General features: G+C 39.8%; 7 protein-coding genes and 1 long non-coding RNA gene across 14 annotated transcripts; 5 read left to right on the plus strand and 3 right to left on the minus strand.

The window, feature by feature from the left end:
- The first annotated feature begins 33,216 nt into the window (after positions 1-33,216).
- Positions 33,217-70,203, plus strand: INTU (inturned planar cell polarity protein). Of its 3 annotated transcripts, none has more exons than XM_066547916.1 (16): positions 33,217-33,365; positions 37,555-38,141; positions 47,312-47,397; positions 52,583-52,777; positions 56,371-56,489; positions 56,789-56,878; positions 57,260-57,337; positions 58,555-58,744; positions 60,923-60,976; positions 62,065-62,127; positions 63,170-63,391; positions 64,610-65,020; positions 65,532-65,629; positions 66,238-66,427; positions 68,307-68,461; positions 69,295-70,203. In XM_066547916.1, the coding sequence occupies exons 1-16, from the start codon at positions 33,217-33,219 to the stop codon at positions 69,404-69,406; spliced, it is 2,799 nt and encodes a 932-aa protein (XP_066404013.1). In that variant the 3' UTR covers positions 69,407-70,203. The 3 variants fall into 3 exon arrangements, 2 of the variants coding, with proteins under 2 accessions (XP_066404013.1, XP_066404014.1); XR_010783475.1 differs by having other exon boundaries at positions 33,253-33,365; positions 68,296-68,461; positions 69,295-69,408; XM_066547917.1 differs by lacking the exon at positions 56,789-56,878 and having other exon boundaries at positions 33,253-33,365.
- Positions 70,204-78,464: 8,261 nt separating this feature from the next.
- Positions 78,465-102,377, plus strand: HSPA4L (heat shock protein family A (Hsp70) member 4 like). The gene is made up of 19 exons (XM_066547918.1): positions 78,465-78,662; positions 81,879-81,936; positions 82,547-82,687; positions 83,680-83,802; positions 85,126-85,225; positions 86,095-86,228; positions 86,854-87,098; positions 87,182-87,258; positions 88,414-88,565; positions 89,023-89,129; positions 89,491-89,624; positions 90,790-90,992; positions 93,022-93,123; positions 93,624-93,761; positions 94,114-94,239; positions 94,846-94,953; positions 95,812-95,931; positions 96,291-96,452; positions 97,266-102,377. Exons 1-19 carry the CDS (start codon positions 78,556-78,558, stop codon positions 97,458-97,460), a joined length of 2,532 nt encoding a protein of 843 aa, XP_066404015.1. The 5' UTR covers positions 78,465-78,555; the 3' UTR covers positions 97,461-102,377.
- Positions 102,378-111,279: 8,902 nt separating this feature from the next.
- Positions 111,280-123,880, plus strand: PLK4 (polo like kinase 4). 2 transcript variants are annotated; one of them, XM_066547920.1, is made up of 16 exons: positions 111,280-111,380; positions 111,837-111,932; positions 112,366-112,461; positions 112,559-112,673; positions 113,638-114,670; positions 116,166-116,266; positions 117,534-117,925; positions 118,477-118,581; positions 118,989-119,091; positions 119,543-119,692; positions 120,015-120,145; positions 120,499-120,590; positions 120,819-120,957; positions 121,743-121,883; positions 122,770-122,876; positions 123,268-123,880. In XM_066547920.1, the coding sequence occupies exons 1-16, from the start codon at positions 111,351-111,353 to the stop codon at positions 123,365-123,367; spliced, it is 2,931 nt and encodes a 976-aa protein (XP_066404017.1). In that variant the 5' UTR covers positions 111,280-111,350; the 3' UTR covers positions 123,368-123,880. The 2 variants fall into 2 exon arrangements, with proteins under 2 accessions (XP_066404017.1, XP_066404016.1); XM_066547919.1 differs by lacking the exon at positions 111,280-111,380 and adding an exon at positions 111,607-111,700.
- A 556-nt stretch (positions 123,881-124,436) lies between these two features.
- Positions 124,437-135,094, minus strand: MFSD8 (major facilitator superfamily domain containing 8). The gene is made up of 12 exons (XM_066547921.1): positions 134,977-135,094; positions 133,848-133,933; positions 132,866-132,909; positions 131,312-131,552; positions 130,696-130,809; positions 129,945-130,089; positions 129,300-129,358; positions 128,603-128,711; positions 127,460-127,594; positions 126,983-127,086; positions 126,633-126,892; positions 124,437-125,854 (listed from the first exon to the last, which is right to left on the minus strand). The coding sequence occupies exons 1-12, from the start codon at positions 135,081-135,083 to the stop codon at positions 125,639-125,641; spliced, it is 1,620 nt and encodes a 539-aa protein (XP_066404018.1). The 5' UTR covers positions 135,084-135,094; the 3' UTR covers positions 124,437-125,638.
- A 108-nt stretch (positions 135,095-135,202) lies between these two features.
- ABHD18 (abhydrolase domain containing 18) lies at positions 135,203-154,929 on the plus strand. 2 transcript variants are annotated; one of them, XM_066547922.1, is made up of 14 exons: positions 135,203-135,310; positions 137,354-137,499; positions 138,296-138,404; positions 140,950-141,034; positions 141,536-141,636; positions 143,263-143,341; positions 143,432-143,516; positions 143,997-144,024; positions 145,793-145,931; positions 147,671-147,760; positions 148,044-148,145; positions 149,044-149,422; positions 151,374-151,536; positions 152,168-154,929. In XM_066547922.1, exons 3-14 carry the CDS (start codon positions 138,313-138,315, stop codon positions 152,217-152,219), a joined length of 1,395 nt encoding a protein of 464 aa, XP_066404019.1. In that variant the 5' UTR covers positions 135,203-135,310; positions 137,354-137,499; positions 138,296-138,312; the 3' UTR covers positions 152,220-154,929. The 2 variants fall into 2 exon arrangements, 1 of the variants encoding a protein (XP_066404019.1); XR_010783476.1 differs by lacking the exons at positions 135,203-135,310; positions 137,354-137,499; positions 138,296-138,404; ... (2 more) ...; positions 143,263-143,341; positions 143,432-143,516 and having other exon boundaries at positions 144,003-144,024; positions 152,168-152,939; positions 154,135-154,929.
- A 2,459-nt stretch (positions 154,930-157,388) lies between these two features.
- Positions 157,389-183,829, plus strand: LARP1B (La ribonucleoprotein 1B). Of its 3 annotated transcripts, none has more exons than XM_066547923.1 (19): positions 157,389-157,611; positions 164,757-164,818; positions 165,536-165,595; positions 167,400-167,568; positions 168,954-169,097; positions 171,219-171,362; positions 171,467-171,635; positions 175,412-175,556; positions 175,755-175,929; positions 176,736-176,908; positions 177,075-177,446; positions 178,296-178,416; positions 178,941-179,146; positions 179,537-179,643; positions 180,116-180,273; positions 180,582-180,726; positions 181,218-181,327; positions 181,546-181,673; positions 181,880-183,829. In XM_066547923.1, exons 1-19 carry the CDS (start codon positions 157,389-157,391, stop codon positions 182,072-182,074), a joined length of 3,006 nt encoding a protein of 1,001 aa, XP_066404020.1. In that variant the 3' UTR covers positions 182,075-183,829. The 3 variants fall into 3 exon arrangements, with proteins under 3 accessions (XP_066404020.1, XP_066404021.1, XP_066404023.1); XM_066547924.1 differs by having other exon boundaries at positions 180,119-180,273; XM_066547926.1 differs by lacking the exons at positions 157,389-157,611; positions 164,757-164,818; positions 165,536-165,595; ... (2 more) ...; positions 171,219-171,362; positions 171,467-171,635 and adding an exon at positions 172,383-172,626.
- Positions 179,189-182,648, minus strand: LOC136555345 (uncharacterized). The gene is made up of 2 exons (XR_010783477.1): positions 181,200-182,648; positions 179,189-180,209 (listed from the first exon to the last, which is right to left on the minus strand). It is a non-coding gene; the product is annotated as an uncharacterized lncRNA (long non-coding RNA).
- Positions 183,830-187,536: 3,707 nt separating the features above from the next.
- On the minus strand, positions 187,537-199,922 carry PGRMC2 (progesterone receptor membrane component 2). The gene is made up of 3 exons (XM_066547927.1): positions 199,592-199,922; positions 189,805-189,960; positions 187,537-188,767 (listed from the first exon to the last, which is right to left on the minus strand). The coding sequence occupies exons 1-3, from the start codon at positions 199,920-199,922 to the stop codon at positions 188,670-188,672; spliced, it is 585 nt and encodes a 194-aa protein (XP_066404024.1). The 3' UTR covers positions 187,537-188,669.
- Between the last annotated feature and the right edge of the window lie 88,436 nt (positions 199,923-288,358).

Raw genomic sequence — 288,358 nt, forward strand, 5'->3', positions numbered from 1 at the left:
TGATGTTATAGATACCAGCTGCCTCTGTAAGTCCTGCATTCCTTTCTTCATCCTGTCCTTTTTAAAATTGTCTTTGACCCTTCTGCATTTCTTTCTCACATGGACACATAATCAGTCAAGCACCTTAGTGTTTTACTTGGTTAATTAAACAGAGATAAATATATAGCATTTAATCTAAACAAAATGCAGGAAGTTGACACAGCATCTCCTTTCACCAGGTTTTGGACCACATGTGAAATTATGCACCTTCCCTTCTCCTCCCACAATACTGAAGAAGAAACTTAAATTGCATTATTGTTTTCATAAATGTGTCTGTAGATATTTAGACATGGATCAAACCTAGTGCTGCTCAACAGATGTTAGGAAGAACGAAAGCCAAAACACTGAAACTGTTGTGTTCCTAATGAGCAAACTGTTCCCTTTTTTCTTATCTCAGTAGTGGTGCATTGCTGGAATCAACCAGCCATGATCCATGGAATGATGCAGAGATAGTCAAACACTGTGCAGGTGTGCCTTGTTAATGTCAGATATGCAAAGATGGCTCCTCTGAGCCTGGAGATTCATAGAGCTGAATGCTTTGCATACTCTGTGCTGGAACAAGCTAGGTGCCACATGTCTAGGCCAAAGCAAAGCCAAAGTTCACAGCTAGACTCTACAACACAACTAGCAATCAACCATCTGAAAATGGAAAGCAGAACTTCTGCTTGCAAAGTACCATGGGACATAAACTCATGTTTACTTCCAAGTTCCACTGGAGCTTGAGTCAATTTTTTTCTTTTATTTTTTTTTCCAAGTTTCTCACAGGAAAGGGTAAAAATATTATTGCAAGAAGAAAAAAAATCCTGTTTTGTTTTTTCCTCAGAGGAGAGCATACCATGCAGTCCTGGGATTGAGTTGATCACCAGTTCTATGGAAGAGAGCAATGGAAGTCTTAGCCTGCTGTCAGTGCTAACTGGTGTAGCCTGCAATTCCTCACCATATGGCACAGTCATGGCCCTGTGGCTTCCTCAGGCACAGGGTCCTGGTGTGATCCTCTGATCCTTTCCATTAAAATTGTAAAAATAAGATCAGAACAGATTGGGCTTTTAAACTCAGGTGTTATGACTCTTCCTCCCACCATGGACTAGAATTTACTGCTCTTATTCCTGAATTTTCCCATGTGGCCCTAATAAGATGACTCATGTAAAAAGTGAATAGATCTGATAATGTTTTCATAAGATTAATTCAAAAGCCACAGATTAGCTCAATATCTATGTCACACAATAGAGTTTTAATTTAAAAATGCATTCACCTTTTCAAATTAAAAAATCTGGAGCCTATTCAAGTTTTAAAAACCCACAAAACTGTTTCATTTAGTGCAGGCAATTGAACTGGAGGTTTGGAATTTAAAATATTCCTGACTCATTTTTACTTCCAATTTTTCTGCTCCTTGTCAAACCTTTTCTTTTCTTTTTGAACTGATAGGGTAAGTACTACTGAAAGTGGCACAGCAAGAACTTTCATGGACTGTCAGTACACAAAAATATCAGCAGACACCTACCTATTCTCCACAGAAACAAGTGGGACACAGAAGAAAGGGAATGTGAGAATGTTTTTTGTACCCCCTGATGTGCCACTGAGTGCCACTGTGCAAAGGGGGTGGTGTTCATCTGGAGGTACTGCTTGTTTAGTAGGACAGGGAATCCAGGATCCTTTAGCACTTCTGTGCAATACTCCCCTTTCCCCATCATAGGATATGACTATTGACATCATCTGTTGGTATGAATTGGATTATTACAGCTTATGTTTAATGCAAACATCTGTAAGTACTCCTGTAAATATTAGAAATTTCACTGCACATGTGTTCTAAGGTCTGACCTCTTCAAGGAGGGAGAAAGGGAGGTTAGCTTCCAAATACAGAGGTGTTTATCTTATAAATTCTTATTAGGAAAGGCTGCAGTTGTCAAAAATATGCAGTTTTTCACTTGAATGCATATGCATGCATTAGGGGTATTTCCAGGTTCACAGCAATGTGAATCTCATCTCCAGCTTCAGGAGGGGACTGCAAGACTGAAATGTTATGGTAATACAGAAAGACTTTTTCACCTGAAAAGCAAAGTCCAGCAATTTTGCTGGATTTTCTCTACATATATTACACAAGCCAGGCTTGTCCAAAGTCAAACAATTCGAGAAAGAAGCCAGAGATTCATAGAAATCTTAATTCACTGCTTGAGAAAATAATTCCTGTGACAGTGTTCCCAGCCTGCTGGCTGCATGAGTTCAGAGAGGTGACAGCTTCAAGGGAATCTGGGACAGTGGCTATGATACTCTTTAAATGGCAGATGTTCAGTGAGGGTTACAGATTGGTACGTGGATCCTTGAAAGGTGCTGGAGTGGATGGATCTGTTTTGTCCATGGTTAGTGTATGCTGTGTTACTTTGAAAGGCTGAGCAGCTGGGAGAAAAGCTCCCTGTTCCCATTGTACTGTGATGTTCTCTGGGCTGAGACAGGAGTGTCACCCCCTCAGAGCACGTGAACTTGCTCAGCACAGAAAAAGTGCATTTTGTAGTTCAGTGCTCTTCTCATATTTAAGAGGAGAGCTTCACAACAGGGAAAATGGATCACAAAGGCACCTTTAAATTCTGAGTGCACTGGAGTCCTGTCCCAAATTTTCCTCCTCTGCTTTGCTGTGGTTTCATGAGATGCCAATACAGAAATAGAACCTTTGTACAAGACTGCTGGCTCTGAGGCAACCTGAGAAATTAAAATGTATCATTATTTTCTCTTCCCACCAAGACCAGCAACACTTGCAGAGTGTTGCCATCAGCAAATCTTTGGCCTGTCAGAAAGCATGCAGCTTTGAAGTGAGAAGAAAAAGATTTAGCTGGGTATGCCATTAAAGAAAGAACACAATAGAGGGGAATTAATTCATCTGTCAACACCCTTCAGAACAAAGAATAGCAACCAGCATCCCACAGAATAATGCAGGTCAGCCCTGCTGGCACTAACATCCAGTCATGGATGCAAAAACCACAGGGTATTGATACATTCAGTGATGTGGATCCATCAATGAAATTAATCTGATAAATATAATAGAATGAAACTTTCAAAAGGGTTTCTTTTATCTCAAGGCCAGACAACTCCAGCGGGAATTTTGCACCTTGTGTTCAGGGCAAATAAGACAGACAGTGAGATTTTCTGAAAGCTCCACAAATAGGGCTTAACTTGTAGCTCAATTACAGACTTGTAAACCACTCACTCACTCAAGGCAGCTGAGTGACATCAGTCAGATCCTCACAGCTCTGACTACTGGCAGCACACTGGGTTCTTTGGATAATAGACTCCATAGCAGACTGGGGATTTGGGAAGCTCTCTGATCCACACCATTGCCAGGAGGCAGCATTAAACAGATATAAAGCATCTCTCATACATGTTTTTCTAACCCGTTCTTAAATACGTACAAGTTCTGAGACCTGCTCTATGTTTATCTGTCTTAGCTACAGAACGCAATAATTGAAGATTTGATCTCATAAAAACACAGTCTCTGATTATTCCTACCTCAGTGCAGTGGGGTTTATACACCATGAGTGGATAGCACATTTAAATATTTCAAAACTGCTGCAATTGATCAAGACACCTTAAAATTCTAAGATTATCTGTTAATTCTAGTATGAAATTATTAAATCTAAAATTATTTTCTCCACAGGAATGTGAATAAAATATTCTATTCCACCACTCAAGTTATTAATGAGACAGTGAACAACAATCAACACAGGAGAGAATCCTGAAGAACTCCACTTGGTGTATTTTTCCATTTGCTTGGCATATTTTATGCAGAGAATATTACTTCGCAGCCAAATCTGGATTCACAAAGGAGTAATTTAATCTACACCAAATCGTACTCATTTGTTCAGCTGAATGCCATCTGAGACAACCTCAAAAGCTTTTTTAAGGGGCATGTGATATGCTGTTTCTAATCTACACAAGGAATCCTGCCAGAGATGAAAATGAGACTGCTTTAATATGATTTATCTTCAAAGTTCCATTTTTGCTCTTTATAGTCACTTAATTACCTGCTGGAAAACTGCAAATAGATCAGCTGATTATTTCTTTGCCTATTTTTCTGACAGTTTTAACTTGGGATGATTCATATCTAATTTTCTTTTAATAATTTCATTATGAAGCCAGGGAGGATTATCACCAACAAATCTCACCTCTTCTTTATGAGTCCTCAAATATCTTAATATTTGATTTATATTGCATTGCTAAACCAATTTTATCTTCAGAAAGAAAGCTTACAGAACTAAGGTAGATCTACATGAATAAGGAAAGACATGTCATTCCTTAGCATAAAAATGTTCTGACAGTGCATATTAGAACTTGAATGAACCCCTTTAAAATGCTCACTTTTATATTTCAGAAGATCTGTCAAGACAGGATAGTTATTTTTATGATGAGGGTTGATGAGGTTGCACGATTTTAATCCTTAGTATTATACAGTCAAAGTGTCATGTATATTATGATACTGCCTAGTAATGTTTTACTTCAGTATTACAGAATGACTGACAAGTCAAAAGAACTAAAAAGAGTTTTTCATCTCCCTTGCAAGCCAGACTGTAGCTATTAGCCAGGTAATGCAGCCTCTTAAGAAAATGTGGAAAACAATGTTGCAGGTGAACACTTTTCGACATCCCTGGAGTCTTACTCTAAACCAAATTCCAAATGAAAGTAGTTTAGCTCAAACTGGTGGGCTGTAGCCACTTGCAAGGTTTCAATGCAGAAGAAAATTCAGGCATCCTTACCTTACAGAACACTTGCTACAGCAATGGTGGGCACCAGATTGCCTCCTGGTTCTCCATGCCTTTCTGTATGTATTTTCTACTACATACACAATTTCTCTAAAATTTACTGAAATGGCTTTTCTTGTCCCTTGGCTTGTAGATCAAACTCTCAAACTGAATTTGTCTCAATTTCAACTAAAAAAACAACATGACCACCAAAGCACTGCCAGTATTCTACACAAGATTATCTGTTACAGCCTTTTGTGGGAGCACAACAAAAGAGTGTGGCTATCCTCTCAGTGCAATAACTTCAACCAAGAAAGTAAATAAATTCTATTTTAGTTGAAAAACCCTGAGTGTTTTATAACTTATTCTTGAATAAAGGGTGGGGACATGGAAAGTGAAGCTGAGTGCTACAAACAAACTTAGCCAGTCTCAAAATGGGAGTGTGGAAAGCCTGGCAAAACTGCACTTGCTTTTAGGTTTCACAACTAGGGAAAAGCCATTCCACCAAAAAGCACTATCAAAGAGTTGAAATATAAACCATTGGAGCAGCAATTTCAAACTAAACTGAAGAGCACATTTCAGCTATTATACCATCCAAGGCCATCACAAGAAGGCATCAGGAATATGTGACAGTCCTTTTCACATGGCAATATCACAGACGTGACAGAGTTGCAGCTGGCTCTCACACAAAGGAGAAGGCAGCAGAAAATGGAGACAAAAGGCAAGAGAAAATATGTGGACAGTACTGCCAAAGAGGTTCAAGTGGTTGCTGAAAGAAGGAATAATAAATCACTTCCTCAGTTTAATAAAGTTACAGTAACCCAGTTTACACTATCTAGAAATGCCAATAAAATAGAAAAATAGAAAAAAACTTGAAAACTGAGAAAACTCAAAACCTCTTACTTTTCAAAGATGAGCTCAGCATGCATCACAGGACACTTCACCAATGAGATGACATTCCCAGAGCTAAACATTAAACATGTCTCACCACAAAGTGGTAATTGGAAGACGTACCAACAGCTGAAGTTTGTGAAAGTGAAGAATTATATGGGACCAAGAAAAACTTTTGGTACAACAGCACTTGAAATTGAAATACCAAAAGTATTTCACATGAGTGTAACTTACTGTAAGAGTGATTGAGGTGAGCAAAAAAAAAACCCACTAAACTATCTGCATAGTATTTTAAGCACCTTTCTTCCTTTCTATTTCTTTTAGAGCTGAAGTCAACCAAGAACAAGCTACAAGGACAAGCTGCATCTCATGTGTTGGACAGATTTTTTACCCTCAGTATAAACATCAAAGAAAGCATCAAATACTGTTTTTACCACTCAGCAGAAACTTCATAGACTCCCCCAGCACATGGAAAGTTTCTATCACAAACCAGTAGAGAACATCTTGAATTGTTATTATGTTCCAACAAAAATTATTGCCATCAATAAAGTGGGGCTTGCATAGATCAACATAGGCTTGAAGGAATGGTTAATCACATAGATTGATATTAAATAATGATGTTGTCATGTTTGGTATTGCCACTGACTTTGATATTAGAAATACAGAGATATTATATAGATTTTGAAGATCTAGACTTGGTTGATGACATAGCTTTAATTACTAGCTCAATAAAAGGCAAAAGACAAAAGCAGTCTCCTATTACACCCAAAACATATTTTCCTGTTATGAGAAAAAAAACAACAAAATCTAATTAAAACCAAGGAAACTGCAACTCAATTACTTCATTAGAAAGACAAAGTAACTACAATAGGAATCAGTCAATTTCCATGCACTGGCAGTAATGAAAAATATACAGGATTTTTAGAAGGAAACAATTAATAAATGGGCAAGGTGGCAAGTGCATTTACCAACCTAAAGAGAATTTTATCACTAAAATCTCTAACTTCAAGACTGATCTGGAAATTCGTAACACACATTATTCCCATCATACCATGGATCTGAGAGTTAGACATTGACCAGAGGTACAGATATATATATTCTCTCTTAAAACTTATCCATAAAGAAAATGAAAACATTCAGGACATGTTAAAAGAGTCAATCAAACTGATCAAAATCACTTTTTTGTAAATATCCTGGGAAGAGATAGCGTATAGGAACTCTAGGACTCTTGTCTCATTTTCATAGTATGGTTTAGGTTGGAAGGGACCTCAAAAATGACCTAATTCCAGCCCCTTGCCATGGGCAGGGACAGTCTCCACTAGATCAGTTTGCTAAGAGCTTCATTCAGCCTGGCTTTGAACATCCCCAGTGACAGGGCATCCACAATTCCTCTGGGCAACCTGTTCCAGTGCCTCACCACCTTCACAGCAAAGAAGTTCCTACTAGTAGCTAATCTACACCTACTCTCTTTCTATTTAAAAATCTTGTCCTGTCACTCCAAGCCCTTGTAAAAAGTCTCTCTCCATCTTTCTTGTGGACTCCCTTCAGGTATTGGAAAGCACCAATGAGGTCATCCCAAAGCCTTCTCTTTTCCAGGCTGAACAATCCCAATTCTCTAAGCCTTTCCTCATAGGAGATGTGCTCCACCCCCCGATCACCTTGACACCCCTCTGCACTCGATCCAACACTTGCTCTTGTGCTGAGGAGCCCAGAGCTGGAGGCAGCACTGCAGGTGGGCTCTCACCAGAGCAGGGCAGAGGGGCAGAATCCCCTCCCTTGACCTGCTGCCCACAGGGCTTTGAATGCAGCCCAGGACATGGCCCAGAGCCACTTTGAGCCACAGTGGGGAAGCCCTGTTAAACCCAAACAAAACTCTGATACCACAGAAAGAATTCAGACTTCAAATAACCTATTAAAGGTATAAACCAGGCATATTTTAAAAAGATTTACCTGGATTACATCCTATTTATAGTTCTTGCAAGTGGAATCACTTGCTGAGCATTCAGTGTAACCAGAAAGAAGTACAACATACTCAATCATTAGCTACAAAAGAACAGGAGCCCATCTGGAAACCATGTAACAGATATTAAAACACTATTTATAAGTGGAACTTTAATTTAAAGCATTTCTGAGATTTGATCCTTAAAAATTTTTCCATTTATTTCAATTGGGCCAAGTCAGCTTTATAGTATGTATGAAAATACATAGAACTGCTTCAGGTTATTGATCAGACATGCTGCCAAAACCATACTCTGTATTTGGGACTAAACTTTCCATCATAGTGTTGTCATTATATTGCAAAGGGTCCATATTGTTGTCTCCTCATTGCAAGAGCTTCATACCTGTTTGGTGTTCCCCATAGGCAGCTCCTCAAAGCACTGAGTCTTCCTTCTTCTCACAGCAGCCAACAAACTCCAGTTCCCCTCTCACCCAGCCACCCCACTCTTTTATAACACTCTTCTTCCCATTGGTTACAGCTGTGGCCTGTTAAATTCAGGCCTGCTCCTAATCTTTAATAATTAGCCCAGCTGCAACTCCTTAGGGGTAAGATCACTTTCTATACTACCTTTATTTTCTTATATTCTATCCCCCTATATCATAGTAGGAAGCTCTGCTAACAGATAAATCCTTACCTCCAGCCTCATCCTCCTCACCGCCCTTTTTTACAGATCCTAATTAGCCAGCAGTGCCAACCAGAGCCACTGGAAGAATCCATGTGCTTGAAGAGTGGCAACCACTGTTATGTTGGATACCCTAGGGCATCCAGGAGTTTTGCCTGCCTGGGTCTGACAAATGGCAGAGCTGGGCTGGAAAAGCTGTCCTGCCTTATCAGCAGCTGGAATAACATAAAATAACACTAGATACCTACACCTCAGGTATCTGACTCATCCTCATTTTTATATTCTTGTCTGTCTTGTTAAGGTACCAGAAAAAGAATCACAGACTGATCAAAATGTGTACAGAGTGAGGTACAACTTATAGCCATACCTTAATAACTTATGGGCTAAGACCATGCACACACATCAAACAAACAGATGGAGGGAGATAGTTTCATTTTCATGCTGCTGCTGTTAATCAGAGTATCTGAATAATATTAGTTTATCTGTACTCATGGCACATATCACTGTTTAGATAAAAATATTTCATTTGGAGGAATAGGTTTTTGAATAATTTTATCCAGATGTTGGATATAATTCCAAAATAAAAGAGTTTACAAGTACCAGATCTTATGCCCCTTATTTATTATCACAGCTGGGCAGTAGGATGTTGTCACCCAAATATCCTGTGTAAGACCACTTTGTTTGACAGAGAGAGATGTGGAAGTAACTAGTCCTTTTATTGAAGAGGAACACTTAAATGGGTTTTAAGGCCCAGCTCATGTTGTAGCCAAGATATTATTAGACAAAGAATGAGTATGAGCAGAGAATGACAACAAAAGCAAAGCAAACAATCACATCGCTTCCTCTGACTGCTCTGTTAATAATTACAGACAACCCATTCATTCTTCAAGAACCTGTTACCCATCCAAAAAAGTCCAAGCTGTGTTTCAGCCAACAAGCAAAATGAAAGACTTCACAAAACTACCACACAATGCCTGGACTGCCAGCTTTGAAACAAACTAAACAAGATGCCAGGAGAAAACAGTGCTAATCTCTTCCCATTTCCAGTATTTTTAGCCAAGTACTGCAATGACTCTCTCTGAGAGTTTTGTATCAGTAGGGTAATCTATTTTTAGCCCATGGAATTTCCTGTATCACTTTACTCTGTCAAACAGAAAATGCTCTCGATGAATCCAAGCAATGACATCCAAGAAATGACAGAAGTTACAGAACATTGCTTTTTCCCATCCAAGCCTTTTCTCTCCTGCCAAACCTAATAATCTTTTATAGAAGCACTGCCTTTCCAGTTTTGTGTCATTTTATCCAATGACCTCACAAGGCTTAGCCTCATATTATAAAATCCCCAGTAAACATTTCATTAAGGACACAAATAATTGTAACCAATTATTAAGAAAATCATAATGAATATCCAATAGGAATCAGGTGCAGTTCTTATTGCTCTTAAAACATACAGTTGCTGGTTTGGGCACACATGCACAGGGTTTGAGCTGCTTTTCTATTTTCAGAAAAGATTCTCTAACCATACTATATAAGGGTACAAAAACTCTCATATATGAGCAAGAGCAAGCCAGAGAGCAAGTCAGTCCCCCAAGGCAGTACAGACTATCATGCCCCAATATATTTTTAATAGCAGGTATTCTTTTTATCCATACCACTGACACAGCTTTGAAGATATTGGATAGCAAAAGCATAACCTGCTAAACCATTCCCAAATAAATGGAGAAAATTCAATTATTCTGCACCTTTCTACTCTATGCCTCTGCAATTCTATGCAAAGACATTCCCTAAATTTTTGAAGCCACAAAGGCATACTGCCTTGCTGAAGTGAATTCATTCCTGTCCTGTCAGGTGATGGGTGATGTTTTCTCAGAGCTTTCAGTAATGTAAAATCTGGGACTATTTTCACTATTTTCATTTGACATAGCATGTATTTTACCTGATAAACCCAAGTCACTGATGACATCACAGGAATCTTAACTGAGATCTTAATTTCCACCTTCCAAATGAAAACTCTGCATCAAAATCACCTCCAGATAAGAAATAGTGAATCTTCCCCATTACCTTGATACTTTCACTGTAGGCATCACTAACAAAAACTAAAAATCCCCACATTTCCTCAAAGGCTGAAATTCAAGGAAAACAGCCTTTGTGAATGGAAAAAACATACATAGTCCTATAAAATGGCCAACTAAAACTACGATATTGTTTTTTCACCTATCAAAATCTTTGGAATTCATGTTTTAGTTTAGCACTTCCTTTAACTTATTCCTATGTGTGAAATAGAGCTATATTTAATTCTCTCTACAAGTGTAGCTAACTCAACTTCTGTTGCAATAAAACTAGATACAGGAGCAATTAAAACTTTTTACAGGAGACTAGTTCAAAAAAATTAAGATGCTGCATGATAGCAGACACATGAAGGAGACAGTCATACATATATGCATTAAATCCCCAGAAATATTTGTGCTCTGAGATTTTTTTGCCTTACTGTCTTAATGAGGAAACACCATCTCCCCCTCTTGATTACAAACAGCCTCAGAACAGTCACTGGTGTTAAAAAGGAAAGCATTTGACCCACCCCATTGACAGAAAAAATTAGCATGCTTGTTGTAAGAGCAAATAGATTAGGTTAAGGAAATGGGAAAGAGAAAAGATTTGGAGCCCTGGAATCAGTAGAGTGGGAGGCAGAGAGTGAGGTGAGCCAGCTGTGCTCTTACACTGGAAGAGCTGCATTTGGGTTTAAAAACAGCAGGTGCCCTTTGCCACCTTCAGAATCACTCCAGACACACAGCTGAGGGTGAGTTTTAAGATGAATTATTGATATATGACACAAATACATATGCTAAGAAGGCAAATTCTAATGGAAACTTGTTGAACATATTTTTCTAAATAATTATCTCTGTAACTTCATAATGCTTTTCCTTCAAAAAAAAGTGAAGGTAGCTTTTCTTACATTTAATGCATTTCAAACAAAAGTGGCATGGTTACTGATTTTTGTGTGTGTGTGCAAGGATGATGCAAATTGGCCTGTCTGTATAAAGAGATTCACTTCTACTTCACTGTTATTTTTGAAAGGAATTTCTTCAGCAATGCCAGTCAAAGAAAGAAGCCTGTTTTTCTCCTCTGTTGTTGCAATTCAAATAGTAATAAAACCGAGTAAAGAGAATACTTCAGAGTCTCTTATTTTGTTCTCTGAAGCAGGATTGCTGATTTTTAAATAGCTGCTTTTCAGCTGCTTGTTCAGAATCCCTTATACAATTGACTATGCCAGCTTGCCTGTTACTGATCTTCCTGAGGCAGATTGCTACATTTTCAGAACAAGCAGATATTAAAACACACATAGAATTCAGCTGAATGTTAAAAACAAGGCAATGGAGTCTGTTTACAGCTCTCAGCAATGTTTTCACAATAATTGAGACATTTTATTTTATTAAACCAATTTCAAGCTCTGTTTATCACAGAATTTCTATTGATGTTTTCTCCCTGGATTATCTATTTAAATCATCATTAAGTGATACAATGAGGCTGGTTTAAGTCCTACTTTAGCACTCTCTTTTCCAGATTTTATCAATCTGATGTTTCTGGACCATGAAGGGAGGTGTAACACCATTTGCAAGGAGAATTTTGAGAGAGCAAAGCTGTGACTCCAATGATTATATCCTGTGTATACAAATACAATCATACCAGTCAAGAATAGTGTCATTTTGAAAACGGGAACATGTCATGTTTGGTAATTTTTTTTTCCCTGCATTTGTTCTCTTGCATGCTAACCATTCTCAAGTTTTACTTTATTTTTCAAAAACAGTTAAAATCCTGGATTAATTAATAATCATTACTAAGACATATATAATACATATAATAATTTTTTTGCTGAGACTTGATGGGCTTTTTGGTGCAGCAATGATTGTAGGTCATGTTGAAATTAGTAATGAATGGCTTTCTCTTCATTATTAAATGTTCACAACTTGGTGACACTTCCTGTGAAATTGACTATTTATGAAAAGAAACTTTTTCTTGCTGAATTTGTCCAGTGCCTATTTTTGCCTCAACACCTCACCTGGAAGTGTTTTAGGGCTAAGCAAGCAAAATGAAGAAGGCTGTGGTGGCCCCTAAAACACAACGGATCCCAGCTGCTGTTTCTGAGATGTTCTAGATTTTGCTTGTCTCCTATGGAAACAGTTAACTGTCCCAAATATGTTTTAAACAGTCATTGGAACAGGAGCTGGTTTGCTGATAAACTAAGAGTTCTTGTCACCAAGTCAAATAATTGTTCCCTCTCAGTCCTTGTGAGTCAGGGCACATTTCAGTATCTTACAGAAAATTAGACAAAATTCTGCAGCATTCCCTTTACAGAGGTACAAGACAGCCCTGCTCCAGTACAGTCATGATCCTGGGAGACAGATTTTTCAGGGTCAAATATAGAAATGTCTCCCATTTTTATTTGTATATTCCATTTGCTTTATTTGTAAGCTCCCCAGCCACAGGACTACTACAAATCTGCAATACTTATGGGAATTTGAGTTGAAGGTTATGTGATTGTATCTTGAACACTTAGTGACAACTTGAGAGAGAGGCTCTTCAGAAAATTCTCTATTCCCATACCTTTCAATTCAACCCCTGCTCACTGAAATAGAACCAGCTCATAGTAAACAAATGAATGTGCTGGTGCCTTTATCATTCCTCTGAAATAGGCAGCTCTGCAAGGGTCAGCTGATTCTTGTGGAGCACAGTAAATGATCCCCACAATGTCAGATCAGGCCAAGCTAAATTGCAGGTGAACTGTCCTTTTGCTCTCAAACTCTGCAGGCATGTTTATGAAACACAGGAAGAAGTTAGAAGCTTGTGTTGGAAGGAACAAGCTTTAAAAGGACGAATGAAAGCGTAATTAGATCCCAAATTTTGTCCCTTCTCAGCTGGTCATCCTGACCTTTAATTTTTTTTTAATTAACTGCATAACTACTGTAAGCTTGCCTTATTTACATAAATGTAAACAGTGCCTTAGGGTACAGGATGTAGCAAATGCTACATTTGGTAACTGGTTACACCTATCTTGCTCTTTCCATGTAAGAACCACCTTGTACAATCAGGGACATGTTTTACTCCAGCCTTGCTGTATCTGAGCAGGGACTTCAGGATGCATTAGTCATAAACACAACAGCCTGATAGGGCTTAATTGAGAAAGCTGCTGGTTCTTTGCAACAATATCAAGTTTTAGTCTGGTAATTCAAAGTTCTCAAATATCTAAGACAAGTTGCTTTGCCTTAAACTTCCTTTTTGACCTTTTCACTGGCATATCCTTTCGCCTTACACTCTTTTCCAAATAATCTTAGCTTTTTCTTGACTCCAGTCCAAAATGTTCTGTTTGAACTCTCAGCAACAATTCCTCTTCTACACAATTTGGTGTTATCTGCTCAGTTTTTCTTGTTTTCTTTGACATTCAGCAATCAGCAGGCCTGGCCTGTGATCAAATAAGTGCTAGAGCTGAGTCCTCCTGAGCACATGCAGTGGCTGCTGACATCACAGGGTCAACTGCAGGATACACTTTCCTGGAGCTTTTGTTATAGGGTATCAAATGGGCTGTTAATGGCTCTTGTCCTGAGACCTTATACCTATTCTTGTCCTATTAATACAATCCAGGAAAATTCTATGGGCTGAAATTGCTGGAGCAAGAAAATATTTACCAGTGGAATATTTTCCAAATATTTATTTGGAAAAATATTTACCATTGCCAAAGATTTTCATTCAGTGGTTCTTCACAGTAAGGATTTTAGTTCTGGCCTGTTGATAGCAAACCAGACTCTAAGTAGTTTTTATGCAATGCAGGGTCTCAATGCCTTATCCTCCACACCTGTGCATAGGAATCACCATGGAAATCTCATGCTTACATTTCCTCTTAAGACTATCTTGTCCCAGTCTAATTTTAAACATTCAAGAATCAGTATGACCAGTTCCAGTTAGGAAAAACTTGAATCTTTAAGTTATTTAGGGTCTTGCTCCTCTATATATACAAATCTAATAGCACTCTGTGGTCAGTTTAGGAATGTCCAGAGACCCATCCAACCCAAACAGTCTGAGAGCCTAAAAACTTGTGAGCTAATGTTTTTCTCATTTGTTTATCAGGAAATTAGGCTTATTTATATAATTTAAATTCAGGCATGGTTGGCCTTTCTAGATACATAAAGAATTAGATCTGATATCCCAGTGGAGCCAAAAGAAATTACATGCATTTGGGAAAATGAATACATGGCCATTACATTTCCCAAATCATACCATTATAACTAGCTTTTTCCTTTACATACAAAATAACCATACCTCTTCGAGTTGCTTCCATGACTGTTCTATTATAAAAATTGAGCTCTTAGGAAAGATAAGACAACAAATTAGAGCAGGAAATACTGAGTGTTGGAACAACAAGGAAGATGTGTCAGTAGTACAGGACAAGAAGGGAATAGAATGGAGGGAGATGAGCTGTTAAAACTTCTGCAAGGGAAGCGAGGGAAAAAATAGAATCAATACCAAGCCTGAAAGAAAAGTCTAAAGAGAAGGAAAAAAAAAAAAGAAGAAGAAGGAAGGTGGCTTATTTTTGTTGTAGAAAGAAATATGTTCAAGGTTTGGGGAGGAAGGGATAATCAAGGATAGAAAGCTATAAAATTATGAGTTATTGCCTGGAATTTCATCTGAGGCTTTGTGACTTCAGTTTCACTGTTAATAATTTAAGTTAATAGACCCACCCGCTATTGTGATAGAAAAATGGCCCCCTGGTTTATAGTGGACTGTTTATTCTATATTTAATACTCCCTGTAGGTGATGGAACACTTGAGACTGCCGACTCTCAGCACAGCCATCTGACACTCAGTATTAACGAGTCAATAAATATGCCCCCTTTGTTATGTGCAAGTCCAAGATGTTCTTGTGTCTTTGATTTTTCCTATTCATTAAAAATACACAGCCTTTCAAAGCATTCCCTGTCAAACAGAGATAATGGAGATTTCATTGGCCATTGCTTTGTACATGCTGATATATCCTCTAAACAAAAGTGTTGGAATGTTGACACAGGAGGAATTCGGCCAGCTGGAGGGCTTTAGTGAATAATAAAATATAAAATTAAAGCATTTGTAACTATTGTGTTTAATATAAAAAATCTGCAAAAGTTAATGACTGGATGGGTAATTTAAAACAAAAGCCTCAGCAGGCAGAGAAATACAACTACAAGCCAGCAAGGGGGATTCTTGATCCAGCTCTCTGGAGAGCATAGTTGGAACATGGCATGTATTTTTGCAATACAAAGCAATTACAGGCATCTCCAAACAATGAAAATCCATAAAATGTTCTGGTGTTCTGATTATTTTTTTTTCATTAGATAAGGTTGAGAAGTTACAGGATCCCATTTCATGCTGACAGCTCTCCACATCTGATAGGAACACTAGGAGATAAAAATGCTTAAGTAATCAAATGCTGTGCATATTTTTAAATGCACTCATTATGTTTAGTAACAGCATCATGAAAACAAATATGTGAACTTGTAAAGATTGAGAGCTGTATTGGTTCCTTAAAAAAATCAAATTCAGTGCCTGTGCACATGCTGAAACAACCCAAAGTATAGCCAAAGAGGTGAAACATCACAAAAGCAAATCTAGCCTGTAATAAGTCATCTAAATTGACTTTTGCAGCCTCCTGTTGATGGTGACCATATCACCCACTGTGGGAAAATCATTCATCTTGTCTCTACAATGCAATGGAAACTTTCAATACTCAGAAATAAAAGGGATTTTCAGAAATTTGAAAACCAGGATGTCCTGCTTCCAGATTCACTCTATAGAGACAAATCAATAGCAAACATGGTTTTGTAAAGCTACTTACCATTCCAGTTAATCAAGATGTGTTCAGCTGTTCCTAATAAGAAATTTTAAACATAAATGAAAAAATATACAGATTCATTCATGTTGTAAAAAAGAGGAAAATAAAGAAGCTTTCCTAGATTTACATTTGGCTTTGGACCACATTATAAACTGAATGGCAAGATGTGTAGATTTTTTAATTATACCTGAAAAAATTATTTTTTAAAATAGCACATTAACTAGCTTGAAAAAAATCTGTTTATATATTTCAAAGTGTGTATCCATTAGAAAGCTTAATTCAATAAAACTGCCTCTGATAGGATTTTCCTGCTATTAGGCTTAAGTTTACTGGTATTTAATATTTTGATCAATGATCTGGAAGTAAATATAAAATTGCATTGGATAAAATGTGTGGAATCCATGAAGAGTGCCAGACTGGAAGTCTGGGGGATGAGCTGGAGAAGGTAATGCCACAGACATGAAGGCACATGCTACTCTCCTTGCATCACCTTAGATTGAGAAAATGTACATTGGTCAGCCTATTTATTTTTAAAAAAAGAACCAAAACCCAACAACTGAAGCGTTTTCATCTCCAGAAAAAGAAAAAAGACAAATACTGTTTAACAAGAACAACGTGGACAATGGCTGTAGCTGAAGGAAGACTAATTTAAACTGGAGATAAAGTCCAGATTTTTAACTGCATTCACCATTAAAGGATTAGATGCCTCAAATATAAAGCATACAACAAAATACTAATGAGTTTATTATTCTACATTATATAAGGACAGGAAGGCAACAATATTGTCCCATTTGACTTCTTAGGAGTTTTTAAACTTAGCAGTTTAAACTTAGCATTTTATAAGTAAGAATGCTGGCCAGCAACTAAAGAGATAGCAAAGTAGGGAAGGAAATCTTTCAAAATGCTTCTTGTTTTCCATTATACCTACAAGGTTGTTAACTACCTCTGCCCAAAGGAAATCTTCCATGACTCAGCAAACATGAGCACAACTGTGAGTTGAAAATGTCTAGGATTTTGAAAGTTCACTTTCATTAATTGTATCAGATAAGACAAAACAGATAATGACCTTTGATGCAGAAAAAATGTTATCAGGAGCTTCTTACTGACATATGAAGTGTAAAGTAATTCCAGGCAATTCTGGAATATATATCTCAAAGTGTGTATCCATTAGAAAGCTTAATTCAAAACTGCATCTGATAGGATTTTCCTGCTATCAGATTTTCCTGCCAACAGACAACATACAAAGTAATTTGCAGTCAACTGTTTCCTGGCCTCTCTCCTCAGCTCAGTACTCAAGAAAAGTTCCCATGATTTCTGAGGATGCAGCTAGCTGGGGCTGTTTTCAGTGGTATCTGCAGATTAAGCAGAATTCACTTCTTTGAAAGCTGTACTTGAGAAAACTCTCTATTATTGAGCACAAAGTATGAGCTGAATGTTTATGTTTACATCTGAAGAAACAAAAAATGTTTCAAATACAGAAATACTACTTAAACGTTATCTATAGTATAAGTTGTTAGGTATAATGACTTATTAACTTAAAAATAATTTCTTACAATTGATGAAATAGGTACTGGTTTTAAATCTTTGCCTTAATATATTTTAAAATTGCACAATATGAATTTTTTTCTTTAGTCTTCTGTGAAATTGTGTTGTCTGCATTTTCCAGCCTTTAATCAGTAACACCCTGCTGTTACTGTTGGCCTCTTTTGGGGAGGAGATCAAACTGGGATTCTCTCCAGAAATGTAACTCCTTAACCTTTACAGAATTCCTTAACTGGCTAGAGGGCAATTTGTCGTGTTCTCCCTTTACAGAGCTGAAAGAGCTGCCTCTGCTGCCCTGCAGAATGATGAGAGCAATCAGGCCACATCCAACCTCAAAAGAATTCTGGAAGGTAACTTGTTAGTAACTTTATGTTCTGGTTTGGGGGTGCAAAAGAATGCCCTGGACTCACTCTCTCAATGCATTCCTCAAAATTTAGCATGAAATCAGAGAGATTCTTCTTGAAAGCCCTATCTTCTAGTCAGATGCTGAACTACCCTTTAAAAATCTGCATACAGTCCAAAATTTTATTTATTATGGAACCAATGCAATATAAATGACAAAATTTTATTTCTGTTTTTATGAAAGTCCTTAAAGCTGAGAATCCAAATCTCCAAGTTAAAGAATGTGGTTTTGGTTACTTGATCAGCTGCTGTTTTTAGAGCTCTTTAACTCTTCCTCTCTGTTCTGAACATCCATTTTCAGTGACATAAATAAGAAAACTGGATGCTTTAACCAGTAAATATCCAAAGATTTGCACAGCAGTACTACAGGGTATTGTCAAAAAATGGCACCAGAGCTACTAAGATCCACGATCTTTGAAGTGTTTGTGTATTAAATTATTTTTTAAAAGCATTTTTGAAATAATGTCTACATGTAATACATGCAGAAATATTCTAAATGTTTCAAATAACAATTCAGGAAAAAAAGAGGAGTATTTTAGAGTTCACTATGAGCTGGAAACTAGTGCATAATCTAAACAATATGATTGCACCTTGCCCTTCCAGCGATCTCCAGTAAATCCACAGCCTGACCTCATCAGTTACCAATCAGAAAACATAAAGCTAAGCTACAATGTGATTTTATGGCATACCTTGTCACTGATTTATGACAATAATGAAGGTCTGTTATGCATCTTGACATAACTGGGCATTAATAAAAGCAGAGTTGCATTAGCTGTGCCTTTATAGATGTTTCTGGAATGTATCGGTATTATTTTGGCATGCTGGTTTAAATTGAAGAGATGTGCTCTGCTGTACTGCAGTTGAATTTTTTTTCCTACAAACCACTTGTGCTTAAGAGAGCTCCAACTAAACATAAGTTGCAGTGCTTTATGCAGCAGGTACCAGATATTACAAAGAGTTTTAAGTTAGTCTCAAAGGGTTTTAAGTTAGTCTATGTTCCAAATTAACAGACTATTTCCTTTTTCCCTGTATATATCATGACAGTCTCCTTCAACATGGCCTGGAGCTTTCACATTGCTTTCCTGATTGGCAATACCTGATTGGCAAAGGATGATCTGGTTTCTCTTCTTAATAATCTTCCTGATGAATCCCAGTCTTCTTTCTCAATAAACTACTGAATATTAACAGGCAGTCACACAGTTGTTCTATGCACATTAAAAATGTACAGATAATTTACAGATTAAAGCACCTGAGATTCTCCTGAGAAGGAAATGAGGCTTTATCTTGCTAATTTAAAAATGAAAACACATCTGCATAAAGTACACTGTGACTTCTTCAATGTTCAACTCAATGTACATGTTTGCCTGTTGAAGTCAAAGTTGTTGTAGTCAGGTTAGACAGCAGCAAGAGTCAATAAAAGTCCCTTAATGCCAATTTTAGCCAAGTTCTGGTTGTGCATCTGACTCTTCAACCTGGCTACAAACACTTGTCCCACGTTTTACCTGGTCTGTTCCAGGAATCTGCTGGAAACCCTGCCACAGTGCATGCCGGGGAGAGTAGACAGTAGATATTAAAGTTTATGTTGTTTGTAACCTGAAAGCTGCAAAGCTGCAGGTCAATGCATGGATTGCTGTGGCAAGTTCACCACTAAAGAAGCAAAAATAATTTTCTGAGTAGCCATAGTTAGAAAAAAATGATTCTATGATTTGCCACTACCTGGAATGGATAACAAGTAAGCACGATGAACTGCCCAAGCTCTTAGCTATAGCTGATTATGAACAGAAAAAATATTTAGAGGTAAAGAAAACTAGATTTAAAGATAAATACAATGACAAAACATAAGGTATTTCCAGTGCAAATGCTGTGTTTGAAGAAGATCTCTCATTTAGTAACTTGCATCTCATCAGAGATGGGCTTTAGCTGACCTGCCAGCACCTAAATTCCCTGTCATACCAAAGAGCAGAACACATGGCATCTGACACTGAACAGAAGCATTTTCCAATCCTACAGTGCAATTCTTCCAGTAAAATCTAGAGCTAGTGGCCACTCCAGCAGTTTTTCATAACAAGAAAGAGGAAGCAATTCACAAAAGCCTGAACTGTCAAACACAAATCTGATGCTGCTCCACTGAAAAACACTACAGGAATTCTGGTGCCCATTTTGTAAGCTTCCACTGCAGATTTTCTGTAATTTCCAAACATTTCTGTGTGACCTCAAGCCTCACAGATTTTTACTGACAACTTGTGAAGAATGCAATAAGATGTCTGTTATTTTTGTAAGCCCCAGGGCTTATGACAGGTAGAGAGAGCTCATTTGATGTTCTCCCTTGCTGAAAGTTGTTCCTTATTCCTATATACTATAACCTTGTCACAAGTGTTCTCAAAGCTGATCACATTTCTCTTCTTGTTTATCTTGAATTACCAGATTTCTCCAAAATGAACTTGAAACACTAATCCAGTGATTTAAAAAATTCATTTCCTTTTCTTTTTCCCTACAAAACATACTTTTTTGAAATTGAATACAATATTGTATATTGTAGGAGAAGTACAAAATTCAGGTCCTCAAATAATCTATTTTCTATTTATAAAAGCATGACTTTAGTCACCATTACTTTTATCTGCAAGTCATATGCTACATTCTACATTGGATTTTGCACAAAAGCTTTAATTAAAATAGAAGTGTTGTCTGCTTGTTTTCTGTATTGCAGAACTTCCTAGGATTCCTCCCTAGGAAGGAATTTCATTCTCATTCTCTAAAGGGAATATGCCTTTGCTGAGACTGGTCTAAAGTCATGGGAGGCAAATTTCATTTGAGTTGGCTTTCTGATTTTCTGATATTCCTGATAATGACATCTGTGTCTGTATGTATCCTAGTTCTCCATTTCCTGTGATTTTTCCAAAATAGAAAATGGAGTTAGAAAAATGAGTAATGTCTTTTTCTTGATATGAAATCTACAATATTCCTGAGAACAGTTCAGTTGTGACAGACACTGTTAAACAGCTCCATGGGCTGGGTAAATTACCAATATGCAAAATGACTAAGGAAAAGCATCCAGGCTTTATAATTTTTGGTTAAACACTAAAGCCTGTGACAGCTCTGTGCAGGTTTGCCAAGCTCTCAGGAATCAGGGAAGCAGGAGGAGGCTAGATTTCCTTGCATCACTTTGCATCACTCCCTCACCTCTGACACTGTGGTACCATTTGCACTTTCCAAAAAAACAAACAAGCAAGGCAAAAAACCAACCAAACAAAAAACCCACAAACAAACAAACCCACAAAAAAAAAAAAAGCAAAACAAAACAAGAAGGAAAGCAAAACAAAAATAAAACAAACAAAAAACCAAACACAAACCTCTTTGAAGTCTGACACATGCAGACACAATATAGATGAAGAGATAAGTAAGTAACTTGTCTCCTCAAAGGAAGACATTCCCCTGTGCATCCCATATGAGCAATTCTGTCTCAAGAATCCTCTCTGTCCTTGGAATTCTTACTGCACTGTTATTTCCGGGAAGAATAATCAGTGACATTTTACAGGGGACAGAAGCTTCTGAAAAGCCTGAATTTTTGGCAGCAGGATCAAAGAACAGTCTTGCAAATCCTACTCCCATCACTGACTTCCAAACTACTCCTAAAATCCCCTCTTTGTGTATATACATTCTGTCTGTACTTTTCTTCTCTCTTTATAAAAACATATGCACAGTTTTGAACTCACTTAAAACTGACCCTTATGAAATTATCAGCATTTTTTTTTAAATTTCAAACAGAACTTGTACAATGCATATGGGGAAAAAATATTCTACTTTTCAGCCCAGAGATGGCTTGGAATATATAACCCTGCCAGGTGCCAGTCACAAGTTACACAATTCTATTTGCAGAAATGGATGTCCTTAACATAGTTTTGCTTCCATTTTCAGAGTAATCCATGTGCAGCTTCACATTATATTGGTTTTGATGGTGTGTACAGCGTGTGCTTGCTGACCAAAGCAAACACTGTATTTGTCCTTTAAGAGTCAGAAGTTTTTTTGCAGTCTGCAAATGGTCTCCACAGCTTTTCCCATCATGTTAGCAAGCTTTTATTAGTTAATCTGAGCTATTTATTAGTTAACTGAGAAGACTGCTGTTACAGAAGAGCATTGTGGAGTTACAACATAGATGAGCACAGAACTTGCAATGCCCTCTAGTGTTTCTTGCCTGGAAATAAAAAATTAGAGTGAAATTTTGTTAGCAAGCTTGGTTAGTTGCACTCTTAAGTCCCTCGGTAGATATTGAAAACTAACCCATTGTAAATACAGCCACACCATGAAACACAGATCCTCCATTAGATGGCAAACGAACAGATAGCTGAGATTGCAGAGACCACAAGAAATTCAAGTTGCACTGTAGTTTGATGAGAATTGCATTATCTCAGAGACAGGGAGAGCACCCTACCCTAAACCACCACTCCATGACTGCCCTGAATTTTATGTGTGTACACACTGAGAAACAGTCCTGGTGCTGGAAGACCACAGTCAAGCCAAGACATGACACAATGTATTTACAAAGTTCTCTCCCGAAACGACAGAAATCATAAAAGCTACACAAACATCAGGATTTTGTCATCTAGCTAGCAACTATCTAAGAAATAACAATTATTTTTGGAGCAGGGGCTGCTTTGATTTGACATGCAGCACAGCAGCAGCAATGGATCATTACAGCACTGTGCCCAAGCTAAACAGCTTTGATCATGCTTTTATGTTCAAGCAACTCTCTCACAAAGTATCACCCTTGTTCTGCAAGGTTCTGGTAGCTGAGATCTCCCCACCCTCCTGCTGTGTGCACTCAGGAAGATATGTCCCTAGCATCTCTTAGATTCCTAGTCAGCAATTTCTTAGTTCTGCTTCATTAATCTGAAGAAAAGTCCATTTTTAGTTGGTTTTCATGCTTCAAACACATCAGAATAGAACAGAAAAAAGCTTCCAAAACCATGTTGTGGCAAACTCCCAAGCTATCCCCTACTCATTTGTGAGGGTTAAACTAGTTGTTGGTTGGTTTATTTAATGAATGAGATGATGTTTATTCCAGGAATGTGTTGGCTTTATAATTTTTTTACTTCACAAGAAATGATACACAATTCATTTTTAGAAAGTAACATAAGCAAAACAGTGTCACACAAAATTGTGGGACAAAGTGACCATAAGATTACATCAATCACTGAGAAGGAATGAATAGGGAACTTTTTTCAGAAATAAATATATATTGCCTAGAATTGAATTCTTAGGGATTCATCCGCAGGCACCTTCCTGCCCATTGATTTCAACAGGTTTTAGGCAGCTGAAGTCCTTTCAGGATATAGGGATTAACCTCAATTATGCTTTTATTTCTGAGCACCACAAGGAAGCCCAGAAATAATTAGAAACAAAGAAAAAGAGTGGTGAAGTTCACTTTTATCTGGAGTCTCTCATCATCTTCAAATCCAAACCAGCTGAAGAAAAGCCTAAAAATCATATTTTAATCAATAACTCCTTACACATATCCAGAATGTTTAAACTAGAACTTTTTCTAGAAGTCCTTAAAAACTGGTAAATAATGGATAAAGATTTAGAGGGAAGAAATGTCTACAAGAAAAAAGAGCCAAAGCATTAATGATAAAAATAGTGATAAGGTTATTTCTGACCTCCAATTGATATTGTGAAAGCCACTGGTTTATCCATACAACAATCTCAAACTGAGAGGCTGGAACTGATCGTAAAAACTTTGATAAGCACCAGGTGGTGCTATTTTGCTTTTTTAAAATTTTGTAGCTTGGTAAAATATTTACACTTTTAAATAATAATCTCTGATGAAAACTAAATGAGTGAGAAGAGTATCTATTATCTCATAACTGTACATTAGTTGTGGCTGCTTTTGGTGTTATGCATTTATATATTTAAGAAGTAGAGGATTCCCAACACACCTGATAGGAAAATTAAAACTGTCTTTAAGTCTTTAAAATAATCCTACTTCTCTCACAAATAAACTAGTTTTATAAACTGTTTAATCCATAGAAATTCCACATATGCTCCTCTCATATTCTCACACAAAAAAAGAAAATTCTTGTTAATCCAAATGTGCTGTTTTGTGAGGTGGCACATATAAAGTAGGTGTATTTGCTCAAGGATTTTTAAATTACAGACAGGCTGTTTCAAAGCAATGCACCAAAGTCTGTGCCTCCAGAAACTCAGACAAGACCAGAAGCTGGGGATAAGAGGGAGAGAGAGATTTAAAATCAATCCTAAAAAATAAATCTGGGGTCAAAATTCAAAGATTTTTTAATTTAGCATGTTTGCCACATATTCCTATACTTTGCCCAGATGTTCATATAAAAAATAAGTTGCCTCTTTTTATGGTTCTGATCTATTTCTCACAAGAGCACATGGCCACAAACTGTATTTATAGACAAGTTTACAAGAACTTTATCAGCTTCAGTTTAACAAAGTCTAATCATGTTTTATCAGTCTTTGCAATATATCAGTGATGTAATAATTTTTAGGGTGGCTTTTTCAACGAGGTTTAGGTTTCTTGTTGGTACAAGAATTGTCTTAGAGGAAGTAATAAGAACCCAGCAAGTTGTTTTAAAGGCCATGAAGTAGCCACATGTTGCCAACCTATCCCCACTGTTCTGCAAGCTGAAGATTCTTGGCAGAAGTGAAAGATTGATATGAAATGAGTGACATCATCCTATGCTGCTCTTCAGCTTATCACTTACTCCTTGGATTAATGGTTTCCCCACAGACTATAAATTTGTATTTCCAGGGGTTCCTGTACTGCTGACTTCACCAGTTTGCCAAAGCATTGCCTTTGTGGCTGCTTTTGAAGAGAGCCCAGAACTGCAGGAGATTTGTTTGACAAATAAATTGGGTTTTCTCTCTTGCTGCTGCAAGGCTGGGCTGAAGGCAGAGCCTGGAATGCACAGAAGGTTTAGTGCCCCTGCAGTGTGACAAGAAGAGATCATTAAACTCAGTGTAGCAGAGCTGTTCCTTCTGTTCTCTGCAGTGCAGTGCTGATGTAGCACAAGGCAGGTAACAGGAGAGCTTGGGCAACCCAGCTGTCTCCACACAGACACAAAACAAGGAGCTATTCTTTGGGTGATGCAGTAACACCAAAATCTCTCTGTGTTTGGGTTTTACTTTTTCAGATGCCACTAGGTTCAATGAGAATAAAAGCAAGTCCAGAGGTGGATGTCCAGATCTGATTGTGTCAGAAATGAAAATTAGAGTGTTGCCTCTGCCTTTTAGAACCTTTCCAGTTGTTTGTAGGCAAGAGGCACAGCCAGGAAACCTCCCCTTGGAAAAATACCCTACCAATCCCACTCCTCAGTCTTTCAAACATGGCAACAGACAGGCAGCAGCAGCCTGAGGATGCATCTTCTGGTGAGGGAGAACCTCCCTTGTCCAAGAACAACAACACCCATGCCACAGAACTGCCAACACTATCCACTGTTAATCAGCAGAAGATCAAGTCATACTGATTTTCCTAATTCCTGTAGATTTAAGGAATGTTTCTAGACAGAATGGCAGAACAGGAAAGTAACCTTGTACCCTAACAAACATTTGCCATGGTCCTTACTTTGGGAATTGAATACAGTAAAGTACAGTGTCCCTTACTCACAGGTATCATCAAACAGAAAAAAAAAAAAAAGAAAAATAAGGGACTTTTTTCCTTCAATTCAAAGAATGAAGTCTTTCCCAAAACATTTCAATTCTCCCCATCATGTGCTAACATCTCATGACTCATGACATAAATGACACATCATACATATGAAGTAATAAGCTGATTTCCACCTTGTGCTGCCCATGAATGCTGATTAATCTTTGATCCCTGGGCACACTAAAACTCACCAGCCAAGTCAAGGAGATTAAAAGTGTTTGAATACTGCAAAAGTAGCTTTACCACCTCTTTTAGTCTTTTCCAAAAAGGGATTATGACTCAAAAACTTCTGACCTTGTCAGCATAGGAAATAGTTGCATAATCTGTTAAAGCCTTACATCAGTTGGAGAAAAAACACAGTTTAAATTCAGAAAGAGGAGTATGTCATGAACACAACATCAGAGTATTTTGCTATTTCCTTTTTTCATTCACTTCAGCAACACCAGAATTGTTCTGTAACAAAGCAGGAGGGTTTTCACAAGGCAATTCAGCTGGCAGCAAAAGTACCACAATAGAAGGGGAGCCCAGGTATGCTATTGTTACTTTGTAGGCAGGGTGTCTTAAAATTCTCTACTTTTGTCATTTCTGTGTGTTTAAACTGGTTGAATTTCCTCCTTCCCCAATCCCTATTGGTTTGGTTTTGTCTGCATTGCAGGATTTTATAATCTTTCTCCAACTGCATTATTTTATGGATTCAGAAAAATGTGCTGTAGTGCCATGTTCTCATTTGTGTACAAATTCAAGAGCTGACAAACTTCAAATGGAATCGTGACCTTCCCTTTAAGTTGCCTAAAATCTTGCAGAAAATACAATGCAATTGCACTTTGTATTTTAGTGAAACTGCAATCTACAAAACTCAATAAAGTAATTCTTGTAAATGTCAAAGGCTGGGATATCTGCAGGATTAGCTGCTAGCTCAGACCCCTGTCTTTTAACTTTAAAAACTTATGTGCAGCTAAGGTAATGCAAATATATTCAGGAAAAAATATAGGACTCTGAAAGTATCCACTGTGTATCACTTTTGACCCTTCACTCCTCTTTCATTTCCCACTTCTGTCACCCATAAATATTGAGTCTAGGCATATTAAATGTGATAGAAGTTGTAATTCACACCTAGAAAAACATTCTATTTGATTTTAAAATTAGTAAGTTGGCCTGTTTATCAGCAGTGTGGTGCTATGTGATTTCCATTTCATAAGGTACACAAAACCTAAGTTACCTTCTCTCATTTTGGCACATTTTGGGAGTTTCTATACTTATATTTACACGTTCTAGTTTTGCTGAGTTGTGAGCAATTCTAATAAAGACCTTCACAACCAATTTTAAACCCATGTAAAAGTAAAATACTACTAGCAGATGATACTACCATTAAATTCAGCATTAGCTCAGTAGTTTAAGAAACACCAAAAAAAAAAGGAAGTGAGAAGGAGCCCAGGGAAAAAGAAAAGCTGACAAGGATCTTGGAAAGGCCTTTTGGACACACAGGGTGATTTTGACCGTAATATTTGGGTGTTTTGTTGTTTTCTACCATCAAATTCCTGACCCAGATGTGGAGTTGGTGCTGTCCTAAGTGAATATGGAAAACACACCCCTGTTGTGTACAAATGAAACATTTCTGCTCCCTCAGGGCACGAAAAAGATAAAAAGGCTGAAATATGGACGGTGCCTAAGTGTTTTTCTAAGGCAATGGTGACACAACCACCAGGAATTTTCCATCAGCTTTCTGAAATCAAATGTGGGTAATGCAAAAAGTTCTTTGCTCAGTGCCACTGTGGAAGCATTATGCTGATACTTAGACACAAAACCCTGGTGTACATTCAGCTTCCCTGGCACCCTGGTGCCAATGATTTTTATTTATTGTAGTCCTGCTGCTGTTGCTCACCTCAATGGAGGATGGTGGTTCTGCATCTTTGACAGGAGTGGGATTCAGAGGGGATTGTCCTTCTCTTAAAATTTCATGCTGGTATCAAAGAGAAAAACAAAACAAAATTTTAGGAAAAGGAAAAAATGTTAAGACACCTAAATATTTGAGTCACACTACTTGGTGAGAATTCCACCCACAGACTCACAGTAATTCTGCATTCACCCTCTCCAAACTGAGTTGTTGCCACTGCCTACTCAAGCCAAAGTCTCCAAAAAAGCTGAAGCTTTTTCTCCATGTGGTGGCCACCATCCCACGGAGTGTGGTGCTAAAATATTCAGTGGTTTCCAGTTTGCTATCCACTGCCTATCATGCCAGTGGTCCTCCTCTTAATGGTCTTTCTGGGAAACTACTGCCTTGCTGTGCTTCTGTTACAACCTCAGGCACAATGTCTGAGGGAAACTAAAATTCATGGGTTTTGTAACAGATTGCAAGACTTTATTAGCTATTGATCTTATGTCAGCTGTCAGAGAAAACCTGGAGGAGATGACCGCATCTTGAAAAATTAGAGAAAACTGAACCCATAAAAGGGAGCAGAGTAAATCAATTATAGCAATTCACAGGAATGAATAAAAACTCTGAAGATATGGGTTTTATACATTCATGTCCCTGTTCATTCAATATACTGGATCAGAATTTTACAGATGGGAATCCAGTAAGGAGTCCTGTGATCATCTGAAACCACTTGTAACTAATATTTTGTGAAAGAGGGAATCAAAAACCGGATTGGATTTTGTGCGATTGGTAATTATTCGCATTGTTACTTAAAGAAAAAGCATCAATCGGAATTCAAAATTCAGAATTCAAATTCACTACTTTGACCAGCAGGAAAACACATGGGGAAAAACTATTTTCTTACATAGCGGGAGCTGGGGATGAAGCTCTGGGTGGGGGGGAGGTGTAAATCTACTGCTGCAGCTAGGAATTGCTTTTCTTTATTCATCTCAAAGTCTGCTTTTCACGCTTGGCGAGTTCCTGACACAAACCACACCGTGTCCCAGCGCAGCGGAGCAGGCGCGCTCTCCCGGCCGCGCTTCCCCCGCGCCCCGCAGCGCGGCGCCGCTGGGCCCCGGGCGCGGACGGACGCACGGACGGACGGACGGACGGACGGACGGGCTGCGCGGCTCCAGGGCTCTCTCCACCTGCCCGCGGCCGCCCGCAGTGCCGATGTTCGGGGCGGGCAGGTACAGCATCCCGCGGCCCGTCACCAGGAACCTGGAGGACCTGGACTCGGTGCAGAGCGTCCTGCTGCACAGGTCAGTGCCCGCCACGGGGAGCGGGGGGCGGCTGCCCGGGATCGCCGCTGCCCGGGATCGCCGCTGCCCGGGATGGCTTCCCCAGCTCGGCAGGGCTCCGGCACCCCTGTCCCTCCGCAGGGCAGCTCCCCCCCGCCAGGCGCAGGGACAGCGGAGCCACCCGAGCCCCGGCCAGCTCCCCGTTTGTCGTGGCTGTAAGAAGGGCGAGGAGCCGGGGCTGCCCCTCTGTGCACGGCAAGGCAAGGGAAGGGGAGGGGAGGCTGCCGGCGGGGAGCCGAGGCGCCCTGGGGCTTCCCTCCCTCCTTCCTGGAGAGAGGAGGATGTGCAGGTGAGGGACTCTTACATGTGCAGAGAAACGTGCTGATACTCTTTAATATGGATTGATGCTGTTGCATGCGTGCCATAAGCGTTTTGAACCCTTCTCTAAGGGCAGGGGATAATGCATTCTAACTCGCGCACAAATCCAGAGGGATGGGAAAGAAGTCCTTAAGTGGATGTACAGGAGGCGGCACGCTCTATGAGAAGCAGCTGCTTTTCCTCCTGCTTTCACCATCCCTAACGTGCGATTTTCCGCGGTATCCCCCCACAAAGACATCTCGACAATAGGATCCCAGATCTGAAAGCCACCCTTAATGGCATTTTCCATGTGCTTAGCTGAGAGCCGCAGAAACTTGACAAAGAAAAACGCATCCCATTCAGCAGAATCCAAGAGAAGCTCATCTCCAGTTCTGCTGAAGTGTTTCCTGTTTCTCAGCCACGCTGGTTTATTTCCAGCTGCACAGAAAAAGCACACGGGCACTTGCAGTGCCAGCTCCAAGCAGCTCTTGCTATGGAATCTAACAAGTGGTTGTTAACTCCGGCTCAAGGCGTCAGCCGTGTGAAATGCATTCCTGCGAGCGCTGGGGATGCAAACACAGCGCAGCAAGGAGGGCTCGCTGCGATCAGCCTGCTCCGGCACGGCTCTCTGAGGCTGCTTTATGCACAATAAACGTGCTCGTGTGCAAACACAGCCCCCGTGGACTTCTCAGTGACTTAACTGAAAATGTTCTGTCTCAGAGCCGGATTAAAAACGTGCTGCCCCGTGGTATTGCTTACGTTCATATCCTCTGAGTGGAATAAGGCTACTCACGCTTGAAACATTTGCATGTTGAGTGACTGCAAATAATGGCTTTCTTTCAGGCCTGACATGCCTGCTATGCATAGCAGGTGATCCTTAAAAAAGGGCATTTAAAACATTTAAGGTGAAGTAAAAGCAGTAGGAAAAAATATGAAAATTACAGCTGCTTTTCCTTCTGGAGAAAACTCTTAACTCTATGAGACTGTTTTTCAAAAGAATGGGATGAGTTATACTGCTCTTCCCAGATTTTTCATGGCTGTATCCCTGTTGGTTTTGTGTTCTTCTGAAATACCTTCTGTGATCAGAGTTGATACAGAAAGCTTAAGAAGTCAGAATATTCTGTTTCATTTATTGAGCACTAGAGTGTTTGCTCACAAAATTTCTGTCCCTTTGGTGCCAGAGATAGCTTTCATTCTCCGTGGAGTCTGTTTATATGTAAATATCCCAATTAAAATGACAGCCCAGTGTCACTCTTCAATTCATGCCACTTTGCTGTGGATGGTCTCTGCACAGCCCTGTCAGAGGAGCTGTGAACAGAAGATTTTTTAATCGCAGTCTTACAGAGTTTTATGGAAACCTGGTGATCAAAAAAATCTTAATTATTAAGCCTTGTGAAATATGTATTTTGTCCTTTAAGAAACATTTGGGCAGGTGAGGGGAAAGTTGTGTTGTTGTCATTAATTTTTTAAAAAGAGGGAATTATTTCTGACATATTTTGCTCATGCTGTTCCCTGGAGAAATAAAAAAACCCAGGAATCAATAGCTGAAATATAATGTCACTCATATTTTTTGGCTAGTTTTTCTTTGGTAAACAGGTGTTAGCAAGAAACACAACTGAAAAACAAAGATGAAACTATTTCCCTCTTAGTTTTATCTGCTTGTAACGTATCATGTTTTATCTGTGTATCATTTGTGTCTGCCCAGTTGTTGGTAGAGTCTTCCTGGAAATATTAAGTGATGTGAAATCAAGAAAGGAAAAAAGGAAACATTAACAAGTCACTTAGGGCCTTCTTACCTCATTATCAGTAATGAAGAGCTGCAATTTGAAGCATGGACACCAGCGTGTCCCATACCCTGTCTTCTTTTAACTGCAGTCTCCTTCTCAACATAGGCATGGATCAAGGCAGGCTGTTGTTTTTTAAAGCACAACAGCTTCTGAAACAGGTTAAGCCAAAAAAAAAAGTACCAACAAGAAACTCTTGCTCAGGAAATAAATTTCCACACATGAAAGCTGTTCTTTGCAGGAACAGCAAATCAGAACAACCTTCAGGCTTTAATTACCCACTGCTAAGTGCTCATTACCCAGTTGTCCAGTGAGGGTGAGCAGTGCTGTTGATGCCAGTGATACCCCCTGGCAGATTTTTCCCATCTGCATGTTAAAAACAGCAACTTGGCATAGAAGGCTCATGGATTCCTTAGTGAGGAGGAGCATCAGCCCCAGCTCCTTGGATTAAGTGTAAAGTGTCTGCCAGAAGACAAATTATTTCAAGTTTCATCCTAATATTTATGCCCAAGAAATGACAGGCTTTCCTCTCAAGAGGGATTGTGTGGGAAAATCTGTGTCTTCACTAAAATAAGATCCTGCTGTGTGAGATATATCCTGCAATCTTTAATTGTTCCCACAGCAGCAGAAATTCCACATTCGTTTCAGCAAAGTCTTTAGGTGGCTCCCAGCTACTCCTCTCAGAGGACCCAAAGCCTTCCATCATCCTTCCATTCCCACCATGCTTATTCCTATAAAATAGCAAGTGGTGTAAAACCACTGGCTCCTTGAGAGAGAGCCTGTATTTCTCACTTAGTGAGCAAACAACTGGAACCAATTCATCAGCTCTTGAACTCAGAGAAATTTAACTAACACAGCACCATCTGGCATTGACTATCACTTCTCTACAGAAACACTTCAGTGTGCTGCTCTGTGTAGTAGAAGTGCTTGCAAATGTAAGCATAATTAGGGAGGGTGGGACAGTGTATCTCACCTTCTAAATGAAACCATAGTAAAACAAGCGTTTTTCTTTAGGAAATGTTTCTGTCCCCCCTTCTGCATAGGTTTGTAGTCTTAATAACCATGCAACAGTAATTTATCTGTGAAATCAGGTCTTGTTCAGGGACTTCAGAATGGCCCTTCAGTACTTAATATAGGTATTTTTACTCCAGTTGAAGCCTTAATCACATGGATGTGAGTCCAAAACATTTCTGTCTGTTAATTCACTTGAAATCACGCTAACTAATGTACACTTCCCTAAAGCAATTTCAAGCACAGCAATTTCATACCAGGATTCTGTCACTTCTCTGTAGTGTTCCAGGGCTATAAAACCTCACTGCTGAAGCTGTGCAAATATCCCACAGAGCAGAGATTAAATCCAGCCCATGAAACATGTTCCAACAATTACTCTCCATCCCTTTCCCAGCTCACCATGTGTGTCCTGATGGCTTTACTGACACAGCTACACTGCAAGTTGTCTGCAGGGCTGCCATAGGTCTTGTTTTTTCATGAATATGAATAATCTAAGTCCTGAAAACCGAGTAGGGGCTTTTTGTGTGTGTGTGTGTGTCTCGGCTGTGCATGATTTTACACGTGTAGACTGCAGGGGCTGTTTTAAGGCACTTGTTTGGGCCTGTCACATCCTTGCTTCCCCTGAACCGCCCTGCTCTCCTGACAAACCTAAGGAGAAAGCACCTTAATTCCTCACAGCTCGTTAAATTGATACAATAGCACATAAAATAAAGCAAGAAGCATCCCATTGCTTACCAGCTGCCCTCAGAACCTATTTTTACCTCATGTTTCCCCCTCCTGACCAGTGTTTGGTTACAACGCTCTGAGCCTCACCGCGGGACGCCGGAGTTTCACTACCGGTGTCTTTTACGGGACGGCTGCTGGGACCTTGCAATCGGGCAACTAAATAAAGTCTGATGCGGTCCTGTTGAGCCAGGGAAAGGCGTCCGAGGGCTGGGGGGGGCCGGGAGAAGCCGGGCACAGGGCAATTCCCGCGGCCATGGAGGGTCTGCCCTGAGCGCCGGGGGACGGCCCCTCACGGCCCCTCACGGCCCCTCACGGCCCCTCACGGCCCCTCACGGCCGGGCGTTCCCGCGTCCCTCCGTTCCCATGTCGACTGGGGCCGCCGGCCAATGGGAGGGCGCGCCGCGCGTCACGTGCCCCCCGCCCGGCGCGAAGCTGTCATGGCGTCCAGGGCGGCCGCCGGGAGCGGCGCTGCCGAGGGGATGGAGGCGGCTCGGGGAGAAAGCGCCGAGCCCGCGGGAACCGGCAGTGACACCGACACCGACACTGACAGCGGCTCCGGCGGCTCCTCGCTGGCCGCCAGCTCCGAGTAAGGGCGGGGACGGGAAGGGCGAGCCGCGGGCACTTGGCCGAGGTCGTGCCGCCCGTGCGCGGCGGGAGCGCCCGGGCGCTGCTGGGCTGCGCTGAGCTGGGTTTAGCTAAGCTGGGTTTAGCTAAACTGGGTTTAGCTGAGCTGAGCTGGCTGTAGGAGCAGAGGGCAATGCGAGGTGTCAGACAGGACCTCCCTGGCGAGCCCTGGCGGTATCGCGGTGTGCGCTCAGCCGCGGGCGGTCCCTGCGCTGGGTCCTGCATCACCCCGGGGAAGCGGAGGGCAAGGAGGGACTTGGCACGGGCTGCGGCAAGAAAGGTGCAGTCTGTCATTTCGGTGTCCTAAGTCAGAAGGGAGTTCTGTAATAATGCGTATTTTAAAGTACCTCCGGGGGTTTAGTTTATTTGTATATTTTTTAATTCATGTGAAGTTAAACTTAGAACATTAATTTGGTTCCCTGTGTTAATACAGCAGTGATTGACTCTTCGAATGTGTATTTCACAGATCTTCTAAGTCAGAAGGCAGTTCTGTGATAATACATATTTTAAAGTTATAAATGCAGCCTTCAGAATTTTAGTTATTTGTATATTTTTTGGAGGAAGTTAGACTTATAACATTGACTTGGTTCCCTGTGTTAAGACAGCCATGCTTTACATTTTGAATGTGTATTTCACACATCTTCTGTCTAAGCCAGAAAATAGTTCTGTAACAATGCATATTTTAAAGTTACAAATGCAATTTCCGGGGTTTAGTTTATTTGTATATTTTTTAATTCGGGTGAAGTTAAACTTAGAACATTAATTTGGTTCCCTGTGTTAATACAGCAGTGATTGACACTTCAAAGGTGTATTTCACAGATCTTCTAAGTCAGAAGGCAGTTCTGTGATAATACATATTTTAAAGTTATAAATGCAGCCTCCAGAGTTTTAGTTATTTGTATATTTTTTTAGTTTGAATGAAGTGAAACAACTTGGTTGATTGCAATTTACAGCATTGACTTGGTTCCCTGTGTTAAGGCAGCTGTGCTTGACATTTCCAATGTGTATTTCAGGGTCTAATCAATAGCATTTCATTCAGTACCTAATTTCATCAGGCTCTGCAGGGGAAGGGAAAGAAAAGGTTTAAGTGGAGAAGTTAGAATTGTGTTCAAGCCTAGTTTAATTTGTAGTTGCCCTGTGCCTCTGGCTCAGAGACAAAGCTGTTGTATGTACACCTACCTTACTTTATTCCTATGTTTATAAGCCAGAAGTCAACTGTAACATTTCAGCCTGAAGCCATATTTTTTTAATATTTTGTATGTTTGGGTTTTTTCTTTTCTTAAGTCTTTAATCCAAAATGCCATTTTACTGTCATTCTTTATATATGTTTAAGGGATAAAGCTGTACCACAGATTTCAGCACATAACACATGCCTACTACTTGTAATAATATGTGTAATATTTCTAATAATTTATCTATATAACAATTTATCCAGCAGAACTTGGATCCTTTCTTTCTAATTTATCTTTCTTCCATGAATGGACAATTTCAATCAGCACAGTTTTTCAGACATTTATGCCAAAGAGGAAATACCTGTGTGGGATCAGTGGAACTACTCTTAGAGAAATGCAGGCCTTCAAGTTTTTTAGCTCCTTTGATAGAAGCTTCCAGTCCTAGAGGCAACTTGAGTTTATTGTGTAAGCATTTGTTTTGACACAAGAGAAAACAGATGAAATTTAGATATTTTTTCCTTTCTTCTTGCCTTGCTTGGTTTCAATTTTTTGTGATACTACAGCATTAGGGGGAAAAACCTCTCATTCTAGGTGCTGACTTGTTTCAGATTTTCTTTTCCAGATGTCTGTGTGGATCTCTGTTAAGAAAGTGAGAGTTTTTGCTTGGTTTTTTTACAGTACAGTTCCTTCTTGACTTCTCTCTGGAGTGGTTCTGTTTGGGTGAACACAGAGTAAACACCAGGATATGCCCACAGCATTTTTTTTTGCCCATGGTCCATATTGTTCTAATCAAAATAGAGAACAAAGCTGGAGGACTTGAGTGTATGAACTCATGTCCAGACTGAAATTTTGAATCTACCCCAAAGAAGAAACAGCTTTTCCAAAGATCACAGTCTTTTTTAAAGAGGGAATAAAAATGCTATCATACGTGACAGGAATTTTTGCTAATCCAGATGTAATTTCTTTGTAAATTTCTAGTGTTTCCTTTTTTGTTTCCTTTTTTGTTTAGGTTGTTTTTTTTGGTTGGTTGGTTTGAGGATTTTTGGGGTTTTGTTTGTTTTGGTTGGGTTTTGTTTGAGGTTTTATGTTTGTTTGTTTTGCTTAATTTTGCTTACACATGCCAAAATGTGGGAGTACTCCTTAAAAAACAAACCAAGGAAAAACTCTACTCATGTTACTTCATGCCTACCACTTCTGAGAGAAGTTGGATCAGAAAGAGTGTGCCCTTGACAGCCTTTAGGTTTTGTCAGCATTCTGATACTTTCTTGAATAAGAACTCAGGATTTTGAAAATCACAAACTTGGTTTTATCCCTGAGGTATAACCAAATTATCACAAGTGGTGGCTCTTCTTTAAACTATCTATTTGGGCAAAAAAGCTAATAAATGCAGAGGAGATAGGTGATGCTGCTTCTTGTCTGCAAGACCCTTAGACTTTACTCAGTAACTGGAGCTCCAGAGAGAGAGTAATGCCAATGTTTGCTCTATTGTTAGTCCAGCCAGATCCTCTTGTTGAGCCCTTAAAGGTACTCTGGTGCAATGTCTGCATAATGTTCTCCATTCAGCTAAACTTTTGTCATTTATCTGTGTTTTCGAATTAAAGCTCTATTTGAATATTTATTGCTAGCTTTAAACCAGATTTGTACTCTTTACTCAGTAAAAGTAGTTCTAGTGTAAAATGCAGGAATGTGTGTTAACTTTATTATATTAATTATCATGTAAATCTCCAGTCTCATTTTTCTTTATATGCTTTTTATGAAAGAGAGAGACCTCTTTCTCATCTGGTTAGGAAGAATTAACTGGTCTTGTCTGTTCTTGAAAATCTTCCATGCAGAACATCCCAGATAATTAAACCCCTGAGTACTTTTCTTACTTTGACCATCATGGATTCTCATCTATCTGGAGCTTCATGGTTCATTTGGTCTGTTGCCCCTCTGCAGGCAGTTTTTGGTTGGTTTTTCTTTTTCCTCAGCCAAAAGAGTATGATTTCCTTCAGTCTCTTCCATTTAAATGTGTTTATAGGCTACATAGCATTTGTCTCTTTGTTCTGGGTCTGTTCCAGTTATTACATCTTTCTTAAAACCTACTATCCAAAACTGGACATGGCTGACACATCACTGTTGCCAAATTAGGACAAAAATTTTTTTGCACTGTGCTGATGATGTTTCTGTTATATCCTAGAGCTGCTTTGCAGAAGTGTCTTGCTCTTGCCTTTGGGTGATCCACACCAGCTGCCAGATCTGTTTCTGTAGCAGTGCTGCCTCTTTGCATATTTAGTGTATTTTTTGCAGATGCTATTTGGAACTTGAGTTTTAAAAACTGTTACCTAGATTTCATCTTAGATTGTTTTGGGGTTTATTTTAATGTTAAATCTAAGTGATTTTTAAAAGGTTTATCTTCTCTTTCCAAAGGGCTGGCAGTGCAATCTGTGTTCCCATAGCATTACAGAATATCCTGAGTTAAAAGGATAAACAAGTCCATCTTCAGGCTCTGCACAGGACCACCTCAAAAAATCGTGCCATGATTATATTACAAATGCTTAAAAAGGAAAAAATAATAGGAGAGAACAAACAGAATGGGATTTTTTCCCTTAAGAGAAAATCCCATCATGCGCATGAATGTAATTACTAATTAAAACTTGCATGTCAAAGAAATGTTTGTTTTCTGAAAAGAGAACACTGCTTTTTGCAATGGCTGTTTTCCTCTAAGGAAAACAGAAGAAATTTGAAGAAACTATTTTACTTGTGAGAGGGATGTCTTTCTTTGCCATATCCATCATTTACCTAAAACAAGCTCTAACCCTTGTGGCAGACTTAAAGCAGTTGAGCTGTCAATGTTCAGGAGGCAACTAGTTTTTTTCCTACTTTTTATTTAACCCTTGTACTCTGTCTGTCCCCTCTCCCTACTTAAAATAATCAGATCTCACGTGCACAGTGATCTTCCTTATCAGAACTCATTGATCATTCTTCTTTCTTTTCCAGTGACCTTGAGCCTGAGTGGTTGGACAGTGTGCAGAAAAATGGAGAATTATTTTATTTAGAATTAAGTGAAAGTGAAGAAGAAGTTCTGCTTCAGAGCAGCTGTCCAGAAATGCCAGCAGTGAATCATGTCAGATTTCGGGAAAACGAAGCTGAAATCATTCAAGAGGGATCACGAAAGGAAAGGAAGTATGAACTGAAGAAATGGACCAAAATGTTAAAAAAGAAGAGTCTTTTACCAAAGAGTTCTGGTAAGAAGGGCAGTGGAAGCTGCAATGAGCACCCCTCTGGTCCTACTTCCATATTGAAGCACCGCTCTGCTCAGAAAATGGATGTCACTGTTCAGCAAAAGTACAAAGATGTGTCTGTTTATGTAAATCCCAGAAAACTCTACAGTGCTGGGGAAGAAGAGCAGCAGAGGCTGCTGGAAGCCTTAGTAGGGATTGTCCATCAGTCTTCATGGAGCAGCAGAAGAGGGGAAAAACAAGGCAGGAAGGATAAAGGCACCAGAGGAGTCAGTGAAGAGAAGCTTGTGGTACATGGCTTGGTGCCAGGTAGTTCTGCAATGAAAACAGGTCAAATCCTGATTGGTGAGTAACTGAAGGAATAGCCAACTTCTGCACTCTTCCTTTAATATGAAGATTTGTGGGGTTTTTGCTGTTAGAGGCAGCTGACTTGAATATTCTTGAGACGTAAGCAATTACATCAGTTCTGGAGGGCTTGTTTTAAGTCAGTGTCATTGCATCTGATGGTTTGGTACCCAATCAGTTTTACTGTGTTGCTGATTCTTAGAACATGTGGCATAACCTAAAAGGTGTTAATGCAGTAAGGCATGAGCATCCCTCAGTGTTCAGAGACTGAGCAGCTTGGAGCAACAAATACCCAACCTTTGACTTAGGATTTTAGCTGAGGATTTACTCAGTAGATAAGTGGGACTGGAGCAAACCTATAGTCTGGCAGACACTGTATAGATTTTTTTCTTCTCCTCCACAGGATCCCCCTTAGATAAAAAGCTTTGCTTATATATGCTTTAAATGGATTTTGTATCATAAAAATGAGGGGAGAAATACTGAGTAAGATACATTCTTACATTACAAACTTTCTCCACAGCCTTGTTTGGTTATTTTTCTGTTTAGCAAGTCCAACAGCAGCTTCCTCAGCAGTTGTGACTTTGGGAGGCTCCAAATGCATGGCAGGGCTGCAGTTTGGGGAGGCAGTGAGCCAGTACAGCCTTTGTGGTGGTTTGGCAGCTCGGGCACTTCCATGAGCTGTTGAAATAAGCTGGCAGGAAACTAACCCAGAAGAGAAATTGGCTGTCTAGTATTTTGCTGGTGCAGTAAGTTAAACTTGGGTCACAGAAGGTCTGACAGGCACCCAAATGTGAATGATGGAGGGGACTAAACTGCTGTCAGGGGTAATGAGGGAGCAGAAATACTCCCACTCCCAGCACTGAGGCCACTCAAACCTTGGCACGCACGGGACATCAACCTCAGAGACAGTAAATGTGAGACAACCAGGCCACATCTGTCAAGGGTGAAAGGTTATTTAATTACCCTTGAAGATGGTTGCTCCCAGAGTGGGAGAGCAAAGATGTGAGGCTGGTTAGAAGATCATTAAAAATCTTAATGCCATAAGTGTAGGGGGATACAGTATGGGTAAATGAAGGTGGTATAAAATGTAATCTTATCCCCCAAAGAGTTGCAGCTGGACCAATTAATAAAGATCAGGAGCAGGCCTGATGTTAACAGGCCACACACCTGTAGCCAATAAGAGCAGTGCTATAAAAGAGTGGATTGGTGGGCTCTGGAGCCACACCTGTAGCCAATAAGAGCAGTGCTATAAAAGAGTGGATTGGTGGGCTCTGGAGTCAGTTGGCTGCTGCAAGGACCAGGAGCAGTCAGTGCTTAGAGGAGTTGCCTGTGAGAAACATGGAGGAGGTATGGAACTCTGGTGATATGGATTCCTTGCACTATAATGGTAAGAAAATCCTTGATATATAAGACAGCACCCTTGCACTATAACAATACTAGAACTCTTGATATATAAGACAATATATAAATAGCACAAATCCCTCAAAGTCAGCATGAGCTCTTTTGAAATTCCAGTGTTGTGTGGGTAAAAAGGCACATCAGTGTTTCAACTGGCTGATTGCTCCAGCACAAGTTTTTGGTAGAGATGCTGAAGAATGCTCCAGAGGGAAGATTGCATAACTTCCAAATTTTACCAGCAAGAACTGATTAGTCAAGAAGTAGGGGATGTAGGGGAGGAGAGAGCAAATTTCCACTTGATCTGCTTGAGGGTGTTTAATCTAATTAGTCTAAGAGTGGGTGTTTGTATCCTGTAAGTTGATTTGGGGACACAGATTTGTATATAACATTTTTGTGAGGGCAGGTGTGAAGTCTCAACAGTGTAGGCAAGTACCAGATCCAGGAGATGAAGGTGACCTAACCAGAGACAGTGTTTCATCTGCTGCACTTAATGCTTCCCAGAGCTAGTGGGGATAAAAACTGTGGGGTTTTTTTGTTTGTTTCAAATAGAAGAGCATTTAACTTCATCTAAGAGGAGTCTTGCACTTCATTATGTCCCAGGCTATCATCAACCCTTTTTTTGCACTTTAGAAATGAAATAGTTTTAAGCATACTGGGGTTATTCAGCTCTTAACTGGGAAAATGAGCTGTGTTCAGTGCCAACAGTGGAAAATATATAATTTTCATATAAAAATACTTTCAAATTATATATCTGTAGTGAAGCCGAGTACTCTGGAATTTTTATGTGGTGTCTAGAAATAAGAATGCTTTGCATAAATTAGATGCTCAGATTTCAGTCTTGTCTGCATAAAGAATATACAGTAAAAAAAAAATGCTGTTCTTGTCAAAAATCTGTTGGGTTTACTGCTTTTGTACTGCACATCACAGGATGGGATAGCTGTGGTGTACTCCTAAAGCCTGATTTAGAAGCAACTAGAGTTCAATAGCCAGCTCCTCTGATCATCACAGCAGCTGGAGTTGGGCAGAAAGTTCAAGAACAATAACAGCAGAACTTTGCCTTTCAGTTGTTCTTGATCAAGCAGGTTTTAGGAGTTGTGTGAAGAATTGTGGAAACAGCCAGTAAAGGATGTTTTTGTGGGCAGTATAAAGCTGAAGAATTAGCACAAAGTGAGCAGCTTCTTAGGTAATCAGCAAGGAGGAATACCTGATCAGCCCAGCATGGTGCCTGCTGGCTGCTCTGCTTATAACTTTGTTTATATCCATTGACCTGTATGTGTATAAACATTAACCTGTTCTTGTTTAGCTTTATAATATTTCAGTGGTCCAGACCAGCTTGGTAGTAGTCTTTTGTGAGGCAAATCCAAATTATATTTTCCTTTAAAAATGCATGCTTTAAAATGCCATCTGGTTGTCTTTCTGGTGAGAATTTGCAGCACTCATTTTGACTCACAAAGTGGTTTATGCTTCAGCATTTTTAGTAGAAGTAACTTCTTTTTCCATCCTTAATAATCACTTTCCTCAGGTGGCTTCCCCCTATTTGTTTTGAAATGTGTGTCTTTTATAGCTTTGAACACTTCAAACATCTGTTTATTATTTGCTCAATACACTTGAATTTTTGGTTTTAAGGTTGCATATGGAAGTCGTAAGTCTTGTTGCTGTGCTTTATTAACCAAGTGGAATGCAGGCACTGACCATATGAAAGTAAACACAACAGTTTTGCAAGCTAAAAAACCCTGCTGCTTTGTAACTCTAAGAAGATGGCACTCTATCCATGTGTTGTTTATCAGTTCCTTTATTTTTTATTTTTTTTTTACATTAGCAGGCCAGCATCCATCTTAAATTTTCAAAACAGAAAAGCCCTCATTGATTTTTAAACTTGCTGCCACTTTCATTTTGGTTAAGAAGAAATACAGTTGCTTCTATCTCGTGCTTTTTAAGTGTCTTTTGTATTTTTGGTAAAACATTTTCCTTGCTTCAGTTAATTTGCAACATTATGCAGAGTTTAGTCTGCTGTGGAAAACTTTGAGCATATCTTCCAAGAGGAAAAACTCAAAATACTCATATTTAGATCCTGACAAAAAAGAGTTGTGATAGGTAATACCATTATAATTTGGTTCCCACCCTCCTTCAAATTGAAACTTGTTGGATTCATGCTGGGGAAAAGTTCTTTTAAATGCTGATGAGCATCATCTTTACCATAGTAAAATTAATTCATTTCAATGACACTGCAAATACAGCAAAGCTCTTTTCACTAACAAAGCATACTGTTGTTATCCTCTTTGAAAGTATCTTACTGCTCTCATAGCCAAATAGCTCAGCATGAATCTCCTCAGTATGATACTTTATCAGCATGTACAATTGGCAAAAAATTGTGCAAACTCCCCACTGACAAGAAGTAATTGTGTTTGATAGTAAAGATGGGCTATAATAATCCAGTTTTGAACATGTATGCAAAAGCTACAGCTGCTATTGCAAATTTCACTTGAAAGGTCTCTATGCTTAGAGTCCTGTCAGGAAAAAAAAGCCCTTAAAAGGACCAAAATACTGGGGGAGTTTGTGATTTTTATGTGGCATTGCCATACATGGTGTATTTGTTGAAAAGACTCACCAGAGTAGAGATGTTGGGCTCACGGGATGGAAGCAGAGTTTGTGTAAGCTTTGCTGTGTTCTCACTGTGGCATTTGGGATGTGGCTTTTATTCTTTTACTCTCCTCTTGAGGCACAGCAGCACTGCTTTGGATGAAAGCAGCCTGCTAACATATAAAACAAGTAATTGATCTGCCTTTCTTTAGTAGGAATGCATTCCATAGTTTGCCTTTTTTGGAAAGGCATATGGGAACTTTGCTGAATGCTCCCATCAACTCATTACCAAGAATGGACAAAACTAAAGATCAGGATTCCATGACAAAAGTGTCCTCCATCCTCTCCCATGGGGACAATTTGGTTTTCATGATATCAGAAAAAAAATGTGCCCTTCCCATCACAGTATGGAAGTGGTGCTCACTTGCCAATTGGTGTCTCTGGGCTTAATCCAGTAAGGATCTACTTTTAGAAATGGTGCTTGCAGGTTTATCTCTAGGCAAGAAATGGTTAACAGAAGTCATAGTCTTGTGCCTCGAGTGGCAAAGAGATACGCAGCTCTGAAATAAACATTCTAGGGATGTCAGCAGTGCCAAAGACTTTCCTAAACTCTGTCCTTGAAGAGGCAGGAATAATTCCAGCAACTGTGTGCAGACTGGGTGGTTGAGATCAACACACTCTGGTCTTAGTTGCTGCTGACTGGATGGGAGAAGTTTTATTTGCTCTCTTCTGATGAGAGCAAATAAAATAGAGAGAGTTCTGTTTCATCACTCAAGTAAAATTCAGCCTTGCTTAACATTGTCTAGAGAACATGCATGGATGTCTTACAGTTTCTGTGTGAACTGAGAATCTTTCCACAGGAAGTGACAGCCCTGAAAAGCTTGATCATTCATTATTATGACATTTAAGTAAAGCTTACTTCATTCCTTAAAAAGTCTCATAGAATCATAGAACAGTTTGGGTTGGAAGGGTCCCTGAAGGTGATCGAGTCCTTTGCCCACAGCACACCCATCCAGCCTGGCCTTGGACACTGCCAGGGATGGGGCAGCCACAGCTCTGCTGGGCAACCTGTGCCAGGGCCTCAGCACCCTCCCAGGGAACAATCTCTTCCTAACGTGTAATCTGGACTATTTTCTTCCAGAAGGATGTGTCTTTTTTCTAAAGATACATTTGTTGACTTAAGCAATGATATCCTGGAGCTGCCTGAAGAAAATTCCTTTCCTCTGTTGCAGTAGAATTGAGTGATACTTTGTTCTGATCTTTCTCCCTATATCTTTAGTTCAGTGATGTTTTAGATTGGGATGGTTTCACTTAAATCTGCAGACCATTGAGTTAGACCAACTTAAACCATTGCAAAAGCTGTTTATTTTGTGTATTATATTATATATACACTTTCATTTCATTTAACCTGAAGTATTTAAGCATTAGGTAAGTGAACTTAGATTAAACTTAATACAATTGCATTAATTTTTTAACATAATTAATGTCTGAAGACCTGAATCAGTCTTGTCTTTCTGTAAGTTTTTCACACTGCTAAAGGGCAAGAAACAATTCTCAAATAAAATGTAGATGTCAAGCTCTTACAGAGTACAACTTGGATGTATTAACTCTTTCACTGCAGTAAATTATCACACTGAGTAGATCCTGTGGTCATGTCCTGCTTTAAGACTACTCTGGGTTCATAATTTTACAGAGCTCATACTTTGCCCAGTGATTTTATTTATTCTGATACTTCATAGTGTCTATTCTTTGACTGCTGTTGCATGTGGCAAAAAGAAAAGTAGCAAAAAATGCAACCACCCACCCTCACTGCCTCCACCCCCAATTCTGGAAAATCCACACTAATCAGTCAAGATTTTCTGTCGTATATCAAGTTGCTTTTCTTTGATACAGCGTTTTCTGGCAGAAGGAAGGCAGCCTTACAGGGCCGCTTGGGCTGTGTGCTCTGCAAAGCTGTGCCATGTATGGTCCATGATTACATTTTTACCAATTGGATGGAATAAATATTTACTGCTGCAATGAAAGTTTTACATGTGTACATTAGGCATTGAATAAATAAAACCCTTGGAGTGTGTAACATGTAAATACTGATGGCTCTTCTCCTTTCCAAGTGTCTTTGTCTATTCCACCCTGGTGGTTCCAAAACGTTCCCTCAAGTGCTGAGGTGTGGATGGTTTTACAAAGTGTGTGCAGTTCCTCTGAATGGCTCTACAAAAGAATTCCTAAAGATCCAGTCAAACAAACAGCACAAACAACTTTTATTTAAGCAGATGAGTTTAAGATGAGTACAAGAGCAATTTATGCTTTCTCTTGTAGTTGTGTGTAATGATCTGTAATACAGTGTTCTTAGCAAAGAACATAGTAATCCTGTTTATAATTCTTGTAATATTAGAGTAGCCTGAGTGCTCTGCTTTTCATTACTCATTTTCATGTCCTGGGGCTCTGGCATGGACTTACTGAGTTCCTTTTAAATGCTGTTTAACTTTCAGCTTTTCTGTCTTTGAATTACTGTTGTGTTGAAGATTTGACAGACTAAAACTTAACTGTGGTGTGCATCAGGAAGCACAGAGGTTAGGGAAAGAGCTATTTCTTGGAAAAGAAAAACTTGAAACATTTTTATATGCAGAATAAAATACAGCCTTTTCTTGGTTTTGCATTCAGGAGTAGGAATGCATTTCCCTTTAATGTAAAAGAGGAGCAAGCAACTGATTACCTGGTGTATTAAAGAGGAATATTGCTTGAGTTTTGGAGGTAATCAGTGTTTCCTTACTGATGGTTAAGAAGAATGTTCTGTCTCTTGTTGGCCTTGATTTTGAGCACTGCTGATTTTGAGCAATCAGATTTTGACCTTGTACCTGGGAAAAATCCCAGTTGCAATTTGCAAGTATTTAAAACCAAGGCAGAACATAGAAATAATGGTAACTGCCAGTCTTCTTCTGAACTTGAGCATTCTGTGGCCTTGAATAGATGCTCAGAGAGTGGAGTGACCTCAGAGACTCAGGCTGTGCTTTTCCGTAGTGTGCATGTCATTAGCACTGTGTCACTTTGAGCTGAGCAAGTCTTCTCCCTGGAGATTTGAAATGCTCACTGAACCTCACAGTGCTTCAGTGCTTTATTTCTGCACTTGATGACATCTTTCTTGCCAAGTCAAGGCTTAAAATATAACTATGCTAAGCATGCACTTTTGCTGCAAATCCATATCCTTTTTCTAATCCCTTTCCACTGCCTGAGTGATGAACACCATGTTAATAATCCTGCAGAGGATGTGGAGGTACTTTGTAGGGGAGTCTGTGCACCTTAAGCAAAATGAAGCTTGGTTTTCAATCTGCTTGTTCAGAGGAGCTCTTTAGTTCACATTTAAGAGCTGGGTCACTTTCAGTGTTAAGTAAGAAGCTAGTTTCTTTATTTCCCTCTCTACAGAAGAGACAAGCTAGAAACTAATTGAGTTTTTCACGTGAGAAAGCAGAGACAACTGAAAGTGCCACCAAAGAAAATCAAGCAGAAAATAAGGCTTATTTTGTTACTCTAAAGTTGAATATTTGCCCCTGTGAAGGAACTATTGAACCATCAAATCCTGGTGCCACTGGCAGTTGCTTCTTACAGTTCGTGTCATAAATTTATGTTGCCTCATCTTAGGTAGTTTGCTCTAAGTACCTTTATTGGAAAGTTTTGTAGAAATTCTCTGGTTAGGGTCTGCAGAACCTTCTGATTTCCACTCTAGCTGCTTTCTCACCTAGGCTCTGCTCACCTTTTCTTTAACCAAGAGATTCTTAATTTCCCATGGTTGCTACTGTATTACTTCTGTCTATCTGATCTCATTTGATTGCTTTTTTCTTCAGCACAAGTGAATAGGACTGTCAGGAGTGTTCTGGATGGGATCACTCACCTACATGCCAAGGAAAGGCCAAACAATGAATGGCCAAAAACCCTTTTATTTTTACTTTCCAATTTCTATTTTTTTGACAGGTCTATGTAGTTTTATCTCTTGATGTCATTTTACTTTTATGTTTTCTAGTTTCACAAGTTGGTTTTCTTTTCCACAGGTCTCATATCCCTCTTGCACACTCTATACTTTAACATTCATCTTTTTGAGGGGGATGAGACCTAGGTTATCAATTAATTACCACTGGGATATTTCTTGTGACTATTTTCCTTCACTTCAGAAATCCCGGTTTGATTTTTGTACTTTAAACTAGAATGTGGATTTTAAGTTTGTAAGTTATAATTTGGTTCTGTTTGCTTTTGTAGGTGGTGCCTTTAATTTTTCAAACCTTTTTCTCTTGCAGTTAATGACTTTGTCTTAGGGACCCTAAGGGGTTTCCCCCCCCCATTTCCAGTGATGGTAAGGGTGCAAGATGTAGAAAACCACAAGATGCCTTTAGGCAGGAAAAACTGACAGATAAAAACATGGAGAGGAGAACCCACAGCAGGGGAAGAGAAAGGACTAAATTGGGAAATTTGCTCTTTTCTGGTCAGGTAACAAGAGCGATGCAAGCCTGGATGGAGGGGAGAGGCTTGGAGAGTTGTTACACTGGAGGGCCACCAAGGTGATCAGAGGGATGGAACACTTCTCCTAAGGAAGGGCTGAGAGATTTGGGATGGTTCAACCTGGAGAAGCTTCACAGTTACCTAATTGTGGCCTTGAAGTACCTGAAGAGGGAGTACAGGAAGGAAGGGGAGACACTTTGTACAAGGACATGTAGTGACAGGACAAGGGGAAATGTCTTTGAACTGACAGTAGATTTAGATTGGGCATGAGAAAAGAAATTCTTGACTGTGAGGATGGTGGGACACTGGAAAGGGTTGCCCAGAGAAGCTGTGGGTGCCCCATCCTTGGAAGTGTTCTAGGCCAGGTTGGATGGCATTTGGAGCAACCTGGTGTAGTGGAAGGTGTCCCTGCCTGTGGCCAGGGGTTGGAACTAGATGTTCTTCAAGGTTCCAACCCAAAGTACTCTATATTTCCATGATTTTTGTCACATGATGTGAGTGGGGCCATAAGGCCCTAGGAGCACTGAGGTAATGGACTAAAAGTGGTAAATGTTGCATGTAGCAAACATCTACTTTAAATATAACAAATGGACATTTATGACAGCTTGAATGGCATGTTAATTTTTGAAATAATACATTGTTTTGCTCTGTGTTGTGAAGCAGTAGCAACTGAATTTCTCATTTCTTGTCTGTTCCACCCCCAGGAGATGTTCTTGTTGCTGTAAATGATGTCGATGTGAATTCTGAAAACATAGAGAGAGTTTTGTCTTGCATTCCGGGTCCTATGCAGGTACAGTATACAGTACAGTTGAACATTTATTCCAAAAATCCTCTCTAAAAGTTAGTACTGCTTCTAGCCTTTCTTTTCCCTGAGGAAACAAAGTTCAGGTGGTCTTTTTCTTAAAACTTTTTCCGTTATCTTTTGACTGCATTGCTTGACTTCAGTCAGAGTCAAAATTTCAGACTTTAATTCTGATAAAAATCAGAATCAGGAAAATCCTATGAAAATAGGTAGAGGCTGATGTCTAGCTGAAAAATGAACATGTCAGCAAAATAGTAGTGGATTTTTTTGCCAATTACTGTATTTAAAATGGTAATAATTGCTCTGAAAATACTTAAATAGAATAATTATATCTTCATCAATATAAACAAGACTCACAAACCACAAGAGTAAAAACAAGCCTGAATTAACAAAAGGAGTGCTATAAAAACATTTAAGAGCATTTAAATGGTGAAATTGATACTGGTTTAATATTTAAATACAAAAATTAATTCTTGGGGTTCTAAGAGATGTTAGATTGAATACTTTCAAGAGCTTTCAAAACTCATAGTGATGAAACTGATAGAAGTCATTAACAAAAATTGATACCAAAAAAACAGTTCCAACAAATCCAACCTGATGAATGATGTTTCTTTCCCCTAAACCTACTGCATATATCTTTTCTTCTAGCTGAATAATTTTGGAGCTCTAATGAAGAATTAAATAAGACATAAAGAATTAGATAGCTATTTCAGAGCTAAGCCAGGGGAATGTTACTAGCATAAAATGGAGTATTTTGAGTTATTCTGCTTAAAACCACTTCCTGATGGACAGGAAGACAAGATAAAAGTTGAAACTTTTATGTGTATGAGTTATGAGCAGGAGCAGGTTAAAAATTAAAGTGTCTCTTGGTAATTTTTCCTTTAGGTAGAATATAAGAGGTAATGATAATAATAGACATATTTTACAGTCCAGAGATTTTTCAAAGTGGAAATTTTATGTTTTCTTGAACATAAAGCTCTATATGCAAGTTCCTGTGGAAATATATCTGCAGTTGCAGTGAGATTGAGTAGTGGGGATGTCAGTTCAGGAAGCTTTCCAAGATATCTGACAGCCTGAAGTTTCCCTGAGCTGCTGGAGTCGTGGTCAGGTACTGGCAGAGCTCCATGGGAGAAAACCCTGTGACCAAATGGAGAGTTGCTGTAGCTGTTATTAAATAGAGAATGGTGAAAAAGGCAGGGATGATGCAGTGTGTGTAATTGCACCCTCTCTAGATGAGGGTGTGGCTATTGCTTGTTCCAAAGGCAGCACAGCCCTTGACAGAGCAGTTCTGGTGATGCAGTGTCAGTGTTTGCTCTGTCAGTAAATCTGTCAAGCAGGCAGAGATTACTTGAAATGTGGAACAGTTTGTCATGGTGCCTTTCCAAATCCTTTCATTAAAGTGCAATTATTCCTTTTCCACTGTGCAGCTTGAGTCAAGCCAGACAAGTGGTGGCTAGAATAGACCAGTGGAGATCTAAATACAGACTTCTGGGGTTTTTGCAATGCAGTACACTGCAATCATGCTGCTGAAGGAACAGAGAGTTGTTGTAGCTGACATGTTCTAATACAAGCAAAATCGTTACTGTGTTCTCATTCATTTTACCTTGTAGAATATAAAAAAATATCCAGTTTAAAGCCTTTTTACTTCAATATGTTATTTCTGTAAGTGAAGTCCCTGTTGTTCTGGATTCATGTTAAAAAATACTGGAATTAATTTCAGAAACTTCACTACCTAGATTCAGTTGCACTATGTGACATAACATACCTCATTCTTGTATTTCCAGAATTTTGTTTTTCTTACCTCGGTTTGGGCAACTACATCTAGGCTTGTAAGGCCTAGTTTAGTGCATTTACTGAGTAGCAGAAGTCCAAATGCTACATTAGTCCTTTGTTTTACATTTCTGTAATCAAAATAGTTGCTGTTTCCTAGCACCACAAGACAGAGAGTACAGAAGGTGTGCTGAAGGAATATACTCTTCTTTACTCTGATACTCAGAAGTTGCAGAACCATTTTACTCAAAGCTTTCTAAAAATATCCAGCCTGAGGCAGACATCTAGAATCAGAAATTTCAGCCTGAAATTTTGGGTTCCAGTTGTGCAGACCATAAGCACATGGCAAACAGATACTGGAAACAGGAAGCAGCAGGCAGCCTTTAAAAGGCAGGCAATGCCCCCGGCTCTGTCTGTAATGAAATCCATCTTCCAAGCCATGCAGCCTTCTTGCAGATGAAACCATGCCTTTCTGGGGCAGACCAGTGGCACATTTTCTGTTTCTACACTGAGCAATGTATCATGGTATTAAGAAGCAGATTAAATACAGAGTGACCTTCCAATCATTACTTTCCAGCTTCCAGCAAGACTTGTAAAATCAGTTCAAGGTTTCTATGTTCTCCTTTGTTTCTTAAAATTCCTTTGACCTCCACAGCCTTCTGGAGCAGTGATTTATGTGACTGATTTGTATTGTGTTAATTATCACTGGCTTTCAAATTGCCATCGGACCAAGTGCATGTCAGACCCCATGTCCCTGTGTTCTGAGAAGAAGTTAATTGTTCATGCCTTACCCTGCCATGCCTATGGAAAGCTCTGTCATGCTTCACTTTGTCACCTTTTCTAAGCAGAAAATGATGATCCATGTCCCTCACAGTTTGCTGTTCCTGTCACCTTCTTGCCATTTGATTAAATTCTTCTTGAGAAATGTTCTAAGTATTGAGAACGTGAGCATGATATATAGAGTGAAATATTAATGCTTTTCTCATTCTTGGTGTCATTTTCTTTTCTGTTTTCTGTTGTGCATTGAATTGATTTTCCTCAGGAGAAATGGAAGCCAAGCTGTGGAAGGTTTCCCAGTCAGTACTGACAAAAGGGGACTTGAGCAGTCATATTAATTCAGGTCCTGTGCACTGCTCAGGGTGAAGATTCATTTCTTCTCCACAAAAAAAAAAAAATTATATCTATATTTTTAGGATATGTTGAAATGCAGTCTCTTAGTCCATTTCTATTACAGTGATGTGGGAGGCAGCATGGATGACTCCAGATGGAGAGAGAGTAAAAGCTCTGTTCAGTCCAGTTTGTTTTGAGCTCTTCCCTGGAGGATCATATGGTTGTGTCTCTTAAGACAAGACAGACTAAGTTTGTTTTTATTTTAATTGAGAGACTAAAAGATAGACTGCAGCAAGAATGACATCTGTGTGTCATTAATGTAGAGACTGTAGCCTGAGTGTCATGACTAAATGTCCAGAGACAAGATGCAGCAGAAGTTGAGAGAAATCACTCTTGAGCCTTAAGGAAATCTGTAAGAAGTTAGACAGGGTATGAAGAAATATTCTGAAATATACGTAGATGGCGTGACAGAGAAACAGAACCAAGTCTCAGAAAGCTGGAGAAGAAAACACACTCTTCTGAAACTGTCAGCTATCAAGTTACTGGGTCTATGAAAGCAGCTGCTTCTCAGCAGAGTTAGATTCCTTGTCAGGAATCAAAACTGGACTGGTGAGGAGAGGGTGAGGGATGAGTTAGTGTCAGAAAAGGCAGAGGTGGTGCAGGACTGACTGCAGTACCAGGGAAAAGGAGAAAAAACACTGATAGCAGCCCAAATAGGAGAGGGGAAACTTAATGGAAAGTGTTGGGAGAGGGAGTGAAGTGGAAGATGGCAGCTGGTGACAACTGGAGCTGTAAGAGCTGATGATGGCACTTCTCTCTGAGCCAGTCTGACAGGCAGTAGGTGTTTTAAAGCATCATTGTTTCTTGCTGGCACTCCTCTCCTGAAGTTTGTGTACATACATACACAGTTACAAAATGATCTGTCTTTAAATGTATAAATTATCTGCTTGGGCTTCTCAAAATTTATTGCAATTGAGAAAAGAAAAATGGATTTTGTTGCATCAGTCCTCAGGCTAAATTGCCACTGATTTTAACAAGCAGGATTTGGTGTGATGTATTATGTTCAGAACTTCCCATGTTATAGTATTTCAAGGCAGATAAAGAGTCTTGAGTAAAAACATGTGAAAGAGGAAACTGAGAGCATGTCAACTTAGTGCAAATATGTCTTTAGTCACTTTGATGAAAAATAAGGTCTCATCCAAGACCATAAATTAATTTCTTCTCCTTGGAACTAGCTTTTTTATGCTCAGTCAAGGGGATAGGTGTTTCTCACATCTCCTCCTTTCATACGTAGGATAATGTGTTCATTCACAAAAAAAGAAAAAAATCACTTTCATCACTGCTGAGACAACTAACAAACATCATTTTTGTAAGTCAGGGCTTAAAAAAGTAGGTGTATACAGCAAATTTTGAAACGTTTCCACATCAAGTTTGGATTATATGTTGTTTGTGTGTCAGGGAATACTCATATATTCTAAAACTCCTGGATTTAAACTTATTTGGGAAATAAGGGACAGTAAACATCATATAATTTTTTGGCAAAATCAGCTTGATCATCTAAGCTTTAAAGATTTTGTGTAAGAGAGGATGTTGTGTTTGTGTTCTGATCTTATTTCTTCTGAAGACATAGCACAGTAAGGGATGGATGTAAGCAATTTTTAGGCTACTTGGTAGTTGTGTAAATTGTTAAATACAGCAACAAAACTCTTATTTTCTGATTTTACAGTTAAAAAAAAAAAGGAAAGTTAACATATTGAAAATGAAAGAATTGCTACCATTACAATTTAACAGGCTTTTGCAGTCCAGTGTAAATGTAAATGGATTTCCCTGTGCACATGTGTCAGTGCACTCAAAATGGCCAAGAAATGCTCAAGAAAGAGCCTTCAGGCTATGTACTTAGGAAACTGCTGACATTTTGCAAGAAGTCAAATACTGTGTGTGTTTCAAAGGCACAGTAAGTATATTTTTCCATTCTCAAAACCATAAGAATTAAGTATGAAAACACAGCAAACCACATGCTTACTCACATGGTTGATAGACCATGTAATAGCTGGCTTTGTCCTTTGTAATAGATGGTTATGTCATGCTGAATGTATAATTGGTTTTCTTGAAACAGCAGGAATTTTGTTTGCTTACATCTTCCTCAGTAAAGCTGAGGCTGACAAAACCTAACCTCTTCAAGTGCTCAAACTCCATCTGTTTCATCTGCTACTGCAAAGTAATTGGAAGTAGAGTGTAAAAAGTAAAATTGTAAGTACAGCCTCATTCTCACAGTAATTCATTACCTTAATAGGTTAAACTGACATTTGAGACCTCGGTATTTGAGCCTGAAGGGACTTGTGAGCAAAGGAACAAACAGACACAGTCAAGTATGAACAACCTGGTTCGATTGCTGTGGGGAGAGGACACTTTGGAGCCTCAGCAGGATGTGCCTCACATTGTCATGTTCCTCACACTGAAACTGGACTCTGAAACATCCAAGGATGAGGTATGTGCCTGACTCCATCACCCTGAGCTCACTGACCACAGCAGCTCCTAGGACATTTGATGTAAAAGGATAAATAAAAAATATTCCTAATGGTTTGGAGTTGGGAATAATCTGTTAAATGCCCGTTTTGGTAGGAATAAGGTGTGAAATTCCAGCATCACTGCTGACAAACTCCTGACTGGCCTTGAACTCCGGTGAGGAGCAGCCAGGTGGTGACTCTGCAGCCAAGGTGCATTCCCCAGTGCCAAGCTGTCTCTGTGATGCTCACCTGGAGGTTTTCAACACCAGGATCTGCCTGGTGGTCAAAAAAATATCCCCCTGCAGGAGCTATTGGCAGTCCACATCCATAATCTGTCTGGCCTCTCCTGTTTTGAAATGCTAATGTGCCTTTTCTTAGAGGGCTCTGGCATGTGTGCTGGTAGCAGTCAGCTGCTGATTCTTCCTTGGGCAGCTTTTAGAGCCACTGAAGTACTTTTGATTTATCCTGTAAAGCTTCCTTTCACTCTTTCCTTATTGTGTTCCTCGGGAAAATGTTGCCAGTGTGCATGTAAGTTTGTGTAGTTGTTCGGGGTGTAGCCATAGCTACAAATACTCCTCTCCAGGCAGGGACACAGAGCTGAGCTTGGCCTCTTGCCCAGTCTGGAAATGCCAAGGGGACAAAGTGGACTTCTTAGGAACAGACATTTGGGAAAGAACTCTTCAGCTTTTGTGTGAATTCTCAAATTCAGCATTGTCTCAGTGATCTTGTGTTATCTGTGCTGAGGAGACATCAAACAAAGCACAGGTTTTTCCAGTGCCCAGGGACTAAGATGGCAGGACAGTGATGGAGTGGGAAGCAGAAAGAAAACATTTTGCTTTCTCTCCCTTGGAATTTATCCTTAGATTCAGATACCTTTACTTTTTTTTAAATAGTATTTTTAACTGGTACAAATCTACATTCTCTTGGTGATGGGTAATAGAGAACAAGTGTTACAGTTATAAAAATAGGATTTAATTTCATTTTCTAGAGATAGGGCTGGGAAGGAGAACCCTAGAAAATTACATGATACCATAATATGTACACTTTAAAGTTTAAACTTTATTAAAAAAAAAATTCAGGGCCTCTGGCTCCTCTCTTACACATGTAAAAGCCTGATTGCAATTCTGCACTTCACAGTAAACTGAGTGCTGGTTTCTTGCCCCATTGTTCCTTTACATTCTCCCAAGAAATGGATTAATCCTGAACACTGAGCAGAGGTAAAAGAGGGATTGTAATGCCCTTGTTGTCCCTTCACAACATGGAATAATTGTTTCCTGAGAAGTCTTATGCAAGCCCCAAATATGCTGAGAGATGCTTTGCTGATATAATGAAGCTCTTTATAACGTTTCCTTGCAAAAGAATGCCACCTTCTTTAAGGCATTTGTCTTTAATTTCATTTTCTGTACTTCAGGCCACTTCTATCCTGTGGATGTACTGTCCCAGATTTAATTTAAACAGTACTTTAAATAAAGTTATGGTACACCAAAGCCATCCTGCCCAATAGAAATGTAATGATCCTTTAAGAAGCTGCCTTGCCCATAGCCAGGGGAGGCACAGTATGCAGATCACATCCGTGTAAAATGTGGCAACTGGGACTTGGAAATAAGTATTCCACTTGGGAGCTTTTGGCACCTAAAATAGAATTAATGAGCTTTAAGACTTGTAAGCTCTGTCTGCTCAGCTCTACAGGGAAGTAGTACTGGCAATCATTTGGGATGTGTGTATGCCTGTGGGGGGTGTCCCTATGGTAACAGTTTCTCAGTGAGTGAGGTCAATTCTGCCTTTTTTATATTTTAGTTTGAGGTGGCTATTACAATTATACATTATTTGTAGCAGCCTGCAACACTCACATCTTTGTCTATGACCTGATTTGGGCAATAGCATGTCTTAAAAGGAGTAATGTTCATGTTCCTTCTGCTGTTACTGGAAGACTCTGTCCAGGTTTGGGGGTTGGGTTGGGGGAGGATTTACACTTGAAGCAATGAGCTGCTTGTGTTTATTAATTCCACTGTCACTGGCCTTTGGGCTTGCTTTGGAGAGAGCTGATCTGGTGCCATGTGCTGGCCCTTGCTGAATCACTGTATCCATACATGATAACAGTTCTGCCTGTTTGTTACAGTTGGCTTTTCTTGCCCTGGAAATGCCTTCAGGTCATTCTCCAACAAATTTTGTGTCAAGGCCCCAGTTCATAATGGAGGAAGGGGAAGAAAAAAGTCTCTCTCTAGCCCTTTGCAGTGCTGCTATTAGAAAACAGCAGGGTTTCTCCAGCTGAGGGATTGATTGCAGAAAAAAGATGCTTGTCACTAATGAGTATTTATAAATAGAGTTAATTAAATTGGATATAAATGAAGAGTTTGTCAGGTCCTTCTATAATGAAGTTTTGCATTCTTTTAGTCAAGGAAAATTTTGTAATGAGTGTTGGCACTGGCTAAATGTGATTAGTGACATAAACAGGGAGATAAATCATGCCAGTGTTTCATTTGTTTGTGGAGAAAGATAATTTACTATAATCTTTGCAGTGGAGAAGATGCAAAAAAAATAATGGCCCATCATGATTTGGCAGAAAGCAATATTTTTGGCCCATCATGATTTGGCAGAAAGCAATAAATGAGGGGCAATCATGTTTGCTTATTCCTATATTTTTATAGCTGCTGAAATAATGTAAAATTCTTGAAAGTGCTTGAATGAAAGAATGATTTTTTTTTTAAGGGTTAGAAAAAGAAAAATATTTCACAAATATTTATCTCTATAGAGGTTTAGTTTCAAATGACTTGTGTAAGTGTATCTGGTCAGATGTTTCATGAGAAATCTTAGTGGTGTATTTTAAAATTTGAGCATATTCCCCAGTTATGTTTTATGCTATCCACATAAAGCAGCCAGGTAGGGTTATACAGAGAGACTTGAACTTTCATATTCTATGTTAGCTTTCAAGAGCTTTATGTCTGATGATGGTTTAAGTCAGAATTTCAACATTGAAAGAACTGTACCAATACTTGCAGCAGAGAATGACAGAATTGTTTGGCTGGAAAGGGGTGTTAAAGATCATCTAGTTCCAACCCTACAGCCACGGGCAGGGACACCTTCCACTGGACCAGACTGTTCCACCCCATCCAGCCTGGCATTGACACTTCCAGGGATGAGGCATCCACAGCTTCTCATCCACAGCAACTTCACAGTAAAGAATTTGAGGACCTCAGCACCCTCACAATATTTTTTTTCCCTCTCTTGGCATCAGGTGTGTTACAGTGTACTTAAAGCTGTAAGTTGCAGTGGACACGCTGTTTGTCATTTTACATTTCTCCATGTAATAATTAATCTAAATAAGTCAGGCTTTTCTATAAAATAGAGACTTTCAAACTGTAGAAACATTTCTGTGCCTTTTAGAACTTTCCAGTATGCCCATGCAGCACAATGCTGGTTCCAATGTCTTATAAAAGGATATGATAGATGATCTCATGTTTAAAAAACCCCAATTGTTACCACAATAAAAAAATCATTATTTTGTTTTCTGTGGGGATTTTTTGGAGGGGTTTTGGTTTTGGTTTATTTAACTAACAGCTAACTTTCTTCACAGCAAGAAATTATTTATCAGTACCCCATATCTGAAGCATCCCAAAAACTGAAAAGTGTGAGAGGGATATTTCTCACACTGTCTGACATACTGGAAAGTGTTACTGGTACCGAGATTATCAGGTAAAAGTGTTTGAAATGTAATTACTGATTTTTATTTTTTTATACATACATGTACAGCAAACATGGCTCATGCATCAAGTTCTAGACAAACCAGAGCAACTCAACCTGTTTAGGCAGTAACTCTTTAACTACAGCAGCATGCCTGAAGTTGGAGTGCTCAGCCTGGATGTAAATTGATTTGGGGGAGTTTTGTTGTAGTGGGTAGCAGTGACTAGGATTTTTAGTTCACTGAAATGATTTTTCAACTCCTTTATAACTTCATAGTGTGAACAGAAAGACTTCTGGTTTCATTTTTCTAGTTCCTCCCTGTTCTTATGTGAAAAACTGGTTCAAGTTGTTTACTGGAAAGAATCTGACAAGTTGCTCGTAATTGGCCTTCCTGAAGAAAAGTGAGTTTCAAAGGAAAGGTTTTGTTTTCCTTGAAATTTTGTGTCTTCAAATTTACTGTGTGTACTCCTCTAACAAAAAAGGCAAGAAAGGGCTTAAAATGTACTCTTTTTACTGTAATTAGGTTTTATTCTGTGATTTCACTATTTTGATTGACTTAACCCACATCTTTCATATATCCTATTGTTGTAATTTCTTTTTTGTTTCGTCTGAAGAGAATAAGATCCCAAAAATATCTGCAAGTCAGAAAACAGTAATACCCTAGGATTTGGTAAACTCAAGTTCTTTGCAGAGACTGCTGAATAACAATAGTAATATTACATATTTACACATTCTAGGAGGCTCATTCTCATCATAAAGATGTTTTAATTTTTATTTGTCAGTGTGCCACTTTATCAGCTGAGGAACATGATCCAGAATGTTGTCAGGACCTTGACATTCATGTACAGTTCTTTGGACAGGTGAGTTCTTTCAGGAGTATTTTCTTTTCAGTCACTCATTTTTCATTGGTGCTCACTGAAAAAGACAAATATAAGGATTAATTCTGTTTCCAGGGAATTTTTTGGCATGTTCCTTTACACTTGTATAAAAACAAGAATTCTGTTGGTCTTGCCTTTTGGTTTCAGCCTTAACATTAGTAAGATAGTGTTTAAGCAGGCTTTGTCACTTCAGAAAGTTTTGTCCTTGGTCAGGTTAAATCATTTCCCATAATCCAAGTCACTGTGGATGTCAGCAGCACTCTGCACATGTTACCCTCTGTGTCTGTGAAACATACATGTATCAGTGTTACATTTTTAACAGAGTAAACACTCTGGACTTCTCCAGAATGAGTGTCTGGAGTGCCAGACTCCATCTGGCAGAGTGAGTGTCTTTCTCTGCATTTGGAAATCACCCAGGACACTTTCAGTGTGACTGTTACCTAAATAAAATTGCCCAGGTGGATTACTCATATTCTTGCATTTAATTCAGGGTTAATGTGTGTATGCCATCGTGAAGGAAAAAGAACAAATCTCAGTTTGCAAAAGGATGAGGCTGATGTTTCACACACCTTAAGCTGCTCTGTGGTGGTGTTCACAGGGATCCCAGGACGAGGGAAGAGATGAGAATCTTGACTCCATGTTTCAGAAGGCTGGGTTATTATTTTATGATATCTATTATATTAAAAGAAAATGATATATTAAAACTATACTAAAAGAATAAAAGCAAGGATTTCATCAGAAGGCTCGCAAAGAAAAGAATGTAATAATAAAATCTTGTGACTGACCAGAGTGTCTGAGACAGCTGGACTGTGATTGGCCACTAATTAGAAACAACCACATGAGCCAATCACAGATGCACCTGTTGCATTCCACAGCAGCAGATAACCATTGTTTGCATGTTGTTTCTGAGGCCTCTCAGCTTCTCAGGAGAAAAAATCCTAGCAAAAGGATTTTTCATAAAATATGTCAGTGACACTGCTCTATGGTAACACCATACTGGTTTAATTTGTTTCTTTGTAGGTACTGCCTGCATATCAGCCTAGTGGTTTTTTCCATATTAAAAAACCTTTTTTTTTCATGTTTAAAAAAAATCCAAATGTAGCATGATGCTGTAAAGAGGTTTGTGTATCACTGAGGGTTATATAAATAAGCTGCACATTTCTCAGTGTTATTCTAACTTGAAGTTCATGTTTGTCCAGTGCTTTTTGCCAGGTGGAAAATGTTTCTCGCCTGGATCATTTTTTCAACCTGTTCTTCCAGCGTGCCCTCCATCCTGCAAGGCTCCAGGCTGGCAGCAGCCCCGGTGCCCAGCTCCAGGATCCCTGCAGTGCCCTGCTCCTGGGCAGCCTCCCCGGGCTGCGCTGGCTGACGCTGCCCCAGCAAGTCAAGGTCATGTCCTTTTCACATCTCTCCAGGAAAAGTGGCCATGACCGGCCAGAAAGTCAGTGCAGGTGTCTTCTGCTCTTCCTGACTGATTGACCTAAGTGCTCTGCCCATCCTAGAATGGTCCATTTTCCTAAAATATTCAAGATTCCCACAGGATTGCTGTTGTGAGCCTAGTTCGGTGACTTTAGAGTTACCTAGGAAGAGTAGAGAAAGCAGCCCCTGGTATGTAGCTCTGTGTTTGATTTTCACCATTGAAGTATTTTGGCAGGCAGGAAATATTATTCTAGAAGCCCATTTCTGTCACTATAGGACACAAAAGAACATGATGCAGACACACTGCTCTTTGTAAGGTAATAGGGACTTTTTATTTTCTGACTCCAACGTTTATGGATTTCCAAAAGTGACAGTGGATTGGAGGGTGACAGTGCCACCTCTCCAATGACACTGGACAAACCAACAGTCCATCAAATTTCTCCTCCTCCATAAAAGAATGCAAAACAATAAGTTATTTACATAAAGTGTGTGAGAAAGTTTGTTACAAGAATATAAACATCAGGAGGCTTAGAAAAGCTTAAAAAATGAAGGTGACACATGTACTTCTCATAATTTAGGAGAGTTATAAATGGCTGTTGCAAAATCAAAATAAATACCTACATGTCATTTGTTGGTGCTAGACAGGTACAGTTTTTCTGCACCATTTCACTGTGCGTTTCACGTTACTTCCATGTTAGAAACTGAGTTGTGCTTTAAGCAGTAGTAAGACAAAAGGTAGATCACAGTAAATTATTTTAATTATAACTTAATAATTATATAAATTATAATAATGTATTTTAATAATAATCAAATAAATTTATCATTTAATAATGCTATAAATTATAATAATTACTATAGCATTAATAACAGTTTAGCTGCCAGTTGTAAACCTCACTTTCATTACTTTAGCATCTGTGACTCCAGTTTCAAATATGCTAGTCCGTGCTATTGTTTCCAAACAGATTTCTCTTTGCTAGTGTGGCTTTCTCCCTTTTCTCCTTTAAAGGAGAATTTTCTCCTCCTTTATCTTTAGTCACAGACAGATCATTATTTAGTTTTTTCCACCTTGCACATTAGGTTTTTTACTGCTTTTTTACAATTTGTTCATCGGGGCCTTTCCATGCTTTTTTCTTATTTCTCAAGTTTCTGTAAAGAGGCTCTGTTTTGCATTGGTCTCCAGTTCAGCTTGCAGGCTGCTTTTTTCTTATAAAATAATAAGTTTTAAAAGGACTTATGAAAACAGCATCATTGATACTTACTTACAATACAGACATCACTTTCCAGAGTTCTTTGAGATCATTCCCATTTGCCAGAAAAGTTTTGTTGTTGCAGAAGATGACATTTCCAGTCAGAGTTTTGGTGAAGAGCTATTCTATTCTATAATGAATATAAAACTAAAAATGTCAGTTCTCCAGGCAGAAAGCCATTTAAGTTTTGACTGGGGAGAAGCTGAGAGGATGATTAGTTGTTGAGTGCCAACAGGCTTGCTGACATTCCTCTGTTTAAAAACTGGCTGTATTTCAATTGGAGGCAGCCTGTTAACACAGCTCAAGGAGTTTGCAGCCATGTGATTTAGGTTCTTTTCATTAAGTAGCACATTTATGTCATGAGTTTCAGTGCCTTGGACCAAGAAAAGTATACATAGTTAAATTTGATTTAACCAACAGCTCCTGCAGTTACAGAAATAAGCTTCAAGTAGTTCCAATAGAACAAAAATAATGTGTGAGAGAGTTTTGGCGACTTCATCGAGACAAAAAAAACTTAAATCCATTGGATAAAAGATTTTTCTGAAAACTCAGTTGGATGCAGTAGTGTTCCAGGTTTGTCTTTAGCCCTCATGTTTTAAAGCACACTGAAAGTAAGGGTGGCATCTCCTTTGTGCCAACACTGGGCTCAGCAGGCACACAAGCAGAGAAACGGTACAGTTCAAAGAGCAGGGAAATAGACAGCAATTAGAAAGGATTTTTCTTAATTCTGGTGTTCCCAGGTATTCTTGATATTTGATGTTACTAATAAAAAATAGAAGTAAATTTTTATCCAATCACTTTGTACCTGTGAATCCCAGTCTGAGACAAGCAAGATGTGCTATTACTGGAAATTAATGTGTTGGAAATCTCTATTAAAAAGGGTTTTTTTGGACTATTTCAGATGGAAATTGACACAGCACTGAGTGATCTGGAAGCAGCTGACTTTGCAGAGCTGGTAAACATCTTGGTTTTGTTTGCTTTGCACAGTATCTCCTTGCCTTGGTGTTGTATTTAGTGGTTTAAGCAAAGACTATTTTCAAAATCCATCAACTTCTTTTAATGAAATGGGAGTCAAAGCAGTTTATCCTGAATTTCTCTCCATGCTTAATATTATCACATATTAGAATCCTATAGAACTGGTCAATGAAAATCCGTCACTTAATGTAATTTAAATCCATGGGATGTCTACAAAAATCACAGAGGTGATTGTTGTTGCATTTCTTTTTTGTGTAAATAACTGTCTCCTTCCCAAGCAATTTAATTTTCCAGTTTACAGAAAATTCTGTAAATTTACAGTTTACAAATTCTGCTTAGTTTTAATACTGTTACAGAAGGTAATAATAATATAATTTACTTATGTAACTCTTAGCTGTGCAAAGTGTAAACACATGGACATTTCAGCTATACTTGGTAATGAAAGAGCTGTCTTGAGCTCCAGAACAGTTAGTGTAAAATTCTAAAGAATCCCTGCACTGAACAAGCTGGGTGATTATTTACAGAAATCAGTGTTTATAAGTCACAGTTTATTGCACAGAAATTGATTCCACCTACTTAATTTAAAATACAGTTTATCTATCTAAAAACAGGGTTGCTAATGGGAGAGCACTGGGTATTAAAAGATGAGTGAATGGGAGTATTCTGAGTAAAATGTCCAAGACTGGAAAAAATGCTTTGACTTGTTTTACTCTAGGAGGGCCCCTGGTGTCAGTAGTTATGCTGAAGTTACTTTGCTGTTAACTGTGAGAATGAACATATCCTAACAAAAATAGTTTATGAACATATAACAGTTAAATAGAAACTAGTTATTTTAAACTGAAATTTTTAGAGAAAATTGTAATGACACAGAATTCAATAATGGAGGCTAAAAATTTGGTATTTGTATGAAATGCTCAGTATTAACTGCTGTACTGGTAATAAGATGTGGTCAAATATGAAAGTATTAAAGTACTGATTACAGTCGACCAGAATTAGTTCACTTGCATTTGGTAAATAAAATAGAAATGCAGAATTAAAAATTACACAATGCTTTTTCACCCCCAACAGTCTGAAGATTATTATGACATGAGAAGATTATATGTGATCCTGGGCTCTTGTCTCTTTTACAAGGTAATATTAATGATTAAGACCTAAAGATTAGGAAAATGTATCTAGAAATCTGATTTAATGTTTCAGAATCTCATAAATCTAAAGTGAATATATGACTGATTTAAGCATGTATTTCTAGTGCCAGACCTAAAGCTCAAACACCATAACAGAAAAAATCAGTGTTGGGTAATGCTATGTACTGTATGAACAGCAAGAACAAAAATACTTCTTTCAAACTGGAATTTGTTGGTGTGCAATCCAAGGATTGGAAAGAGGGAGTAATAACAAAGTAGTAAGAGTTAGTTCAACTGAGATTGTAGGATATTTTAATTGGAACTCTTGTTCATTCCTGTTTTAATAGCAGGTGCTCTATCTTGAATCTGTCTTTAAATCCAAGACTTGAGAAAATGTATTGACAGCTTTTTTCACTTTGGCCTCATTGCTAACTTTATTTCTCTTTGGTAAATGTAGACAGTGTAATCAACACTACAAAGAGGAAGGTAACAGCCTTTGCTTTAAGAAAACTTGCATTTAAAGAATTTTATCAGGCAATTGTTATTTGTGCTGGGAGTGTCATGAGAGAAGTGGAACTGCACAGTATCTGCCATAACAGCACTTCAGCTGTAAAGCCCTTGGAGTGGGAACTACTGTACTATGGATTTTCTTTGGAAATTTTATTAATTCCAAATTTTTTTTTTAATTTATGAAGTTTAATAATTTTATTAGTGAGTGAAAGCTCACTATTTTTGGAGAGAGAATTCAATGAGAATTCAAGCACCTTAACACTGTAGGTGTTTTGCGAGCTGGGAAAGCCCAGCTCACCTTTGATAATTCACATATATGCTGATGGTTGATTTGCTTATGTTTAGTGTTTTGATTATTTAGAAGTGGCCCAAAAGCTCAATGTTGTTACAACTGTACACCAAAAAGAGTCTGTAGCCAGAAACCTTAAGAGCTCAGTGCATGTGGAGCAGGGATATCTCTGTATGAAAAGTACTCTGAAGTGCTGTGTGGTGGTGTTGTATCCTCACTGAACACACTTCCTTTTCTGTGTTTAATTAAGGGTTACTTGATTGGCAATCACTTGCCCAAGGAAGACCTTGTTGATGTGGGTTTCTATTGCCAGCACTACTGCCTGTTATCCCTGGCAGCAGAGCAGAGGATCGGGCAGTTGGTGATTTGGCGGGAAGTGTTCCCACAGCATCACCTGCAGCCCTGCGAGGAGTCGAGTTCCACAGGATACAGGGAACCTGAAGCAAGATACTTCTTACTCATAGTTGGCTTGGTGAGTTGATGCTGCAGCATGCCCATTCTCTGAGCCTCTCTTTTGATGTTGGGAGTTGTCTGTTCACTAGATCAACACTTCCATGCATTTTGTTGGGTGTCACCACATTTCTCCTCACAGAGAAAAGCAAGGCACGATTCCTCCCAAGAATATTTCTGGGTTTCACATTCTTTCAACCTCAGAGAAAGCAAAAACAATTCTTCTCCTATTTGCTGTGCCTGTTTTTGTTCACAAGTGGAATGCATTGTGGAAGATTGTTTACCTGAAGAGAATTGGTAATTGGATTGTGGTGTGAGTGTTTTGATTCACTGACCAATTAAATCCAGGTTTGTGTGTTTCAGGTGACAGTCACAAGATGTTGGGCAGTTGGAGTTGAGTGCTTGGCAGGTTCAGTTGAGATGTAATATAGAATAATCCAGTATAATAAAGTAATTAGTTAGCCTTCTGATAAGATGGAGTTCTCCTCATCATTTCTCCCTGCCACAGGGGTCATCTTGTTCTGATAGTTGGGTAATTTTTTCAAAATACTCAAATTGTAGCTGTCTCATGGGATAGAATTTCCCAGGGAGCAGCATTATTTATACATCTACAAAGCTTGCATAACTTAATATAAATTCTCATTATTTTTATGCCATTTCACTTCAGTTGAAAATGTTTCTATACCTTCATAATCTTGTCTTTTCAGACAGCTCACATCAGAAATGTCTGGATTTGGTTTTCTAATGTGGACTTTGTTTCAAGCAAACAGCTATTGTATTTGTGTTGCCCACAGACCAAGACAGGAACGATGAATCTGACTCCATGTTCCCAGAAGGCTAATTTATTATTTTACAATACTATATTATATTAAAGACTACTATACTATACTAAACTAAAGAATAGAGAAAGGATACTTAGAGAATGCTAAAAAGATGATAATGAAAATTCATGACTCTCTCCAGAGTCCTGACACAGCTTGGCACCGATTGACCAATGAGTGAAAACAACTCACAGCAGAATCCAATGAAACAATCACCTGTTGGTAAACAATCTCCAAACACACATTCCACATGAGCACTACACATGAGAAGCAAATGAGATAATTATTGTTTTCCTTTTTCTCTGAGGCTTCCCAGCTTCCCAGGAGTAAAATCCTGGGTGAAGGGATTTTTCCAGAAAATGTCAATGCCACAAACAGCTGATGAGTTTGTAAGCAGTCTGTTCTGTTTATATTTACAGAGACACTTTGTCCTGTGTGTCCTGCTGGAGGCAGGGGGCTGTGCATCCAGAGCTATTGGGAACCCAGGGCCAGACTGTATCTATGTAGACCAGGTCAAAGCAACCATTCTCCAGCTGGAAGGAATAGAGGCCAGCATCGAGGAAAGGCTGGATTCTCCCTCCATGCCACCTTTAGCCTGTGCTAACTGGTTCCTTCCTGCAGCGCGGGACAGACTGGAGAGCTTGAGCACCTCCCCAATGCTGAGCAAGCTGCAGAGCTCCTCCTGCAAAGCTGGGAGCACTGCAGGGAGCAAGAGGAGCCTCTTTGGGGACACTCTGCGCACCCCGAGGAGCAGCGGGGCGGCTGAGCAGGGCAGCGAGGGGCCCGCGGAGGAGGAGAGCACCAATCCACAGCCTCTGCTGCTGGAGCAGGTCAGAACTGAACAGCTTCTGGGGGCTTGGGGAGAGGGCAGCCCATTCCAACTCAAGGTGCCTTTTACAAAAGGCACACTATAAAAGAGTAAGTCCCCTGAATTCCCTGTAAAATAATTCTGTTGCCTTGGGAAGCACTGAGTCAGCCTCAGAGCCATCACACTTTTTTATCATTGCTTGTAAATATTTGGGGATTTCACATGACTGAAGTGGGCACAGCTGTGTTGAAAAAAAAGCAGATGTAATTGGAGACTATCCCCAAAATAACCTATCACAACTAATTTCTGTACAGTTGTATGACCCCAAAACAACCTATCATAACTAATTGCTGTACAATTGTATGACTGCTTCTAAGTTTAGTCTAAAATAGGCTATAAAATACATTTATATAAATTGATATAAGTGGGCCTTATTAAAAATGCTACGTTGTCCTTTCTGTTGATTTGGTTGGGTTCTGGTCTTTGTTTAGGTGTGTGTTCTCTGTTATTTCATCTATCTGCTTGTTCTTCAGGCCACTAGGAAAAAACACACCCTGCCAAACCCATTTCATTCAGGAAACCTGAAAAAGAACTCTTCAGAGAAAGATACAGAACTTCCTAATGCTATGAAGTAAGAAACTACTTTTTATTGAGCATTTCATTTTTTAGGCCATGCCTAGATTGTTTTTAAATATACACAGATCACAAAAGTCCCCTTGTGATTTTATCCCAACCAAAGCTTTGCCATGCAAAGATTATCAGAAGTGAATCTGTTAAACTGAGAGCTTAATTAAACATAAAAATTTGAAATAATACAATAAAAACCATCTGTTTCTGAATAATATGTCAGTATTGTGCACACCTGTCCCACATCTGTGTGACCTTGGAATTTGAAGCAGGAGTTTCTGGACCACACATGTAGTTACCTTGTGCCTCCATGTTATCTCTAGGTAGGTGTACAGTGAACAAAGCTTTTATTTCACTTTCCTTTTTTGGAGACAGTTTTTGAGAACACAAATTTATGTGGCAATGCCTAACTAGCAGCACAGTTTTTTAATTTGTTCTTTTTTTAAATTGAGTATTACAGTCAAAATCAGCAGGATTTCCTTGATGTGAAGATAGAAACCTTTGAATGCCTGTATCCATTTTGTACCCTACTGTAATTAGAAGACCAATTCTGCCTTAAGAAACAAAAGCTGCAAATTATTTGAATTAAATGACTTCTTCAATATTTTTAAGGTTGACATCTGGTCCTGAGAACACCCTCTTCCACTATCTGTTTTTGGAGACAATGCAGGGAATCTTTATTACTCCAACTCACAAAGAAGTAGCCCAGCTTGGTGGCTCCATCCACCCTCAGTTAATTGAGAATTTCTACCAGTGCTGCCTTTCAATCCGTTCCATTTTCCAGCAGTCCATGAAGAAAGAGGTATGGAAATTTGGATTTCTCTTTGTCCAATCACATTCTCAATTCAGTATTTCAAGGTTCTTTTCACTTCATTATTTCAGTGGTTCACGAGCAGCTGTATTTTCATGTCTGCAGACTCTGAACCAAAGTGGAACAGTGCCCGTTGTATTTTTAGATCCTACAGTGACAATTCAATGAGTTAAGTGAGAAAAGGGGAAATAACAGTACAGACTGAATTAAGGCAAGTTTATAAATAGCAGTATAGTTTTTCTTAATGCTTCTTTGATGTTTCTGAGTCCTGACACAGCTTGGCCCTGATTGGCCAATGTGTGAAAACAACTCACAGCAGAATCCAATGAAACAATCACCTGTGGGTAAACAATCTCCAAACACATTCCACATGTGAGCAAAACACAGGAGAAGCAAATGAGATAATTATTGTTTTCCTTTTTTGCTGAGGCTCTCTCTTTTCTTTTTCTGGCTAGACCCATGTGCCTTGTAATTCTAGGAATTTTTAAGTGTTAAAAATAGTGTTAATTTGGTGGATTGGTCACATGACACTGGGGTTTGGCTGAGTAGGACTTTGGCAATGAGCCATGTATTTTGGGCATTTCTGTTGGGAGATGTAAAAACCCAAAAGCAAGCAGAGAAAAAAGAAGAGTATTTCTTAGCATCAAATTGCCTTTGGCTATAGCCATTAAATAGACATTTTATAGCTCAAGCCATAAAAACTGGGAATCAGAAATAACTGATGAACATGTCTCGTTCAGCAAAATTTGCTGTAGTCTTTGTAGATTGGCTCTAGCAATTAATGCTGAAATTGGCAGGCTGTATTATGGCACAAGGAGAATGTTCAAGAATAAATAGAAATTTGCCTTGTTTATTGTACATGATAAAAACTGAAATATAGAAATGTACTATTATACTGTGTGTTCTTTGTCATCTGCTAAATATTGTTACAGTTTGGGATCTAGAGAGCTGCACCAGTAATGCAAAGTTACTGTAAACTGATCAATAATCAATTTTTCCTCTATTTTTGAGAACTGAAAATTCACAATTTAACTTTTAAAATGCGTACAGGAGTCTTGAATAAATCTTAAGTTTAGCAAAAACAAGCTCAGTGGTCTTAAACCCTAAAATATCATGTTTTGACCACATTTTCTAGATCTTCAGTCCCTACATCTTCAATATTGTAGGCAGGTTGAACAATGTGGTTTCTCTGTCTGAATATGGCAGACAGAAGTTCCTTGAGTTGTTTTCTAAAAACACCTTTTCTTTGACCTTTGAAGCAATTGTTTCACTGGCAGATCCAGAGATGAACTGGAACTTTTTCAAGGTTTATTCAGAGGCTTTTCTCAAAACACAGCTCTAACAGCTTGAGGAGACACAAAAATGTCTTTATTTTCTATGCTTTTATGCCCTCATACTGAGTAAGAGTCAGAAAATCTCTGAGCAAAGTGCTTCAGCTGTTTATTTGCAAAAAGAAATTCCTGCCTGGCCAAGTTTATTCAATAGACTTTTACTATCATGGTTCTTAATTAGGGAGGCACACAGAGAAGAAAAGATGAGAGCTTTAGCTGTTGTAACACACTTTTTCAAGTGCTGGAGTAACTCAGATGTCTTATTAGAAAAACAGTGTTTAGCTAGAAGGAAAAAAAGTCAGAAAAGGGAGCATGTGTCTAATTCTAAGGTGTGTAACAATGGAAAAGCCTTTTGATGCCCAAGTAACAAAACTGTGGAGAAAAGAATCAAGTAAGCAAGTCAGTTATATCTCCTAAGCCTGGCTTTTTGACAGCAGAGTCATCCATCAGAGAGTCCTGAACAAATCACATGCTTGTATTGGCTGGGTTTATGTCCAAATGTCTCATTCTCTACTAACATTTCACCAGCTGTTTTACAGAAAAAGAAGAAGGCAGGCAGTGGGATTGCAGATTTCAGTACGGCAGCTGAGGACCCAGGGCTGGTAAGAGAACATGGATTGCTGTTTGAGTGCTCTCCTGAAAACTGGACTGACCAGAAGAAACCACCACCAACAATGAACTACTGGGTTGTGGGGTAGGTTTCAAGACCAATTTCACCTCCAGATTTTCATTTGGACTTATGCCATTGTGTTCTTTAAAAATAAATTTAGCGCATCACAGAAATACTTGAGCTGACTGACTGAGGTAGCTTTAATTTAAGGGGACTGGGAAGTTGCATTCATGTGAATTTCCACCTTTAATAGCTGCTGAGTCAATGACATAAATAAGGTGACAGTTATAATTACTGCTCTATTATAAAAGAGGCTGTTTCAATGGGAAGAAAAATGTTTAAAGAGAAAGAAAAATAATTGTTTCCCAGCATGAATGTACATAACTGCTGTTTGTGTGGAAAAATTAAAATCTTTAATTAAAACATTGAAAAAATGTTCATGTTACTGTTGATACCTTTTAAAAATAATTATAATGCACAGGTATTAACAGCTTCTCTATTTTAGCTCTTTCCCTAGGAGAGCTCATTGGATTAATATGTGGGAATGTAACTACCCAGATGTTACTACAGTTAAAAATTAGTAAATATGTGAATCCTGGGGCTTGCTCCCAAGGACCTTGATTGCAGCTTCTACCCCACAGACTTGGATTGCTGCAGACCCAGAAGATCCTGAAAACCTGAAGAGTTCTTTTCCCTACACAGCCTTAAAAAAACTGAGTAGAGAATAACTTGATTTTAAAATCCAGTGTGTTGAAAGAGGCCAAGTAACACAGGACAGACACCAAAATTTGCCAACTGTCTTACACAGCAGCTTGTTTTAACTTCCTGCTGAAACCTTGCAGTACAACCAGAATCTACCATTTGGGGAGAAAAAACAAATAACACCTGTGATGATTTTCTTTTCTTTTTTCCCCCAGGAGACTCATTCTCCATCCCAAACCTCAGGAGTGTTACGTGTGTTTCCATGACTCGGTGACAGAAGCTGCTGTGGAGCTGGCCTTTAAACTGTCCTTTGGCTTAGCTGCATAGCTGAGCTTCCTGCACACTCAGGCATCCTGCAGGGTGGTATTCATTCTTTAAAATATCACACATAAAGGGAAACAAACTCAATTTGGGTGCCACCCATGGGGCATCTTTGAAATGCTTTAAAAAAATCAAATACCTTGTGGTATGACACAGTTAAAACTTCAGTGGTGCTTCTGATGAGCTCATCAATTGAATGCTTATTTTCAGAGAACCAAAGTTCTTATTTTTATATGCTGTCACTTTTTTTTTATGCTGGTCATAACTTTATTATATGAAAATGCCACATCCTTTGCATGTTCACTGCTGTTCAGTGTTCAATATGCAACATAAAATGGTAAGCTGATCTTCAAAGTACTCCATGAACATAGAAATTGGTGGTAGAGGAAAAAAATGTTTCCCCAGTTACTTAAAATTTTGCACCTCTGAAGGCCTGAGAAACACTAAATGTTTTCAGTAGCATTGTGTTAATCAAAACAGAGAGAAATCTTTTAGACAATTCCTGGCACTTAGCCTCACAAAACTGATGGTTTACTATTTTTGCTCTCCTGCACACTTCAAGGACTGTAGTGTGGTTGATGTTTTACTTGACTCTGTGAGTTTTAACTATAAATAATGCTTAAATTTGTTCAAATGCCATTTTGAAGACACAAAAAAAAACAGGGGCGGGCAGGGTGGTTTTAAGATGTGCGTGGACTTGGCTTATTTTATATTCATAATTTCATATTCATAATTTCATAATAAAAATGTATATTTGTTAAAGAATAGTAAAGCATTAATTTTTTATTCTTTTTTTTACTTAATGTATTTTCTCTTTTGCTTTATTATTTTATTCTAATTGTTTTTCATGAGTGCTTTTCATAAAATGCATAACTAGAATTGCATTTTAAACCACGGGATCAGAAAGTTTTAACTGTTTAGGAAAGCAAATTCAATTCCATGGGTTCTCATGGCCAAATGTTTAGATCCTGCTCTCACTAGTAAATGACACAGTTTGGGGTAGTCCTAAAACAGTCAATCAAATGCTTGCAGTGCTCACAGGGTGATTCACAGCTTGTCTTCATCACTCAACAGTTTGCTTCAGTTCCAAGCAGCAGAAGTCTTGGGCCTGAAGTGCAAGCTGTGATTGAGGACTTGGCTAATCAGCTTTCTCCAGGATTTATGGTTCCTAGCAGATGAGCAGCAGTATTTCAGTCTGAGGCCTGCAAATCACAGCAGCAGTCTGTTAGCTCTGTTCCCCGTGTATAAATCAAGTGATGCTACACCTCTCAAAAGTCTGAAATGTCTGAGGTTTGGGCATTACATTTCCTGGTGGATGGAAGAAGGAACGTGGAGAAAAGGAAGCTTGCTGCAGTGCTTTTAGCTGTTTATCCTAATGTCCTGGAGAACCTTTTCTTGAATTTAGAAGAATAATGTCATTCTAAAAGTGCCACCAAGTGTCTGATACCTGTATCAGCTGTCAGGCATTGCTTTAAGATGGAGTGTGAGCACCCTCTGTCAGCCAAAATGCACAGGGGGGCTGCTGCAGGAGAGCAATGTCTGCACAGCCCTGTAAATAGCACTTCCCATTGCTATCCCTAGCAATGGGTGAAGTAAGGAAGTTGAAAATCTCAACTGTTTCTCATATTACTGATGTTTCACTCATAGTTTGAGATCTTCTAGAGCTAACACCAAATTCATATGCTGTTGGTAAGTTTCAAAATAAATCCATTTCTCCAAAAAGAAGTGCTTGAAAAAGAAAGGACCTGAAAAGGAAGAGTGTTGGCCTTTGTTGCAGCTCATACCAAATAGAAGAGATAATTGTATAATATCCTTGGTGTAGTATAAACTTGGGAAATTTCAAAATCTCTAGTTGTTTTTAAGAATCCATTTCTTTCTCTGTAGCATCTCTGGCACTGTTTGGCAAATGTGACACACTATTTCCCAACACAGGCTCTAAAGGTTGCTTTTAAGGACAAATGCAAACATATTTTTATGTCCAAAGGCGATAAAGGAAAACAGGTAAAAATAATCTTTTGCATATTAATTTTAATAAATAAAATAGATCTGGTCAAGAGCTGTGCACTTCTTTCCCTCAGCATGGCTGGTAATGAGTGGTGGTAGAAAGAGGCAGGTTTCCTGTGTAGCCTATTGTTACAGCAATAAAATTTGGGTTTGATCTTACATGATTAATGACTTAGTGAGGTGCTTGCAAATGTCCCTCCATTCAGATGGATTCTTGAAAGGCACACAGGCCAACACCTGTGGAATTAATGACAAGGAATCTTGGTCTTGGAATATGAAGTGTTGATACTGGCATTTGGCAAATTGCATAAAATTCATTCATATCAGCAGAATGGAAAATAAATTATATCTGGTTTGTTTAATGTGAAAATAGATGGAAAATCTGCTTCATTTGTCTCTGTCTTAAGTTATCTCTTTCAGGATTTCTTTGATTAGCTTTTGATAATGTAAACAAAAATCCAGTGTTCTGTGTTTTCTCTTGTTGACAGTTCTTTACTACAGTGCCAGAAAATTTCCTTGCCCCAGGCTTTTCTGGTAGTGCTGACCAGGAGGAATTCTGTCAGTCACTGAAGTTTGATTAATCTCCTGATATATCACATGCTAACTCTTAAGCAGTTCTTTTTCAATTACAGTCATTTTGCATATAAAGAGTTTTAAGGTTGTTTTCGTTCTTTACTTCCAGTGGAAAAAAGTGAAACGGGCTTTGTGTAAATAATACTGTTTATAGTTCTTAAAATCTCCCTTCCATGTCCTGGAAGTGCTTCCAGATGGCTCACATGTGTATGTGAGCTTGAGACTCAAATTTTAGAAACATTCCATGAATAACACTCAAGATTAATTTCCTTAGGAGTACAATGCTCAGCCAAGTGCCATATCCACTGTTGAAGCTCAGGGTATTTGGAAGCTGTCTTAGATGTTCTGTTCAGGTCAGGAAATGGGATACTACAGCTGCAGAGTTGTTCCCAAACTGGTAAATAACAAGTGATTTTGGGTACATCCACATGGTCTGCATTTACTGTACAAGATGTGCCCCTGATGCAGTTATAGGCAGCATAGCTATGTCAGAGCTGTAAAAAGTTATGTAAAATGTTTCTCCTACTGGGATCAGCTTATATCAGTGAAAAGATAAAAAAAACCTCATTGTAGGAATTGCTCTGAAACTGCCATGTTTCCTGATGATTTTGTAAATACAGTGGTTTGGATAGATCCTGTTCTTGGTGCTCTGAAGTTTGATTTAGTACAAAGGTCAGTGTTCTAATATGGTAGTGCTGTGCTTTCATAGGTGTATGCAGCAATCTTTGTGTTTCAGTTTGGGAAGGGCATTCTGGCAAACCTGGCTGCTGGCAGAGCAGCAGGAGCCAGATCCACTGAGATCAGCTCAGGTGCCAGAGGGTGCTGCTCCTACTGGGGAAGGCAGTGAAACCTCTGCACTGGCGGTGCCAGCTTTACCTTACCAAAGAAATGGATTTTTAAAAATGTGCCCCAGGTGTTATATTTGCTTCATTCTAGAGGCAGACCAATGCACAGTACTATTAGAATCCTTCCTGTTCCCTATAAATTTACCAATGTGCAATTAGAAGCATAAAAGTAATAAGAAATGCACAATCTTTAAAGGGGAGGATGAAGCAGAGTGAAATAAATTTCTCTGGAAGTAGTGCTGAGCACAGTTTTGCATTTGTTTAGATTCTGTAGGGAAACATTTTAACTGAATTTGGCCAACTTTGGGTGCAGAAACCAGACGAGTTTGGTTTTTCCTGACTTAAGGTGTTATGGGGTGTCATTTAAAGAATGAATGACCATCCTTGTTCTGTATCAAGAATATCAACTGAAGATTTTCTCAACTGGAGATTTCTGGGTGGTTTACATCTCTAGATATATTTCATTCATTCAAATAGGTAAAATTAATTTCCTGAAAAGTGTGTCTGGAAGGGTTTGCAGTACAGAGAGAAATTTCTTCTGTCTCTGGGGCTGTTGCCTTTCCTGATTTGCCAGCAGTGGATAACTGAACTCTGGTTCTTGTCTGTGCAAGGTTATCCCAGGAATTGGCTGCTTTGCTTCACCTGTTGCTCCCTGTGCCTTTTACTTGGGCTGAATTAATAATGTTTGATGCCTTTATAAGAAGGTGCACAGTTTGGAGTTCTTCCTTCAAAGGTTGGTTCATTGCCTGCCATGTTTTCACCTGTAGAGAATCCCAAGAGCTGGAAAACAGATTAAAAATCCACACATTTAATTTTAACTTTTTTATCTTTGCCACACAGGTTTTTTAATTTTTGCTCCACTATAGGGAAAAGCTGAAACCAAGTAATGCTTCTTATAGATCTGAGCAAGAATATGTGGGGAGGAAGTAAAAGCTTGGTATTCCATAGAAAAAAAATCTTGGCAGAGAATTTGATCCATAAGGATTCTGCTGGAGGACAGCAGCATTGGAATGGCAGTTGTTTGAGCTGGGAAGTGTTTCAGCAAATGGAAGTCACTACCTGTTTGAATACTCTGTCTTCATCCCTCCAGGTCTCTATGCTTTGGTAGAAATGAGACAAAGCAGTGATCTCCTCTGTTGAAGTGTCTCAGCTCTGCAGGCAGTCTGTGCTGAAAAGCAGAGTGTCTGCATGCATAACAATGTGCATAAATTTATTTTCTATTAGGTGCTGCTGAGCAACAGTTCCAGGAACTGGGGACTGGCTTATTAAAATTACAAATACAGATGGGCTGCCTGGCCTGTGCAGGGAATGGGTAGTTCAGTACAGGGAATTGTTGGGCACCAGGCCTTCAGTTTTGGATGTTATGGACACCACTAAAGGTGGCTTTTACACACAGGAATGAACACCTTTTAAATCTTTATCATCACATTTATTAAGAATTCATGAGGGTGTTAGCAACAGCTTTTCCATTTGCAGTTATTTGTGCCTGACAGACTAGTGCTGAAGAGTAAGCCATTCTACAGAAGCAGAAATCTATCAAAATTACATGTTTTATCTACTGGATTTTATGTGCATTTTACAGAACTTGTACTGGCTTCTACCTTTGTTTTGTAGAATTATATTCAGTTCACAGCTTGGTGAAAGCTTTTAGTAGAAAACTAGGACTGGTTTTCCTTTTCCTACTCAGAGCTGGGTATTTGGGGTAGGGCAGGTTTGTGGATAGAATAATTTTACTAGGTTGTTCAGTAGCATTTGAAGTATATTTAATAATACTAATTCTTGCTGTGAAGATTATCTTCAAATAAATAATTCTTAAAAATACATGGAAATGCTCTTGAGAAAGCAGGAGTTTATTCCCTGCATCCCTGAGGAAGTTTTGCCACCTGATAACAGGATTTGTTAGTTCTAAAGTGTTTTGTTTCAAGGATCTCCTCTCTTGGTATTCCAGGAAGTCAAAATAAAATCTGAATAAATGTTGGCATGGAAATTGCTTAGGTCATTTCAGAAAATACCAGGGATTCTTAAATTCTTACATAATACCCTGCATACCTCTGGTAATCTGTCCTAAATATCACAAACCTTGAAGCTTACCCCATAAGTACTATTGATGTCTTCCTTTCAGACTAAAGGTAATTTCACTCTTTTATGCTTTATCTGAGCAGCAGGCCTGCAGTTCATGCTGGTTTTATTTCAAAGTGCTGTGCCTCTTGAGGCTTTGCCAAAGAACTGCCTCTGCTTCTGGTCATTAACTTACCACTAGGATAGAGAAAACAATCAAGATTACTAAAAACACAAATTATAATAATGTAGAGTAAGATAATGGATTTAGTGGCACAAAATATGAGAATGAGAGGATTTATATGTGTTGTGGGTGTACAAATGTATTTTGTGAGTGATCCAAAACAAAATATGCTAAATGCTTTTTAGCTAGGTTATGACAGTTATTTATATTGATGAACATAAACATTATTGTGAACATGCATTAAATATGTGTGTATCAGTAGCCTGAATTAGACAAGATTGTCTTTCTGTCATTATGGAGGACCTAGAACCTCACCTTGACATTGCAAGTGGATTTGATTTCAGATGTACTTGAATTTTAATCAATATTAATTTTTAAAAAGTGTCTTCTCTCCAATATAATTAGGGATTTGGATTTGTCTCTCCCAAAAAAATGTGTGCATGGCTTTTGCTAGTGAAGACAAAAAAAAACAGTGCTAGTTCCTAATACAGCCCTTAAAATATTTTAGAGGACTCTATTGATCACTAATGAACTGCAATCTACTTGGTAAAAAAACTATTTCACTCCTACTAAAGAAGGAAAAAAATGAGCTGTGCAAGTTTTAACAGCACTGAAAGAATTCAGAGCACCCTTAGGATGGGAGTGACCTCATTTAATTCCTAAGCCTTCTACTTGCCCAGTAGAGCTTAAAAAAAGCATCAGAAGAAGGATCACAGCTTTTCTAAATTTAGCCATTGGTACCAGCTAACACAGAGTGTGACACCAGATAAATATTTAATGGTCAAAAGATTCTCCTTTGGAGTGATCCATTAGGAGAAAAAAGTTCCTTAGTGTTCTTTACTACAGAAAGACCAAGGAATCCAAGAAAATCCTTACTTGCTTCTTGTTTGAAATTCTCAATGTTTCCATTTTGCTCATACTAAAACAACATTGAAAAGGTTTTTACCTGGCTGGCAGCATTAAAAGCCAAAACACATCCCAAAAATAGAAAAAGCCAAGCATATAGAGGCCTAGAACACTTAGTACAGTATTTCTTGAGAAAATTTAGAATGGCTGAGGATCCTTCTCAGTATTGGGGATAAATCTTAGCATGTAGATTAATGAGAAAACTCTTATTTCTGAGGTAGTAATTTTCAAGGAGGAAAGACCAAACCTTGTGGAGTATTGATAATTTAGGATAAAAGAAGCATTTAGGAGGCACTTAAATGTCTTGTTTCACAGAAATTAAGCCCAGCACTGTTCCTAAGATTTCACCCCAGCCATTAAGTTTGACATGAAACCCTTGGCTCATGGACATTGTACAGAGGGGGGTTTTTTTAGCTGCCAAAATACCAGAGGTGATCCACAGGCCAAGAACTGGAAAGACTGGGGCAATCTCAGTCCCAGCATTGCTCCAGTGGCAGTCCATGATGAGAAGGGGGGCTGTGCTCAGGTAAATCTGGAGTGAGTTTTGTTCACACTCACAGGCTGGACATCAGCGTGACACTGAAGCACACAGATGACTTTGAGGAAATGCCTCCAAGAGTTTGGCTTACCCTGCTTGTACTCTCATCCCCAACTCTGCACAAAGCAAATAAAAAAGTCCATTGGCACTTTCTGGTGGCTGTCAGGAGTGTTTGCACAAGTCTGCTGCTCCCCAGAGCAGCTTCAAACCAGCTGGCTGGGGTTGCACAAGCACACAGGAGCATTTGCATTTAATCTCTTTGCCCCCGAGGTTTCTATTCAGTCAGTCAGCCTCAAGTGCTGCTGCCATGCCTTGAACCACTTTTTTCCTAACAGGGATGGAAAGAGCAGAACTGGAATTGGAGTTGGGGATCTGCCTTCCTGGCTACTGTAGATGGGACTGGACCTGGTTTGCCTTTCTGATCCTCAACCTAGCAAGTAAAAATGAGATCATCAAGGCAGGTGGAGTAGTTGTGTTACAAATAATTCTCTGTACCAGTGGTTTCTCTTGCCTCTGGAGGTTCTAGAGGAAAAGAATATGTTTTCATTAGGAAAATTCTGACCATTGAGACTGTGATAAATGGCAGAGATAATCAAGCCTCTTGACAGGGATGTTAAACTAGTTTAGTCATTTTGTGCTTATTTTTAATCTCTCCAGTGGAACAGAACCGTGCAATGCAGTGTCACGTCCTGTGTCACAAAGACGTCACATTGCTGTGTGAAACAGTGTCATTTTTAGAAGCAAATAAATACTTGGGGAACTTTTCCAGCCTGCAGGTTTATTTTGTGGAGTTTCACAACATAAATATCCGATACCCATCAGATATTTATGTTTTGAAATTTTTGCTTACCCAAAACGCAGGGTAAGCAGAGAACTTGGGGTTCGAGTTGACTTTTTTCCCCAAGGAAAGAAAACAGACAGGGCTGTTTCTGGAAATGGAGCCCAAGCCCAGCTGGGGATGTCTCTTCCAAAGGTGTTGGCAATGGGTGGAATGAAGGAGCAGAGGGGCCAAACCCTGCCTGGCCCTGGCCCAGGAGGCACCCAGAGCCGTGCCCGCCTCTGTGGCAGACACAGCTTCCACCTGTGAAAAACGCCCATCACTTGGTTTTAAAATTGTACAAGTTTAATAGTAATAAAACGGTTATAAAAATAGTAATAGAGTAAAAAATTTTGAACAATTTTGATTAGGATAATATGAGACAATAAAAAAACAAAGTTACAGATGGTCCAGGTACCTCTTTCTGGGCAAAATAAGCCCGAAAAAGGACACACATTACCAGAGGACTAACCCTTAAAAACAATAGCCTGTTGCATATTCATACACCTCATACATGATACATAAATTCCATCAAACACAGGATTCTGTCTGGTCAGTGTCATTTTCTTTCTCTTAATTCTAATGGCGTCTTCAAAACTGAGCGAGGCAGGAAGAAGTTAGTTTCTTCCGGTAAGAGATTTTTTTAAAAATTAATACAGCATAACTTCCTAACATAACACATATGCTATTCCTTTTAATATTTGCGAAAAGCCAATCATAGAACACGCGTTCTTCACACAGCGCAGGGCTCGCCCTGCACCTCAGCCCTCTGGGGCTCTCCGTGAGGGGCTGTCCCCTCCTCAGGGCGGCTCCTCAGAGCGGGCGTGCCAATGGCCCCATGGCCGCTCTGCACTAATTGCTGGGGATTGTTATAATCTCATTAACTCGGCCCGTGTGGCACCGACAGCCCCGAGCCAGCCGCGCTGCCCGGAGCCTTTAAGGCGGCCGGGGCGGTCCCAGCGCAGCGCTGACGCTCTGCCGCTCTGGGCGGCGCCGCTCCCGCCCCGTTAGCCCGCATCCCTCCCGTTCCAGATCCTTCTGGAAGGGCAGCGCCGCCCGAGCCCTGCCGGAAAGAGCCGAGGCGGCGCCGGGGCCGGGCGGGCTCCCCGCCGGCGGCGCCTGCGCACGGCGGGCCCGCTGCCGGTTGGTGCCGGCGCTCCGCAGTGGGGGAGCGGCGGGCGCGGAGCCCCAGTGCCGGTCCCAGCGCCAGAGCCAGCGCCGGGCGCAGCCATGTCCGTGGTGGGCATCGACCTCGGCTTCCTCAACTGCTACATCGGCGTGGCGCGGAGCGGCGGCATCGAGACCATCGCCAACGAGTACAGCGACCGCTGCACGCCGTGAGTAGCGGCGCGCCCGGGCCCCGCCCGCCGGCGTCCCCCCGCGGGATCCCCGGCGCGGCGGTGCCGGCAGAGCCGGGAGGTGGCGGAGAGCGCCTTGCCGGGATCGCGTGTGCCGGGAACAGCGGGGTGTACGGGGTCTGTGCCGGTTTCCCGGCGGTGCCGGCGTGCCCTTGAAATCCCGCGCTGCGCCGCCGGAGGAGCCCGGGGCGGTGCGCTCCTCGCAGGGCTCTCGGGTAGCCAGGGATACCCCTGGAGTGAGCGTGTTTGCCCGGCTCCCGATCGGCTGCCAGGGCTGGGAGCATTCCCATTAGCAATTACACGAGTGGTGGCGAGACTGAGGAGGAGGAGGAGGAGGAGGAGGTTGATTCACGGCGCGATGAGTTCCCTTTCTTTGAACCTGTTCGTGCTCGCAGCGCATCTGCCGGCCCTGGAATAGCGAGGTCTGGCGGGGAACGGGGGGGGGCACCGGGCAGCGTCCGTGATGATGGGAGACGCAAGAGTAGGTGGAGATATTGCTCCTCTGTTTCTATGGGATACGTCTAGGATTTTTTAGAGCTCCATCTGTGCATAATTTTGAAGGAGGATCCAGGGATTCGTGTAACACTCAGGAAAATCGGGGGTTGGATGGTGCTTCTCTTTTTACAAAGGGGCTCGGAGCCAACAGAGAAAGCTGTTCCTGCTGTGCGAGACTGTAGTAAGTTCAGCGCTGCTGCCCTGGTCTCGGGGAAATGTAGGTTTGCTTTCTAAAAAGTTGGTTTTTAAAAGTACAAAGAAGTTGATGGCCGAAGAGCACGCCGTCTGTTTTAATGGGAATACTCTTGAAAATTCTTTTTGCTATTTAGAATAATATGCTTCTCATGTGAGCTCTCAGGAAGTAATTATCCTTGTGCACCAGATATGCAGTGAGAACTGAAATTCTCTGGCCTTTCAAATGCAAAGTATCCCATGAAATTGTTGCCCAGAGAATCCTCAGGCAGCTGCAGTTTCCTTCTCCCTTGTGATGAAGAGCACTTCTGATTTTTAGCTCTTTTTGGGGTGTGTTCTGTGCAGTTAGGCTTACCTGCATTCGATGTTTTTCACACTAATGTCTGATTAACTGTACTTTCAAGATACTTGGAAAGTGATTATGAAAGAGTTTCAATTTAGCAATTACAGCATCTGGGGTGCACATACACTTAAAGGCAGTACCTGTCATACTTTAAGTGACGATTTCATTGACCTTTTCTATCTCAAAATGGGGTAATACAGGAGACCTCGCAGAACATTTTTTCTAGTGTTACCGTCTCAAAAGCAATCAACCAAAGGTAAATAGAAATGTAACAGGTTATTACTGTTATGTAAGTTTCTCATAGTAGCTAAATCTTTACTTCAAGTGGCATTCGAGTGATACAGATCTAATTCTTCAATCATCAGAACTTCCCTTATTGCACACAGCAGCACAGTAAATGAACTCATTTGAATGTGGACTTATTTAAATGAACTTATTCCTATGGAGGTGCTCACATCATGCAGGTGCTTTAGTTAATTACATTCTGTAATCCAGCGTCACAACAGCCATGTATCATCCTTGAAGCTTTAGCACAAGCACTTTAGAAAGAAGGGGAAAAGATCCTGCCAAGAACCTGGATATTTCCTGGCTTTTGGCCCTGTATCTCTTGGAAAACTGACACTTGATTTCTCCTGACCTGGGAACTTCAGCAGGGCTGTTGAGCACATTTCCAGTGCTTCTGGCACGTTAAGCTCGTGGCAAATGGTCCTTTCAGGTGCTCTGCCTCACCCACTGTGGTTTTGTGGGAAAACAAGGCCGTTGCTGATAGCTCATAACTTACTTCACACCAGGTGTGATTAATGTGATCACATGCTGTAATTAAGGTGATGTAATAAGGAATCTTGGAAACTACTGAATTTTTTGAAGCTAAGGAGGGCACATTTATTTTTTTGGCATCTTTGCTTCCTGGCTGCAGGAGGGAAAAGCCATCCATCCCCCTGTGCTGGAATTAATTGAAATGACCCGTGGCAGGAGTTGTGCTGGCTGTGAGCAGAGGCAGATTCCTGCACTGGAAAGGTGTGATGCAATAGCATTCGTTTGTAAATCATTTGCTTGCCTTGGAAATTGCTCGTTTATCTGATTTCCCCTAATTATCACAAGGAGGAATTGGGGAACTGTAGAATTGTAAAAGTTGTTTGTGCAAGCTGAGCTGCCTCTTTGAAAATGTAGGGAAATGCCTCGTGTGTTTGCAGCAGTTAAATCTGGTGAAGGTTTTGGATGTCACAGAGAAGAAGTTGCTAGAAAATCCTGCCAAATTGCAGTGCCCTCAGTGATGGAGGGGAGGCAGGAAGCAGGGTGCTGGAGTGACCTTTATGCCTGCATTAAACAATTACATTTGAGCTGTGTGAAATCCGAGTTTCTCTGTTCCTCCTGAATGGTCCTGGCCAGATCTGCCTTTTGGGGCAGAGTTGTATTTCAGGTGATGTGAAGATAACAGTGTTGGTACCTTCCAGAATAGAACAGAACATTTCCAAAGGCAGTGCTGAGAGGCCAGCTGGTGGCTGGGGTTTGAGGCAGCCCTTGCTGATCCCGGGGGTGTTCCTGGTAGCCAGGAAGCTGCAGGGAGCTGTGGATTAGAGCAGTGCCTGCAAGGGAGCTGTCCCCAGGTCCCTCTCTCCCTCCCTCTGTGCTCGGCTCTGGAAGCGTTTCACAGCTCGTTCAGCTCCCTTGGTTTGTGGGGATTTAATTGTTGTCTTAGGGTTGTTGCTGAGGCTTTTAGAGTGTGAATGTGGCCCTGTGAGACTCAGGCGTTGTAGAGTTGAGAGATCCTGGCTGGTAAAGTTCAGGGGTTTGGATGAGATCTCTCAGGCTTCTGAGATTTTACCCTGTGACCCAGAAGGAACTATCAGTGCCTTTCCTTCGTGATAAGAACTGTGGAACATTTCAGCTTTCTCAGAATTCCTTAAATGCAGTTAAAATGGCAACAGTTGCAATTGCTTGCTGTTTCTAAGCTAATTTACAAAGGACAAAATAACTAGAATTCCACTTCAGCTTCTGGTGCTTCATGCAGTAATGCTGTTATTTAACACATCCATGTCCTGCTGCTTGAATTTTTGTGGGTGTTCTAAAATACCACAGAAATATTTTATGATGTTTTCTTTTAAAGCTGAATTTTATTTTATTTTATTCTTTTTTTTTTTTTTTTTTTTTTTTTTTTTGCTTAGAGCATGTATATCTTTAGGATCCAAGACCCGAGCCATCGGGAATGCAGCAAAGAGCCAGGTAAATGGATTAAAAACTTTTTTTGACCTGTAAACAAGTTCATCTTGGAGAAGAATGTTCTGTAATAGTTTATAGTATTGTGTTCACTGGGATTTGTTTGTTTTGGTTCTTTCTTTGGTTAAAAGGCTGTCCTGAAAATGACTAGGTTAAAACACTGATGAGAGAACAGGTGTGGGGAGGCTTTACATCCAGATGGGATCTGAATTAGAGGAGAACTTTAAAGGAAGGGAAATGTGTTAATTTGTTGAAGGTTCATTTAAGGTTAATGTAGGTAATAACTTCATTAGTTCCTGCAGGCAGCCACTGCAACAATATAGGATCTTAAATATTTTATGCTGTATCAGAAAGCTCCTCTAAAATAAAAAGTACAGTGAAAATTGATGGCAGCAAGTTAATGGATATTACAGAGAGAAGTACATATGAATTTTTCTAATAGGGGCCATAGATTAAAAAGTAGATGATTCTTTCACTCTCCTCACACTTTGCTTTTCAGTGAATGTGTGGGGCTTGACACAGGTCAGTGTGTGCATTAAGCCCAACATGAAAAATTCCTTTCTGCACAGTCCTCTTTATCAGGATGTTATGGGTAATGGAAGTATCTTTGCCACAGATCATCACAAATGTAAAAAATGCAGTCCATGGCTTCAAAAAACTGCATGGAAGAGCATTTGAAGATCCTTACATCCAAGCTGAGAGGGCCAAACTTCCCTATGAGCTTCAGAAGATGCCAAATGGCTCTGTAGGAGTAAAGGTGAGCGAGAGCTTTGGGTGGAATCTCTCTGATGGTAGAGATGAGCACTTTGGGCCCTTGTCACTTCACTTCCTCTGTGGTCACTTGCATTTTCCTTTAGAAAATCTGAAATTTAGAAATGTGAAAATTTAGAAATTCAGAAAATTGCTGTGTCTCTTAATAAGTCTGTACTTTCTCCAAGATGTCCATTGAGGCTTCTTATCAATCATAATAATTTTCCTTAGTCACATAAGCTTTGCACTTGGCCTTACTAGATTTATCTTCAAATCTGTGTAATTACAGTGTGAGATTATTAGTTCCCATCAGACATGCAGAGGCCAGGTGTCAGGAAAGCAACATAATGCTCTGAATATGAAATTTGGACAAGTTAGCTTTAATTGGCTTCCAGACTAAATGGCAGGAGTGCTTGGGATTGCTGGAGAGATGATAGCTGGTTAGGAATTCAGGACACAAAACCTCCCATGGAGGCTGAGGATTCAACCACGTTTCCTGAGCAGGGCAGGAGTGCTGGAATTGCCTGGTTTACACCTTCCCTGCCTCCTGTGCTTGGGTGACTGTTGCAGGAAGCAAATGTTCCTTGGGATTGCTCCAAAACTTTTATTTTTAGCCTGTGTTATAGCACAATGTGATCTTACTTATATTATGCTCCTTTTTTTTTTGCTGCTTTTTCAAAATACACAAGCAGCAGAAATACTGTATCATTGTGAATAGTCCCTTGAGATAACTGAGGTGTGAAGCTTCCCAAAAAAAAAAAAAAAAAGAAAAAGAAAAACCCCAAACTGAACTGTTGAAGATTTGTTGTAGAGAGCACAGATCAATAGAAAGGGAGTTACTTGTATCTAGAGCCTGGTGTTCAGTGGGTCTCAATGCTCAACATTATGAATAATAATCCATTATTATGAATTAATAATTCATAATAATTGTTATGAAGTTGCACATCTTGAGAGCAAGGTTGGGATGATTGATCACAGAATCCCAATTCTCTGTTCCAGGTGAGGTACCTGGATGAAGAGAGACTGTTTGCAGTGGAACAGATCACAGGAATGCTGCTGGCCAAGCTGAAGGAGACTTCAGAAAGTGCTTTGAAGAAACCAGTGGCTGACTGTGTGATTTCAGTAAGTTGTGTATATTTATTGCAGAATTATGCCAGCCAGGGCCATTTATACCATAGTAAGAGGTTCAAGTAGCAGATGGAAATCATATCCCCAAAAATGGGCCTTTGTGGCAGGTTTTCCAGATGAGAATCCTTCTTGAAGCCTGTTTGAGGAGATGAAAAGGTTGTTGAATCCAGAGTGTATTTTCAGAAAGGACACAGTGCTTCAGCTGATGCAGTCTGTCTGTCTCCAAGGGCTACAGACAGGATTTCTGATTACTGTAGTTCTTGTTACAGATGGGAGCTGTCCTAGGTGTAAGCACATCCTCCTTGCTTCCAAAGAACCTTCCTAAATTCTTGTCAAGTTTCTTTCTTGTTGCATGGGTGAACACTGTTGTAATGCACTTGAGAGTTGCCTGAATTTAGGGCTCTGAGGGTCATGCTGATAGTGTCACACACCCAAACCACTTGGCTTTGTTTGAAAAAGTCTTTTTATTTTGTTGGATCCACAGTCCTGTGCCTGCTTTTAGCATGGTGTTTGTTTACTGGCCCTGCTGGGAAGTTTGGGCACGAAGGTTTGCAGTTATCCCTTCTCTGTCAGGCACAGCCATGGGAACTGGAAAGCTGTGTACTTGAGCTCTTCAGAACCTGCTTTGATCTTTTTCCTTGCTTTCTTAAGCTGGGAGAATACCTCCCACACACCCAGGCATCCTTGGCAATGCCCCACAGTGGTGGCCAACAAAACACACAAACAAAATGGAGTTCTGCTCGAGAGGCTGCTGAAGAGGTGCCAGCTGCTTGCAGCCAGATCCTAAATGGGCTCTGATGGTGCTGTGGCTATTTTTGGTGGCACTGAACCTTGCAGCACGCTGTAAGCTGGCAGTGATAGCTGAAAAAGGGATGCAGGTTCAAGCTGGATTCCAGTGCTTCTGCCAGTGACTTACTGTGGGGCTCTGTGTGAATATTTGTTGGGTTTTGTGTTTTTTTCTTTGTCTTGCACAAGTGTTTCCAGAAACTGGTGATGATTTTGAGGTGAAAGACTCATTCAAACTCAATCTAAGAAAACATTTTCAGGATTTTTTTGTTTTGCGAGTTAAAATCTGCTTTATTTAAAACAACTCTGGATGCAACTTCATTTTTGGAATATTTTGAATTTTTAATTAAAATATGCACTGAAACGAATTAGCTCGCTGATTTATTCAGACAGCTTTAATAATTTGAGGTTAGCTTATAACAGTTTCTTGTGGTAATGACATTTATAGGATAGCTTGATGGGCAAGTCTGACTACTCTAAATTAAAAAATCCATATCCTATAATATCCAATGTCATTATTTTTGGAAACAGGTCCCCAGTTTCTTCACTGATGCTGAAAGAAGGTCTGTAATGGCAGCTGCACAGATTGCAGGATTAAATTGTCTGAAGCTGATGAATGAAACTACAGCAGGTAAAGGGCCAGGACTTTTTTTTTTTTTTTTTGTCCTTTGAGGCTGTTGAATGTGAGGGTGATGACACCCTGCTCTTACACAATTGGGAGCTTGGGAGAGAGCTGTCCAGGCTAGTACTGCCCATTCCAGTTTGGGAACTGGAAACACAGCAGTGGCATGGCGTGCAGCACTTGGGAGGTACCATGAGAGCTGGGGTTTGCTAACCTGAGCACACTCACACTTGGGAATAGCTTTGGAAATAAACCTGGCATCTGTGCTTAAAGTTGTGGCAGTCCTGTCAGCTGTAGCAATGGCACAACTGTTTCTATAAAGTAGTTTACTCCCCTCTTCTGGTTCTGGTGAATTCTGAGGTAGAGCATTGAAATGCCTAACACTTCATGGGGACTAAAGTTGGGAGGTGCTTAAATCTGTAATTTTTATTTTTCTTGATTCTCTTTGCTTTTAGAAAGTTGAAAAAGCTTTCCAAATGAGTGCTGGTTGTGAAAGCATGGATTTGTGTAAACGAATCTTCCAAAGCATTTCCTTTATCTCTTGGGCATGCTCGAATTTTTCAAAGCTAAGGCATTTCAAGGGAGAGCTGTAGGCATGAGTCTTAATCTGTGCAGTTTCACGGATTGCAGTGTTCATTTGGCTACAAGCAGAATTGAAATACAGGGGGATTCTTTGTTAGTGCTAAACTTTCACTTGACATCTTTTTCTCTTGTCAGTGAAAAATGTGTTTTCAACACAATTTTGACTTTTTAATGAGTTATGAAGGTCTTTAGAAAGGGTGAACATGGGCAGTGTCTGTCTCTTGGTAGTGCTTTTAATGCATGGTCTGCAGCTGTGTGTGCCTTCCCCTTACCTTCCATGGGTTGGTGTTTTCCAGTTGCATTAGCCTATGGAATATACAAGCAAGATCTGCCAGCCTTGGAAGAGAAGCCAAGAAATGTGGTCTTTGTAGATATGGGGCATTCTGCATATCAGGTTTCCATCTGTGCTTTTAACAAGGGAAAACTGAAGGTAATCTTTGAAGTTGTACATTAAAAGCCTGAAGTATTTAAAACTCAAAATACTGCTCTGTGGAAAGATTAGTTTTTTAAAAAAATAAATGTCTATAGAAAATATTTTTTAAATGTGGAATACAGAACCTTTCTGTTACATTTTGGCTATTTCATCAAGTCAGTTTTTGTAAAATGCAGAAGTGTAGCATCCTGAAGCGTGTTTTGCAAAGTGCTCGATCATTAAGGACACTGCACAGTTTTTGTGTCATATCCCTGAAATATTTGCATATTCAGGGAGCTTCTTAAGTGTTGCAGTTGTGCAACTGACTCACTTATGGGAGACTCTTGAACTGTCTTGAGTCACTGTGAGATGTTGGGGGTTTTTTTTGTGCCATCCATGACAGTTCAAAGTCTAAATCCAGTGGGATGTGAAGCAAAGCTGCACAATCTTTGCCTCCTGGTTTGGAGACTTTTTTGTCTGTGACCTAGTAAAGGCTGAATGCTCTTGTGGGCCTGTCTCTGGTAGCCAAATGCCCTCTGAAGCAGTGTGGAAGGCAATGATGGCACTTCTTGCTTTGCTGAGTAAATGACACAGCACAAACCTTGTCTGATAACTTCTGATCTCATTCTTTGACTTCTGCCAGGTCTTGGCCACTACCTTTGACCCTTTCGTAGGTGGCAGGAATTTTGATGAGGCTTTGGTAGATTACTTCTCTGAAGAATTTAGGACAAAATACAAGCTGAATGTAAAAGAGAACCCCCGAGCCCTGCTGCGATTGTATCAGGAATGCGAGAAGCTCAAGAAGCTGATGAGCGCCAACGCCTCCGACCTTCCCCTCAACATCGAGTGCTTCATGAACGACCTGGATGTCTCCAGTAAGATGAACAGGTACTGGGTGTTGTTCCCACTCTGGGCCAGGGCTTGTGGTCTCTGAGCAGCCTGGTAACACCAACACTCTCCCTGCCCTGCAGAGCTCAGTTCGAGCAGCTGTGTGCTGCCCTTCTGGCCAGAGTGGAGCCTCCCCTAAGAGCAGCCATGGATCAAGCCAGTAAGTAAAAGCTACTTGAGGTGCTGCTAGTAATCCAGTCGTTCCTGATCTCTTTAATGATTATCTTTTCAATGTATTTTTGTATTTATTAGAATTGCAAAGCTAAATACTGAAAAGTTAAATGTAAGTTCCATTCATATGCTTGCCATGAATGCATGATCCCATTCCCGCCTCATTTAGTGCACATGCTGCTCTGCAACCTTGGTTATTGACCCTCATTCACCCTTTGTCATGGAAAAGGTTGGCACTCTGAATTTATTTAAAAAAACCACCAAATAACCAAACCAAAATGATGATGGTAAAAGATACTATTCTTTACTGCAACCTTCTGGCCAGCCTGTTCCATGTGGTACTTACATGTCCTCACTGACCTGGTAATTTGGCAGTATACTCTTAAATTGAATTACCTAAAGCATGTGCCAATAACAAAGTAATTTTTTTTTCTTTTTTTTTTTTGGCTAATGTAGTGTAAAGGAGAGAAGTAGACTTTAACAGGGAAGGTTTTACCCCCAATTCCATCACCTTCAACTGAAAGGGAAGAATTCTGCTGATCTTGTGACTTGGCTCGATAGCAAATACAGGAATTAAAAACCTGAGTAACTGCTGAGCAGAGCTGTTCAAGGACTGACAATTGTTTGAGATTACTTCATACACATATCCTGATTCCAGAATCAAAAAATTAACCTTCAAGCACAATGTGCTATTTTTTACATATATTGGCTTTAAAGGTTTTCTTTTCTCTTTTGGCAAGCAAAATTCAGCCAAATATTAAAATGAGATCTATTTGGGTTTCATTTTGTTGGTTTTTTTTGGGAGAGGTGAGATACTGTCCAGTAGTGCAGAAGACCCAGTTTCACCTTTCTGAGTTCATGCAGAGCAGAAATGGGATGCACATGGACAACACACTTTAAAGAACAGCTGTTCTCATTGATGCTTGGCTTCTGCATTTCCCAGGTTTGTGCAACTACAAAACCTTGTAGCCTACAGGAGGGACAAAGAGTTTTAAAGATCTTTTCAGCCATGAAATACATTCAGCACTTGTCACAGTGTCTAGATAATAAGAGAGCTTTTATTTTTTTCTCTTCTTTTTTTTTGTCCAAAGATAGCTTTCTGATACCTTGATGATAACTTAAGGGCATGCACTCTCTTTTCTAGAACTTCAGCGTGAAGATATCTACAGTATAGAAATAGTAGGTGGGGCTACTAGAATTCCAGCAGTGAAGGAACAGATCTCTAACTTTTTCTGTAAAGAGATAAGCACCACCCTAAATGCTGATGAAGCTGTTGCAAGAGGCTGTGCCTTGCAGGTATAGTTCCTGAAATAAAACTTCAATATTGCTTCTTTAACAAAATGTACTAATGAAATCCAGCTAATCACAAGCAAAAGGTACTGCAGCTGAGACAAGATGTAGAGTCTTACTTGTTGTTGCACTAATTGGAATTCTGTTACATTCATTAATTTGCTGTGTCATGTTAGAAGGATGGGCTTGTTAAAAAGACCTGTTAAATTTGAGAACCCAAATTCTGCTGTTCCACTTCTGTTTTGTCACTTGGAACCTTCGCTGAAAATCACTGAAGAAATAATACCTATTAATTTAGTTAAGTCTTTCAGTTCAGTTAACTCTAGGAAGTTTCTGTTAAAAAAAAAAAAGTCTGTGATAAGCAGGACCTCCATATGACCTATATGATAAGTATTAATTCTTGTACTTGCTATTTATTTGACCACATGGATATAATAAATTTTTGGTCTCTTTTTTTCCCTAGTGTGCAATTCTTTCTCCAGCTTTTAAAGTGCGTGAGTTTTCCATCACAGATGTTGTTCCTTACTCCATAACATTGAGATGGAAATCATCTTATGAAGAAGGAACAGGGTAAGTTGTACAGTGCCAACAAAACAGTGTGTGTTTAGATATAAAGAAAAATGTTGAAATTCTAATTTTCTTTTTTAGCATTTTACCTTTTGGGTTCCAGTTACTGCTCAACAATTGGAAATACAGTTAATTAGAATGTTGGGTTGAAGTTGCCTAATTTTTAATAAGTGTGACATAAAATGCAGAGTCCAGCTTTGAGACCTAGAGGCCTTCAACCTCCAACTCTTGTTAAAAACTGACTTAAAACAAATTACTCAGTTGCTTGGTCAGCAGGGCCACTGATTGTTAACATTACCTTGACTTTGATTATCCATCAAGTTATGCTCAGAGGTTTAATGGTATCTAATGTTTATTGCTGTAGGGAGTGTGAAGTCTTCAGTAAGAACCATGCTGCTCCATTCTCAAAAGTAATTACCTTCCACAAGAAAGAGCCTTTTGACTTGGAAGCTTATTATACCCATCCACACGAAGTGCCTTATCCTGATTCCAGAATAGGTAAGGACATGGGAATAAAACCCCCATCCCTAGCTCCTCTTGATACAGGAAAAAGTGGTTCTTCTCTCCTGTGAGATATGTTACTTCCATATTTTCTAGCTTGCAGAAAAGCTTAGTTCCTTTAGGAAGGCTCAGCACAGGCTTCTTGATTTAAGTGTAGTGAGCAAACCATATTGACATCTCTGTTTGACATGCCTAAAAAAATTCTGCATTCATCCTTCTCTCTATCTTTACAGTTACTGAATGCTTCAAAAGAAGTAGGCACAAAGAGTTTAGTGCTCTATTGCCTGGTTCTTTTAGATTCTATAAAATTGATTAGGATCTTATGTGCCTGCCAGCCTGTATTTTTCAAAAAAATTGGATCAAAGGAGCTGTTGCCTGTCTGGACAGATAACTTGTCTCATGCTGTCATGTCTCTTTCTGTTAATCTGAGAATATAAAATATAAGCATCTGTAGTAAAGTCTAAAGAATTAGATGGCATTAATAAGTTTCTTGTTAGCTAATGCTACTTTTTGCAGTTATTAGTACACTTCTTTAATTCATTGTTTATTCACTGATTCATGAATCAGGTACAAATTTGCTGCTGTTTGGCTGTCTGTGCAAGAAGTCTGTGGTCCTGAGGAAGAAACATTCTCCTTTACCTATGCACATCATCTATACTTAAATTTTCTGCAAGTTGCAAAATAAAGTAGCAACCCCACTGCTTTCAGAAACCTTGCTAAGCACTATTCATTTTCCAAAAAAAGTGTAGTGCAGGCATGTTATGAAATTTAAGCAGAATATTTTATCTCTGTTAACGTTTTATTTTTCAGTGTGAAGTTTGAGTTACGTGGACAAAAGAAACCATTTGAGATGAAATCAGAGTAGTTTCTCTAGTGTGGTGGTTACAGAAGGCAACAGAGAAGTAGAACACCTAGTAAAGTACTGTCTTTTTTTTATGAATACAGATAAAGCAAATTTATCAGTGAGCTGATAATAATTGGGGAACCAGCTTTTAGTTTATCTACCTGCAGCTTACATTGTAGGATTGTCAGCTAAGTAGAAAGTTTCCAAACAGTGAACTTGCTGTTTAAATTAACACCCTTTAAGGAATGTGTTTGGGGTTTCCCCACCCTTCCTCTGCATTTTGGGACAACAATTAAAGCCATTTCTGTCGTTCCCAAGGGCGTTTCACCATTCAGAACGTGAGTCCCCAGCACGACGGCGACAACTCCAAGGTGAAGGTGAAAGTGCGAGTCAACATCCACGGGCTGTTCAGCGTGGCCAGCGCGTCCATCATCGAGAAGCTGAGCGTGGAGGGGGAGCACAACGACACCCCCATGGACACCGAGTCAGCAAGTAAGAGCCAAGGCAGAGATGAGGAGCTGGTATGTAAAGCTTGTAAACGTCTTCACTGTCATTGTGGCAACAATGAGAGCCGATAATTGCAGGGCGAATGGCCCTGCTTGGCTTCTGGTGGTTACTGCTTCTCCACCCTTAAATTGCTTCTTTGGTTATGTAACATGTTTCTTCATGTTTATTGCTTGAGTGTGGCAATAAGAACAAAGAATGGGATTCTAAAAAAGTCATAAAGTAGTTTTTTCATTGTTCTTTATCATCTCTCTACTAGTCTTAGCATTATCTAGTGTTGCTAGCAAAAGGCAGAGTATTTCATGAGATCTGCTGACAAATTAATTCTAAAGGTTTTTCCTCACAAAGTATATTTTCAATGAGTAAAAAATATATGGCATTTCTCTATACATGGAAAACTGCACTGCCTCCTGAAAGTAGCTGCCAGTGAGGTGCCCCTTTGCAGTGCAGAGTTGAGGCCTGGGTGCCACTTTGGAGCTGGAAACAGCAACACCAGCACTGGCCCTGACAGCCTTTCTCCTAGGATTTGGCCTTAGCTTCTCCCACCTTAGTTGGATATTCTACAGGAATTAGAGCAAATGGTTACACAACTAGCATTACATAATTGGTATAAGCAACTTCTTAAACACTACACTGCTTTCCAGGAATGTGGGCATATTTGAAATGCTGAGCGTGGTGCAGCTCCATATATGATGTTGGTGATCAAGTGAGCAAAGGTTGGAAGTGCTGGAGCTGGCCTTTAGTGTAAGAGGCACGTGGAGCTTACTGGGAGTGTGCTGAATTCAGTGTGAGAGTAGCTGCTTCCATGCTCAGGCTTTCCATTTGTAGCACTAACACATCTTCTGTTTCACCATGGTGCTTGTCAGCAATTACCTTTCAGTATTGAGGATCATCCCCTCGACTCTGAGGAGGAGGTTTGTCTTGTCTGTGTGTCCTGTTATCCCCTCTCTAGCTGTTTCCTGTAGGCAAAGCAGTTCCTTCCAGCTGTTGGCTTTTCTGTGTGAACAGTAAGAACAGCAAGTGAGGATTTAGATATTACTCTTTTCCTACTCTCAGGTGACAAAACTTGAAATTTGGTAGAAGTAGTCTTCCTGTTCTCCGCTTTGAACTGCAACATAAGCACCTGTGCTAGAGTTTGAAATCCTTAAACAATTGTTCTTATTGTTTTGCAGAACTAGTAGTAAATTATTCTACATTCATATGTAGTTTGTGAATCCAGAAATATTAATTCCTTGTAATGGAGGCAGTCTTGGACCTTTCAGACCTCAGCTACAGCTTGTTAGTTATTAATGCTCTGGATCACTGAGTATTAGAATCATCCTGAAAACACCAGGCTTACCCATTACTGTGTCATTAAAAGTGTTTTTGGGTGATGACATGGAGCTGTATTACTTAAACCAAGTGATCTGCACTGGTAATTTACCAGTCAGATTGTTAAAGTTAGACTAAGGCATAAGTGATAAACTTACTGAAAAATTGAAGTCAGGCTCTCTTTATTTTGGGTGGCATGGAGGTAAGAGAAGTTGCTCATGTACTCCCAAGAGGCTACCACTACAGAAGCTGATTTTTATTGATTTCACTGCCTTTTGAGACAGATGCAGGTAATTAACTGCAGTGATTAAATGACTTCTGCTTTGGGTTGCAAGCTTTAAGTCAGAAATGACAGGAGGTCAAAGTTCTGGCTGTTCCATAGAGAATCCATTGTTGTTTCCTGTGTTGGTGGTGTGTTGCTAGAGTGTTCTTTGATTTCATTTTATATGTATTTGTTTCTAATTTCAAGTGAGTATTCACAAGGCTTAGTGTAATTATGTAATGGGGACAGACAGCAACATCAAGCAGCAGAGTAGAATTTTCATTTAATTTGCAAGTTATAAATAAAAATACTACAAATACAAATACTACATCAAAATGCCTGTTTAAACATGGTGAACCATAAATTTTAAAGATTGATTGTGAAGTTTGTATGTTGTCTGGGATTTACTGCAATTGATATCAGTCCTCAATCTTAGAGCAAACCTTTGCATTCAGTTATGTAACTCTCTGCAGGATAAAATGCAGGTTGATCAAGAAGAAGGTGTGCAGAAAAGTCAAGCTGAACAACAGAACCAGGCAGATGAGGAAACTGAAAATGCTGGAACTGAAACAAAGGTTTGTGTTCAGTATTGATAGGACATTTTTAGCCCAGTATTCTCACACTCAACTGATTTTGCTAGTTGGAAAGCATGGGACTGTGTTTAGAGGACAGCTATATTGAAATGGATAAGTAAGGAATCTTTGCATGACACTTTAATTTTCAACATAGCATGATTAAGACTTTGAAGCAGGTTTCTGCTGTTTAACCTGGTTTTATAATGAAGATGGAATTTAGGGAGATTGGGAAACATTGTGAAGAATAATACACAGTGCTTTAAGCTTTTGAACAAGTTTACTTAACAGTTCTTTAAAGAAATTAATTTCACCTGTTTGGATCCAAACTAAGGTAATGGTGATTTTGAATACAGAGAAATAATTAGGTGCTTAATTTACATAGTATTAATTTGTAGCTGTCTTAACTAGTTTCATTTGTCTTTCTTTTTTGGTCGTAAATGTAGTAATGCTTAGAATTCCTGCAAATTTCAAGTTTCTTAGTGGTGTCACTCTTTTCATAGGCTGCTTCTGGAGAAAAGCAAGATCATCCCTCCCAGCCAAAGGCTAAAACAAAAGTTAAGAGCATTGACCTCCCTATACAGGCAAGCCTCTGTAGGCAGCTGGGACAAGATCTGATCAATTCCTATATAGAAAATGAGGTAAGCAGCATAAAGAGGTGACTGCTCAAATTAATGTCACTGTAAATAAGTATCTAAAAAATAGTTGCAATCATTGACTTAGCTAATTTAGAATTCTTTAGAAAGTTGCCCATAATTGTAACAGGTTTTGGTTGTGGTTGTGGTTTGGGTTTTTGTTGAAATGACTCAATTCTCTGGACTTAGCCCATTCTGGTTGTGCTTGTAGTGATGACTTACACAGAGATGAACATTTTTATCAGTAATTGTGAATTATCAGGCCTTTGCCAGCTTCTCTGGTACAGTTTGAAGTGTAGTCACTAAGCTTGACACTTAAAAATGCTTTCAGTTTTCAGTTTGCCTTTCTCCACCCTAGGGGAAGATGATGATGCAAGACAAGCTGGAGAAGGAACGAAATGATGCTAAGAATGCTGTTGAAGAATATGTGTATGAATTCAGAGACAAGCTGTGTGGAGCCTTTGAGAAATTCATCACTGAAGAAGTAAGACCTGTTTATACATTTCAGCTGTTGGGAGAAGTTCCTTTGTGTTGATAAATTTTGTGTGTGTGTGTTCTGTGGAGGCTGCAGGGGTCTCTTGGACTAGTTTTGGAATAGGAGATGGCTTCAGCGAAGTTCAGGTTAATGTTTACACCTGACATTTGACTTGCAGAGTTCTTTCCTGCCTGAGAAGCTCCTCAGTGGCAAGGAAGGGTCAGGGATGCAGGCAGAAAGTGAAAACCCCATGGTCAGCACAGGAAAGTAGGCTCTGAATGGCTTGAGTGGGTAGGAAGAAAAAGGAGATGAACAGATAATATGGAACACTTTTCAGAGGTGCATGGACTGCCTTAAATAGCCTCAGGACTGATTTTATAACTCTGGTAAACTTCACCTGCAAATCACATGAGTAGGGTTGTCCTGCCTCTCTCATCACTGTAAAATCTTGGCTTTGAAGTCTGTTAATTACTGTTTTCCTTCACTTTCACTTGGAATATTTATTTTAAGTTGATGAAGCAGTCCTTTTTTGAGTAGGGTGGGTTTGTGCCAGGGAGAGAAGTCTCATTTGATGTCTTCCTTTCTGACTTGGAGTGTCCATAATTTGCTTTGTAGGACTCAAACAAGCTGACCTTGATGTTAGAGGACACAGAAAACTGGCTTTATGAAGATGGAGAGGACCAGCCAAAACAAGTATACATGGATAAGCTTCAGGAATTAAAAGTAAGGTTTTAAGTTGTTCTCTAGAAAACTCATATTTAGAACTAGAAATACAGTTTAATGTGAGTTGTGTTCCTAATTTGAAGATGGTTGAAATGAAGCAGACTGTCACTACTGGTAATAGATTTAATTGCTCTGGGAATTTTCTGTCAGACTTCTGAGTAGTTTGACTGCACTCCTGGGTAATGAGAATTATGTTCCAGAATATACATTCTGTTTTCCCTGTTCTCACTGATCTTCTTTAGATGTACAGCAAGACCAACTTTTGGGTCTAATATCCAATAAAGGCTCTGGGGGGCTTTAACAGTAGCTTCCCTTGTATCATTTGTTTATTGATGACAAATGCTTCAGATTTTAAGGATCTAATGGGGAAAATATGAGTTCTGATGAATACCTACTTTATTGGAAGTTGAATTATGTGTCTAGCCCTTGGGTTCCAGCTGTTTACTCTCCAGTCACATTTCCTCAAGGGGAGGAATAATTAATGGAAACAGCAGTGTAGATCCAGGCAACTGCCTGGATTCAAGAGAAGGAAAAAGCAAAGAGTGGATAAAATTAGATGTTTTCAGATTAACGACTTAAAAATTAAAGCATCTCTTAAAGCCTCACTGGTTTCTGTTCCAAATGCTCTTTTTGCAAAAAAACAGCAAAATACCAACCCTAGAAAGAACAGTCACTATTCCTGTGTTTAACCTTCTACTTTTTTTTGTTGTTGGACTAAAGCAATATCCAAAGACTTGGCCCTTTGGAGGGATGAGAAAAGGAGTTTAAGGCAGCCTTCCCTCCCATGCTGCATTGTATTCTTAGAGCAGACTAAAGGAAATACGTGTTTTGTAAAGATCTTTGTGCTTATTATTCCAGAAATTTGGACAGCCTATCCAGGAAAGATGCATGGAACATGAAGAGAGACCAAAAGTTCTAAATGAACTGGGGAAGAAGATTCAGCTCCTTATGAAAGCAGTAGAAGCATACAAAAATAAGGTAAAGGCAAATGATTTAGTTGTTAAATGATTGTAGGTGTTCGGAGTTTGCCTGTAGAGTTTTTTGTGTTTAAATAAATCCTGTAAAGTTACCTCTTGCACTGCTTTAGAAGGGCTGTTCTACTTCTGCCCCTGAGAACTTTAAACTTGTTCATTATTGCCAGCAGAAAGAACTGCTTCTTGAGAACATAAATCAGAGATTCCTGTGGTTTTTGTGGTGACTGGTACCACCTGAAATGGATCTCTGAACTTAACAGCTGTTACCAGTGTTTCTGTAACTTCAAAGATTAACTTAATTGGGTGGGCAGCATATTTTAATTTGTGATACAAATACCTCTCTCTCTCTCTCTCTTTCCTTAGGATGAAAAATACGACCACCTAGATCCTGCTGAGATGGAGAAAGTTGAAAAATACATTAATGAGGCTATGAATTGGTTGAACAGCAAAATGAATGCCCAGAACAAACTCAGTCTAACTCAGGATCCAGTTGTCAAAGTGGCAGAAATACTAGCAAAATCTAAGGTAAAAAATAATAATTGTACTTGTTGCATTCTAATCAGTTTTTCCTGAACCAGATTTTAGCCTAGATCTGAGCTAGAATTACACATCTGCAGAGATTTTAAAGCTATTGAAAGGTCTTATACAGAGAGGGCAGCAGTTAGAGCACTCTTCAGTGCTGGCTCTTGATTTACAGTAGTACCTGTGCACAAGCCTTTTTAAAATATCCTGGATTACAGCACCAGGTTTCCACAGAATGGGTTGTCACATACAGGTTTGTAGCAAATCAGAAGCTCCTCAGGTAGTGAAAGGTTTTTTTTGAAGTTTCTAGACTTTGCACAATAGAGAAGTCTGGTCCTTGACAATGACATTCCAGGCCATTAGGTGTTGCAGTGTTGTGAGGATCCCCAGGACGAGGTGAGAGATGAGAATTGACTCCAAATTCTCAGAAGGCTGATTATTATATTATGATATTATATTATATTAAAAGAAAATTATATACTAAAACTATAGTAAAGAAAGAGAAAGGAGACATCAGAAGGCTAGACAAGAATGATCATAAAAACCCGTGATCGACTCAGAGTCCAACAGAGCTGGCTGTGATTGGCCAATAATTAAAAACAATTCACATGCTGGGTAAATAATTCTCCAAATCACATTCCAGAGGAGCAAAACATGGAGAAGCTGAAGCTTCCCAGGAGAAAAAATCCTGGCGAAGGGATTTTTTCCTAAAATACCACGGTGACAGTTAGGGACAGTACAAATGAGAGGCAGTCTAGTTGGGTGCAGTTGCTGTGCCACCAAATGACCTTGCTGTCTCACTTGTGTCACAACCAGGAATTGGATAGCTTCTGTAACCCCATTCTGTCCAAGCCCAAGCCGAAGATAGAAGCTCCCAGTGAGGGGCAGGCCAAAGCTAACGGGGAGCACAACGGGCCCGTGAACGGACAGAGCGCTGCTGAAACAAAGCCCGAACCAGCCAAGGACAACCCCCAGCAGACCAAACCCCCCGGAGAAATGGAAGTGGACTAAACCTTGCATTTCTTTTACTTCATTAAAATAGTGCAAGTAACCACAGGGTCCATTCTTTTTGTCTGGTACACACCTCAGATGTTCAGTTATTCTTAGCCAAACTTCTGTCATTTGTTGCTGAGTAGTTTTGAAAGTGTTTTCTATTAAGTACACCTCTGATGTTCATTTCCACTGATGCTGCTTATGTGGAGCTTTAGCCAAATGTAGATTGTATAAGTCAGTTGAAGCTTTCCCAATATATTTTATATCAAACATACAGAATTGATATATAAATGGCAACAATCTACCTTATTTAAAGCTTTTATTGTGGATAAACCTCAGCTCCTTTATTCAGGAAAGGATACTGTATTGCACTACTGATGCTCAAGTGTAGATCTAATCGCATCTTTATTTTGGAAAAATATTGGAATTGAAGTGGCAAAACCTGTCACTTAAAGCACTGACCTTTTCTAGTTATTGTATTGTTATAATTTAAATATTAAAATAGAGGTTAGTTGGCATACCAGTCCATCTTGTTGATGTACCATGAGAATTGTACGGTCTTTTTCATAGGAACTGAATAATCGGAGCTTTTAAGTGTTTTTTTGGGTTCCCATCCCACTACCAGTCTTCACTGCAGACTGCTCCAGCACCGTGGCTCTGCTGGGTGCTGGAATCCCTGGTCTCTGCACGTTGCTGTACATACCCTGCTGAGCCTAGGACAGGGTGATGCTGGTGAGAACAGCACGAGAGGGGAGAACATTCAAGGCCTGCTGCGTAGCTTTCCCTTGAAAATGTCTCATTGCACATGGAACTGTTAACGCTTCTTTTGTTTTGAATTCCATTTCCGTCTGATTGTATCTCATCCTGGGGAGGAGAAACAACAGCAGCAGAGCTGTGCAAACTGGGTATCAGCACCCTGATTTTGAGGTGGCTTAAATGCTGTTTGGTGCAAACTTGAAAGAAGTGCTGAGAGCTTCTTTAAGCCTTGCTGCTCAGCACATTAATTTTTTGGTCAAGGACCAAAACAAAAGAGCTTAAAAACTGGATATTATTACCCCAAAGGTGGAATCTACCTGATGAATTTGCATAGCTTATCACTTAGCTTTGGTCATTTAGCTCTCTAATGAAAGTGTATACAATGTATTACACAATAGAATCACTGTTTTCTTTGATACATCTTAAATGTTGTCAAGGTCCAGTCTATGTCCCAAATATATTCCAAATGCTTCTGTCAGTCACTGAGGTGCTGCTGCACTTGCTAAAGCCAGTCACTATTGACTTCAAAACTCTTCTGTTACCAGAATGGCAGTGGGCTAGTCTAAGTATGAAAAGTGGTTTCTTTACCTAGCATAAGAAGCTAAAATAAGTTGCAGTATAATGCTTCAGTGACTTGAAGTCTGTCCCAGAAACAAATTCAGATGTTAACCAGGCACTCCTACAGCGGTTCTCCCGTAGGAGGTGTTGCTGTTGTAAACAAGTGAAGAACCACAGTCTTGTTTCTGGCTTTGACAGCCATTTATCTTCAGCCATGCCATTCATCTTCTACCACTGCTCATGCCAGAAAGTAACTCATGACCCCTGGGGGAGGTGAATTCAACTCTCTCATACCTCCACAGAAAATGGAAGCGTCATTCATGGCTGTACAGAAATCTTCCAGCACTAGTTCAAGTGCTGGAATTGCATCTTCATGACTGACTTCAAGTGACTGAGATGCATCTACTTTTCTCTCTTCCATGCAGTCAGAGTGGGTGGTCTGACACTGTAAGTTTACATGTTTAATGTCCTTGAGCAAAAACTGAGTGACTTTGAGGAGAGCTGTTCTGCAGCTCAGCTCCTCTGTGACCTCAGTCCTGAGTTCTGCCACGGTAGTCACTCCTCTGGTGCTGAGGTGTGACAGTACTGCAGCATCAGTCAGCCTGGGCTGGCTTGGGTCTTGTAGGCTTTAACACCATCTATATCCTAATGGCTTTTACCACAGCAGTGTAATGAGCAGCATTCTCAAGTACTGGCTTCCTAAAATCCAGCTACACAATAATTTGTCTAGGTAGACTTCTTGGTACCTGTGGTAGAAGAGCACAAAACTGCAGAAATCTCCAGTGTCAGCCCTCTACTAGCTAAAGGCTCATGTGCAAGAACTGAGTGTCCTCTGCTCATGGCCATCAGATGCTTAATACCACATCACAGATATCTGAAGCAGTGCTTAGGATAAAGGCTAGAATAATTCTGCACGCTTAAAAGCAGATATGGTTCAGACAAACAGTTGTAGTCAAGTTTTCTTACTAGAATAGGAGGTTTTCCTGCTGTGCATCTGGTCTGTCTCTAGATCCCCCTGAAGAGGAATGCAGCCCACAGAAGCTGGCTCTGAGGTCCATGTTAGGAATCCCATTTAGGATGGCAGAGTTGATCTTTCACAGCAAGGTTCACATTAATGTATGACTTGCTCATATGTAATCTGGTTCCTGTCACAAAGAGGAGATTTCACCAGGACAGATTTAAGTACTTACACACTAGGCACAACCTGTGGTTTTGTGTGTCAGACTCAATGAGCAAGGTCCCTCTGCCTCCCCTGACAGCCCCAGAGTGAGTGTCTTGGCAACACCAAGTTTTGGGAGGGAACCAGCAGCAGTCTGCTGCTCTGCATCTTGTATATTATAACAGCAGCTATTTGTTGATAATGTCTTGAAACTTTCTGCTGAGGGCAGGATACATTTCTAATATTTGAAAATGTTCCCTCCATGTCTCACAAAAAGAAAAAAAGGAAGCAACACTATCTCTGTAAAGGCAGTAGAGTTTGTTTAAAAAAGCAAAAGTTTTGTAAATTGGGTTCTGAAGTGTCATGTAAAGATTTAGTTAGAAACCAGCATAGATACATTGGTTCATTTTACCAGTAAGAGCTTCCTTCTTTCCTTTGAAGAGGACTCGTTGTCTCCTGTGTGGAGCATTAATGGACTTGCTCAAGAAAGGACTTCACAATTTATTTGTTTTAATTTTCTTTACTAAACTGAGTTTAGTCTAGAACTGATTAATGAGTTCCTTTCCACTTTTATTATTATGGTACTTTAGACTCCAAGGAGTTCCTTTGAGCTTCAGATGTAACATAAACACTCAAGTTCGGGTTTCATGCTCTTTCTTGAAGCTGCTGCTTCATGACAAAATACCCCTTGATTGTGAATGAAGGATTTGATTTTGTATGTCTGAATTTGAACTAAGACTCCTCTCCCTTGCTGGCTTCTGGCAGTGTCCTTGCACTGCTCAAACACTGCCTTTGGGGCATGTTTGCAGAGCAGTGAGCAGCTGGTCCTGGCTGCTCAGGGGCAGCTGGGAAACACCCAACCTGTATTCCACAAGCTGTGTTCCCTGCCAAGGCCCCAGGGCAGAGCATGGAGGGAAGCAGTGCAGTGTCTGCAGTGCAGTGTCTGCAGTGCAGTGTCTGCAGTGCAGTGTCTGCAGTGCAGTGTCTGCAGTGCAGCTCCAGCGTTTGGGACCCCTTGGGGTGGTTTAAGGTAAAGCATCCAATCTGTGTGTTGATGGGATTTCTTTGTATCTTCAACATCTGAAATTCCTTAATGTTTTGCAACATCTCTGTGTGCTGAACTCCAGTCTCTCCTACAGATGGCTAATAACAGTTCTCAAATACTCCATATTTAAGTGGGGGTTTTCATGTCAGGATTGTGTAAATGTAGTTTCAGGAAACAAGCAAGGAGCTGGCAGAAGGGTTTTCTTCCCAATTATTTTTTGACACCGGTGTGAAAAATGAACAGCCTTAACAAAAGTTGGAATCTACACTTGTCAGAGCTCTTGGTTTTCCATGCCTGTCAGTTAACCAGTGCTAGCATCCAAAACACAAAGCCATGGTGCAAACATGCTGTGTTTGCTGGTTCAAAGCACCTGCCCAGCTGCTGTAGGAAAAGAAGCTAAATTCAATTCCCATAGATTCAGACATCACGAAGCTCATTCCTCAAAATAGGACTTCTCATTGCTGTGTAATCACACTGTAATACTTCCACACTTCTGGGAGCCCTTCTCAAGTGAAGCTCAGATGCCCAAACTTGAGTTGTGGGCTGGTGTAAGGTCTCCCTGCTCTAAGGATGCTTATATTAATTGCTACTAGCTGTTAGGTTATTAACTGGATGGAGGAATATTTTGTTGCCTCTTGCACTTCTGCTACTCTTAGGTTTTTTCATCTTCCAGGCACAAGGAGACAGAAACACTCAACAGAGGTGGTAAAAAACACGTTGCTTAACAAAAGTCATTAATGCCTCATAAATAATAATTTCAGCTCCCAAGATAGCAGTTGGAGTATAAACACAAGCTCTTAAAAGTGTGTGGTGGCTGACTCCTAGCTGAATTCTTCATTTTTTACAGTTGAAAGTTGAAGACTTCAACCACTTACTACATATGTCAATAACAGTGAAAACAACTAAAAGTGACTGTTGGCACTGCAGAATATTAAACCAGGAATGTGCTTGATGTGACTTACTTGATACAGCTGCTAAACTTTGGTTTCCTTCTTTCCTGGTCAGAAGGAAGCATGTCAAGCAATGAAAACCAGGAATCATTGCCATGAAATCCATCAAGAATAATTTTTAACAAAAATGCAATTAAGAGCTATACCCACCAGCCACCTCTACCAAGTGTTGAAATAGTTTAATTAAATTGATCAGAAAAGGTGGTAGTCCCTGAATGTTGCAGTGCTTGGAAAAGTTTCTTTCCATAGTCTAACTCCAGGGGATGGGGGGGGAGGAGATGGGAGCATCAGAATTTCAAGCAGTGTTTAAGTATGGAAAATGTTTACCATGTATGTAAATGGGATCCTTAGTAGTGACAGATCATGTGCAAATTGACAAGACTGGGATTTATTTTTGAATGGCAATACAGATTGTCAAGGTTGTGTATAATTATAATAAATATATAAACAGCTACTTGAACCAGAAATGGCCACCCAAGACCTCATTTTTGCATCAGTGTTCTTAAAGCAGCTTTTGTCTGATGTGGGTTGATACAATTGGAGTTTGTCCAAAAGGTAAGATAAAGGCATTTTTGGTGCCTGACCTGTCCTGGTGTTGTTTCTCTCACCTTCTCTGGCCCAGGCTGCTGCAGCTCAAACACAGCACTGCTTTGCCTCTGGGGAACTGCAGTTATTTTCACAGCTGCCATCACATCTCTGTGTTAGGATAAACACAAATTCCCAAGTTCCCAGTAATTCATGAATGACTTACTGCAGCATACAAGTTCCAGGTAGTTTTCCTGTGCCTTGAACTGAAATTGATAGCTTTGAGCACAGCTGATTCTCTGAGCAGATGCAGAGCAGCAACCTCTGGCATTCCTCCAGCAATTTTTCCATGTGCTAGCAGTGTAGCAGGAATCCCTGTGTCCTCCACCAGGATGCAATGACTGTAGAATTCTGCATAACCAACACAAAAGCACCAAAACAATTCAACATTTTTTATCCATCTTCCTTGCTACACTTTAAAAGCTTCTCAAAGTCTGCGTTTCATCCAGGCTTTGCATCCTTAGAGCTCAATAAATAATAAAATATTTCAGCTATATTAATTTCATAGGACAGGTTTGGAATTCTGGGGTGGGGAAAGGTCCTTCCTACTGAAAGAACCGTATATATGCACATATATAGTGTAAGTGTAAAAATCTACACTAGAAATCAACTTCCCCTTATCAGTACAGGGGAAAATACTGCCCTTAACCTACTCTGCTTTCTCAGCATCTCACACCACTCAATCAGCTCCTTCACACTCCAATATTTACCAGCTGTGCAAGGATGTTGTATCCCATTGTTACACAGCAAAACAAGGTGAATGTTGAAAGAATGACAGAATACCCTGAGTTGAAAGGGACCCACAAGGATCATCCAAGTCCAGCTCCTGGCTCTGAACAGGACATGCCAGCATTCCCACCTAGAGCACTGTCCCAGTGCTGCTTGAACTCTGTCAGGCTTGGTGCTGTGGCCACTTCCATGGGGAGCTTGTTCAGTGCCCAGACACCCTCTGGGTGAAGAACCTTGTCCTATTACCCAACCTAACCCTCCCCTGACACAGCCTCAAGCCATTCCCTCGGGTCCTGTCAGCTGAAGGTAGCCAGCTAAAACTCTCAAGGAATTAAAAACACAGCCATGATGTAAGGCTAAATGTATTTCCATCAAAATGCTTAAGTACATTGTGAGGCCCTAAATTTCAAATTTGCCTGAAAACCAGCTTCTCTGAACTGTAATATCCTAACACTACCTCAAGGGCTGGCTGGGTGCAGTTTCAGGGAGGAAAGAGCTGCTTGCAGAATAAAAATAATTTATTCACAGGGACGGTGTTTGTCACAGAGCTTCTGAAACAAGAGTGTCCCCATGAGCATTACCATGGTTGCAACTAAATATTATCCTTTACTTTCTCAGCTTCACTCTGTCCTACATTCTTCATTCTCCCTGCAAGTATCAATGTGCTCTTCCTTTTATAAGGTTAATTAGATTTTCAGTGGTGCTGAAGCATTTACAATTACAAAGAAGAAAATGACACCTTCTACAGCAAACACGTTTAAAAACTACTGGTCAAGAGCATTTTACTTGCAAATTTCTTCAGAAAATAGTCTTATCCTCACATGAGAGAACACTCCAGGAATAAAACTGAGCATTTTATAAGCATTGAACAGACAAAAGTAAATGTGGGTTACTAATTATGCCTCTGAAGGACAGTGAAATTAAATGATCCATTCAAGTCACAAAATACCTACTGCAGGGGAAAAACATGCTACATTTTCAGAAAAGGAGCCAACACCACCAGGAAGGCAACACACCAGCACAAAAATCCTAGCCAGAGCTTTGAATTCCTCCTGTGAAGCATGGCAGCAACCAGCAGAACAACTCCTGGAAAATAAAATGACAAAACAAAACAGGAAACATTTGTCTTGACAATACTACAGGAAGATGTGGCCCAAGAAGTTTCCTTTCTCAACCAAAAATAACCTTTCCCACTGTACTTACTCTTTTCACATCTTTCAAATGCTCCTGTTGCAATAAATATTCCCCACCTAGTCCATCATCTACCTGCACTGCCTTGTCTACAATATCAAGGCAGGACAAAATACTCTTACATGGTGATTTTAGCATACAGAGTGGAGATGGAAAGTGTGCAGACTGTGTGATGGATTTAATGATAATTCCAGACCAAGCTAGGTCTTAATAAACAGGTCAAATACTGAGACCACCCTTTTTCATGGAATTTATTTTGACTTGCAAAAGTTTTCTCCATTAGAAACTATCACTTAGTGCTCATAAGTGCAGTACAATCAAAAGAATCACAGAAAAGGCATCTGGAAAAACCTGCAGAGTGGTTCATGTCCTGCTGAGGAACAGGGCACAATCTGGGGCTGTGTTCCATACAGCAACAAACACAGACACCTACAAGAGAGGCATCAGCCAAATGAGCAAATCATTCCAACGACCTCATTGTTTCCATAACACAGGCATGATGTCAGCCTGGCTCTGCTGCTCAGGCACTGCCTAAGCTCACCCCTGGTATCCACAGAGAGAGGCTCCACTGTACCACACAGTCACAAATTCTCTAACTTCACTAAAATGGACAGAAGATCTGAGGGGGGAAAAGCTTATGCTGGCATAAATGGTAAAGTCCCACTGGGCTACCAAATGCTGCCAGTATAGTCCAACACAATCAGTAAAAACAAAATCACCACCTGCCTTTGACAGCACTAACACAAGCAACACAGTAATTCCTGTAGCATAGGCTTAAGGCCAGTAACTTCATAGGAGGGTTCAAAGTTGGAATGTCCATAAAAATGTGTTAGTCAGTACAACAAAGCCTTCTGCCACACCAAGCATTTTACTCAAAACAGATTATATTTAATAACCAGCTTCTCAGAATCATTCTTTCAACAAACTTTTTTTTTTTCTTCACTTATATTACAAATGATTTCCCTTCAGCCTAGGATGAAACATGTTGTCACTTTTACAGATGAGTAAACTAAATCACATGGCTAACAAGTTTGACTTGTTTCTTAAAGATACAGATTTAAATAAAAAATTCCTTCTCTGAAACAAACTGAATTTCACTACCAAAGAAGTAGGGGAGGTGAGGAAACAATTTTTTTCCACATCTTTTTTCTCGATCAGCACAGCAGTGGCACAGTCAGTTCCAGGAGGAAGAAGATTTCAGTTCTTTTTTTCTGTCTGGAACATGTTCCCTCTGGAGAACTCGCCATCATACAGACAGATGAGAGCTGCAGCCCTTTCCTGTGTGAGGCTAAGCATCAAAAGTGATCCAGGTCTCAAGATATTTGTTCAGCTCCCTGTCTCAACACAAAGATTCTGCCATCTGAATTCACGTTTCCTCTGAGCATGCTGAAGAGAGAAATGTCATTCTCTCGAGCAGCTATTGTAAATTAGGGCACCCCAACAAAGGGGAGGAATGACGAGGAGGACTCCATGGATATTAGAAGGTTAATTAACTACTTTATTATATTATATTATTCTATACTATATTACACTACATTTAAACTGAATTTGTACAAGCACTCAACCTCACTCCACTGCTCAGCATTTCGTGAGCTGTCTGCTGATAGTCCCAACAACACACATATGGATTCAATTGGTTAACGAATCAAAACACTCACAGTAGAATCTAATTACCAATTTCTTTTAGACAAACAATCTTCTACAACGTATTCCACTTGTGAACAACAAGAGGAGCAGCAATTGAGCTAAGAATTGTTTTTTCTTTCTCTGAAGTTCAGAGAATGTGAACCTCAGAAAATATCCTTGGGAAGTTGTGCTTTCCTTTTCTCTGTGAAGAGAGATGCAGCTACAAGCAGACACACGAGGAATTTGAAGTGGAGAAAGTTTTAAAAAAAACAAAAACCAAAACCTGAGCTACTGCAAGTGAAAATAGAGACTGTACTGCACTGTAGCTATGCTACTGTTAGTCAGACTTAAGCAATAAACATGTCATGGAAAGTTCTCAAGGAAACCAGTCCAGTCTCCCTGGCAGGAGAGAATATCAGGGAGGAGAACTAAGAGCTCAATAATTAAAGCTAAGCAAGGCTTTTGGCTAAGAAAGGAGTTTCAAAGCTAAGCTTTGAACACACTGCTTCATGTACCTCCAAACTTGAGGCACATTGCAAATATACCCCTGGCAGGTTGAAACCACCTTGTTTGAGTCCTGGTGCAGCCACAGCAGCACAAAGCTCAGCACAGGCTACTTAATCCTCAAACACAGCCCAGCCTCTGGCTCCAGTAAAACCAGGCACACATGGTTGTCATGGAAGTGACACAGATGTGAAGCAATTAACTCAACGTACTTCTGAGAATGGAGCATGCAGGGAAAAAACCCAAACAAACCAAATGTGAATTTCACTGGGGGAAAAACCCCCCTTATTCTGATTTTGCCTCCTATTCAATATGAGCAAGGCTGTTCACTATTGAGGTGCAAATGTCACAGAAGAAATATAACATCCCTGCTTTTGAAAAATTTAAATCCCATCTAGGAAACAAATTGCACCTTTGTACAAAGCTGTATAACTTCTCCAATTTCAACAGAACTACAGCTGCTTATGTTTACAGCTGAAAATAGTCCACTACAGTTTCTGTCCTTGGAAAATGCTGTCCTATGATTGCTTCAGAGGAGCTGCATGGTCTAAGCAGGCACTTGAAATTTATTTTCAGCCAAGATGATGGCAAATAACCACATTCATTTAGTTAGTGATTGGTTCTATTGCTAAAACTGACAGAAATCTTATTCTCTTTTCCTAAGCTCCTCTTATTTTAGAGGAAGAGGAAGCTGAGGTTGTTATGGCCCAGCAGCTACATAAATGTCACAGGTTGTCTGGGATCCCAGGAATACAGCAATGCTCACTTGAGCTTGCTCATTGCCACAACAGAGCTTCTGTGCTTCATGTGACCCAAGGTAATGCCTGATGGCTGAGTGAATAATCCTGCATACTCACAGCACAAATAAATACACCTCATACTGTGCTGCCTGAGACAGGTACAGATGATCCCTCCTTTGCTGCTTGTGTGAAGCACAAAGAGTAAATCCATTCATTCTCTTCTGACAGAAGAAGGAATAAACAGTTCTACCACGGCAGATTAACTCAATCTTTTTACACAGGATGTCTTAAAAGAAGATCTGTACTCAATAAGATGTGGGCTTTTTAACTCAAAAAGACTGTTGAGATATGAATGCTCAATTTATTTAATATAAAAACTGTTTCTTACTGTATCTTCCTGCATGGAGGCAATAAAGTGCCATTCAAAACCAGTTGTTTTTTATTCAGAGGTCTTTTTGCATTCTGTGAAATACAGACAAAATTCATGTGCTCACAGTAAGCTCAGTGTGCAGGGAAGTGGTAATCCCTGAGTTCTGGAAACATATATAAGAAGAAATGCTAATTAAAAAAAGGATTAAAATATAAGACAGTAATTGCTCTCATGACTGTTGCACAGTTTGATATGGCTTGGAAACACCATTAACAAAGGAATTGTGCCTAAGGGAGCAGTCCACCTTTGCAGGCAAGACTAGCTGTCAACACTGGCAGCTACACCCACTGCTGGCAATTGAATACTCATCAAGGGAGACCAAGGAAAACTCCAGCCAACACCTAAATAAACTCTTAGGAAGGTGGAAACAATGCTGGCATTGGGCAAGGATAAAAACAGCAGAGCAGCAAAACCTCAGACACCAAACCACACCGAGTGCACCCCTCACCCAGTGCCTATCTGCAGGGCTGCATTTCCAGTGACTGTGGCTCTCAGCTGCCAAGAGAAAAGGCAAAGAAACACAGGAGAAAAGGTTTACAGAGCAGGGGACAAACAGGTAACATTGCACCTGAGGATAAACTGGAAACCAGCACCACCTCTGGATATTGTGATGCTCAAATGGAAAGAGAGAGAAATAGTAGACTGAAGACTTAACATGAATGAAATGCATAGGCAATAAATTGATGCTGCAGTCTTCTCATTTTTCCAGGCTGAATTCAGCTCAGATTAAGTCTGAGGTGGAATGTGCCTTGCATAAGCATTTTTTGGTTTGGTTTGTTTTGTTCCCATGTTATCTTCTGAGTCATAGAAGAACATTAAATTATTTGGCTAGATTGTAACTTAGAGCACAAAATAAATTTTTTATCCATAAAGGTATGGATAATACCCATAAGGAATTGGTCATATACTCCTAATGGAGCATAGTCAGAGTCAAAACTTTTAATGAGTTTTACTTCAAGCTTCAGCATAATCAAGACAGAGAGGTTGTGTTCTCACAAATTTTGGCCCAGTGCATTTTAAGATCAAGTATGTGAGTGGAAATCCCTTTTTCTGCTCATCTGTAAAATGTACTTATTGCAATTATGACTAAGAAGCAGGGTATGAAGACTGCAGACCACTGTAAACGGTGAACACCCAGCAAATATGTTTCAAAATTACTGATCAAACTGCTGAAATACCAGACTGAAACAAGTGCCTGGAAATGAATTGTTACTGACAGAAATTTTGCTTTTCACCACTCAAGTTTTAATCAGACAGGTGATTCTAAATGACAAGAGCAGGGTTTCTCATCTCTGAAAGCAAAGCTGAAAGGTGAGCTCCAAGAGCATTTGTATGGGTGGGCACAAAATCAAAGCAAATTCTCATTTGATAAAATTTTCTATTCTTTGTAGAAACACAGAATTCAACTTAGTGAAAAAGAGACAGAAGCAGCCAAGTCTCCATGATCACATATTTTCCCTTTAATAAAGTAAATTAACAAAAAATACACAATAAACCCACCGCAAACATAACCTGGATTTGGTTCAATTTTGGTTTGGGTAAATCTCTCCTTCTCTAAGTTTTCTAGCATTACCCTCCAGAATGAATAACATGGAAGAAAGCAATCTATAACAGCACCTGGAATGGGCTCCTCTTTCACAGGGTGGTCATGATAAATAGGAAAACAAAACATGCATTTCAGGTGGTGTTGGGCATGAAAATACCCCACTGAAGTTTTGTGACTGTACAACCACAAAGTGCAATTTTTACAAATAAATTGTTCTTGACATGAGGAGTTGGCAACAATTGCACTGAGTGTCTCACGTTGCTGACACACCCTGGCAGGCTCGGAGGACTGCTGGGTGCTCGTCCTGCTGTGCTGCCCTAATGCCACTGAAACACACACCCTGTCACAGCCATCTCTTGGGGAAGGCAAGGCACCATTTACTTGAATATTTAGAATACAAGGTTAACACATCAAAGCAAATATAGTTGATGTATTAACTGTTTAAGTTCTAGTGGTCAAACAGAAGCCAGGACTGATGGATCATTACATGCTCACCACTCATCATCTAATAAGGACACACGAGCGATGTTTCCAAGATTCAGCTTCTGTTGTCTAGACTGGCACCATGAAATACATCTGAGAAAGCTGCCCTGTGTCTGTGAAAAGCAGCAATAAGAAAGAAATATACCTATGGGAAAAAAGTGCAATATATGAACCTTGTGGCCAAGACACAAGCAAAGCTGCAGAGCAACAAATGATGATGTATTAAGATTGGTAAAATGTAACTTCATGCTGCCTTTTGCTTTTTATCATCCTTCCTACTCAGCTCTTTTTTACTGTTGTTGTCCATCAGACTTCTCCACTTGATGCAGTATGTCCTAAATCTTTACATTTTGGTCATGCAATAAAGTTGAAGGAAGGCTTGCATGCCCTATTTTGAGGGAGTGCTATTACTCTCCTAAAACTCTTCTTTAAAGAAGACTTTATGATAGCATTTCTTTCAATGCTTAAGCCCTGAGAATAAGATTAGGTATCTGTGCTCTCTGATAAAAAGTGTCAGCAAAGGCTTTGTTACACGGTTGGTTTGTCTCACAAGCTCTGCTCACAGCAGATGCTGACCCCTGCAGTCATAAATGCAACCCAACAACAGAAGAGTGATTGAGTTCCTTTTTAATGAAACAGAGGAAAGCATCATTTTACTGCACGTTGCAGGCTGGACAATCAGTGGAGGTGCACCTTCATCACTATTCAGGGAAATAATTTGGTCTTGAAATTAAATTCAGTCTCTTTTTCACTGATCTTCCACCCTAGTTACTCAAGCCAGTGATGTTAATTCACACAGCTCCTGGTTTATCTGTAAGGACTCTCAGAGATTGACACAAACGCTTATCCACAATCCACTTTAAAACGATTAAGGAGTGCGTGAAGGAGAAAGTGCAGCTTGATCTTAGCTGTATTTTATTTCAACAATGAAATTTGACTGGTCGTGAAGGAAGTGCTTGAGTTTACGGCCACAAGCTGGCAAACACTGGGAGAAGCTGAAGTGCTAAATCACTCCTTTCATTCTGGATGCCTGCCGTGGCGAAAATAACATCAGGAGCATTCTCCTGCTACAGGAGACAAGATGTTTATGAGGGGGCAAATAGAAACCAACAAAATAAAAATCTTTTCCCCAGCCCAAACCAATTCCAATAACTCGATCTAGGGGGTGTGTCCCTGGCCCTAGCAGCGCGGATCGTGACCAGAGGATCTTCAGGACAACCCCAAAATCTTCCAGGACTCCCTCACTGCGGGACGCCCGGTGCTGAGGGTCCGCGCGCTCCCCTCACGGCGCACGCGCCCTAACGGCTGCCCGGGCACGCCCTCCCCGCGCACGCGCGGCGGCTCCTCCTCCTCCTCCTCCCAGCCCGGCCGCTGCGTGACGCGCTTGCGTCAGACGCAGCCTCGTCCCGGCTCGGGGCGGGGCCGGGGGGTAACGGCGCGACTTTTCAAAATGTCGGCGGGGGGGGGCGCGGAGCGGCCGCCCCCGGGCCCGGGAGCGAGCGGGGCTGCGCCGCGGCGGGCGGCCCGGGGCGCCCTGATGGGTTAACCGCGCTCCCAGGCTCTCGGCACGACCGGTAGCGGGACCCGAGGGAGAACGGCCGGCGCCATGGCGACCTGCATCGGCGAGAGGATAGAGGTGCGGCGCGCAGCCCCTCGGGGCGCGGAGGGGCCGGGCGCGGGCTCGTCCCGCTGCCGGCGGGGGTTGGTGGGAGCGCCATCCCTCCCGCGCCTTCGCCCCGGCCCCACGTGTCGGCGGGGAGCGGCGGCTCCGCGGTGCTGCCATGGCAGCCGGGGGCGGGTGTATCCCGCGTCCCGGGAGCCGCGGCGGGAGAGGCGGCGGGAAGGCCGCGCCGCCCCGGGCAGCGGCAGCGCGGTGCCGGCAGGAGGATGCGGCGGGGGTGGCTGTGCGGGCCGGCCGGGCCCCGCCGCCGCCGCGCCCCGGAGAGCTCCCTGCAGGTAGCCCCGGGCCGCCTCGGGTTTGTCCGGATCTCGGGGGTGCGGGGACTCCCTGGAGGGTCCGCATCGGGAGGGGCGCTGCGAGGCTTGAGTGACAAAGCCCCAGGTTAACGAGCGCGGTTTGTTGGTCTTGCAGGATTTCAAGGTGGGGAACCTCCTGGGGAAGGGCTCCTTCGCGGGGGTCTACAGAGCAGTGTCCCTGAAAACCGGCCTGGAAGTGGCCATCAAAATGGTAAGGCAGGCGGCCAGAAAGTATCCGTCTCCTTAGAGACCGAGTGGGTGATGCAGTTGGTCACTGATGTTTGGGTTGAATGTTTGTAAATAACGGACATAAGATCGCGACTCGATCCTGAAAGATGCACCATAGCTAAATAGACTTAGTAACTAATAGAAATGCTTTTTAGTGTTAACTATATTTAGCCTGTCTGCATAGCAAAATGAGATGTAGGTTTCTCTGCTTAAGTATTTCAGAAAATATGTTAATAACTGTTAGTGTTGATAATGTTAACACTTGACTGCTTTCAGTTGTGGTGTTCCTCCAATTATCTATAAGACTTGTTCATTAAAAGAGTACATTAAGTTAAACTATGTGAAAACTTTTTATTTAAAAATTGTCAGGCAAACATGCACTGAACCTCCTAAGTTATGCTGTGATCCACTTACAGATAGACAAAAAAGCCATGCACAAAGTTGGAATGGTAGAGAGGGTTCAGAATGAGGTGAAAATACATTGTCAGCTAAAGCATCCATCTATACTCGAGGTAAGAACCTTGGGGTTTGTAGAGAGGGCTATATATGTGACTTGCTGCAGGATCTACAAAACAGAATTTCATTTTTTCTTTGGTTTTTTTTTTCCAGCTTTATAACTATTTTGAAGATAGCAACTATGTGTACTTGATACTTGAGATATGTCACAATGGAGAAATGAGCAGATACATAAAGAACAGAAAGAAACCCTTTTCAGAAGATGAAGGTGAGATTTTTTTTTGGTCTGTGGAGCCGTCTGCATTACTAATTATTAATATTAAATTCTAGAGGAAGAGTGTTTAAACCTGCCATCAAAGTTTCTATACCTTAAAATCTTGTGGTAAGTGATAATCTAGAGATTGATTATTACTGTGCATATATTCACTTGCATTTCTATATATATTTGTTTCTGTTTGTGCTATTTGGAGTATAAAAACATGGTGATCTTAGAAGGCAGAGACAGAGAAAGTAGAGCTTACCTTTGTACTTAAAATTCCATTGAAATGTGGGTTAAGACAGGGAAGAGGAAAGAAGAACAGAACATTTGTTTCTTTTTGTGCTATTTAGAGTATAAAAACATGATAATTATAGAAGGCAGAAATAGAGAGAAAGTACAGCTTACCTTTGTACTTAAAATCCTGTTGAAATGTAGGTTAAGACTGGAAGAGGAAAGAAGAAGAACAGGAAAATTGGCAACTTCTGCCTTTACTGCTTCCAGACTCACCTCACTGCTCACCTCTTGCTCAGTTCTTCTTACTGAGAAGAGGAACTTCTTACCTGCTTAAGAAGTTTCCTGCTTACCTGCTTCTCTATCAGTTTCTAATTTAATTCCGTGATTCTGCTATAGATAGGGATTTTTTTGGGACCTAGGCCACAGGACTGGATTCATGGGGTATTGCTATAAAGACATCATTAGTTTAACTTGTATCTGGCTTTAATTCTTAAGAACCTAATTTGAGAAAGTTTGGGCCAATTGAAAGTATTTCCAGTCCTGTTTCCTGTGTTACATAAAGAACAACGTTGTGCCATTTTGCTTAAAGCAGAAAGGTAACTCCAGTTTCACTAGTCTGACACCTGAACAGCCTCGTAAGAAAAAGCTTAAGTAAGATGAATAGCAGGCTTAAAGCTGAGTTATCTTCAGAGCTAGGATTTCAAATCTAAGAGTGCAACATCTGGTTTTGTTTTGACAGCGCGACACTTCCTGCACCAGATTATCACGGGCATGCTGTACCTCCATTCCCACGGAATACTGCACCGGGACCTCACCCTCTCCAATATCTTACTCACCAGCAACATGAACGTCAAGATTGCTGATTTTGGCTTGGCCACTCAGCTGAAGATGCCTCATGAGAAGCATTACACCATGTGTGGAACTCCCAATTACATCTCCCCGGAGATCGCCACGAGGAGCCCGCACGGGCTGGAGTCGGACGTGTGGTCTCTGGGCTGCATGTTTTACACCCTGCTCATTGGCAAGCCGCCGTTTGACACGGACACGGTGAGGAACACGCTGAACAAAGTGGTGCTGGCAGATTATGAGATGCCGGCCTTCTTGTCCAGAGAGGCCCAGGACCTCATTCACAGGCTACTGCGCAAAAACCCCGCGGATCGCTTGAGCCTTTCCTCCGTCTTGGATCATCCTTTTATGGCCAGGGGTGGCTCTGCACGGAGCAGAGATCTGGGAAGCTCAGAAGATTCCATGGACAGTGGAAATGCCACCATCTCTACGACCTTCATGGGCTCTTCCAGCATCAGTACCAGCGGTAGCTTGAAGGAAAAGAAGAAGCTGTTAGTTGGACAGCCGCTCCCAAATAAAATTACTTTTTTTCCTACAAACAAGAATTCCAGTAATAATTCATCAGGAGATGGAAGTGGTTCTTTCCAACAGTGGGGAATTCAGGGAAAGGAAACTGGAGGAAGTGGCAGGGGAAGAAGCGCGCAGCCTGCCGAGGAGAGGCCGCATTCCCGCTACCTCCGTAGAGCCCACTCCTCAGACAGGTCTGGCACATCCCACAGCCACACTCAGGGCATATCCAACATCATGGATCGATGTCACTCCTTGGAAGTGCTTTCCAAGCCTAAAATAGGAACAAGGGAGAACACAGAATACTTTTCACCTGCCAACAGCTATACTGATATAGGAGAAATATTTAAGGAGAAGACTTCTAGTACTTCTGGTTCTTTTAAAGAGCAGATATCTCCACCTGTAAAAGACCAACCACAGTAAGAATCAGATTTTTTATTCCTGTTTTGTTTTCTTTCCACTTGCAGCAAGCTGATGATTTCTTTCCCCACAGTAATTGAGGTAGAGAGCCTTGCTGATTGTTCTTTGTAGAAGAGGCAGATGAAGGGAGAAGGCATTCAAAGTGCAATTATCAACATTTTTACTTGTTGGTCTCTTGGGGTGATTTTTTTCTTATGCTTAGAGAGGATAAAACAAAAATTTAGTAAAGATTAGGCAATAGATTATAAAGATGGTGTGCCAGAAGGAAAGGATCAACCATAGATAATTATCTGAAGTTGAGTCCTGTATTTATTTGTAACTTCTTTGGGAAAATCCTGGCTCCTTTTCTATAGACTTTCTATGAGAAGAATATCAAAAGAATAATTTTCTGTCTTCCATATCTTAGTTCCTGCATTTCTCTCCACATTAAGAACTGGCATGATTTCCTATGTTTTCTCTTTGCAAATCAGTTCAAGGAAAAGACAAACAAGCACTTTTCCCTGTAAGAAAAGTAAATGGAGTAAGAAGTTTTTTTGACTGTTCTCAGGTGTTTGACATAAGCAAAGTTCAGTGGGCATGTGCATTCTTTCTAGTTTGAGAAATTTTCGATAAATCAAAAGTTTATACAAATGTTACTGTAATGCTTACTTTTGTTCCCCATGACTTCACAAAGCCATGCTGAATGTAAACATGAGAGGATGTTAATGTGAGTGTGGGGATTAACTTAATGGTTACAACTTTTTAATAATAATCGATTATAGGAAAGCCTCTTACACCTGTAGTTAGCTCGCACAGCAAAATACTAAATGCAAGTCCTGAGACTTGAATTAGATGGTTTATATTCTGTGGTTTTGGGGTGGTTTTGCTGATAAATGAGCCCTTGCCAATGGTGAAGTAGTCATCATCACTCAAGAGAGTGCAGACAGTTCAGGCTATGGAGATAACAGAACCTCACAGGAGCTTAGTGTGAATTTACAACAGATCAGTGACTCTGCAGTAACTGGTTTTGTGTGTATTCTTTATCCTTCAACACATGGATTCTATCACTTGTGGCTACATATATGTGATCATCTAAAAGACTGGTAAAAAATCATTATAATTTCTGGGTTTGGATGTATTTTATACAAATTCAAATGATTTTGGGTGGTAAGATTGGCATCTTTGAGCTGCATGTTTGTTATGCTGAGTGAGACACAGGGGGCTCAAGGGTGTCGTGTCATCACTGGGTCTTCTCCAAGGCTGTGAATTAAGTGCTAGATGTGAGAACAGCTACTGCTGGCAGCATTATCATCACTTTTCATTCCATTTGGAAACTATTTTATTTGAAAATAAAATAATAAGAAGCACTTTCTATGTTGCCTAGAGCTACAAAATGCCACTTGCATTTCCTAAATGTTCCAAGTGTTGTGGTTTCTGCAGCTGTAGCATTCTATTTTTTGTTGTGCAAGTGTCTTTGATGCAAACTTGATTATGTGTGTAACTTTTATTTTGTAGCCCAAATTATCTGTGCCCAGTGAAGCCCCAGATTGGTTTGTTAGAGCAGAAGTCCCAGGCTGAGACAATGCAGCAGTGGCTTGGAAGCATGCAAACAAATGGTGTGTTACTCATCACTTCTGTATTTTTGCAGTCAAGTTAGAGACTTGTAATAGTTTCAGTGGGATTTTCTATTATTCTTTTCTTTCTTTGTACACTGAATTTGAATATATAGTTTCCTAAAACAAGCTTGTTATTTTCTACTAGTATTTTAGGAAAAAAAACCAAAAACAAACAAACAAACAACAAAAAAAAAAATAAAAAAACCCAAAACTCAAAGAGGAAATGAGAATTTTAGACCCTGACATAATTACTCAGTTGTGTCAATATGTCAGAGTAAGTATATGACAATATATATGACAAATACTAGCAGGTGACTTGAAAGCCCTGTTAATTTAGTTGTGCAATTACAATTAAATAAGAGAAGATGGGACCTCAATGAATGAGAAAGATAATAAAGCTGCAGAAGGATGGGTGGAGGAAAGGACAAAGACACAGAAGGGAAGGAGGTGTTCTTTGTTGTGCATCATATTATATTACATCATTTGCAAATAAAGTAATTTAATCATAAGAAGAAACCATAAATCCACTCTGGCCTTTTGTGGTTTGATATTACTGGACTCCTTCCCTTCCTGTCTACAGGGAATTGGAATCAGAGAACATATGGTCTGAATAATCCTATTTAATTTTTGGTCCCTTCTCAACTGTTCAGCCACACAACAGAAGGAGCACAATAATGATGTGGGTGAGGTGAAAGTTGATCAAGGACTTAAATATCAAAACTAGGGAAGGAATTATAGGAAGGTTAAATATCAAAACAGATGTTTAAAAGAAATAAATGCAAGAATTTTGAAAATAAAACAAGGGTTTTATAGTATGCATTTAACATTTTGAGTATTAAAACCTCTGGTAGATGGTAAAACACTAGTTAGATAAACTGCAGCTTATATGAAATTTGCTACTAGTGGTTATCTGAATGGTAAATAAGCTGTTTTTCAACAAATTAAACTAATTCTTGTATAAGAATCTATTTGAAGTCCTAGTATTTTGTTTATAAATTATTCTTTAAAATTATTTGATGTATAAAAACTGAAGACCATCTTAACTGCAATGTAGGAACAGCTTAAAGTAGCACTGGAATTTTGCTAGCATTGGTATTGATGGTACAAAAAGGCCTGATGATTTGGACTGAGAATTAAAGAAATCCCATTCTTCCCTTTAAATAAGCCTTCTAAGACAATCCCTTAAAAAGCTTTTAAGCTATACTAGAGTTTTTTCCTTCTGGCTCTGACTCTTTGAATCTGCAATGTCCCTTTGTGGTGCTTTCAGATGCTCTGGGACTTCCTGCAGACCTGAGTGGCAAGAGTAACGCCCAGGGAGGCTTTCGGTACCACCTGGATGTGCAGCAGGATGCACCAAGCCATGCATGGAACACCTTAAAAGACATAAGGAATCATGGAGCATCTGGGGACTGTCCACATTCTTTAAACCACAGAAACCCAAAGCAATGCATCCCTGGAGTTGTCTGCAAAAATGAGAAAATTCAGCCTGGTCTCTGGCTGAACTCCAGAATGACATGTGGCCTTTGGTCAGCTCCAGAGCAAAACCAAACTTGTGGCCAAGAACCATCAGCACACCAGAAACCTACACTGAGAAGTGTTGTGTCACCTCTCACGGCTCACAGGCTGAAACCCATCAGGCAGAAAACCAAAAATGCAGTGGTAAGTATCAGTTCTGAAAATGGGAACAATTGAAGTGCTTAATATGGTGTGACTGCCTCTTAAAAATCACTTGGTAAAATAGAAATATATGGTTTTAGGAAACTGAATCTAGGATAATTTAATTTAAAATCATAGGATAATTTAATGCTAAATTATCCTATATATATATTATATATTATATATTATATATATTATATCCTATATATGTTTTTAGGAAACTGAATCTAGGATAATTTAATTTAAAATCATAGTAGTAAGATGCATCTTAGCTTTTGTATAGAGAATACTTAAAGCATAATAGAGCAGACCTGTCTGTGTTTGCTTTTTAGAAGCCTCACCCTCAGTTACCAGGCTGATACCCTTCAGTCATCTTGAAGTGCTCTGCTTTTAAAAAAATAGCACTAATAACAAAAGTTACTATAAGAAGCATTTATCTGTTTGAAGTACAATTAAGGCAAAAGAAAAGCATTTATTAAAGCATTTGTGGGGGGAACAAAAAGTGGTATATCTTACCTTTTGCAGAAAGTAAATTCATGTTTAATCTATTTTAGGTGAGCATTCTAGATACTGGGGAAGTGTGTATGGAGTTTCTGAAAGAACACCGCTCGCAGGAACTTGTGAAAGAAGTTCTCAGAATATCTTGTGATGGAAATGTGGTGAGTACATTTTTGATTTCTTCATTGTTTTATGAAGCTTGGAGTTCATTCAGAGCTGTTTTTTTCTTTTTAAGTGATTATTTCTTTTGAAATCCACTGTTTATATATGCACAGCTGTAAACTCTGCCCCTCCATAATAAAGCCATATAAATATAGGGAGCAAGCAATTATTTGAGAGAAAAAATTGGACTTGGCTTTTGGAATAGGTGAAGTATTGGTGAAGAAGTGCTGCTGTTAAATAATTACTTAGAGTAATAGTGAATTTAAAGAATCAACTAAATCTACATCTTCACTTTCATGGTGAATTGTAGTAATTAATTAAAATGTGAGTTATTTCCATCCCTGTTAAAAGTGCACAGTGCTGTACTAAGTTGCAACTACACACAATTTTTGTTCCCTTTTTGTAGATTGCAGTTTATCATCCCAATGAAGGAAGAGGTTTCCTTCTTGATGACAGACCTCCTCCTCCTCCTGAAGGCATCTGCACGTATAATTTTGACAACTTGCCAGGTAACCTGAAATTTACTTTAAAATTATGATGCTTAATGTGATATTTTAAGTGAATCTTGTGACTTGATAGCTTTTATCTATTACTTTTCAGATAACTCTGAAGTAAAACTCCTTTCAGAATTATATTCAAATTTCCAGTTTAACTGGGAAATGTTTTGAAACTTCACAAGGAAGTGTAACCCACAGGTTTTGATTCCTTTTATATGGAAGCTTTAAGGAGTCTCCCCTTACAATGTAGTGTATTAAAATTAAAACTCTTTTAATATTTTCCTTATTCGTACCAGGAGCTGTTGGTGGAAATAAGTCAGTTTCTCTAAACATGCCTGTCAAGTACTTAAATACTACTCACAACTTTCAGCTATCAAATACATAATTTAAATTACTTCTCTTCAAGCTGATGCACAGTGTTTGATCTGCTAAATTCTAATTTTTTTTAAATTTTCTTTTTTAGAAAAGTACTGGAAAAAATACCAGTATGCAGCTAAGTTTGTGCAGTTGGTGAGAACAAAAACCCCCAAAGTGACGTTTTATACAAGATATGCCAAGTGCATGTTGATGGAAAATTCACCCCCTGCAGATGTTGAAATTTGTTTTTATGATGGTATGTATTCATTTTGGCAGTTATGCAAATAGCTAAATCATGATTTTAGGGCTGCACTAAAATATTACCCAACACTAAACAACCTCCACTCCAGTTTGAAGAAAATACTGCACTATAAGCAGTTTTTTGGACACCCTGCCTTTATTTTAGCACTTGTAGATTTAGTTGATTCTTTAATTCCTTAGTGATATCTTCCTCAGGAAGTACATGTTATTAAAGTGTTATTTGAATTATACTTTGGTTTTATTCATGAGCTCTTCTTTCCATGGTTGAACTGTTGTTTTATACAGCTCACACTGAAAGTGTTCACATTTTCTTGCAGGAGCAAAGATCCATAAGACAGCTGGTTTAACTCGTGTGATTGAAAAGTCAGGGAAATCCTTCACTTTGAAAGGAGAAAGCGAAGCAGGGTTGAAGAAGGAAATCCAGGCTTATATGGATCATGCAAATGAGGTAAGGTGTTTTACACAGGCCTTTTCCAAGCATCTTCCTGAAAATTCACCTCCCCTTTCACAAATGTGCTTCCTGTGGTGCTCTCCATGTTTTTCATTACACTATTGAGGAGGGAGGGTGAGGTAATGGTGACAATCCCTCACAAGCAAGACTGAGGGGAAATTCTTACTAGTGTGTAAAGCAGGTTTGCCTGTCTGGTAAAAGGATTAAACAAACAAATGAAGCTGCTTTATACAACTTGAAAAATTCAGAGCTGTTGAAGTTTCCTTAGGTGGCCTCACTTGCCACACTAAATGTGTATGAAATAGTTATACAAGTCTCAATTTAAAACTTGAATAAACTCCTCATTTCAGGGACATCGTATATGCCTTGCACTGGAATGTGCTGTTTTGGAAGAAGAGAAAAGGAGTGGAAGTGCTCCATTTTTTCCAATAATTGTTGGAAGGTAATATCTTTCAGTTCAAAATACTGATGTATTTGAATATTTATGTATTTATTGAATATTTATTGCATACTTACGTATTTGAACTGAAAAACATTTCTGCAGAAGGCTCCTGCCATCAGGTGCTTTGGACAGTCTGTGGTAAAATGAAGGAAGAACTATGTCTCCTCACTTGTTTCTTTAATCCCTTTTGGACAGACCTTTTCCCTGCTTTTCTCATTATTTTTCCAGAAAACCTGGTAATACTGAATCACCACTGGCTGTAGCACCTCCACTGTTGGACAAGACAAACTATTCAAAAGAAGCTGTGGCATTGGATAGAAATCAAGCTGCCAGTTCTACTCCAGTTCAGACTCCAAACTGTGCTCCTGTAAGTACAGAAGGATGTGCCATGGAGACCAGTCTCCCATGTTGCTGTTTTACTTCAGTTAATGGAATTACATTTGTATGGCCACAGGCTTTTGTTAGCCTGTTGTGAGCATACTGACTAGAATAAGCAGATTTTGATACCTGGGTTTAAGAGCATCTGAAAAATCAGAACACTCCAAAACTTTACCACAAATGCCTCCTGGGAACAGAGTTTGAAAATTGCTTACTTGTGTTAGACAGCACAGTCTTCAGTTTGAAAGCTCTGATGTGCCCTCAGTGCTGTATAACAAATGGTGTCACAAAGGGTATTGGCACTTGTTGTTCTGAAATAATAAAGTGTTAGTGTGTACATAAGAAAAAGGTAAGTGTGAATATATGTGTAGCCAATAAGGCTTTGTGAGCAATTTCATCTGGCTTGTTTAAAAGGCCCACCAAGCTTTGGTTCCTGATGAAACTTCCTCAGCTGACTGAATTATACTGGGGTCTTGGCACACTGAGTTTTATTGTGAGCTTTGTTGAATAAACATCAATCTACATTTGTAGGATCTGCATCTGTTTGATTGTGTAGTTCACCTTCCTAGTACAGAATCCTGTACATTTCCACCTGACTGAAGTGAATTGACAACAAAAAGCTGTGTCCCTGTGGGCTTTTTATACTGTAATGCTGTGAAATGAAGCATGGAGGCTCAATCTGTCTGCATACATGAACAGGTGGCAACTGACCACTGCAGCTCATCAGGAGGATTAATGCCAAGGCTGTTGATTCTGTGCATCTCTGGGTTTTAGGTGGTGCCCTGTGAAAAGCCTGCATTTCTGACTAACACTGTTGAAAAGACCTGCTCCTCTGGTCATCCCACGGAATGCAGCCCAAATTCAGCCCAACTTGTCAAGTCTGTTTTTGTGAAAAATGTTGGTTGGGCTTCTCAGGTGAGAAATTAATAAAGGAGGCATGTCTGTTCTTTTTCCTACTAGTTTGAGATATCTGTTTTTATTGAAACTTGATTTGTGAGGAACCATTCACTTGTGCACTACAGTTTAAGTCTAAAATTTGTATGCATAAAGATACTTTTAAATAAGTGTCTTAGATAAAAACCATGGTGAACTACATAACTAGAAGAAACCCAAATAATAGTTCAGTGTCTCAGTTATCACAGTTTTCCTTTGGCTATTACTGCCTGTTTCAGTGTCCTTTGTCTTTTAAATTTGACTCTAGTAAAAAACTGAAACTGTTTAACTTCTCTGTTCACTAATATAGATGCAAAGGTGTCATGACAGAGTTTTTAATAGCTACTGACCAGATCTATGCAAGAGAAATGTATTTTGCTCTACAGCCGGAAAAGCTGTTTCCTTGCAAAGCCATCTTCCCTCTGCTTTTCTGTTGGATAAGCTTTAGGTTTAAAACATTATTCTTGGCTACCCAGATAAAGTAAGCTTCCTCTCCTAACAGAAAAAGCTCTCTTGATTATATATAAAGGTTAAATTGTGTATAGTTGTGAACTCTCACAAATGGGCCTCTTTTTAGTGTTTGGCCCTTCATAAGATTTCTTTAGGAGTGGTTAAGCTAAAGGTAATTCTTCCTTTATCTGGTATTGACAAGGATATCTAAAGCCAAGCATCTGAAACCTGAGGAAGTCAGCATGAGACTACTTCCTCCAAAGTAATATCCATGCAATCTTTTTCTTTAAAAGACTGACAAAATACCTAAGTCCCTTCAGCAATTTTGAAAAGCTTTCAATTTCCACTATTAGAAGAGTTCTAGGTTTGTAATTTTGTATTTTGTATCCTCAAACCACAATGTAACTTCTCTCATCAGCTGACCAGTGGAGCAGTATGGGTTCAGTTCAATGATGGATCCCAGCTGGTAGCCCAAGCAGGTGTCTCCTCCATCACTTACACTTCTCCAGAGGGCCAGACAAGCAGGTGAGTCTGTTCCTGCCATGAAAACATCCAGCTAACTCAGTACAAGGCTGCTGTACATCAGCTAACTTCATAGCTGCTCCTGACTCTGGTTTGTAAATTTTAAACCTTAGCATTGCCATCACTTCACAGTTGGTTAGCTTATGTAAGCTTATTAAATAAAGAGAAGCACCCATAGCCTACTGATAACAAATAAATATTCATTTGTTATCTGGATAACAAATGACTAAAACAAGCTGGGAATGCATCTACTTGCTCTCCAGAGTACAGCCACTATTCATGTGTAGTATTAAAAACAGGGAAGCTGAGGAAAGTAGTGTTTTGAAATAATTATATTGTCATGAAATAAATTATTTAAGCATCTCAATTTTTCTATGCTGCTTTGCCACTCTAGGTATGGAGAAGATGATAAGTTGCCAGAATACATCAAAGAGAAGCTGCACTGTCTGTCTTCTATTCTTGTAATGTTTACCAATCCAGCTGGTCCTCACTGATTCAAGGAAACCAGGTGTCATGGCACAAGAGCTTAATAAACTCACTCACTGACTTCCCAGTAAAGTGACTGATCTCACTCAGCCTATGCAGAGATTCTTCCATAATCTGGTAAAAAGCTAGGAAGGGGAGGGTTGCTCTCTTTATGTGCAGCAAATTGTGTGTGAAGTCTCATAAAAACATATTTTTCATTAAAGTGATGGATAAACTCACTCAAGCCAAGCTTTGAGAAACTTAGTTCTCGACTGTGTTAAGTCTTGGGAAATAATCTGAATCTGTTGTATTCTTTTTTTCTTACTCCACTGCTTCCTCAGTGCCAACAATCAAGGAAAATGCATCTGTGCTATTCAAGTACTTGTATTTGTAAATAACTTATATTTTTATGTCTTACAAGTAATATATGTAAATATGTATATGTTTTATAAGTCTGTTTTTATTTTTTGTAGCAGCAGCTTAAAACTTCCCTGCACAAGCATGTTATACAAAAAAAATAAATGCAGTGGTAATTGCCTGGATCTATTTATTTGTTTCATGGTCAAGTAATGGTTAAAGGAGAAGAGTTAAGAACTTTAGGTGGTTTTACCTTGTTTTACACATTGAATAATACTTACAGCAACTGAAGTAGCATTAACAGTAGCTTTTCTCCCAAACATTTGGCTTCAAGTGTGCTAACACTCCTGATGGTGCTTGTATTTATACTTAACTACTCTATGACTTCCTTATCAGGCAGGAAAAGATCTTAAATCCAAAATGATGTTGGAGGGGGGAGGATGAAGAGTTTCAGAGGAGCTGGCGCTGGCTGTGTGCAAGCACAGCTCAGCTGAACTGCTTCAAGCCAGTTCTCCTTGTTCAGGTGCTGTTTAAAAGACAGAACTTTGGTTGCTTTGTCATGTCCAAATCAAGGACATTGCACTAGCTTGCAAAGAAAGAATTTAGTACTAGGAACATTTCAGAACAATATACAAGTAGCACTTACTATTGAATTAGCTTATAAAAAAGTCCTTCTTCACAACATTTTGCGATTCTGTAGCAGTAAAGCCCATAAGAATAAAACTCCTGTATCCCCTTCAGTTAGTATTGAAAAAATCATCTTTTAATTCAGTAGTTTCTTAGTGTTTGAACAATTGAGTACATAGGAATAATAATCACATTTATTAAATTCACATAGTAGAGACATTAGACAGCAGCCACAACTCTCATACTGGAGTTACTCCAGAGGTTTTTCCCCAGTAGCATTAAAACAGCTAAACAAACCCATACAGATGAGCTTAGACCCCATTATGAAGGAAAATTAGTCTCACTTTTTAAAGCCTGAATGACTAAAACAGTGTAAATTCCTGTTTCTTGTACCCTAATATCAGACGAAATGAAGTCTGCAGATAATAGTGAACACCTAGGAGCCAGTTTTCTCCTTTCACTTAATTAACCACCACTGCTCAGCACAGTGCATTCATTCTCACCAAGCACAAAAGTGTAAACTATTGTACTTAAGACTTTTTTTCTTGTAGTTAAGAAAAGCTGTGCATATTTCAATGCTGCAGGTTATCCTTCTTGCTATAAAAAGGCATTCAGCAAAATAGTAGAGGAAAAATTGCACATTTGGTTCACTGTAGTTCAAGTAACAGCTGCTGAAACTGATTTTCAATGGCTCTTGGTCAACTGAAAGACCCAAATCCCACATCAAGTACCTGTGTGGAGGGCACCTCCCTTCCTCTATGTTTCTGTCACCTGTCATTTGGAATCCTGGAGGAGATGTAACAGGTTCCAGAACCAGGTGGGCTGTATTAACCAGTGCTTACAAGCCAACAAATTCAACATCAGCGTGGTGGTGTCTCCATACAAAGTGCATGCAGCTCAACTAATCTTGTAGTTACTAAAGAGTTACTAATCCTGATTCACAGAATCAAGATAATATTTCATTTACTTCTTTCTGGAAAGGATGCACATAACCTGTGACCTTCACAGCTGCACTCAGTGCACATGTACATCCCATAAACTGTACACACTTCAGATGTGCCATGGTATTGCTCTAACCCATCACATTCCTTCCTCTGCTGCCAGAAAAGCAGGACACAGCAGCCAGCTGCAGCAGGGCTAACCAGGTATTGGGGTATGACCAAGTTAAATGTTCTGTCAGTGTGTAAGTACAGGTGTACAGTTGTTAACCCACATCCAACAAGATCAGTGGTTAGGTACTCCTCATTCAAAAGCAGAAATAAACTAAATATTACTTCTGCTTGGTTTTACTGTTTGGGTTTTTTTTAAATATGTATTTAACAATTCTCTTCCTGCATCCTCCCATATCTGACAGAAAATGCAATTAGTCTCTTGTATACTATCTCCAAGAGTAAGAGAGAGACTACAACTACTCCACAGATCAAGCTGAATGCCCAGCGCGGCCCCAGGTGAGTGTAGATTTGGCTCACAAAAACAGGCCCAAGGATCCTTGCTCCACTTCCAGAGGCAGTCAACCATCCCATGTAGACACCCTACAGCAGATCAAAAGCTTATGTAAGTGATACAGGCATTATTTAGCTTGCCATTAATTCCAACCCCTTAGCCTAACTAGAAAATGTAGAAGTATTTAAACAACCACTTTTCTTTCTTAACTCATTAAGACACTGATTACTTTGTTTCCAATAATCCATCAACTGCTCAGCCTCTCCAAGCTTTCATTCCAAGGCTCCACTCATAGGTACTCTGCTGCTTTCTAACAAAAAACAAGTTCTGGCTGTGTTCTGGCTCAAAGAATTAAGTCTCTTGCACCAAAATATAACAGGAAAAAATGGGCCAAGGGGGAATAAAATTTTTTGTTAAGCAATAATGTAAGTTTGCTAGAGTGTTTCACTAGTAAAAAATGCCCATACTGGGGGTCTAGTAGTAGTCCTTACAGTAGCCTATTTGTAGTCTTTATATAATAAACTTAGTAAGAGACATTATTCCATGTGGTATTCCAAATATGTAATTGGTATTTAGAAAAAGGACTCTGCCAGTCTGCCAGAAGAGTCATGAAATTTTCACGTTGTAAGATTTGCATAAGTAGCACAAGCCTTGCTTTCCAATTCCCCTAGAGACTTGCCTTGGATTTTGAAAAAGATTGGAGCTCCTGCAAAGTTCTGCCCTGCTTAAAACACTTATTATTCTGCCTTGCAAAGTTCTGCCCTGCTTATTATTTGGCTGATCACAAAAGGAATTTTAACCAGACCTCTCATTCTAATAAAGAGAGTGCACAGCAAATGAAATAAACCTTTTAGGGATGGTGCTTACCTGAGGCTTTGGTCCTAGGACTTTTGAGTATAGAGTGTAGGACATGACATTGCAAACAGGATAGCCCAAGCCTATGAGCACGTCAGAGCTGATGTACTGGGCCAGGTAGATCATGGGAGTGTTCAGGCACCAGGACTGTGTGACAGGGCAGCCCACGGGTTCTGCTGTGTGGTTGGATGGCAGCTGCAGCTCTGGCAAACTCCAGAAAGGTGCTAACATTTCACTGGGGGCTGTTCTGGGAATGGAGTTGTTCTTTATTTCTGTAAAAATAAGTTTTTCATATCATGAAGAACAAAAGTGCAATGAAAGGCTTTCAAAAGAAGGTGGTATAGTTAAGACTTGAATTTTACCTTGCCACTGGATATTTGGTAGTTTCTTCCCCCAAGGCAGTAAGATAAAGAATCCAATCAAGACAATCAGTAAGCCTGCATGGAGTATGGCACGCTCACCAGTCCTGCCAAACAATGAAACTGCAGTTAAATGTATCATTTAATTCATGTAAAATTTAGGTAGCTGCTAATGACACAGCCCGTTAGTTTGTGGAAATGATATCTGACCAAAACACTGGCAAGAAAAGTTACAAAATCACAGTAACTTAAAATCAGCATTTCTTGTGATTCAAGGGTAAAACACAGTCAAATGAGAGGGGGTTATGTTAACAGAACAAAGAACAACCACAACATCAAGACTGTGCCAAAATTGGAAGTATTTCTTTGTCATAGTAAACCCAGACTCATTACCAGTAAAAGACTTGAGTAAGAGATTTGGCCCTGCCATAAAGTTTTTCACATTCAGCCAACATAAGAAACAAAATCCCAAAAACTTACTTTTTTGACAGTGTTTTAACCACCATGAAAACAATAACTGATTCAATGCCAATCACACTAAGGATTATTCCATTATAAAAAACAGCTTCTTTCCTGGTCCAGGAATACATATCCATTGTCAGTGGAGTAGCTATACTGGAATGACAGAAGAAAAATACAGTAATCATAAAAAGCTTCTTCCATATATTAGTGTCCATGCATATATCTGGTATACACCAAATATACTCTGAAGCATCATTAATCTATTTCTGATAGTTCATGAAACAATGTTGGAGTGAAAACCAAGCAAGGGTAATAGAGACACAAAAAAAACATCAGACCCTGTGAGAACAAAAATACTAAATTTTTGATAATGTTTAAATTTTAGCAACCAACCAGTCTCTGAAACCTCATTTTTCTAAAAATAATGCAACTCATGACAGAGCCAAATTGTAAAATAAATTTTAACTACAATAGAGCTCAAAAAACTCACAGAATAAATCATATATACTCAAAGTATCTCCTAAGTTAAAAAAATGAAGTACACACTGGAGCCTGAGATAATGATGCTATGTTTTACTTTTTTTCTTACAGACAGAAAATTTGGGAGTAAATAGCATACCTCTTTAAGCTAAAAAAATCCCAGTCATATAGAACAGTGTATTTCAGAATACAATTGTATTAACTCTACTATACAACTGTTTTAATCATTACTGAAATAAAAGATGCACTGAAGCTTTTGGAGATAATCAGAATCATACTAAGAAATCACACAAAACTAAAACAAAATACAAAGAATAAGGTACTCAAATGAACACATGCTTTTTTTGAATACAAGCTTTTTTTTTTCAGTACTTAAAAAGTTGAGGATATGGGTTTGCCTCTATTGAAAAGCTTTTACATTAATGATTTCTCTACCACAAATATGGTAGATATGGTAAAGATATGTACTGTTCTGTACATATCTTTAGTTATTGCTGACCTTTAATTCATTACTTTAGTTATCACTGACCTTTGATACCTTATCAGTACACATCAGCTTGATTGCCTGTGGTTTTGGACTTCTACTTAGGAAGATGAGTGGAACAGAAAAGCCTTTACATGCATCCCCACTCTAATTACTCTACATGTCTGAATATTTAGAGAGAAAATAGACAAACTTACGTTTCAAAGACAGCAAACACAAACAGGATGACAAAGAAGAGAACGTTGAGTGCTACCACAGCAACATGGTCAATGCTTCCTTCTGTGTTCTGATCCAGAACGTCACTTCCTGCAGCAACACAAAAGAATTACCTGAACTGCACACTGAGCTTTTTATTATGCCATCACAAATTACAAACAGCAATGATTCCTTTGGTCTTCCAAGTATTTAGCATGTAAGTTGGTGGACAGCTAGGCAGTTATACTTTGAAACTCAAATGACAAAGTTTTCACATCAAAATGGAGTTGTTGAAATTTCAATTCCACTGTCAATTAGAGAAAATGATTTCCAAACTGGTTACATGGTCTGTTTTCCCAATGAAACTTGAGTGACAGCAAAATAAGAAAACTTCTTGAAATATCTGAACAAGAGAAACCAAAACATTCTCTTCAAAGGTCAAAATTACATAGCAGGATTCTCAGGGTGAAAATATGGAAGGATCCATACAATTTTTTTTTTTCCCTTCTTTGCTACCAGACAGCACTATGGGCACAACATGATAAATGAAGCAATTTCTGGACCAGCTAAGGAGAGATGTAGCCTATTTTGCACAACAACTTCCCAGTGCATCAAACTTTAGAATACTTCTAAATGCTTCTATAAGAGAGTACTTCAAAATTATAATCACGGAATGAGTTTTCAAGGAAACACTGGTACCTTCTCCATCAGAATTGATACTTTTGTACTGCCGTCCCATGTCATCCACTCGATGCTCCCTAGAAATGTGAAACTTTTTTCATTAATACACACATTTATTTGATCTACTATTGAGTCAAGTTTCTATCAAAATAAATGTAAATGCTATCATCTATAGGATAATTATTTGCAGCTCCATTAAACATCATCTACAAAGCTGGCACCTGACTGCAGTGAACACTATTCAAGAAAGGAAATAGTCTAGTGGGAGCATATTGGATATCCATATGCATTTGCACCAGTGGGATAATGAAAAGAATCTTAAAGGAAAGACACGGACACTGAGATCCCTACAGACAACCTAATTTCTCCTCAGAGAAAATACATGGGCAGCAACTACCAATATTAAGCTGTATCAAGCCTAATAGTCCAATATCTTTAACTTTTTAAAAATCAGTTTACATTCTAACCATAACATCACCAAGATCCCTTTATGAGCATCAGAAAAATACAGGTATTCAAGAAGGTAGAAACACTTTAAAAATGAATAACAACTTTATAGTTTTAGCAGGTCTATTACTCCTCCTGCTGAGCAGCATATTATTTGCTCCAAGTCACCCACAAAAACAAGGTGAGGTATTTATAAGGTTTTTTTTACTTGATTACCTGAATATGGCAAAGATGAGAATAATATTAATAACTCCTAAGAGAGCTCCAAATAACACAGGTGTTGTGTACATGTTCAGCTGAAGACAAAGGAATTTCCACGTTACTCCTTCTTCTCCAATAAGTGTAAAACATGTCTGAAAAACTTAAGAACATCAGTGTACTGTGAAAATCTTGAGAATCATTAAGAAAACATTAGAACACATAAGAAAAGTTGTTCTAACTGCCAAGTAAAATTTAAGTATTATACCTTTCAAGCCTTTTACATTTTGAGACTTCTACTCTAAATAAACAAAATGGATACCATTGGGATCTCAGCTAGCCAGGAAAGTACTTGATTACATAAAATAAACAGTATAAACAGCATCATGACACTTATAGAACTGAATTCTGACTGTACTAATAGTTAATTTTCCTGGCCAACAGATGATTTATTTTTTTTCCTCTTGCTCTTAGTGGAAAACATTGGTCCTGGGACTGGATTATCCCTTGTGCTATGGGCAAACTAGAGAGAAAAGATGCAGTGGGGGGGGTTTAAATTATATTTTGGATTGGTGCAGAGCAATTGGACAAGAATGCTTCATTTATATTGGCTTAGAGAAGTACAGATTAGTGGACCCCATTTATTCAATCGCGATATCACTGACAAACTATGTCTTAAAATCCCCTGCATACAACTGCTGAGGATTCCTACTTCCAATGCCCAATTTCAACCTAGTAAGAGAAGTGAGGAAAGAAGATTTTGCTTTACCTGGGCCTAATATGAAGCCAACTGCTTGGCAAGCACTGGTATTGGCCATGGCGCTCGTTCTTTCCGTCAGAGAAGTGGCACCCGCAATATACGATCGAACTACAGCCACATTGCCTTCAAAAAAAACCCCAAACCAAGCAAGTGTTCATGTAAATATCAAGTTCATATTGTTAAAGTGTTGAGTGACATTTATTTTAGGGGTTTGTTTGCTTGGCAGGCACTGGTATTGGCCATGGCAGTCATTCTTTCCGTCAGAGAAGTGGCACCCGCAATATACGATTGAACTACAGCCACATTGCCTTCAAAAAACCCCAAACCAAGCAAGTGTTCATGTAAGTATCAAGTTCATATTGCTAAACTGTTGAGTGACATTTATTTTAGGGGTTGGTTTCTGATTTTGCAAGGTAATAAAAGCCAGCACTCCCTCCAGTATTTTTACACAACAGCACAATTACACAATTTTGTTACAAACCGCTACAGGCCAACCCTTTGCTTTGTTAAATACTAAGTTCTCATTCACATAATGGTAAATCTGGTATTAAAACTTAATGTTAACCATCTTACACGAGACACAGAATGTAACAATTTCCAGAAATGTAAATCCTGCTGTGTTTACCTGCTCCAAACCCCACGAGAGCACGGGCAGTCAGCATGTAGTACTTGTTGTGGGCACGGGGCACGTGGACGTAGGCATAGAGACAATTAGCAGCTACTGAAATAGCAGTGGAAATGACCAGAGGCTCTCTCCTGGGCCTGTAGTTGGACCACAGGCCAAAGAGGGGAGAAGCAACCATTTGGCCAATGCTGTATGAAGCTATAATCCAGCCCAGGAAACTGGCATCTGCTGTTGGATCAATCTGCAGGAACACACGAGTCAGATCTGTGGGCAAAGCACTGCACTGTTTGATATTACCAGCAGCACCCTTTGAGAATGAGTACCTGGCACACCAAGGACCCTGCACTGTCATGCTTCCTCTGAGGTAATAAACCTTGCCTCACTCTCTCCAGCAATGCACCCAACCAATAAAGCCCTCTTTGCTTCCTGGGAATGGCTCACTTGCAGCAAATTCCAGGAGATTTTGATGTTCTGGGCTAGAACTTGAGCAGCATGGCAGGCACCTTCCATGCCAGCAGCAAGGAGTCACTTCCACTGTCTCTGCACATACCTGAATCTGTCCTGATTTACAGGGCTGGTTGTCACTCTGATTTTTTAAGATTTTCTAAACCTTCTGATGTTTACATTCTTGTAACGAACTTTCCCACATACTTTTTGTAAATAACTCATTATTTTGCATTCTTTTATAGAAGAAAAGAAATTTGATAAACTGTTAGCTTGTCCAGTGTCATTGGAGAGGTGGCACTTTAACCCACCAATCCACTGACGCTTTAAAAAATCTAGAAGTGTTAAAATCAAAAAATAAACTTCCCCTTTTTTCACCTTAAAAACAACAGTGTGTGCATGTCGTGTTGTTTCGTATCCTATAGGAATAGCTGGTAATGCATTTTCTTGTTTTCTGCAAGAATTCAGCATCAGCCTCACCTTCAATGACACCTCTAGGTCCCTGCCCAGGTTATACTCTCCCAAATTTGCATTTGAAAACTGCCTTCTGCAGTTCCAGGGGCACTAAAATCCTAGCACAGATTCAACTGAGGTTTTAGGGACTTTCGTGCTGCTTTTAAGATCTAAGAGGTTTAAGAACTAAGATCTTAGATTTAAGATCTAAGACCCCCAAATAAACTAAAATCACAGGAACAATGGCTATCTCCTGTTAGGAATACCAAGATCTCTGTGCAACAATGTGATATCTACAGAGCAACTTCTACCTTCAGTTTCCTCTGTAATTTATTTATTTTTTCCAAAACACAGACAAGTCTTGTCTACTAGGTTTTAATAACAAGACTTCTATTGATTTGCTCTCCAGGAAATCATGATATTGGAAAACCAAACATTTCTGGATTATGATGTACCTTTAGCAATTGTACCTTTAGCAATTTTGCAAGAAATAATAGAAGCTGTCTAAGTGGATGGCAGAATAAAAGTCTCTTAAAGCCAAACACCTCCCTCTACTTTTTCTTTTCCTATATAAAATGTCAGGTTTTCTAGTATCTACTTTCTGAGCAGGAGTTTTCTGTTCTTAATTATTTTTAAAAATACCCCATATTTACAAACCTTTTGGAGATACGGCCACACAGACATAATTACAATAGAGAAACCTGTAACATAGTAAAAAATGAAGTTATTTCATAGGCCATTTTTATCAGTATTTTTCTTTTCTGAAACAGTTATTACAAGTCTATTTTTATGCCTCTAAATGTATTATAGAATAAACCTGTGCATTTCCTGCTTCTTTTAAGGAGTGCTAATTCCTCCTATCAGGAGGAACTATCTTCAAAAGTTCATTTTATAGGTGAATACACACTAAACAAAAAACCTCCTATGTTGTCCTCCCAGTAGAAAGAAAACAAGGTTCCCAAAGTAAAAAGAATTTCTTGATATACTGACATATATGTATTCATTAGTCACAGAGATTTTTAATTAATAATAATAAAAAAATGAGTTACTGAAGTATCCTATCAAATTCAAGATAATTTCTAGGCCCACAGAAAATCATCAAAGGTCAAAAATCAATTCTTGTTTCTGGGGGAAGTTATTTAGGAATAAAATTTCAATTTGTCCTGCAATGGAGATGCAAAACCCAATAGGATAAAACAAGTTTTGATACATGTTTTGAAATAGACAGCATACATTGCCATAAAGATCTTACCTCTTAAGAATGCCATGTTATTTCTGTTTTCATTCCCTAGAAGTTTCACTCTGGATGATAGAAGTGCAACCTTTGTTTTGTTTGGTTCTGAGCAATACCCTTACCTTGCCACTACCAAACTAGTAGGGAGTCATAAGCCACAGACTTATGTAATCCATCACTTTGTGTAAAAGCAGTTTTATTACTTATCTCATCAGATGGAACTTTCTGTTTGATTTGCTAAGATTCAGACATTCTCTTTTGAAGAATCAAACAATGCACCATTTTTGAGGTTAGAACAGTAGCATTAAAGAAGCTCTCTAGTTGGAATTTAGAAAGCCCTGTCATTTTCAAACCAAAGTCTATTAATTAAACAAATAACATCCAATTCCACATGTATTTACTCACCTACACTACTGAGAAACATTGTCAGGTACATGATCCAGATGGATCGCCACCTGCTCTTGTAGTGCTCCTGTGATTCCACAACATCCCTGGTTTTCAAACAAAAAGCAAGAGGGAGAAAGAAATCATTATCAGATCCTCTTCTAGTTGCTCCCACATGACACTGCAAACATTTTTCACCAATCTCTCAATGCAATTGTGTAACTTGTTAAGCAGGAGTGGATTTCCGCTTCATAGCAAAGACTACAAAGAACTTATTTTTTGCTGGAAAAATACTAGATTGACAAATCAAACAATAGAACAGAAATGCTATCACACACCAAATGTCACACAGAGAGATCCTGATCTAGGGAGGTCTTCTTCGGTTCTGCAAACTCTTTGTATAGACACTTTGGAGCATCACGGATCATATAAAACCTTTAAAAAGTGGGTGTTAAACCCCTCACAGCTGTAACCTTAAAAGAACCACAAACCTGAACAACTCCTGATTTGACTAAAAGCTACAGCCTGTCTGTTTTTATGATGAGAAAACAACAACATACAACGTAAAAGTTGTGTGTAAAAGATACTGCTGTTGATAGGAACGGCTGAAAAAAAATTAAAACAGAAGTTACAAACTAAGTTACAAAGTAATGTTTATTCAGATGATGCATACTCAGGCTATGGCTATAGATGCCTAAACTTAGTTTACAAACGCTGTTTATGCAAGTCGTACCTAGACTTAGGCATATCTGCGATTTTAAATTCAAGACACTTGTTTTGCTGTCAGAAGGGGGGGAAAAACCCCAAGCTGCCCACACATGAAGGCTGCTATTAAACACCCAGACTTCAGCCGCACATTAATCCCGTTGGGCGTTTTTTAGGGATTTCCCAAGCCAGTGCGTTTGTGTTTTCCCGCAGAGGGAAGCAGTCCCCGGCCCGCTCCCACAGCCGGGCCCGGGGCGGTGCGAGACTCGAGCTCCGAGCTCCGGAGCGCTGGGGACGGCGGCTGGGGCGGGACGCGCGGCCGGGCAGCGCCCCCCGGCCCGGGCTGCCCGGGAGGGGCGGGGAAGGACCCGGCACCCACGGGCGGCTCCTCGGCTCACCCGCGGCAGCGGCGGCGGCGCCCCCTCACAGCAGAACCAGCCCCTACCTGCTCTCTTCCTCCTCCTCCTCCTCATCCGCCGCGGGTCCCGCGGACCCCAGCAGGGGCTCCCGCCCGTCGGGACGCGCCTCCGGAGCGGAGCCCGCGGCCGCCATGGCCCCGCAGCGCCGGGCCCCGCCCGCGCCCGCCTCACGCACGCCGCCAGGGGGCGCCCGAACGCGAGCGCGATGGGCGCGTGAGCCGCGTCCCGTCCGTCCCGTCCCCGTCCCGCCCTTCGCCCTCCCCTCCTCCTCCTCCTCCTCCTCTTCGTCTTCTTCTTCTTCTTCCTCCAGTTCCCACTCCCGCCCTCCCATGAGGTTCCTCAGCACCGGCAGCGTTTCGGGTGAGCAGCGGGTGACCTTCGCGGGCCGGGCTGGGCCGGGGGAGCGGTGCCAGAGCGGCTCCCGCGGAGGGCGGGCAGGCGGGAGCTGCCTGAGCCGCTCCCCCTCACGGCATTGCCCGGCCCGGGGGGAGCTGAGGCGGGCGGAGGGGTGGCGGTGGCCGTGTCCTGCCTCTCGCCGCCCCTTTCTGCGGGTGCTGGGGCAGCGGGTCGCGGGGATGGCGGAGGTTTGGGGTCGCGGGGATGGCGGAGGTTTGGGGTCACAGAGGTTTGGGATCGGGGGGATGGCGGAGGTTTGGGATCGGGGGAGGGCAGAGGTTTGGGATCGCACCTGCCCTTTTGGAGTGCTGGGGTCAGGCCGGCAGGGAGCTGCTCGCAGCCCTGCTTTAGGCCCCGTTGTTTATGCTCCGGCTCCTGTGTCCCCGTCCTGTTTTGTGGAGTTGTTGTGGGGCTTTTATCTGCCTTGGTGTGACTTCTGTGTGATTTCTTTCATTCCTAAGCAGTCGTTTCTTCTATCAGAAAAGGAACTGGCGTTAATTGTAAGGGAAGTTTTTTTTAAATAGAGAGGGAGGGAGGGTAGGGAAGTTGACAACTCCGCCTTCTAAAACAACCTCGGTGGTTTTTTCAGGTTGGCTGCTGAGGGGGAGCTTTTTCACATCCATGTATAGAATAGAAACCACACTGTGGGCCTTGTACTTTCCAGAGCTGATTTTCTTGTAACTGAAGCTCTTTGCACGGATAAAAAGCAATACCTTTTACGTGTTGGGTTTTGGATGAGTTTATGTGTCTGTTTCTATGTTTCTTCTTAGCGTGCTTTTGTATCTGCTGCAGTTTCCATTCACAGATCACAGTTATGTAAAGCTTTCTGTGTTAACAGTATATTCATTCAAGATTCATAACACAGATCCTGTCTCGATTGCTACACAGCTCCACAGCATCGTTATCAGGTCACTGCTTGACCTGCCTCACAGTGGGATCGGGATGTGGCACGTGTGCTGTCGAGTGGAGGAAATCAAGCTGAATTCTCAAACAGCCTTTCCTGATTCTCTCATTCATTTCAGATCCTCACTGCTGAAATACTCCTGTTAATGTGAAACTATAAAACTTCAGCCTCCTGTAGTTGAATTTGCCTTTCCTGGCACTAAAGGTGTTTGTAATTGTCTTGCCATGCAGGCATGGATGGGCAGTGACTGGAGCATGTCCTGCCCTTTTGTTACAATAGGGGCCATCCTCCTAAATTTTTTTATCTCACTGATATTTCTGAGAAGTTCTATGCAGCATACTACACATACTAGGAATATTTTTTTATTTGATTTAGTGTTTCCTGTACTCTTTCCAGTAGTGCTTTTATCTTGATTCTGATTAATTGAAATATCGTGAGTTACTTCAGAGTCTCCATTCCATCAATGAAGCAGGAGAGAGGATGAGACAAAGCTTTTGCCTCAATCAATATTACATTTAAATATAATGCACTTGCCTAGAAAGTTGTTTTGGCACTCCCTTGGTGCAGCAGAGAGCTTGTAAGACCAGACTTTGGACTCAAAGCAAAATCTACATCTTCATGTTTTTAAAACAAAGCAGCCCCACTGTGACTTTCTGCTCATTTCATGTATTTACTTTTATCCTGTAGAGATTGAACCTTCCTAGAGCCATTGTAGCTTTCTAGCATGCTTGTTCTAAAGTTCAAGTGCCTATAATTTCTCTTAATAGTAATTTATTCTAGGTTTTCTCTAGAGAGAGAGTTCTCCTCTTTATTCTGTATATTGATTCTTAAATGTTGGCTTTCTAGAAGTGCAGAGGAATGTTTTTGTTCATCTGACCACAATTTTGACTTGTTATAGTCATACAAGTTTATTTTTAAAAATGGCCATATTGGAGTGTGGCAGAATAAGTGCTTTTGGAAGAAAATAAAAGTTCAAAAACCCCATAAATGAAGTTGCACTATTATGGAGTACATTTAGTATGGAGGGATCTGGAAATACTAGAAAATGCCTGAAGTGAACTCACTAACCAAGTGTTTGGTTATTAAATCTGTTGTTTTCTTAGGTGCACACAGATCCTGGACTTTAATTGAGTAACCTGCATCCTGCTGACCAAGAAACCAGATTTAAATTATTTTTAGTCGTGTTTGTGTTGGTTTTTTTTTTCCTTCCTTGTCGGAAGAGCTCAGCAGTGGCTCCCTGTTCACTTCAGTAAGTATTGCTTTGAAAATAATACTCAGCTTGCCTAAAATCTCCTTAGATTTAGCTCTGTTTGACTTGGTGTATTTGTTGAAAGAGAAATGGTCCTGGCAAGGATTTTGAGGGTGTGATTTCTTCCCAGAAAGGCATGGGAGGAGCATCAGTTTGATAAGAAAGATCAAAATTGGAAAGGAACAGATAAAATAAGGATTATGATATATGTTTACCACACCAAGGAGGGCAAGATTACAAAACTGAGCTTTCTCTGCAGCAGTGACTGGAATTGCATTCTTTATCTCCTTCTCTTTCTCTCTCCTTCTCTCCATTGAGAAGATGAAGTCTTCTGGTGGTTTAAACCCAACCATTGTTTCAAGCTCCCATTCTGAGATGTGTTTATGACAGCCCACGTTGGCTGAAGGGTTTTGCCATCGTAGCTCTACTGAGAGGACAGAGATCAGTGCTACTCTTTGTTTCATCAGTTCAAGTACAGCACAGCTAGGACTGCTTGAAGATGTAGTTTTGATGGAGTTCAAATGGGCCTATGCAGCTGGCTTGTCATCAGTGGTGTAATGAATATCTGATTTTAATCAGCATTTTAAATTCTGACAGGTTTGATCAGCTGCCTTCATATTTTGTTCAAAATGCAAAGAGTTGACCTGAATAACGGGGTTAACTTTCTTGGAATGCATTGGATGGCTTTTCCTTAATGCAGAAACCAGAATAAGAAACCATTTGGTGTTACAATCAATGAATTTGCCTCTCATGTAGACTTTTAACTGCCTTGTTTTTACCTCTGCTTTTTCCCTAGATGACAGTGTGCTGCTAATGGGTGTAAGTAAATTAGATGTCTTGTACCGAAAGCTGCTCCTCACTAAACTGTTCATCAGAGGATGGGGAAAGCCAGAGGATCTGAAAAGGTGACTTGTTAAAAAGTAACAGCATAAATGACATGTTACATTACAGGAAAATAACCCAACCCTTCAAGTAGCAACAGTAATTGCTATCCTGTATTTAAAATACCACAAGTGTTTAAGTTGGTTCTGTTCCAGAAATCGTGTGTTTCTATACCAGGGGAGTAACTGGATTTAAAAGAAGCCTTTAAAGGAAGGATTTGCAATTTTTTTCCTGTTTAATGAGGTTCTTCTTGAGAGAATGTCTGTGTGTACAACTAAGTTTTTACTGCTGTTTATCTGATGACATACTTGAAACAGCATCTCTGCAAGTGTTTTCCAAAAACAAAACTTGACAAATTTCTGCAAAAGAATTGTTTCTGTTTAACGTTAAAGCGGTTCTTGCTATCTTTCTGTAACCTCCTAATTAGTTTTAAAAGTGTAAGATTTAATCAGAAGTTTCTCTCATAGCCCAAAGTAGTATTATAAAAGTTGCCCAAAAGTCTTTCTTTTTAGTTGTCTTGAAAATACCTCTTAATTTTTAAGCATTTTATTAATTACTATTGATATTTACACTTTGAAGTTGGGCATTTGTATTTCTCAAGTCTAAAAATGAAGTGACAGTACATCTATTCTGCATTGTGCAGAATTTAAATAGGAAATTATAAACTTGCATTTAATAAGCTCACTCTTACGTATATGAAAATCAATAAAGAAACATTTGAGAACTACTGAAATAAAATTTTGTGCACTGGATAGCATGGAGTTTTATGGGAGCTTGTTGGTTTGTTTTTTTAATGTCCATGTGCAAGAACTGATGTGGAGATGGCACTTGGATTGCTTTGTGTGTCTGTCTTCAGTTGATTTTTTTTCTCTCTTAAACAGCAGACTTTCCTGCCAAATGGGAATATTGGCTTTGGTTGGAATAACCAAAACCAGTGGGGTTTGTTTTGATTGCAGCATTTCTGTATCCTATTCCATGTGTATATATCCAAAATGCTTTAATGTTATCAAACCCCTCTCTTTTAAAGACCTTTGGGTTCTTGGTGAGACACAGAAGTTTCAGTGCCCCATCTCCCTCCAGTCCAAATGTGTCTCTATACAGGGAGCCTCTGACTGGTGCTGCTGCTCCCCAGTTTAAAGCTTGCCTGGGCTCTGGAGGGTGATCACAGCCACACCAAACAGCAACAGGGGAGTGTTGCTGGTGCTAGCAGTGATATCAGCTACAGTTCCTTCATTCAGGGGAAAAACCCTCTCCCAGCAGATCAAAAGTGAGGAGGAAGCAGGAGGCAAGCTTGCCGGTCTGCAAAGGGGAAGGAAGTTTTGTTCTAGTGTTGCCCCTGAGTGGGATGAAGATGATGAGCTGTTCCCCAGCAGCCTGGCTTCACCTGGATGGAGAAGGAAGAATGCTCCCTCCTCCTGACTCCTCACACTGCCTCGTGGGAGGAGGGGTTTTATTTTTGTTTGTTAACTCATCACTGTGATGGTGAGTGATCATTATTCAGTCTTAGATAAGATCGAATGACAGCCTACTCTGCCTAATCTGAATTTTTGTGTGCACACCCTTGATGTGATGAATGGTAATATCCTAACTCTTTGTCTTCAACTCATTAGCAAGGGTTGAAATTTCTCAGTAGTGGCAAGATTTAGCCTTCAGTATGCACCTAACTCTAGAAAAAAGACAAATGCAGTATTTTTAGAAGTTTTATTGTCAAACAAAGCATCTCTTCATTTAGCTTACCCTCCACACTCACATCTCACATCTTTACCTTTGCTTGCTCAGAAATACTTAATGCACTGGCTATTTTCCATAAGAAAAGCAAAGGTTAAAAAGTAGAGCTATTTTTTGTGTGCTGATAAACTGGATTTTCTTTCCATTCTTTGGTTTTCTGTGGTGTTGGGGAGGTGAAGAGGTCATTTCTCTGTACTTTTCACTCATTAGCTTGTCAGGTAAAGTGTGTATTCATGAGCATAGGAATGAGCAAGTTATGGAGTATTTAAGGTTGAAGGGGCCAATGTGAGGGCATCAAGTCAAAATCCCTGTTGAAAACAAAGCTGACTTCTTTGTTTCTTCAAGTCTCTTGGCACTTCATCCCTTGAGGATGAAGATCATTTATAGTTTCCCTGGGCTGTTTTTTCATGTGCTTAACTGTGAGAGCAATATTTCAATTTGCTCCAGGAGGGATTTCTTGCGCTGCAATACACGACCATTGCCTCTTCAGTGTTCATGTCCTTCAGTAATCTTGTCCTCTCACTGTATACCTCTGAGAACAGTTTTCTTATATTTATTCTGTGTGGCTCTGCAGCCCATTTAACTAGCAGAAGAAAGCAACCAGATTTGCCTCTTAGTTTTCTGTTTCCCAGCAAGGTACCTGAGACTTTTTTGTAACTTAAAAGCATCCTGTGGTAGCTACCTACCCTATGGTGGCCTGATTAATCTGTAAATGCAATGCTGGCTTCATAACTTTTATTTGTTTGTGGCTTACTTTAGCTCCTGAAATTTTATATAAATATGTCTCTTCTTTTTTTTAGATTAAAAGTTGAATCTTCTCTACTTGTTTCCTTTCAACAGAATATTTGAATTCAGAAAGATTATTGGAAACAGGGAGAAATGCCAGAAGCTGGTTTCCAAAGATTACCCAGTGTTCATTGACAAGGTACTTCAAAGCAAGACATGATGTGATTTAACTAGATTTATTTTCCTAAAGGGATATAAAGGTGAAATAACCTGGTGCCTAACACCAGGCTACTTTTATAGGCTGCTAGAAGAGAATGGAAGGAAATAGAGACTAAAGCAGTGCCTGTACAGATACTTTTTTTTTCCCAGTAGTGCAGTAGTTGGGCAGTGAGATGTCAAATGTTAAAACTCAAAATTAAGTGTTCAAAATTTAGTCTGTGTTATCAAATGTATTTAAAATGCGGCAGCATTACACCTTTGTTTGATTCCTGTAAAAGGTTATTTAATAAAAGCAAAGTTGAAAACAAGTGTTTTGACCCTGTTGATAACATGTATCCCTATTTTTAGGAGTAGGCCTCAGCTTTTGAGTTTCTTAAGCAAGATTTTTATGCTATAACAAATTCTAGAGAAAGAGATTTGCTTTCAGAGCAAGTTAAAGACTAACAGAATATTTATTGCTATTGTCCCATTCTTTCTGCAGGTTGAGGGGCAATCAGACTGTAAAATCCTTGAGGGGCACTTCATTTCCCCCTTGGCTCATTGTGTCCCAGGTATCCTGCCAGTCGAATCTCTTGTAGCAAGGTAAGAGAAACCAAGAGGTATTTCTGAAATTAGTGCTGCAGACAAATAATGGTCTGTAAGCAGTTTTCTTGTGCAGCTAATTGATTGCAATGCAAACAATCTGTAAAATCTTATTCATGTGATAGTTCCATCTGTGTATTAAAAAAATATATTCACTAGCAAAGAATTACTTTTTTGGTTTGGTGATCTGGGTTTTTTTTTTGTGTAGAAATCATATTGCACAAAGCTGTGGAATACCCTGAGTTTTTTGAATTATTGGTTTGGGTTTTGCAAATGAGGGAATGCTGGAAATGAGGAAGAGTAGTTACTGTTTTATATGTAGCAGGAGAAGCTGTTTATATCAAAGCATATTATGTTGTATTTGAAGGAGCCTTTCCAGCTTTCCATTTCCATTGAATACAAAATTTTTGTATGTGTGATAAAGTAACAAGCTTATTTTATTGTAGCCAGAGAATCTGGTTCCTTTCTTACTTGGCATACAAATAAAAATCAGTTTAAAAAAAAGCATTCTTACAGAAAACTGGAGGCTCCCTAACAGTGCTGGTTTCACACTAACACTTCTTTGCAGATGAGGAGTGGGTTTGCAAATCGAGCATAATTTCTGTTTGCTTTTAGTTTGGAGCTGAACTGTCATGATGGATTTTTTTCCCAGACTTTGTTTGTTTCATAACATAAACATAAAAGTTGAGTTTAAACATAAACATCGAGCTGATACTGATGTTGTAAATTTTGTCAGTAATTCTGGTTGGTTTTTATATGTGTGCTTAAGCATGCAGCATTAAGGAATGTGAGAAAAAGTTTGATTCAAGAAATCAGTTCTGTTCTACCTCCACTGGTTAGAGAAAGAAGCTATCTGTTAACATGATCCAACTAATTAGTGCCACACTGGACAATGCAAGATGCTCATTGTTTCCTTATCTCTGTTCTCTTGTGCTTTGTAGCCAAGTTATGAGAATTGTTACTTTGGCCAGTATTGTGACAGTTTGGAAAGCTGTGCAAATTTCCCTCAAGATGTTATGAATGTATTTCCTGAAGTGTAACACTCTTGTAGGTAACTGTGCTCCATCTTGTGGGGAAAATAGTGGTGGCTCAGAAGGGATTTTTTTTTTTCAGTAGTTTAAACTGTAAATTAGTAGCAGCAGAAGACATGAATTGATTGATGTTGAGTGTATAGAATGATTTCATGGTTTGTATGCTGGGGTTTTGGTATTTTTTTTTTATTTATTACTCATCTTAATCTTCAATTTCAGCTGTTGTGCCTTCAGGAGAAAAATAGCAATGATGCCTAGGAGAGCTGGACATGCTTGTTTAGGCTGCTCTTTATCTGAAGTTGCATTTCTCCACTCTGCAAAGTTTAAATTGTGATGATGAGGTAGTAGTCTTTTTTAGGAACATGATCTTTCATCTTGGCTCCTTTTCTTGTTTGGCCTTTCTTCTGTCCTACTTTCAGATTCCTTTGTTTGCTGAATGTGTTCATGAAAAATGATGTTGCTGAATAGCTGGCAGTTTGCCTGCATGGGTTACAAATACTTATGTTGTTTTGGTTTTGCTTTTTAATTAATTTCTCTTGATGCAGCTTGTTAATAGATATTCTTACTCTGCTAAAATAGATGTTTTTTCTCACAGATTTCAGTTCATCATACCCAGAAGATGGAATGGCAAGCACAGACCTGTGTGCATTCATTTAGCAGGCACTGGAGACCATGTGAGTGTGTAAAATGTAAAATGGATTGTTATTGAGAAATGAAATCATAAATTTTGCCTTATCTGTGTTGTTTGTACATCTTGTCTTCAGCACTTCTGGAGGAGACGCACATTAATGGCACGGCCAATGATTAAAGAAGCCTGTATGGCTTCCCTGCTGCTAGAAAATCCTTACTATATCCTTTTGTGGAAAACACAGCCCTAATGTCCCCTCTGGAAGCTAGAAGAGTTACCACACTCATAAAATATCAACTTTTTGATACCCAGTGGGTAGAAGCAAAGAAATTATGGCCATTATGCGAAGAACAATTCTATGGTGCCTCAGGTAACTTCTGAGAAACTTGCTGTTACCACTTGGTTGGGTTTTTTTCAAAACTCTAAAGTTTTGTTCTGTCATCTTGTATAGCAGTATTATTCTGTTTCATTAAATAGGATCTCAAGTTACACTTTTTTCCCACCCATATATCTGACAACAGTAAAATGCTGCAAACTGCGTCATTGAAATAGATTGAATTTATTGCAGTGACAATTAAACACTGGGAGTTTAAATTCCAAATTTCAATTAATTCATGCTATTTATGCATATTATTTAGCTATTTTTTAAATGACCAGTTCTGATAAAACATTTTTTACTTTCTTTAACTGGAGTCTTTTACATGGCTGTAGAAAGCCTAAGGATCAATTGTAAGTATTCCTGTTATATTTATGGATACCATGTGTTTAAAATACTGCTTTTCTTTTCTTCTCTTTTGAGCCAATAGTTGTTTAAACTTTGATAGCTTATTAAGAAAAAACATTTCAAAAACCACTTGTAACTTGCCAATATGAAATTATCTGCTCTTTGCTAAACTGCTTTGGGTGTTGTGTTAGGAGATCTCAGGCATCAGGAAAGTTTGCACAAGATGGACTTGCAGTATGGAGTGAGATGCAAACATCTTGTGTGAGTACAAGCCAGGGCCATTATTTTCCTGACTCACAACTGCAGTACAAGTGCTGCTGTTATATTTCAGTCAGCTCTGCATAATCTTTGCTCAGATAGCATATTTCCATTATCATTTATGTAATAAATTATAATTGCTAGGTTTTTGCTTTTCCAAGATCTTTTAGCGATTTACAGGCATATGAATAAATGTGGTGTTGATTGGTTGTTAGTCAGGACACTATGCAATATTCAGTATTTTACAGGATTTATTTCTTCAGTCAGTTTCTTAAATTAGAATTGGCAATTGGCAGTCTTGGTTTTTTAGTTTTTACATTTTCCAAACCACAGATGTATTATCAGAATTCAACAGGTTATGTGTCCGAGGCAAAACTTTGTCTCCCAATATTTCTGAAAGTCCAAATATGAGTTGGTGTTTTAATCCTTTTTAATCCTAACTCGGACATTTAACATGACTAGAAGACACAGAGAAGGTGTTTTTTGTAAGATTATAGGAAAATGACAGGAGAAAGCTTGTGCTGGAATACATCCACTGGTAGGTTAATTTCCAGTAATGGGGACTCTAATGCCCCGATAGGTGATTGTCACTCTCCAATCCAGGGTCACACAGCCCCAGTGTAACAGGTGACACTGTTCAATAAATACAGCAGCTGCAGAGGGCTGAAGAACCTCACTGAGCTGCAGGAGAGAATTGCATTAGGCTGTAAATGCTGCTCTGCAGCAGCTCTGTTCATTTCTGTGTGACTTCACCGTGAGCTTTGTCCTTGTGCTTCACAGTGTCGCAAATGTGACGCTGGCATGCTGGCACGAGAGGCCAGGAGCCCTTTGTAACCTGGCTGTGCTACTGAAAATACTCAGCCCCACTCCCCAAGTTAGAGGTCTATTATTTTTAGAGTCCCTCTGATGGCTCAGCCAAATAGATTTCTACTTGTTTTGTGTCTTCTGTGTTTTAGTGCTTTGCAGTGCACTGCCTGAATTCTCAATACCGTGACAAACTTCCCACTTTACAGTTTCAGTCTTACAGTGACACTGATGAGTGCTTCCAAAGCTGACATTCTGATTGCTCTTCAAATGTTGTGTGCAATTTTTCAATGATGTAAAACAGGTAAATAAGAAAAAAATCCTTGTTTCTGCAAACAAGCTAGTGTATGCCTAGGACTGTATCACTTTGATTTTCTATTTCTAAAATATCTGTTACAACTTTACAGGACAGAATATTGCTACTAGTGAGATGCTAATGTTGGTAATTGTTTCCAAAAGACCAAGCTGTCAGTGATATTACATTAAAAGCATAGGCAGGTGTCTATCTCTAGTCCTCATTTAGACAAAAAATTACAAGAGTCAGAAAATCTGGGCTTGCTTTTTCCTCCTGTTGAATCAACAGGAGTTCAGCTCCAAAATTCTCTGGGATTGTGCTGAAGCTGTGTATAAAAGTATGTATAGAATGATAAGAACTGTCAGAGTCTAATCTTAGAAAATAAACCCTCTATTTTCCTTTTCTGGGGAGAAAAGACGGTCATGTTTAAAAAATGTCTCGGACCTGTTTGTGATGGGAGGAGCTCTAATTCTAGAATCGGCAGCTCTTTTGCACTGGCTAGAGAGAGAAGGCTATGGACCCCTAGGGATGACTGGAATATCCATGGGAGGACATGTAAGCTTTTATATCTCCTGTTCAGTAATTTTTTCTTTTAACTTCTCATTTGATCACGTAGCATACGGAAATAATTTGTTTTACAGTGTTGATCTCAGAAGCGCTTTAAAATAAACACTTGGAGTCATGAGAAACAAATCGTTGGCAATTCTCCTGTTCTGTGGTGCTGAATTAGTATAATCCTTAATATGTACTGACAAATCATAGAGCCCTTTGTCAGCCATCTCCCAGCAGGCTTAATAAGAATATAAACTTCTCACATAATTGCTTTTTTCCCACAAGGGTGGGGGGCAGAGATGTTTGCTGAAAGAAAGTCTGCACTGATCGATTGCTAATTCTCCCTCTTTTCCTCCTTTCTTCTTGCTTAAACCTTTGTGTTTTAATGCATTGTGTGAAACACCCCCTCTTTGTAGGCATGTTGTAATTGAGGTGATTTTTGGTGTCAGTGATCATTGGTACTGATCAGAGATTTCTGTGGTGAGGTGGATAACATTTTCTGTGTGACACTGTGCATGCTCAGACTAAACCAGCAGTGTATCACTAAGGAAAGAATAATACACAGTAAAATGTAACTGCCTGTGTCTGTGCAGATTATCACAGCTCTGTGAGACACAGGTGCAAAGCTGATTAAAACAGCAGACTTTTCTTTGTTTGGTAGGAGCTCAGTAAATAATGTTGGTAATGGTAGTGTTTCCCAAAAGGAAAATATTCCCCTAAAGCACAGTTTTATAACTGTAAATGTCATAAATGTACAGAGCACCTTTGGTTTACATCAACATCACCCTGCTGAATCAGCAACTTCTGTGAAATAAGTGATATTTGATGTTGATCCTCTACAGAGTGTGTTTTACAATGGAAGGTTGTAAGCATTGATTCAGTTCTACTAAAGGGGAGAAACTTCTACTGGAAAGAATCAGAACATAGATCCGTGGGGTTCTTGTAACTTTTTATTAATAAAAATAATTAGAATAGAATTATAGTTCAGTTGCAGAAATCCACTTATTGGAACATCTAGAACAGACACGAGGTGTTTCGTATTAATAAAACAAAATTTGTCAAGAACTTATCATATAGGTACATAGTTCTGTCCATTGAACTTACTTGCTCTGGCTTTTTCTGGGATAAACAGAAATAGTCACAAAAATATGTTCTGAGAATTAATGCAAAAGTAATAATTCAAACTTAAAGGACAGGAAAAGAGTGCTCTTAACATGTTGAATTACTCGTCCCTCAAATTTTGTTTCCTGTATACAGATTTTGAAAGTAAAGAATTTTAAATAGTCTTTCTCATAGATTGCCTGTGTTTTGCCTTGAAATAAACTTGCAAGAGCTTGGTGGACAGCTTTATAGAAGTTTTTTATGGTTTTAAACAAGTAATAGCTTGTATTAGTTTTTATATTTATAATGATAATGAATGGATTACAAATATAATTAATTGAATTTTAATTGTAATTAATGGAATATTTAGTAAATATTCCATGGGGAATTCTTATAACCAAATCATATTCAGCCTTGAAATGAGTCCTTTCTAGAGCAATGTTTATTTTTTAAAATATCATTGGAGACTAGATAGTAACTTCTAAATAGGTGAGAGTTTACCCAGCTGCCACAGTCCTTAACTCTTTGGCACCACGTGTTTCATAAATCCCATGTAAACAAAGAAATTGAAGGTGAGAGAGTTCTTCTTACTGTATTGGGAATTCAATATTAAAATGTGTAATAAGTGCCTTTGATTCTAGATGGCTTCACTGGCAGTGACAAACTGGCCTAAACCATTGCCATTGATTCCATGTCTTTCCTGGTCAACAGCCTCTGCAGTCTTCACTACGGTAATTAACAAATGACAAAATACATTTTTTGTTAATATGCTAGATTGTGATCAGAAATGTAAATTAAAATATTTGGGCTGGCCACATGGGAGGTGGGATTCCATGTCCTGTGTTATAATTATGTGCTTGTGCTTTGATTGCAATAATTCTGAGGGCTGTCTGGGAACAGAATTCCACTGAAAAAATCAGGAGAGGAGCAGGTGAATTTCCTGCATGTATCATTATTTTAGAGTGACCTCTGGGTTTTACTTGTGTACTGAGTGCTTTTGATTTGTCATCTCAGGGTGTGCTGAGTAAGGCAGTGAACTGGAGAGAGCTGGAGAAACAGTATTTCACACAGACGGTGTATGAAGAAGAAATCATTCAAATGCTTGAATATTGTGGAGTAAGTCTGCTTTATTTTACCCAGCTGCTAATATTTACACATGCAAATCTAGCAAATAATGCAACTTCTTTCTACTTCCACTAAAACCAGACCATTCTTAGCTAGAACATACTGGCATGTTGTTTCTTTATGCTTTGATGAATTTAGTCTTTGAAGGAAAATCTTGAGAAACAAAACTAATATTTTGGTTGTATAACGAGTTTAAAGTGTAGCCCTTGCTACAAGTGTTTCCTTTGATCACACTTAGTGTAATCTCCAACATAAAATCTATTCTATCAAAATTCTGATAAATGCCTTTTTTTTTTTGCTTTTTCCCCTAAGATTTTTTTCCTTTGTCATAGTTCTTTTTCTAATACCTCACAGCAGGAGAAGAGGAGCTGGGGTGCAGATAGTTGTTACTTGGGCACTTGCCATTTTTAAGTCAAACACACTTCACCAACACTGATGGAGAAGACAAAATGAAAAGAAGAAACATTTTTCAGCTTGTGTCACCCTAGTATTTAGAGACTGTCAATGTTTCAGTCTTAAACATAAGATTAGACCTGATTGCATATGTTAATTTTACTATAATTATTATTATTAGGTCATTTAAGCTGAAATGACTGTAATTACAAATTCAGAGTTTAATATAGAAAGAAAAACAATTGTTTATATCATGAGCTTCTGTATATGTGAGTACCTCCTGCATTCTTTTAAACTGACAGAAATGTAGAATTAAATTATCAAGAGGTTATGATAATCAAGATTTAATTGAATGACCTGCAAGCTGAAAATAAAAGTGAGGAATGCTGGTAGTGTCTTTTTAAAGTTTTAAAATTTTTTTTTAATTTTTAAATCTTAAAAATTAAATTAACCAACTGGTTTAAGGGAGAAACCCTTAACTGTTGTCTTTGTTTAGACGGATTCTTTCAAGATGGGACAAGACTTTGTGAAGAACTTCCCTGACAGTGTGGACAGTCTGGCAGACATGGACATGACTTCCAGAATATTCAGCTTTGAGTCCTTGAATGACACAGTATCTAAGGAATCTGTTCCCAGCTTTGCCACAAATAGAAATGCTCTAAGTGCCTCTTCAGAAGGACTCTTAATGCAGGATGCTCCTAAAATGCAGTGCATAAATCAAACCTTTTCCACCAGTAGCAGTAGCAATAAAAACTTAACCAGCCCACAAGGACACAGGATAAATACAAGGAGAAGGAGTGACACTTTACAGAGAGAATCCTTAATGTTCATGAAGGGAGTAATGGATGAATGTACCCACGTAGCTAACTTCCCAGGTATGTATCTCTTTGTTTCAGTGTGGAAAGCTGAATAAAATACAGTGGGGAGAAAGGTATTTTCTTCATTCTCCAAGTGTAAACTTGATGGCACCTTTGCTGACATATGGAAATATTGTGAGCATCATTCTGTAGTGTCTATTTACTACTCCATTTCCTAATTGTTTGTCTTTTCCTTCTTGATGGCCAGCTATTGAGAAAGTTAATTTAAAAATTGCCTCTCAGTATCTTTGCACATTTTTCTCCTCTTCCTTGCAGTGGCTTTTTTCAGATATGAATTAGTGCAAATTTGTATTATCTAAAGGAAGAAAACACCTGTGTGATGTGAGTAATACCTAGGCGTAATTAATCTTAATTAATAAGGTTTTTCAAGCAGAAATCTCATCCTGACTTCGGGTAGAAAGCAGCCTGCATAACTGAGCTCCAAGTGTGAATAATTAAAACATGTTGGGGGTCCTTCTGCAGGCTGGTGAATGTTTCCCAGCCCAGGCACAGCATATAGGGGGAGCTGTAGGCCAGCATTCCTTGGCCAAACCCTTTGCAGCAATGCAAACAAGTGATGGCTTCCCAGAGCTGCCTTAAAAGGCTCTGCTGGAGTGGGGGCTCGGGATGCCTTTTGTGGTCTGGCTGTGCATGAACCTGATGCTGAAGGCATCTCCTACAACGTGCTTTGACTCCAGACACAGTTGTCTTTTAGTGTCAAATCTTTCTTGGGACTGAGCCCCCGTGCCACCTCATTACTTAGTCCTGGCATTCTGTACTCCATTGTACAAGTGTAAAGATTTAAATGAATGTTAAAAGTAAATAAATCTACACCAGTGTAGATTCTTTCACTGCTAGCCAGAGATGTTTTGTGATGAATACCAGTGAAGTGCTTTCCTTAAAGCTTTTAAAGTTATTTCACTAGACAGAAAAAGCCCTGAAAGTTTGATTCCATGTGCAGACTTTGTTTTTATCTAGACTTGTCCAGGTATCACTTAGCTAGGCACTGACCTTTCTGGGAACTAAAAAGGATCTGTGACCCTGATGCACTTGTCAAAGAGATGGAGTCCATTGTGTCCACAGTCTCCCAGGTTTTGTGATTCTCTGGGAGACTTTGCATTCCCTGCCAGGGTATCCTTGGAGTGAAGGCAGAGAGGAGCTTCAGAAAATCTGCCTAATTCTCAGATTTCATGGAAAATTGAATGGAAGACTTGAATTTATCTTAGCTTTGCATATTCTCTATATATGATTTAGTATGAAAGAAGGAAAGGATTAAATTATTTGTGACACCCCACTGCCAGACATCTTGGGTGGTCACCCTTTAACTTACCACATATTTTCTTTTTGAAGGGAGAAATGTTCTATGTTCAACATAATTCTGGTGTTATTTTTCTCAACATCATATTGGTGTTATTCCTCCTAGTAATCTGATTGGTGCAGTTCTGCTTATGAGTAATAAATACGTATAACAATATGTTAGAATTTTTATATTGCCAGTAAACCATGTAGGAAACAGAAAAGAAAGTGAACATAGGCTGTACTTTCTGATCTCTTGTATGAAAAGTTGTCTTTTTTCCTCCTTGAGGGGAAAAGAATATATGAAACTTCTACTCTGTTGAATTTAATAGTTCTTTTTGCCAATAAAAAGGGATCTCAAAGAATGGACATGAATGCTCTAGAGTTTTGTTAATAAGAGGAAAGAGAATTCTCCTGTCAACTTCATAAGTCTTGGAGGAATTTGTGCTCTAGGGATGGGAAGGGTAAGGGCTGGTTTGCTTTTCCACTGATGGCCTCACCACTGTAACATCAAAAACCAGATAAATTCTGCTGGAGACTTTAGAACATGTGATTGTATTAAACCTCTGAATAATTTAATTTTATGTGAAAATAGCATTTAGCCAACAGAAATCTCAGCTGTGTTTCTGTTTCTTAGCACAGATGAACTCATTTGTGCTTTGTTGTCCTTTAGTTCCAGTTGACCCAAGTTTAATCATAGTGGTACAAGCCAAGGAGGATGCGTACATTCCTCGCACCGGCGTGCGCAGCCTCCAGGAGATCTGGCCGGGCTGTGAAATCAGGTATCTGGATGGAGGTCATGTCAGTGCCTACCTCTTTAAACAAGGACTCTTCAGGTAAGGTGAACAGAAAGGTTTAAAATTAAATTATAGGTTTAATCAAAATTTAAAAAGTAGTATTTGCATGAATTCGTGCCTTAGCAATATCAGGCATTGATAGTCTAAAGACAGTTATGTAAATTAGTTTTATGAGAGCAGTTCTGGAGCTTTCAGAAAGTTAAATACTTGTGCTGGTCATTTTAAAATACAAGGGATTAGGAAGACTATACACATAATTTAGGAAGTCTAAGCAAGAACAAAATGAATAGCACTATATCAGGTTGATGTATGCTAACCAGTAGTTTATTGCTATTTAAAAGCCTTACTGTTATGATAGTTGCCCAAAAATTTCAATGCATGTCTCTCATGTGTTTGAGTAGAAAACTCCTAATTCATCTACATTTCCACTTGCATTGAAGTTGGAAAATAGTCACACTCATTCCTGAAACACAAATGTATTACTAGATTGAAGTGAGATCCCAGAAAGAAAGGAAGGAGAAAATACCACCTGATACCACATTTTTACTGAACGCTGTTTGGAAATTGTGATGATAGCTTAGTAGACATATTTGTAAATATATGGAAAAATGCCACTTCTATCTGCCTTTTCCCAGATTATACAAATTCTGTTCTCTTTTCTTCGTTTCAGACAAGCGATTTACGACGCGTTTGACCGCTTTCTCCAGAAGTACGCCATGTGATCTTTCTAATGCATTCAGACCGATCTCATTTGTAATTCAGCTTACTGGAACTCATGTTTGGAAAACAAGCCTCTTGTAGTGTTGAGCAGATGGTCACTGACTGTTGTAGGTAACAATTACCAGAAGTGGTAAAGTACCAGCATTGCTTTCATTTCAACCCAGTGCCATTCTGACACAGCTGCTTCAGTGTCACCTGTGAAAAAACAACAGCAGCTTTTGTCAGTGCATGAACGGTTCACGTTCTCCATGTCTAATCAGGTGGTGTGTTCCTTCAATCCTGAATAAATTCTGAATCGCGTGCTAGTAGAAAACAAACCAATCAAGTATTGGAAGAATGTAAAATGTGCTGTGGGGCTAAGCTGCTCTCTTGTGTTTTGGTGTAGTTTTGGTTTGTTCCAGATACCTCGGTTACCTCTCGCTTCCTCGTGGCCTTGCTGTTCCTATTGTGTTGTACCGTGGCTTTGCCAGCACTCAGCCTCTTGTGTTTGTCACTGCTTTTCTCTTCAATTATGAATTGAACATGAGCCTCAGCAGAAGGCTCAGCACCACATCTTGCAAAGAGAGACTTTGACAATCCAAGGAAAAGTGAGAGAGATGTTTTCATTCAATATGTCTGTGAAGTTTTCCTGCCACTGAATTAAACCGTGCCATTACAGAAGGATCATGTAGCAATTCATCAACCAGCTTCACAACCTGGAATAAGTGAAAATCAAGTGTCTGGTAATTAATTGTTTACATTAATTCAGTTGAATAACATAAGCTTTCAGGTTTATTTTCTTTTTTTTGGATTGATAGATGAAATAGAAATATCATTTTACTTTCTAAGCACTGGCTGATTGAAAGCAGTTAAATTGACAGCAGATTATATGGTGCTATAAAGACCTGTTGGAAATACTTCAACAGATGTCCTTTCTAAAGTGCACTCAGTGCTGATATGCAAAATACACTTGCACTCTATAATTTAAAACAAATGTGACACTAAAGGTTATTGAAACAGTTAGGTTTGCTCCTTATTTTTCAACACTTGTCTAATTTAATTGGATGGAAAATAAAGAAATTTGGGTTTTGAACACATTTGAGAAAATCCAAAGTCTGTTGTTTCCTCTTTTGGGATCAAAAATGCCAACAAATTACACCAGAATAAAAGGTTGTCATGTACCAACTGTGTGGGTATCTCTCCACATCTTTTTTTTTTTTTTTTTGTGGTAATCTCCTATAACATTCTTTTAAAAGCAATCTGCAGAGAAATTGAAAACTGAAACACTTCAGTATTTAGTACAGTTACAACCAGGATTATTCTGAAACAAACAGAAAAATCCAGCCATTTCTCAGGATATGTGACTTCTGCACCTTTCCAATCAAGCACTTTTCATCTCCATGGTTACTGTAAAGGTTTTTAGTAGGCAGAGTATGGAGCAAACAAAGCTCAGTTTATATATTCTCTTGGATTTTAGTCAGGTAGACAGGACTAGTAAATGTGAAGAAATCATTGTTCATTTGAAAATCAGGTGTGTTCAGATAAAACTGAAGAGAAACAATTCTGAATAACCCAAATGATGTAACATACAAATTTACTGAAAATATAGAAGAGATTCTAGTCTGTTGGAAGTTAAATTGCTTCTTTCAAGTGGTTTTTCATTATTTCTTTGGACAGTCTTGGTTTTGTATATGGGGAGCAAGTGTGAAGTGACTAGCACATTTAAACACCAAATATTTGCAGGGTTTGAAATTAAATACTAGTAAGCTTACAAATTTAAAATTGAGTCTTGACTAGTGTACTAAAAGATTCACTGGGTTTACAAGCATATTCATGCACTGAGAGTGCTTTACCAGAGCACTGTCTGCTGTTCAGCAGCTTTTGGAGCTCTGACATTTTAAATGTAATTGTGTGCTTTGTGTCCTGCTTCTGTTGCAGCTATGAGAAAGGGAGATAACTGGTGGCAAGGGAAAAGGCTTGAATAAATGCAAGAGAGAAAAGACAGATTTTGTAAAGGCCAGGAGTAAGCACAAAAAAAATCAACTCTGCTACATATAACATGCCAAAGTAAATATTTTCAAAGCGCACAATACTGGGAATTACACAACTGATGGGAACTCTGCATCCTGAGGTTAGTGTCCCAATGGTATTACTAACAAGGTTTAACCTACCAAGAGGGCACAGGAGGAGCTTCAGGCTAATGCCACTCCTGCTGTGAGAGTGGCTTTTGGGACAAATGCTACTCCTGGTTCTGAGAGTGTCTTTTGGGACAAGCACTGAAAGACAGGTTCCTGACAAGAATAAGGAATTGCACAATGCCCTGTAACTGAAGTCGTGTTGCCAAATATGAAAGCCCAGTAAGCATTATTTAAGAAATTTCTCAGGTTAGAATAACAAAAAAAGGAAAATTGAGCTCAGCGGTCTATTTGTGCCAGTTATCAGGCATAGGGAGATGGTCTGGGAAAGGGGGAATCTTGCTGTGTACGTGTTTTTAACCCTTGGAAAATCGACTTTTTAAATCATATTTTAAGGTTAAATCCTAAGAAAGTATAAATAATCCATTTTGATGTTAAATGAGAACATGGTTTTAATCCAGGAGTTGCATGAGAGAAATATTGTAATAAGGTTTCTTTTGTGTAGCAGGTAAATCATTCTGTATGTCTTCAATTTATTGTAAAACTGGCCTTGGTAATTTTTTGGTTTTAATTTTTTTCAATAAAAGTCCTAAAAACAGTTAGGTGTGGGGGGGGTTTTGTTCTCTCATGTTAACAGATATTCAGAATGCATCCCACTGTCATGCTGCAATCCTTTCCATCCCTGCTAGGGCTGTAGCACGAGGAGAGCAGGTAATCTACAGGGCATGATAAAAGCTTCTCACAACAAACACTGGTGCTGCTTTGATGTTTTTCTACATGCCTAGAAACCCAGTAAAGAAAATAAGCTTGTATCAGCTAATTAAGATACCATTGTGATTCCAGTTTTACATGTGCCAGTGCAGAACTCATCTAATAATTGATGGAGCATTATCTATTTTTTCCCCCCAAGGCAAATTAATCCCCCAAACAACTTAAAAGGAACCACTCAGGATTTTTTTTCCTTTTTTTTTTTTTTTTTTTTTAGCAAGGATAGATCAGTGTTTTATTAATCCAGAAAGGAAACACTATATGAAAGAATCGAGTCTTGCTGCTTTTTCTTCTTACTGGAATGTCAAATCTCATCGAGATACTTTCTAAACAGTAGAAAAGTGAAAATCCTTGGATCCTCTGAATACTATTTCTGCTTGGTAGCTGCTGACACTTTGAGGCAGGTATTTTTTTTTTTAAATTTAATTGTTTCTGTCTCGTGTTGGTTTTTTTTTGAAATGTTGTTCTGAGCTGCTGTTGGTTGGGCAGGGAAGTTTCTTTATCTCAGACTGTCAGGTTCTCTGCCAGCTTGGCAGTAATGATAAGTTACACAGCATTGAAAGGAGCTTTGGGGTGGTCTGTAACCCTGTAATTCCTCCTGAATATTTATCCTACAAGTAAAATGCTGCTATTCCATGCAATCCTGAAATTTGCAGTGTTCCTTGCTAGGCTTGGATGCTTCCACACAAGATAAAGCATGAGCATTAAAACATCAATAAGAATTCTCCTGGTTTCATTTGGTGTAAATCAGCCCCTTTTCCAAACAGGAGCATTTTAAGTACCGTGTTCCCTAAGGAAGGAGAGTTTTGCCAAGGAAATCTGACTCGCACTGCTAGAAAGTAACAAGGAGGATGATACAAGTGGAGAAAATGTGAAGGATGAGTCCTAGCAACTGTAACAGCATTTATATCCTCTGCAGTCCCAGTCCATCCAACAAAGTCTGCAGGAGACGCAATCCTACAGAGCTAGCAAAGCAAGTATGCTCAAAAACTTCTCAGGTACCATATAACTGATCAAATTTAGTGCTTTTTTGCCCCCCAAGTAATTTGCCCCTAATTAGTTTCCTGCTTTTTTCCTGCTCTAAGTTCCTGAGCTGTAGAATTCCTGAAGTCCCAGCTAGCCTGGGACTGGTCTGCTACTACTGGACACACAGTTCCAGAATAATCCTAAAAATGTTTCAGTGCCTGAAGTGTCAGCTGTGGTGGGAATTGGTTGAGGTTTTGGTTGATTTGTAGGGGATTTTCTTTTTTTTTTTTTTTCTGATGAAGGGGCAAAACTCCAAATGATCTCATTAGAGCAGAAAACGGCATTACCCTGAACAGAACATATTTTAGTGCTGCAAAACCCAGCAAATTTGTGTTTTGTGACACTACCTCAAAAATATTTGACTAGATTTATAGAAACCTATTTGAGAATTTGCTTAGTTCACTAAGAAGCGTTGGAAGTGAAAAGTGTTATTTTTTGGAAGGCGTTTTGTAAGAAACACAGCTGAGAGATGAATGAAAAAAATGGGAGAGGAGCAGGTGTCTTGAGGTGTAATCAAGGAGAATTGTGGGAGCACTAGGGACTGGCAAGGAGGGAAAGGAGTGATTAATGTGCTATGGTGGCTTTCCTCATCCTGTGACCGGAGTATGGGTGAGTGTGGAACGAGTGTATGTGCTACCGTGAGATGATTTTCTGGGGGATTGTTGGCAGAGGAGCGATGGTGTGATGGCAGAGCTACCTCTCTGTTGGAATGCTTAAATGATACGGGATTCCCTCGCTGCTGGGACCTCAAGTGCGTTCTCCTGCGCCTTTTGAGCGTGTTCTCGAGGCTGCGCCCCGCGGAGCCCCCTTCTCACCAACGAGACGCTCCCATCCTCCTGCCCGCATTACCCAGACCCTCCTCTCGCCGTGCAGGTGCGGCCGAGGCCTGCGGAGCCGAAATGTCCGAGCGGGCCTGCAAAAGCCTCCCGGCCGCGTGAGGTCACGGCGCATGGGAGAGCCCCGGGTCCCTCCCCCGCGCAGGCGGGGCCGGGGCGGCCGAGGCAGCGCGCCCGGAGCGCCGCCCGTCCCTCCGCAGGCGGCGGCGGCGGCCCCGGCGGGTCGCGGTCGCTGTCGCTGTCCCTCGCTCGGCGCGTCGCCCCCCGCGGCAGCAGGGAGCCGGCGGCGCTCGGCCGGGCCGGGGGCCGCTGGCAGCGGCTCCGGGGCGGGGCGGCGAGGAGAGGAGGCGGGTTCCCCTTCCCCCGCCGCGGGCTCCTCGCCTCGGCCGCCCCGGCTGCGGCCCCTCCGGCGGGCGCACGGCCGGGCATGTCCGCGGCGCAGGTGTCGGAGCGGCGGGGCTGGGGGGCGGCCCAGGAGCCCCGGCAGCCCGAGCCCGGCTCGCCCCGCGGGGAGGAGGCGGCGGAGGAGGGCGGCCGGAGCAGGGAAGCCCCGGCGCCCAAGGAGAACGCGTGGACGCGGCGCAGAGCCCGGCGGGACAGCCCTTCCCCGCCCGCGGGGCCGGACGGGCGCCTCGCAGCGCAGGAACCAGGTGCGGGGCCGGGAGCGTGTGCGCGGAGCCTCGATGGCACCGGGGCGGGTTTGGTTTTGGGGTTTTTTTTGGCGTTTTTAGGAAGGAAAAGCGCGTGTTCGCCGGCGGCCGCCGAGCCGGGCCCGTGCGCGGCGCGGCGCGGCCGGGTTTGACATACATGGGCACGGCAGGCAGAGCTCGGGGCGGGGGACGCGGCCGGGGACGGCAGCGCCGGGCTGGCCGCAGGTCCCGGGGCTTGCGAGCGGCCAGCCCGGGCCGGCGGTGACCTCCGGCCGGCCCCTGGCGCTCGCAGGGAGCGCTGCTCGCCCACTCGCCTCGTTCAGGCTCCTTCAGAAACGCCGCTTTGCCGCAGCTCCTTTTTGGCTGCTTGTGCAGCAAGGCCCTGGGAAGGATCCGTTAGCTGGGTTTGGTTTGCAGGATGGGCTGCGGAGGCTCTAAGCACTGGCCAAGGCAGACAGTGCGCTCGCTGGTGGGATTTGGTGTGTTTACATAGGGAGACGAGCCGCGGGATAATTTCCTGGCCGTAAATTACTACATGAAGATAAAGCTGCTTTATGGGCACCACGCTGACATGGCTTTACAAAGCTGGTCGTCAGGACCTAAATTGAAATTGCCAGGCTTTGTGCTTAGGCTAGCAAAGACTTCCTAGAAGTTTGGAGCTTCTTGGAGTATTGTTCTTGGCTGCAAGTAAACTGCTGACCTCAAAATAAATACTTCAACCAGCGCTTCCCGAGAACTTCAATCTCAGCGCTTGCTCCCGAGGGCACCTGACAAACCTTTTTTGTGATCTCACAGTCACTTTTATCCTTGAATTAAACAGGTAGTTCCTTGACAAAGAGAAATATGTAATTTACAGTTTCAAGTATACAGGTCATACAAACGGAGACCACAAAATCTCTTACTTGGCTGAAGAGCAGAACTTTTGGCAACATCTATATACCCATCTTTATTATCTGCTGTTTTGTTTAGGTGTACTGACGCTCTCCTAAGTACCTGTTTGTGCCCAGCTTCCAAAATCCAGCTGTCTGGGCAGAGGCTTGTGGTCTGCTTCATGCATGAAAGGGGACTTGTCACTCGTTTGCCTTGCTGTGGCAGCAAGAGCAACAGTGCTGCATCAGAAGCAGTGGGAAAGCTGCTTTTGTTGTGTTAGCACCTTGAGTGCTTCACCTCGGTAAAGTTTGCTTTCCCAGCAAAGATAAAACACACAAATAGCTGTTGAAGGAAGGAGGAGGCAGCAAGCAGTGCACTGTGTGCACTGTCTGCTTCATTTTGTGATTTTAGAGAGCTTTGTATTGTTTTTCTCCTGCAAGAAGTTGTGCCTGCCATTTATGGAATTAATAATTAAGCTGAGGAGTTGTACTAGAACATAATTTTCAGCGGCCAGGTGTGTAACTGAGCAAATAAGGGAGTCAGCCTTGCTGGCAGTGGCACTGGTGAAGAACACACACCAGGAGGGTGTGTTTTGGTTTGGCCACCTCCAAAAGCACAGTGAGGAAGCCACCACCATTCCTACCCTTGTAAAAGGCAAAGCAGCTGATCCTTCCTGGCTGTTTGAAGGAAGAAATTGCCATGTGCCTCCACCCGCAGCAAGGGATGTATTTTGAAGAAACTAATTGCACGTTGGCAAAGCAAAATCTGTCACACTAGGCCCTGATGAATGTTGTAGTATGGAAATTAGTCATGTGAAATAATAAGTGGATGAGCAGAAATACTCCTGGGATGGAATGTAGAAGTATCCGTAAAGAGGATAATAAAATGTACCAGGATCTCACATCAAAGCAGGGACTGGATCCTGCTAGACTTGTTGATCCTGGTGTAATTTGTTAAAAGTTTCCTGAGACGTGCACCTACGGTATGTTCAGTGATAGTTACAGACTTGAGAAAATTGGCTCCAGCCTGTCATCTTTGGACTTTCAATTTAGCATGGGATTGGTTTATGATGGAGGCAAACCTGCCTCTTGTTATGAAACAAGCTGTTAATGTCACCTGATCCTACCAAGAAAATGTAAAATTTTGGCTGAGGAATTTGGTCCAAGTGTTGTAACTAGATTATATTTTTTTCTCAGATACCTTAGTGGGTTTTAGTCATTGCAGTAAACCAAACACCCAATGCAAACATACCTGAGCTTTTCATGGTGTGTTTGTTACCACAATTCAGTGTTTCTGACCAAGAGTTGCATTAAACTTTGCTTTTAAGCAGAATAACTTCAGAAGGTACTTTTACATCCCCATCTGCTTTTAACTTGTGAGGAAAGACTCATATCAGGTATAAAATTGCTCATGAAATTAATAGGCTTCTCTCTAGTCCAGGAAGAATTGTTTCCCTGAGAGAGTGGTTAAGCTTTGAAACACACAGCCCAGGGAGGTGTGGAGTGCCAGTCCCTGGAGGGGTTCAAGAAATCACCCAACGCCAGGGTTTAGTTGACAAGGTGGTGTTTGGTCAAAGGCTGGACTTGACGATCTTGGAGGTCTTTTCCATCCTTGGTGATTCCATGATTCCAGTCCTGGTGATGGTGGTTGGATGGAGTGAGCTTCAACAGAGGCTGCCAAGTGATGAAAGGTGTTTCTGAGATGTCCTCCCTCCCCTTGTAGTGCCAAGCCAATGTATTGCAGTAAGTCCTCACTTCTTTAGTTGAAACTGTTAGTTTGCCATCCTCCACATAAAAAAAATCACCCAGGATCGAGTGGCTGAAATAATTTTATTTCAAAATTTTCCCACCTCTTCATCTGATGAAACCTTCTGTTTCATCAGCACTGTCCTTTTTGTGAGGTTGCAAAAAGGGAATCTGAATGACAAGTTCTCAAGTCTTCATGTGATTTGTATAGATGATGTGGGTCTCTAATGACTTTTTAGATGATTATTCAAAAGTCGTTAATGAAATTCATGAAAATATTCAGTGAAGCAAAATACTTGTGCTGCTAAAGTGGTTGAAGTGGGTTTGCCTATTAGTGTGTGCTTGAATGATATAGTTAATTGAAATAAGTGCACAGTTCATTCTTTTATTTTGTTCTTATTGTGTTTCTTTTGGGGTATCAAAGAGTACATTTTATCTGTTTGATATTTTGGTAGCAGAACCATTTCTCTGTAGTGCTGTTGTGTAAATCAATTTGCTTTAGCCTGATAGTAAAACTGGCTATGAAGGTACAGTTTAATGAAGATACACTGTTGCTATCAACAGCAAACCTTAGATGAGTAAATTCATAAATTATCTGATTATCAAATCTTTTGGGTGTATTTAAGTCAGGTGTTCTCATTAGTTCTTATGAATTCATGGAGTGTTTTAATAGCAGTTTTAATAGCTGTCTAAAATTATTCAAACCATTATTAGAAGTTTCAGCATTGACAATTTTTCAAACCCTAAAGGGATTAAAAATGTTATCAATGCAAAGCTGCTGCCTGTATTTTAGTTGTACATAACAGTGTGTGTAATTTTGTATGGCTGATTTTTGTCTGTTTTTTGTCTGGGGTTTTTGTTTCTAAACTGGAGACCTGTTATGAAACTGAAACCCACCTCCCTGTGCTATGGCATGTGCTACATTTAACTATGAAAACTTTGGTAGAAATCGAGTCACAGTAGTTTTCTATGAAGAAGCTAAGAAAAAAAAGGAACTGAGAAATTAAATTTAAAGAAAATAAATAGCATCATAGTGAATCAATCATGGATTGGGGATTTCCCCCCCTATTACTTGTTGTATTGAAAAATTGATGGGTTTTGAGCATAAATAGGTGGAAGGATGCAAGTGTCATAACTCACTGCCTTGGTTAATTGTTCAAATATTGTGGAGATTGACAATCTAATGTAGTTTTTGCTGTAAAATGCTAGAACTCCTGTAGGGCAGAATGTTAGAATGGTAATTAGGATTTTTATTATTATTATTATTCTTTTGCTGAATCTCTGCTCTAATCCATGCTGTGGATTTTAATTAATGATATTCTCCAAGGGATAATTTTTGTTACATTGCAATAATTCATCTGTTAAAACAATAGATATAAGCATAGCCTACCTTGTTTAAAAATGGAATATACTGTCTAGTTTCAAACTGAGCATTGAAAGAAAAATATTGTTCAAGTTCAACACACAGGCTCCAATTAAGTTTTGAAGAGCTGGGTGATTTTATCTGCTCCCTGAAGCACTTCTGGTATTTATGGGGTGCTGTCCCTTCACAAAAGGGAACACACGTGCAGTCCAAGTAAAAATAAAACCTGAGCATTGTCTAGAAAGCCTCACAGCATAAACAGTGTTTCTATCAAAAATTAGAGTGCATTCCACCTATATTAATAGACTTTGCTTTTAGAAGAAATTGGCAGTATCATCTTCCCTTTCCATCAGAAAAAAATTACTTGTCCATCAGAAAAAATTACTTGCTGGCTATTTATTTGCAGAGCTTCAAACCATCCTTTCTGAAGTCCTGTCACTTGTGATCCTGTTGTCTTGTGACCCTATTGTGGTTGTGATCAGGGGTAGTTTGGTGAGAGATCTTATGGACAAACTTTGCTCCTCAGCCACCCAGTCTGCTTTTCCTTCTCTGTTGCTGTTGTCCCTGAGGATTGCTGCAGTTTTGGTGGTTCCAAAATTCATCTTTTTCATTTTCCAGACCTGTTGTTCCATTTATCTTGACGTGCTGTTCATGGCATGCTTGTACAGCCTTGTCTTTCTGCAGGAACTGCCTCCTGGTAGGATGTGGTCTGTTGGGAAACTTGGAAGAACCATAATAAAAGTGGCTCTGGAGGCTGATTTCTGTTTTCATCTGAATGCCATCTCTACTGGATGGAGTTCAGTGATTGAAAGATGGTCATTGGCAATTAAAATTCATAATTTATTTCTTTCTCTCACACCCTCAAAACTCTGAAACCCAGTGAGTAAAATCATTGAAGGAGCAGTGAATTCTTTCATCAGCACAGCACACCACTTATTAACAGATTCCTTGTATCATACCACAGAATAAACCATTTTAATGCAGTTGTGTTGGAATTAACAAGTGAAATAGTGAATTATTTGGACTAAAGATGCCATTTTGGGGTACCCAATGCTGCTATGGGATATTAAAACCAAGCCCCAGGGTGATGTTAAGCAGGGGGCTTTTATCTGAACACGTGTTTTGCCTGTGTCCAGATGCTTTTTCAGGTGTTTTGTGGCTGTTTATGACAGCAGAACAGGTGTGAGCTGGGTGAAACCTTTCAGTGATCTCATGGTATGTTCTTTTACTCTCCCACCCTCCTTCTTGTTTTTCCTTCCCCTTTATCTTCCCTTTCACGCTTCACACTGAAGCCCAGCTCCCACGTGATAAGCCCCAGAAAGCTGGCCAGGAAGGACCTGTTGGTAAATTTGGTTTTCAGCATGGCTTTTTTGGGAGGACAAGGAACTTTGTGGAGGTGGGGAAGCACAGAGTGAGATGAGATCTCAAGTTCCAAAAGGGCATTATCCACCAGGCACTGCATTGCCCAATATTTTCTTTTTGTTTAGCTTGCAAATGCATCTTCCAAATCTTGGATTACTCCATTCAGATAAGAGAGATTCCTTCAAACGAGTTGGGTCTCATTCTGCTCCATTCAGATAGCTTTTCCTGCCACCTGGAATAAATTATATCCCATGACTAAGAGAGTGCAGCAACAATGAGCCTTGCACTTCTGGGTGCCTCGCTACGCCCTGCTGACACACAGAGCAGCAGTTCTGGCAGAGCAGTCCTTCAGCAGCAATTGAAGTAAAAGTGCTGTCAGGTGGAAAAAGGGCTTCAGTCAGGTAATTGGACTGGGATGTGTGTTTACAGCCACGCTGTGGCCACTCAGTTTACCTGCATGGCTAATTGGCAGCTCTCCTGGAGAGAATTACAAATTTGTTTGCTGCTCCACCCCTGCAGTTGTTTGTCTTGTTTTGTAAAAGGGTAATTAGTTTACTACTGAGTGGCAAGTGAAAATTAGGATTACACGGTCACTGTGTGTTTCTTAAAGCTCTCAGTCTGAAGTTAATTGAGATGTGTGTTTTGTCTTTGTTTTAAAAAGCAGATCTGTAAGAGAGGCAAAAACCTGCTGGCAAATGGTGGTCAGGATTCACTGGATTCGTGTCTGGTGAGATGTCCAAGTTGTAGGAAGCACATCCATGAAATTCTTCATTGATATGGCAATAAATGATATTAAAATTGAGGCTGGAATGTGGAGTAAGCATTAGTTTGTGCTTGTAACGTTCACAGTGTATTCCAGGAAGCAGACAGAGAGGCTTTCCAGAGTCACTGGGGCACAAGGGTGGGGTTCCCAGTGTGGAGCCCTGATAAGGGAGATTAGTCACTGGATGTGAAAGAGATAAGGGCTGAGGAGGTGATGTTATCCCCGTATAAAATAATCCACTTGTGATTTCACACACGTTCAGCGTTTCAAGCTTGTCTTGCAATAAAACACCGAATGGGAGGTTTCAAGGAATGCCTGTGACTCCCATCTCTGTGGGAAGACATGCACTGGGAGAGCATTGAAGAAATTAAGAGATGGTTTCCTCTTGCTCAGGAGACCAGATGGGATCATTATTATAATGTTTAGGCTTTAACAAAGTAGTATTTTTCTCTTTGCATATTTTCCTTTGGTGTTTGTTTGTTTTGTTTTGTTTTTACTTTGGCTTGATTTTGAGCTATATGGCTAAACTTTATTTGGCATCTGAGTAATTACTTAGAAAATTACTAGGAATTTGGGAATATATCATTGTTTTCATGGTTTTTCCCCCTTGCTTGCATAATTATATATTTCATTCATTCTGCCCTATAAATATAGCTTTTAATAGGAGGGCTTATAAAATGTGTATCAGGGATTTTCCTAGCCAATTGTTAGGTTAAAATACCAGCATTTTGACATAGCCTTGAACTTCTTAGTTGAAAAAAATAGTAGAAAATTTGTAGAAAAAATGCATAAATACAGAGTAAGGCAGCATCTTGTACACCTGGTTTGCAAGAGGATTTGCCCTTATTATGAATGTGAGTTTTCAGTGTCATGTACTATTAGTGACTTTATTCACTAAAAAAAGGTTCATTGACTTTGATAGCCCTCAGAAACACTTTGGTGTAGTATGATAGAGCATGGCAGAGTTGTTAACACACACCTGCCTTACTCATTTGAAGTGCAGATTAATTCTTCACCTGAAAATGTTTTTCTTCCTTTTCAGAGCTACAAAATTCCACTAAAGTGATAAAAGCAGGAAAACCCAGGACAAGAAAAAGCAGCAAGGTTTGTATTTTTGCCTGTATGATAAATAGCTGATACTGCTCTAATAAAAAGATAGAAGGTATTTTGGAGCTCCAACCAGAAGTGTTATGTTATGCCTTGGTAATAGACAATTTTGAAAACAGAGAGGAATAAAAAAAAAAGGAAATTAAAATTAGGAGAGTTGCTAAATTGGTGTATGGATGAAGGATAAAGAAAGGCATTATTGTGTAAACAATCAGTGGGATTGCATAAAAATGTGAAGGGGCTGCAAAGAAACAGCATCCCTTGAGCACAAAGGATGCTAGGTTGGTTTTGGAAATCCCCTTTGCATCTTATGTGATGAGTGTCCTTTATGTGCATAAACTTACCATTACAACAGGAGACACCCAATCCTTTTATTGAAACATTAAGTTCCTAAAACTTTGTACAGCCACCCCTTTTAGGCTGGTAAATAGCTGTCAAGTTTTTCCAAAAACTGAAAGCCTTGAGCAGTAGACACCTTTTAATCACACATGTGTAGGACAACATTTAATCTGACAATTGGCTGATGTGAGCTCAAAACTCTTTCAAAAGTTGTGTGTTTGTTTTCTGTTGTATTACTTGTTTTTTTAAAAATTGCTACTTTTGACAGCTCTGCTCCAGGGGTTAATCTGGCTCTCTGAGCCATGACTGACATCTTTCCTGTGTTAAAAAGGGCTGTGCCAAGGAAGGAATATAAACTGTTTGTCACTTTTTCAGGCTGATGATTTGGGCGATATCACAAGCTGGCCGACCCCGAGCGAAATAGCAAGCAATGAAGTAAGTGTCCTTTGTAATCCTCAGGATTATTATTATTATTTTTTCTAACCACATTGGCTTATCTGTTTCATACTGTCCCCCCCCAGGATGTGCTTTGGGTGTTGCAGGGTTTCAGTAGAAGTTTTGTCAGTAATTCAGGATACTGGTGTGTGCTACCTGTCTGCACTGTACTGGAATTTGTTAGTGGTGTGCCACGGACATGTGCATTAAGTAGTGCCTTATTTTTTAACTCCACTGTTAAAAAAGTTTCATTTACCTTTTCTGCTGTTTTCATCTGTTTATGCACAGATGAAAAGGCCTTTGGAGTTGTGAACATGCTGCCCTCTCTTGTGGCTCAGAGTGCTTAGTGCCCATTGTCTGAACACAATTTAGTTATTCTTAGTTATCTTATTCCTCTGATATATTTTTCCTCTTCTGGCTTTTAAGCTAACATCTGTTCTGTCAAATTATCCTCCTTTCTCTTTATCTCAAGTGATAAGTGCATAATGTATTTTAGACCTCTCTGATGCTATTTAAAACAAGAAGAGAGCACAGATTATTGCAAATGGTGAGGTGCCATTTCACGGTGCTGTAACTCTGCAGCAGCATCCCTGTGGTGCTTTTACTGTGTTCTTGGACAGGAAAACCACAACATCTGGGTTCAACTACATGCATTTTATAGCTGAAAGGGTCCAAATTCATGTAGTGTCTGTAAAACAAAATAACATTCAGTTTGTAGTTAAACTTAGTTTATTTGTCTAGGGAAAGGCTTTGTGTTCAAATTAATTAGAGCACAGTACTGCAGTATCTACTGTATGTATTCCAGCAGGTTCAAAGCTGTCTCCACAACGTAGTAAAATTCTTTCTCTTTAGCAGAAATGTCTGCAAAGCTTCTCATGTTGCAGGTAAAAATTTATATCTGATCATAGAATGGTTTGGGTTGGAAGGGACCTTTAAAGGTCTTTAGTCCAGCCCCCCCAGCCCAAGTGGAAGGGACATCTTCCACTTGATCAAGTGAGCTTCATCCAGCATGGCTTTGAATGTTTCCCAGGATGTCCCAGGGACATCCAACCACCTCTCTGGGCAACCTGTGCCAATGTTTCACCACTCTCACTGTGACAAATTTCTTCCTATACCTTGTCTGAAACTCTTTTATTTTAAAGCCATTCCCCCTTGTCCTATTGCTACAGGCCCTGCTAAAAAGTCTGTCCCCATTTTGTGATCCCCCTTTAAGCATTAAAGGCCATGGAAAGGTCTCCCTGGAGCCTTCTTTTCTCCAGGCTGAGCAATCCCAGCTCTCAGCTTGTCTTCATGGGAGGGGAGTTTCAGCTCTCTCATCATCCTTGGCCTCTCCTGGACTCTCTCCAGCAGGTCCATATTTTCCTGTTGGGGACCCCAGAGCTGGAGGCAGCACTGCAGGTGGGGTCTCACCAGAGTGGGGCAAAATCCCCTTCCTCCCTCCCAGGATTCTCTGAGCCCAGCTTTTTAAAGATAATAACTCTGAGCAGTAGATCCTAGTGAGAATATTTCTTTCTTTCTTCCCTATAAAATAAACTTTCACGTCTGAAGTCATGATTGTTGTGCTCGCTTCTGTAAAAACCAAAAACTTTCTTAATCTAAAAATTCATTTTATGCTCTTGCAATGTTAGCAGAAAATAAAACTGTTTATAAAGGGACATTACAAAACAAGACAATTCTTAAAGCTCACCCTGCTGAAGAGGCTGAGAACAGGTAATAAAAAAAGAATTTTAATAGCTGAAGGAAATGTGCAGCTCCTGCTATCAGCAGCTGTACTGCCAGAAATAATTACCTGTGTCTCTTACAGTGTAAGACTGGAAGTCATAGTAAGAAGCCAACAAATAGAAGAGAAAAGGAGGAGAAATCTGATCAAAAAAGCAATAATGGAATCAAGGACAATCCTGAGGCAAAGCCAGATGGTCCAGCAGATAACACTAGTGAAGATGAAGCTCAAACTAATAACCAAAGGAAAAAAGGTGAGTTTAGGCACTGTGTATAATGCAGTAAGGCACTGTTGATACAGCTGCATTGATTCCAGTTGAGTGACTCAATAAAACTTCTCATGATGTGCATTTGCTGGGTGAATACAGAATATATTGGGGTCTGCATGGAAGCCTCAGCCAGGCTGCCTCCCTCAGGGTTTGGAGCCTTCTGTTCAGTCAGATTTCTTGGGGAAAAGCAGCTCACGCTCTGCTGATGGTCCTTGGAGCTCTGAGGATTTCTGGAAGATTTTATCATGGCTGTACAAGCCATTTCTGTCTCTGATATCTTTTTTTCCCTTGATAGGTAGCACTGTGTTAATTTAACTTAAAATGTGTGTGTGTGTTACTGCATATACACCAGCACTTCCATTTTCATGCTCTATTAGCTGGATCATTTGAAAACAAAACCAGATTATTTGCTTCCTTTTGATCCAATCTCTTACACTCAGATTGGGAAGCAAACCTCCTTTGGTCAGGAGATTAGAATAGGCTGGAGGAACAGCAGAAAGAGTTTCAGGATCAGCTGCTTTTTTGTCTTGCTTCCCTGCTCATGTTTTTCCAGATCCTAAGGACCTTTGCTGTTCAGATTTATTAATCTTTCTATATACATAGATATATTAAAAAAACCTATACTGCTCTAAATTTTTTCAGTCTAAGTGGAAATCTAAAGCAAAGCATTCCACAGATAAAACATGTTTTTCTCTTCCCCCGACCCAGTGCAGAGAAGACATTTTATGTACTTGCTTATATTTCTTACCCACAAAAGAATGGACCCCACAATACCAATCAATATTGTAGTTAAATACATTGTTAATGGATACTTTAGGCCAGCCTGCAAATAAAACAAAATACAGCTTTGCTAGTGGAACAAAATAAAGCTTTGATGCATGTGAATGAACTTTGAATATCTTGAAGTGAAAGTACGGTACCACAGCGAAATTCTCAGGAAAATTTGTGTGATTTGTAATTGAAATCTTTATTGTGGTGGTTAATTTTATACTTTTTATTTTAATCTCAAAGTTTCATATACAGGTTGTGAAATTATATAGCAAGGAATTGACTGTCTGTATTTAACACTGACATAGCTGTAAATTCTTGATCATGGAGCATCTGAAAAGCCATTAAATAAAATGTTTGCCTTTATTTCTTATATTTGAAGCTTAGGTGAGGTTTCATTTCAGTTTTTTGAAATTCTTGTTTACTGCATTTATTATTTAGTCATTTGTAATATCTTAAAATTTCCATGTTAAGCTTCTCCTGCTTTTTAAAATTCGAAATTTAACTGTTGCTAGCTTTACAAGGAAAATTCTATGGAGTCTTTTCAGGAGCTGAAACTTCAAGTATTAGTACAATAAAGAGTAATATATTAACTTTTCAAGGTAACAAGCAGAAATGGGTGCCGCTGCACTTGGACGATGTGAGGTCAGACAGTCAAGACAGAGCAGGCTCTCGAACGAGCTCCAGATTTGTGCTGGAAACAAACAAGTTAATACCTCATAACAACAGAAGGAATGAGGCAAGAAGTAAGTGCTTCTCACTCTCTGGGTCTTGCTGTTGGTGGCAAATAAAGTGTAATATCACATGAGCTGGCAGTTGGTGTCGAAACTTAGGTAAAACCTGGTGTTTATATTTGCCAGTGACCAGCAGGAATAGAATTATTGTATTATATTCCTCTTCATGGCGCCCTACACCATCTCATCCCACAATTTTACAATGCAGAAAGTTTGGAAAAAAGCCTCGGAAGGTGTCTGCTCAGTCCTGCTCTGCTGCTATTCCCACAGCTTGTTGCTACCAGAGCAGCTGCTTGTGGAGCTACACTTTGAACTCTGCTTTTGCAGTTCTGCTGATGTTGTTTTTTTCTTTGAGCTGGACCGAGTCCCTCAGCTCCCTGACCTATTTCTCAGCACAGCTATGCAAAAAGCTGTACCAACACCACAACTGGTGCTGCTTCTGGTCCTCAGGTGCTGGGAACACAGCTGGTGAGGTGGCAGAAATCGTAGGCTGAGTGGAAGTTTGTTGGTTTAAGTTTAAAAATTGCATACATTCCCAGTATACAATTGTATACATTCCCAGTTTGAATGTTTGCTCATTATAATGAGTTCTGGATGTTACTGATATGGAATTTATGAAGTAATTTTAGGAACGTGGATGTAAGAGTTAGATCTGGGTGTCTGAAGGATGGATGGGGTGGGGGGAGGATTTTTACCAGTGTTCAGTACTTCCTTCAGCAGTTTTTTATTAGGATAGTCATATGACTGAAAGCCACACACATGCAGATTATATTCTCTGTAATATTATTACAGATTATATTCTCTGTAAATTCAGAGCCTTATTTGACAGGGTTGAGTGTATGAGCATACATGTGTAGGGTTCACTAAGAGTCGTTGCTAAAACAAGATTTTTATTACAATTTTTAGTGCATATCTCTAGTCAGTCCTTTGTTAAATTTAGCAGCTCTCACTTTGATCCAGTAGGGTTACCCAGAGAAGCTGTGGATGCCCCATCCCTGGAAGTGTTCAAGGGCAGGCTGAATGAAGCTCTGAGCAGCCTGGTCTAGTGGAAGGTGTCCCTGCCCATGGCAGGGGTGGCTGGAACCAGTTGTTCTTTAAGAGTCCTTCCAACCCAAGCCATTCTGCAATTCTGAGATTCCCATCTCATTCCAGTAGTGGTGGGAGTTGTCCACAGGAGGAGACTGGGCTGTTGTGATCATTCCTTCCATCCCTGAGCTGCTCATGGGTACTGTGACCTCTGAGCTGGCACCAGGGTGTCCACCTGTGGAGACCCAGGGCACTGGGAATATTTCTCTGTCTGCTCTGGGATGCCCTGACCCCCAGGGGAGCACTGGCTTTGACACCCATCCATGGAGAAAGTTTCCCAGACTTCAAGATAGACTAAAATCCACAAAAGTGTGAAGTAGATTATAGAGAGCAGTGTAAGTGCATCACTTGGTGAGAAATTTAGGTTTGGGGATTTTTAGTGGGTTGTGGATAGAGGGCACAGGGTGTCATCCTGGGTTTCTTCTTCATGCTTCTTCTTCCTTCTTCTTCATGAGTTTGGGTAGCATTTTGTAATTGGGCAGAAAAGTTGGCATTGGGGACTCTGTGGGGATCAGTTATTGGGTTTAATGGGAAAATAATCTGGGTGTCAGTTCTTAATTGGATAGTTAGGTCTTAAAAGCCCTTGTAACAAGAGATTGTTGGCCATTTTGTGCCTTCTAATGAAAAGCTGCTGAACTCGTGGTTGTGAGACTGTTTTACTGATAAGAAATAATAAGTCTGAACATGAAATATTGTCTCAAGTGCCTTCAATCCAAACCCCAAAAATCCAATAACTGCTACCCTGGCATCCAGCTGCTTCAGAAGCATTTGGCATTGACTGCCTGTCCATCCATTACCTCCTTGCTGCTGAGCCCTCCTGCCTGCCTCACCCTCTGGAAGGGCTGGCACACCTTTCCTGCTCCTCTCCTGCAGCTTCTGAGGTTTCAGAATTTCTGAAACCTCAGCGTGGCAGAGGCTGTGTGTTGCCTGGGCTCAGACTGAGAACTCTGGTGCCATGAAGGACCATGGCTGGCGTGGACTTGGAGCAACCAGGATGTTTCATTGGGACTGCAGGTATTTATTTTGTGTTTTCTTGTTCTCCTGAAGGTTGGCGCCGTGACAGAGACAAGAGGGAGGACCATGACGAGGTGTGCAGCGTGAGGAGCGAGGGCGGCAGCGTCCGAGGCTTCTCCAGAGGCAGAGGAAGGGGCAGGAGCAGAGGAAGAGGACGAGGCAGAGGAAACCACAGCAGTATGCTAATCCAACAGATAGCTGGCAAAAACTTTCAAAACTATGGTTCTAATGTTGTTTTCGTTTTCTGATGTTGTTGTTTTATGTTCTCTTTTGTGTTGAAGTGAACTTTGACTATTCAGTTGGTTACCAAGAGCTGTATGGTGAAGGAATTGACCAAGTGTTTCAGCCTGAGCTTAACCCTGGTGTGATTTATTACTATGGTGACGGAACAGGAGTGCAGATGTATTCTGTGGATGAAGCACTTCTCAAGGAATATATCAAACACCAGATGTAAGTAGATTGCTTAATGTATAAATATTCTTGATAAAAGTACTCATTTCAAACAGTGTTGAATTCTTACTATCCATGTCAAATTGAAGATTAAGGCACTTTGGGTTAACGTTGACCATTACTAGTGTCAGCTCGAATTTATTCACTGGTGGGTGGAAAATCTTGAGTAATGGGGAGGAGTTTTAAGGAAGCTGTTTCTACATCTTGTGCTGTAGTCTGGCTCTAACTCGTATAACTGCTTGATTTATGGTACACAGCCCTCTTTATGTTGTCATGTAATTGAGATATGGATGTCTCTGAGCTTGTGCTTTTGAGTACTGTTGGTCTGTTTGCCTGTAAAGCTCTTCTTGGGTGATGTTTCCCCCTATTTGCTCTCAATTTCACTTTGAGAAGTCTCGTTAGTTTGATGTTTTCAGTGTGTTTCACCTGAAACGTGTAACTGAGAGAGAGAGAGAAGTTTTGCAATGATACTTGATTTTTCAATAATCTGAAATGTTTACTTTCTCGTGTATACCATTAGGCAATGAGAAACCATCTGGAAGACTGATTATCACCAGGAGACAAGTCTAAAAGGGCCTGGAAAGCACTAGTTCATTTTAAAGAGACAGTTTCCACCACTGGCAGATATTTCATCCTCTGTACTTGCATTTCTCTGCAATGCCTCTGTGGTGGTTTTTGATTGCCCTCGTGTTCCGTACAGCAACTTGCTTATTTTATTCTCGCTTCTTTTGTTACAGTTGACGCAAAAAGGAAGAGAAAAAGCCTCTTTAAAGGGCAGAAAGTATCTGACATGTGGCTATCAACTTCAAAACTTCTATTGCAGTCTTTTTTTGCTCTTGCTGCCAGGCCCCTATGAGACCTGACAGTGGACATGTACCCCCATGTCAGGATATTCGGCCTTCACTGTCCTCAGACAAGTGGGGGAGGATCACAGCCACTCCACTGTTGGCCAGATTTCTGGGCATGCAGTGTAGAATCCAGACCTGCTAAGGTAGGACATGATGATGTCCCCTCTGCTGAGAAAAATGTCAGTTACAGCACTGGTCACATATGACTTTGGTTATATTGGTATTCCCTTTTGGCACCGAGAGGTTGGGCAGGTGTTGGCAGAAGATTTGGCATGGCTGGGTAACCACGGCCATTGGTTGCTTGCCTGGTGTGAACGCCTAAGGCTTTTGGTTATGGAGTTTGCTTTCCATGAGAGGGAGATTCCTGAGCAGATTTAGACCAGAACTTCACTAGTTTTATTCTCCCTAGACAAAAAACAAAAAAGTGTTTTTTATTTATTTCCTTCTTTTATCACATTAATAATGATGGGAAACAGACTTTATTCTTCAGTTACCTGTTATTAGCCTCTAAATTGGGGAGGCTTTGCCTGCTTTTCATGATTTAGTTATAAAATATGAAAGTGACTATGCCAAAGAAGGAAATATATACAGAATAAAGGTACACAAAATCATTATGTCTCAGAGTTCCTACTGGAGTCCAAGATAAATCAGGATATATTAAAGAAGTGAGAGTGAATCCTAGTGGATGAATAAATTTTAAAAGTTTACCTGCATAATAGAGGAAAAATATTAGACACTGTCCAACTGAGTTGATGTGTAATTACAGGAAGAAACACATTGCTATCAAGCAATTTGTGCTTGTCCCAAGAACCAACTCCATGTACAAGAGAGTAATGTTTGGATTGCATACAAAAATATCTTCTATGTTTTTAACCACAGGCTGAAGTTGTCAGCCTGAAAAGTTTCAATGCTTAGCAGCTCCTCATTCTGCAACATGCAGCAGAATTCCATTTGAAAAGTCTTCTTGCTTTAGAAAATAAACAAATCAAAGTTCAAACATCAATTCACGAATAAGGAAAGGGACTCTGAGGAAAGGGAAGAAGAGAAAAGCTGGAGGGGGTGTGTGTGTTTAGGTTTGTCCCTCTACTTGGAGCAAACTTGTACATTGTCTTCATTTATCATTAATGGTCTTTCACATTCCTTTTTCTAGAGTGATGGACATCAAGTGAGGCAGTTTGAGTCAAGTTCAGTCATTGTCCATTTCTGCTTGTGGAATTTTTAACTAGGTGAATCGTTACAGGATTTTACCTTTACTGTATGATTGTAAAGGTAACACTAGTGAAATGTTGGTTTATGGCATTTGTGCTTGCTTATCTTCTAGACTGGGAGGGGAAAAATAACGTAGCAGCTCAGAACAGTAGACAGGATATTTTTGAAAGAAACTATCTCTTTGTGCCCAGTTGCTTCACTGATCATACTTGGCTCTGATTAAGAGCTTAATTCTCCAAAAGCCTTGTTCTCTTCTCTGTTTGCTTTGATTTAATAGCAGTGTTTCCATTTGTCCCGTCTTGTCCAGCATTGAGACTTTAAATTCATTCTGTCTTGGAGCTGAGTGTTGGTCAGAGCACAGTGCTGCTACTGCCAAGGTCTCAGGGTCCATCCCTGCATGGGCCATTCACTTGGGAGTTGGACTCGAGGATCCTTGTGGGTCCTTCCAGCTCAGAGTATTCTGTGTGTGATCTGTGTGTTTCATAGAGCCAGCTTTTCCTTCAAATTTCTTCAGCTACAAAAAAATTAGAGAAGGAAATGATATCAAGGTGCTGCTTGGGTCAGTGATGGCATCAGAGTGCCCTGCTCTTGGAGACTTTTTGGCCTTGATCCCAGCTTCAGTGGGGAGACTTGTTGTTTTATTCTTTTTTGAAAGTAGAATGATCTTTATTTACATTTGCATGTGCAACTTTTTTCCTCAGCATTTTAATACCCTCTCATTTTCTTTTGTGTGCTGCCTCTATTTTTGTCATACAATTTGAATTGCTTTCCATTAAGTCTTTCCCTACCTGTGTTTTTCTGAATGTGATGAGGAGTTAGTCTTCCTTGGATGTGCTGTGCAAAATCATGCTATGTTGTGTAAGCTCTATGAAAGGCCTAGATCTCAGCTGTCATGTCAATTGAGGGGGTTTTCCATTCTTTTCCATAGGACCTTTTCTCATTCCCTTGCTCTGTGTGACAGATCATGATTTGAATTCTTTACTTTTTGTCTTCACTAAGTATAAAACATCTTGACACCCGGATTATTTCCTAGAGCGGCTTCATTGTTGAAAATTTGTCTTTCTGGTGTTTGTCCCTTGTCTCTGTGGTATTATCAGATTCCTGGAATGTCCTTGTCCTTCAACATCATTCATTCTTTAAGGCTTTTTTCCTCCATGAACTTGTGCCTTTTTTTGGTACAGTTTCATGCCAAATACTACATGACTGGTTTTGTTTTCTCATCTTCCCACAAGCATGCTTGATGGTTCAGGGTATCCATCTGTGCCTCAGCACTCAGGATACTTAAGCCTTCCAATGCACTGGAAACTGGGACAATAAAAGATTGTTCAGTTCAGGATGAACTGGTACTGCTGTGTGGGACATGAGTTATGCTCTGACTGTGAGCAGTGCTTGTCCTTCATCTCAATGGGGGCCAAGACAGTGTTGTTCCCTTCTGTCCATGTAAGTAATGAGAGAGGGGGTGGGTGAAGGAAAACTGGAGAGTAGTTTTTGGTTGTACAAGTGTCACAAGGCTTGGATTTTTATCCCTCTGTGCTGTACTGAGTCATAAATCTGTCTTAACCTTGCTGCTCTCTGGGTCTTCTGCTGAAAAATGATTTTGTTGATGTCAAAATACTCTGCTTTTTTTTAATGGAAGCCTTTAACAAGGACTCTAGGTTGCTGCTTTAGGGTTTTCTTTGACCATAGAGTAAGCTCAGGTTTGTGTGTTTCATTCTGCAGTGAGTATTATTTCAGCACAGAAAATTTGGAGAGGGATTTCTTCCTGAGGAGGAAGATGGACCAACAAGGATTTTTGCCTGTGTCACTGATCGCCAGTTTCCGTCGGATGCAAGCTCTGACCACGAATGCTGCACTCATTCTGGAGGTAAAATCATTCAGAAGGATGTGTTTGAAAAGTTCCTTGGTTAATTCTGTGCTGCCATAGCTTCAGAGCTATGAAGTTAAGAAAAATTTCTGTTTGTAATGGTAAGGATTCTATAAAGAGGCTCTAAGTCGCCAAGTTGGTGTTTGGTTTTTTTCCTTTTTTGATAGTTTTTAATGTTATAACATGCTTGTCACACAGGCCCTGAAGGACAGTACAGAAGTTGAAACTGTGGATCAGAAGCTAAGAAAAAGGGTTGATCCAGAAAAGTGGCCAATTCCAGGTCCTCCTCCATGCAACCTGCCTCCAACTGACTTTTCTCAGCTCATCAATTGTCCAGAATTCATACCAGGCCAAACTTTTGGCTCTCATACTGGTAAAGGATTTATTTTACAGAAACATAAGTTTAGGGCTGTCTGTCTAGCTTAGGAAATTTGCCTCATGATACTGATTTCATAATAGAAGTTGTACTTTTGGTAATGGTTTATTCAGCTGCTCTGCCTGCCAGCCTTGCACTTGCCAAGTCACATGGCTGATGTGAAGTAGATAAAAATGTCTCTTGTGTGTTATGGCTGTGACCATTCTCCAGGATATAGGATGGTGGGCTACAGTCCTACAGTGGAATTAGTAATAGTAATCTTAAACTAGTCCTAAACTCTGCTTCATTTTTGTGGAAGTTCACTCTTTATTTGGGGCATCCTTGTTTTGGATGGGAAACCCATTCACATTTTGAATAGGGAGATGCATTTGTTTGCTGACAACCCTTGGCAAGGGAATCTTTTCCTAAAATGTTGGCTGAAATTAAATGGGAAGAATGAAGATGGAGTTAGGCACCCATCCACAGAGTTAGAGAATGACACAGAGAAAACAAGATCCTAATGATCCTAATGATGCTGCTCTTTTTTTTTCTCCTCAACAACACGTAATGTCTCACAGGCTATGAAGAAACTTTCCATGGAAATAAATTCTTAGAATTGATTTGGTTCTGAAATGCTGAGTGAACTGGGAAAAGCTGTCTCTTAAAAATGAAAAATTCTTTGATCAGTGTTATGTTTATTATCCAGAGAGGTAGAAAAATGGTGGCTGTGGGTAAAAGAAAGACCAGTGAAACAATTGAAAAACAAACAAAATAGAACCAAAGCAATCCACAACAGGAACTGAACTACTGTTTTCTACTGCTAGAGTCTGCACCAAGTTCTCCAAGAGTGGGGAGCCCTCTGAGTCCAAAGGAAAACACTGAATCAAGTAATTTTCAGACAATGTCTAAAGGACTGTCTACAAGTTTGCCTGATTTGGACTCTGAGCCTTGGATAGAAGTGAAGAAGAGGCATCGTGCATCCACTGTCAAGCTAAAGGTAAAATCCAAAATCTTTGTTATGTTTAAATAAACAAATACAAAACCAACTTTGAGGTTACACTATAAACCAAGGTTTAAACATCTTAACATATGTGATGCTTGAGGATGCAATAAAGTTTGGAAAATCATTATCCAATTCAAATATAAAACCTTTTCCAACTTAGGAAACTGTTCCTGTACCTGATCAAACACCAGATCATCACCAGCCACCCCAACCTCAGGAGGAACAAGAACAGGAAGAACTTGAATTTTTGTTTGATGAAGAGATGGAACAAAATCAGTGTCGGAAAAATAAATTTACTGATTGGTCAGATAGTGATTCTGATTATGAAATTGATGATCAGGATGTAAACAAGATTTTAATTGTAACACAGACACCACCATTTGTGAAAAAACATCCTTGTGGAGACCGTGCTGGCAACCGTGTGTGCCGTGCAAAAATTACATCAGAACTGGCTAAAGTCATTAATGATGGCTTGTACTACTATGAACAGGATTTGTGGATGGATCAGAGTGAAAATGATGCCATGATGAAGGTAATTCTCTTCAATTTTTGACTAGAAAACCATGCCTGTCCAAACAGTTTCCAAATTAACTTCAGCCTTCTGCTGTGTAGTGGTAAAATGCTACAGCAAAGTGCCAGTAATTTGCAGGTCTGCTGAATTGTCTTTACAGTTGAAAGCAAACCCAAGTTTTGCCAGACTTACAAAAAACCAGACTTGACCAAAACCACTGAATGAATATTTTTTTGTAACATTTTGGAGATGGTTCAAGTTTTCCAATGTTTTCTTGTTCTGTGAGTTTATTTCATAACAACTGCAAACCCTTACCCAGAGGAGAAGGGCGTATCTGTCAGAGATGAGATGATGAGAAGGAGTCATTTTAAAATAGTTTTATATTAAGGTTCTGTTGGCCTTGTAGTTTGTTAGAACAATAGTTAGAATGAAATTACCTAAACACTGAGTGGTGAGGGAAAGGGGCTTCATCTGTGCATAAAGAGGGGCAAGCAGCTGCATGGACAAATGGAGCATGTCTGCACCAAAGCAAGACGGGAAAGGTGGAAAAGGTTGTTGAGAATAAGAGCAAGAAATAAAGGTAGAATTTAGAGTACAGATTAGAATGGACCAAGAAAACCAGCAAACATGAAGAGGGCAGTGAGAAATAGCAAACTGCAAGGAGAATATTTCCTTTTTTGTTGTTGGTACGGACTTGACAATGGTTTGATGAGATTTTTCACGCCCAGCATGCACGTGCCCCACCTGAGATAGGTGTGTGGGTACTTGTGTATCAGTTCTGGCTTATTTTCTCCTCATGAAATGCATCTGTCTCTCAGGATGGTATCTGTTGCCCTGCTTTGCATTTACAATTTGCTTTCTCTAATTCAGCAAGAGATTGAGAACTTTAAGAAGCTGAACCTCATTAATAAGGATGAATTTGTTAGTCTTGCACCAGAAACTGCTGATCCAACCCAAGAAGTTCCTCCAAGACCTCCAGGGTTACAGAAAGGTAAGTATGAAAGTATTTGTTTTTCAGAATCTCTGTAATAAAGAGCAACTCTGTAGGAGTTTTGTCTCTTTCTGCCTGTGCAGTATTTTAATTTTGGTTCAGTCAGCAGTCTGAGGGGGCTTTTTCTTTGCTAATTTTTCAAATTGCCAACTGTTCATGGGTAGTGTGGCTTCAGTTGAATGACAAGAAGCTGGTGCTTGTTCTGCTTTGTTGTCACTCTCCACCAGCACCAGGTGCTCTTTGTTTGACTTGGAATTTACAACGTGTAAAGTTAAACCGAAGCTGTGAAACATTTTATAGAAACCAGCATTTTTTATGGGATGCAGGGATGGAAGGAAATGAGATTAGAAGAATTTACTACTTGTGTCATACCATTACTGAGCAGTCACAACATCCAAATCTTCTCTCTGGTGGTATTTCTGATCCAGTGATACTATTAACATTTACTGGGTTACATGCTAATAGCATCTGTAAAGTAGCTCAGTAAAACCACCTCACTTTCTCCTTCCTGCCTCCATATTTAGCAGAGGAGCTGGCCTGTAATTTCCCAAGTGCTGAAGCACTTCCCACAGCAGGAATGGCTCGATCACTGCCAACAGCAGTCCCAGATTCCCCCCGTTTCCACCCTGGCTTCATCCCACGAACACCTCGCACCCCAAGGCTCCAGGATCCCACCAAAACACCCAGGTTCTACCCTGTGGTTAAAGAAGCAAGATCCTTTGATGTAAAGGTAAATGGAAAAACATATTTTAAAATAAAACCAAAACAGCAAAAGCCTATAAAACTCATGTTTGTGTGTACAGTTTAACAAGAATTAAAAGGCAAAAAGCTAAATGCTTCTACTCCTGTTGCTTAACTCCAAAATATTTATCATATTCACTTATTTATTTCTATTAAATGCTTTTTGAGTCTTCTTCCTTGGAAGTCCTTACTGAAAGAAGTGCAGTGCTTAAGACTTTTGATTAGTTACATCAGACTAATCTTCAGGTTATGAAACTGTGGTCTTGTGACTTTGTAACTTGTTAGATAACAGAATAGAAAACGATTAGATCTCTGTTTTAAAAGGGAGACAATGAGTGGAGTCCAAGTAGGGAAATAAATCCTTCATTTACTTTCTTAGGCTCCAAGAAAAAGAAAAACTCGCCACAGTACAAATCCTCCCTTGGAATGCCATGTTGGTTGGGTGATGGATTCCAGAGACCACAGGCCAAGAGCTTCCTCTGTGAGGTAAATGCTGTTGCTGTTACTCAAAATTTATTTGCAGGTAGTTCTCACTACTAATGGAGAAGCAGGCTATAAAAGGCAATTTATCAATACAATAGAAGCAAGAAAAGAATGATCAAGAAAGACAAAAATATGGAATACAGAGCTGTCTGGAAACAAGCTAGGCAGATTGGTGTTCACAGTGTTGTCTGATCCACGACACAGCAGCAGTAATGTTACTTGAGGCACTGATGTTCACTTCAGCGGTCATTTAAAATCAAGCAGGACAGTAATGTTTAATTATTGTCCAAAGCTGTTTTGTTTTTGACATATTGGCCCAAAATCTGATCTTCCTGAGGTGCACCCAAACCCAGGTGCACTGCAGCAGTCCCCAGGTGACCGTACTTCAGCTCCTGCGTGGGTCAGGGTGGGTGAGAACTGACTCTGCAGAAAAGCTCTGTTTACAGGGCACAAACATGTTGGGTTTTTTCTCCAGCAGTTCCAATGCCTCACCTTCAGAAGGAGCTCCACTGGCAGGTTATGGCTGTACTCCAAATTCTCTTCCCAAATTCCAGCACCCATCTCACGAACTGTTAAAGGAAAATGGCTTTACTCAGCAGGTGTACCACAAATACCGGCGGAGGTGTTTAACAGGTAAGCTGCTCCATGCACTTCCTAAAACTTCTAGAAGCTTCCAGGTGTTGTCTAAAACCAGTCTTCTTCCCATTGTTCCTCATCCTTAATTTTTCTTGAGAAAGGCAAGGAAAATTTATTTGGTGCCTCTGTTTTAGGAAACCTGCTTTCCATTTAACTTTACATTCCCTGACAAAAAAATCACCCTCAAATCTGAAGTTACCAGAAAATCTGGTGTGTTTTTTTTTACTAAAGACAAGACACTTTAAAATATTCTGGTGAAAAATTAAAATAGTGGTTTTCTTCTTCCCTTCCTTTTTTTCTTCCAGAGAGGAAACGGTTGGGAATTGGCCAGTCCCAAGAAATGAACACACTTTTTCGTTTCTGGTCCTTTTTTTTGAGAGATCACTTCAACAAGAAAATGTATGAAGAATTCAAACAGCTTGCTCTAGAGGATGCAAAAGAACACTACAGGTATTCTTTCCTGAGGCCTTACCATTCCTTTCAATGACTGTGAAGTTTACATACATCTGCAGTGAACATTTTTAGTACTGCATCTGACTTTTTGTAAATCTTTAAAATAGCAGGGTGTATAAGTTATTTTAATAGCAAAAATCAGTATATAATTGTGCTGGGCAGATGAATAGCTGACTGTGCAGCATTTCCTGACCTGTAATCAGTTCTGAATTCTACAAAATCCTGTGACTTGTTGACCATGACGAGTCAGTTCTGTACTAACGCTCCTCAGATTCTTCCTTCTGTAGGTGAAGACATTCTTAAACCTCATTTTACTTGTTCAAACTGGTTCTTGCCTTACAAAAATACCAGAAAAACAACCACAAAGGAAATTGTCACTCCCCTTTAGTTCTTGGACAGAATTCCCTTCCTTCCACCCAGTCTCCCACCTCTGTTTCTCTGAGCCAAAGAGACAAGGTGGATTTTTGTACCTCTCTGCTCTGTTCCAGGTACGGCTTGGAATGCTTGTTCAGATTTTACAGCTATGGCCTGGAAAAGAAATTCAGGAAAGAAATATTCGAGGATTTCCAACAAGAAACAAAGAGGGACTATGAAGCTGGTAATTATCACAGGCCTGTCATTGCTCACACTCTGGCAACATTAGTTGAAGATAATCCCAGTTCCTTGGGCACTGACCTATTAACTAACCAAGAACAGCTTTTATTCATACTCTTTTCATCTTCAGTTCTCTTAAAAATATAGTTACCAGTGAATAATGAAGTTTATAATTAAATTTGACCTTTGTAAAGCAGTAAAATTATCTTTTTCTGTTACTAGGTCAGCTGTATGGACTGGAAAAATTTTGGGCTTACCTAAAATACTCTCAGCACAAGACTCCAGCTGTTGACCCCAAACTGCAAGAATACCTGAGTAAATTTAAGAGACTGGAGGACTTCAGGGTGGATGTAAGTTTCAATGCCTATTTTACATAATATTTGGTATACTAATATTTTCACTGCAAGGTAATCTGAGAGCAGTGCTTGATTTCATGAAATGGCAGCCTGATAAATTTGAAGAGGCTGATCCTTTCAGCTCTCCAAGTCTGTGGGGAGGCAAAAAATACCTGGCTTTATGGCAAAACACCTAACAGGCTGCCCATGTTTCTTTTCAGCCTCCTCTTGGTGAAGAATCTGGCAGGAGGAGAACAGGTGAGGATTCAGGACACCACAGACATCAGCCCAACTCTTCTAAAACCCTTCCCACCACCAAACCCGCTGCCTGTCAGTCCAGGGCACTGGGAAGTGTTTCCTCTGGGAATACTGTGCAAGCCACAAAATCTATAGAAAGTGATGTACCAGAAAAATAAGACTTTGGATGAGCTTGTGCCCTCGAGAATCAACTTTAGCATCACTCCCCTAATCTGGAGATCTTCAAGGCGATGCAGTCTCTACTGCGTGATTAAAAATGTATGGGAAGACAAAGGATGGGATGCTCTTTTTTACAGGATCTAGTTCCAAAACACTTGCCCTAGGAGAGTTGCTCTTGGTTATGGGATCATTGGAAGGATGCTAGGGAAGATTCTTTGGCTTCAGTATTGCTTTCCTCAAGCTTTTGTTTACAAAGAACTGCATTCCTTGCATATGCAAAAAATACTTCGAGGGATGCCTTACATTTCAGCTCAGATTTCTTAAAAAAAAGGTATGATGTATACCCATGTTATTTACTGTGCTTTCCTTACCCATATTTCCCTGTTATTTGTATTTTACCAAAGCAAAAAAAAAAGATTACGTTATATGTAGAATATTAAATGGAAAGGAAGGGATCTATGTGACAGGTTTGCTTTCAAGGCTAACTATAAAAAGTATGTTTTTCTGCAGAAGCACATTGGAGAACATGCAGCTGTATATGAAACTGCATTTCTGGATTCTATTTAAAGATAGAGTTTCTATTTTTTTCAGGGTCTCCATAGTTAGTATTTTATTAAGTATGGAGTTTGAGTGGACATAACTGGGATAGTTTGGCAGGTATTTCCTTCAGGGCTGGTTCTTTAATAACTCAAGCAACAGAAAAGTACAGGGGAAAATTGAGCTTTTGATTTCGTAGTGTCTTAAATTAACATTCAGTATCTACAGTTTGTGCAGATTGTTAAAATAGCCAACTATTCATACTCTGGGCTTGAGAGGTGTCTTCATTTGAATTCTCTTATGATTATAAAGTCTAGCAGGAGAGGCATAATTTTGAATTTTATTTTTTCTCCATACTTCGAGTAATAATTAGTTTGGAGGGAAAAGAAGTATTCCTTGTAAATTTTAATTTTAATTTGCTTTGTTTTGCAATATCTGAATGAAGTTCTGCTTAAATTGTGCTCGCTAAGCCTAAGTGATTTCAAACAGGTCTAAAGACAATTTCACTGAATGTAAGTTACTCAAATACAAATCCATTTTTGTAGCTGAAAGAGGGGGATGTTTATAACCTATCATGTCTTATTGACTTCACTACTTTGTTTTTAAAGACTCAAGAAGAACCAAGTGACTAACTTCTCTTCTGGAGTAGGTGAGAGGAATTCCAGCTTTTGGTTAGTTAACCGCAGAATTACTTCAGTTAATTAAAAAAAAAAAAAGTTACAAAGTGATGTCTAGCACAGATGCCTTAACTGACTGCACAGCCATAGATGGAGCTTTAAACTAACAGCTCTCAGAGGTTATAATGAATCTGTTAATTTTTCAATCATTGTGCTGTGAATCTCACTGAAACAAATGATGGATGTTTGCATTGAAAGGAGTGGATGGTAGCAGTGACTTTCCCCACAGTTTCTACCATTTCAGCACAAAATCCAGCCTTTTGTCAGTGGCCTGTTCTAAATGAATTTAAATGAACACGTACCAAGATTTGAAGTAAATATCCTATAAATATGCTGAAGTGACACATCTCAATCCTGTGTTTGATCCATGCCTTTTGCTACCCATGAAAATGCGAATGTAAATTTGGATTGAAATTGTATATACGAGTAATAAATTTAAGATATTTCAATTTTTCATTGGAAAATGTGCAGATTAAGCTTTTAGTGTGTGTAATTTTGTGATATCTTGAAAAATTTTATAAAAACAACAAAAAACCCTAACAGTGTTGTATATCAAGTTTTTCCCCCCCCCCTCCAAAAGTGTGAAGAAAAACAATTTGAAAGAGTGGAAGGCTGTAGATTTGCATGGGAATTGCTGCTGCACTGAGGTGCTTCTTGGAATGCAAGCCAGCTGTCTTCAAAAGAATCCAGAGAAGAATATTGATTTATTTTTGTCATAGGATTGGGTATTTGTCAAAAAAACAACAGGTGAATGATAAACATGGGGCAAGGCAAGGAGAGTGAATATTTCACCTGCTGGCCTCTAGAGCTGCTCAGTGTCCCTTTAGTGAGCTAGACAAAAACACCCCCCCAGTGCATCCACAGCTCTGGCTGCCTCTCAGGAGTGCCCCTTTCACTTCCTACAGGCTTGAATCTTCCTTCAAAACAGTCCTTGCATTGCTGGTGGTTTCACTGTCTGGTTCAGGAACTGATGGAGTTTGTGTATCCAGCATCCCTTCCAATGCCTTTTAGGTCCATTTATTCCAACCTTAATTATGTCTTAAGACAGTTATCTGTAACTGACCCCTTTGCAAGCCTTGGACCTTGTCTAAAAATTCTCCCACGTGCTTGCTGAAGAATTTTTAGGTTTGTCTTTATTTCTTCTGTTAACAAATAACCATACAAACACTTCAAAATGTTTACATTTCAAAAACGTTTCAAAACTGTTACCTTGCCTAAACCCAGATTTTTGTCATGCTCAAAACACTGGATTCTAAACAGCTTTTTAAAATGGAAGATTCAAGCTGGCTCTTGTTCCTGTTGGAGAGCAGATCATGTTTTCCTACACTGAGCAGCAGTAGCCTGTCTGTGTTTTAACAGGGATTTGGATTTCTGTGGCAGATAAAGCATTAGAATGGATGGAAAGGAGTTTTTATTCATGGCAGCCTCCACGCTGCAGCCTTTGCTTCAGGCACTGCTGAAGTGACAAATGACATTCCCTGGGAGAGGACACTTCAGAGTAGCCGAGGATCTGACAAATCCCACAGCTACACCAGGCTTGATCTGTCACCTCGAGAGCTTTCTTCTCTGCTGCCTTCAGCCTCTGTGCTTTTGGGATTTCAGGTAAGCCACCCCTCACCTGGCACACAGGTTGTGTCAAAGCAAGCTTAAACCCAAGCTGTGAGCACCTGTTAAGAAACATTCACCTTTAACCAGCCATTAAAAGCCAGGAGAAGGATTTGCTTTCCATCTGTAAGCCAGCCTGCAAGGCCAGAGTTACATTATTGCTGCTGTTTAGGGTGAAAGGAATAAATAGCCAAATCTTTTGTACTATTCCATACACAGGAGTAGTACCTCCTCCTAGAGGAAATAAAACCCCACAAACTCTTACTGTGTTGTCAAACAGAATTTTGTCAAAGAGACTCAAACAACGCCTATGAAAGGTTTAACCGCTCCCTGCCCTTTACAGCAAAAACAGTAAAATCAAACTGATTCTGTAGGAAGAAAAAAAAAGTTAGAAAATAGCTCAGCATTGAGAAATTTAAAGTGCAACAACATCCATAGCAGAGTGCCAAACTGATTTTATATGCTGTGTCCAACTCAGAATAATAGAAAATTTAAGCCTTAATCAAGGAAAAGTAGATCTAGCTCAATAAAAAGATACAAACAAATACAAGCATGTGAGATAATTCTGTGGTCCTTACTGGAAATTCAAAATGTTCAGATCAAATATATCTACTGAAAATACATCTACTGCCAAAATGAAGCATTTTTGGGAAGTGGTGTACAAAATGAGGCAGAAGTGTCAAAACAAATGATGACTAAAACTAATTTAACACCAAGTCTAGCCTTGGAAAACAAGTAATATATTAAATTGGAAATGTATTTTGTTTCTGAAGATGAGACATTCTTCCATCAAGACCCTCATGTTGCTTAAACAAAATTTACCACAGTATCAACGTGCCTGTCATATTACCCAACAGTGAATTCTGACCAAGAGATTGACACAAATGTTCCAAGGTTGAACGCCTCCATCAAATTTTTATAATTGCACTGAAGTTTGGATGGATCTGATGTTATGCTAAATTATGCTCTGTGACAATTTTTTATAAATATGAAAGCTACAGTGTGCTTGAAAGCACTTTTTTTAGGTTGTCAGCTTTAGATCACAAGTAACTTTGTACGTAGGATGGATGAGGTTAACTTAAATCCACTGGACATTAAGTCTATGCAATGTTCTGCTGTCATGGGACAAGTTTCGTATTCTTTAGAGTTACCATTAAGGTGCTTCAAAGCAAAACTCACCCTGTACCCATCTTGTTGTTCAGCTAATCCTGAAAGTTTAAAATTTAAACATTGTCCTCCTAAAGCAATTTTAAAACCCCAGCAGCAGAACTACATGTAATTTCACTGTGATTAAGTTTCACTGCCTTTCTGGTAGCAAGGGAAAGGAAAAGACTGCACTTGGGCTAGTAAGCCAGAGCAGATACAAAACTACTCTGCCTTCAAAAGTTACCTTTCTTGCACCAGTAGGAAATTAGATACAAGCATGAGAAGCAGCTAATGCTATAGCTGCACTGAGTGAAGAGCAGAGAAACTCAGAGCAAGGGTCAGGAACTTCCAGCTATGGCTCTGTGCAGCAGAAGCTGTAACACATACATGTATTTTCATGTGGAAGCCTGGGGACAAACACTTATCTGATTGTCCTAAGGGATGGTTGGGCAAGCTGCCTTTTCTTGTTCCACAGCTAGACAAGCTGGGTGCTGTGATGAGCTGTAACAGCTGTGCAATAGCTAAAAGTGAAAGGCATACTGTAAATGTACTGTAAAACCTTTTATAGTGAGACTTACCTAAAAGAAAAAAATTCCCTAGCGAAGCATCCAGATATAGAACTGGTGTTTAATTACTCCCAGCCCCTGTCCTATGCAAGGAAGCTTTTATTTATCCTGTTGGTTCCCACTGCTCCATCTAAACCACATATTTCTGGGGTTAGTTACAACAGCATGCCCAGCATTTCAGCAGAGTTAGATGATTAGCAGACACTCAATCCAAGCCTGGACACTGCTCAGCTTATAAGGACGTGACTCAAACAGAAGCCAGTGCTTACTGAATTCACACCTCCCAGGAGTGTCCAGCCTGCAAACACTTCTATGGAGAAACAGCTCCATTTCTGTTACTTCTTCCATGGCAAAACAATTCTATTTCAAGGCTGGAGATGAAAGAAACAGAGTTCACCCTGCCTTCTAGGACATGTGAGTTACACACGATTCCACGGAGGAGTTTTTGTTTATTTGTTTCATTTACATCAATATGAATCTCTTTCAGTCAAATAGGAGTAAAAAAGTAGCCATCCCTGGAATTTCACAGTTTACAGAATGTATATATATATAAACTGTTACTGTAGACTTAGCACAGGTGAAATCTGCAACCAGAGGTACAAACATAAGCCACGAGGCTGCTGTTCTTGTCCTGTTAATGCCATGGGACATATTCTTTACACTCTATGTTGCACTCAGTTACTACAATGCTTTATTTTTATCACTTTTTCCCCCACCACCATAAATTCACTGGCACAGGTTTAGTCTCTTAAATACAGCTTACCTGGGTAAGTCTTTGAGATTCCTCAACAGCTGGGACTTGAAAGGGAAAATAACTCCACCAGGACAAAGAGCAGTGGCTGCTTCATCTATCCAAGACTTCTCCCCCTTTTTATTGCATCACATTCCAGCTCTCCTTAGCAGCTTCTACACAGAGTCTGACAGCACATGTGGTATTGTACATGCTTTATTAAAATGGTACTCGTATTTACAATATCTGCAGAACCAATCCCTCCCAAGTCTTGCATTCAGACAGACAGACACACACACAGACACACGCGCGCAACGCCCCTTCACTCTACGGGGGTGTGAAGGCTATGCTCCCAAAAGTTAGGCAGCTTCTGGAAGAGGAGGAAGGGAGACTTTTTTTTTTTTTTGTGTGTTTGTAATTCCTTAAAAAGAAGCATGGGAGTTTGCATTTGGCCATCACAATGCTAATTTAAGTATATGTAGTATTAACATATGGCAGTAACACTGAGTGCTCCTCTTTTACATTCTATACACAGAATGACATCAAGGTTTTCCAGTCAACAGAACATTCCAATTCAGTCTCACTGCTGCTTGTAGTGACTATGAAACCGCAATTTGGGGGCTGTCCCTTAAAACAATTCAAGTCTATGGAAGCGAAATAAGGCACAATTAATATTTGATTTGATTTAGAGGATGGGAAAAAGGGGGAGAGGCAGGTTTCAGATAATAGTTGTTGTAGAAGAAACTTTTTTTACCCAATCCTTTTGAGAAAAGGATGAATTTTATCCCCATCCTAATCTACGTGGACTTCTCTTAGAGAACTGAAGGATTCTGCCGGGCTTCTGACGCCCACACACAAAACAAAACTGGAAATTCACATTTTTAACACCGGCTTCAGTAGTCTCACCTACTGCTGCTGATGTGGATGAGTACAACTTTCTTTTAATGCTGAAGGAGAAGACACACACGAAACAGGATTCAAACCTTCCTCTGAGCTTGAAGTCTCATGTCTTTTAGAGAGCTTGTAAGGTACACTAGTTGAAGGCTTCAGCTTACTGATAAAAAGGAATAGCATTTTTGCCTTTAAATCCCTGGCCCCTCTTCACTAACGAAGCCTAACCAGACATTACAAATAAACTGCAACAAAAAATTTGGCAGCACAAAGAATGTCTAGTATTCAAATCTTCATTTGTGAGTATATTATTTTCCTTGTACAAAACCTGTTGAATGTTTTTTCGCAGCAGATGAACTGTACCCAAAGATGCAGGACATTCTGTGATGGGGAATAAGAGGTTGCAGTTCCGAAGGCCCCTGACTTTGGTTGTTTACAAAGTTCATTCCTGTTTAGTGTGATCCTTGGTATCTTCCTCATCTGTGTATTCTGATGGTTCTTCCCCTGGTTTTAGGAGTCTACCTACGTAGTCATATTTTTCTGAAAGAGATTTATGATTCCATTACAATTAAATACAGCTGCATTTGCTTGCTAGCCCCTACTACTTCAAAATCAATTTTCTCCTACACACTACAGTTCTAAATCTCAATCACTGAAACTGATGGTAATTTAGCAGCAAGCTCAGCCTCCTAAAGCAATTTTTCTACTATTATTTTCTCTAACTGTGAGTACTTTGTTTCCATTCTCCTCCAGCTGATCGGGCAAGATTTATCACCCAAGGGCTAAAAACCAATGCTATTCAATCCTTCAGCCTGTTTTGATTTCAATTAGTGTGAAAAATGATTCCCCCTCCCTCCAGAGGCATAATTCCTTATTTGTCAGAAATTATTTCAAGACAAACTCATTCAACCCTTTATGTTAAAACAACTCTTAGTCCTAATGATAATTCCATGGCATCCAAAGCCAACAACCTCGAGCAGGAGTCCCACCAGCTAAGCAGATGAGATTTGGGAGTGAAATTCTGTGCCAAAGAGCTAACAGAACAGTTTTATTGTATAAAAATCAAAGTTTATAGAAGCTATAGTGACATACAGTGAAAGCCTCTGTGGAAGAAAGGTCTGAAATCCCTGGTCTGGTCTTAACAGTTAAGTGACACTGCACACACATGAGAGGGGACCTTGCTGCAGTCCACACCTCCCTTATGAGGGGACAAGGAGGGACAGACGCTTTGCTGTGGTGACCCCCAGGCTGTGTCAGGGGAGGGTTAGGTTGGGTATTAGAGGAAGGCTCTTCACCCAGAGGGTGGCTGGGCACTGGCACAGGCTCTCCAGGGTGACAGCCCCAGCCTGATAAGAGTTCAAGCAGTGTTTGGGCAATGCTCTCGGGCACAGGGTGGGATTTTTGGGGATGGTCCTGTGCAGAACTAAGAGTTGAAATCGATGATCCTTGGGAGTCCCTTCCAACTCAGCATATTCTGTGATAATATTACTGTCAACACCTCTTTAAAAGCTTCCCCAAGCCCAAATCAATCATTTTGATTAAAAGCATTTCCTTGAGCTGATAATTTCAGAATTTACCTTTAAATTGCATTTCCCACTCTCTTACACTTTCCATCTGTACAGCATTTAAGTCCGATAGGTCATCATATTCATCTCTGAGTGCATCTTTATCTAGACAGAAAGTTGCTAGTCCCCTGGAGGCATCTCTGCCAGCAAATATTCCATATGGACCCTCTGAAAACAAAAAGACAAAATTGATACCTTCATGTCTTTGCTTATGGTGACCAAAGCTCAGTTCTTTACGTAGTCTGCCAAAGCCATACATTAAATTTCTGCAGTGATGGGAACAGCAGCAGTTTCAATGCCATGGCTGTTTAACATTCAACAGCACTGCAATTCAATCTTTAATATCACTAGGAGATAAAGTCTGCTGAGAGAAGCAGAACCAGGAAAATAGCTTTGAAGGGATATCTGGAAAAATCCCTGTCAGTTGATGCAAGCCAGTTGATGCAAATTCCAAAGGGACCAGAGGCTGGAATTCAAAAGAAATACACTTCTATTAAGCAACACATTGAATATTTACAAGTCAGATATGAACAGAAGCAAACTGCATAGACATCTTAATTAGAAATCCATTATTATAAATAAATAGAACTTAAGAGGGCTAATTAATGATTTCACTTCACTTACAGAATCACAAGAACTTTCTACATCTTTTGTGACATTTCTCACTTCTGAGGAAGTACTCACTTATTTTGGGCAGCAGATCCCCTATACCCTTAGCCTGTAATGCTCTTGAAGCCAGCACAAATTGTCACATTAGGAATATAAAGCAACTGCTTCTTCCTCTGTGCTTTCTGACCAATGCAAAGCAACACAAATGTCCCAATAAAATTTTGAGCAATGAATGTGAAATAAATATTATTACTGAGAGAAATGGATGGTTTGTAAACCAACAATTTGCAGGGTAGGATCGGTAACTTGCTTTCCCCAAATTTTAATTAACTGAAAGAACTTTAAGCATATTGTTATCTTAGATCTTCTTGACCTAAAACCAAATACCTTAAATTCAGATCAATTAAAAGACCCAAACCAATACAAAAAAACCAAAACCCAAAACAATACACTTTAAAATTTTCTACGTTAACTGCAGCAGCAGCCTTGCTACAGAGTGCTCCCTACGTGGTGGTAAAAGGCCAGAACCCTTCTCTGGCTTACTTCTCAACAGTGGCCATCAGCCTGAAGAAAAGGGGCAAGAATGAACACAAGCCAAGTGCCAACACACTGTCCTTCACCACTCTACTGCCTGCTGGAGAACCTCAGACCTCTTCTGCAGCAGGATGAGCCATGGGGAATCATTCTGAAAGGCTGGTTCTGCCCAGGCTGCTCCCTGCAGCCACCACACCAATCTGCTCTTGCTGGGCACTGACTCCAGGGCTGAATGCAGCAGGGACAGCTCCTGAAGCAGGGAACCTGAGCACCACCTGCATCAGGAGAAATGATGTCCTCACCAGAACTGGTGCTGTCTCTCCACCCCAGAGTGCCTGGCACTGTAAGCTGCTTACAATCAAACCTGAGAACAGAAGGTTGTCCTGTGTGCCAAAGACAATTCCCTCCTCTCTCTGGAAAGAAACCAACTGATTTCAAAGCACCATGTCACAAGAAGCAGGTATTAGAGAATGAACTAGCAGCTGGAAGTTTGCACTGTACCGGTCTGACCATAGTGATGATCAGCATCTCTGTGCTCATCCTTTCAGGTATTTAGCTCCAAAAACAGCATCCATGAGAACTGCATCAGGGATCAGGGACTACAGGTACAGTACACCTCAGGGAAACAAAACCAAGAGGGCTACCTTTCCTATTTGCATCCTGAATTAGGTATTTATTTGAAAAGCAGGATTCAGAGACTGAAAACAATCCTATACCAATGCACTCTGCATGCTTGGTGACTTTTCCACAGGACAGGCTAAGAGGCAGCAATGACCATCATCTGCAACACAACAGAGAGTTTCTTCAAACAAAAAGTTCTGCTTCAAGCAAAACTGTGAGCAATGACTGCTCATTCAAGTGATCTGATTTTTGATGTTCTGAATGAAGAACATGGGAGCTATAAACAGCTCTTACAAACACCACAATTAGTAAATCCTTAAAAGCAATTAGAAATTGTTACATAGTGACCCCACTAACAGTATTCTGACCCCATTTTTTCCTTTCTCTGAAGTGTTTCAAGCAAGTATGTCCATAAATCCTACTATTTGCACAAGGTGTTTTCCAAACTCTGGCTAACCAGAGAGTAGCACCCTGCTGCCCTTCCATTCTACCCTGCATTTAGTGGTTTATGGAGTTTCACAGAACCTGCTGAGATACCACCTCTTGGTGTACCAGCTTGATTCCAATTATTTATATTAAAAAGAGAATGATATTATATTTATCTGTATCAAGCACTGAACATTCTTAAATCTCAATAACACACTTAATTGAAAGCATGAAAACTTTTAGAATACATCAGCCTGCATTAAAATTAATGGATGCAAAATTTCTGCAAGCGTCTTGTAACCTCAGATGCCATACCAATGTTTTGTTCTTTCCTAAAACTGAATTTCAACTTTTAAGATACCAGAATGATTTTTACAGAAGTATTCAGAAGTCACAGAGGACTCATCAAGGCACGTCCAAGCACTCAGTGGAATGCTAACTTGTAAAAACCAACCTTTGGACTCAGCAGACGGCATTTTAAATTCCAGCTCTGCAAATGGAACTCAGAAATGTGTTCCATTCTTTAATCCTACACTAAAAGGTAAATATTGAATTGTGCTTATTAGTAAATGGTGCAAGCTTGGCTCCACCTTGGTTCCTAAAGCAGAAGTTCAGCAATCCCAGTATGAGCAAGATCTACTTCAAGATTTAAAGTTTCCATTCAGGTGCTTCTACACAGAGTTTAACTACAAATATTAATATATTAATACAAAACATACAGGTCTGGGGTTCTGCTCTAAGCCCTAGTCTATTTATTACTCACTTTTATATAAAAAACTGATGCAACAGTCTGAAAAAGCTATTTTGCACATCAGATTTCACTGCACTTGGGGAAGTGTCCGGGAAGGAAGGTGCCAACACATGAAATCCCAGGGAGAAAATATCTTTCAGGAACATGATTGAGGTGGAGACATCAGTGCAATCCTAGACACACTCCCACGGAGTTCTTTCATGGCCTGATGCAATTTACTCTGCAGGCCCTACCCACAGTCCTTCTTTCCTTTCCTTTTGTCTGCCCACCTATTTAGCCTGGCTCCTGCTGTAAATAATTGATTGCAGCATGACATGACAGACAGGCTGAAGAGAGGGCAGGAACAGCGGCTTGGAGCACAGGTATGGAAACCAAAGCAAGTTTCTGAGACCGTATCACAACATTTCAGTGGGGTTTTTTTTTTTTTTTGCTGTATCCCCAAATTAGCCATTTCACAATCAAATATGTCTTTTAAAAATTCTCCTCCCACTCCTATTTGGGATAGTACAACAACAAGAGTCAGGGAAGTGTCAAAACCAATTAAAACATGTCTGCCACAGGTTACTTGGGTATATGGAGGAACAAGTCTTCCATAAAGGAAAGCTGCTCCTTGAAGAATGCTTTTATTCCCATCATGGCTTTCACATTTCAAGACCTCTGCTCCAGAGCCTTTGTTTATTTTAGCCCTGAGACCAATTATCAAGCCCACAGATTTGCCTGCCTATCTGCACATCTATACCTCCACGTTCATACTCTGCATTTCCCCTGTATAAAGTCCTCATCTCCCTTACAACTCCACCTTGTATAAAGTACACCCTTCTCTAAGCTACAACACATGCAAAACCTTGCTACCCACCACCTGCACAGCTTCACTTCCTTCCAGAATCCAGTTAAGAATTTAGCAGCCTTGAGGAATTTGACATCCTGTTCAGCCTGACATTTGTCTCTATTCACAATAAACCTTGAGAAATGGTGAAGTCAAAGTCTCTCCAGACCATAAAAATACATTCAAGATTTCTGCATCTCCTAGCACTGGTTTGGTTCTCTAATGAAAATTTAACTTCTCTTTGCAGACAAGGAAAAAATCTATTCAACTTAAAGCAACATATTAAAAATTTGAACCACAAAGTTTTTATTTGGAAGTACTGCTTCTAGTCACTTCCTCCAAAACAGGATATATGGATCTTGGATCAGCACCTATTTCAATTTTCAGCCAGCTTGGCCAATAGTTCCCCCTGCAAAACCTATGCTGGATCCAACTTCAGAGCATATTCCTGGCTGCCAAAAGGCTCCCTGAGCATTTCAGTTTGGTAGCAGCTTTGTGGAACATCCCAGACTATTGCTCCAACAGCAGCAACGTTGTACACTGAACTTTGGATGGCTCCAAGGGGCAGCACAGGGAATACACCACAGATAGCCACATGTGGACTTTATAGCTAATGAAGGGAGAGGTGAGCTAAGAATTGTGTTCCTTTTCACAAGGCCCATGTGATCTCTCCAAAGAAGTCACACAGGTTAACAACAAAGTTCAGTTTTAAACCAGCAGCTTTGGTTTCTTCATCTACTCAAAAAGCACTTCAAAGCAATCACCAAATGTGCATCTGTGGGTCCATACAGCTACTGGAAATAAACCCCAGCTTTGTCTGAAGTTTAGATACTCATGGACAACACTTGTTAATCTGTAGACAAGAATAAGGATTAATCTCCCTTTAATGTGAGTAAGGGCAAAGGGAGACAGGCTACAAAATTATAAACAACTACATTATTCTATCACTTTGCTTACTTTCTCCACTCCAAACTGAAGTGAAACATTCACTGGCTGTTTCAAATTTTGTATCTGAATCCTGACACCTGTTTGCTCAGTGTTGCATCTTTCATGAGAGAATGAAAAAGCTGAAAGTTAGACTAAGCCATTTGGAGATGTAGCTTGAAAGCAGAAGGTTTCTAATAACATTTATCACTGGGAATTCAAGGTGACATAATTTTAACTTTACTGCTCCAGATTTACATGAAAGGGAAGACGTGGGTCAATTTTAAGTTACAACCTGCATGGAAAGTCTGAGTCCTTAGGAGACCAATCCACATGCTCAATGGGAACTCTACAGATGTGAAGTCCACATGCCAAGATGGAACTGCCCAGGAACAGGGGTCTAAACCTGACTCCTCAGGCACAAGGCCAGAGAGCCTCACTCTCTCTTTTGCTTACTTGCTTTTTAACTCTGTGAAAAAAAAAAGTGCAAGAATCAATGACCCAATTTCTACTGAAGGGGCAGACAACAAGCACTGGTAAGAGAGCCCACAGGCCAGCAGTCAGGAGCTTTTTAGAAGATAGCTGCATTGTTAAGAAGGACCTAGATTCCACATCTTGGTTTAGTGAGAAATGCTCTGACCACCAGGTTATTTCCTAATAAGCAAAACTGGCCAGGTTTTTTCATTCAATGAGGGTGATGCTGCTGTGTATTGGACTTAACATCTACATGTGACAATTCATATTAACTAACAATTCATGTGATGTCACAATCACATTTCATATTCTCTTGCTTTGAGCACACCTGCTTTATCAGGCCCCTCAAATAGCAGGTGACTCAATGATCTCAGAGGTTTTTTTCCAGCCTAATCAATTCTGTGACTGGAACATGATTGGTTTAAATAGGAACTAGGAATTTGTACACACCTCTTATGAAACACACAGTTGTTCAAGTTTTAAGGGAAAAAAAATTAAAAAAGAGAGAGCTGACAGACACACAGGGCAGAAACAGAGGAGACAGAGTGCTGATCTTCCTGCACAAAACCACTTTACTGCTCTCCATGAGCATGGCCTGGAGGCTCAGAACAACCTCCACCCTGGCAGCAAAGGCACTACTCCCTTTAACCAGAAGTATGGAAACAATCTCTCACCAATATGTGTGCATACACCTTTTAGTTTTACTGCTACTGGCTGGAACTCCACTTCTCTGCCCAGAAATGCTGTTTCTCTGAAAAGCTCAATCCCAGGGCAAGAGACACTTCCACCACATAGACAACCAAAGAGGTGACAAACATCAGAACCACTGAGAAGACCTCTCACACTTTACAGAAAACACTTCTTTCCCCCAGTCTTATCCTCTGTACTTATCTGTAACCCCTCAGCCTGTTGTGCCCTCAAGATAAGGCCACCCTTAACAGTATTCTCCAAATACAACATATGCAGAGTCCCTCCTGCAACATTTCACTCTAACCATACCCTTGGAAAGGATGTATGGAAAAGCACCATCGCCATGTGGTCACAGAGACACAGGGAAATTTATGGCACTCAATTCCAAAGAAAGTCTAACAGCATCAGATTATTTTTATACAAATTATCAGAAAAAATGATGGCTGTTTATTACAATGAAATAAAGGCAGATTTCCCTTCCTGGAAAATGAAATACGATGGAATATTTTATGTGGAAGAAACTACTACTATCTAATCTGTTCTTCTTGGAAAATCAGAGATCTTCATGACATGGTGAAAGACAAGTGGGATGAGAGATGAGTTGACAGTAACAACACACTGCAGCGAAGGAAAGTCAGGAAATTGATTTTTTTAAGATCACGAATCATTAAGAAATAGAAGTGACGTGAACAGTTGCATACTCAGGGTTGCACATAATCTTGCTTTGTCATGCTCAAAGATGTGTATTTTTCATAAATGCACAAAGTATTTACTAAGCTAATCAAAACCTGTTTATGGCATTACCTTGGCATGCAAATTTAACTGCTAAATATTAAGATTTGCTGACATAAAGTACACTAACTCTTACAATGCTCTTCTACTGACAGATACACAACCAGAAACCTTGATGCAAGCACACAAAGTTCAATGTTACTATAAATGAAAAGTAAAAAACTCTAAGATAAAAAACCAACAGAGCACACACAGAAGGTATTAATGACTAGACCCTAAGTCATGAGATGTGATTACAGATGGGAAATCTTCCCAACAGAGGTTCTCTAACAGTGTGGTTATGTGATATTTTTAATAGTGTACCACTAATTGTTTACTTTATCTCTTTTGGAGTTTGTGGGTGATAAAGGGAAAGGCAATTAATTAGATTTAATAATCAGTCAAAGCATTCTAGGTCACTTACTCATCTGGACACAAGCAGAGGTGGAATTTAAGACATCTAAGTGAAATCTTGAAACAAATGGTGTCTTTGCAGGACAGAGCAGCATTTTGGAAAAGAACTTGGTGAGAAAAGTTTTAAATTCAGAATCCAATGTAAGCAAAGTGGGTTTCGGAGGCACAGACTGTTATATATACAGTGCAGCCTTTCTTTACTCTTAGCTAAAATACATTAAGAGGTACCAGAGACTAACAGGATACCAATGAGATAAACTGCACAAGGCTTTAAAGAAGGCAGCAAAACAAACAAACAAAAATTGGGAAACATTTGGATTAAATCTTCAAGAAAATGAAGTTTTCAGTCATGGCTTTTTGAAAGGATGGCTTCAACACTCTATCATTATCACACTTTACTGTGTGTATGTAAAGGGCTCTTCAGTGAAATGGACCAAAGTATAACAGGATTTGCTGGATGGAAACTTAAAATCAGGAGAACTCTGAATAAAATCAGAAGTTTGGTGGAAACTTTAATGGAATCTCAATTGCTGGACAAAAAAATCTGGACTAGGTGACAATTTTGTGCATTTTAAACTTTCTGCTACAAGTAGAAAAAAAAGGAACACCTTGGCATCCGAACTACACTGAAGGAGGAAACCAGACCTTGCTATGAAGACATGAGCAGCCACCTGAGGCAGCCACATTATTTGACATGAACCCAGGCCTGCAGACTTGCTGAAGACTGACAGTGAGCCCTGAGCCTCTGCTCTCCACTGCCCTCAAAGCTGAGGCACTCTCTCTGCACATCATACCTCAGCAATCTACTAAAGGCTCACAGTCACAGCCTGAAACATGGGCAGAGCCAAAGTCCTCAGCTCTTCCTTCTGTTAAAATCTGGCCATGCTTTGCTGGTATGCTCTGCACTTCCCTTGCCACACTCCAGCTAGGAGACATAAAATTTCCATGAGAACTGCTGTGGACATCTGGATACTCTGGCTGAAGCCTTTCTGAAAAGATCTCAACCAGCTGTAGGAGACTTTTCCATTTCAACTCTTCTCAGGTTTTTAAGGCCTGCAAACTATCTGCTAGTGTTCTTTTCAGCCACAAAACAGTTGCAAGAAAAAATTCCCTGATATGTATCCAAAGAGGGAAACCACATCAGCACAATTCAGAAATCATCATGTTTGGCAGAGCTGATGATGCACTGCTTGAGCTTCACATGCAACATCCCAAGTTACAGATCTGAAAACGATGTCACTCCTGTTAGAAAAAGGCAATCGTTCACTACAGGGACAAAAAATTAAAAAAAGCCTTTGTCCCTCTTGATGAAAAGCTAGAAGCACTGCTTTTAAGGAAAACCAGCTGCTACCAGTTATCAAAAAGCAGACTGATGTCCTAGAACATTAAGTTTTAGCTTCCTCACAATAAGAGGCCTCCAAAGGTTGCCAGTGTGAACCACTGATGGTATCTGGAGAGGAGAGGCCAACATTAACTCTGAAGTTTGATACACAAAAGAGAGGAACTCGATGTTTAGATCAGGGTTCAGTATTATTTCACAGAGCACTCTGGCAGCTTACTGGTGTTTAAAGTTTCATGCAGCATGTGTATTACCTGCGTTTTATGTCAGCACACAGGTCTCAGTTTAAAAACCCCTAAATAAGAGAGACAAAAGAACTAGCCTGATTAAGTGGCACGAAAGCTGCATCTCACCAAGCTGCATTTTCTTAGCTTTACTGGTTAATAAACAACACAAAGCACGGCAAGGTACTTCGGATTCCACTGTGAACTTTTACAGTACCCAGCCAAAAAAGCAATTCAATTCAATTACAGCAGGTTCACTTTCTGCAACTGGTATCACCAACTTTGAGCATAAAGTAGTTACAAAATTCTAGCCCAGTTCAACCACAGAACTGCTTGTCCTTTCCCCGCCAAGAACTAAAGGCTTGTAAGATGCCAGCTTTGTATTTTTCTGTTTGGAACCTCTATTATTAAATAATAATAAATGATTACTTAACTTGAACTATTTCCTGGGGGAGTGGGAAATATCCTCTCTCCCCTCCACCCCTCTCACAAGGAAGACTGCCACGGTTATTATGAAAACTCCTGCATAGTTTGATTAGAGCAAGTTTTCCAAACCACCATTGTTTAAAGAAGAAAATTATCAGCAGTCATAAGGCTCATTTCCTTTGGCATCAGTCGTGAACACAGTGCTCACCAGTAAGTTTACCCACCTCATCATTAAGAATGCTGCTTATCACGAGAAAGTGTGCTGCAGTTTCACAGTGTACAAGGTGAATACAAAACCAGAACATTTCTCTGAAGCCTGCTTTTGTGAACCTTCGAAATACACATTTCCTCTCCGAAGAGGAGTGCTGGCTGGCTGGCTGTTTACGACATTGGCTTGATTTCTGCACTCTTCCCAACAGCAGCACCATACTAGTCCCAGAGCTCTCCTTGCCTATCTTTATCCCGACTAAAAGCCACACTCAATATGGCATTTACACCTAAATAAATAACCAGCTGGTTGGCTTCCTCTCCTGAGCCGTAAGCGCTAGAACGAAGAAAGCACTGCTCAGCTGCACTTGGGAAACCTACTAGAAGAGACAGAAGGGGAAGAAAAAAAGAAAAAAAAATCGAATTAACCACGGCACATCCAAATCGAGGCATCTGGGCAAACGACGGCTGCCTGAGGAGAACCCATTCCCGCTGAGCATCACCAGTGGAACAGCGCCGGTGGGTCCCCGGCCGGGACTCCCCCCATCCCCCCGCCGTCTCACCGGGCCCGTAGAACTTGCTGCCTTTGGTCACGTCGAAGACTTTGCCGTTAACAGCCAGGAGGATGCGAGGATTGCGAGCGCCGTCGAACTCGCGCAGCTGCTCCAGGGAGAAATCCCGGCGCTTCATGCGCGGCAGCGCGGCGGCCTCGCCCTGCCGGGCCGCGCCCCCCGGCCCGTTCCGCGCTCCCCAGCGCAGGTACAGCCGGTAGGCCGCCAGCAGCGCCAGGGCCAGCAGCCCCACGCTGAGCAGCAGCATCTCGCCGCCCGCCAAGGCCACGCCGCCCGCCGGGCCCTCCTCAGTCCTGAGCCGCCCCTGCCCATCGTCCGCCATCGCTGCCCGGACAGCGCGCGCCCGCCCGCCCGGGACACGCCCGGCCGCGGCCACGCCCCCTGCCCGCCGCCCCTCCCGCTTCCCATTGGCCGCCGTCCCGAGCCGGCCCCGCCCCCGCCCGGCTCGCGCCCCCCGCCGGCGAATCGGGACGCGGGCACGCCCCGCGCCCGGCCCAACGGCGCGCGCGCGCCGCTCGCGCGAGAGGCGCCGCGGCCACCCCCAGCGCGCATGCGCGCGCCCCCCACTTCCCCCCCCCCCCCCCCCGCCATTCGCTTCTTTTCCCCCCCCCACCCCAACCTCGCCCCCGCGCGCCCAGGTGGCGTTGGCGGGAGCGGCGCGCGCGGGGTGGGGGGGGTCGCTCGCGCCGCCGCCTCACGGCTGAGGGCAGGAAAAGCGCCGGGAGCCCCGGCAGGCTCTGAGGGCGCCGCGATCGCAGGAGGCGCCTGTCCCCGCCACCGGCGGGAGGGTCGAAGGCCGGCGCGGCGTTGGGCCACCGCCGTGCGGCCACGTCGTGCGGGGCCCGCTTGGCAGCTGCCGAGTGAGCGACACGTCTGCCTGCGCAGGGCTCTGGGGCGGCGGCGCTGCCCGCTCCGGTGGCACAGGGCCGGTCTGTGGGGCGGAGGCGGCTCAGGGGGGATGCTCGGTGCTTAGGGTGAATGTGCTCTTCCTTTTCTGGCTGTCAGAAAACGGGGTGTTTGTTGGCGTAGGGCTGGTGCAGTAGGATCGCCTCCCGTGCTGTGAAATGTGTCACTGGCAGCACATAGACGGCTCTCGTATACCTCGTTACGTACCACCCGTGCTGCTCGGGAGTGAGTTTGCTCAGTTACGTGAGGAGAAAGACTTCTTAAAGGTTTTGTTATTTCCAGGGCTTAGAGACGGTGCGTGTAGCTTGTCTCAGGAGAACACCTGCAGAGGAGGCAAAGACCTGGGAGCAGAACGGAGCCCTTGTGCACCTCTCGCTTGGTGAAGGTGTTCCCAAGCAGCACGGACCGGGTAATACAGCAGAGCCACTCTATGGATGTGCACCGGGGCTCAGGCAATGTAAGCCTGGCTCGGCCACTCTCCCTGCGGCTGGAATGTGGTGCAGGGAGTAGCTCGGGCTTGAGAAACGCTGGTACTCCACGCAACTGCGGGGTGCTGAAGCATCCCTGCCCAATACCAGCTCTGGGAGTAATTCACAATCGTGTAACTGAAATCTTTTCACAAAGCTGGGAAGACAGCGCGGGGGACTAAAGCCAGTGGGAAATAACATTAAGGATATTTGGCATTTTCATGAAGCCCCGAGTTTTCAACACCCTATATAATGATTAGGTGTTTAATCTTCTGCCCTCTGAGCCGGTTCAGTAATGACTGCCTCTGTGAGGAAACAGGATAAAGTTCTTGCTAGTTAAAGACCTGCAATTAAAATACTTATCACTATTCTCCTTAACCTGGCTGGCTCTATTTATTACATGTCTAAGTAAACACTATTAAGAAAGTCCTTTTATCTGAACAAGTCACAGCTTGATTGTGGTTAACAGCAGTTTTTATTACAGAATTATAACATGTGTAAATTGTCTGGGCACAGCTATGGTGCAGATCAAAAAAAGACAGTCGCAGTCTTATCTCTGGATTTCCTTCCCTCTTAAGTTTAATACAGATTTTCCCACATCATCTTAAAGTGTTCTCTTAACTTCCTTTGTATTTTTTATTTTAGCAAGTGGTAAGAGATGTGAAGTACTTTCACCCATCTTCCTAGAAAGATCTTGCCTCTAAATTCACCCAGAGTGGCTAAATCATTCTACATGTTTCTTTGAAAACCAGTGGTTTCCCACTGCATGAATGTGGTGGTGTGGTAAATCCTGGCAGGAATATTTTTAAAAAATCAGTGTGGCAACTCCAGTAGTTCCTTTTAAGCTTCGTTTTTTCCTGTTCTGGATGCCTTCTTAAGAGATTATATTGCTGCCTGGGCTTGGCTGGGGCACCTTGGCTTAGTTCTGTGAGCCATGGTGGCTCTTTTTGATCCCCAGATAAGAGCTGGAAACCAAGAGGAATTTCAGGAACCCTCCCTAAGGACATGAAATAATTTAAAAAGACCACGTTTAGAAGAGTGGTACTTGAAAGAATTGAAGCAGTAGAAAATAGACAAACGCTAAATAAATCTGGATTAGACAATTTCCAAACCTCTCAAATGTTGTTACAGTGCTGTTAGCTTGACCTGCCAAGGAAATGCCAGAAAAGTTTCTCCACTGTGACTTTTCCCAGCGTTTCTTCCTTGCCTGACTGGTTTGCCGAGACAAGAAGTCTGTCCCTGCACAGTGTAAGAGTTACACAACTGATAAATGCTCTCCAGAAGCCTCTCAGCATTGCTGTGCTGCTCCTGCTGTTCTTTACCTGTGCTTCTCAGTGGTAATTTAGGGTGATAAATATTTTATTTTGATCTAATTGACAGGCAGCTGTTGTAGATCCTGATCTGTGATTGGGAAGCTCAGGTATAGCTAATGTGTGTGATGGCAGGTGTCAGGGGAGTTATTGCAGCAGTATGATTAAAGGGGTGAAAGTTGGGCTTTATGGGTTACCTGTGGGGTAAAAAAAAAAACCCAGAATGTTTCAGATTCTGAGATCCACGCACAGCTAGTTCATTCACATGGATTTGATCTGAACAGCAAACACAATAGTCATAATATTTACATATGACAGTTTCCCATGAAGTGCTTAGTAAGCCCTGAAAAAAAAGTATGAAAGAAGTTTCTAATTACAGATGCTATAGCTTTTGTTGTTCTTGAGTAATTGCTTAATTTTATAGGGTTCTTTTCCCTGAGAAAATTCAGAGTACACCTAGAAAGTGAATAACTCATCACTGCATTCACATGCAGTCTCACCTTGTTCTGCTTCCTCATCTTCTGGATAACTTGTCCATTAGGAGGTGAATGCCTTGACTCAGAGTGATGCTGTTCACTTTTACTTTTCAAACACTGCTTATTGCAGCCTCTGGAAAGAAGACAACTCAGGGAAGAGCACAAGGAGAGCCCAGCTTTAAGGACAGAAATTGAACTCTGATGCCAACCACTCTCATGGCTGAGGCCTATTTTCCATTGATTTTGAAGCTGAAGAGACATCTCTTATTGTGCAAGGACAAGGCCACAGGATGGATTAGGAGGTGGACTGTGTGTGAAAGGAATGCAGGGGTTTCTGAGTCAGTTTGGAGTCACAGAACAATCAATCAGCTCCATTGATCTGGGGTATTTTTAAACCCAGCTTAATGTGTGGGATGCACCGACCATTTTGTTTTAAGCTGATACAGCTTGGAAACACTGATGAGGTCAATGCAATGCTTGAGGTCTTATTTCAAGATAATACCTGCCTGGATTCCTTTGTACATATTTATTTCATATTTATTTCAAGTTCTACTATGTAGACCTATGAAAATGGTAGTTCTATGTAGACCTATGAAAAATCATTTAATATCATGTCTTATAATGCAGGAGTGCTGAATTGTTCAGGAATTTAATTAAAAAACTTGAAAATACAGTATGAACAGTCACATAACAAAATTCACGTTGGCCCACTGTGTAGGTTTGGGCTAGGAGAGAGTTAATATTCTTCAGACTTATTGGTGTGGAGCTCAATTTTTCACTGGTAACAAATCAAGTGTTATTTCTTAGTCTTTACAAACAGTGTTTTCCATTTTAACTCTCTCGAGGGGTTCTCCTTGTAAAATGCTGCTGTGTTGACATGTTTCATAGGATCAAAGTGGAGGAACCCATGTCTCAAGCCAACATCCATTTTTTTCAGCCGTATCTGTTACAGTGTTGGTTTTTCCTGGAGAGATCAGCTTCTGTAAAGGGCAAAAGCCATTTGAGCTTACACAGAAGTTTATGGCCTCTCTTCCATCTCAAAGTCCTCCTCATTATGGAGGAGGGAGAATGGTAAATACACAGCCAAGTGTAAATGTGCCACAGTAGTGACCTATATATTTTAAATAGGCACCATTCATACTCTTAGGTGCCTTTGCTTTTGTGTGCTGTCAGAATCTAGAACTGCATCATTCACACATAGTGGCAAATAGATTGAGATAGAGTTGTCATGATAATTAGACCTCTTCATTGGACAAAGCCTGTCAGGGTTCAAAGTCACCAAAAGTCAGTCTGTCCTTGTCTTTTTTTTTTTTTTTTCCTTCTCCTTTTTGGGAGGGGTGCGTGTGAAAACTGCACACATGCAGCTCCTGTTCTTTGGCGAGCAGTTCTAGCAAGGAGTGAATTGCTGAAGTCCTCTGTGGCAAAGTCCATGTTTGTTTCAGGGTTTGCCCTTTGTATTTGTCTATTTTTGATGAAGAAAGGGGAGGAAGCTGAGGAATACAGTCAGGTTTTGTGTATCAGGTAGGATCATTCACATCAGCAACTCATCAGTAGCCTTCTCACTTTCTAATAAATACTAGCTATGAACTTCTTGCACGGCCAGAATTTTGATTGGTTTGATGAATAAAGTTAATTTTTCTGGGTAGTTTCTGTTACTAGGATTCACATTCACTGGCACATGGTCCTGTCACCACAGAGTCTACAAAGCCTTTTCACTGGCTGAGGACATTCCTGTACTGGAACACAACACCTTTTCATTTCTTAGACAGCACAGCCTTTGTGGTACAGTTTGCAAACTGGGGCCTTTATCAGGGAGAAGCCTGACAACATTTTTCTTTGAAATCTCAGATCAACAAATCCTCTTTCTCCAGTTTTGCAGGTACTCAGAGAATGGAGGGACCAGTTAGGAGGCTGAGCAAAGCCTCTGCTACGGGTAGCAAGGAACTGTATCTCATTGCCAGTGACATTGCTGTGGAGATGCACAAGAGGAACACCAAATTGCAAACTTGCAGCAGGTACTACAGGAGCAAAGGATAAGAAACTGACAATGCCATGAGGAAAAATGAGAGAATAAGGCACTTGCTAGAAGGGCAACAAAGAGTTTCCAGCATCTAAAGTTTATGTGCAGATACAAATTCTGTAAAGACTAATTACAAGGTCCCTGAGCAATAACTTGTATAGTGTAGCACATAAAAGTTATGACAGTGCATTTATAGAGTTTATTTTCACAGATTTCACTTTAGCTTTGGTCTGCCAAATTCCACTAGGTAGTTAAAACTAGGGTTTTGTCAGCTGACAGAAGGTTTGATAGCCTTGCTCTTAAACATTTCCTTTTAAATGTTTTTAATGTTAATGAAGTTGTTTGTTTAGACATTTTTGTTCACTTCATCATAAAGAAATGGCCATCATGCCATTTTCAGAATTTTTGAAGACAAAGCAACTAACCTGCAAGATCCCCTGTAAGAGCATCCTGTGCTCACAGAAAAGCACATGCCCAGATTTATGTTTAATTTGACATGCTATCTATAAAAGCAATCAACCCTATGGAAACCTTGCAATAATTCTGACACTATAAAGCTGAAATTTATGGCCATCTAACCTAAAGCTTGTTAAAGAATAAGCACCACAGGCATATAAAAGCTTCATAACATACAGGCATGGTGGTTCCAAACCATTTTTCTAGCACCAAACCACCCTATCTGGCAGCCATAAACTGTTCCCTAAAATGGCCTCATCTGAATACACGTAGTCATTCTAATTTTAGTCTTCCTGATTTCTTTTCAAAAGCATGGATGCTTCCCAAAAGTGTGAGTCAGCTCAAATCAACTCCTGACAAAAAGTTTACAAGATCCAAACCTTGTCAGAGTCCTCAGTTTCAGTTTCTCAAGTTGAGGTGCAAAATGAAGCAGGCTACAAATGAGTGTAAACTGTTGATAGCATAAAAGGATGTGTTGTCCTGCCTGCCAAACCCAAGTTCTGTTTCAGCAGTGGCTGAGAACAATAGCTGATTTTTCTCTGCAGGTCTGACATTGTCTGGGACTTGCTCCTAAAATAATGTCAGGAGAAGGTAGATGAGGTTGACCCAAGTATGTTAACAACTGCTAATTCACTGCAAGGAATGCTACTGGTTCTGAACAAGGCTCCAGTTTGTCCTTTCAGTGCTTGACACTGGAAAATAGTGGTGTTGGCATTGGTGTCACCAAATTCCTCAAGACATTCAGAACTGGACTTATATTTCTTCTGGGGGTGGAGTACTTCCTATGGTAGTTGATGTACACAAACCTTATTTGAGAAGACACAACCATATCCTTTTGGGAGTAATCTAGATCCTGTGATGAGAGGAGTGTAATTATGTGCATATAATGAATACATTAAGTATTTAAAGATTTGAAGGACAACTGGAAAGAAGAACAACAACATAATTTTTGTGTTTTGTTATGTTTTCTTGACTGTACTCTTTAGTCTGAGAATATCCAAGGCTAGATTCAGAATTTCCAATTCACAAGTGAGGTACACTAGATACCTTGCAGATCAGTGGTTATTAAAGCCTTTCTGCAAGTAAGTAAATAATACTAAGAAATTAAAATAGGAGCCCTTGTCCTATGTTCTGCACTCATCTAGCAGGCCTGTGTGTGACTAATGAAAACACAAGACCCTGGAAAAGCAGGCTTGGTGTGTGTATATCCATCTGTTATCTCTGTACCCCTGTGTCTTCCTTTTGATTTTGAGTAATGACCAGGACTAGGCTGAAACTGAGTGAGAAATCCATGTTCCAAAGAGGCAATGCAATATTATAATTTAACAATCAGATTGTTAGACTTGGAAGCTGGACAGACATTAGACAGAAACAGCCTGGAGAGAGTCAGAGAGGTTGTCTGTAACACTGGTCAGGATTTGAGAACTTTGCTGTTAAAATCTGTGTGTGATGCAGACTTGAGGAAGTAATCTCAGAGCCTAAACTTTTCCTCCAATGGTAACAGCAACCATGCACTTGTATTAATTTGTGCTGAAAAGGGATTTAAGTATGCAGAGGTGCACAGGAGAGCTCAGCCACAGCTTAGAGCCTGTGCAGGACTTTGAGCTGTTGGAAGTCAGAGTAACCTGTTTCCTCTATTCCAGTGCTGTTCATGGCTGCAAAGAGGTGAAAAGTAGCCCAAAAGAACACATGAGTTTGTCTCCAGTGGTGCAGATAGACTGCCAGTCCAACATCTTTATTGCAGAGGGATGTTACAGCCTGCTTTGCTGTGAGTTAATTTCTGTACACACCACAAAGGTACACAATCATGTACACCAGTGTTATGAAAGGGACATTGGGACTCTCTGGAGATCATGTTTTTCCCTACTTGAGGAACCATTATGCCATAGTAGACTCGTTCCACAAGGTAGCTGGCAGGGAGATTTTCAAATATTTTTTCAAATATCTGTATTCTTTATTTGTGACCATCACAAAGTAATTAAAACTCAGTTAATATGTAAAGAAAATAAAGCAATGTAAGTCTGTGGTTCTGCAGTAAGTCATATCAAATTTGTGAATGTGGGATTTCCTGGCAGTTGAAATTTGATCTCTATTGGTGTGAGCACACGACTGCATTTTTACCAAATGAGCCAGAGCATATGTTACATTGTTTATTCAGGGTTTATGCCAGCTTTCTGTCAGTTGAGCTGGATAAATTATGCTTGATCCAGCACAAAGTTAGAGTGGTCCAAACAGACAGTATCTCATCTGATAGGATCTCTCCTGGGACAAAGTTATTTCTTCAAGCTATTTACAATCACACAGAGTGATGGCCTACCACCCTAATATGCTATAAACCCTGCCCAGACCTTAGAAAAATCTGTTTAAAGTCAAAGCATGTCTATAGCTGATTAGCTGTAAATAGACTGACAATTTTTTCCTCAGAGGGAAAGGAGGGGAAAGTCACAAATTCACATTATATTTTACACCTTAGGCAAGTACAGAAATGTTCCAGAATATGATTTGTATAGAAATTTTGAGTGTACTCATGTGTAAATGTAAATAATGAGGTGGGAAAAAAAATGAGTCATAGTGATAGTTAGAAACATAATTCTTGAAATTATTTGGTTAGGTTTGGGCCCATGTTGTGAAAGAAAAAGGATTTGATTTTGTGTGTCCCACCATGTTTCATCTTTTAAACATGTAGCTTCCATACCATATTATGAATACTTGGCCTTTCATTCTGAAGCTGAATTGTCATGACAATAGTTGTGGGAAGTAAAAATAGCAAACCATAACATTATAGAATGAACCCAATGATTTTTGAGATCTCCTAAGCTGGAGGGCTGAATCCATCAGAAAGCATATGCAGGTTTTACCGGTTTGGATATAAAATTGGCTGAGGTCTGTAAGACTTTGGTTGGGATTTTGTTAATTTTCATTTAAATTTCATTAGAACTTATTAGCTTATTTTTGTCACTGCACCATTGTCAGTCTTTGGCCAGGAGTTGTGACTGACTGCAGTGCAACATTCAATGCCAGCACTGCTTAGCATTGTTCAAACCACCCTGGCTACCTTTTTCTGTACTGCAGCCTTTACTGGGCTGGAACAGCAGTTTTTTGGGTGCTTGCTAGACCAGCCTATGGAACTGATTTAACTGAAGAATAGCAGGAATTATGACAGCTGGCACTATCACTGGTTGGTTTTTTTGTTGTTTGTTTTTTTTTTTTCTTCAAACTACCCAGTCTATGAAAACAGCAAAAGGGTATGATGGCAGTGTGGAATAAACTGAAAGGAGTATTATTCCTGACAAACTTTTCCAGTAGGAAAAGATATCCTGAAGTAGATGCACTCCTATGGATAGAAGAACCCTTGAAAAGTACAGCATGCACTGGGGGCTGTATGTCAGATTTGTTCTTGTATGACTACATTTATACCAGTGGTGCTGGTATAATTGTTAATAAAAATTCCCTCCTAACTGAGAGAGTGATGCTAATAAAACTTTTACAGGTACAACACCCCTAAAAATTGGAATCAGTAATCAATAAATAAAATACCCATCTACTGTAAACATTGCACACCCCAATTAAACAGGAATTCCCATTATGCAGGTCTGAGTATGTAGAGCTGTTATTGTACTAAGCCAGCACTGTGGGAGAATGCAGAAGTTGCCTTTTAGAAGCCGAAGAGCCATTTTACCTCCCTGCATACATTTTGGTGAACTTTCCAAAATCAGTCTTGGCACAACTGAAGCATCTTTAGCATTCTTCCATTACTACTACTTCTACCACTATTATCTCTTTAGAGCTTGTGTTTGTTCTCCAAATGGGACGAGACTGTACTGAGAGATTGGTATTTCTAACCCAGTTTCCTGTGCAGGAATAACCTGGCAGCACACCACAATTCAACTCCTACAAAGCACTCCCATCTCTCACTCCTGACAGACCCAGGCTTGGACCCCAGACCATTCTGATGTAATCTGCACCAGCAGTGCCATTTTAGCTGCAATCACTTTACATTATATGCAAGTACTAAAGATATACAAGAACTTTAAACATCCTTTGGGGTTGAATTTTGCAAAAAGCTCATCAACAGAAAACACTTGCAAGCGATAGTTGCTGAAATATACCAAGTTAAGGGCTCATGATACATAGCAGTTTGCTGCATATGAGGATACTTAACCCAAAAAGTGATTTATATATTTGACTTCTACCTGCAAGAGAAACACCTGCTGTGCTGTTTGTGATTCCAGTGCACTTGGGATGGAAGGATCCAGCTGCTGAGCAGCAGGCCTTAAAGAGGCACTCTCTTAGGCAGGCTGCTGTGGATGCTCTCAGGACTGACCACAAATCCTCAAGTAAAGGAACTGCTGAAGATTATTGAGTATGGCTGGACCAGATACTCCAAGAGGATCAAATCTCTTTGAATGATAGGGCCTGTTAATTTGGGGTAAACCAGGTGGGAATCAGAGTTGTGAAAAAAAAAAAAACCAAAAAACCCTCCATGCATGGGATTTCTCCTGGTGCATTTTCCTGTAAAATAATGGCAGATTTCTGTAACATCACACTCTAGGAGTCAGAATTTTCCTCTGCCTCTTCAGTGCCCTTCCCATAAATGCTGTGCTGAACTTCTAAGTGTTCTGGCTCTTTGCATAGAAAAGGCAAAAGTACAGGGAGGACTAGAATTCAAATTTTTTGAGCCCACTTGTGAACTGAGCTTGGTCACAGGCCTTGGTGCAACATCACATTAGAGCAGAAGATGTGAAGATTCCCAAAAAGAAAACTCACACATGCTGGGCCTTTATCAGAATTCAAAATATACAGGATGTTTTAAAAATACATTGACAGTTTACTCTTCCATTTTGGACATGGACAATATGGGAGAGAATAGTGGGATGTGACTGAGGAATATACCAAGGGATTTTTGGTATGCTTTTAACATGTCATGTGTACAGGTTTTGTGTAGGTCTAATTAGCCTTTTTTAGATAGAAATCTCTAAAAACCCCATAGCTCTCACATTGCACTAGTGAAACAAAATGCACAGAAACATTTTACACAATTTATAATTATATACAATTATTATAATTGCTATGCTGTTAACTCCCAGTGTGCTTAGATCTCATTGCACAGCAATGATAATCACACACCTAATTTAGGCTTTGTCCACAGATGATAGGAAAGGAATTCCCCCAAACAAAAAGTGCTTGGAAAGGCTCTAATGCAAGGCAAAACCACATTCTGATTTCCTGAGTAAGTCTCTTAAGGTCTTCCAGCCTTGCAGAAAATAATAATATTGTTCTTATAAAGAAGTATTTATTTTACTTATTTATTTTTTTGTAGACAGTTTGTGGTGATTGGGAGTGGGACTGCAGCAGAGCCTCATCCCCAATGGGCTGCAGCTGTGCAGAACAGGTGAGCAGCATTGAGTGCCCAGGGGCACTGAGCAAGCACCAAAGGGAGCAGAGGGCACACAGGTGCAGGGCATCAACAGGAGGGGATAAAAGGCTGGGCTGAAGGGCAAGAAGGGCAGATCCTTGCAGCCTTCTGAAGTGGTGGGATGTTGCTCGGTGTGGGCAGACATCAGAAGCCCTCTGATGAGGTAAGGTGTTACTGTGTTTGGGAGAATGCTTAAAGCTGTCTGAAATTGTATGGTGGTACTCTGTGTATGGTGGCCATCTCAACTGCAACATTTTTTTGGTTTGGAAAGATAAGGCTTTTTACTTATCCTTCTCAATTTTTCCTGAATTGCACTTAAGCTTCCTTAATGTCAAGGCTTCCCATAAGCTCTCTTCTAAGAAGTGCTAAGAAAGAGTGAGAGCATTTCCTGTGCTATAAACAAGCTCCTGTTTCCCTCACTGCTCTGATGCAGCTAGTAGCAGTGTCAGAGCTATGGGTGTTTCCTTAATTGCCAAAGCATTTGGAATGAGAGGTGGGAAAATGTGAGCTCCATTGTCAGGAAAGAGGCTCAAAACCTTTGCTACAATCTGAAATTGAACAGAACTCTTCACCTTTCTTGTGTTGCTTCTAAACATTGAGCTTATCCAAACCACCTGTTACTATCAAGTGCTTACCTGTTGTAGTTTAGTGGGGAATTCAAGTTAAAAATAAGGGGATTTTTTTTTTTTGGCAAGCTTAAGAGCTTGAGGAAATGGATAAGTGATAAAAAGGATAGACTGAGGCTTTGCTTTTTTGACCACTTTTTGGAGTTGTTCCTGAGCTATTACCTCATTGAACTCCTTAGAGCCTCATCAGTCATGACCATGGTACTCCTTGGTGACAGAATTGCAGACTAATTTAACTTGAAGGGATCCTGGAGGTCACTTGGTCAATCTCAGACCAAACCAGGGCCATTTGAGATGACATTAACTGGGGCTTTATCCTGTGGAGTTTTGAAGGATGGACAGTCAAGAGACACCTTTGGACTATCTTTCTCTATATTTTTTTCTCTTTTTTTTTTTTTTTAAGTTTTCCCACAGTAGGTGTTCTGTCTGGCCTACAATCCATCTCTCCTACTATCTAATCTATGACCAAGACCATTTTAGGAAGTAATTTGATCTCTTCAGAATCTGCTGCACTTGTCTGTTCTTCAGGTCTTGGGCTCTGATGTTCACAGAGCACAACTGGCAGGAAATCTTGAGTCAGACACCACAGAGTTATCATTGGAATCCTTCTGGATTTTAAAACCAGAGAGGATTTTGTGTAGTGCTTTGGACAAGGTTTTAGTATAATTCCCACTGAACAGCTGAGCTGAGCAATACCTTTTGCTAAGGGTAGTCAGGAGGGCCAAGGTTTGCCCTTTGGTGGAAGCAAATTTGATATGTCTTACTTTTGTTTTCCTTTAGGCTGGTGATTTGCAGTCAAGTGCTAGGAGCATCTCTCCAATCCCTGCTCTACTCCCAGAAATGCAGGCAAATTCCCTCCCAAACACTGCTAAAGGATTACTGCTGCCTCAACTTACTGCAGTACTTAGAGCTGTGGACCATAGCCCTGGAAGAGGCCAGTGCACATGCAGGTAAGCAATGCCAGGATGACAGCAGTGAATGTATTGTTCCATGCACACTTTTGCCAGCAGCAGCCTGTTTCCAGGCATTGCCAGAACCCACCTCAACTGCCAGCTGCTTGTTCCTGAAACCCTTTCAGCTGTGCCAACATAGCTGTATGTGTTTATGTTTGGAAACTTATTCAGGTTAAACTGACTAATAATGCTTTTTAAAAAAAAATATTTCTCTTATACCTGATTAGAGATTCCCAGGGTGCCCTTACAGATAGTTGTGTTGATAAAAGCCATATGGCCTTTGAGAGGACAGGCAGCAAGGAAGGAAAAAATTGTTGGAAGTACCTTAAGTCAGTCCTGCTGCCGAAGGCCATGTCTGTCCAAATTTACAGCCCTGTGGTGCTGCTGCTGACAGCCGAGCTGTTGCCATTGTGTCCATCTTACAGTCAGCCTCTGCAATGCTGCCAGGTACTCCTAACAAATTGCTCATCAACAGTGGCAAGCTAAACGTTAAATTTCAAGAATGCAGTGCAAAGGGGTGCCTCATAAATGTGTGAAGTTTTTTTAAAAGGAATTCCTGGCTCTTTACAAGCACTGTGCTGCTGAATTTGCAGAGTGATGCTCTTCACAGTTGTGGAATAGAATCTGAATTAGGAGTGTATTTAAAACTGAGCTCCTCATTTAAATTTTTATGTTAATTTTAGTCTTCCACTGATGTCACACAAGTGTACAGCAGGGGTAATTTTACTGAAATCACAGACATTGCTGTGTCCCTTGTGAAGTAATTTCTACCTGTGTAAAATGCATGTGAAGTGTTACTAAATCAAGTCAGCATTTTTTATTGTCTTGACACCCATATTGCAGTGATGTAAATTGTTGCAATATGAGGCATCGGTGAATAAAATTGCACTAGAATAAAAGTCTCGTGTCAGAATTTGATCCCATATAAGTGTTTAGTACTGTTGTTTTAATGGAACATTGCAAAATTGAAAAATCATTAGTAGTCCTGCCAATGCTTTAGCATTTAAAAGGTCCTATTTTCTATTTCCCCGTAGTCCCTTTATGCCACTCCATTAGTTTAAAAAGGCTATAAAGAGAGCACGTTTAGCCACTCGGGAATATTTTCATTTCTGTGTTACTCTTGCCTTTGGCATAGCAGATACGTTAGGTTGTGGCTGAGGAGGAAGGGTCACGGCTGGCCCGCCCCCTCGTTCCAGCTATTCCTGGCTGCTGGAACAGCTCCTGGGGGCCCCAGGCTGCCAATTGTACTAAAATCGCTGGTAGCCTTAAGACTATTCAAGGAGTAATTAGCTACCAAATGTGGGTAATTGTGACAGAGTCTAGCTAATACTGCTTTTGTCTAACGGACTAATTAAAGGCTGCACATAGAAGAAGAAGAGGAAAAAACACTCTTCTTTTAAGGAAAGGAATTATTAAGAAAGAAAACTTGATCTAGTATAAAAAAACCCAAAAAGTTCTGTTTCTTCTTGCCGGATCCTATAAGTTTTTGACACTTAATCTTGGAAAATGAAGCATAACTAGATTTCTTAGATTAAATGCTTCATTATGGCACCCTTTCATATTCTTCTTTGATTTCATTAAAAAAAATTTGTAAAAGTATTATAGTTCAGTGAAAGAACATTTAAGAATTATTCTTGCCTATGAAAAATCAGAAGTTCTAATTGTGCTATCAGACATCGCTTAAAGAAGCCCAGCTGGAGCTATGTTCTTGTGGGTACCTATGATCTGTTTCTCCCTCTGTACAAAATGGGAAGGGGAATAGTCACCTGCTGGCCCGGCAAGAGCACAGCCCCTCCATGCATCAGCAGAGCCGTGTTTGCTGTAATTGGTACCTGCGCTCCTCCCCTCTGCTGCTCCTGCAATCAGCTGTGAATGGTTCCATTCCAGCCCACTTAGGTAGTGTGTGTCTTCAGTGGCACTTTGATTAACGCAATCATAAAATCTCACATCTCAGCTGAATTTTCTATGCCTTTAGCTGTGCTGCAGGCAATAGCAGGTTTCTGAGCTGCAGGAGTCCCATCTCTACCTGATTATATTTACTCTTTCTCTACTCTGAAGTAGATCACAGTTAAAAGTGAACAAGCAGAATGAGATCTTGCAAGAACAGCAGACTGAAAATCAAACAGTTCCCTTTCCTTCCTCCTTCCCAGCTGAAACAGGTTATTTTAGAAAACAGTTCCTTGTGTTCTGAGATGCTGCATTGTCACTAATACCCTCTCAGCCAGCACTTCCCAGCAGCCACCTGGCCACCCTGAACATTTTCTTTCTTTCTCTTTGACCTGCAATACATTTCTCAGATACAGCAAACAACTTGCAGTGTCCTGCCTTGTGAACTGACCCACACATGCAGACATTCTGCAGAGTTCAAACCAGACTGAATTCCAGACATTTTACAGGTAGGAATACAAGTGTTACTTTATTTTATAGCCAGCTTCAAGGAGCAGTTGATACAGCCTTGTCTCCCAGTTTAAATATCTTCCTACTCCATGTCCTGAAAGCGGCTTAGAAATACCCATATTGCAACTGCTGTTCATGATCCAGAAAAAAGACCAAGCTCTGTGACCTACTGCAGGTTTCAACTAGAATGGGCAGTTAATGGTTGTCTTGCTGGGGATCAGCAGGGTTTGTGGCCAATACTTGCTCTTTCCTTCTGTAGCCTCTCTATTGATTGGCACTTGGGAGTTCATCTGAGTGAGACGTTCTGCCTTGGTGTGAGAGTTGCTGTGGATATGGGAGGACCTGGCAGCTCTCTGAGCTGAAAATTCAGGTGACTGAATGTCAACTCTTGAGAGAGCCCTTTGGAAAAGAGCAGCAGAGATACTGGTTTTACAGGACAGCCCAATCTGAAAGTCTTCAGGTGGCTTTTGAGGCTGAGGATGAAAGTTCTGTGTGTGATGTCTGTGGAAAGATGACACAGGGTTTCAAGCTGTCTCCTTGTTTACAGTCTTTGTAACAGCAATTCTCCTTCCCTTGGTATTAACAATTGGAAGCATCTTGAGGATGAAGGGCAATCATTGCAGCCTATAGGAAGGGAAAAAAGTAGAAATGAGGCTCTGTAGCCTCATCACTCTTTTGTACAATTCAGGGAAGAGGAACCCAAAAATAGGACTGGTGATGTCTGTACCTTTTCAAAAAATCTGACAGCTGATTGTTGCCAAATGTGGAATGTATAATTTTTTTTTAAGAAAGGGTGTTCTTATATGTTTGATCTTTGTATACTGTCAGGCCTAAATAGCAAGAAAGGAGATTTAATCTGTGAAGCAGGTAGCACCTAAGAAGATCTAAGTGTGATGCCCAGGTGTTAGAAAGACAAATTACCTGTTGCAGAATTGCCTTGTTAAGGTTTAGGGCTAGACATGCTTCAATGATCTCAGACTTAGGAGAGGTTAACCAAGCTTGGGAAGAAGGAGGTACTACTCATAGAGGACACAGAGAATGCAGAATTCAGGGGCTGTGAGGATGCTTGGCAGAACCCCCAAGATAAGAAATAAACTTATAAAGCCAAGTGAGCAATTGTGCTGTAATCAGCTCCAAGTGGCTGAAAGGTAGTTCTGGCAGGGGTAGATCTGTGGCCACCAACTCATAGATCACCAGTCCAAGAAACACACTGACCCAAACGAAGAGAAAGTCTGAGCATGCAGACTAATTAACATTAGAAGTGAGAGAATCATTAACCAATAGAAGATAGACTACTAATGAATAAGAGAGCTATGTAACTTGCAGCCAATGAACACTAACCCCCTTCCTTGCTAAAATGTGTAAAGAGTAAAGTTTTGGTAGCTGGTGTGCTTTGTTGGTGGAATACCACTGAGCATCCAGGCTTGTGCAACTCTGAATTAAATAATCAAAGTCTCTTTTGAGTGTGTAAATATTGACTTGTTACGCAGTGGGTAATGAATCCAATTTGTGTGGACAACAATGTAAGCTACATTTTAGAAACACCTGTCATTGTCATTATTCACATAGCTTTGGAAATTGGGAAGGAATTTGAGATGGAAATTTGGGCTTCTCTATGAGTGCTACCTTGCAGGAACTGCAGAGTTGATCAAGTAAATGAATGTGAAGTAAATTAATAATATAATAATTGATAAAGCAAATTAAATTTAATAATGAACATGCAGGTTCCTTCTGGATGTATGAAAAAATCCCAGACTTTTAAAATTTTAGAGGACAAATCTGTGGTTTGAGTTGGGGTTTTTGTTTTGATTTTAACTGACAGTAATTAGCGGCTCACATGTGAGAAAGCTAAATTTTTTTCCCCTTGTTCATCTGTAGAGGTGTGTTTCCCTTACCTATAGTTTGTTATCATGTCATGAGGATGAGTTCCTTCTTTCTTTTTACATAAAAGGATGAGTGTAGTGCTTTCTGTCTTGCCCAGTGAGCTTGGAATTCTGGTTTCCCCTCAAGTAGCACAACTTCAAGTACTACCAGAGCCTGACCATTCCCTTTGCTCCAGCCCTCATCCAAGAGCCAAATGTTAGCCTGATGATCAGAGCACGCCTCAGAGAGGTTTGTGTTTAACTGCATTTGGCCAAAGGAAGAAATTAGGCCCAATGTCCTGCCTCTGACCAAGGCTTAACACCATTTTGTAAAGTGGAGTGTTATCCCCATGAGCAGATCCTTAGAAACAGAGATGGAGGACAGGGCATCCAGCTGCTTTCCATGACTGTGCAAGCAGATTGCCTTGTGAGACCACAGGTACAGGCTCTAGGTATTTTGAGAGAGAAGTGTTTCTCTATTTTTAGATGAAATAGCATTGCCACTCCAGTTTATCTAAGTAGTCTGGCTACAGATTGCTGCTATATTTAGAAGCCACTTAATGCAAGAACAGCATCTTACAAAAAAAGGTCACAGTACTCTTCTCTGTTCTCTTAGTACTGAGTTTTACAATTTATGCTAAACCACTCTATTCCTCTTTAATTACCATACACTTGAATGTACATTTCCCCTATGTAATTGTGGCCTCCATTTCCATCAATATTTGTCTCAAAGGTACTTATAAAGACCATTCCACTGATTTTTCAGAGTCATCATTAGCTCTGAGCTCATCCAGAGGCTCTGAATGGCAGAAAAGGAAATGCATCCATGAAATTAGAATACATATTGGTACATACCAATGCATATTGGTACATGAAATTAATACCTTGCATTGTCCTTCCCGCTTCTTTTCAAGGAATCCATTCCCTTAGTAGGGTTAGATTGGCTGCCTAATGAGGGTGGATTTATGGCATGCAATCTACACATCAGACTTGCATTTCTAAGGAGGAATACACTGTGTAACACACTTCCACATCTGATTTTCATGAGTTGAGCTCCAGAACAAATTCATAAAAAGACATAACTCATTGTGAAGCAGTGAGGATCAAAGTCAGGCATGGATAGCAGGGACATAGGACAAGGAGTCACTGAAGAACAGCAAAATAAGGGTAGGGCTACCCTGGATCAAGACCTGCTTCGTTGTGCCTATGAATTAAATTGGGCAGCTCTGGATGCACATTAGCCAGTGGGGAGACAAATCTGTTCTAACCAGCTTCTGGCTTTGGAATTTGATTATGCATAAATAAGAGGAGCTGTTCCCCAGGATAGAATGTTTATCAAGTTTTTCATCTGTTTTTCTGGAGTTGCAAATTTTTATTTTTCTTTCAGATTTCTTCTTTTTCCTTTACATTTGCAGAGGAATTTGCTTTCAATGAGAAAAGCCTCTGTGTGTGTGGTATCAGAAATTAAAAGTCTGAACTGTGTAGAAATGTGTTACAGAATGCATGGAAACATGTCCTGGTAGTCTTTATACCTTTAAAAAGCTAATCTGAACTGTCAGGAGATAAGAAACACCTATCACATGAGTGTATGTAAGCACTTTGGATTTTCAGAAAATGATTTGGCATGAGGTTTAGACATTTCAGCTGTTGGGGTTGAGCACTGTGAGCACTATTATCTTGTTACTTCCTCAGAATGGCATGTACAAATGGCCAAAGAGAAATCAAATCTCTAAATTTTAAGAATATGCTACTAATTTTTTTGTGTGTGTGTCAAAGAAAGTACACAATGTTAATTAATTGAGGGGAATTCATATTGAATATCATATGTCCTCCACACTTGCAGTGTTCCAAGCTGTGCTTAGCCTGTGCTGTGACTTAATATAAGCAGTGGCATTGCACAGAACAGGTGGGAATCCACAGGCCTCAACACAGAAAAACCAGGCAGCCTTGGCACCAGTTCTCCTGATATTTGTCATTTGGCTGTAGCAGGGCAGATTTGCTACTACACTTTCAGGTGTACAGTAACAGGAACTGATTGGTTACTGATTTGAATGATTTTAGTGGTGCATCCAAAGCAAATGAACCAATTTACCAGGCAATCTGTCAGTAGAAAGATTCTGAGTTTTGCATCAGTTTTGTCATTGGTGAATCTAACAGCTAGTTGCCTGACAGAACTCTACATAAAAGCAGCATTATGGGGGTAGATACTTCATATTTCCTAACTAGAGTAGATGGAAATAATTAATTGTCATAGCAGTAGAATAATGAAATTCTTCTTCAATTCCTTGGTTTTGGAATTTTAGACAAATATTCTCTTCATAGGAATCAACAGTTTGGTGTTCAGTGGTTCAGGCAGAATAAGAAATTGCTGAGATTTTCTGCCTGAAGGAGGACCACTCCCAAACTGAGCTCGTGTCTCTAAGCAACTTGAATTGTAACATGTAATTTAGAGGCACTTTAAAAATGTAATTCATGTGAGCCAGTCCCCCATTATATACCCAGTATTATGTGTGTGCCAGAGGCTTGATAGACCAGTAAGGCAGATGATTCACTTGATTTGCTTATGTAGGTGGTAAGATTAGTGATAGCACTAATTCCACAGGCTCTGTCTACATCTCCCTGTGTCATATTCCAATGCTGCCCCACCCATTTTACTGTCCTAGCTCAGAGCTGGCAGCTCCTGGTGCCACCTACCCTGGAAGGAAGTCTGTGACCTAATCTCTGTAGGGTGGAAGATTCCCAGTGCAGCAGCTTAGTCAAGGCTTTTCAAATCAGCCCTGGTATGGGAGGATTCCTGCTTGCTTGGTCTGGGGAGGTTAAAAGTGGACCAGCACCTAGTTCCAGAACAAGGTCAAGAAATTAAAGGAGGTCAGGACAAGCCAAGAATAGCAAGCTATGCTCAGGGGCTTTGCAGGGGAAAGCATTCCTGGCCAAGGGATGATGTTTCCTGGGAAGATTTTAGCAGGGAAGCACACACCTGTGACATGACACTCTGTGCAGTAGGGAGAACAGGGAAGGGATCTCATTGCCTAGTGCATGGTACAGGAGAACCTGATTTGTCACAGTTTTGCTTGTAGGCAATGATATATGTCAGGCAGCTCTGGAGTTTCCAGCCCCATTCCTAGTCTCTGACTCAGGCATCCAATATTCCTGTAGCCTGACTTCATTCCTGCAAGATTACTGTTTCTCTAATTGTCAGGAGGGGTAGGGTGAGAAATGGGGTGGGAGAGAGAGGAGCCTGCAGTCTGCAGTGCCAACTGTGGGGCTTTTATGCCAGATGGTGTTCCCCCATCTGAGGTCAGGACAGCATATGGCATTCAGGAGTCCTGGCATGCCAGGGACACACTGCATGCATTTTGTGTCCACTGATGGGCACCATGACTATTGTAAGAGGTGTCATTCCATCCTGTTCCATGATTTGTGTGATCCTTGTAGGCAATTAATTCATGGATGTCAGCTCCTGACTTAGAATGGTGTTAAAGTGCATGCATAACTTTTAAATGTGGCTGCTCAGTTAGTTTCTTTGGGACCTGTGAACAACTTTGTTTGCTTTTCTAAAGAATAACAGGAATTGGAAGAATATGGTAAAAGGCAGCAAAACCAGTGAGATCCAGAAAGATTTTTTTCTTGCAGGTGTTTTATTATCCAGAGTTGCTGTTACACACAGGGAAGAAGTGAATTAGGCTGGGAAGGGGTTGTTAGTTGACAAATGTCTGCAGTCTCCTTTGATGCCTAGCTCCAGCAGAGGACTGACAGCAATAGACAGCAGCACTGAACCTGACCCAGCCTTCCTTGGCTGTGCTTTTTTCTCCCTGTCTCTTATTCATCCTGGCTATAATAGGTACCCAGTAAGACTATCCCATGCAATTAAAGAAAGAGTCAGAGGACATTCACTCACTGCACAGACTCTGCATATGGCCTTCACAACACAAAGACTGAAGAAATCCAGGCATGAGGAGTTAGCTTTGGTGCCATTCTGAATTGTCTGGGACCAAATAGGGTGAGGGCGGACAGACAAAATGACAAAACCACATGATCCCCTTTTAGATCCTGTAACTGAGTGTGTCTGCAGAGGGGGGGTGAAGGGGCCATGCTTGTCATTGTCACTGCCCACAGATTGACAGCTGCAGGTACGGGGAGATTTATGCACCAGCTCTTCATCTCCTGAGCTCATACATCTCTACTTTCATTCCCCAGCTTCACTTGGTTCTCCCCACAGCAGCCCTCTTGGCTTCCTTGGAGGTGAATTTACTGAGTTTTCCTGCTACCACTGATACCTAATACAATTTCCTAAAATACCTGATACTGCTCTTAACAGCACAACAGAAAAACACAGTTAATACAATTATATTTGTATTTTATCACTGTTGTATATGCTGGAATGCTAACTGGTCTAGAAAAGTGATTAAATTAATTGTAATATAAATATAATATATTAATAATAATGTTAGTTAAGTATAATACACACAAAATACTCACGAGTAATTTTAACACCAGCAATAAAAAAGGAAATAAAGTTTTGATATTCATGGATGACCACACTCTTGATGCAGAGCTTGTTTTACACTTACTATGCAGAATAGTAGATTGCTATTCCAGGAAATGGTAAGGGAGCTTAAGCAAACACTGTTCTATCTTATTCTGAAAGAACATGAGCATTTTAAAATAACATAAATTTTAAAAAAATTAAGCAGTATTTTAAATAACTATGATCTGCTTCTCTTTGCAAACTGAGCTATCCAAAAACCTCTAACTTCTTGTCAGTACAAATTGTAGTGCTTTTACCCTAAAACTTTAATGCCAAATCACATTTGGAACTGACCTGTATGTTCTACAAACCAATTTTCTTATCACTCTGGTTCATTTCAACAACTTAGTTGTTCTTAAACTGTGTTGAAAACCAAGTACTTGACTGAAAAGGAGAAGCTAAAATTTCTGCTTGTACCTCACTTTTTTTAGGCTCAAAACCTCTTTTGCAGAAAGCTTCTCCTGGCCAGAAGGGAAATTTGCCAGTTGCTCACTTTATTGTGCATCTTGTCTACAGTCAAAAGGTTTCACTGGTTCCATAAGTCCATCCAGTGGCTGCATGTGGGAATTGCATATTTTCAAGGGTAAATGCCAATTTTGTAGAGTTTAGTTTATTAAGAAGCATAGTTAATGCTATTACTGAAAATAAGCATGAACTGGAATGCTCCCAGCCTTTGCTGATAAGTAGATACATACCTGTAAAGTACTCTTTGAATGATACTGGGAGTTGATTTGTTATCCCAACAACAGGAAAAAGATAAAAGTTTATGATTATTTATTAGTATTTAAATTAATTGCCTACTAGAACAAGGAACAGAAACATGCTGAGTGAAAAGTCTTAGCTTATTGTCATTGTGAACCTGAGAGAGCTGAGGACACTGTGAATACCAACTCTTGTGAGTTGTCCTCTTAGATCTCATGCTTGGGTTTATACTCAAGCAAATTTCCATGAAATTACAGCTTTTGATTATTGAATATGTTTTTTTGTCAAATGGCATAAGGTACTACAAAAATTAATTCAAAATCTGAATGTGAAGAGGACAAGATGTGAGCCATGTGTTCCAGAAGTCATATTGGGAATTTATACACAATTTCCAGAAAATCCTGCTTAAGTTCAGTATCCAGTCTTGATGGGTCATCAGACTAAATCAGGCCAGCTGATTGTTTGAGAATCTGTGATTAGTTGCAGCATTTCCCCTTGATGATGACAGCAATTTGAGCCTCAGTGCCTTGAGCCCTAATTCTAACATCCCTTCCATTATTGCTACCACTGCTGGGGTTTTAACTGTGGAGAATATCAATGGAATACTTTTACCAGTTAGAAAAAGTCCATTTGCTAAAAGCCTTTTAATTCTCTGTTCTTAGCAAACACAGGCTTCTAAAATGTTCACCATCATTACTGGCTTTTTTCTTCCCATGAAAGTAAATGTATCTTTAATTTTGCCTTCTTGAGTGAATGCATTATGATACAGTGTACAATTACATGATAGCCTATAATTTGCCTAGGGGTGCCCTGCTTCAGTTAGTGCATAGGCTGGGGAGGCATAAATAGAGGATGACTTTTGTAACACCAGCCTAAATCTAGCTTAAAAAAAAAAAAAATTGGATGTTTTATTTTTCTATCTACATAAATAAATTTTACCTTAGAAAGTTTAAGAAGTGTGTCTAAAAGATACTTTGTGCATGGTGGAATAACTGTATAATAACTGCTGCATACTGTGGTACAACAGTTGCCTTTATAATCCTTTCCAGGGTTTTGCACATTTCAGATCTTCATTATTTTCAGTCTAAAATTGCCACTGCTGAGCTTGCTGTGGTTGCAAACTCTAGCAGCTTCTCTTCAACAAGGGGTAATAGAATTTCAAGTTAGAATATCACAGTTCTTTCCTGCTGCAGTGATTATTACAGAAATAGAGAATGTCAATGTTGTGAGGATATAGTGCAACTCAATCTTTTCTGCTACAGAAACTCTGCTTTCAGGTTTGGATTTATTTTTTGTTTGTTTTTATCTAGGACCACCATAAATGTATAATTTATTTGATAACCTAAGTACTTCCCAAACCTGAAAACAGAGTCCTGTGTTTAGGCTCCATGGGACTTTGAGTTAAAATAAGGTGTTTGCAGAAGATGAATGCAGAAAGAATTCAGCTCATCTCTGGACTCCACTCTAGCAGATTTTGCATGGTTCCTGCTTTACATAGTTGGCTGATATCTCAGGGATTCACCTTCTTCTGCATGGGGAAAGAGCTGAGTGACACAGAACCACTGAATGAGCTCCTCCTTTTCCTTTCTCTATAAGCTGTGACTCTCAGCATATTTCTAGTTGGAACATAACATAGGTTTCCTTAGAGCTGGGTGTTTATTTTAATACTGTGTGCTTGATCAGGCCTCAATAAACTTGCTATATACTGCCTTTGTCCTATCCTTTCTTACAACCAGAGTATCACTTGGTTATTTTATTTCATTTACTACTGTTGGGTTTTTTACTGGTCAGGTGTAAATTTTGATTATCTCATATACCAGAACCAAAAAGACTCTACACATCACATTACAACAGCTACAAATCTTTCCAGAGGCATCCAGTTTATTGTTTTGGTTGTATTTGTTCCATTAAATATATAGGGAACTATTTTCCTCTAGAAGACAAGGAATAAACACAATTTATTTCTGATTTGTTCTCAACTCTTCACTGGAGATGGGAAGAGAACTCAAAAGGTATTACAGCTTTTCTTGAGGCCATAGCAGAGCCCACTTTTGTACTCTCACAACTTCCATTCTTTCTGTCTGAGGAATATTAATAGTGCAGTGTTCCTCTGTAAATGCAGGTCTGAATTTTACTGTGTTCTGTGATATTCTGATCAATAAACCCCTTCAGTGGGGAGGCTGCAACTAAAACTGTGGAATTTACAGATTTAGAAAATTATTTTCACATTAGCCATAGTTTTTTAGCTAAACAAAAGAAGCTTAATAAGCACCTGCATACCAAACTCTTCTTGTGAGAGTTCACAAACTTTACTAAGCCCATGGGTATTTCTTACAGATTAGTGGGTTTTGTAGTACACTCTTAATGCTGACCTCAGATAATAGGTTGTTACAGGGACATCAGTGTGGAAAAAATCTGTGTTGTCCTAGTTTGTTTTTCAAAGGTCCCTAGCAGTTCTAGAAGTCATGAGATCCATTGCCTACCTCAATTTTGCCCTTGCACAATTACAAATAAGGAGAAGCAGTTTTCTGGGGTTTGTAGGAAACCTCCTTTTCTAGAGTGAGCACAAATTAATTATTAACATTTCCACTTTTGGCATACTTCTCATTTATATGTTCTTGCTGAATGGAAAGACTTTGCTATTGTATGTATATTTTCTTCAAAGTGGAAAAATGCAGAAGGAAAGAATAAAAAAATTAGAAGCTTTTCAGAGAAAATAACGCTCATGGAATTGAGTTCACGGGTCAGCACAAAGTTACAGGCTTATGTTAGTGTGTCATAATTATGGTTGTCCATTTGTTCTTGCCTTATGGATAAAAAATAAAATATGACATTTATTATCCTGAGGCCAGATTTTCTTTCATCTTTTTCTAAACCAAGCAGTCCTAATCTTTTAAATCTTCTTCTGTGCACAGTAGGGGCCAGTTTAGTATGGATTGTTAAATGTCATTGCAAAACTGGGTTTTTCAAATTCTAAAATAATTTTTAAAAAGTCTATTCAGGGTCTATGATATATTCCATATTCCTTACACTTGAATCCAGAGATCTGGTTCAATTATATTTTCACAGAGGTTTGTCCAGTTACTATTTGGTTATGAGGTTAGAAGTTAGTTTTAAAACATTTGTTTCATGAATATTTACAGCCCATCTGGTTATGAATGAAGCACAGACTGATAAACTGGTTCCTAATTATTTCACTTTGGAGACTTGCTCCTGTATGGTCCTGCAGCTGCTGACTCCTGGCCTTCTCTTCAATTAATCTCTTAACAAAGCTGGAGGACTTTTGGGTACCCTTTAAGAGGTTTTTTTGTGGGCAAGCTTGTGTCAAAGAGGGTACAAGCAGAAACCAAAGGAACTAAACCAACTTTGAAGCAGAAGGGCTGACTGCAATGAAGTGGGAGTGGGATTATCTTGACTAAAGAGTGCTTTAATATAGCAAAAAATCTAGAAAAATGTTATGCCCAACAGAGTACAAAAAAGGTTCAGTGGCATTTGAATTGTTTCTGCTCTAAGGCCCAGCTTACTTCTGAACAAGTATTAAGAGAAACTGTTGTGCCGAACCCATTTGAAAACAAGATTTTATTCAACATGAATAATAATGGATTATTCTGTGGATAAGGTTAGAAAATGATTTTGTTTTTACCTAAGTGAGGGAAATAAATTGATTAAGAAAACCAGTAGTGTTTATGCAAACCCCAAATATTCTTCTCATCTCGGAACTCTTGCTTGTGTCTTGTCAGGCTGGCTTTCCAATAGTTTTATTTCTATGGGCAGTATTTAGAAGGCAGCTCCTCTCATTTTTGCTCCATGGTAAATATTTTTGTCCAGGATATTTTCAAGGCTGATTGGAGTGGGGTGACATCAGGCAGCTCACAGTCAGCATGTAAGGGATGCATATTGGCTGCTGTGCATACATTTGCTAGGTCACCCATGCAAAGAGTAAATGGAAAGGAACTGTAAATGACAGGGTTATAAATACATGAAGAGTCTCTTGAGCAAAGATGGAGTGGTTTCTGATGTCAGCAGAGCCCTGAGATGAATTTAGTGTCCTGCTTGGGTTTGCTCTTTTTCCATACCCTGTGGAGAAAGGCTTTCTCTTGCTCTTTATAAAGGAGCCTAAGGTATTTAACAGAGAACTTAGACACTAAAATGATCACTAAAAGTTTACAGGACATCTTGTTCTGTCATGGCCACAAATACATGCATACAATTGTGTTTCATGGATGGCTCAAACAGGAATTCTGAACCTATTAAATAGAAAGTACTTCAGTTCCTGTCTCTAAGGCTGTTGTGCTTGAGTATTATAAAAAACCATCTTTAAAATAGTGTTGGTATAGAAACTGAAGTATAAGATCAGAACAAATGTTAGTACATCAGAGCTTTAAGCATGCAAATTAGGAAGATAAGGAATATATATATTATATATTAAAGAATAAGATGATAATCTATTTTCATGTCATGGAACAGAAAATAATTTTAAAGACAAAGACTTTAACATTTCTATAAAATCAGAGGTAACCAAGGAGGAATAATCTCAGTCAGTGACAATCAGAAAAAAAAGAACAAACCAAACAAAATTGTTCTTGAAGAATTATCCATAGGCTTCAGTAATAAGAATTTGTATATTTTGCAAATGTTACTGCAGATTACTCAGGAACCTTAGGGAGAATCAGTGTGGCAATGCCCAACTGTATTTGCTTCTGAGTCAGAGCAGGAAGAATTGTGGTCTGAATGAAGAGGACAAATTAACAGCATGTCCTATGTATGAGCTAAAGCCATCAGGCTTAAATTCACTCACAGCAAATAATAACTTTATTTCTATAGAAATATCTATTTTTCACATTGTGCCTCATAGTAATCTCAAGAAATCAGTTGTGATTGCATTGAAGGATGTTGCACGTTTCCTGTAATTGGTCTGAAGGAGCTTTAAGCATGTGAACAGCATCATTTGTTTCAGAGGTTGAAGGTCTAGACCAAAACCAAATGTCTGCTGGGATCAAAAGTCAAAAGCTCTGACATTTCAGTGTGGGGGGCATCTATGAAAGAGTGAAGACCCCCACCCCAGGCAGAATTACCTTTGTGATAAGCTAAATTGCGTCTTATCTGCCAATACTTATTTGAAATGCCCCAATAATCTATCAAAATCCCATGAGGTGTTCTTACCTCAAATCTGAAAAATTAGCTAAGGACAACTGTCACAGGGAGGATGTGATTATCCTGTGCCCCTATCTTTTCCTATCCTTTGTAAAGTTCTATAAAACTAGAAAATACTTTCTAATATTGATAATAAAATATGTTGCCCTGGCAAAATTGGTACCATGACTCAGCTGTGATTTTCAGGTGTGCATGGAACTAAGAGGTTATGGGATTACAGTTTGAGATGATTTCTTCATATCAGATTCTCTGTGGTGGTAATGAAAATGCTCACTAGATTTCAGGTAAAAATGTGGAATAAGACTAAGAGTAATGACTTCCGTGTGACTACACAGCTCCTTCTTCTGACAGTAAATTTATCTCAGGCTTTAAGGTACTCTACAGGCGTTGAGAATTATATTTCACATATTCCATATGTGCAAAAGTGAAACAGAAATTTAAAATACATTAATTTCAGCCACGGATGGGATGTAACTCTTAATATTTCCTCTTGCACCCTGGACAATATCTCATAGCTCTGTAAAATTTCTTACTCTAAATGCAGGTGTTTTATTGGAGCAACCCTGTAGAGAAAAATACCACTCCTTTCCCCTTGGAAATCTAGAATAATAACTTACAGAATAGAACAAAAAATTAGTTATATCTGGGCAATGTTACAGGTTGAAAAAGGAAAAAAAAGGCTGAAAAATACAGGTTTGATATTGCTTTCCAGATAATGCAAAACCTTGATTGAGCACATGACTGCATTGTCCTACCATGCTTGAAATTGGCAGTCCCACATGGCATTGAATACAGTCCTCTCATTGAGTCTGTCCTGATGAGAAGGGAGCCCTCAACAACCTTCCCTCCTCTGTTGTAAAATCCTTCAATTGGGCTTTTTCCTCCTCCACCAGATTATTTTTAAAACCCACTAGAATAATTATGTTAATATTTCTGGAATTAGGTGCTGTACTGAGCAGTAATGCCCAGAAATGTATCTGTGTAAAGTATTTCATCATATACATTGGGATGATATTTTAAAATATAGGTCTTAATGAAATTTGGCTGCAGTACTACAGGAATAAACACACAACAGGAAACTACTGAAAACTTCAAAGTAAATCAACTTCTTACATGTGTATTGTCTAATGATAAAGGATATTCATTATAACAACAGAGGATGCAGGGGTAGACAAAGAAGATGAATCTAATTTTTAATCTAATTTTTTTCCTCTTTCACTTCAACACATTTGGGAAGATCTGTGATGGAACATGCCTTCCACTTTCCCTCTTAGTTGAAGCTGAAGATGTTTTTGGCAGGATCAGTTACTTTAAGGTGTGATTTCCTGCTGAAATAAGATCTGGAGGCCAAAGGGGAGGTGAGGACTTTATTAATCTTAGCTGGAAGTAGGCGTGAGAGATCACATCATAAAACATTCTGTCAGTGTCAGCTATATGTTCCAAGAGTGGATTAGCATTTTAAAATCTTACTGAGTCTGACAAGCACGTCTTTCCATTCTTAAAAAAAGAGAAAACAACCTTCTCAACTCTGTACTTTTGTCAGAAATTAAATAATCTATTTATAATGAATGTTCACTAAACCAGCTTGAAATGATATCATACTCATAGATTAAGGAATCTTGGAAATGCTACATGAAGATCTATGGGCTTATGAGTGGGGTTTTTTGTATTCTGTTTTGTGTGGTTTTGGGTTTCTTTTCATGGCAACTGGGTCTAGATCCATCATTGCAAAAGAGTAGTAGGAGCAATAAGTGTCAAGTTTTTCTATGTGTCTCCCCAGAACACACTAGTCAGGGCTTTTACCTGGAGCTGAGGGTCTGAATCTCTTGTTTTCTGTATTTGGAGCCAAAGGAAGAGGAGAAAATATTGATGGTGTATCCAGAGAATCAGGTAACTCACATCAACTGTGGAAGAGCATAAATCAAGGCTTCAATTTACCCAGAGCAGGAATTCAAACAAACCCTTACCCCTACAAAAGCCAAGTTACAAGTATTACAAATTGGGAAACTGAATTTTCCGTCTTGTTGGGTTTCTTTTTGGTTGGTTTTTAATTTGTTGGCTTGTTTATTTGTTTGTTTGGGGTTTTTCTTTCATGAGGAAGGGCTGATGGAACATAGCTGTTCTAGAGGAGAGCCAGAGCCAGTAGCTAAGAATCTTGAATAAGGGTAGGACCCTAACTGGTGGGGCATATATTAGATCCTCTCCTTTATATTTTTGTTCTTTTTTGGGGGAGCATCTTTTACTGGTAGCCTAGGTGTCAGTGTGTTAAGCTTGCTGGCTGGAATGCCTGAATTTCCTGCATTTCATGGAGACTGTAGGCACCTCTCAAGAAAGTGAATTTTGTTGTAGCACATACATCAGTAATGGAAGTGAGCCAGGGTAATTTTTTTCTACTCTAAAAACAGCTGAATTTGTTCCACAAAATAAAATGCCAGTTTTGTGCTCATTGGGCAGGAAGCAAACCCAAGGGTTCTTAAAAATGCAGGTGTGAGACGTTGTGCAGAGCCCTGCTACAATGTGTAACTAAAGGAATGTGAAAAGTTTTAAGCCCTGGTGTCATCTGATATGACAGACCACAGTATTGCAGAGTTTGCTGCCAGATCCTCATCTGATCAAGGCAGATACATTTCCTTTAGCAAAAGAGTTTCAAGTCATGTCAGAAACAAAAAAATTAGCCAAGCAGTGAAGGAAATTGTGATGTCCCTAAGAAAACAAGGTAGTTCTTAATCTGGATAATATTTTATTACTTTATTATAAAAAGTTGGATTCAGAGTGGATATTGTTTTAGCTGTTTAGTTGCTGAGTGATGCATTTATTTTGGGAAGTATAGTAATTAAAAGCTTACTGTACTGACAAAAGAATGTCTGTGCACAGCCAGAGTGGGAATTCAGAAACATGTCAGATTACATTTCCAATTAAAGTCTGTGAATTTAAATCATTATAAATCAAAATTGTTTCACTTCCCATTGGAGTGGAATAGGGTCATTTGGACATCACTTCATCAGAAACAAACCAAGGATATATTGTCTTTCTCAGGCCACCAAATTTGTGAAATAAAAAAAAATCTCTAAGTTTTTCTAGTACCTAGTTTACATAGATGTTTTGTGGGTAAGCTAATTATTTTAACTGCATTAAATATGAACAATTGTGCACAAATAGTAAGAGGGGATAGTAATTACATGGAAGGACTGTAGGAACCTCTTAGATATTTTTTATTTTAGAAAGGCTTCTTTTTACTGCCTTTGTTTAGAGCTACCCATGATTAACCTTCAGGTTTTGGACCTACTCTTCACATGTTTGATGTCTGAGCTTTCTGGAGTGGTCACACCCCAATTTCACATCCACGTTGCTTGAAAATGCCACCAAAGCAGTCCAGGATAAATGGATGTGATGATAATGACATAATCAGATTGCCTGTAGGTTGCTTTGACTGCTGTGCTACATCAGGAGCAGAACAGATGGAAATGGGGTTTGTTTTCTTTTTTCCTGAAACACCTTCTCTGTCTCCATCTTCTTTTCCATCTTCCATGTCTCCTCTGCTTCCTGCCAGGAGCTGCTGTAGCCCACGAGATGGCACCACCCCATAGCAGGGTGTCAGGTCACCAGCCCTACAGCTCCAAGCTTAAACATGGATAGATTCCTTTTTAAACTTCAGAGAGAATTGTTCCAACTTTAGTGTCCTTTTGCCACAAATATCCTGCCTTCCAGACTGTCATCAGCTGGGAATTGCAGGTGATTCCTGCTAGGGGACACAGGGGAATTCCAGTGTCGAAAGGGATCAAGTTATTAAGGAGTTTGGGAAACGTGCTTACCCTTCATGTTAGGTGAAGGTTCCTCTTAAGAACCAACAGGACTGTCTCTGAGACATGCAGTCAGTTAAGCAAGACTTTAAAACATTCAATTAATATGTTATTGGCCTATTTTCAGACTCTTATCTATAAGGCAGAAGTTGTTTTTTGAATACATAAATGAATGTTATATCATTTAGAAGGTGTGTCCTTCAAATAACTTTTATCCAGAGCAGCACAGGGAGAGGAAATGCCTTATCAAGCTCCAGCCACCTGAGACCCACTGGGCTATTCAAGCCAAGTTATTTGGTTCTGGGCAGGGTGATACCAGCAAGGCCAGCACTCCTCCCTCCCCAAAATGAGACACAGCAAAATCCTTCCTGTCCTGGAGCTGCTGTGCAGCTTTGCAGGGAGGAAAGCTCTTGCCCTCTGGAAGAGGAAGCAACCTTTGCAGCTGTGAAACCTGAGAGAACAATGGAGGTTGTGTAGAGCAGCAGTTCCAGGGGGCTGCTCTCAGGGCTTGATGCCAGAGATGTCCCACAGCAGCAATCTTTTCTTTGTAATAAATTCTAAACTTCCCTTGACCTTATTGCTGCATTCTGGGTTGAAATGCATCTGAACAATTGATAGGAGGTACCCCATACCTTAAAATTTGGGGGTGCATACTGAATGTCAGCAGAACTGTCCTGGACAAAACAAAAATGTAACTGAAAGCATTTTCCTCGTGTTCCCAGGCTGAGTTTGAATTCAGCTTTTTATTCCTGCCTTAGCCATGCACTGGAAGAACATCTCATACCACTCCCTCTGTCTTGCTGTTGAGAATTAAGTTGCTTTTAGAAGTGGTTCACCTGTGTAGTCATCACAGACCATTCTCCTTGACTTGGTTGTAAAACTGCTTCAATCCAGGTACATACTAAGGCCATAGTTCTTCCAATTCATGAATATGCCTAAAATCTCTTTATGTGAACATTCCCATTGGGTTTTTTTTTAATACAGTATGCAAGAGGCATGTGCAAAAATTGGAAGAGAATTAATACTTTGTCCTCAGGGGATTAAAACCTTTAGACATGTTTGTTTCTTGCCAAATGAGACATAAGATCCTGATTTGCACCATCAGTTTTCTATAAATTGCAAGACAAATGTATTTAAACAATAATATTGTAAAATAATAAACAATATAATATTGTAAATAATATTACTTCCTCTAGCATATAATGGTGGACTCTCATAGTAAGTGGCCCACAGCTGTTGGATTAATATATGTAAGGATTTTTAATTTATGTTTTAAATTATATAGCTCAGGATGGCCTGTGCACTTTTTAATACCTATATATATATATATCTGTGTATGAAGTCTTGGATTGTAGTCAAGACTACCAAAGAAATATTGCTTGTGTGGAAACTCTGAATAGCCTCCTTCTACAGTCATCATCATGCAGGCATTTTCCCTGTTTAATATCTACTACCCCTCAGTGCTGTTTCCTTTAGGTAACTATTTCTGGCTCATGTCACACTCAAAATGATTCCCTCCACAGCCTGTCATCTACTTGAATTCATTTTAAATAAGGTAGACACTATCCTTATCTAATGAATGATATAGTTCTTTGGCCAGTACAGTTTAAAAATTAGGGGGATTTATAGTTCAGCTGTCTGAACATAATACAAGGTTTTTGACAGCAAAATAAGCATTTGAAATTCAAATTTTATAAATGGGTTCTTTAAAACTATTTGATGTCAAATCACACTGGAAAAGAACTTTATTACACAAGTGGCTGTAAGACTTTTGAATGCTGTCTGTATTTATAACACACCAACGCAAGAGAAATTATCTTTACTTACCAAAGAAATAAGCTCTGTTCTTTCTAGCTGGATTATATTTAAATCCTAAAATTTTTTTTACAAAATACGAAGATGAAAGAAAAGGTCAGTGAAAGATTTAGTCCTGAAGTAGTTGAAATGTGGTTCATGGGATAAATGTTTTTTTTTATATTGACTGCGTGTCAGCTCTGTATTAGATATGAGCATGACAATAACTGATAAAACAACTACCACAATTTCCCTTCCTTTATAAAAACCAGATATTGCTATTTGACCCATGCAAGGGTGGTGTTATTTAGCAATAAATAATGGGTGCTTCTCATTCAAGGCACTTCAAGGCAAGTGCCTGTGTTGGTTGATTAGCCTTCCTAGAACACTCCAAAATTGTTGGGAGGAAGAGATTTCTACCACCTAGAGAGCAATTCAGAAGAAGGAGTCACCACAGGGAGCAGAATTACTCTCCTAATGAGTCCCTCTCACCCTGCTGATGCACAGAATACCAACAGCATCCAACTTCCTACTTTATTGTATAAACAGAAAAAAAGAATGGCAAAGTCAGGAATAAAAACCACATCAGGATAAGTGTGTAGGTCTGTAGTATGACACATGCAAAATAAGGGGACTTGAGGCCAAAATTAGAAACCTGAAAATGTCTGCTTATGTGGTACCAATTGCTAGGCTTCCTCAAAGTGTGCCAGGAGCCTGATGATGCATCACCAGGCATGTCTGGAACTGCTTGGGGAGAGGCAGTGCACATCCTGCCTCAATGTAATCCACCTACAGGAACTAGATGTTCTCTCCATTATAAGGCAAATTTTCTTTTCCTCTGTTTTCATGTCAAGACCATAATTAATGATTTTAGTGGTTAAAACCATGGTTGAAGTGCCCATTCTCATTTAAAAGTTGATAACAGAAGCATAGAAAATTTTTAAGCATTTATAGTTTGTAATTTACCACTATGATTCCAGTTGATGCTGCCCAGTAACAGAAGGAGAAAACCAGTTCTCACTTGAAGCAATTGTATAATGTAATAAGATACAAAACCTGTTTTAGTTCAGAACAGCAGAAAAAGTTTAATCAGACTCAAGGAACTGGGGAATTGGCAGTGTCACTGCCATATTTATTCCATCACTGCAGCACAGGCTTGAAGTTTCTAGTGGAACTAAATAATAAAAAAGATTGTGATCCTAATTATTTTCAGTCTTTATTCCTAAGAGACGTGGAAAAAAAAGGGAAAAGCCAAGGAATAGTGTTAGCAGAGTCAAGACAAATTGTATTTATCATTGGCAAAGGAAGAGGTAGGTTCTAACTGATGTCTTATAATTTCTTTTATTAATAATATCCAACTAATAAAGAAATCCAGACAAGCCTGAATGAGTGTTTAGAGACAGGACATCAGAAGATGCATATACAACAGTGCTGTTGAATGACTGGCCAATAATCAGAACCTACATTAATTCCAAAAAGTACACACAAATTATATTCCTTGGCTCCATTCTCAAAGGTGCTTTTGAAAAGTTATGCACACTAATCCTGTAACAAAAACAGGATTTGTGTTGCCAACACAAGCACAGCTTTGAAAATGTAACCATGAGGGTCCAATGCAGCAGTCCAAGTAATCCCTGGCCTTTTACCCTCTGAGGAAAAAGAACAATTTGCAAAAATTTTTGTCACTAAACTAAAAATATATCCTGTACCCTAGGGAATCCTCACATGAACATTCTCTTTCTGGCTGGAGGGATCTCAGATCATTAGGGAAATGGAGGAGAAAGAGAAGGAATTATTGAAGGAACCCAAGTCTGCTTCTTAAACTGTCTGAAAATCCCCAGTTTCCCACCTTTCCACAAAGCCATTAGTTTAGAATGGTTTGGTTTGTAAGGAACCTTCAAAGTTCATCTAGTCCAACAGCAGGGACATCTTCCACTGGAGCCCAGAGCTCCAGTCTGACCTTAAATGTCTCCAGGGATGGGGCATCCACCACCTCTTGGGAAACATGAGCTGTTGTTTCTTCATGATCATTGGGAAAAATTTCTTCCTTAGGTCTAGTCTGAATCTGCTCTCTTTTAGTGTTAAATCATGAATTAACCCTTGAGCTGGTGCGACTAGTCCTACTGAGAAGGTTGTGACCCCAGAGAAGTGAGTGGTGACTTTGAGTGCTGTAAGATTTAAACTGATACAGATTTAAAGATATAAAAGTAAATATGCTAGTTTACTCTCCTGCTGCCTGACAGGGCAGGGTGTTGTCTGTTCTCCTTCAATTCCTATTGGCAGAGAATAGGACCTTTGGAAATGTTTAGAACTGGCATTTTTCCTTTTCTCACTAGAACATGAGCTGTGTGTAAATGTTACATGTGAATAGGAAGTCAAGTGAAATTCATACAGAGAAAGTAGCCAATGTGTTCTGAAAAGTTTCAACCTAGGACTTTCCATTCAGAATTCCTGTTGACTTCAGAAAATTGCAATATGTGGGTCTTTTCCTCAGGAGAAAAATCAATCCCCTCTATTAAATATCTGTTGGGCTGGATGGATGCTGGTGGCTTTTTGTCTCATACTGAAAGCTGTTGATTCCTGAGGATATTGGTTTCCAGTCTTATGGTTCAGAGCAGGGTTATTGGTTGTTATTATTATTTGTGACACCTATTTTAAAGAAGGGCATATTTAATATCTCTCCAGGATAGCAATATCTAAAGATTGCAGATACAAATATCAGTGTTGTTGCAAGTGTGAATAAAACTGCAATAATGTTTTTATTTCAAATTAATCATGCACAAAGTTGTCTTAGCATTGTTAAAAAAGAAAATGGCCTAATAATCAAATACAACAAAAGATATTAAATATCCAATATCTAAATTTAAAGAAGGGAGAGAGAATTTCCAAAACAGAAGGATTTTATTGAAAAAGAAACAACGTTTAAAACCACTAATGAGGTTTTAAAAAATGAGGATAAGGATTTTTTGGAGGAAATGGCCAAGAGGTGGCAGCACACCCTGCACTGCTGAGCCCCTGGAACCCTCGGAGCTATTCAGTGTTCATTCCCAAGGGCTCAACAGCCACTTTGCTTCAAACACACCCAATAAGATGATGTCCTTAGAAAATAAATCCTTTTGTGGCTACATTTGGATTTTCTAGAATTACACAAGACCACATGAAGTTAAATATTTTAATAGGTCTGAAAAATACTCGTTTGACACTTTGGCGTTCTGGGCTGCTGGTTCTTGCTGTAGTCTCGCATGGCATGTTGCTGTACCACAAAAGTCAGACATATATATATGCTTATGGCTTACTTGGCATCAGCCTGGATCCATTACAAAATTTAACGAGATTAAGACTTGCTTGATCCTTCTGCTTAAGAAAACCCCAGGATACAGCTCATGTAAAATCATCTTGTATTTAGAAAAGTACCTGCAGGGCACCATTTAAGCAGGTTGGTTCTTTATGCCCAGAGGAGTCACACAATAATGGAAATACACCTGCAGATGTGAAAATGGGAACAGCTGTGGTTCTTTCCTGTGGCCATTATCCCCCCCTCCTATCTTTAGATAGAGCCCAGCCAATTCTGGACCCCTTTCTCCTGCTTGAAAACAACATCTGAAGAATCCTTGCTATTATAGCAGTGGGTGGTTCCAGCATATGGTGAGACATGGTAATGGTTCAGTTCCAAATGTACACGATACAGTTGCTGGTTCCTGTGTGCCAGGATTGTGTCTGTGGCACTTGATTTTGTTGTGCTCTGTCACAGCCAGGCTCTGAGCATAACTCTGCCCCTGTTGTCCTTTTCCTGTTCCCTTTGGCCTCCTCACAGGGTCCTCCTTCCCCTTGTGGTTGTCTTTTTCTAATGGAAATGTTCACCCTCCCTGACCCGTGGCCAGGAGTGGTGCTGCTTTTCCCAAGGAGAAGAGCACTGAGCCACCACACCTTTGGTGGGGGTGGAGGTTTGTGTGTCCCAGCAGGCAGTTCAGGTGATAAGGAGTTCAGTGAGGGGGCAGTGGGGCAGGGAGAGGAACTCCTCCTTCTGAGGAAATCCTCTGTAGTGATCTTAGCCCAAAAAGCACATCCTTAGCTGTATCTCCTCTTCGATGGCTATCAGGGTGACAAAGGACACCAGTGATATTCTCTGCTGCTGCTGCTGCCTATCATGGTGCAGATTATTGCTTTCATTGCCAAGAAGATGGGCTTATCTTACTTAGAACTGTAGTTCTTTCCCCCTATGTCCTTTATACCCAGAAAATGAAAAAAGTGACAAGAGTTTCTCTGAAAAACTGTTAAATTTATCTGTTTGGGTAAATATTACAGCCAACAGTAACTGAGCCATTGGTGTTCTCTTGAGTCAGAGGAAGGCTTTGTTCTTGTTCTGATGTTGAACTGGTTTAGTGGCTTGCAGTGCTGAAAGGGTCAACTCAATTTCCCCTTTCTCCTGTCCACATATTCCAGTTTGCTTCTTTGTTGCTGATTGTGTATGTTTGATCCTACTATAATCTAGTTCCACTCACTAGACCAGAGAGAGCTAATCCAGCAGAAAAAGTGACTTGTTCTCTGTGATTTGGAGGGGGCTGAAGCACCTCTCACAGGGCTCACACAAATGCTGTAAGTGGTGTAAGGAAGAAGAGAGTGAGTGAAGGAAGCAAGACAGCTCCTCCAGATAGCAGAATGATGGTACATTGGCTCAGAAAAGAAAAAGATTCGTTAGTAAAGCTTATTTGGCAAAAATAGGTAATTAATGAGCACCAAGCTATGCTGCCAGTGAAGTAACTAAACTCTGTGCTCTTTGAAAATACATGTGAGCTAAATGTGCAGGCCTGCCAGACATTGGTTACCCCCAAGAAAGCCAATTTAGGAAACTTTCTTCTTCCCTCAGTGGCTTGTTTCCATGTGTCCTGTGTTTAAACTGCTTGCCTCCTCAGACCTGCCAATATAGCATTATTTAGGAAGCACAGTAAACTGCATCACTGAAATGACCAGGCTTGAAGATCCTTCTGTGGCTCAGAATAAAAGGTAGGGAAGAAGAGCAGGATCTTAACCTTTGGGTGCTATTATGTTCTCATGTTGACTCAGGCCCAACCAAACATTTTCACCTTTGTGTGCATCTCACAATGTGTCACTGATGAAATAGAACCAGGTACATTAATGGCTGTACTAAACCTGGAGGATTATAATGCCATTTTCCCATCCTTTTTCCTGTTTTAAACATCTTGTGCACTAACATGTTTAAAAGTTTTATCACACAACTGTGTGGTAATTAATTAATTTGCAGCATTATGAAGTGTTCTGAACTCTGTTACTGGTGTTCTCAGGCAGCAGCCATCCTCTTTTTACAAAAAGTTCCTACTCCAGGGTCAGTTTGCAGGGATGTGTCTGCAGCCTAAATACAGTGTAAATAATGGCAGTTGCCACCAGCCATTATTTTTGACCTGACAGTATGACAGTATCTCTTTCATTTCTGGCTCTCTACTATGGAAAATCCCAGAAATTTTTCATCTCTAAACCATGTTTATTGAGGTGTCAAGGAAAATATTTTTGTGATCAGCAGCAGACCCAAGGTAGTTAATCATCTGAGTGACTCTCTGAAGTAGATTGTGGTGATGTAAAAGAAGAAATTGTTTGCTGATCAGCCCCAGCTGATTCCCTTGTTCTTGGCTGAGACCAGCTAGTTCCTGCTCCGAATGCTTGAGGTAATTATTAACTCAAAGGAACTTTCCTTTTTGTATGAGGGAACATTTTGATATCTCCTATTGTCTGCATGTATTCCTGTACTTACCCTTAATACAACTTTACTCCTATTTCTTTCCTCCTTTCCTCTCACTCTGACATATTTTTAGTTTTTCTTATGTTATTTAAATATAAAATTCCTCCCCGAATTCCCACTATGAGAAAGGGAAATCGGTTACTTTTCCTAAGTCTTAAAGAGCCTAAAAGTGGGATTCTTAAACTTATTGCTGAACCTCAAAAGGCATGAATCCTTCTGATAGTTAAACAAAAAATTAAACTAAAAAATAGGAAGAAATATGGCTTCTACTCAGTTGTCCTAACTGTAGGGCTTGATAACTGCATGTTAGATTCTGTAAGAATTTGCTGCTGATATACCTTTAAAATTAGGTATTTCTAAAGGCATTTTGAAATTATTACAACTTAAATAAGATTAGCTTCATCAATGACACATTAAGAACACATTTGAATATATTATTTCTGTCTTAATACTCTGTTTTGAAGTGTTACAGCTATGTCATTTTCTTAAAAGTCTGCCATCCTCTGACTATCAACAGTGAGCAGTCAGGACTGTTATCAAATATTTAAAAAAACATGGAGAATGCAAAGTAAAATCTATATTGAGAGCAGTGATTAATACTGATGGTGGCCCCAATTTGATCTTCTTATACATGACAGTGTAGAATTTACAATATTCTCCTGAACAAACAGACAGAACTGATTTCCTGAATTAGTTTAGGGAAGCATTTTAAAAGGTGTGCTGTGATATTAAAGGCCATTTTTTAATGCATGGTAGAGTTTTCCCTTGCCTGTGCTTGGAGACACGTAGGTAGTTGGGAAATCACTCTGTGATGATTCTTCTGAATTATGTGTAGCCCAAATCAGATGCAGAGCTGATGAAAGAGTACAGGATGTGTTAGCAGTCCTGCTTCAAGCCATGCTTATAAGTAAATAATATTAATCCCTTCAGAGCAATGTACTACCAAATTATTAAAGTGAGTTCCTGAGGAAACTTAGGCTATGGTGCTTAATAAAAATGTCATATTCCTTGAGTTATTAGTTCCTCCCACACTTCTGGGAATAGTTTTGAGCTCTTCTACTCTATCCAAGAATTTGTATCTTGTTAGGGAAATGAAGCCACAGTACTATCCAGAGCTTGGCTGTTACTTCAGACGTGCTGTGACAGCAGAGCTTGGGGAAACCCTTGGGAATATGAAGGGGATTTCTGAATGCCTCAGGTGAAAGGGGATTCTATGTTAAAGAATCAGTCCAATGTAAGCTAACTTCAGAATCTGAGTTTTCATGCCTGTTTTTACAGTTCAGCTTAAAACCACAACTATGTTATAATGCAATAGTAATAATTCCTCTACAAAAAAATCTCATATCTACATTTTCAAATTACCTCCACGTGTTTATTGAAACAAAACAAAAAGAACACAGCTAGCTGCTCAGTTGGCAAAAAACTGCTTTAATTGAGATTAGTGAACTGTCCCAGTTTGTATCCGTGGAGAAATTAGCCTACAGGTGTTAACAACAAGTACAATGAAATTAATGCAATCCCATAAATTTTCCATGGTGATTTTCTGGTTTTCTGTGTAGCTAATATGGGGAGTGCAAAAATAATAATTAAATTATATTTGTAGATAAACATATACCATTTCTAGGTAAAAATTACACCTGTTATTCAAAGGTAATTAAGAGACAGTAAATATGCAAATTCAGTGAAATGCTTCAGACAGATTATTTGTACAGATTTCCATTTTAATGGTGCTTCCTGCAATAATTACCAAATTGTTTATGCAGGTCATTTTTATGTGTGATTGCTCAGCGATTCCTGTTAGGTAATTTTGCTTTCATTAATGCATCCTCTTTGAGTCACTAAATCTTGACATTCTCCCTACAGATTAATAGTTCATTATTTTTAATTGAAGGGTGACAACTTTTGTGACATTTTCTATCTATAATTTTAACACATATGCTTTTCTCATGAAACATCTTGTACATCATTAATATTTTATGGTAGTCAGAAGAAATTAGTGTAGAATAGAGCTTGAAAGGACAGTGTTTCATGTATCTGACATAGTGAGGTGAAAATACCTATATATGTGTGTGTCTGTCTGCTTATCTTAGCATAATCCACTTATAGAAAAGTATAAAAAAATCTGCTCAGATCAAGTTCTTATCAGTGATATGCTGAAATAAAAAGCATCCTCAGTAAGCAAAAACATCTAGGCCTGCATTCAACCATGCACTGAGGCCCTCACCTAAATGTAAGTGCATCTATAAATTTATTCCACTCTGCAAAACTCATATTTGATTTTGAGCATGTATTTCAGGGCTTTGGGGGATTAGAGCTCTGGCATTGTGTGTTCCCATGGGGATCTCACCATTGAAGTTCATCCTAACTTTGAGAAACACTACAGATACACTGTCAGATAAAATGTCAGAATCTGTCTGCTCACCTGTGTGTAAGACTTGTAAGTCATGAGAATAAAACAGGACTTATTCCAAACATTAAGGGCATCATTTTGCCACTAGTATAAGTAGTTTCAATTTGCAGGTGTCAAGGCTTATTTCAATAGAAATGCCAGATATCGATTCCTAAGGGATAAAATTTCATATACTCCTTCATCACAGCTAATTTTACCCCACTTTTACAACAACTCTTGGTGTTGTCTCCAAGTTATCACCAAATATAAAACAGCTTAAAATCGAGTTAGTTTTCTCACCATTCCTGCAAAAAACCACATCTCAATGACTGATTGGAGGTGCAGAGTCCAAGGCTTCCACCTTCTACATAAATCTCAGAGCACCCAGAAAAAGAGCACTGAATTTAGAACTTGCTTCTTGTGTGGAAATCTTGCTGTCTCTGCCATATGGTTTGTGAGACAAACATGGTTGGGTTTTGTGAGTGCTTCCCCTGTTTCCTCCCCTCACTCTTGCAGTGTTACAGTGTTTGTGGTTATTTGCCTCTAAGTGTCAACATTTTTGGGTCAGATACTTGGAACTCTGCATTGCTAGAGGTAATTTGCTCATAAAGTAGTCAAAGTAGGTTTGAGGACACTGAATCATGTCCTCAAACCCCTTATTTGAACCCAGAAAGAGCTTGAGTACCTCCAGACCATGCTCTGCATGAGGAGTTGAAAGTTTATTCAAAGTTTACAATGGCTATTTTGATTTGCTGAATTTCAGGGTCTCAAAAGCTCTGCTCCCGGAGCAAACTTCTAACCCAGCTCAAAGCTTCCACCAGGGAGAACAGCTGCCCATCCCACCCCATCTGCTGAGCCTCTATCCCATCCTTTGGAGAAATTGTCCCCTTCCAATCTAATTACTGTGGTGGCTGGCTTTGTTCAACGTTTTCTAGACAATAGGATTGGTCTTCTATTGTTTTTTCAGAATCCATTATCTACTCAATGGGATCTCCAAGGGATGGGTTACAGACATGAGTCTTCCCTAAATGAGTTAAAAGTCAGTTTAGGACATTTTAATGCAAAATGGTGTCATGTGAGATCTTTTTTTTTTTTTTCCTTTAGATAATGGTAAATTATTTTATGTGTCAAAGTAAACTTGTTCTCAGTGAGAAAGCAACATGTTACATGATTGGCTTCTTTAGAAAGGAGAGCTAAACTAGTATTTATACCTGGCTGTTCCTGTGCTTCTTGGTAGATCTCAGTATGCTTACACTGAGGGTGAAGTGTAGGCAAAATGAACAAAATTATTTTCCAAAAGATTTAGTTTGTGGGTGTATTACAAAAAAGTTGTTCTTTAATGCCTTGAATCCATAGAAAATGCAAAGTGGATTTTGATGCTATTAACACATGCTTTGTAAAGCTCTTCATAAGTCCCTACTGAAGGAAGTTTCAATTTTGCATCTAAAGGTTCAAATATTTTATTGAAACATTTATCTTATACATGGAACATATTCTTCCTAAATTTACAGTACTTTTATATCACATTTTTCTTAATTTTGAACTAAGTTAGCAAGTTTTATTATAAAAAATACTTAATAGTTACTTTAGTTGTCATTTCAATTGACTTTGTTATTGAGGAATCTTCAAAATTTCTTTGAAGTTAAAGTTCAAAGTATAAAACTTAAATAGTTGCCTTTAAATGTTTTTAGAGGTTACTGGCTATTCTATCCCACTATTTTTGATATGTAAAACCAGGTTCTTCAATGATACTGAGTATTGATTGAGCTGTGTGAGCCCTGGGAGAAAACTGACCTCCCTGGACATCTCTGCTGTTTTTTTTTCCCTCTGGGCTTATGGCTTTCTACAAATTTTCCTCTAAATAGTAGAGAAAATATCACTATATAGTCTACTCAAAAAGTGGCACAGTTGATATTTTAACAGCAAGCTACTTGTTGGGGAGCACTAAGAGAGGCTGAAATGCAAAGCAGGGTTTAAGTTACAGAGTTTAAAATCATTTCATAAGAATATATTCATTGGAACTTGGCTTGTGTGTCAGTTGTAACAGGAGTATTGTATGCAATCTGGCAGAGTATAAATCTTCTGGACTCCAATTTTGCCATATTTTAATTCTGAGTTGTGTTTTCTAACATAACAGCCACTAAAACTGCATGTGCTGTTCAGTTGACTGACAAGAGATGCAAGGATTGCTACCTACAAATAAATTGTGGAGATGTTTACTATATTCACTGGATTGAGTTTAAGTATACACTGATTTATAAAAATAAATTGGTTAGGTTTTTTCTGATATGTAGTAGAAGTTCTGGTCTGTTTATAGGGTAATTTCAGAATCTTCATCTTTCAATTTCTGTATGTGAATGAATTCGGGAAAATGAAGGTACTTGGAGAGGTTAAAGAAGGCCAATGCTCTTGTACTTGAATGCCTCATACAGGGAAGAATGGAGAGAATTGTATTAAACAAACTGTGATAGGTGGGACAAGTACAGAGACAGACTGTGATGTTCTATAAAAGCTCAGTGACAAAGCCTAAAGATTTGTCATGAGATTGCCATTTATGTATTTAGCCAAGCAAACCTGCAATTAATACTGTTGAGGTGCTCATGAAATTGATGAGAAGGAACCCTTTAAAAATAAATTCAGATGGAACAAAAAACCCTTTCTTTTGCAACAACTGAATTGCTTAGGGCTTGAAAATATATATTTCTCTTTATTTAGAATCAGAAAATATTTTTAAAAATATTTCAATTGTAACCTTCTGTGACAACTGCCTGTAATGTAATTAGAGAAGGATTAACTGAGGATTGCATCTGTACTCACAATGTCATTCTCCCTTATTGATTTGTAATCTAAAATATCTAATCCAGAATCTGCTGCTGGTACTGTACTTTGAGGACTCTCCTCAACTTCCAGGGCTGGATTCAGATGTAGAAGAGATTTTGTTTCCTGTCTTTTATAAGGATGTGAAGTCCAGATGTGGACCAAACTGCCACTAAGGTCCTGAAGGGATGACATTTTTTTTCCTTAAAATTAAACTGAGAATTGGAAGTGTTGTTGGAAATCATTTGGCAACTCACATATGGAGTTGTCTAAGTGATGATTGCCTTTTACACTGGTGTCTGGTAAGGAAGATGGCTCTTGGGCTTTAGGTAAAAGGCAGTTTGGAGATACTTAACTGGAAGAAAAAGACAATGAAGCATAGCTGAGAGTACTGGGTAGCATAATCATGGTGAAGTATAAGCCTGCAATAACTTATTTAAAGTGTTTCTATTAATGAAACCCTGGGAAAATCACCTTAATCTTGTCATCCAGTATTGCTTTCACTCTGCATAATATTTTCTGTTCTTTTAAAGACTCTATATATTTCACGTGCTAGCGATAACATCATAAGGCCACATGGAAGTCCTATAAAGACTGGAGAGGGAAAAAAGCCTCTCATGAGAAGCAAAACAGATGCAAAGCTATAACCTTGCACCTGGAAGTCTTTCACATGGCAGTTGTGTGCATTCCCAAGCACTCCATAAGGACAGGAACAACACAAGCAGCTGATAATGTGATTGTGAGGAATGTGTTGACCATAGTGATGACAGGGTGATCCATTTACCCTCGAGAGCACGAGTGCACCTGTGAAATATTAGACTGTGCTTTTTTGCTAGATCAGTTCAGAAATATTTAGGAGTAAGCTACAAGATGGAAGGGAAGGACACTTAAAAGAGGCTGGGAAGAGACATTTGGGAAAAGCAGAGTGTGCTTTCAGAGCAGCTTATCACAGAGCTTTGGAAGCTTTTTCCAGTCTCATTAAGAATAGATCCTATGGAAGCAAATGTCTATCACTGCAGCTAATTAAATACGCTAGAATTAGTAAACAAGGAGAGAAAATTCCTAGTTTATATTAAAAGTAGAAAAATTAACATGCAATTAGTGATGTGTATTTGAGAAAGTGAAAGGGAATGTTTCAGAAAGCTGATTTGATTGCGCTGACTGTATTTCTAATTTATGTTTGATGTTAACACACCAAATGGAACTGAAAACATTACATGCAAGGAGAGCATCAAACCTGAAATTACTGTTGGTTTGGTATCCTCTGGGTTTCCTGAATTCTTGGAATTTTTTCTTCCATACTCATAAATAAATAATGCTTGTGATTATATTTAAAGACAATTCTGCATGCTATTATTGCTGTTTCTGAATGATGCTTTTCCATTTTGGAGCTCTCCTATGGGATGAAAGAAAGAAGGTGTACTTGTGGATTGGTTTGGTTTTTAGGGTTTTGGGTTTGGTTTTTTCTTCTTTTTGGTACTGTTTAATGCTGTCTTATGGAAAACTTAGCAAACCTTAAGCCGGCTTGTAAGGGATACCTGTGGATCAAGATGTTTTGAAGGGAAGATTGTTCCCAGCTAGCTGCTGTTGTGTCTGGGAGATGTTGAAATACATGGGTCAGTTTACCTACTTGAGTGTTTTGTTGAAGCTGGATGAAAATGTGCTGTCTTATACCAAGGCTGATAAAAAGATTGTAATGCCATCTGTAGAAAATAGGGAGTGTGCCTTATGCAGGCTTGTGAACAGATGCTAGCTGACATGTTTTTAGCCAAAAATGATGAAATTAATGGTAAGGTTTCCTGGGAAAAATATACTTCTGTGAGTATTTGAGGAAAGCAGTTCTGAGCTTAAAATGTCCTCGCAGTCAGTTGGATGAGGACTGATTTGGCCTGCCACTGAGGAGAAGTAGATTCTTCACTGGCAGCACCTGAAAGGAAAGGCAAATGCTGAATGCAGAGTTTAATTCTGGAGAAAATAGCTGTCAGGAGCTCAGAGCTTTCTAGTGTGAGGAAAAGGATACCAGGAGGCAGAAACAGTAGGACACCTGGATGTAAAGTGCATTCTTAGAGATGATAGATTAAATTTTCTAAATCTAACTGTTGGAATCACCCTTAGGAAGGGAAAAATGCCTGGAAAATGAATTAATATTTTGGCACTTCATCCAACATTACTTTGCTAGAGAAGAGGAGGAAATCAATACTAAATATTTTTAGGAGTACATTATGCTGAGTTATGCTGACCTCATTAAATATATCACTAACAAATGGCTACAGTACAGTCAGTAGCAGGACAAAATTGGAATCCTAGTCTGCTGAAGCTTCCTCTAATGTCAAAGACATAAAGTAGCTCCTTCAGGACAGGGCTCAGGAAAGTTGAGCGGAGATTCTGAAAGTTGAGAAGAGATTCTGGTTAGCCAGATTAGCTGCTGTCAGCTGAAAAAAGGGAAATAAACTAATTGAAATCTCAGCACAGCAGGAGCTTAGTAAATGGCAGACTTCCCAAGCAGTCCTCATAAATGTGCTAAAACAGGTCTGGTCACACACTTCAAAATAATGGAGGAGAAGCTTGGTGCAAATGCTCTCTGAGACTCGCTGGTCTTTGTGCTTCAGGGTCTGGGATGGGATGATCTGGAATAAAATCTCCCCTGGAATGACAAGCAAGTAGTAATCTGTGAGGTTTCTGAGAGCTGATGGGGAAACTGCAAGGGTTTGCAGGACAGTCTTTCTGCAGTGTCTTGAGGGAATCAAACCCCTCAGACTGAGGAATTCAACAGTTCCCTGTTTTTTTCTGAGTATGGCCTGGTAAGGCTCCTCAAGCCACTAGGTCATACTCATTTGACAAGGTTCTCAGTTTCTCCTGACAAAAATAAAATGTGAAAAATGCTGCAGTATGACTTGATAATGATCTAACCTTTTTGACAGGTGTGTATATGGTAATAAACGAAACATTCTAAGCCTAGTTTCTTTAGGAAATGAGACAGAATGTACTTTCTTGGTGCTTGTCCTTCCCCTAATAATCTTTTGAAGCCATTCTTTCCTTGCTTTATTTCATTTCTTTCACTCCATTTCAACCAAAGCTGATGATGGAGATCAGTCTTTAAGCTACTTGATTTCTGTGAGCTTCATGAAAATACAATCCATCTCTCCTTCCCAGCTATCTATCAGGGCTCTCATTAGGAAAATGTGAGTGTCAGCTCAGCCCTTATCTGTTACCAGATAATCTGTAGGTGGCAGCAATGGTATGAATTGCCCTGATTGCTTCTGTCAGTTGTTCTGTCAGCTTTTGTGGGCATGGGAAAATCCAGTGTGAGAGCTGAAGCTGTAGGAAGTCAGTCTTTTCTAATTCTGCTGTTCATATTTCAAATCCATTTCACTTCAGGCCACCAGTAAGAAGAAGCCATAAAGGTGATTAATATTTGGTAATGAAGCTATTGGCACCTAATAAGATATTCACTTCTATAGATTCCTTACTAAAAATATTGAAGAACTTGAAGGTAAATGTGACATTCAATTTTGAATACATGCATTTGGATGCCAGGTCCTTTGTCTAAATGAATTAATTAGTATTGATTGATCAATTGCCTTCCAAAGAGATAATCAAGAAGTAATAGTGTTAAAGACAAATGGACTACTTAGTATGACTCAAAATGTCACAGGGCCAAATCTTGGTGTCAGAGTGCAGAATAACCTTGTGGTTACATTGGGACTGCTAAAATGAGAAAGGCAAGAGAGGCTCATTCCAAAAAGGAAGTGAGTTTTTCCCTAGATCTCTAAATCAGAGGAGCCTGCAGCTGGCTAATCCAGCAGCTTGGCTTTAACAGATAGTGCAGATAGGGGAGAGAATTAGGCCCATTTTGGTATTGTGCAACAAGAAGAGATAAGGTCACTTGAGCTAAAGCTTGTAATTGATTCCTGATGTTGGTTTTTAAAACTAAAATGGTGTAAAAGGTTTTTGGCAAATATTGGAATTAACTGTATGGATATTTCCTAATAATGATTGGGAATCAGCTTTGAGAAGGGTATTGCAAACTTAAATGTGTTGGAATATTTTATAATGGTCAGCTAAAAGTTTGTGATATTAAGATGCAAACAGCATTTGGAAAATGTGCTGCTTCACATTATACTAGCACTATTAAAAATCTCCTAGATCTGACTACCAGCTGTGTGTTTATTCCATCTCTTTTCTGTCTTATCTTCATTTCCATTTAAAGTACCAGATACAAAAGATGGTATCTGTAAGCATTGGACTCCAGATCTTCAAAAATGGTTTGTTTTTTTTTAATGTCACAATTTCTTCTGCTATAAATAGTAATGAACATTCTTAATGTCTCATTTATTGACTTACTTAAACTTCAGACAGTAATTATGGTTGTGTTCAATCATTCAGAAGACAGTGGAAAGAATGCTTGGTGAAACAACAGTTCTCTTGGCTCTCTTTAAAATACTTTTCCAGTCCCTGGAGTTCCATGGTACTGGAAACCTACTGGAAAAGCCTACTGGATTTGGTCTATGACCAGCTGCTAAGGAGTCTAAACTCTAGAATAGGAAATTCCTGGATCCTGGGAGTCTTTGGCTCTGGCAAAAAGAGTGACCTGGAACCTCTCTGTGAATAAAAAGGACTGCAAGATATCTTTTCAGTCCTCCTGATAGCTGAGATGGTGCCTTCTGCAGACACATCGCTGCTTAGAGCTTGCTTGGTGTTTTCTCTTGCTCACTTTGTCGAGGAAAAAGTCCTTTGACAAGGACTCATTTATTAAACATCAATTGTTGAGTGCCCAGGACTTAATTCTCTACAAACTTTAAAATGCTATTTCACTACTGGAACAGTAGAATAAATAGTTTTTCAGTGTGCATACAGGGGCAGCTGAAGCTGGCTAAGTTTCTTTCTTACTCCTAACTTCTGTTTGTCCTTTGCTTAGTAATATTTTCTGGTGCCAGACCGATCCATTTTATAGGGACAGGCTGCAAACAGTTCTGCTAAAACAAAAATCTCTACCAAAGATTAAAAAAAAAATCTTTTAAGTTGTTTTTTGAGTTATAGAAACCTAGGGTGTGCTTTATGGCAATTTCATTTCAAACTGACTTGTATTTTTTTGGTGTCAATGATGAAAAATGTAAAAATTATAACTTGTGTATTTATTAAGGTTTCATGTTTGTTGAACTCTGGTCTGTGGCTTAAAGGTGGATAATTTTGTATTTTTGAAGAAACATCTGTGGCAAACCAGCTGGAGCTTATAGATTCTTTCTTCAATAACTCCTCCTGCATATGTTCTGGTGCTAGAATTAATCTCCTCTTCACCCTGATATTCCAAGCTTTGTTTTTAAGCCCAGGCAACTCATTGTACGCTGATCTGCAAGGATTTCCAAGCAATAAGGCAGACTAAAACACCTTACATTGAAAATTATTTTGTAATACACATGCACATGTGCCATGGTTTAGGAATGGTGTTCTCCAATTTAGTCCTCCCACAAAAACCACACAGCTGCTCCCCCCACCCTCCAGTTGGAGGCATAAAAGGCAAAGATTATGGGCTGGGATAAGAAGAATTTACTGGAAACAGCAATGAGGTAGGAAATGAACAGGAACAAGAACAATAATAATAACAACAAAAGGTGTAAGAAAATAAATGTTTCACACAGGGACACCTCCCTGATAACGGGGCAGAGGGAGCATTCTGGTATTTCTGTTTTCTCAACTGCATGGAGTCCCTTCTTCCTGAAGAGACTTTTTCCACTCCTCCCAGCAATGATGTGAGGTCCTACAGAATGTCCTCTGTTTCCTGCCTACTGCAAAAATTAACCCTGCCCTGGCTGAAATTATGACACCATGAAAAAAGTGTGGCATGACATAAAAATATTGCAAGGCTTAAAAAAACCACAAATGTCTTTTGGAATATACAGATGAAGGTTTGCTCTTTTTTTTGTTTGTTTGGTGGTTTTTTTTGTGTCATTTGGGTTTTTTTTTTGTGAACTGCTCTTCATGAAGCTTTCATTTCCATGATCCAATGTCTACATTTGAGGTTGTCACCTTTCAGAAACTTGTATCCAAAGTTTAGCCAGGAATGCAGAATGAAGTATTCCACCTGCTTCATTTCCAAACCTGTGTTGAATGCAGAGGAAGCTCAGGATTGCGTGTCTGTCATATGCTGGTACTTGAAGCATCAAAATTTATGTGGCTGAGGAATTGGTCTGAGCATGCACATTTCAAACACACGACAGCTTTTGTTACTGCTGTGCAAGGGGTTGGCATAATAAGGTTAAGCTTTCCCCTTTGACATGATCTGCAGTGAGCACCAAGTCTGTACTCAAGCAAGGGATTGTGTATAAATACTGTAGGAAGTTCTGGCTCAAGTCTGTAAAGTTAATGCATTTCTTGTGGCATCGATGCTGAGGGCTCCTAAAGATCAAAATTTCTTCTTTGTGTCTTGATAAATATTTAGGACATACACAGCCACAGCAGCAACAGACAGCCAGTGGCTTAGAGTTCAGATCTTGGGCCAAGAAAGGTTTTGGACTTATATGAAGTTTAAGTTCATATAAGTTGAACATAAGTTACTGAGTTATTGGGCATGTTTCTTCCCAGGAATTCCAAGCTGTAAGGATAGCTGCATTTTTCACCCTTGAAGGCTTATTTGCAGAATCTTTGTGAACAGTCTTTTGTTTGTGATGTGTGTGTTTGTTTTGGTTTTTTTTTTTGTCTTTCTGAATGTGTAAGTGAATGTTACATTGCTCAGCCCATGACTCTGTTGTGATCTGCTTACCCTTACTTGTTCCAGGTGTTCAGGCTTTGGGATATCTGGCTGTCAGCTGGAGGTACAAGGCTGATCCTGAACTGATAAGGTTGGCTCTAAGTGGTGGCTTTGAGGGGAAGATCTAGGCTGTGTTAGCTGTGTCCTCCAGGGTAGCATTCCTCTGATCTAAAATACATCTCCTGAATGTGTTTCTGTGAGCTGAATGAGGATTTGCACAGAATGAACAGAGAATGTTTTCAGGTTTCTCATGTGGCCAGTTTCTACCCATGTATTTTTGTTCCTTCTTCCTGTTAAGACAATTTATACTTTCTGGATTTTAGGCAAGGGGCTCTAACATGGGATGTGGCAAACCATACTGAAAAATTGGCCAGTGAGTCTTGTCATTGATTTGGTGGGGATGAGCTTGAAAAGTTTGGTGGCTCTGTAGGATCAGATTTATCTGCAAAGAAATGTTAATTATGTCTGGTGATGAATCTTTGTTTTTCTTCTATTAGTGGTTGTAAGTGATTGTATTTGCCCCCCCCCCCCCACCTTAGTGATCAAGGGCATGGTATTGAGCAAAATAGAATGAGGTGGCTTTGATTTGTCTCCAAATGCAAATAAAGTGTTTGCTTGTTTATGGGCACAGCCTGATTAATCAGTGGATTGACTGAGATTTAAAGAATGTGAGTTTTATTAGTGACTTTTACAGCATCAAGTACAATGGCCTTGGCAGGTGAATTGACTTTCTTTTGTAGATTGAAAAATTGAGACTTGGAGAAGCAAGTGACAATTACATCCTTTATGTTATCAAAGTAAATCTGAGCTAGATAAATACTTATAAAATAATTGAACATGACTGTTGATATTACCATAACATTTCTATCTCAAATTGTTCCAGAGAGTTTGTAATGCAAGGATTTAAAACAGTTTTATTCCAGAGCTGCTTCTTGTGCACTGTCTTAAATACTACCCCTCAAACTCCTCCTAAAAAATTAGGGTTGGGGTGGGTTTTAGTTCTGATCCTTCCAGTGGCTATATCAGCTGCTTTTTTCACCTGTTGCCAGGGTGCTTTTGTTTGTGTGTGTGTTTTTTGGATCAGCAGTCTTTTCTTCTGAAGTGAGCTCTGCTGTGAGAGAGATTTATGGCAACTTTATATATCAGTGTTACTCTGTGAGCTCCCAGCTTCTCTGTCAGAAGAGGAGCAGCTTCTCAGAGCAAGCCCACAGCATTATCTTTGAACATATGTTCTCTATTAAGTCAGATGAGGAAGTCACTTAGTTTTCCTTCCATGTGGAGGTTAAAATGGAGGGCTTGTCTAGAAACAAATTGTGCTGAATTGGGGGTTTATTTGAACAATATGTCAACATTATTAACTTGAAAATATACACTAAATTGATAGGTTTCCTTCTATTACCTCATCTTGAAAGCTGTTTTCAAAAAAAAACAAGCAAGCAGTTCAAAAGTGATTTAATCTGCCTGAAAATGAGAGAGTTTATCTAGCTCTCATCATAACAAAAGCATTGTGTGCTTTCCCCTGACTATGTCATGTCTTTGGCCCATTTTACTTCTCCCTGTTCAGAAGTGATAATAAAATTTAGAAATGGCAGGAATCCAGGTTCTGGGGTAAACCTGCAGATGTGCTAACATTGCCCTAAACTTTGGGCACAGACAACACATGGGCTTGCAGAGGGAGCAGCTTTTAGCCCTGACCATTTTGCAGCAGGTTATGTGACTGGGATCCTGGCTCTCACACTGTCACCTGGCTGCACTGACAGATGTGTAAGGTGGCAGTGTGAGAAGCATTCCCAAATATCTATAAGACTTCCTTGCTTCTAGACATGATTTGGAAGATTTTAATGATGTTGTACATGCCAAGAAAGCCCACTTTCTTTAGCATTCCACACAATCATAGACATTTCAGCAGCATTCACTCAGCACTACTTATGTATGTGCCACCCTTTCAGACTCAAGAGCTAAAATTAGGGGCTTTCTAGATTACCCTATTGCAAAAGAGAATCTGGGAATTTCTAGGGAAACTGAGCTGCTTTAGCACAGTTAATGAGAAACATGTGCCAAGCCTGACTTTCTTCAACACAGCACATAAACCAAGACAGTTTCACCATTTGGAGCTTTCAAACTCTTTCAGTAAATAACCCATTTTAAGAATCCACTTTGTTCATAAAACTAAGGGAGAGCTCTGCTGTTGAGTTCTGGTGTGGATATGAGTCTCTACCCAGAATTCCACCTGGAAGGAAACAGCTCCTTTGCTGACCCATCCTGGACAAGAACAAATGCTGCCATAGTAGGAATTGGTGATCCTGACCTAGTTCACCATTTCAGCTCTTGATAGAGTGAGAAAGAAATATGACTTTTTTGCATCTTCCAAACTACTCATTTTCACCCTCTCCAGTGACTATACCCAGAAACATCAGCATCCAGAAGTGGTGCTTCCTGACAAAATGAATGTAGGATGTCCCAGTTCTAGGCAAGTGCTAGCTGGCTGCTGAAGGGACAATGCAAATGTGCCAGTCTTTGTCCTTTTGCTTCAACAAACAAAAATAGCAGTCTTGACCTCCATGGATATCATGGTCTGGGTAGCTTCTGCAGAGGTTGATTAATCAGGTTTCTGTTATTTTAAATACTGCATCCTGTTTGTTGTTGAATCTGCACCCCATTGTTAAAAAGACAGCTTTATTCTTGTACAAATTAATTAGAGTGTAGCAGTGAATTTAGCTGAGATTCCTAAACATTTAGGCAAAGAAATCTAGTGATGGTGCATCATGTAATCCTGATTTGTCATGTAAGGTACAGACAGACACCTTCTCAAGTGGAAGAGACTGCAGAATGTGTCCTTCATAATTTGTTACTGTGCAGAGCACACAGTGTGAGTAACCTTCTTGACTGCAGCTAAAGGATGGGGTAGTTCTGAGGTGTAAAACTGTGATTGGCACTGGGGATAGTGGTTTGGATAGATAGGAATTTGGGACACTATTATAAAAATGGAAATTTGTTCTTTAATTTTATTTTTTGAGCAAAAATAGCTTGGTCAGTAAAAGGCTTGCACTGGGCTCATGTAATATTGAGAGTGGATCTGGCCTGATAATGTACAGAGCACATCTAGGATACTTAAACTGCTGAACAGGGACCTGTTTAGAGGTTACAGTTGGATGAACAAAAGGAAATTCTTCAAAATGCCTCTGGATTTTTGTGGTACTGTATTTAACAAAAAGGAATATGCTTAGAAATCCTGAGAACCTGTGGTCTGAATGTCAATGGGAAGGAGTTCACTGCAGTCAGAGCATCTTCATTCCTTGAAACTGCTTTGGGATCTGGAAGGTGCAGAATTTGGACTTGAAAGAGCAGTTAAACAAGATGTCACAGAGAGTTTCCCAGCCCTGCTTAGCAGGGTGTTGTTTCCACTAGGAAGCTGTAAAGCCAGGCAGTTGTACTCACATCTCCTTCCCATATGCATGGTACATAGGAATATCCTTTCATCTTGCCAATTATTTCTCATGCTTGGGGTTGGGCTGCTCATCTTGAGCACCTCCTCGTTAGTCTGTGTGATTCATCAGTTTGCATGGTCCTGTTTTATGTGGCAGCTTGTCATTAAAGATCCCAGTGACTGTCACTTGGTTCCAGCCCACCAACCTCTACTCTGTGTCCAAATTGCAGCTGAGCAGTCACAGCCTCCTTCACTCTGAAATGTGAAGGAGCTGGGTGGCATCAAGCTTTTCTTCTTGTTCTATCACTGCTTGTTAGTAGTAATGTCTCCCTCAAGTGTTTCCACTCTGTATCCAGTGATTCTTTTCTTTCAGGAAAACTGAGATGGAATCAACTGCTATGTTTCCTTCTTTTCCTCTCTTAGGATTTATTGTTGGTAGCTTTGTGCTATATAGCACATGAAAATAAAGACAGATTTCTATCTCAAAGAGCTTATTATGCTCCTTCTGCAGAAATTACTCCCTGGGAAATCTTTTTGGTGTCTGCCTTTCTCTGTGTTCTGGAAATTGGTGCTTAAATTGAAACACAGAAATATAAGAAAGAAAGTACCATTGCAAGCAGGACTGAAACCATGAAAATCTTTTAACTTTACATAGATATAGCTGTGATGAATGTCAACTTATTTTGTTGCAAAATGAAGGCTCATCTTCTGGCACATGCTCTATTATGCCTTTATAAAAACCATTCCTGCATGTGTTTGCTTCCCAAGCAGCAGGGCTGTAGCTCAAGACCACCTGATTAAAAGCCTTCATCCTGCAATTCCCAGTATTAGGATAAATCACAGAGCATTGTTTGTATGACTCCTTGTGTTTCCTGCCATGCATCCTCACATGCAGATGTTTTTAATCATTTATTGCTAATAGTGAGTATGTCTTAGAGTTTTCTATACTTTTTTTTTTTTAGTGTTTGGTATGTTTAAACTTTGCCAGTGTAGAATGGGGATCATTATGTACCTTGAGAGAAATGAAGCCTCCTCAGGATAATTTTTGGTTTGTTTTCTCTGCTTATGCAACAACCTTTTGCTGTTCTAGAAAAAGGCAGAAACCTTTCACTGGATAAAATTTCTACCTTGCATTTCTGTATTAATAGCAAGCAGAAGATACATGCCAAGTGTATTGGGTTTGTGTGACAAAGCCCTAAAACGACCTATGGAAAGCTCCTGGAGGCTTTCCCCATGTCCAACAGCCAATGCCAGCCAGGGTTTCACCAAGGCTGAGCCCATTGGTGACAGTGGTGGTGCCTCTGGGATAACAGATTTAAGGAAGGGAAAAAAGAAACCCTGGGAAACAGCAGCTGCAGCTGGGCAGAGGAGGAGGAACGTGGGAGAGGAACCACTCTGCAGACAGCAAGGTCAGTGCAGAAGGGGGGGCAGGAGGTGCTGCAGGCAGAGCTGAGATCCCCCCTTCAAGTCACATGGAGAGTAGCAACAAGAGAAAAAACTGACACAGTGTGGGACCCAGCTGGTTTGGTTAAGAACCAAGGCAAAAGGGAAGTGATTTAGCTAAAACTCCATGCCTCAAGTCCTTTGTGTATTGAAAAGGGTTCCTTATCCAGAGCTTCAGAGGCAAAAGGCACAGGGAGTCAGATTTTTCAGCTGTTTTGGGTGACTGTAGGTACAGTAGTGGTGAATGGATACATAACTAACTGCATGTTGTTACCTGGTCTGACTCATTTGAAGAGCTGGTTGAGAAGATCTTTTTGAATGAGTATTAGGGGAAGGGTAAGGAAGATAGTTTTGAAAGAGTATACAAAACTCTGAATTTTCTCCCTCCTCCTCTTATTTGGAGAATAGCTGTAAGGAACTGGTAAGAAGTCCTAGCTGAAAAGCTTGATTTAAGAGAGGATTTTCAGAGTTCATTCCCTTCAGAATAGAAAGCTTACCAAAAACTTGTAACTGCTCTTAAAGGAGGGGGAAATGCTGATACCCAATTAATGTTCTTCTTCAGCAGTTGCTCATTATTAGCAAGACCAAAAATCTTGTTCAGGGTAATGAAAAGTCAAAATGAATGCTCACAACTCCTGTAGGTGTCCTGTACCCTTTTTGCTTTCTTTCTTCTCTCCTAGGTCATTTTCTGGGAAAAAAAGATTCAATTTTGTCTAATAGTTTTTTTTTTCCTTTATATTTTGGCAGCAAATGGCTTTGTGTGTGTATATGTGGGGTGGTGGTGTTCCATGTTTTTTTCCCTACACCATCCAGGTCTAGTAGGAACTGTTTCTGACATTGGCCAAGAACTTCACAGCTGCTGCTCTTCTTCCTAGTGTGTTCAAAAGAAGTTGTGAAGACTTTTAATGTCATACAATTACAAAAAGGCCCCTGAATGCCAGAGAATGTATCCAAACCTTCTCTCTTACCTCTCAGTCTGGATGGGTGAATGAACAAAGCTTGTAGTCCTTGTTGAAATTGATCTTAAAGCCCTAAAAAAGGCACAATTAAAAATCTATTTGTTTAAATTCCTGATGTCCAAAGAGATATTTGAGCATTTTATAAATAAGGTTTTGTTATGAAACAGCTGAACTATTCTTGTGAGCTGTTTCTGGCATCCTTGAGAATTTAATTCCAAATTGTGAGCTTTCTTTCCTCTAGAGCTTGAAAAAGAAACAAAAAGTTATATGGGTAAACCAACAGCACATCTAGAATGGATCCATAGAGATTAGTAGGCTCAGAGTTAATGGTCTCCGGTTCTTCCAAATAAATAATACTCCCAAATGTGGGCTACATTTAAAAAGCACAATCTGATTTTAGTAAATGCTGGAGCACTGTGTGTAGCAGGGAAGGTTGTATTGTGCTGAGGGATTAGAATTTAGGATTCTTCTGGATTTTGATGTTTTCAAAGCTACTCAATTGCCTTCATTAGTGCCTTCCTTTTCCAATTGCTTCCGCAGCAGCAGGAAGGTGCCAGAGCCTCTCTTGTTTTTGCTGGTGCAAGTAGTAACCTGATTCTGTCCTTACTCACCACGGTGCTTTATTGTTGCACTTCATGTGTTTTAATAAAAATCCCTTATAGTAAGCAATAAACTAGCTAAGCTTCTGACTTATTTTCTTGTCAGTCCCTTCCTGGGCACAGGGAGGAGGTTGAGGAAGAAGGGTTTAAGTATACCTGCAGTCATGCAGCAGCAGCATATAAAATGCTGCCAGCTGCAACAGATGTGCTTTCCACCTGCTAAGCCCTTGCTAGCAAGCTGGCCTGGCACCCTCTGGTTGTGTAACAGGCAGGAGTACAGTTTGATCACACTCTAATTTCAGTTTTAGACAATCTCAGTTTTTATGGATGATGTTTATTAAGTGAATGTCCTGAGCAAACTGAGCATCCCGTCGTCTTTGCAGAGCCAAAGTCTCTGGTATCCAGACTTGTGACATGAGAGACAAAAAACCATTATCAGTGGAAAAGCTTCACATACTCTAAATTTGGAAACTAAGTGCATTCTCTGTGTAGTCCTTCATGCATCTGTACATATATGTCCAATTCTCTTTTCCCAGAAGAGTAAGGGCAGAATTGTTCTGCCTTATAACACTTTTTTCTTGTTAGGCTTCAGAGTGTTTGAAAATTAGTGGTAAAAATCAAATAGGAAACACCATGTAAAACTGAAGAAGTGTCATCAGTAAATCACTAACTTGCTGCTAGGACAGAGGAAAATGGATGAGATAAAATGTGGATAAATCTGAGAGAATAACATGGAAAGGTGGAGGGAAGCACTTGCATGTGAAACGATCAGACTGAATATCTTTGGATCATCTCATTTTTGAGGAAAACATCTGTCATACAGTTTCACACTTATGACATTTTCCTCTATCTTTCAAACTGTTCTTAATTCCTCACTGCAAAAGGGGAGTTTCTTATTAGATGGAGTGAATTTAATTAATGCTTGTCTTTGATGAGAACAGCCTGAGGTGTAGTGCAAAACCAGAGCAGACTCACCGGATTCAGCAGACCTACCGTGTGACCAGCTGCCAGAAGTTGGACTAGGGAGTCAAAGGGAAAGGCTTGTAATCAATTTAGAAAATCACATAGCTGGGCAGGGAGAGAGGTGTTTCATTTTTAATTTCTACATGGTGATTTGAAGGGCACAGAGATGATTCACGTGAAGGGAATTGATTTTTGTCCCCCCCCCCTTCTAAACCTAAGTGAGCTGAGTTTAAAACTGTTGAAGGATTTTCTGTGAGATGTTCACGCAGCTCTGGTGGTGACAGTATCTTGGCTTCAGTTCTGAATTTTGTTCTAAATTTAGGATTCCTCTTTGCCTCTCTCTTGGAAATGTAGTTGTTCCCTTCCCTGCTTGGTATCAATAACAGTCTGCCTCCCTTTTAGCATTATTTCTGAACTCAATAGTTGCACAGTGTGTGAATCTCTTTATATCTTCTGTGACTATCACCATGTTGTGGACATAGATTCTTTTTGCTTTCACAGAAGCAGTTTACAATACATGAATCCTTGTTGACACTTCTGGGCAGGCAGAGAAAAGAGTATCACAACAGTCTCAGCTCTGAATCAAAGAAATGTTGTCCTTACCACCTCCTACCACATTTTGGAAACTGTTTTGTTTGAGTTATCCATGTTTCCTATATTTTCTTGGTCAAAAGTAAACAAAAATCAAGTGGAAACCTGTCAGGAGCTCCCATCTGAAGGACAGATTTTTATTATTTTTTAATTTCTCTATTCATTGGGTCTCTTATTAACATGTTGCTACAGATTTATATGTAGCTGCATCAGCACCACCAGCATTCCCGTTGTGTGAAATGGCTTGTCTGCCTTCAGAAATTATGAAGAGACAGCAGGCAGAAAGACAATAGATCAGCCAGAGTGACTACAGATGTTTTTAATCCAATCCTGTTATTTATACAGTGTCATAGGTATGCATGTTGTTTTATAGATACATAAAACCATGAGAGTTTCCTGTCCTGAGGGGCTTACAACATGCAAGATTGTAAATTAAATCCTGCAAGATTTCTGGTCATCCTGTTCGGTGCCCAGTGTGTATAGCTTATAGCTAATGCAATATGGAACATCCCCACTTCTCACTGGCTGCCTGTGGAAGGGCAAGAAACACATGAGAGGGCTGGTAATGCATCTTCAGGGCCTCTAACAGAGAATTCCAGTGTATGAACAGAGTCAGGGTTTGCTTTTGTCCAGTTACTTGCTGTGGAGGAGCTCAAAAACATGCCCAGTGTTTATTTCTGCTGGGTGTGTATCTTCATGTGGAGCACTGCAGGGTGAATTTAAGAACTGTGGAGAGGAAAGACAGCTGAATAATTTCCTTACTAATGAAATGAGATGACCATTTCAGAAACCTATTCAGAAGTGGGTTTTAAGGTCACAAAGTTATAAACCAATTACATGCTTTTTACTAGCATTTTACAGCTACTGGTCTGGTAGAATCCATGCCTTCAGAATATGTCTGATGGAGATTTGTGCACTTTGCACTTCAGTCTTCCTTCTTTGTGCCATGAAATGTTGACTGGAAAATTTGACTGTGAAATTTATTCTTCCTTTAATGTCAGTTTTATATTAGGAGTGCAATCTGAGAAGCTATTTTATGGCCTCCACTACATGGTTAGGAAAATCTTGACTCCTGATAGATAAGGATAATTTTTCTAGTCCTGAATTCTGACCCTAGGAAGGGGCAGTATTGACCTCATTACCTTGTTTCAGGCATAATTCCCATTTTTCCACACTACCCTGGGAGTGATTTATGTTCTTCAGAATGTCTCCATAGGATACAGACCTTGAATTTTTTCAGTTATTTTTTGATTTGTGGAGGTCATAGAAATAATTGCCTGATATCTTTGACTATATAAATACCTCTCCTTCCTACCTTCAATTTTATTTTCCTTCTCCCATGATATTCCTCATTTTCAAGATCTGAAAACAACCGTAGGACAGAGGAAAATGAGAAAAAATCTGGAAGTTGGAAGCTCAGAAAAGAGTTAAATGGGGGTTTTCCTTGCTATAAAATTATTGGGCAGAAGCCAGGTGCATGAGAGCTAGAGAAGAGGAATTGCAGAAGTTGTTTCTCTGTGTGTTGTAGTCTGGAGGAGGAAAAATGGGTGAAGCTAAAACAGGGCACGACTCCAGGGAGGGAGCCTTTTATGACAGCTCTCTGGGAGAGTGGAAACTAGGAGAAAAGATGGCCAGAAGAATGTGCATGAAACATGTTTGTTTTACTTAGCTCAGACTGCTTCTTAAAAAATTTAAGCTAAGTTAATTAGCACTTGCAAAGTGCTGCTTCAAGTTGCTGAATTGCTTCCTGTCTTTGGGCTGGTTCATTTAGAATTAGCCAGTTCTCGACTGAGATTGCCAAGTTTCTAACCATGACTGAAAAAAACCCAAAACCTGAGTTCATGGGCTCATACCCATCTAAAACACCTGTGTGCCTCCCCTTTGAAACTCAGAGCACTTGTGATATTCCCTTCCTCATTTCCCACTGCAGCAGGAACAGGGATACTCAGAGATGGGGAATGGCTCCTACAGAAATCCCAGCTGCTTAACCTGACTTCCTTAGGGCTGAGGAAAACCAGGCTGTGAAGAGGATGGGACAGAAGACTGTAAAATCCTGGGTGGCATGGAAAAGGTGACTAAGGAGCAAATAAGCACATTTTCTCATAGCCCAAGGATGGGAGGCACCTCAAGTGATACTGAGGTATTGCATTTGCAGGGACCCTTGTGGCAGGGAGGAATGATAAACCTGACTCCATGTTCTCAGAAGGCTAATTTGTTACTTTATGATATTATATTATATTAAAGAATACTGTACTAAACTCTACTAAAGTATACAGAAAGGATATTTACTGAATGCTAAAAAGATAATAATGAAAACTCATGACTCTCTCCAGAGTCCTGACACAGCTTGGCCCTGATTGGCCAAAGAGTTAAAATAACTCACAGCAGAATCCAATGAAACAATCACCTGTGGTAAACAATCTCCAAACACATTCCACATGAGCACAACACAGGAGAAGCAAATGAGATAAGAATTGTTTTCCTTTTTCTCTGAGGCTTCTCAGCTTGCCAGGAGAAAAATCCTGGGCAAAGGGATTTTTTCACAGAATGTGCATGCTGTACTGAGGCAGTGGCAGGCTGGAAATGTTCCAGAATGGTGATCCTGGGGCACTTGTTGCCATGTGGTTGTACAAATGCTTTTAGGTAGGCTTGGGCTCAGAATGATAAGGCAAATGAAATCTCATGAGGGTGTTTTGAAGGCAAAAATGTCCTCTCTGTTGCAGAAGGTGCCTGAAGAACTGAGGGATGTGTTGGTGAATATCTCTCTTCTTGTGCTCCTTATCCAGATATTTGCTGCTGGCTGCTGCCACAGAGAGTCTGGCTCAGGGTGGCCATTCACAGGGAACAGCAGGTCATGGGCAGGAAATATAATATGAAATAATCACTTTGGGACAGTACAGATTTGCTTTTGGGTTCTCTTAACAGGGTGTAAATACTTTGGATGCTATTTGAATACAGTTGAATAGCAAAGTGGTTTTGCCTTTTAGAGCTTTCCTTCTTTGAAGCTGAAAGAGTAATTTCTAAAATCTAAGGCTATTCAGGCAAAATTTCATAGCTGAAAAGAAGGTTATGCATGCAAATCTGCATGGTACACATGTTTGATTTGATGTCTAAGTAAGTTTCAAATATGTATCCAAATGTTAAGATGCTGGCAGAGATTCAACCAGGCTAATATCAAACTTCAGCTGTTGCTTCAACACACTGGATATATATTTTGCCTAATTTATGTTTAGTTCTAACAGTAGCAAGCTGTGTTGCCCTAACTGAAGTTTCAGAAAAAGCTGAAGTGTTTTTTGTTTTTTTTTCCTCCTTCTGTTGCTTTGTTGTTCCAGAAAACAGTGAAGTTACTGTGAAGGTTCTGGTCTCCTTAGAAAGTTAAATTATTTTAAAATGATCTTTTTCTTTGGCTTTAGATGTATAAGCTTTGAGCATAAAATAGGGCCATTGAGTATGTTCACCTCTGGGTCTGATTTTTGTGTTGACATAGCCAGTTTACTATACACTGAAGTACTTGACTATTTCCATGTTGACATTTTAAGATAGGGCTCAGACAAACATGACTTCTGCAAATGTAAATCATGATGGTCACACCACATAACTTTAATCTCTTCATTTCAGGGGTTCCCTTCTGCTTTAGGCTAGTGGAGAGAAAGGTTCCTGTAGGAATCCTGTGAACCATCTCTGAGAGGAGATGGAAATGGGACTATCCTCTCACAAGTGTCTCCTCTTACTATGTGTATATAAGCACTTCTGCAGGAATATCACAAAATCCTTCTTTCCTTTTAAAAATAAAATTCAAAATCCTATTGAGTAGGAAACTAGGTAGTAATTGGAGGCTTTTAGTGAAAATCTTAGTACTGTAGAACTAAATTGTGCACCATTGTAGCAGACTGCAGTTCTGCACCATAGTTCAGCAAACATTTGCATGAAGTGCACAGAATTGGAAATGTTGTAAGGTAAGAGTTCTTCTTTTTCTTAATGGGAAGAGAGGAGCTAAACATCCTAAAATATTTCTTATCAAGTGCAGTGATATTAAATAATCTGAATCTAAAATTAAAATCTGTCCTCCTACTAAATTGGAGAATACCATTCCTAAACCATGACAAAATCCCACAAGCCAGTGGGAAGGAAGAGAGATTATGAAATACACAGGACAAAATCTGAAGCACTAGGAAATCAGAGTAGTGAAAATTGGATGTCTCTGTGGTGTATAAATCTTTGCAATTTGTTTCCATTCCTGGAACTGCATAGAATGCCTTGACTAAAGAAAACAATTAAGAGAAATGTAGCTTCAGAAGGATTGTGGTTCACCACCTCCCACAGGAAAGCTTGGTATCAGTAGAGAAAAAAAGATATTTCAATTGTATTTTGGAATAGGACATTCTGTTCTGGATACAGTGCTGTGAAATCATGGCATCATGATAATCTGGGCTGGTGTTTAGTCTGCACTCTGCTGAAAACTCCTTTCTGTGTGAGAGAGACTTCAAAACAAGTGGCTCCTATAATTTTGTGTGTTTAAACAAAACAAGCAACACTTGCTTGGTGGTTCATTGCTGTAAAGTAAGGAAAAAGATACAGAATGAATCCCTAGAAACCCAGGGTTATCAAAACATCTGCTGTGTTAAATATTCACATCTATGATCTAAATGCCCAAGTCATTAGCAGCAATGGGAATTTCAGGTAGATACTCCAGAGTAACAAAAGTTGTTTAGTTGTTTGTCTGCCTTTAAATGGCATAATTGAAAAGCATGGAGGATTCCAAAATCAGGAATACATAAATCTGTTACATAGGACAAGTCATGGGTCAGATCCTTGTGTGTTCTGAGGGTGACAACCAGTGATCTGAGGAGTGGAGTGTAAAATCCAGTGCATCTGTGAGAGTTGGGTTTTTTGGGGGGCAGGAGAGTGGGAAAAAGTGAAGAAGCAATGAGAGAGAACCTCTGCGAAATGTGTGCCATTATATACACATATCACAGTATCAAGGTGTGCTGTGGGCACAGCTTCATTTTAATAGGATTTGATACAGCAATGGCACCAGAATTGTGGCAGATACACTTGGGCTTCTTCCTTCCAGATGTTTTCCAGATGCTTTATAGAGTCAGTAGAGATTGTAGGTGTCTCCTGCAATTCAATTAAAATTTTTTACATTTTCTTCCTTATTGCATATAGTCAGAGTAATGCTGAGGTGCCTTCTACCTGCAATTGCTTAGCCTGGCACAAAGGAAATGCAATAGTAGTGTGCAGAAAGAGAAGAAAAGATTTAATCAATTTACTGGGTAAATGCTGTCTTCCATTAGTTGAAGCAATTACCAGAGCAATTAAATGCCCACATGTCCATGGCCAGTGTAGAGTCTTGTCTGTCTTTCCAGTGCTTCCCTTTGGGATTCCAAAATTTATGCTGGGCTTTGTCAATTAATATCTTTCTATTGAGCATGACAATTACAATTGTTATTTCAGGAGAGAATGTCTCATAGCTATACACTGTTAATTCTCTTGTCCCAAATATCTCCCAAAGGGAACTTTAAGTTACAGGTGCAGATCCATGACTGGAGAACAAACACTTTAGTATGTTCATGTTAATAAAATGAGAGAAAGGCATGAGAAATCCAAATGACAGGGCATTCACGTGGCTTACTGAGGTAACTTTTTTTCCCCAAGTCTTCACAAAACCTTTGATATTATTCCATGTGTCTGCTAGCACAGAAAGGCTTGCAAAATTAAGTGCTTGAAAGTTAAAAAGTGACCAGATGACCTTAACCTGTCATCAGCATTTGTGTTCTTTTCACAGATTTTGATGAATTGTACTTCTGAACTTTGCCTACTAGTGTACACTTCAGGTTTACTACAGAGGAATGCTTCCTCCTTGTCAAATCTGCTAGGGTGGCTTTCATCCATGGCCTATTTCTAGCATAAACTTTCTCAAAAACCCACAGAAATAAATAAAAGGAAAAAACCAGAAAGAGTGGGCTTCTTCTACAGCTGTAATTAAGTAGTAAATCACAGGAAAATCTTTCTGGTGTTTGCTAAAAGAAGTTATGTTTAACAGACTGATTTTTACTGCTGTTTGCTAATAATACTATGTTCAATTTTTAGTTCAACAAAGCTGGATAAGAGACTGTGGTGCTAATTTGAGTTGAGTATTACTTGAATCATCAAAGCTGTTCTAAAACCAAATGAAGCTCAACAAATGGCTTAGTCTTGCTTGTATGTGAAGCAGGGAGGAGTGAGAGAAAACCTATCCACCTAATTATGAATTCATTGTTGTCCTCTTGCACAAGTGCACATCAGGATGGAAAGCTTTAATTCATTTGCTAAACTGTCCTCTCAGTTATGGGGGAAAACAAACTGCATGCTGTTCCCTGAAGCAGTAGGTAGCCTGAATTATTTACCCAAAGAATAATTCTGGTTCTGCACTCTGACAAAACCAGTGCAGGCTATTGCTGCTTGTGGAATCACACTGCCTTTCGTGGCATTTTTCTCCAGCTCTACTGTTAAACTTAGCAATCAAACAAAACAATTCCACAGCCACGTGAACAGACCAAGCAACTCTGGGACCAGCAGGTCCATAGCTAATACAACAAATATTTAGACCAAATTTGCTTCCAACCTGTTCTGGTTAGACCTGTTGCTATCTCAGCCCTTTGAGCCCTGCATTGGGCACTAAAAAAGGCTGTTGTGGTTTAGGAATGGTATTCTCCTATTTAGTGCTCCCACTGAAATACTCCTAACCACATGCCCCTCATTCACTCCCTGTTTTTCTCCCTCTGAGGTGGAATGGTCTTGTATTTACAGAGACCCCCGACAAAGGGAGGAATGATGAATCTGACTCCATGTTCTCAGAAGGCTAATTTCTTACTTGATGATATTCTATTATATTAAAGAATACTATCCTAAACTATACTAAAGAATACACAAAGGATACTTACAGAAGGCTAAAAGATAATAATGAAAACTCCTGACTCTTTCCAGAGCCTCAACACAGCTTGGCACTGATTGGCCAATGAGTGAAAACAACTCACAGCAGAATCCAATAAAACCATCTCCAAACACATTCCAAAGGAGCAAAACCCAGAAGAAGCAAATGAGATAATATTGTCTTCCTTTTTCTCTGAGGCTTCTCAGCTTCCCAGGAGAAAAATCCTGAGCAAAGGGATTTTTCCAGAAAATATGACCGTGACAGAATGGAGAGGAAAATTGGAGGCAGGAAAAGCAAAGATGGCTGGTTGAGATAAGAACAATGCACTGAAAATGAAATGTTTCTGAAATGTTTCTTATTTCAGCAGTGAAATAAGAAACAAACAGTAACAGCAGCAATTTTAATAACAAAGTGTACAATGGGTGAACAATTCACACCTGAGTGCTCACCACAGCTTCTCTGGTTGCCAAAACTAAAACACTTTGGTTGACAAGAAGATGCTTTGCCTATTGTAGATTTTTATTTCCATTTTTAAACTATTTCACATTAGTTTAGTTTTACCAACAATAATATTGCAATAACAGACCAAGGGAGAAATGACTGTGATGTAATTGTAAGGGTTTTGCATACATTTTCCCACTCAGATCTGAGATATCTGGTTGAAGATAATCTGAAAGGGACATCTTTGTCACCTTATGCACTCTATCATAATTGTCATGTGCTTAAATTACATGGCTTTTTTATTTTTCATAAACTTTTATGTTGTGATTCATGGATGGTTTTGAGAATGTTTTCCACAGGAGGAGTTTGTTCATCTCAAGTTGTCTTGCAGATGTGATGAATGCTCCCTGTGCCTTCAAAGAGGAATAAAAGGAAGTTAGATTAACTAAATCAGATGATTGGATGATCTACTCAGCTATGGAAGTTAATTGAACTGCCTTTACAAAAACTGTGAAAGCAGTTCTCAATCAAATCACTCCACCAGCAGCAGGACAAACAGACCCTGGTTTCTTACAGATATGTCTGAGTAGCTGGAGGTTTTGGTGTCTGGGAAGATGTGAGAGCCAGCTGATGCCTTTTTGCAGGGATGATTTCAACCCTGCTGCTGTGTGGGCATTTTTGCCTCTCTGGTAAGGCTGGAACAAAAGTTACAGCCTTTCTCTCTGTTCAAGTGTTGAGACTCTCTCTTCTCAGCTTCACTACCTGATATCATAATGCTTGATGAAAATCACTGTCTTTGAGGAAATTAGTTTATTGATTCAGAAATTACTGGTCAGAGAGAGAGATAAGGATCATTTATTTGGGAAGCCTTGGTATAAAAATACAAGGTAGTGAAGATCAGAGATAACTATTTTTACTGCAGTCATACAAAAGAATTCTGTTTTTCTTCATTCCTTTATAATATAGGGAAGTCCTAAATGTTTTGGGCTTGTTTTTTGTTTGTTGTTTTGGGGTATTTTTTTTTCTCCCTAGGTTTTGGAGTCTTTTTAATTGTAAATCGCCTTTAAAATGCATTGCTTTGCATACACTGGAAGCTATAACATCCATCAGGATATGCTTGTGATATGAAAATTGTGTGCTTTCATTCTCTTCATAAGGTGAAGGAAAATGGCTTTTCTTTTTCTGAGTGTGACACAGGCATTTCTCCTTGCCTGGAAAGGAGGCAAGGAGAAATGCTTGCTTTGGAAAGCTTTTTCCTTACTTGTCTTGAGCATTTTCCACTTTTTTTAGTAAATACTCAAAGAATTTTAATTGAACTGTGATACTGAGTCAGTCCCAAATCACAAAAAAAAAACCCTCTTTAAGCCCTTCTAAATGCTTCCCAAAGCATGTAGCTCTGAATTAAAATCAGTGCAAGGAAATGTACAATAGGGAGAGGGAGAACCAGGGAAATAACACCTCTCAATTTGTGTAAAGTAAATTAATTAGTGTAATATGTAAGATAAGAGGGAAAGCCAAGTTCTTCCCTTTGACACTGGAACCTCAGGATAGAAACATCCTGAGGAGGAACTTTGTCTCAATTCATGCTGATAATTAATGCTCACATTTTGCTTTTTCTTAGAAAATTCTCTCCCCCTGTCTTGCATTAATCTTTCACTGAAATTTTGCTTCAATACGATTTTTAAGAATAAAGAGGGAATAGAAAACATTTCCTTTTCTTTTTTTTTTCAGTTATAGTGTATCTGAAATAGCAACAATTATGCTACAGAAAACCCAATCTCAGTAATATGAATAACTGAATTGAAGGCATTCTTAACACTGCTGAACTTAATTGTCATGTAAGAGCCTAATGTTAACCAGTTCCAATTTCTTCATCCAGCAGAAAGGATATATGCAGCTTTGTGTGGGAAGAGAATATAGAAACAGCCTAATTTATCTTGCAGTAGGAAAACCTGCATTATGTCAGTCAATGCTAATGTTGCTCTTTCTGAAGATTAAATATGAGCAAAAAATGATAGTGCAGAACCTTATTTGAAATCCAGGTCCCCCTTCATTTGTAGAAAGGGATGCTGTACTGTGGACCTGTACTGAGTTTACTTCAACAGCTGGATGCAGTGATTCATTAGATGGAGAGGTAACAGGCTCTTATCTCCAAGATATTTCATCCATTCATGATTCATAGGATTATCTCTATTCTGGCTTCTTGATAGCATGTGACCTATAGGGAGCACTCCTGTGAAATGCTCTCTACAATTGCTGGACAGTAGCATGAGCTGCTGCTTCCAGCCAATCCCATCTCCTGGCTGTCAGCTCTCCATTCCTTTCATCTCTAAACCCAAAAGTTCCCAGCTTCTCTGAAGTGCTGAGTGCCTCCAAGAAACAGTTTTTCTCAGTAAGAATTCCAGTGATAATTTGTAGTGGCTTGTCTTGGCTGAAAGGAGTTGAGGGAAATAATAGTAGTACCATTTTCTTCACTATTTCAGATATTAGCAGGGGAATTTTAAGGATGGTGTGCCGTGGATTAGTACTTTATTCAGACCTAAGCCATGTGAATATCATCACATAAGGTGTAACATGTTTCCATCACATAGATAACAGGGCTATAAATGTGTAGGAGAATCCATAATCAATCAATATGTAGGAAAATGGAAATTATAATTATATACATTGAGGTTTTCTTCAGGCCCAGTCAAAAACATGAGGGCCTGTACTGATTCAGTTCCTGCTGTGTGTCTGTTCTGTGTCTATGTGCTCTCCGTTCCTTGGCCTCCAGATCTATCAGTTTGTTTCTTTTCATAAAATTGACTCTGAATTTTTTGACAGACAGTTAGCAAATATGCAAGTCTGTGAAATTACACATTACAGATCAATGCAGATGGCTTTTTAGGTTCCTTTTTATCCAAGATTGATTTATTGAAACAAAGTTGATGTCCCTGCCATTGCTTATCATCACGAATAGTCTGCAAATGACATTGTAAAATACTTTTACATCACAAAACCTTATGTGTCAGCTTTCCTATTTTTTGCTTGGTATCAGAAAGTATTTCTTCTGTTGCCATGTTTTCTACATATTTTCCATGTTGGCATAATCCTATTAATCCCATGATACAGATGTGAGCATCTTGGATCAATATAAACTGTATTTTTTTTACTTTTTTTCATATCAAGCTATGCAAAATGAAAATCAAGAGACTGAAAATAGAAGCAGTGGGGAGCTGTTGACAGACAAATAAAGGAAAGCATTTTTAGGTGATCCAGGTTATACCAAAAGAGACCAAAACTTGGTGTGCAATTACAAGCAACCATCTGAATTTTTTTGCCCACTAAAGAAAGAGCTTGCTCTAAAAGATTACAGACTCATGCCTCACAATTAAAAGAAAATAATTTACTTTCATCCTTAGATAATTTTGTCTTGGTTGCTAGTCATGTTTCTAATGTAATTGGTAGACCCTTCAGTGTTGTCAACTTTCAAAACCTTTTAATGCTGTAGGAAAGCAGCTGACTGTTTCTGGAAGTAGGTAACTGAGTATTGGACCTATATTATCTCTACTGTACTCTTTGCATTAAAAAAAGCTGATTCTCATTTAGTTGCTGAGGAATTCCAGATGCAGAGCTTTGACATGGTCAATGTCTTTAAAGAAAGATTGTCTCTCACTTCAGGGTTTGGTTCTTTACTTCCACCTACCAAAACAGACAAGTCTTGCAGATCCTCATATAATTGTTTTTCAGACATGCATTGACTACTTCCCACAAGTAAGAAGTGCAGAGAAAATTCTTCATTGGGACTAATTTTTCTTAAAGGAATGAAAAATGGAGAATTTCTCCACAGGGAATTCAAAATAGAGGTTTTCATTTTAAGCAAAACCCATAGTTTTGTGTATAATCATGGGAAGAAGAAAGAAAATTTGTCCAACTCACTTACCTGCCCGTTGTCACAACTGTTTTTCCTCAGTCTTGGAACATGTGGAAAGCAAACCAGTGACATGGAATGTTGTTCAGCTTGTAGTTTGAAGCTGTCAGAGGTGTATGCTCGAGTGAGACCTTAAGAACACAAAGAACAGCAGGGGATTTCCTCTGAGGCTTTTTATTTCTCCCACACCACCTGCTGCTAACACCATCAAGTTCATTCCAGAGTAAATTGTTGTGGAAGAGGCACTCTTCTGCCTGTTTTTAGCAGAATCCCAGGAGCTCAGGCTGTCTTGGCAACAAAAATTATCAGGATATAGGTGAGATGGCTCAAGAATAGGCTGGTTGGATGTCTAGGAATTATGCTGTGAGTTTGGAGGAATTTGCAATACCAAATAGGAAGAAAATGAGAGTTGAAATCCTTATTTAAAAATGTGTGATTTTTAAAGTTTCTTTCAAATATGTTTGAGTTGAGTCCCATATTTCCCAACAGATATGGGGATCTTATGGCATATTTATATATAGACTTGCAGTTCTGGTTTTGTGTTACCACCAGAGACGAGGTTGCTGCAAACAGTGTTGGCAGAGAAGTGGGATGTAAAACAGAGAAAGCTCCTTTTCAGAAATTTAACCAAATTGAAGTAAAGCTGAGCAATTCTAATGAAGAGAACTTGTAGAAATTTTATATTTCTTGGAATGGTGCTAACAGGAGGGCTCTTAGATCTAGATTCTAGAGCTTTCTCTGGCTTCCTCTGTCTTCTGTGCAACTCATTGATACTAAAGCTTTATCAAAGGAGATATTTGAAATTAGTTCTGATTTAAGGAACAGACAAAGCTCAGACCATTTAAAAAAATGTTTAATATTTGACAAGCCATGTTGAGTGTATAACTTATTTGTGGGTTATGACTTGTAGTTTATTTTTGTACATGGCACACAAAGTTTTTGTGAATTCATCACTGTGAAGATGTACATCATTGCACATTTAAGTCCAGTGGCTGGTGGTGCTGCTTTTTTTTTAGAGATCCTGATGCTTACTTCACAGTTAAAAAAAAAAAAATCAAAAATCTGTGTTTTGTCAGCACTGGATATGTAAAGGCATCTTTGTTGGATTGTGGAAACTCAACTTTTATATGGCTTAGTTTATCTCTGTCTTTGGTTTGTAATGCTTTGAAAGCAAGCATGCCTAGTGGGGGCACACATACATTTGTTTTTATCTGTTCTTTTTTCAGGGGTTTATATTCAGGTACACAGTGCTGTTGTCTCAGTCACACCTTTGCTGCTTTTGGGCTTACTGTGCAAATCATTGTAAGAATGGGGCTTACAGTAGATCTGAAGTGTATTCATCCAGGTTAATTGTTAAAAGGAATTCAGGATGAGCAACACAAAATCCAGCATAATTCTGAATGAGAGTACCTACACAAGGATTTAGTGGTTTAAGTATTTTATTAGATTAATTTGAATTTCTGAGTGTACTTAGGTAATTGAGCTTTCTGATATATGCTATGAAATAATTTCCTGCCAATTTCAGTTCTGTGGAGCTTTAACTTGAAGATGCTTATACTTTTTATTTCTTCTGCCTCTTAACCACATTACCAAGTAAGTTTTGATACTTGTTACTTCTCAGCTCACTCCCCTGTGATTCCTCTTAGCCACTGCATTTTAGGTGGCCAGAGATAATAATAAACTCCAACAATTTTGGTCACCTCAAAACAATAATAAATAATAAACTCCAACAATTTTGGTCACCTCAAAACAATAATAAATAATAAACTCCAACAATTTTGGTCACTTCAAAACTTGTCTTCATGCTGCAAATTTTTCTGAAGTTGTGTTACTTTATCACACTGCAACAACTCAGCTGGGGTGTAAATGCTTTGACTGCACCAAAAAGTTGCTTTTATCAAGTTTGTCTTTCTTCAGATGCTGTTAGCTAATGGATAGCACCTAGGAATGTGGTTGAACAGATATGCTCCCTGATCTGTGGTGGTTGTTGTTGCTGTTGACACAGCACAAAGGCTGATGAGACATTAAAAATGAGGAGGTTTTTTGTGCTTTTGGATGCCAGTGCCCAAGGCAATGATTGGTAGGTTTCTAGAGGTTCAGCCAATTGTTTGGCTGTGATTCAAGGACTTCAGTGATGTGTTTTGGAAACACATTTCTATAGCAGGCATGTGCTAAAAACAATCTCTTTTCCAGTGCTGGTGCAGGGAAAGGAAACAAGCCACAGTCATTCTACAATACCTATTTACATGTAAGTTCCTCTGGGCTGCTTCATATACAGGACTGTTCACAGAGGCAGCTTTTGGCTTCTTTTTTAAAAAATCCCCAAGTTTTTGGTTCCCCAAAGAACAGGGCTGTTTTGTTTATTTGTTGCTTATGAGGGAACCAATGTACACACTGTATTTCCTGACAGCCAGGGCAAGTTGTCCCCAAAGAGGCAAACAGCTGAGCTAAAGGCTGTAGGTGACATAGGGGAGTCTCTGATGTGACAGCACCGTGGCTGTTCATGACAGGTTTGCTGCTATTCTTGCTGGCCTGAAGGATTTTTTTGCTGAAGGTAGGAATACAGTGCAGGCAGTGAGAATTAGAGGGCTGCTGTTCAGATTGCTGGCTCTGCTGGTATACTGCTTGGCATAGCTTGTAAGGAGATCTTTTGTATAACCTGAAGTTTGTCTCTGTCAGCTCAGCTGCAACTCCCTTGTCTCTGGCTGCGGTTCTTTATTTGGTATATGAAGAGCAGAGATTTCAATTACTGGAGGGGAGAGAGGGAGGAATTAGGGGTCTGGGGCAGGTGGAGAGAACTTCACTGTGCTGGCAACAAGGAATTATTATCCAGGTTTAATAATCTGAAACATCAGGGAAATGATCATTGCATCAGATTCCAGAGAAAGGGAAAAAGGGTTGGCTTGAGACATTTTTGAGCCACCAGACATATATTCAAAGTGCCTTTAAAACATTGACTCCAATGCTCATTTTCTCCAGACTTTAAAATGTGGGGGTGGATGGGGGGCACTGGTTTGACTCACAGAAGCCAAGGTTTATCTGTAAGCAGTGTTTTTTTTTTTTTGGTGAGCTATAATATTCAAAAACTAATCCTTGAGGGACTGCCAGTGGAGAATTTGTTCAAAAGCCTTGGAGCAAAAGCTTTACATGAACTGCAAAAAGAAGGAAGCCTTTTGATGTTTGAAGGAGTTTGTCAACATGCTCTCAATGTGTCAGGATGTGTCTCTTCCCCTCACCCTGCCTCTTGTTGAATGTCCTGTTGCTTGATTTTGTGAAATAAAGCTGGGCTGTGCCTAGGACTGGGAATAAAGTTGGTTCTTCTGGGATAAAAGACATTTGTTTTTATAAAAAGGTATATTCACAAAGAACAAAGAAGAAAACCTAAAAAAAATTAAAAGTCCCATGACAGCAGCTTTTGTGAATGAAAAGTGGTTAAAGGAATAACCAAGAACAAAGTCTTTTTGTTTAGCCTGGTGAGAGGTGCCAAAAGGAAGCTGGAGATGAAGGGAAGAATATGAATAAAACTTATTTCATGTTACATTTCTCTCAAGTTAAACCACCTATGACACTGAATGCAACTTGTCATTTTGAATGTTGTAACAGACCAAACAGCAAAGATGCACTTGGGAGAGACAATATTCTACATGGCATTTGCAAGGACAGTCCCTTAAGCTCACAAGTTTTCCACACATGCACACAGCTATCCAAGCATGTCACTGTGGGCTGCTTGTTCATGAGCAACCAGAAAGTTGCTTTTCATGTTCTTTTATTCCCTGTTCTGCTGCTGGTGGCACCTGAGGAATCGTCTAGTCCTGCAGTGTCTTCTCCTGACAGCCTTTGGCCATGGCATGGCAAAAGGGCTTCCATTAAACTGAGCCAGACCCTTTGATTTCACACACAGCACCCAGATCCTGCTGCTTTTGGTGGAGGCAGTCCCTGCTCATATTGGGCTCCTCTGAGCTGTGGCACCCAGGTTTGCCATACACTGGGATTTATCCCCTAGTTCTCCTCCTTTTTCCCCTAAAAACCTGCAGGTTATTCCATAACACTCATCTACATGTTCTGCTTTGCGCACAAATCCTATTTTGTTGGTGCAGACCACTCCCTTAGCCCTCTTTCTCATCACCTGCAGCTTCTCAAAATGGCTATGAGCCACATGTTCTTCAGGGGTGTGATGGACTGAAAAACTACTGTTACCAGAAGATGAATATCTATTTATAAAAGAATTAAAGACAGTTGGATGCCCAAAACATTTGAATTTCAATTGGAAATATTCAGACTTTTTAACTGAATGTAATATTTTTTTGCCAGATTTCTTTTAAGTGACATAATGATAAAAGAACTCAACCTGTTTTCAAATGGCTGCATATTAATAGCTTTGAGCAGGTGCTCTGGAAATCAAGGGAATCTGTGAAATTTCAGAATGCCCCCTCCTCCCATTTAAAGCTTATTTCTAAAAAGTGCACATGTCTTTAGTCTGGTGCAGCAAATGTGTGAGACTATGATCTGTTTGTACTTCTGCTGTATTTGAGACTGGTATTTTTGTAAGGATTCATCTTGCATTTGTCTCAAGTGGAAATTCCACAAAAGCTTAGTCAAAAGACCTCTAAGACATGTCATTTTAGGTCTCCAAAGTGCAAAAACAGTTAGCATAAAGCTTCCAGGAAGAAAAACACCAAACAACAAGAAAAAGCCCTAAACTCTCTGAAATGTCTTTTGTCACCTGACCTGAAATTGCTCCAAAAAGCTGGCACAGAAAACTACAAAACTGCATTTCATCTGCAGTTACAGACTGATAGATATTCTTTGTGGCTGACAGTAGGCAGTGAGGCATGATTTTTTTTTTTTTTTAATTTTCCTATGGCTGTTGAGCACAGTAAGTAAATTTAGGTCAGATTCTCAGTCATTTGATCATATGCCTGGAGATGTAATATATTTTGTCTAATAGCCAGGGGAAACAGTCATTTAACCAAGTAACTGTTTCATTTCTTTAATTGACTAATTTGATGGACAAGGCCCAGTTCACAGGCAAAACAATAGATCCTGCAATGGGATCTTCTTAGGCTGACCTTCCTGCCCAGCTGGATACCAGTGGGGTCTGTCAGCATGGAGATGTTTACAAGCTTGAGGGAAGAGTTTGAGCATCATGTCTGAGATAGTTACATCATGCAGTGCATTGCATCATGTGTCCACTACAAATAATTTGCCTCTCTTTTTCTGCTACAAGGTATCTATAGTGGGGTACAAAGGAAGAGCATTTAGTTAAAAGAAAAGCAAATTTTGCTTTACATTTCAGTTTCAGAAGAGGAGGGGCTTGTGTATTTTTCCCCCTTTTTGGTGTTGAAGATGGAATTGTGTGATAGTTACATCATGCAGTGCATTGCATCATGTGTCCACTACAAATAATTTGCCTCTCTCTTTTTTTGCCACAAAGTATCTGTAGTGGGGTACAAAGGAAGAGCATTTAGTTAAAAGAAAAGCAAACTTTAGTTTCTGAAGAGCAGGGGCTTGTGTATTTTTCACCCTTCTAGATGCTGAAGATGGAATTCTGTGGTAGTTACATCATGCAGCGCATTGCATCATGTGTCCACTACAAATAATTTGCCTCTCTTTTTCTGCTACAAGGTATCTATAGTGGGGTACAAAGGAAGAGCATTTAGTTAAAAGAAAAGCAAATTTTGCTTTACATTTTAGTTTCAGAAGAGCAGGGGCTTGTGAATTTTTCACCCTTCTAGATGCTGAAGATGGAATTCAGCACTTTATTGCACAGCTAAAACAGCAGGTGGATTTAAAATGAAGGGACAGCTGTAGGGATGAGCTGCTGTATAAGCAGATTATAAAATATTCAGGTTGTAGAGGTGGAACTTATCTACCCTCAGTAAGGAACTCTCTGCTGGTTGTTATTTGACAAGTTCAGCCATCGTCTCTTGAAGATAAATGTTGGTATTGCCATTGTAGCTCTGATTAATTCCACATTGGCCTCTTTATCATCGTGGTTTTGTCTCTTTGGAAAGGTTTAGTTTATAATGGAAATATATTTTGCTGGTCTACTTTAATCATTATAAACCTCCTATACTTGTAGTTTAGTGCTGTCAACTGAGCATTTCTAATTATTCAGTACATCATTGTGGATTCATCATAGTCTTCTCCAGTGACACAATTCCTTTCCATTTGGTGATGACCCAGGAGAGAGAATCTGCATTTATATGTAAAGCAAAAAGCATCACAATTATTGCTAAATTGGATACTTTTATATTCAGATTTAACTGAAAAAAGACTTTCCACTGCAATTTTTAATTTAAATAAGGCTGCACAGCTAGCTTTGCAAACTCTGGTAGACATTTGTTAAGGCAGAATGAGTGTTCTTGTTGTAGTACCACACCTTTTATAGCAGGCTCTCATTGATGTGCCACCTTGAGGGAAGGTCTTTACTGTACCTTGATCTGGGATGAAAGTTTGTGGCAATTATCTTTTATTCTCTTCTTTCTTTAGAGCATAATATGTGCAGGGTTTTGTCAAGTACATAGCAGCAAATAAGCATAGTTAAAATGATTAGTCCCAAGGACTGGAAAAAAATTTAATGTATACAATTCAGCTTCCAAAAATCTTTGTTTTCAAACTCAAAATTTATTTCACTGTTAATCCTATTCCTTTCTTTCACTGCACTTTCACTTCACACAGGTTCTTAATGCTGTTGCTTAAAAAAATAAAATTTATGTTTCCTTTTTTTTTTTTTTTTGTAATTCATGAAGGTGTCCTATGTGATCTATGTGTTAATTTGCCCATGGTTCCAAGTTGTGTGTTAGACTGCCTGTTTTATCTTCCTGCCTTTTTTGGTCAAATCCAAAAAGTTGAGCAAATGGGATGTTCTGTACAAGTGACTGCTGGGTGAGTGTGATATGTATGTGCTATGCACCTCTGAAAATAAGGAACCTTTTTATTTTAGGCACCAGAATGGATTTCTTTCTTTCTAAATAAATAAATGTTTAGAAATTAAGTGTCCAGCTCTGTTTCTGATACCCTTTGGGAATAGTTTTACACACAGGCTTCTCTGGAGAGTCTTGTCCCTCAGTTTTCCTATTAACATCCAAATCACTGCTCTTAGGAGTGAGAATGGAGCCAATTTTATGATCTCTCATCAGGGTCCTCTTAGTCTTCTCCCAGCTAGGGAGAACAAATGGGCCTTTTAGTGTGCCCTAAAAGTCAAAAAAATAGATCTAGTTTGTAGGGGGTGAGGGAGCAAGTCCCCAAACTGAGGTGGGGAGGGGGTGACAGCACAGAGGGCACATCTGTCTCTTAGTGACATTCCTGCCCTAGTGCTCAGCTGCCCACAGTTTGGTACAAAGAAGTTGTTGTTTGGTTTGGTTTTTGTAGATGCATGCTTTACCCAAATGTTTTTAAGGCAAATTTCTGAAATACTTTACTAGTTTAATAGGCAAAAATAAATGTCTTAAATGCCATAGCCAGAAGAGGTGGAAAAAAGGATCAAAAATGTATTTGAAAAGAAATGGGATGCTGATGCTACCTCACTTTGTAGGTGGTTTTTGAATTGGGCATATAGTTCACCTGCAAAGGAGAAATTGTAGCTGAGAGCTGCAGGATGTAACCTCTGCCAGTCCAATGGCAGAGCAAAACACTGATTAGGTTGTAGCTGTTACCATATTTCTGCTTTGGGCCAGAAATCCATTGGCTCCTTCTTTTCTGTCTTGTGGATGCAAGTTTAAAATTCAATACAATATCCCAGTTTTTTTCCCATTTTGTAATTTATTAGGTTTCTGTGTACAAAGTTGTGATGGTTAAAGAGAAAAGGAAATAAATGTGCAAAAATTTATTGCATGGATGCTACTGGAAGAAAAAAGAAAAGGGAATTGTGATTTTTGACTGTGAAAGTAAAGCAATGTTCCTATATCCTTAAAGGAGGTGAAAGAGAGAGAAAAGCAGTAAAGTAGCTTAACAATAAAGAGCATGTCTAAAGCAAATGTGTTTACTCTTAACAGCTGAGATTGATTAGGCAAGAGTAAATGACTTTGTTGCTTTACAAGCAAACAGTGATAAGAACCCACATCTGCTTGAGAATGGCATGATTGCAGCTGTGGTGTGAGAGAGATTTCCTCTGAGCACCAGGAATTATCAGATCAGGCCTCGAGGAGGCTGCTGAGAGCACAAGAACAGGACAGGACAGGCTTGTCTTAGGCAAACAGACATCAACTGGTTTTGTAAAACAAGGCTGCTCCGTTTTGTGTCTCGCCAATGGTACCTCAAGGCTTCTGCCAAACTTTTGGGGCAGTTTTGAGGTGTGATTTGGTTTTTGTTTTCCTTTTGAAAGAATTTTCCTTCTATGCTTGCTTTCTAATAATATTAAAGGTGGTAAGTTTATGAGTTCTGGAGTTGAAGAACTCTTTCATTTCCTATAAGTGTGAGTAACAGAGATGTTAGACCCATTCCATGTAAACAAAGGTATTTGCATCATATTATGTTAACATAAAGTTTTAGATGTGTCTTGAGAGCAAAGGCAAAAGGCCTTGGTTGCATGAACCCATTTTTATATTGAAGTACATCTACACTGAGATATCCTGTTCCTTCTATATAGGCTCTGTATTTTCTCCAGAAAATTCTTTGGAAATTACAAGTTCTCAAGCACTGGGGTTTGTAAAACAAGGCTGCTCCATTTTGTGTCTGGCCAATGGTACCTCAAGGGTTCTGCCAGACTTTTGGGGTGAATAGTTTTGAGGTGTGATTTGGTTTTTGTTTTCCTTTTGAAAGAATTTTCCTTCTATGCTTGCTTTCTAATAATATTAAAGGTGGTAAGTTTACAAGTTTTGGGGTTGAAGAACTCTTTCATTTCCTTTAAGTGTGAGTAACAGAGATGTTAGACCCATTCCATGTAAACAAAGGTATTTGCATCATATTATGTTAACATAAAGTTTTAGATGTCTCTTGAGAGCAAAGAGAAAAGGCCTTGGTTGCATCAACCACTGAAGTACATCTACACTGAGAGATCCTGTTCCTTCTACATAGGCTCTGTATTTTCTCCAGAAAATTCTTTGGAAATTACAAGTTGTCAAGCACTGGGGTTTGCATTTGCAGAAAGAAAGGATTTCCATAGAAGAAAACTCATTTCTACCAGCAGCAAGCATGTGTTTTCAGGCACTGCCTACCTGTGATAGATGAAGCACCTCCTGTGAAATCCCAAGGGAGGCAGGCAGGCTGTTGCTGTGGGGCAGTTAAGGACAGGGTTCACTGTACTCATTTGTTCATGATTGACTATCTGGTTTGTTTAGTGATAAGACTAAGACTCTCTGTAGACTAGAAACTGTCCCTACTAGTGAATAAACAAAAGAAAGCCATTTCTGGCAGTCAAGACAGAGCCATAATGTTCCAGATGGCTCACAGGATTTGAAATAACTCTAATATTAAATAGATACAGTGTTTCAAAAATACAAGTGCCTTGTAGGGCTTTTTATTCCCTTATCTTGTCTTTTTATGTTTTTTTTTAAATTTAATTTCAGGATTATTTGACAGAGACCATTGCTAGGGAAAAAATGGTAAAAATATGTGGCATTTGACATCCAAAGTTCAGGAGGCAGCAGAATAAACCAGACTTTGTGGTAGTTTTATCACTGGAAGAAATGACACAATTGTGATGTTTGTAAATGATACAGGCTTGTCTTTGTGTGTGTGTGTGCTTCTCTTACAGTCCCATACCTTTTCCTGTGTGGTGTTCTAAATGTTTTTTTTTCAGAAGGAGCTTAGTAGAAATGCAGCATCTTAAGACAAAAAACTGCATTTTGCCAGATAGAATCTTCCTAAGTATGAACTGCAAATCTGAATTTTCCCTTTAACAGTTATTCAGCAAGAAAGACAAACAATTAGGAACATGATGCAGATGACTGGGCAAGTTACAATAATAGTAGTCAAGTCCCAAGCAGTGCTGGAAGCAATGTATTTGCAAAGAAATGTATAGATCCCAAATTAAGAGTGGGTAAGCAAATGGGAGAGTGCAGGAGGGCCAAAAGCTTAATTTGATTGATTCTTTCATTTTCCTTCAGATTCCTGGGATTGGCTTAGGTCAATGGAGCTGTTGGGAAAAGGTGTTAGAACCATGGTCGATCTCTCCTTGCCTTGCAACAGAGCTTGAAAATACTGGTTTGAATCTAGAAGTGGATTGTATTAAAAATTAACTTACTGAAACTGAGTGAGCATGAGTCTAAATTCTGGACAAAATGAGGCAAGACTCCCTTAGCTTACATTTTGGCCTGTACTGTGCTGGTTATGTAAATTAAATTAGACCCCCATGTGATGATGAGATGGGGATACCAGGCCACAGTGAGTTGTAGCTGATTGCATGAATCCCATGATTTATTGACATGAAAAGTGGGAATGACTACAGCTTAGTGAACAGCAGTTAAAAAACTCCCTGTGGGATCAACATCAGCTGGAACTGACCTTAGGTGCAGTTACAGTATCTCAAGGACACTGAAATTTATGTGAGCTTTTCAGCTTTATTAAGAGAATGATTTTGTGTGTGTGTGTGTTCTTATTAGCTGCTGAATTGCAACTTGCTGTTTTCCTTTTCCAGAGGCTCCTAAATCCACCAAAAGATCAGTAGTGCTTTGCAATTAAAGGTTTTTTCAGGTGTGCTGTGCTCAAGAGCTATAGTCAATAATGTAGTTTTGGAAAGATTTATACTTGGCAGGTAAATTCTATGGGGTAGGTCCTTCTTTGCTCTTTTTCCAGAACCCTGTGCCCTTGAAAAGCTTTGGAGCATTTCTGTATGCATATGTGGTGTGACTATGTAGGTCAAACATTGCACATGACCCTTCCTAGTTCAACCTCACAAAACTAAGAATGTACCTTAGACTTCACAGTCCTTAGGATTTACAGGGATTGATTTTAGTTTTTTATAATGAAACTTTCTTTTCCCCACAGAAGGTGAAATAATCTTAAATTGTATCTAAAATAAGTATAGCACAGGCAATAATTTTACAGGTTTACTTACACTGCCTAATACATTCTCTTCAACCCTGACTCCAAGAACAAAGTGAAAAATTAGCTTGTTCCACCCTCCTCTCCCAAGAAATTGCAGGCTTTTTTTTTATTCTGAAAGCCTGGGAACTGCAAGAAATGGATACCCTATTTATCCAATGACCAGTTCAAAGGAAGTATAATCCTTAATTTTAGGCTTTAGCTACTTTCAATAGAAACCAGGATTTTTACATCAGATTCTGTGTCTATTTAATCCTTAGACTATGAGGTTAAACAAGCATTTAGAAACCTGTGGTGATGGGCAGGGGGGAAGTTTCCTAGCTAGGCAATGGGTGTGGTTCATTTAGTGGTGGATGAAAACATTTGTAAATGTCAAATACTGGGTTTTCCAGATCTAAGTACAAGAAAATAATTAACTGTTTGTAAGTAAAAACAGAAGAGAGAAAATACCTGGCCAAGGTTTAGAACAGTAATGGGAAGACTACAACTGTCTATATTAGGAGCTGGATTTTAAATGAGTGGTTTTAAAGTGAAGCCTTTGATTGTCCCAATTCACTGTATATGTATTCAGTGATCAAAGGGACCTAGAAACAACTAGATTCCTCTAGGAAGGATCTGACCTGGAAGTTCAGGTCCAAATATGCTCCAGTGTTGGAGTTTGTTAGGCTCTATCCTTCAGTTTGGGGTTTGCCACCATGAGGTTATCTTGGAAAACTGAATAGAGAAGGGTCAAGATGAGGATCTCAAGTGCTGATGGCTCTCACAGCATCCTGAAGAAACATTTCTCATTCATCTGTATCTATTTGAAATTGAAATCCTTTTCCTTCTCTAAAAGGATTCCATCTTTCTCTTTCTGTCTTCCCTTGCTGAATTCCTATTTCTCTTTGTTTTCATTTTGTATAATACCTTCTCTACTTTGTTCACCACCTTCTGCCTATAGACTATACAGACTTCTGCCAAGTCCACAGCTGCCTGTTTTACCTCATGAAATTCAGAAACCTGCAGCTTTGGGGCTCCCAAAGATCTGACAGTCTTTGAACTGTGTGAGAATTGGGATTTTAGTGCCATCAAATCTATCTGCTGATGACCTGGAAGTCATTAATCTCATGATGGCTGTTGAAAGAGGACACTGGCAAGCAATGAGGAATTCAACCAGCAAAAAAATGAAGGTAGAGCCCTCAAAGGACTCAAGAACAACATCTGACAGAGGCACCATGTAGAAGAGTCCAGAGAGTGGCTATTCTGGAGTTTGCTCCACAATCCCAGTTCCACATAGAAGGCTTTTGCATGGACAGGCCATGAAATCCCTCCTTCCAAGTTTCCAGCCAGTGCTGGAGTCAGTGAGCCTTTGTGTCAGTGTCCTGGATCCCAGCCCCACAAAGTGAGCTGCTTTATGTTGCTCTAGGAAGAGGCAGAAGTCAGAGCCTGACCTTTCTGGTAGGCTTACAACTTTGGGCTCAGAGCCACAAAGATGTGTACACTGCTGGTCTGATACTTTTAAAACATCTCCTTGAGAGCCATCAGCTGGGGAAAAATTCCTGCATTCCAGCTATCTCAGAAATTCCTTCTCCAGTCTTTACTCTGAGTGAGTACCTAGCTCAGCCCCAGTGTTGGGGAGCTGTGTTTAATGCATGCTGCAAAAGCACAGCTCTCCAAGGTTCCTGTGCTGAAATGCAGCCCCTTGCTCACACTCACTGCCTGATCACAGGGCAGTAACTTTGTGGAGCTTGTCCCTGATCCACAAACACAAGATTGAGTACCACTTTTCTGACATACAGAGCAGTTATTGGCTGAGGTGCTGCTGGATTGCAGTAACCCTTCCCTCCTCTGCATGTCTCAACATCAGGAGTTGCTTTGTCACCTGTCCTGTGTCAGACCCTGAAGGGGAGCCACAAGGATGTGACCATCTGTAATTGTGACAGTCCTTCTGCAGAAATGCTGTGCAGGACAGAGTCATCCCCTTTGTTTAAGGAGGCTGGGAGCTAGTTTCATCCAAGAGCTCACAGACAAGAAAAATTGGGGTGGGAAAGAGAAAAAGGGCTCTTGGCTGTTGTGTGCTGTCAGGCCATTACTCCAAACAAGGTTTTGGGTTCATGCAGGACCACAGCACTACCAGTTTGGGATGCAGATGTGTGCATGAGAAGAAATGCCAGAGTGGGCAGCCCACATCATTCTCTGGATCTCTCTAGTCTGCAGGGATTGAGCAGATTCCTAGCAAAGAGGCTGCTCTGCTGCTGTGCTGAGATCACTGATCAATTATTCTTGGGAAATACTTTCTACCTCCTTCCTCTACAGCACAGGCAACACAAAGTCTGTGTGTTTTATGTGTGGAGGGGTGGTGTTAAACAGCACAGAAGTTCATGTCTCAATAAAAGGGGTGAAGAGAGGGGATTTTTTGCTGGGAGGCTATTATCATTCCCACCCAAGGTGGCTGCTGCATGATTCCCTGTCACTGATTTTCCCTCTGCTGTGCTAAGGTTGCTGCTTTAACAGCTCTTGTCAGGCTTTCCTTCACCTCTCCTTTCCTAGCTTGATGATAAAAGGATATATGGCTTTATGACTGCTGTGGGTTGACTTCAGCCAGCAGCTGAGCACCCACATAGCAGCTCACTTGATTCCTCCCTCAGTAGGATGAGAGAGAGATTAGGAAGACCAAAAGCAAAAAAAAAAAAAAATCATGGAACAAGCTAAAGACTCATAAGTTAACTCCATCCCAGACAGGCCCAGTACAAGAGTCCAGTGTCACAGGGGGTCTGTAGCCCATCCTGTGGTACCCATGTACTGCGTTTGTGTTCCACCCAGACAAAGGCAGGAATGATGACTCTGACTCCATGTTCTCAGAAGGCTAATTTATTACTTTATAATACTATATTTTATTAAAGAATACTAAACTATACTAAAGAATACAGAAAGGATACTTACAGAAGGCTAAAAAGATAATAATGAAAACTTGAGACTCTTTCCAAAGTCTCGACACAGCTTGGCCCCAATTGGCCAATGAGTGAAAATAACTTACAGCAGAAACCAATGAACAATAACCTGTGAGTAAACAATCTCCAAACACATTCCACATGTGAGCAAAACACAGGAGAAGCAAATAAGATAATTATTGTTTTCCTTTTCTCTGAGGCTTCTCAGCTTCCCAGGAGAAAAATCCTGGGCAAAGGGATTTTTCCAGAAAATGTGAATACCACACCCATGGGCACCCAAATGCTGCAAATGATCCTCTCTCTTCCTTGTGTCTCACTGCATTCATGGGTGCATTAATGTGGTGCTGAAGTATTTGTAAGAAGTGAGAAGACAGAGGGTGCTTGGAGAGACCCTTAGTTTAGGTAGTGAAGCCCTGAAGGATGACTGACCTACAGAAAGTTTTGAGGAGTTTTGTGAAGATGCTTTGGCCTTAGGCCAGGCTGTGATCCAGTGTGACCCTCCTGAACCAAGTACAAAGGAGATATGAGGTGTTTCAGCACCATCCTCAATTTAGGCTGAGAAATGATGAGAAATAACTGAAAAGCCAAGGTTCTGGCCTGTCTTTTGAGCCATTTAATCTTATTCCTCCAACTTGTTTGGTTTTTTTTTCCTTTTTTCCTGTATCTAACGGATCTATAATGACTCCAGTTTTAATTGAAAATCTCCATCCTGCATCACGACTCTTCTGTTAATGAAGCAGCTGCACAGATGTTGAGATCCCATTTATGTTGACAGACTTTACTGAGGGCTGGGGGCCTCTCAGTTTCCATTCTCAGGTTTGGTGTAGCAAGTGTTGCTGCAGTGTGTTACATCCATTCTGAATTCCCTGATTCAGTACTGGCCATCAGCTGTGCTTCTCAATCTTGTGATTGTTTCAATGTTTTTAAGGCAACAGAAATTGAGCAGAGTCACTATTTGCATGGAAAACACCCTTGGAAAAACCAAAAGTGCTGAAGGGAGGGGGCCTGAATTGCTAGACAGTGGTTTCTCCTTGCCACTCAGTACTGCATCCGTGGTGGAGCTGGGAGGAGATTTCCAAGCTGGTATCTTTTAAATGTCAGACTTTTTAAAACTAGATATGGTAATGTGATAGTATGGTGACATTTACCACCAGCAAGGAGTGTCAGTCTGGGCATCCTATCCTTCTCCAGCAGGCAAGAGGTGAACTTTGAAAGTTTGCCTCTTCAAGGAGGTGCCAGTGACAACACACATGCTGACACTCCCCTTGCAGCGCTGCTCTGTGCTAGGAGAACATGAGCAAGCTTTTATAGCTATCATTTGTTCTGTAGTCACATAAGCAAATTTAAACCCCAAATCCAGAGCTGACAAAATATTGAAAGTTAGAAACAATGCCAGTAAATCCAACTGTCTTTCCATGTGGCACTGTAGCTTCTTAGACAGCTCTGTGGGAGTGTGTCTGTCTCTCCCTGCTGGGTTTGGAGGTGTGTGTGGGACAGAGGGAGGATGTTTGCAGCTGAAAGGAAAAAAGAGTAGGGCTGCCTGTGTTGTCAGCCTTCAGAAATAAAACAGTGGGCATGGCAGAGGGTCCAGAACTGTGCAGAGAAATCTAGGTAGAACTAGTAACTCTCCAAAACCTGAAGAAAGGAAGTGCATCTCCATGGGCTGAAACTGAGATATCTTGAGAGATGCTTAAGATGAACCTGATTTAAAGAGAAGGGACTTCTAAGAAAATTAATTTGAGCCATAGGCAAGTACTCAGAATTCCTGGATATAATGAAATAGCAAGACTGTTCTGCATTTCTTCCCTGTCTAAATATCAAGGATCAGTTATTAACAAATGACGCCACATCTGTGATTTTGGCACACACTCACTGAACCTTGAAATGCAGGGTTTTGTACACCTAATATGCTTTTTCTTCAACATTTTGCTCCAGGAAGCACAGCAGAAGTGGACAAGCTCCATACCAAATAATACAACCTGTAACCTACATACCAAAGCTTCACATGGCTCTTTGGCCAGTATGTGAACATCCATAGGAACTGATGCCTCTTAATATACCCAGTTATTGATTGAAATTGATGGGTATGAAAGTAAATTGGTATCAGATTCATAGGTATTGATATTTATCAGTTGGTATTAATGTCTACTGATGACTGCCATAACAATCTCTACCAAAAAGTATCATATTGATAGGTATCAATTCTTATCTAAATCATTGTATCAATATCAGTAGGTATAAAAAATTATAGATATTAACTACTCTTGCTTTTGAAAAGTATCAATATCAATAGGTATAGATGCCTACTGATATCAAAATCATTAGGTATTGGTGAATATTGAAATGAAGCTCTTGAAATTGATAGATTTTCATGCCTAGCAATGTCTATTGATGCCTATTGGTTTCAAAATCACTACAGAAGTTGATAGGTATTAATTACTATCTTTTAATACCTATTGATATCAGTAAGTATTGCTACCTTCTTTTGATACCTATTGATATCAGTAAATATCCGTACCTAATGATATAAAAATCAACATTGAAATAGATAGCTATGGGTGCCTACCAATATTGAAATTAATTTTGACAGGCATTGATTTTAAGGGTATTGATTCCTTTAAATAGCCACCTTAATCTTTGAATGCCTTTTGGAATCAAAATTCATATTGAAATAGGTTTTGATGCATTCTAATATTGAAATTTGTTTTCAAAATTAGGAGGTACTGATAACTTTACCTATCAGTGCATCAAAATAGATATTGAAATTGGCATTAAAAAATAACAAGTATTGGTGCCTATTGATATAAAGATGTAGGGATGTGTACAAATATCAATGCCTGTCAATACCACAATTTTGAAATTAATAGGCATCAATGGGTAGTGATGCCAATGGATATTGACATAAAAAAGTAGCAATGTCTATTGGTTTCAAAACTTAGAGTATTAATATCTTTACTAGGCCTAGGTCCATGGGCCTGGGTTCAGTTTAGAGAGACAAGATGGCAGTGGCTCAGTATGTCAGAATTCCTGTTTAATTACACTGATTCCTTATATCCCTTAAATTTAGAGAAGATAAATGTTGAATGGTCAGACTTAATGGGAAATGTAATGTAGTTAGATGTAGTGAATGAATTACAACTTGGAGAACTCCTTGGTGCTTTAGTGATGCAGGGGCACTCCTGAAATGGAGAGCAGAATCTGTTTCTCATTCTTCTGGAGACAATCTAGAACCCATATACAGATGTGAGGTTCACTTAATGCTCAGCATCTGTATTTGTTTCTGTATTTGAAAATATCTGTGTGCTACTGCTACAAACAACTTCTTTTCTTTCAAAGAAAATAAATGTCTGAGAAATGCAACCTTTTATTCCAACTTTACTTTTTCTACCTTTGTCCCATTTAAATTTCCTCAAGTGCTTTAATATTAAATGGACATTTAGGCTTTTTTTTTCCTCTTCCTAAATGGCTACTCCACAGTTAGCAGGCTTTGTAATATTCCTGAAAAGCTACTAGGTTATTAAATCAAGGAGAGCTTTTAGGGTTAGAACCCTCATGGAAAACGTGCTGTTTCTCTATCCTTTTCTTCCCTATTATTCTTCTATGGTTTTCTTAAACATTTTTCCCTCGAGTTTTTCTGCTGATCATCACAGGGTGCCCATGTGTTAATGTGCTAGTTCTGAGAAGGGATGCTCTGTGACAGGAATATTTTTATCCACCTTCCCTGTCTTTTGTTGGTTTGTTTTGTGAAACTGTCTTGGAGAGCACAAACTGAGCTCCTCTGAGATGAAACTAAAACAAAAGGCAGGTTACAGGACCATATCTTTATATGCTAGTGCTTGAACTGCTAATGGTCATTCAGTGCAGGGCAGAGCCAGCATAAAACATTTCTCCTTCTCTCCAGTAACACCTGCAAGCATGAGGTTTTAATTTACAGCTACACCTGTTTCAAACTTGCTCTGAGTGTGCTGCACAACTTGCTAATGAAACTACAGCCTCAATTATGCTGTATTCCCATCCACCTGAAAGAAAAATATTAAAAGTGTGGTGTGAATCCTAAAAATAGGCTTAAATATCTGCATTTTAGTGCTGTTTTCAACAGCACCAAATGCCTTTTTTTTCCTCTTCCTAAATGGCTACTACTGAAAAGTGCAGGTCATCAGTACAGTAGTTTGGTGTCTTAGTCTTTAAAGCATCTGTTTAATCCTGGTGTCTTCAGATGTATGGGACAGAATTTCAGTAGGAAATTCTGTTGATGGTTACCAGAGTGAAATAGAATTCAGTTCTTTCACAGATACTCTTTGGTGAATTAAAAGAGCAGTAGATCTTATTTTCACCACTAAAATAATCTCAGGGGACTCTTATCTGTAAGAAGGAACACATTTGTGAAGTGCAGGAGGACTATCTCTTAATGCTGATGACTTTAATGGAACTGTACTTGCAGACCTGAATGTCACTCACTGGCATCATAAAACTCCAGAGAGTTTTTCCAGAGAAAATCCTTCCTGATTATTTGAGATGTTTGTTTATACATGGTATTTTTTTTTCTTGTAAACAGCAAGAATATGGATAGCATAACACTGCCACAGCTCAAACCATGGCATGGATGCTTTCAAAAAATGTACCATTATGGTTTTCCTCTGAATGTTTGTTACTAACCAAAAAACCCAAAATTAATTCTTGCTGCTTTCTGTCTGTTTCTGCAGCTGGCTTTTACAAGGAGGTAGTCCCAAAGTATAAATAAACAGCAGTATTTACAGATAAATTAGCAAACTTGATTTAGTTGGTGAATTCTCGTTCATTCTCACCAAGTGTACAATAATTGAGAAAATGCACTCTGAGAAGTGCCAGCTTTGGGATGCAAAGGATAAATTTGCTTCAATGTTAGTTCTATGAAGAGTTCCACAAGTCTAATGTGATTTATGGCAGAATTAGTGGTCAAACCAAAACCCTGACCATTCTGCCAGGTAAACAGCTAATGGCTCAGCTGGCAGGTGAAGGAACTTAAAGGCTTTGATGA

This window comes from Molothrus aeneus, chromosome 4 (genome assembly GCF_037042795.1).
Source record: "Molothrus aeneus isolate 106 chromosome 4, BPBGC_Maene_1.0, whole genome shotgun sequence".
Classification (NCBI taxonomy): Eukaryota; Metazoa; Chordata; class Aves; order Passeriformes; family Icteridae; genus Molothrus; species Molothrus aeneus.

What these genes read in the sequence shown, in the direction of transcription:
- INTU (XM_066547916.1), top strand. Translation starts at nt 33,217, where the DNA reads ATGGCGTCCAGGGCGGCCGCCGGGAGCGGCGCTGCCGAGGGGATGGAG. An exon ending in ATTGGCCTTCCTGAAGAAAA is followed by an intron (nt 56,879 to 57,259) that starts GTGAGTTTCAAA and finishes TTTATTTGTCAG; the next exon opens with TGTGCCACTTTATCAGCTGA. An exon ending in ATGTACAGTTCTTTGGACAG is followed by an intron (nt 57,338 to 58,554) that starts GTGAGTTCTTTC and finishes ATGTTTGTCCAG; the next exon opens with TGCTTTTTGCCAGGTGGAAA.
- HSPA4L (XM_066547918.1), top strand. Translation starts at nt 78,556, where the DNA reads ATGTCCGTGGTGGGCATCGACCTCGGCTTCCTCAACTGCTACATCGGC. An exon ending in GATGAATGAAACTACAGCAG is followed by an intron (nt 85,226 to 86,094) that starts GTAAAGGGCCAG and finishes GGTGTTTTCCAG; the next exon opens with TTGCATTAGCCTATGGAATA. An exon ending in AGAAATTCATCACTGAAGAA is followed by an intron (nt 94,240 to 94,845) that starts GTAAGACCTGTT and finishes TTTGCTTTGTAG; the next exon opens with GACTCAAACAAGCTGACCTT.
- PLK4 (XM_066547919.1), top strand. Translation starts at nt 111,632, where the DNA reads ATGCGGCGGGGGTGGCTGTGCGGGCCGGCCGGGCCCCGCCGCCGCCGC. An exon ending in TGAAATTTGTTTTTATGATG is followed by an intron (nt 119,693 to 120,014) that starts GTATGTATTCAT and finishes ATTTTCTTGCAG; the next exon opens with GAGCAAAGATCCATAAGACA. An exon ending in CCAGAGGGCCAGACAAGCAG is followed by an intron (nt 122,877 to 123,267) that starts GTGAGTCTGTTC and finishes TTGCCACTCTAG; the next exon opens with GTATGGAGAAGATGATAAGT.
- MFSD8 (XM_066547921.1), bottom strand. Translation starts at nt 135,083, where the DNA reads ATGGCGGCCGCGGGCTCCGCTCCGGAGGCGCGTCCCGACGGGCGGGAG. An exon ending in GAGGAGGAGGAAGAGAGCAG is followed by an intron (nt 133,934 to 134,976) that starts GTAGGGGCTGGT and finishes TTTGAAAACCAG; the next exon opens with GGATGTTGTGGAATCACAGG. An exon ending in CTCATCTTTGCCATATTCAG is followed by an intron (nt 129,359 to 129,944) that starts GTAATCAAGTAA and finishes TCACATTTCTAG; the next exon opens with GGAGCATCGAGTGGATGACA.
- ABHD18 (XM_066547922.1), top strand. Translation starts at nt 138,313, where the DNA reads ATGGGTGTAAGTAAATTAGATGTCTTGTACCGAAAGCTGCTCCTCACT. An exon ending in CCACGTAGCTAACTTCCCAG is followed by an intron (nt 149,423 to 151,373) that starts GTATGTATCTCT and finishes GTTGTCCTTTAG; the next exon opens with TTCCAGTTGACCCAAGTTTA. An exon ending in TTTAAACAAGGACTCTTCAG is followed by an intron (nt 151,537 to 152,167) that starts GTAAGGTGAACA and finishes TCTTCGTTTCAG; the next exon opens with ACAAGCGATTTACGACGCGT.
- LARP1B (XM_066547923.1), top strand. Translation starts at nt 157,389, where the DNA reads ATGTCCGCGGCGCAGGTGTCGGAGCGGCGGGGCTGGGGGGCGGCCCAG. An exon ending in GCGAAATAGCAAGCAATGAA is followed by an intron (nt 165,596 to 167,399) that starts GTAAGTGTCCTT and finishes TGTCTCTTACAG; the next exon opens with TGTAAGACTGGAAGTCATAG. An exon ending in ATGCTGCACTCATTCTGGAG is followed by an intron (nt 175,557 to 175,754) that starts GTAAAATCATTC and finishes CTTGTCACACAG; the next exon opens with GCCCTGAAGGACAGTACAGA.
- PGRMC2 (XM_066547927.1), bottom strand. Translation starts at nt 199,922, where the DNA reads ATGGCGGACGATGGGCAGGGGCGGCTCAGGACTGAGGAGGGCCCGGCG. An exon ending in CAGCAAGTTCTACGGGCCCG is followed by an intron (nt 189,961 to 199,591) that starts GTGAGACGGCGG and finishes TTTTGTTTTCAG; the next exon opens with AGGGTCCATATGGAATATTT. An exon ending in GTGGGAAATGCAATTTAAAG is followed by an intron (nt 188,768 to 189,804) that starts GTAAATTCTGAA and finishes AATCTCTTTCAG; the next exon opens with AAAAATATGACTACGTAGGT.